At 42.9% G+C, this 288,358-nt stretch overlaps 1 protein-coding gene across 2 annotated transcripts; it reads right to left on the bottom strand.

The window, feature by feature from the left end:
* Window positions 1-100,778: 100,778 nt before the first annotated feature.
* On the bottom strand, window positions 100,779-254,860 carry LMX1A (LIM homeobox transcription factor 1 alpha). Of its 2 annotated transcripts, none has more exons than XM_030823213.1 (9): window positions 254,500-254,860; window positions 253,627-253,724; window positions 251,199-251,385; window positions 147,988-148,220; window positions 112,539-112,711; window positions 109,597-109,674; window positions 106,959-107,028; window positions 104,779-104,949; window positions 100,779-102,954 (listed from the first exon to the last, which is right to left on the bottom strand). In XM_030823213.1, the coding sequence occupies exons 2-9, from the start codon at window positions 253,700-253,702 to the stop codon at window positions 102,794-102,796; spliced, it is 1,149 nt and encodes a 382-aa protein (XP_030679073.1). In that variant the 5' UTR covers window positions 253,703-253,724; window positions 254,500-254,860; the 3' UTR covers window positions 100,779-102,793. The 2 variants fall into 2 exon arrangements, with proteins under 2 accessions (XP_030679073.1, XP_030679074.1); XM_030823214.1 differs by lacking the exon at window positions 254,500-254,860 and adding an exon at window positions 254,215-254,380.
* Between the last annotated feature and the right edge of the window lie 33,498 nt (window positions 254,861-288,358).

The following is a 288,358-nucleotide window of genomic DNA, read 5'->3' as shown; positions in this document are numbered from 1 at the left end:
CACCCAAGAGCTCTGATGGAGATGTACAAAGAGATGAATGTCATTTCCAACGCCTGCCAACACAACATCCATTTTGCAGTTCACAGTTAGAGTTATTTTGACTTTCAAATCTCATTAGTTAAGAAATACATTTTATAAGATGATAGCTAACATACATAGTGATTCCTCTGATGGATTTGGACAAAGTACATTGAAAACCAAAAAGGGTTCACTATTGTAGATTCCATTAAGAATATGCATGATTCACCGAGGAAGGTTAAAATACGAACATTAACAGGAGTTTGGAAAAACTTGATTTTACTCCTTATAGATGACTTTGAGGAGTTCAAGACTTCAGTAGAGGAAGTAACTGCAGATGTGTAGAAATAGCAAAGGAACTAGAAGTGGAGTCTAAAGATCTGAGCGAATTACTACAATCTCTTGATAAGACTTTAAGAGATGAGGAGTTGCCTCTTGTGGATGAACAAAGAAAGTGGTTTCTTGAAATGGAATTTATTATTGGTAAAGATGTTTTAACATTGTTGAAATGACAATAAAGTATTTAGAATGTTCCATAAACTTATTGGATAAAGCAGCAGCAGAGCTTGAGAGGATTCACTTCAATTTTGAAAAAAAAAAATTCTACCATGGGTAAAATGCTATCAAACAATGATATGCTACAGATTAATCTTTTGTGAAAAAGAAAAGACAATTAATGCAGCAAGTTTCATTGTTGCCTTATTTTAGAAAATTCTCATAGCCACCTCAACCTTCAGCAACATTGCCCTGATCAGTCAGCAGCCATCAACATTGAGGCAAGAGCCCCTACCAGCAAAAAGATTACAACTGAAGGCTCAGATGATTGTTAGCATTTTTAAGTAGCATTTTTTAAATTAACATATATACTTCTTTTATTATTATACTTTAATTTCTAGGGTACATGCACACAACGTGCAGGTTTGTTACATAGGTTTATATGTGCCATGTTGGTTTGCTGCACCCATTAACTCATCATTTACATTAGGTATTTCTCCTAACACTATCCCTCCCCTACCCCCCCACCCCCCCAACAGGCCGCAGTGTGTGATGTTCCCCTCACTATGTCCATGTGTTCTCACTGTTCAACTCCCACTTATGAGTGAGAACATGCAGTGTTTGATTTTCTGTCCTTGTGGTATTTTGCTGAGAATGATGGTTTCCAGCTTCATCCATGTCCCTGCAAAGGACATGAACTCATCCTTTTTTTGGCTTCATAGTATTCCATGATGTATATGTGCCACATTTTCTTTATCCAGTCTATTATTAATGGACATTTGGGTTGGTTCCAAGTCTTTGCTGTTGTGAATAGTGCTGCAATAAACATACATGTGCATATATCTTTATAGTAGCATGATTTATAATCCTTTGGCTATATACCCAGTAATGGGATTGCTGGGTCAAAAGGTAATTCTAGTTCTAGATCCTTGAGGAATCATCACACTGTCTTCCACAATATTTGAGCTAATTTACACTCCCACCAACAGTGTAAAAGCGTTCCTATTTCTCCAAATCCTCCCCAGGATCTGTTGTTTCCTGACTTTTTAATGATTGCCATTCTAACTGGCATGAGATTGTATCTCAATGTGGTTTTGATCTGCATTTCTCTGATGACCAGTGATGATGAGCATTTTTTCATATGGCTGTCAGGTGCATAAATGTCTTCTTTTGAGAAGTATCTGTTCATATCATTTGCCCACTTTTTGATGGTTTTTTTTCTTGTAAATTTGTTTAAGTTCTTTGTAGATTCTGGATATTAGCCCTTTGTCAGATGGATAGATTGCAAAGATTTTCTCCAGTTCTGTAGGTTGCCTGTTCACTCTGATGATAGTTTCTTTGTTGTGCAGAAGCTCTTTAGTTTAATTAGATCCCATTTGTCTGTTTTGGCTTTTGTTGCCATTGCTTTTGATGTTTTAGTCATGAAGCCTTTGCCCATGCCTATGTCCTGAATGGTACTGCCTAGGTTTTCTTCTAGAGTTTTTATGGTTTCAGGTTTTACATTTAAGTCTTTAATACATCTTGAGTTAATTTTTGTGTAAAGTGTAAGGAAGTGATCCAGTTTCAGCTTTCTACATATGGCTAGCCAGTGTTCCCAGCACCATTTATTAAATAGGGAATCCTTTCCGCATTTCTTGTTTTTGTCAGGTTTGACAAAGATCAGATGTTTGTAGGTGTGTGGTGTTATTTCTGAGGCCTCTGTTCTGTTTCATTGGTCTATGTATGTGTTTTGGTACCAATACCATGCTGTTTTGGTTACTGTAGCCTTGTAGTATAGTTTGAAGTCAGGTAGTGTGATGCCTCCAGCTTTGTTCTTTTTGCTTAGGATTGTTTTGGCTATGTGGGCTCTTTTTTGGTTCCATATAAAATTTAAAGTAGTTTTTTCCAATTCTGTGAAGAAAGTCAGTGGTAGCTTGATGGGGATGGAATTTAATCTTTAAATTACCTTGGGCAGTATGACCATTTTCACAATATTGATTCTTCCTATTGAGCATGGAATATTCTTCCATTTGTTATGTCCTCTTTTATTTTGTTGAGCAGTGGTTTGTAGTTCTACTTGAAGAGGTCCTTCACATCTCTTGTAAGTTGGATTCCTAGATATTTTATTCGTAGTAATTGTGAATGGGAGTTCACTCATGATTTGGGTCTCTGTTTGTCTGTTCTTGGTGTATAGGAATGCTTGTGATTTTTGTACATTGGTTTTGTATCCTGAGACTTTGCTGAAGTTGCTTATCAGCTTAAGGAGATTATGAGCTGAGACAATGGGGTTTTCTAAATATACAATCATGTCATCTGCAAACAGGGACAATTTGACTTCCTCTTTTCCTAATTGAATACCCTTTATTTCTTTCTCTTGCCTGATTGCTCTGGCAAGAACTTCCAATACTATGTTGAATAAGAGTGGTGAGAGAGGGCATCCTTGTCTTGTGCCAGTTTACAAAGGGAATGCTTCCAGTTTTTGCTCATTCAGTGTGATATTGGCCATGGGTTTGTCATAAATAGCTCATTATTTTGAGGTAAGTTCCATTAATACCTAGTTTATTGAGAGTTTTTAGCATGAAAGGCTGTTGAATTTTGTCAAAGGCCTTTTCTGCATCTATTGAGATAATCATGTGGTTTTTGTCTTTGGTTCTGTTTATGTGATGGATTACGTTTATTGATTTGCGTATGTTGAACCAGACTTGCATCCCAGGAATGAAGCCAACTTGATCGTGGTGGATAAGCTTTTTGATGTGCTGCTGGATTTGGTTTGCCAGTATTTTATTGAGGATTTTCACACTGACATTCATCAGGGATATTGGCCTAAAATTCTCTTTTTGTGTTGTGTCTCTGCCAGGCTTTGGTATCAGGATGATGCTGGCCTCATAAAATGAGTTAGGGAGGTTTCTCTCTTTTTCTATTGATTGGAAGAGTTTCAGAAGGAATTGTATCAGCTCCTCTTTGTACCTCTGGTAGAAATTGGCTGTGATTCTGTCTTGTCCTGGACTTTTTTTGGTTGGTAGGCTATTAATTATTGCCTCAGAACCTATTATTGGTCTATTCAGAGATTCAACTTCTTCCTGGTTTAGTCTTGGGAAGGTGTATGTGTCCAGGAATTTATCCATTTCTTCTAGATTTTCTAGTTTATTTGCGTGGAGGTGTTTATAGTATTCTCTGATGGTAGTTTGTATTTCTGTGGGATCAGTGGTGATGTCCCCTTTATCATTTTTTATTGCGTCTATTTGACTCTTCTCTCTTTTCTTCTTTATTAGTCTTGCTAGCGGTCTATCAATTTTGTTGATCTTTTCAGAAAACCAGCTCCTATATTCATTGATTTTTTGAAGGGCTTTTGTGTCTCCATCTCCAGTTCTGCTCTGATCTTAGTTATTTTTTGTCTTCTGCTAATTTTTGAGTGTGTTTGCTCTTGCTTCTCTAGTTCTTTTAATTGTGATGTTAGGGTGTCAATTTTAGATCTTTCCTGCTTTCTCTTGTGGGCATTTAGTGCTATAAATTTCCCTCTACACACTGCTTTAAATGTGTCCCAGAGATTCTGATATGTTTTGTCTTCTTTCTCATTGGCTTCAAAGAACATCTTGATTTCTGCCTTCATTTCGTTATTTACTCAGCATTCATTCAGGAGCAGGTTGTTCAGTTTCCATGCAGTTGTGCAGTTTTTAGTGAGTTGCATAATCTTTTAGTTATAATTTTATTGCATTGTGTTCTGAGAGACTGTTTGTTATGATTTCCGTTCTTTTGCATTTGCTGGGGAGTGTTTTACTTCCAATTATGTGGTCAATTTTAGAATAAGTGTGATGTGGTGCTGAGAAGAATGTATATTCTCTTGATTTGGGGTGGAGAGTTCTGTAGATGTCTATTAGGTCTGCTTGGTGCAGAGCTGAGTTCAAGTCGTAAATATCCTTGTTAATTTTCTGTCTCATTGATCTGTCTAATATTGACAGTGGGGTGTTAAAGTCTCCCATTATTATTGTGTGGGAGTCTATGTCTCTTTGTAGGTCTCTAAGAACTTGCTTTATGAATCTGGGTGCTCCTGTATTGGGTGCATATATTTAGGATAGTTAGCGCTTCTTGTTGAATTAATCCCTTTACCATTATGTAATTGCCTTCTTTATCTGTTTTGATCTTGGTTGGTTTAAAGTCTGTTTTATTAGAGACCAGGATTGCAACCCCTGCTTTTTTTTTTTTTTTGCTTTTGCTTTCCATTTGCTTGGTAGATCTTCCTCCATCCCTTTATCCCTTTATTTTGGTCTATGTGTGTTTTTGCATGTGAGATGGGTCTCCTGAATACAGCACACTGTCTTGACTCTTTATCCAATTTGCCAGTCTGTGGATTTTAATTGGGGCAATTAACCCATTTACATTTAAGGTTTATATTGTTATGTGTGAATTTGATCCTGTCATTATGATGTTAGCTGGTTATTTCACCTGTTAATTAATGCAGTTTCTTCATAGCATTGATGATCTTTACAATTTGGCATGTTTTTGCAGTGGCTGGTACCCGTTGTTCCTTTCCGTGTTTAGTGCTTCCTTCAGGAGCTCTTTTAGGGCAGGCCTGCTGGTGACAAAATCTCTCAGCCTTTGCTTGTCTGTAAAGGATTTTATTTCTCCTTCACTTATGAAGCTTAGTTTGGCTGGATATGAAATTCTAGGTTGAAAATTCTTTTCTTTAAGAATGTTGAATATTGGCCCCCACTCTCTTCTGGCTTGTAGGGTTTCTGCCGAGAGATATATTGTTAGTCTGATGGGCTTCCCTTTGTGGGTGATACAACCTTTCCCTCTGGTGCCCTTAATATTTTTTCCTTCGTTTCAACCTTGGTGAATCTGACAATTACCTGTCTTGGAGCTGCTTTTCTTGAGGAGTATCTTTGTAGTGTTCTCTGTATTTCTTGAATTTGAATGTTGGCCTGCCTTGCTAGGTTGGGGAAGTTCTCCTGGATAATATCCTGCAGGGTGTTTTCCATCTTGGTTCCATTCTCCCCATCACTTTCAGGAATGCTAATCAAATGTAGATTTGGTCTTTTCACATAGTCCCATATTTCTTGGAGGCTTTGTTCATTTCTTTTCACTCTTTTTTCTCGAATCTTGTCTTCTTGCTTTATTTCATTAATTTGATCTTCAATCACTGATTTCCTTTCTTCTGCTTGATCAAATTGGCTATTGAACTCTGTGTATGCTTCACGAAGTTCTCATACTGTGGTTTTCAGCTCCATCAGGTCATTTAAGCTCTTCTCCACACTGGTTAATCCAGTTATCCATTTGTCTAACCTTTTTTCAAGGTTTTTAGCTTCCTTGCGATGGGTTAGAACATGCTCCTTTAGCTCAGAGACGTCTGTTATTACCGACCTTCTGATGCCTACTTCCGTCAACTCATCAAACTCATTCTCCATCCAGTTTTGTTCCCTTGCTGGCAAGGAGTTGTGTTCCATTGGTGGAAAGAAGCATTCTGGATTTTGGAATTTTCAGCCTTTCTGCTCTGTTTTCTCCCCATCTTTGTGATTTTTATCTGCCTTTGGTCTTTGATGTTGGTGACCTATGGATGGGGTTTTGGTATGGAATTTTTTTTTTTTCTTTTTCAGACAGAGTCTCACTCTGTCACCCCAGCTGGAGTGCAGTGGCACTATTTCAGCTCACTGCCAGCTCCGCCTCCCAGGTTCACACCATTCTCCTGCCTCAGCCTCCTGAGTAGCTGGGACTACAGGCGCCCACCAAAATGCCCAGCTAACTTTTTTGGTATTTTTAGTAAAGACAGGGTTTCACCATGTTAGCCAGGATGGTCTCGATCTCCTGACCTCATGATCTGCCCGCCTCGGCCTCCCAAAGTGCTGGGATTATAGGCATGAGCCACCACACCCGGCCAGTATGGATGTTTTATTTTGTTGATGTTGATGCTATTCCTTTCTGTTTCTTAGTTTTCCTTCTAATATGCCCCTCAGCTGCAAGTCTGTTGGAGTTTGCTGGAGGTTCACTCCAGACCCTGTTTTCCTGGGTATCACCAGCAGAGGCTGCAGAACAGCAAATGTTGCTGCCTGATCCTGCTTCTGGAAGCTTCATCCCAGAGAAGCACCCACTTGTATGAGGTGTCTGTTGGCCCCTACTGGGAGGTGTCTCCCAGTCAGCCTACACAGGGGTCAGGGACCCACTTGAGGAGGCAGTCTGTCTGTTATGGGAGCTCGAATGCCATGCTGGGAGAACCACTGCTCTCTTCAGAGCTGTCAGGGAGAGATGTTTAAGTCTGCAGAAGCTGTCTGCTGCCTTTTGTTCAGATATGCCCTGCCCTCAGAGGTGGAATCTATAGAGGTACCTTGCTGAGCTGCGGTGGGCTCTGCCCAGTTTGAGCTTCCCTGCTGCTTTGTTTGCACTGTGAGCATAAAACTCCCTGCTCAAGCCTCAGCAATGGTGGACGCCCCCGCGTCCCCCCTCCCCGCCCCCCCCCACCCCCGCCAAGCTCCTGCATCCCAGATCCCAGGTCCATCTCAGACTGCTGCACTAGCAGCCAGTAAGGCTCTGTAGGCATGGGGACCCACCAAGCCAGGCACGGGAGGGGATCTCCTGGTCTGCCAGTTGCGAAGATCTTAGGAAAAAGCACAGTATTTGGGCAGCAGTGTACTGCTCCTCCAGGTGCAGTCACTCATGGCTTCCCTTGGCTAGGAAAGGGAAATCCCCCAATGCCTTGCACTTCCCAGGTGAGACAATGCCCCGCCCTGCTTTGGCTTGCCCTCCATGGGCTGCACACACTGTCCAACCAGTCCCAGTGAGATGAACCAGGCACCTCAGTTGGAAATGCAGAAACGCTCCTCTTCTGCGTCAATCTCCCTGGGACCTGTAGACCAGAGCTGTTCCTGCTGTTCCTATCTGGCCATCTTTGAAGTGACTCCACCCAAGATTAACTTTTTATGGTGGGAGAAGAAGGGGAAAGGAAAGGGAGAGCTATGAGGGAAGAACCTGAAGTGACCCATACCAAGGAGGCAATTGACTTTTTAGATTTCTATTTTATTTTTTCTTAAATATTGAATAACACATAGTAATTTTAGAATTTGGAAAGTATTTCTGAGAATTCAACTTTGTTGGGTCATAAACAAGGCATACATAATGCATACTTAGTGTTCTAGAATGGAGAACTTCTGTGAAACACTGGAAAATTCTTTTTTTTTTTTTTTTTTTTTCAGATGGAGTCTCGCTCTGTCGCCCAGGCTGGAGTGCGTGCAGTGGCGCAATCTCGGCTCACTGCAAGCTCCACCTCCCGGGTTCACGCCATTCTCCTGCCTCAGCCTCTCCGAGTAGCTGGGACTACAGGCGCCCGCCACCACGCCCGGCTAATTTTTTGTATTTTTTTTTTAGTAGAGACGGGGTTTCACCATGGTCTCGATCTCCTGACCTCTTGATCCGCCCGCCTTGGCCTCCCAAAGTGCTGGGATTACAAGTGTGAGCCACCACGCCTGGTCGAAACACTGGAAAATTCTAAGGCCAATTGAAATTATTAACAGAATATGCTCACTTTAGAAAGCATATTTTTGAATGATTATGAGTCTCCATAGCAATACCAGTGACTTAGACTCAAGGCACATGGGCAAGAGAAAGGTATTTCTACTGCAATCATATGTCATTGAACCCAAGATACCTTAGATTATAAAATACATCCCAATTTTAGAGATGCCAATGTGAAAAAAATGCATCTTAAAATCAATGAAATAAGGGACTATAAATGTTACTTTTTACTGAGAGTTTATTTTGTATCAAGTATCTGATATATAGCCTTTTTAACATGCACCACATTTTACATGTGGTGTGTTCTGTTATTTTTATTTTACACATTAGGAAATTAAAGCACAGAGAAATTAAGGAACTTACATACCATGTCATATAGCAATTAAGTGCAGGGCTAGGATTTCAACCAATAGCAATTTGACTTTATCCATGATGCTATACTGATTTCAGAAATTTTGGAAATACTTTTCCTTAGGTGGAAATAAATAAAAAGTTGGAAAATGTGTGATGTGCCTTTATAGATACCCAACTGTATAGCCTGGACCATTAGAGATAGCTCAAGATCACTATTTTGCAACCCCCAGGAACTAATGGATACAGGCAATAATTATTGAAAGAGAGCTAACAAGACCTTATGTACTTTCTAGTAGAAATACACAAGACCATCTCTGAATTAGCCTTAACAACAACTACAATAACAAAATCACATCTAAATTTGACCAATCTTCTAGATATAAGCACCCCTATATTTCTAAGGAAATATAGGACATAGAGTAATATATTACCTATCACCATGAGAATGAAGACAGAAAAATCTGGACCATTAGAGTATGTATAGGACAAACAATGTGGTTTCTTCACAAACCAATTGCAAGGGGAAAAATAAGACATAGAGGGGAACCTATTAAAAGAGATTTAAGAGATGTCAATCAATCACAATGAATGAACTTTATTTGTATCCTGATTCAAAACAAATTATACAAAATTATAAGATAATTAGAGAAATGTGAACACTAAATATCTAATGATATTAAAGAATTATTGTTAACATTTTAGGTTTGATAATGATATTACAGTTGTTTTTAAAATAGTCTTGTATTTAGAGGTAGTTACTGAAGTATTTGTATAAAAATAATACAATTTGTTTCAAAATAATCTTAGGGTATGGGTAGTGCAGGAAATAGCTGGGGTACAAAAGGAAATAATGTTGGCCATGCATTGATGGCCACATGGGACTTATAATAGTATTCTCTTTATTTCTACATAGTATAATTTAAATTTTTTTTTTTGGCTACAGAGACCAGTTTTAAATTAAGTCACTTGAGTTGCCCTAGCAACTACTTTCAAAGTCCTCACTCTTCTCTAATTACTATTGATCTTTGGCTTCTCTTCTCCATCTAGTCTCTGTCACCTTAGAACTCCCACTCTTTAACACTGGTTACCTACATCATTTTGCCTCTTTGATCACAAGAACCTCTCAACAAGCCTATCCAGAGATTTTAAAGAGTTCCCTCAAGCTCCAGTAGAGAGATGATAAGCCGTATGGAACAGAAAACTGCCAGCCTCACCATCTACCACACACATCAGGAGAATAACGTGTCCATCCATCGGCTACCATGTTCAGCCTTCTCACCCAGAGCCTGAGCTGGAATCAACATGCCCCAATCTAGAAATGCTTAATGAGTTGATCCTTACAACTAACATAATTTGATCATCCGATGCTTACTCTGGAAGGGAGGCTCAGCCTAGAACAGGAGGTTACGGTTTTTATTCCCACTGACCCCTGGCACATGCCATAATCAACCTGGCGGGATTTTCCATTGCTTAGACTAAACTCAGGCCCATATTTCAGCAGGTCGAATCTTCTTAAAAAGCCATCATGGATATGTTCTTAGGAAGCTCCTTGTATCAAGTAAGATGGAATTCAGCTGTAAGCAGGGGCTATCGACCTCAGCACTACTAACATTTTGGGCTGCGTTATTCTTTGTTGTGGAGGCTGTCCTGGGCGTTAACAGTTTTCTTGGCCTCTATTTACCAGATGCCAGTAGCACCTCTTCAGGTGTTACAACCAAAAGTGTCTCCAGGCATTGCCATGTGTCTTCTGGCACATTATAAGCCAGTAACTTGTGAATTGCAGAAAATCCAAAATAACTGTGGCTGAAATAAGGCAGAAATTTATTTTTCCCTCATGTAAATGAAGTCCCAAAATAAGCAGCCCGGCTAGTAAGGTGGCTCCATGACCACCAGTGACTGGGGTTCCTTCTTGTTGTCGCTCTATCAGTAACGCATGATTCCCTCATTATGGCCCCAAATACTCTAGCTGCAACTATAAAGCACAGCTTCCAGACACAGTAAGGAGAAAAGGTGAAGAGCCAATGTCCTCTACCTTTAAAGACACTTCCCAGAAGTGACATAGCATGGGTATCCCATGCGCCTGAATTAGTCATATGGTCACACCTGACTACAAGGAAAGCTGAAAAATGTATTCTGTATTCTAGGTAGACATGAACCCAGCCAGAAGTTATCATGGAGGAAAGGAAAACCAGATGCTGGGGACTGCTAGTTGTCTCTACTGCACTAAGACAAGCAGGAACCATATCTGACTATCCACGTAATCCCTCAGTTCCACCTGGCTGTACTGAAGTTGGGAGTAGGAATACATGGAGCCCCTCCCCTTGCCACCATGGGCTCCACTTGGTCTTTGGCTGACTATTGATTGACAGCTTCTGCTCTAACCATCCGGCTCTACCTGCATCCTTTTAAAAATGCTTTCTTTCCTTTTTTATACAATTAACACAAGTTCACTTTGAAAATATAGATAAAACCAAAGAAAAAAATAAACATCACCCATATTCACACGATGTTTAGATCATCGTTGTAAAGTTTCAGCCTATATCTGTAATAAGAGCTATCGTGTGTTCAGTGGCTGCTAAGCGCCACGTACGATCTCAAGTGTTTTATTGGCACCACCTGATTTAATCCTTACACTAATCCTGTCAGGACGGTTATTGAAGTACAGAAAAAGTAACCCTAGGCTGTACTTCCCCAACAATGCTAAAAAATGGCTAGGCCAGAAGCTGAAGCCAGGAAAAGGACTCCAAAATTCTTGCTCTTAGCTCCTTCACTCCATTTTTATGTATCTACATTTATCTATTACATATGCACATACACATGCACAGTTGGGTTATATTGTATTATTTTGTGAGCCTTTCCTTTAAACATAACAATATATTATGAATATCTTTCCATGTCTTTATATTTTCTTTTCTTTTGATTTTTAGAGACGGTGTATCGCTATGTTGTACAGGCTGGTCTCCAACTCCTGGCCTCAAGCTATCCTCTGGCCTTGACCTCCCAAAGTGCTGAGATTGCAGATGTGAGCCACTGCACCTAAGCTTTATATTTTCTTAAATATAGCTTGGCCTAGTGCTTGAGAGCCTGATTTTTGGAGTCAAACAAATTGGGATTGGAGTTCCAGCTTAACTAGAGTCTCAGCAAGGTGGCTAACTTTTCAAAGCTTTAGTTTTCTCATCTGTAAAATAGAGATATAATATTAATTTCTAATCATAAAGTCATTAGGAAGATTGCACTGATGTTAAAAGTGACCTTATGGATAATCATAAAGGTTAATGTTTATTAAATAGCTTCCAGGTATCATCAAAAGCACTTCAACATGCTAGCCATTATGATTTTTCCATAAAGCAATTTTAAATGGCAACAGTCTTCTATTCTATGGAGAGTATTCTGTGCTCTAGTTTACAATCCTATTACTTATGTCCATGATAAAAGCCAAGGACCTTCCTTAAGTTGTTGGGGTATACTAGATCCTAGATCCTTAAGGCTGCCAGGAAAGCTGCCAGTAATTTCCTTTAAACTCAAAGAGGCAACTGCAAAAATGTCAGTGGACCAGTAGATTAAAGGCCCTTGCAAGACATGCCCTGCCTGACAAGCCAGGTTTCCTTATTTAGGATTCTGGTCCTGCCTGTGCCCACCTTCAGCAAGGATCAAATCACAAGTGGTATCCATACTGGCAAATAGGTAGATTTTGTGAATTTTCTCTCTTAAAGGTGACTGCTCACACTCTCTGCTATCCTTTTAGGCAAAACTCAACTCCCATCCTTTCGGTAATTAAAGTGCAGAAATCAGATATCTGAACTTGGCCTTTTCTCTTTTGTAAAGTGGCAACGTTGCCTTATAAGTAGAAAATGTATGAAGGAAAAGATGTAAATGACAGATATTTCACCAGCTTTGGTGGCAGAGTGCAAGGAATCTTTGAAGGGAAGAGGAGGATTTTGCAAAGAGGAAAAGACTGGGGCCGCAAAAAGAGGAGGACTTTGCCATGTAGGCAACTTGCCTAGCCTCACACGTTTGCCTGCAGGTCCTACCCTGTGCTCTAGACTGTTTTATAAATTTATTTTGAAATTACTCCAGAGGAGCTGCAGTTTTGTTTTTGACCACACGATGGAGCCTTTGCCTCTTAAATGGGAAACTTTTGTCCCTCTTTCATGGAAAGCCAAAAGGTTAGGGAGAGAAGTCGTCAAGCATTCCATGATCTTTGCTGATCGCTGAGCAGAGCCAGAGCTCCACGCTGCCCTCCATGAAGGAGCTGAAATTAGTTGTTTTTGCGTTGTTTCAATACCACCAACCACTAGCCTACCAGCTATTCATTTGTGCTGGGTTTTGTTTCCTGGGATATTTTTCCATTCTTTTTTTCAGATGAATTCCTCTATTTTATTTTTTCTTATTTAACTTGATTCTGAATTTTAAAGGCTAATTAGGGGAAAAAAGATCTGTCAAAAAAGTCATTTGGAGATTTACTGAGAAAGAAGTTGACTGACTGCCATTTTAAGTTTTTACTAAGACTTCCTGTCTTTCTGCTTTTGTGAGCATAAATGTTCTTCAGAAGTACTCAGTAAAAGAGACATCATGGTGCTTTCACTGACATACACAAACATGCTGCGTTATACACACACACACTTGCAGACACACACACCTGCAGGCACACATGATCATTCACACACGTGCACACAATGCATTCATGTTCATGCCAACACACATGCAACCATACATTCTCACACATGCTCATTTTTACACACACACACTTACGCATATACCCACAATCACGCACCTATGCACACATATAAACACACATGTATAAAATACTCATATCTGTGCTTACTAACCCACAGTCGATATCACACAAATACACTTACACATACACTTTCACACAAACACACATTCACACATTCACCCACACGTCTTGTCCTCCACAGTATGCATACACACACTCATCACATGCACACACACACACTCTCACTTACGCATACTCTTTCACACGCGGACACACTCTCAAATTCACCCACAGACTTACAGCATGTATTTACATATAGATCCCAAATAAAAAAATAGGAAGTGGTAAAACATTTTTCTGCTTCCCCAGTAGTACCTAGCACAGTGCTGAACATCAAGCAAAAGCAAAGAAACAAAAACAAAGCATTTGAAATAGCAGGAAGAAAACATTTAACGGACCAGTTCTTTTCTGGGTAAATTTATTTTGAAAAAGCAAACATTGGCCCTTTATTGCTCACCAAAATGTTATGTTATAAATCTCGCAAACTGGAATTTGTGGCATAGTATATATAAAAAAGAAGTATCAAAAGTCAAAATATAATGCACACAGGAATGGTTACTTCTCTAAGAAAAATGTCCAAACAAGGCATGGTGTGACCAATACTTCAAGATTAGCATAATCGTTCCCATTTGACAAGGGAAGACACCAACATCTGGAGAAATTAAATGGCTTTTGTCACTAAACTAAAACCTTCTTAGCAGGGAGAATGTCTAACCCATCCCACTTGGTATCCATAATATCAGCAAAATGAATGCCTGCCTGACCCCTTGTTTTCCTCTTCCTCCTCCTGCTGCTCTTCCTCTTCTCCTTCTCCTCCTTCTCCTTCTCCTTCTCCTCCTCCTTCTCCTTCTCCTTCTCCTCCTCCTTCTCCTTCTCCTCCTTCTCCTCCTCCTTCTCCTCCTCCTCCTCTTTCTTCTTCCTCTTCTTCCTCTTCTTGTTCTTCTTGTTCTTCTTCTTCTTCTTTTCTTCTTCCTCTTCTTGTTCTTCTTGTTCTTCTTCTTCTTCTTGTTCTTCTTCTTCTTCTTCTTCTTCTTCTTCTTCTTCTTCTTCTTCTTCTTCTTCTTCTTCTTCTTTTCTTCTTCTTCTTCTCCTCCTCCTCCTCCTCCTCCTCCTCCTCCTTCTCCTCCTCCTCCTCCTTCTTCTTATAATGTCACTATGATTATCTGTCAGGGCCAGATGCCAAAAAGCATTCCTCTCACACACACTAAGAGTTCGGGCTTAATCTCATAGGCATAAATCAGCCATGAGTCTTAGTGCTGGAACAAACAAACTTGTAATAGCCTAAAACCAAATGGAAGCACATAACCTGTTCCCAAACTGTGTTTCACATGCCCTCAGGCAGCCTCACTTATATTTAGCTTTTGAGTGACCAGGGTGAGCTTTATCTGGAAGAAAGAAAGAGTTTTTGCCTAAGAATAAACTATACAGTGGTTAACTTGCTTCAGCTATTATTTTGAGCTTGAATAGAATCAGAGTAGACTTCACCCAAGATTTCCACAAAGGCAACAAAAGCAGTTGCTCACAAATAGGAGCACTTGCGTGCTTTGTGGCTAAGCTGGGGCTGGCATGTCTCTTCTCCACCTTCACCCCTTACTCTGTACGGTCTGCAGTGCAATTAACTGGTATGAGCCGCTCTCTCCAGCAGGCCATGAGCTCCTTGAAGGTAAGGATCATGCCTTGTTCATGAATCATTCCACACATATTTGTAAGTGCAAAGCTGGCTCCACACACTGTGCCAGGACCTGGAGTGACTGAGATGAGTAACATTGATAAGGCCCTTGTGCTCACTCCATTGACAATTCCAGTTCAGTGTCTTGCGTGATATGATTGGGAACACGCAGGGTGCAGCAGGGGTCACGGGGAGGCCACCCACGGTGTACTCCAGACGGTTTCTTGGAGGCAGTAAGGTCTAGGTCAAGTCTCAGTCGATCTTGAAAGATGTGTAAGCAGGCATTCTCCTCGGCATTTAGTCAGTGACTTCACCCCTTTCCTACACGTCTGGTGAAGCAATAACAGGATAAAGGGGATTCGCAGAGAAGGCAGGAGGAAATAGGTAAGCCAAGACTGAGAGCCACCTAATACCAGGCTCATTTCCCTTGAGCATCCCATTAGCTCTTCCCAAACGCCCACCCCAGAGAGAGCTCCTTTGCTTGGCGCCCCTCCAATCCCCTCCTCTGTGCCCACCTCGCTGGCTCCACCAACCTGTCCTACATGTAATGACTTAGGACTTTTCCATCCTTCCTTTTAACCGCAACAGCCTTAGTGAAAACTTTCCAGAAGCAACCTGCCAGGCCAGCTGAGAGAGGGGACGGCTGGTGGCCCAGTGCTTCCCCGCCGGCCGTTCTTTCCGCAGGTGCCTGGCCCCTGCCTCCGCGTGCGCCTCGCAGAGCGCAAAGCGCTGTCACGACTCGGTGGCCGAGGTGATTAATTAGCGGCGTGGCCGTGCGGGGGACGCGTGCTGGCCTCCACATCTGCCCCGTGCCAGCAGGGGTCAATATGCGGTGTCGCTGCTTTCCCTCTCACTCCCTCCAAAGCCTAATTGGCTGTGACACGCGGGCCAGCTGTTGTGAGAGGTGGAGCGCGGCGGGCGTTTTCCAGGACGAAGGCTGAGGGCAGGTTGACGGGCCTGTGGAGAATGTGTGCTGCTTCCTGCCGGCGACCACGTCTTTGTTCCAAGGCTAGGGCAGGCTGGAGGCTCTGGGCACTAGCATCCTGTTTCTTTCTCCTGGCTTTCCTCCTGGTCACAGCCAGGAGGTTGGGTACGGAGGAAAAAGGAGAAGTTTCAGGGGTCCATAAACGGGCATCAAGCAGCGCTCCTGTCCCCTGAACAACCAGAAATCTCTCCCTCTCCCCAAATGAAATCACTGTGCCACTGTCAATACTGTGGAATAAATTCGATCTCATTTCTTTCTGCTTAGGAAAATATGGGCTGGGGTTGGAAAGAGAAGAGAGTGAATGGGGTAATTTTGGAAGCTTGGGCACTGGGAGAGTAAGATGCCAGGGCTGAGAGGAGATCTGCACCTCCAAGAATTGGCTTGAGCATAGGAGGGAGATAGAACAGTGCTAGGAGCAGATACAGGCCTGGTATTGGTAAAATTGCAAAGGGTTTTTTCCCAGTGTGTGGGAGAAATATGATACGAGAGGGAATACCCTTTTAAAAAAATAGTCTTGCAAAGCTGTTTTAGAATATCTCCCTACTCAGAACAGAAGTGTCCTGAAAACCACCCTGATGGTAATATTCTAACTGAATGAACCATGCATCTCCCTGGATTGAGGAGAAAGCAAAGGGGAAGGGTCCTAACATTTATTGAGCCCCCACAGCATGCCAGGAAGGGTCCTAAGCACTGCTGTAATCTTTGGAGAGGCTGAGATAGGCTCCTTGGTCTCTCCAGATCCCGCCACTCAGGATTGACCTAGGTGGCCAGTTTGAATGATTGGTTCATTTGTTTAATTCAGTCCACAACTTTTATGGAACCCAGCTCTGGGGCAGACACTGTGATAGGCACGAAGATGAGGAGCTGGAGGAGTCCACAGGTAAGGCTAGGGAGCAAAACAAGGCAACATGACAACCCAGGGTGGGAGGCGGGATGGGAGCGTCAGGGTTAGGGTCCAGGGAGGCTTCCTGGGAAGGACATCCTGAGCTGAGTCCTGAGGCTGAGCAGGCATTCATCAGGAATCAGTGGCAGAATTCGGGCACGGGGAGAGGCAAGCTTAGACCTGGGGCAGGCACAGATCGTTAGTGCTGGGGGGCACCATAGCAATCATCTGCTTCCCTCTGCTCAGTCTGGAACACAAAGAAGGCCAACAGCTGGGCAGGTATGGGCATTTCTCCCCCTTAACTATATGGACAAAACCTTAAGACCACCTTCCTTTCAGAGAGCTGGAGGGCTGCTTGGGCCCACAAGTGAGAAGAGGGGATTAGAGAAGGCCTGGAGGTCCCTCAACCGGTAGGACAGTAATAACCTCATTAGGAGGGAGGGGGCTTTGTGGCACAGGTAGCATCAGTTACCACCAATGGCCCTGCAGCTGACTGCATGCTGTCAGCAGTCTGAGCAGCCCATAATTGCCTTTATCACAGAAGCTCCTGCCTCACACCTCACTTCTCATTAGCCCCCTGCCAGGCTGCCACCCTGGCAGATGAGGAAGTGCTGTTGTGTCCTCAGCCCAGCTCCACCTCCTGGACCACCCGTCCTGCTGCTCCCACCCCTCCCCTACCCAACCGAGCAGTCGCCTTGTCCCCTCATTCTTGATCCTCCAGCCCTTGAATCAGGGAGCTAGAGAGGAAACAGAGAAATTAGCTTTATCCTTAGCTGTCTTGTGTCTAAACATTCTGACCTCATTAAACATAAAGGAAACATTCTCCACTGTGCTGTCCAGCTAGAGCAGCAGGCACTTCTTTACTCTTGGTTAAGTGTGGGCTGTTGCTCACATCACTCAATCAGCTCATGTCTGGACCATGCAGGATGGGCAAGCCACCTCGATAGAGAACAAGGGTGCTCCTTCAGACACTTGCAGCTTAACTGGGACATGGTGATATCACAATGTACAAAGGAAAATAACAGCACAGCAATGCAAGAGATTCTTGATGCTGAGTGAGTAGCTCAAGGAACAAGTAGAATGAAGTTAAAGGAAATGAGGACCTAGGGCTTGACAAATACTTACCTGGCCTACCATATGCTACTGACGAGAGCTATAGGCATGAGGCCAGGTGTGTTCCCCTGACCTCAAGGAGGTCACAGTAGGGAGGTGAAGACTGAGTCCTGTGACATTTAAGGCAAAGTGCACAGTGGGAGCAGGGACATTGGGTGAGGGACAGACAGAGCATGCAGAGAGAGCTGGCAGAGAGGAGCAGGAGTGGTGGTTATGAGTGGAACAGGGTGGGATGGGGCTGTGACACAGAGGGCCTGCCCGGTGCTGCAGACTAGCATGGGCACAGCACCTGCTCTAAAAGGGTTTTGCATAATCTGCAGCCACTCCTTTCATTGTACTGTTCTCTTCCTATGTACTACGAACAGCAGGCTCCAACCTAGGGCTTTGTGGCACAGGTCCGGGCTGCTCAGAGCCTGAGGGGCTCACTGCTACTCCTCATCTCCTCTCTCCCTCCCATGTGGCCGGCACAGTGGGTTTCCTTCATTTTCTACATCAGTTCTTGTAAGAAGTTGAAATTTCTCTGCATAACGGATTCTCTTTCTCTTAATGTTTGTGGTCCACCTGCTTGTTTTTGGGATTTTTCATACAGAAAGATCCAGGAAGTTTTTTGGAAAGTTAAGGTAAAGCAACCAATCACTGTCTAGTTTTAACTATGCATTATCAAGAAATGGGCTTTACTGATTTCCGATCAACTCACTCCTACCGTTGATACCACCTCCCAGAGCAGACTAAATTCTTGATGTAATGAGCTAAGCAGTAGTTCTGGCATCGGACAGGCATGCCTTCTTAATTCCTTCACTTAGGATTCTCATAGCTTTCCTCTGCCTGCCAAGTGCAGAGCCCAGCGTTCAGCAAATGTGCTGGTAAAATGGCACCGCTTTCTCTGATCCCTCAAGGTCATCCAGTGGAGGTGTGAGGACGGCCAATTAAAGCTGAATCAGGTGCAACTTTGTGAGGGAAAAGGTGATAGCTGAGGCTCAGACAGAATTGAGATCTCTACCACCTGTTCAGCATCTCCACCTGCCATGCAGAGCTTTGCTGAGCTGCTGGAGACAGCAGTCTGTCTAGTCTGTCTTGGGACATCTTTTTCTTCATGTCAGTCTTGCTTGCCTCTCTGAGTTTGGTGTTTGGCTGGCTCTTATAGCCCTCTATGGCAACTTTTCCCAGAATATGTTTAGTGGAAATCTAGACCCATGAGTCACTTAATTTAAAAAATAATAAAATAAAATAAAATAAATAGTTGGGAGATTTCTGGTTCTATCGTCATATGTATTTTGGAATTGTGACCTCCTGCACCTGCCTCTTGGGAAACCACCATGCACATTAGCCCATTTAAGGCTCTGAGAAGTCTTGCAGCTCAGAAAATCTGGTTTTATTTATTGTAGCTGCTAAATGGATTTCATCACTGAGGCCCCATTTTTGTGGAACAACTATTAGAATCTCACAGAACTTGGGTTTTGTAGAATACACTTTGGGTAGATGTTGCTGGCCTAAAGGATCATCAATAATAGTTTGAGATATACTAATTTACCAGGCTACTCTTGGAAATGCAAAGCCTTCTGGAGCCAAAAGAGTAATTCTTTCTTGACAACCAATGGCTAGGCAGATGGCAGCCCCACTCCTATTTTTGAAATCACAGCACGTGGCTGATCACCTACTCCATACAGTTAACCAACACAGAGAGCTTCGGAGGGGAGTTAAATAGACGCATTGGGCTTCTCTTTAAAAATAGAAAGCCTGCCTTGTTTTGTGACAGAGACAGAAAGTTGAAATATATCCACTCAAGTAAATTGATGATTTTCTCATACAATTTATTCAGGAAAACAAAAACCCATATGCACACACGCACACGCACACACACACACAATGACAATCAAAGAAGGATGGGAAAGCCACCTTTACTTTAATCCAAATTTGCTGTCCAGCATATAACTGGTTAGCCAAAACAAGCACTGTATATGAACACAAGGAGGTAATAAGTAGTTATTAAATAAACAGTGCACATCATCTCTTTTCCATATCTTCTGAAAACAAAACAAAAAGAGAGGTCAAATTGCAGCAAGAGATATTGTTTCATCCATTCTTTAACAAGCATTTATAGGGTGCCTACTACACTAAGAAGAAAGAGAATATTTAGGTAAATAAAATATCAGTCATGCCCTCAATAACTTAGCAGGTTTGTAGGAGAATTATCATGTAGACTCTGAAACTGTAATCATAGAATCACTGGGCTTTAAACAGAGGCTTCTTAGAGGCCATACAATTTAAGCCATCATGTTGACACATTAGGAAACAGAGCCTTAAGGAGACCGCAGAATGCATTTAAGGCCACACGCCATTTCAGTCACAGAGTTGGAGCTTGCATTGTCCTCCTGACTGCCACCAAGGCTCCTCCTCTTAGGCAACTCCCTAAGAGTTGCAACCAAAGTGCTATGGAGGCTTAGAGGAGAGGCCCTCCAGAAAACAAGACATTTAGGCTGAATCTTTAGAAATATGTAAAATTTTGACAGGTTGGAGACAGTACTGAGGATGAAAGGGCATTCCAAGAGGATGGAACAGCAAACCAAAGTTTAGAAATGGAGAAGTGCAGGGCAGATTTGGATTACAGAAAAACCATCCAATTCTTGGTCAGCTACTTGGTAGAAGGGAAACATCTTATAATGGAATTGACCTGAAAGATTGGTAGAGCTAAAACCCTGGGCAGCCCAGTCAAACCAATGGCTAGACGAGGTCAGCATGCCATAGTTTGAGCCATGTGCAGGAGCTGTAGAAGCTGCTGCATTATCAGGCCAAAGCAAGACACGCTGCAGAAGGATAAGGGCAGCATAGCAGGGCACAGAGGGGCTAGAGACTTAGGAGGTGCAGAAGACGAAAATTTTTGGAGTGCTCAGAATGAAGCATGTCTAGATGGTGAATGACATTAACTCAGAGGACTTTTCTGGAGTCGGGAACAGGGGTGATGAAGTCTCCCCTCCACTAAAACTTTTAGTAGCCGGTTCAGTGTCATCAATTCATCTCTCAAAGTGCTCTAGTTTTGTGCCTGGTAAGAACTGAAATTGAGGAGGGAGGGTTATGAACCCTCAACATGCTTTTAGCACTTGGGGTAATATAAAACTTGGTAAGAGAATTACCCTCCTGAAGCTTGGCATTATCAGAGTATGCAATTAAAAAAAAACTGAGTATTGACCTCACTCTGACATAGTGTCATCACAGTAATGACTTCAGATTCCTTCTCTTTCATTCATATTCTTTCTTTTTAAATTAAGCAGATACCCATGTATACATATTTAATTGCTGGGAAATTCTTCATCAAGGAAGACCTTGGTGCTCAAACCATGCTTGATCAGTATATCCATTTGCTAGAACTTTTTCTTGGCATCTTTTGCAAGATTGGTTTGCCTAGCATTGGAGAGATTTATAAGTGGATTTTTCAAATACTCTTTCAAACTGATAATGTGAGTCACCTGATATTTGAATGTAAGCAAATAATCTAAGTAAAATATTTTGATGCTTCCAAATATTCAGATACTTGGCATTGTAGAGTCAAGATACTCTACAATATAAGATACTCATATATTTTTACATAGCAAATGATACAGATAGTCAATATTATGATGACACAGGCTCAGAACTGGGTCACAGTTTAATTCTTTAGCAAGAAGAAACTCTGATTTGAGTGTTATCCACAAATTCATTTTTGTGATTCTTGCCATTCCTGCACAATGCTATTTCATACCAACACACACACTCTCTCCCAAAGAGATCTTCATCTGAATGCCAGCAAGGCTGTGAAAACACCTCCAATCCCTGTGACCACAGGGTTTACTGCTGTTTCTGAGAGGGGAAGGAGAGCTGAAGGACCCAGCCTTATGTTCAAAGCATAAAATCAATAAGCCCTTTCTAACAAATTAAGAACAAATGAAAGGAGGAGGAAAACAAAGAAGGAAAGAAAGGCAGAAACAAGGAGAGAAGAAGGAGAGTGATTCAGGATAAACCCACTCTGTGCTGATATATGCTCTGCAAAATAATAGAGAAACACACAGAAGCCCGGCTGTGCATGTGTATAAAGAAATCACGTGCATATATCACAGTAGTAATTAAAACCTCTCAGTCAGATGCTATAGAGAGATTAGTTGTCACATTGTGTTAAAGGAATCCTTGCCTTATTCCCTAGAAGGGGACAGACTGCCTGCCGTCCTGTCATCTGTTCCTGCGCTAGAGTGACCCTTAGCCAAAATGCCTCACTGCCAGATTCTGTGCACAGAGGAAGCCCTTTGCAACTTGGGACTGTTCTGCCACTAAATAAGAGAAAAAATGGATCACGTCTACGTGCCCAGATACTCTAACCTTGGGTCCCAACAGCCAACCCACTTGTCTTCAACGAAGACCCTAAATGCTATGTCAAAACTCTCACTTTCCAGTCTTGCTTTTCAGGAAGGCCAGTTGGGAAATTCAACAGGCAACCAGGAAGGGGCAGGAGTAAAGTGGTGCAGCAGAAAGAATCTTGGTCTGGAATTCAGGGGATAGTTTCTGGTCCTCAGCTCCACCAGGGAGTATAAAACCTTAGCTGAATACCTTGAGTTTCTCATCTGTAAACTGAGGGGATCACCTGGTTCCAAGTCAACCATAAATCTGTTATCCTAACCAAGTAGAACAGATGATGTAGTCAATAAGTTGAATGAAGAGCAATGAGGTCTATGGACATTTTTTCCTTACCAAATAACCTGTTGATTCAGTCAAATATTTTGTCAGCCTACTGAAAGGGAAAAAAAACTGGTTTTCTTTATCTGCCCATTTGTTCAGAACTTGAATCAATTCCTTGCCCTTCAAAAAATGTTGATGCAAATTGATTTGATAATGATGATGACCATGAAGATTTTTTCTTCCTTTAAATTCAAACCTTTCTTTTAGGAAACATTTGGATGTTAACTACATGATTGTAGAAAATGAAAAGTTAAGTGGAATTGCTGAAATGTTAGGTTCACATGACACCACAAATCTCCATCCACATGGTCCAGTACGAAAGGGGACTTGGCGATCCCGCAGTGACAGATTTGGCCTTGCCTGGTGCATGTACTTCAGGGTGGGAAGGCTGACTCTGGTCCCACTTAATAATAAAGACCAATGGCTTTATTTACCCTCTGTGTTCTCACTACTGACTCACCATCTGTAAAAATGTGAGTTTCCCACAGTCCAAGGTTTGTTCATAAAACTTACGCGTTCAGACACTGGATCCCATCTGATGGTCTAGAGTTGATGAGACTCTGTAGCAACAAATCACAGTAAGAGACCGCTGCTTGTTCCAGCCAGCAGTTGTTCTCCCTTTCTTCCCCAGAAATCAAGTTTTAGCTGGCTACCTAGCCACTCAGTATGGCCATCTGATTAGGTTCTGGCCAATGGAATGTGAGTAGGAGTGATGTGTGGCACTCTGGATACTCCTAAGAGGATTGGGCATATGCTCCCCTGGTCCTGCTTAAAAAATCTTCCCACTGCACTACAGGGTTAAGCACTGGAGAAAATACCTTTGTCCAGAAAGGAATAACGCCTTTTTTTTTTTGAGACAGAGTCTTGCTCTGTTGCCCAGGATGGAATGCAGTGGCGCGATCTCAGCTCACTGCAAGCTCCACCTCCCAGGTTCACGCCATTCTCCTGCCTCAGCCTCCCAGCAGCTGGGACTACAGACGCCCGCCACCACGCCCGGCTAATTTTTTGTATTTTTAGTAGAGAAGGGGTTTCACTGTGTTAGCCAGGATGGTTTCGATCTCCTGACCTCGTGATCCACCCGCCTCAGCCTCCCAAAGTGCTGGGATTACAGGCGTGAGCCACTGCGCCCTGCCGGAATAACGCCTTTTAAAGGGATGGACTGCACCGGGCGCAGTGGCTCATGCCTGTAATCCCAACACTTTGGGAGGCCGAGGCAGGCGGATCACTTGAGGTCAGGAGTTTGAGACCAGCCTGGCTAACATAGTGAAACCCAGTCTCTACTTAAAAAATACAAAAATTAGCTGGGCGTGGTGGTGCATGCCTGTAGTCCCAGCTACTTGGGAGGCTGAGACATGAGAATCACTTGAACCTGGGAGGCAGAGGTTGCAGTGAGCTGAGGTTGAGCCACTGTACTCCAGCCAGGGCAGGCAGAGTGAGACTCTGTCTCAAAAAAAAAAAAAAAAAAAAAATTGTTGAGTGCTCCTACCAGCCATGAGCAACGTAATTACCACTGGATTATCCATCAGAGAAAAATAAATTTCTATCTAATTTAAGTCACTATGTTTTGGGGTCTGTTTGTTACAGCAAGTTAGATTGTAGTGTAACTAATATAATCAGACTGCCATGCTTGCACGACTGATGTATAAGCCAAATGCTAATTTGTTTGTCATTCCCACTGTTATACATTTCCCAAAACAAAAATGTTTAATTCCTTCCATAGGGCATTCTTTTCCTATTCAGTATCCAAGACCATGGGAAACTGAATTAGAAGCTTTTTTATCAGATACTGTTAGAATTGATGGTTGGTTGTTAAGCTAGACGAATTAGTTAAAGTGAAGAATCATTTTAAAATGATACACACACATATTAAACATTTTTATTTGAAAATATGTGGGAAACTTCCTGAAAGTCTCTTGAAAAGAGAGAGAGGGGTTGGGCTCTTTATCCTGCTGCTGAATGATTGGAGCTCTGGAAGCTATATTGGACCACAGGGATGACAGTCACTTTCCAGGGATAGTGGAGCAGAAACTAGGAGGGAGCCTGAACCCTCTGCAACCTCATGGAACTGTCATGTGAGCCTGGACTGCCAGCTTCCAGACTTCTGTTCCATGAAAGATACTGTGGGCATCAGTTTGTACGTTTTATGGAAGGAATGGAGAGTATTGGTCAGTTCAGCACATCGATCGAGGAGTAATCAATTAACAGTGTTTACAGAGAAATTAGATTCTGGAACAAGCACAGGTTTAGATCAAAGCAAATTGTATCGCTCTGTATGATATTTCATTCAAGTTACAGAAAGGCTTAATGAATGTCTCTATCCCATGGTAAAGTATGTCTCTCTTGTGACCAGAATTTTTGTAATCACTGACTGTATCATTTCATATTCTGTTAGTACTGAAAACTGCCGATAAGTTTTTAAAATTTCGGATTGTTTTTAAAGTCACCATGCGCCCAAAGTATAATGTAAGACAAGTTACTATAAAATTGAATGGTTTGCAGTTTAATTGGTCTTCTTAGCTACAAATGGTTCTTTTATATGCTGGCTATAATCATTTCCTTGGCTTCATTAGCCAGGTCCCAAAATTAGCTGAACTAAAATTACTGAAAGAAAACACGCCACCAACTATGCTTGGTTAAGGATAATACCAAAGAGGAGTTTATGTACCTTACAAACGTCAAATCAGAAGGGATTTGAAGTTCATTTTCAGACCCCTGCATTGCTTCCTAAGGAAAATTCCACCTAAGCTATCCCGAGACATGATATAGAATCATCTTGAAAGACTTGCCATGGAAGGCAGCAAAATGATTAAATGGCTAAAATGAGTGCTCGTTCTGTATTATTCTTTAAAATGATTTAAAATAAGATATGAAGCTATAGTTACGGAAATAATGAAATAATTATAAAAAAGATGAGCACTACTGTTCATTCATTTATCCCTTTATACATTTAGCAGATGTTTATTGAAAGCCTCTGATTTACTGTCCTAAGGGCAGGGTGTCACAGCAGCAGCTAGCTGACCAACAAAGATGTATGTTCCCTTTGCATGGAATAGAGCTGTTCCCCTACCAGGACGACACACTGAAGCCCTTGTGCATCTCAGTGACCAGTTCTGGCTCATGTTATGTGACTGCAAGTGATGTGTGTTACTTCTAAGCCAAGATTGTTAATATCCATCATGCCTTCTCCACATTCTCTTTCCTTCTACAGTGACCTTGAAGACTCTGTTGAAGATGCTGGCATCACAAGATGGAAGGAACATGGGTCCCTCAGTAATCACTTGCTGGAAAACCTCCCCAAAGAATCAACCAGCCAGGAATGCCATATTGGATTTAGTATGAACAAGAAAAAATACATTTATTCTGTTAAGCCACTGAGTTTTGGGGTTGTTTTGCTACTGCATTTAACCTACCTTGATTAACACTAGATACATAGGACTGGGGATTATAAATTTCTCATTTATTGCAAGCAACTGATCCCATTATTATGATCTTATTCCACTGTAATGCAACTTTGTTAGAAAATATCGGGAGTTTATGAAAACCTCCCTCTGAGTATCTTAAAAGCCTTCTTTATACAACAAAATCTCAGGAAAGAATGAGAACAAACCCAAACTAATTGCATTTTGGCAAACAGTTCACACATGTATTTGCAAGTTAAAATCTCTATAGACAATTGCCTAGTTTACAGAATGGAATGTTGGAAAAGATTGCAAATGAGACCATCGGGTGGATGGACACTTTTAGTAGGACTATTTGCAAGGTCTGGAAAATTTAACACTGATCATTTAACTGTCTATTTATTTCCTCCCACCCATGTTCCCCAGGCCTTCAGATATGTATGACTTATGAAAAGGATACAGTGTCAGGCGAGGTGTGATGGCATGCAGAACCTGAAGCCATGGACACCCAACACTCAAAGAATGAGGCTTGGGGTTTGGGTCTTCAGAGTGCCTGCCAAGTCATGACCTGCCTACCTCTCTATAGAACTTCTGACCTGCTTTATCTGACCTAGATTCACAAGCTAGAAGATGAGAACAGCATGGATAGTAAGAGGCGAAATATTTATATGATCTAAAGAGAAACCAGAGCATAAGATGAGAATAGCACAGATTGATAACCGAAATAAAAACTTCACAAAACACCATTACTACATGGAATGCAGTCAAATATTTTCTTATTCTTTTTATACAGTACTAATTGAAAGCTGATAAACTCTTTTCACAACCCTCTAGTAAATTAGAATTCTCAGTTAGAAAACTATCTCATCTAAGCATGTGTTATCCTTTCCTGTTAAAGTTCCCTTTCCACCGGTCCTCTCTCCTTAAATAAAGCCTGCACTTAAGAAGCGACATGGTCTCAGTTAACTATGTCATACGGAGAACTGGAGTAAAATTGTTACCTTCACAAGGAACAGCTGAATTTTTTTACTTTCTTTCTTTCTTTTTTTTTTTTTTTTTTTGACGGAGTTTTGTTCTTGTTGCCCAGGCTGGAGTGCAATAGTGTGATTGCACTTGGCTCATTGCAAACTCCGACTCCTGGGTTCAAGCGATTCACCTGCCTCAGCCTCCTGAGTAGTGGGGATCACAGGCATGTGCCACCATGCCCGGCTAATTTTGTATTTTTAGTAGAAATGGGGTTTCACTGTGTTGGTCAGGCTGGTCTTGAACTCCTGACCTCAGGTGATCTGCCTTCCTCGGCCTCCCAAAGTGCTGAAATTACAGGCGTGAGCCACTGTGACTGGCCTGAATTTTTATTCTTAAAGCTGAAAGAAATCTCAGATTTTTTTTTTCTTGCAACAGATGATTTAATAGGTCAGCTCATGAAGGTTAAAGTTCTTGGCATAGCTGATCACAGAGTTGGAGATTAGAACTCAGGCCTCATGATATGGGGACATTTCCAGTTATTACTCTGCCACCTCTCTAAATGAGTGCCTGTGTCCTCTCATAATCAATTTTGAGATTAGTAAGATGGGAAGAAGGAGTTTTGCAGAGGAATGGTATTGGGTGCCAGGAAACTCTCAAATTGTATCTATTTGTTTATTTATTCATTATCTATTTATTTTGATGATCCAGTAAGATACTTCATTGACTAAAAAATTTATTCCTTCATATAGTTCTATGGATTATATTTTATTGTGGCAAGACATATAATTTACCATCTTAAGCATTTTAAGTATACAATTCAGTGGTATTAAGTACATTCATATTGTGAAACCATCACCACTAGCCACCTCCAGAACTCTTTATCTTGCAAAACTGAAACTGTATACCCATTGAACAATAACTCTCCATTCTTCCCTCCCATATTTCCTGACAACCACCACTCTGCTCTCTTTCTCTACCTCAAGTTGTATTTTGGGGTTGTTTTTTACATCTAGACCACCCAGCAAGCAGACATGGAGTGGGCAGGTGGGATGGCTGGCTAGCTCCATGTAGAGGCTCACAGCATACTGATTTTAAATGTCACCTCTTAGCTCAGCAGGTGGCGCTCTCTGACATCAGTTGACTCTGAGGCAGCTCATGGAATTAAGCGAACTGTTCATGCAAGTAAGCCGGAGCTGGTGTGGAAGGTAAGAAAGGGCAGGGAGAAGGTAAACACTGATTGGCGGCTCTGCACTCTGACCACAGAAGCCACATCCCTGCAGACTGGCAGAGGCAGACACTGTGACTGACAGCAATAAAGACAAAGCAGCTGGTGCCCCATTAATAATCACAGGCTCCAGGGAATTTGTCCCCCTACAGATGAGGACAAACGGTGCAGGCTGTCATCAGGGTGTGCTGGGAACACCCTCAGTCACCCTGGAGGCACGACTTCATGCCCCTCACCTTTTCAACTTGCTTTTCTAGGGGCCTGTGACATTTATTTCCTGACCTCAGGGTGACATCTCATAAAGGCAAAATTATCCTAACCCAGTACCTTTGAAGCTATCAGAATTAATCCATGTAACTCATTACAGTAAATGACAACAGCTATGATGGACAGAGCTGTAAGGGGACGTAGAGTTCTCATCTTACCCCTGTCCAGTTTGTCCCAAACAAAATACATTTCTATTACACACTTAATCCCTCTTGTTAATGGTAGTCTCGTTTTATACAGACAACGGAAACAACTTACAAAAGTCACACTACAAACCAGAGAGAACCATTGCCAACAGTAGTGAGGAAGGAGTGATAGCCATGAGCGATCAGCATTACTAATGGTACTCATTAAAGGTACATTCAAACTCTAATGAATTACCAGCATGGATGACTCTACCCAAGAAACCAGTATTAAATATTCACAGAGAAAACAACAGGGCATCAGCCTTAGTTTGGACTCCATACAAAGAAGAGGCTCTGAAAGTAGCCAGTTCATAGACTCAGCACTCCTTAGGAGTGTTGTAGAGTATGAATTGCCAAATAATGTACTTGTATATCTGGATGATATATACTAAAGACATTTCTATTTGAAGCCAGAAACTTTAGCTGGGCACGGTGGTGCACACCTGTAATCCCAACACATTGGAAGACCAAGGCAGGAGGATTGCTTGAGCCAAGGAGTCTGAGACTAGCCTGAGTAACATGATGAGACCACGTCTCTAAACTAAATACATAATAAAAAAATAAAAATTATATGAAGCCAGAACCTTTGGTTCACATTCAGGCTCCTCCTCTCACTAGCTGTTAAAATTGAATAAGATACAAGCTGAGCCTATTTTTTTGGTTGTTGTTTGCAAAATGTATATAATACCAACTGCCTCTGCCTTCTTCATGGAACTGGAAGGATGAAATGAAATACTGTAAATAAAATCACCCTAGGCCAGGCGCGGTGACTCATGCCTGTAATCCTAGCACTCTGGGAGGCGGAGGCAGGCAGATTGCCTGAGCTCAGGAGTTCGAGACCAGCCTGGGCAAGACGGTGAAATCTCATCTCTACTAGAATACAAAAAATTAGCCAGGTGTGGCAGCGTGTGCCTGTAGTCCCAGCTACTCGGGAGGCTGAGGTAGGAGAATTGCTTGAACTCGGGAGGCGGAGGTTGCAGTGAGACTAGATCGTGCCACCGCACTCCAGCCTGGGCAACAGAGTGAGACTCTGTATCCAAAAAGAAAAAAGAAAAAAAAAGAACCCTAACCACAAATAGTAAAGGCTACGCTGATCCCTGTATAGAGGCACAAGTGGGCACACACACACACACGGAGAGAGAAAGAGGTAAAGCATTTTTATTTATTTAATTATAAGAATTCTTCAGCAGAAGAATTCTGCTTATGAGAACCTCTGACTGCTCTTCTGCCCCGGGGATATTCACCACAATTCTACGAAATGATGCAAGTTGCAGAAAATGTAGAGCCATTTGCAGGACTTTGATACATCTGAAATAGAGGATGTGTAAGGTAACCACTTTGCAATGTGTGAGTTGAGGGAGAGGGTACATATATTACAAAGTTACACAGAAGGTTTCTCCTGATACACGGAATAGATGCTATGAATTCCCAGAGTTCAGTAGAGACCTGGAATCACACTTGCTAAACTACAATGAAAAATGTCATGTTCTTGCTTGTGATGCCAGTTTTGCTGGCCTGGGTGGTGAAGGCTGTGGAGTCCCTGCTTTCTCATGGGCTTCTGCATTCATGCATTCCCACGTGCTTATGGGCAACTGTGGTGCTTACACAGGGGAGGTGTTTAACAGATATCCGAAGCATGCTTTTTAAAGAGCAAAAAGTAAATCAGGCTAGATCATTCCAACATGAAAGTTGAAAATAATGTTAAGAACAAAGGATCTGTGAGCAAATTACATGGATCTGTGCACACACTTATCCTCGCACGTACAATATACATGAGCATGTATCTTCTGTGATGCCTTTATTTGGGTATTTGCCTACTAATATTGCAGATCATGTATCTATTCCAAATAGTACCACCCACCACACATTGCTTGTTTTTCTGTCTCTCCTACTATAGGGAGAGTAGTAGGAGGGCCAGGACAATGTCTAATTAATCACTATATTTCCAACAGCTAACAAACTGCTTAGGTTAATAACTATTAGTAAAATGAATGAAGGATGAACATGGCCACTCTTACCTCTCCTCAAAGAGAATTTTCTAAAGCATTAAAAACACAGTTATTTGTTTTTATGAGAAAGTTGGATGAATTGCAGAGGCAGTTTGAGCAATTTATTTTGGGGGCAGTTTTAAAAATAAGGGAGATACCTCAGATGATATAAGTGCCATCTTATTAGAAGGAAATAGCATGAACTAAATCCATGGACCGTCTGTGTTAGAATCAACAATGAGATTTTAGAAAATATAGATTCCTAGGCCCAAGACCTAGAGATTTCTGATTCAGTAGATCTTGGGGTGTGGTCCTGGTATCGGTAGTTTTTAAAAGTTCCATAGGTGATTCTAGAAGTTATTAGACTGGGGACCTTAGTCACCTTCAGGGCAAGTTCAGGCTGGGTCTGATTTGAAGATAAGTCTTGCTTTGTCTAGATTCAAATCAGAAAAGTCTGCCTGGTGAGAACTCAAGATGAAATGAAGATGTTGAGCAGTTGTCTACTTCTTCTGGTTTTAAATACTTTGAGATTACAAAGCATGTTTAAGCTTCTGAAGAATCATGAGTTCAGTCTTTCGCTGAGGGTCTTGGATGAGAAAACTCTCTTTAGAGCTGAGAGCAGATGCTGGGATGGAAGAAAAAAGGATAGGAGTACAATTTAAGGTGAAATAAGTAACGAATGAATGAGAAATAAAGGGCATAGGGAAATTTTAAAGAGGTTAAAGAGCAGTGTTTTTTGTTTTTTGTTTTTTGTTTTTTTTTTTTTGTTTTGTAGTTTGTTACAGGGAACAAATGAAGAATTTATCTGGCACTTAAATTGTTCCAAATCCTAATGTTTTTCCACTGCACCCACTTAGGTAACAGGTTTATTCAAATGTTGCAAAGGAAGACACTAAGGGATGGTGAGGAGAAGTGACTTAATTTGCGAACAAGCCAAGTAATCTGCTCTTTTCAGTTGTCATTAAGTAATGGTTAGCAGAGACGGAATCATCTAGACAAAGTTTTAGACTAATTGGTTCTCTATTTATGGTACAGACTCACCAAATTTAGTAAAATATAAGCATTCATTCAGTCAACGTTTATTGGACAATTACCTTGTGAAGATCTCTGCTAGGCAGTCTGGAGATTCAGATATGAATTTTATATGATCCCCACCCGCTGTAACTTACCCTATGAAATCAACACCTTAGAGTTTTATAGGTCTTTGGATATTACAAATTTCTTACATCATCTCCTTTCTCCCTTCCTGCATCCTCATTTCCCCCCTTCTTCCTTTACCATGATAACCATATGTCTCTGTTTCAGCTACACTGTCTTACCATTCTTGAAACATACTAGAAATGTTCCTGCCTCTAGGCCTTAGCGCTGCCTGTTCCCTATGTTTTAAATGCTCTTCTCTAGACATCTGCATGCCTAACTCCCTCATCTCAAAAGTTTTTGTTCAAATCTCACTTTCATAATGAGACCTACCCTCACCAGTCTATTTAAAATTTCAACCTGCAACGCCCCACAGATATTTCTGATGCCCCTGGCTATGCTCTTTTTTTTTCCTTAGCTCTTATATCCTTCTAACATATTGCATAATTTACATATTTATTGTGTTTGCTGTTCATTATTTTCTGTTTCCTAGTAGAATATAAGTCCTTAAAGGTAGAGAGCCATTTCCACCTGGGTCAGAGGAAGACGTGGCTACAGAAGAGTAGACAGATGCAACATTGCTGGCTTTGTAGATGGAGGAAGGGAACCATGAGCCAAGAAATGTGAGCAGCCTCTAGATGCTGGAAAAGGCAGGAAAATGGCCTTCTAGAGCCACTAAAAGGATCGTAGCCTCTCTACACCTTCCTTTTAGTCCAATGAGACCCGTATCAGACTTCTGACCTACAGCACTGTCAAATAATAAATTTGTGCTTTTTAAGCCACTAAATTTGGAGTAAATTTTTAAATAGTAGAAAGGAAACTAAAACAGGGTGGAAACCAATGTCCATGTAACTTTCCCCCATTGGCTCTAGATCTGCCTCCGGAGTAACCGAAACATATCTGCTTCCTTCTGCCCCATGGCAGACATTCAACTATTTGAAAACACATTTCAAATCCTCTGTAAATCTTTAGCTTGCTAGCTAAATGTTGTTAGTGTTTTCTTACTTGACAGTTTTCAGACCTCTCATCATTATAACTATATTTTAGTTCTCAACCTTATCCAGAAGACGTTAGTACCCTTAATTCACTCTAGAGTGTAATACAAGGGAATTGGCCTCTAAAAATACTCTAGATTACCAAGACCTCTGCTAGAACACAGCTCTCGCCACCAAGCCCACTACTGTGCTGCATGTTAATGGAACCCCGCATGACTCTGCAGAAGCCTTATTGTGGGGCAGTAGAAAGAGCAGGGCTTTGGAATCAAACTGACCTGACTATGAACTCTGACATTTCCACTTCCTGGCTACATGATCTCAAGAAAATTCATTAGCTTTCTGTTTCTTGAACTCTAACTCATCTGAAAAAAAAAATCCTTATAGATTGTAGGAAAAAAACCAAAATATTTGAAAATATTTTGCAGAAGGAAGGCATTCATTAGGAATATTTTGGTTTCTTTTTTCTCTAGTTCTCAACATTATGTTTTCATTCATGCAAATCACATTTGAACCAACTCTTTGGGCGAGATATTGCATCTCAGGCTCATATCAAGTTTACAATTGCCTAAAAGCCTTAGGTTCTTGTTTGTTTGTTTGTTTGTTTGTTTTTTTAAGGGTATGCTCATCAAACCACCTTACCCTATTCTGTACTGAACACTTAGTGATTTTATGGTATTTTTACCTTGTTAGTTTCAGTTTACTGGCCGAGTCCTCCCATACCTTTGGGATTCTAATTTTTTCATTCAGCATATTAGTTAGCAGGGCCAGCTTCAAACTATGAATTTGTCAAATGCTTCATTAAATGCCTGTGATGCCTATTTTGGCATCACTTGCCCTTAATACATTCATGCTGGATCTGAGTCCAGGTGTTCACAAGCCAGCTTCTCAATGACCATAGATCTCAAGATTTCTCAGAAATTACTCAAGATCTTTCCAGCCAGCTCATATGCAAGTTCTCCCCTACCCTGAAAGTAGATGGATCCACCCAGGAGACTTGCACGCATATAGATCCCCTAGTTTCTCTTTTGTCACCTCTCCCTTTCTCCGGGGTTTAACTTCTCTCCCATCAATATCGATGCTCACCTTTACAGCTGAACAATCCTTCTCCTTAAATAAGCATAGAAGCAAAACAAGTATTGGAGAGTTCTGTTTTCTCTGTGACCTGTTACCATTTCAATATTAACCTACAGCAGAACTGTCCTTTCACTGTTGTTGTTGTTGTTTTCTTGCTCAAAACCTGTCTGTTGTCATCTGACACCTTTTGGTTTACTTGCAGTTTGCCCCCTCTGCCCCCTAAGTTGTCAGTGGCATGGCGCCTGTCCATCTTTTTTTATATTCACCTCTCTGCATGTCTTTGATGTCTGAACTTGCAGGTACATTTTCTGGAGACAACCTCGGTCTTTTGTGAATATTCTTTTCCTCTTTCCTACTATATTGGAATTTTTTTTTTGAGAACTTCTGTGTAAATGAGTCCCCCTTGGTCTTAGTCTGTGGAGTTTTTCCTACCTTTTCCCTGAACTTTTATTCTGAGTGTTTTGAAATTATATCTCTAAAATATAAGGGACATACCTAACTCTGCCCTACACTCTTGGGGACTATGAACAGTCAAGTGCTGAAAATATAGAGCTTGAAGAGTTGAGTTTGGTCCTAGCTCTTCAGACATGATATTGAACCATCATTGCCCACTCCTCATCACTTAGAACAGCAATGGAATCTTCCCCCTTCCTATAGAGGAAGTGGAGGGCTCTCCTTAGCCCCAGAGGGAAGACAGGCCTTGAGGGGAGAGGAGTGGGCCTAAAATCCAAAAAGTGATGGCTCCTATTATCTCTTGCAGAATTATTTTCCCTAAAGTCCAGAGAAATCTATTCTCTGGTCAGAAACCATTGTCCCCCTCTTTCTCTTTTCTCTGTACTTCCCTATTCAGATGCTATCTGCAGCAGGACACTGAGGTGCAGCAAAAACACTGTGGCTAAGATCCTTGGCTCTGGAGGCAGACAGGCCTGAGTTTAAATCCCAGACTCTCTGAGCTTTAATTTTTCTCGTTTATAATATGTGATAATGATATAACCTGCCACGGAGTATTATTGTGAGAACTGAGTAAGAATTAAGTGAGATAATGTTTGTAAACCACTCAGCTCAGTGTCTAGGAACTAACAAATGCCAATTAATATCAGTTATTATTACTCACTGGAAATATGTCCCTTCAGTGTAAAGACCCAAGCTTGTATCCATTCAGCCTGCCTACAAGCCAACTCAGGCCACCATATGGTCCAGGCAAGTGAGTATTCAAGATTGAATGCTCTATCATGGGTTTTTTTCTTCTCATCAGTTTTTTGGATTTTTGTTTTGTTTTGTTTTTTCTTTCAAATGCAGTTCTCTTTCAACATTGCCTACAATAAGCTTTGGTGCAGAGATTTGGGGGTGGGGGAGGCACATGGAAAAAAAGAAAAAAAAAAGAAAACCCAGGCAATTGCACAAAGCCTTTCCCTTTAAAGCCCAGGCTCTGGGGTGGTCAGGACACATGGCTGCCCTCCTCCACCCCTAGAGCTTCAGCTGTCATGGTCAAGGCACAGATGGGGATTCATTCCATTCCCCACATAAAAGAGCTATCTGGGAGCGGGAGAATGGCTGGGGTTGTCTATACAGGTGTGTATGTGTGTGTGTATATATATATATGTACACATATATATGTATACATATAATTGGCTATATTAGAAAATTCTCTGTATGTATAAATATAAAACACTGGTATTCAAACATGACACCAATGACTAACTAAAGTGCCTGGCCTTTAAGGATCCTTGACTGTGTGCATTTGCAGGGAAAACTGTTCAACCTGAGTGCCCAGAATGAGGGAGGGGGACTGGGGAAGCAAAACAATGGGGATCCCCTCTGTGGGAAGGTGGTGGGAGGAAATCGTGTGCTGGCCAAGCAGGGCCACCAAGAGCATTCGGGCTGCCCGAGTCTTCTTGGTCCCAGGGCTGTCATTAAGAGAAGCAAACAAAGAAAGGGACAGAGCACAAAGTGGCAGTTTCTATGGTCTATTTATAGAGATGGCTTCAAATGAAATCCGAGTCTATGAAACATGAAGGCCAGAGCCAGCGTGGTTTTCCATGGAACTACAGTCAATCTATCAGAAAAACTCAGTGAGCCAGGTATTTGGCTCCATTGCCCAGTTGTCCTGGGTAGTTTATTGCAGACCCCTGTAGAAAATACTTTCATTTAATCAGTTTACACAGAAAGCAGGGAATGGTGAGGGGCGTTTTTGTTTTTTACATCTCAGCACAAGGATGGGTTTGAGAGAAGAAGAATACAGTGGAGGAGGACAGAAAACACAGCTGACCTTTGTCCATCTGTCAGAACTGGCACCAGGTTTTTGGCAATCTTTTGGGAGCCTCTTTGCCTGGGCTGGGTTGACTTGGCCCCGTCCGTTTAAGAATATTTGATTTGATTGCAGAGCAAAATGCTTTTGAAAAGCTGGGCTATTATCCCTGAAATAGAAAAATTAAAAAAATTTGAAAAGCACCTTTGAAGTCAGCTACCCAAATGAAACCTGTGACATCAGAGAGATGGCAGATAAATGGAGGGCAGAACAAGGCAGCCATTGACCGTGAGGCAGGCCAGGCTGATGCCACACTTTACACCCTACCAATATAAGTCAAAGATGAAAGATGCTCTGGGCAGCCCGCCTGACCCCTGGGCCTCTGTTATCTCCAATTGATTGCACAGTGTTTTGCTCTGAACAATCCCTCACTGTCTACCTGGTGCAGGTGAATCTCAGCAGAACAGGGGCTTGGGTGGCTTGGCCAGGTTATGGGAATGCCATGCATAGCACAGGGGGCCAGAGGAGGGCTTGCTTGCATGAAGTGCCGTCTTTATTACTTCTCTTAGCCCTTGGATGCTGGGGACAGGGCAGCTAAGTGCAAATCAGGGGCAGCAAAAAAAGCCCAGGGCGTGTATGGTGACAGACAGGCAGCTCTCTCTCCTGTTGGGAGACTATCAGAGACTGAAGACAAGCTCCAGCTGCCACTCTGCCCCTGAATATTTCCATACAATGTACCGGAAACTTGGACAAACCTGGATCCCTTAATATGCAACAACTCATTACTGGACAAATTTAACTGCTAGGGATAGTCTATCGGTAGTTCTTAAATCTGAGTCTGCATCAGAAACACCTGGAGGACTTGCCAAAACACAGATGGCTGCCTCCCTGATCCCCAAGACAGATTTAGCGACTGTGCATTTCAAACAATCTCCAGGTGATGCTGATGCTGCTGATCCATGGCCCACACTTTGAGATGGTCTTTAAGGTAAATATCAGACTTACATTCAACCCTGCCATTATAAAGGAGATTCACTTGAGTTTAGTGGAGTATGATGGAGTCAGGGCCTATGCTAAGAGCCAGGTACAAAGATGAATAGTGACAGACTGCAGCTAAACAACTCAATATAATCTAATCTCAGAGAAAGTGGGACCAAATAAAGCCCAGTAATATCAAATAAACCCCTATATTGAGTCATCTTTCCCAAAGAATGTTTGGGGAATAAGCAGGGTGCATATGTATTTTTTTAAAGAGGTAAAGTTACCTTTTAGGTATCATCAAGAGTTGGTGAACACATAGTTTAGAAAGAAAATTTGGCAGAGAAATGGTTTACTCTGTTTATAAAAGCAGTTTTAGGACAAAAGCAAAATGACTCTGCATTTCTAGAAGACATGCTGCTGCATGGTAATCTGTGAAACTGAGAACAAGGAAATATGGTGAAGATGAAAGGACAGGGGAAAGAAGTGGAGTCATTGCCGATTGCACAAGTAGGTGACATCACCTCTGCCTTCAGAAAGCTTACAAGAGAAAAGAAAGAGCCAGGCACAGTGGCTCTTGCCTGTAATCTCATCATTTTGGGAGGCAGAGGCGGGAGGATTGCTTGAACCCTGGAGTTTGAGACAAGCCTGAGCAACACGGTGAAACCCCTGGCTCCACAAAAAAAAAAAAAAAATAGCTGGGCATGAAATAGTCGGGCATGGTGGTGTGCACCTGTATTTCCACCTACTTGGGAGGCTGAGGTGGGAGGATTGCTTGAGCCTGGGAGGCAGAGGTTGCAGTGAGCCAAGATTGCACCACCGCACCCCAGCCTGAGCAGCCAGACCCTGTTTAAAAAAAAAAGAAAGAAAAAAGAGACAGGAAAGACACTCTTAAGAAGTTATAGATCATTGACTAGCAATTTCAAAACCACTGTAAAAGATGCTACAAGACATAAATGATTAAGTGCCGTGTGAGTATGTCGGAGTAGGAAAGTAGGGCTACAGAGGACAGGACAGTCTCTACAGAGGACTGAGATGAAAACTCACGGTGAAAAATGAGTAGGGATTATATCATTAGAGAGGAGAAGGGGGCATTGCAAACAAAAGAAAAAGAAAAAAGAAAAGGAGGTGAGAATGTATGCAGATATCAAGGAGGCAATGCACAGTTTATCCTGGTGATCCAGAGTGTTCAAACCACATAGACCAAGTTGAGAACAGACTGAGCAATGCATTGAGGCTGTCCTAAAGAACTTTGACATTATTCTGTAGATTGCAGGAAATCAATCATGCATTTTATTCATTCATTTATCCAGTTCACACTTATGGAGCACATACTGTGGACCAAGAACAAGTATCAGCTGCGAGCTCAGAAATCCATGAGATTAGTCCTTGCCCTTCAAGCTTTCCCTGTCCAGTAGGGAGAGCCCCATATAATCGGATAATAACACAAATTAGGAAATTCTGTAATGAAATTTTGAACAAGAAAAGTGGAGGCCAGAGGAAGTAGCAGTTGACTCTCCTTAGAGGCACTAAGGAAAAACTCCACAAAGCTGAACTCCTTGAGCTGGGACTTGAAAAGGGGTGGACAGGCAACAAAGGGTCTATGCTGCACTCTGTGGTCATACAAGGCTGCCTCCCACTTCTTTCCTTTCTCAACTATCATGTGTCATGAGTGAATGAAGGAATATGGAAAGAAGGAAAGCAGGAAAGGAGGGAGAATGGAAGGAGGGAAAGAAAAAGGAAGGTAAGGAGAAAAGGGGAGAAGTAGAGAAGAAAGAAGAGGGAGAGAAAGTATAGGCTATAGGAGGGGAGGAGGGTGGAATGACATTCAGAAGAGGTGACAGAGAGCCCTGCAGAGCATTGTCGTCTGCACATGGATGACAACCCTAGAACAGGCATATATGGGGTGTCCCACACTGCAGCTCTCAGGCAACAGCAGAAAGATATTCTTCCAGAAAAAGGCAAATTTTTCTAATCTTTTTTGAGCAGACTGTGTATGGCTGAATGTTAGGCAAAGAAAGAGGAGGTAATTGGTCCTTGCTGTGGCTTGAGGGGCTCTAAAAGTTCCTGCCTCTGTGCTGCCCCACCCTCCTAGGCTGGGATGCTACGGTTGGCCTGACTTCACCATCTCATAACTGCCATCACTCCTGGGTCAGGAAACAAGCAGGGCTCACTGGCTCCAGGGCACCACAGGTAAGAGGTGCGTATGTCAGCTCAGAAGATTTGTTATCCTTTCTCCAGAGCACGAGAGTCAGCTTTTACAAGGTAAAAGAGGTGGGCACTTTAAAAGATGAGTCCCACAAGATAATGTATCTTACTAGGAAAGCTAGCCTAGGATCACTCCAGAAATGAAAAAGAGGAAGACTAATTTTTTCAAAGCAACTAAAGTCTCAATGTTCAGTAAACAATTTATTTAGATAATTCATTTGCAAAAAGAAAGTGTTCAACTTCTAGAAGATCAATTAATTCTATCCAAGGAGTGATTGCACTTCAGAAGTAGATTTCAACTTTCTTTTGCCGTATATCTGTCTTCTGCCCTGAGATTTAAGAGAGATTGGCCAAGCCAGGTGCAGTGGCTCAGGCCTGTAATCCCAGCACTTTGGGAGGCTGAGGTGGGTAGATCATGAGGTCAAGAGATCGAGACCATCCTGGCCCACATGGTGAAACCCCGTCTTTACTAAAAATACAAAAATTGGCTGGGCGTGGTGGTGGGCACCTGTAGTCCCAGCTACTCAGGAGGCTGAGGCAGAAGAATCACTTGAACCTAGGAGGTGGAGGTTGCAGTGAGCCAAGATCGCGCCACTGCACTCCAGCCTGGCGGCAGAGCGTGATTCCATCTAAAAAAAAGAGAGAGAGAGAGATTGGCCAACTTGCCAAAATCATCTTCCTTTCTTTTTCATATCTTTATTCTTTCCTTCCTTCCTCCCTCCTGTTTCTCCCTCCTTCCTCCTATTCCATTAAGCATCATTCTTCCATGTCCTACCACCAACTCCTCCTCCTGCCCCAGGTGGAATTCCACCTAAGAAGATCTGTGCTGGCCTGCGACTCTGAATTAGGTGGGCTTGGGAGTTATGTGGCTTTAGCACCTGCCATAAACAATTTTCCCTGTTGGTCAGTTTCTTCTTATTACAAGAAGGACCTCCAGTATGGCTCCTCCTGTGGTTGGATTCCAGGTTACTGCTGTGTCCTGTGTAATTTAGGAACCTCTTTGATTATACAGGTGAATAGCTCTACTTGTTTCTCCAGCAGATGTTTGGTTGAAGTCCCTTCCCTGTGATTATGACTTTCTTTGGTCAAAAGGAAAGTAACTTGAGAAAGCTGGGTCCAGGAATGAAGAACAGGGAGGCAGCCACAAGATGAATTTTTGAACTCTCCAGACCACATTTTTGACTATACAATCCCTGAACCAACCTTATTATTAAGTATAATTACCAGCCCCAGGCACAAGCTACAGAGCCCCTACAGAGGTACCGTAGGTACCCCCAAGTTAAGCTATGTTTTTTTCATGCATGACCATCTTACCAATTGAGGAGTTATGAACCCCTGGATAATCAATTGGGTCAAGGTGGCTCCAAATACCAAAAGACATTGATAGGATACTGAGAAATGTAAAATATCCATCATTAGAACTTAAGAGCTAAGTATATCCAGGCCTCACTTAAAAACAATACAGATGTGTTTTAATGCAACCTGTTTTTTTTTCCTGAATATTGATTCTCGGAAAATAAAGTTTCTTCCCAAACACCTGCATCAGCTCCAGACTGATTAATATGATGGTCCTCTCAGGAGGTGGGAATGGGTATTGGTTTAAGGATGATTAGTCCCTATTTCATATAAGCCATACTGATCAGATAAATTGATGGCAATAGATCCCTCTCCATTAATAGAAAGCACATGGAGGAAAGCCATTTCAAGGTCCAACAGCTCTGTGAGGTAGATATGATTCTTAATCCCACCTTTCAGGTAAGAAAACCAAGATTTAAGAGAGATTGGCTAACTTTCCAAGATAATCTTCATTTCTTATCTTGCTTCATTCCTTCCTCCTTTCTCTCCTTCCTTCCTTCCTTACTCCCTTCCTTCCTCCCCCCTTCCTTTGTTCCTTCCTTCCCTTCTTCCTCCTTTTCTTTATACACTATATGCAAGTCTCTATAAGCACAACAGAGAACAAACAAGACAGAAAGTCCTGGCCCCTATGGAGCTCACATTCCAGTGGGGGGTAAAACAATTTTCTCTACATAATATGCTACCATAATGCCAGGTAATGAAGAGCTTTGTAAATAATAATAAATGGGACAAGGACAGAGAGTGGGGATGGTGGTAAAGGGCTTTTATTTAATACAGATGCTCAGAGAAGGCCTCTCTAACAAGATGACATTTGAGGAAAGACTTGAATGAAAGACAGGAGGGGCAAATGAAAAATGTGCTTGGCAAGTGTGAGGAAGACCAAGAAGGCCACTGTTACTGGAGAAGAGGACAGGAGAGAGAATGATAGGAAAAGTAGCCAGAGCACATATGTATAGCGTCTTGGAAGCCACAGTAAGGATTTGGATTTCAAATGTGTAATGAGAACGTACCAGTTGCTGGGGAAGGCTGTAAATGGACAATAGTGGAAGCAGTTGGTGGGGGTGGGAGGGCAAGTTGGTGTTTTGAAAAGAAAGCCACGCAGTAGTCTATGCTTGGGCCAGGGTGGTAATGAGAAAAGTAGTGATAATTGGCTGGATTCATGTTATCTCTGAAGCTAGGACCATAGGATTTGTCTCAGGACACAACGAAGTCTAGGCTTTAACCCAGGCAAGTTGGCAACAGCCCCACATACCCACCCTCTGGCCAACACACTAGACAGTAAGTCGGTTTTAGTCTCACTGCAGCCACTCCTCAATCCTCCTATTTCTATTACCCCCCTGTGCTCTCTGCTGCCACCTAGTGCCCATGTGCAGCCTCCAACTCCTCCCAGCCCTTGCCCTGAGTGGTGTGCCCATCAAATACTTAGGAAGAAAATGTCACTTCTCTGGGCCTCAGTTTCTTCATCTATGAATGTTAGAGCTGGGATAATTGCCCCTAAAGCCATTTTCAATTCTTACTTTCCACCGTTGTGATCTCTTCCCTATGATGTAGGCAGGGAAAATGTTAAGATTATGGCTACCTATGTTTTCCCTGTAGGAATATATTTTTTAAATGTTGCCTTGGCAGTTCTTGAGCACCCTGCTCTAGTGCTCAGAAAGAATCAAGGTTTTCTGGAATCATTAGGCCTTGTTGCAAAGTTGGGATTAAACTAATTAACAATATATAAAATCTAAAATTGAGAACCTTGAGAGTTTGGTTGCTCTCAAAAAATTAAATAAAGAATTCCTGTGCGACCTAGCAATTCCATTCCTAGGTATATATTCAAAATAATTGAAAATAGGTACTCAAACAGACCTTGGTACATGAATGTTCGCAGCAGTGCTATTCAGTGTAGCCAAAAGTTAGAACAATCCAAATGTTCACCAACAGATGAATGGATAAACAAAATGCGGTATACCCATAAAATGAAATATTACTCTGCCATAAAAAGGAATAAAGTGTTGATAAATGCTACAGTACGGATGGACCTCAAAAACATTATGGTAAATTAAAGAAGCCAGACTCACAAGCTGATATATTGTATGATTTTATTTATATGAATTATCCAGAATAGATAACCCACAGAGACAGAAAGCAGACTGGTGGTTGCCAGGGACTGAGTAAAGGGTGGAAATGGGAAGTGACTGCTTAATAAGTACGGGGTTTCTTTGGGGTAATGAACATATTTTGGAACTTGATAGAGATGCTGGTTGCACAGCAATATGAAAGTTTTAAACGCCACTAAAATGTACAACTTAAAACGGTTAATTTTGTTATGTGGATTTCACCTCACTAAAAATGTTAATGTAAAGGTAAAAGTGTTGATTCACTTCCTCAGTCTCACTAGCCTCATTTCAAATGCTCAGTAGCTAGCGGCCAACATATTGGGCAGCACAGATGTGGAATATTCACATCATTGTAGAAAGTTCTCTTGGACAGCACTGATTTAGACAATACGTGGTCTCTGACATGACTGTGGGGAGGCTGCGGGAGTAGAGGAGGAATGAAGGCATTGGATCGCAGTTCACATTGGTCCGTGAGCTTCACGGAGGCTCCATGTGCACCATGGTATGTACTGTTCTCCCTCTCCCTCGCAGAGCGGGGAGCCTCCTCAGTGCTACTTTCCAACTAAATGCCCACCAGAGGGCACTCTCACACCCCAGAAAACAGAATACTAAAAGGACGTCAGAGTGCAAGGACTCAACATTTTTGGCATCCAGAACTAAACTAGTGGTAATAGAAGTTCATGGAAAGCAAACACTATATGAGAAGTTCCATGTAAACTCTCCCACTCTGACTTGAGAAATTGTTCATTTTGGGGGGAAGCTTTCCTTCTTGGCTATATTGGGTCTCAGCCCAACGTGAATTTGTTGAGTATGTAGAAAGGTTGCATGTGTACTAAATGCAAATGTACGAGCTAAAGGCTAGAGTCCTGTGGCCCAGGGATGAAGTTGTCCATCCTTGCCCTGCTGCTTTGTTTGCTCCCCTTTTCCAAAGCTCTTGCTGACAGCTTGATGGCTGGTGGGCTGTGCTGCCATTAAATAACCACGGGAAATTAAAACTCTACAAGCATTCAGTATGGTAACTCTCTAAGGCAGCAAGCCTTTGCTTAAAATAAAATAAAATAAAATAAAATAAAATAAAATAAAAATGTCTGCTTCCAGGGTAGGAACTATACCTAAAGCATGATTTTAAAAAACATTTGAAAATTATTATCTCTTCTGGTGAGCATTCTGATGAGCCAGTGTGAGCATTTATACTTCATTGTTCGAGTGTTTGCATGAATCTTCTCCAAAGCTCTTGTAATCAGAGAGTTAACCAGGATGATAGTTTGGCTCTGGCATTGCTGGAGTCTTGCAAATCTCAATGCGAAAAACTGATCTGGCAGTTTTACACTTGGAGAATAACATTGTATAGGACTCAACTATTGCCCTACTATTTGGCTCTTGTGACACTAAGACATTTTTCCTTCTCAGAATTTGGAAATGTTTTGGGTTAAAAAAATAAACTCACGCTTCTCTAGATCTGGAAGAGCTATTTCTGCAAACTCTTCAGGACAGGGTATAAATGTAGCCTGCTGTTCCAGTGATTGGGTGGTTGGTCTCATGGACAGAAATAGTGGGTGTTTCTTCTTCCCTTTCTTCTCTCCTCTCTCCCTTCCTACTCTTTCTCCCTGTATCTGAGATGGATTTATTAAATTTGGATTTTTTTTTTTCTGAGACAGAGTCTTGCTCTGTTGCCCAGGCTGGAGTGCAATGGCACACTCTTGGCTCACTGCAACTTACGCCTCCCGGGTTCAAGCGATTCTCCTGCCTCAGCCTCTTGAGTAGCTGGTATTACAGGCATGTGCTATCATGCCCTGCTAACTTTTGTATTTTTAGTAGACGAGGGGTTCACCATGTTGGCCAGGCTGGTCTCGAGCGCCTGACCTCAGGTGATCCACTTGCCTTGGCCTCCCACAGTGATGGGATTACAGGTATGAGCTGCTGCGCCTAGCCTGGAGCATTCTTTACTAATTCTCAGCTCTCTGGAAAAAGTGGACAAAACCAGGCTTTAGCCTTGGGTTAATATCTGCCAGAGGTGTTACAAAGAGGCAAAATTACTAGCTGTTATTCAGCAGAGTATTTAGAAAGAAGATATCTTAATATTGTCCTTTTATCTAGTGTCTTATCACTGTTTGTAGGTGTACAAATTTTATATTCACCTATTTTGTTGATATACATGCTTTTGAGGTTCCTGAAACCCAAGACCAAAATGCCATTTAAATCTCAAAGGACCATCACCTCCTCACTTGCCCTGGGTGACATTAAATATCTTCAGCTCTCAAAAGTATTGAATAAAATCAGCAGCATGCAGGCCAATAAGCTAAAATGTGCTGGAAAGCAGGGAATCACTAGCCAACTCATGCCCATTGGCACAATTTTAATCTATGTTTTAAAACAAAATTTTCTTTTTTTTTTTTTTTTTGAGACGGAGTCTCGCTCTGTCGCCCAGGCTGGAGTGCAGTGGTGCAATCTCGCCTCACTGCAAGCTCCGCCTCCCGGGTTCACGCCATTCTCCTGCCTCAGCCTCTCCAAGTAGCTGGGACTACAGGCGCCCGCCACCACGCCCGGCTAATTTTTTTGTATTTTTAGTAGAGACGGGGTTTCACCGTGGTCTCGATCTCCTGACCTCGTGATCCGCCCGCCTCGGCCTCCCAAAGTGCTGGGATTACAAGCGTGAGCCACCGCGCCCGGCCAAAATTTTCAAAAGAGAGAAAAATGTATGCAGCATTTACCGAAGAATGTTTCACACACATGCACAAAAGAAAAACCAGTTTGAGAAGGATTGAGGGGAAAAGTGTACTCGGTGGTCAAATAAATTTGGAAAACACTAAGTGTTCACTTTTTCTCTTGGCCATTCACAATTTATATTTATATGGTAAAGGTCTTGAGAAACTGCATGTAGCAGAAGTTACTAATGCTCTACCCAGATCCTTGGAGATCTTTTACAGTTCTTTGTGCTCATCCCAAGCTTTGGCATTCTTCACAACTTTCTTCAGGGTATTGGCGGATGCACAGAATGCCTAAAGTACCTGAGAATTCACAGTCCCTCAGTAGGCTCACGGTCAATGATGACAATGATGGGCAGATGTTGGGAAGCCTAGCCCTTTGCCTTGAAGTAGAATAAACTCTGTGAAATGCTTCAAGCCCCAGAGCTGCCTGGGCCTGAGTGTTCACCTGAAATGGCACCCGGTCTTCATTTCTCCATTCCCTATCCTGTTTCCTACTTCATTGGCTGCTTTTGGGAGCATTTTTTTCATAAGTTCCTTGCCTGTACATCCTCACCTCAAGGTCTGCTTCTGGAGAACCTGACCCACCATGCTACAAGGAACCCCATTCAACTTTGTTTAACTCAGGGTTTTAGTCATGCATTCATTAAACAAACTTTTACTGAGTTCCTATTGTGTGTCAGTGTGTCCTAAAAGTACTGGACCGTGGATGGCTAATCATTGGCCGATTCATCCCACCAAGCGTGAATGGGTGAGTATGCTCTCCCATGTAACACCTTTCAGGTTTTGGGGAAAGTAAAATGCCAAGGAATTCACTTTCGGAAATGCTGACATACAGAATTAGATTTGGCACACGTAAGTCACACTCTCAAACCATGTTGTACATTCCTCAAGGGAAAACTGTGGGAGTGCCTTTCTTTGTATCCACGTTATCATTGCTCAACCCTGACTTGTACCTTGAATCGCATCTCAAGCATTTGTAATGGAACATGCCCTGGACATGGACTCAGAACCCCTGAGTTCTCATTCACCTTCAAGAAGTGAGGGGAAGCTGGAGGAGAGACAACCTGGTGATTAAGATGTGATGCTGGTAAACGTGGGGAAGGCTAAAGTCAATTTTGTGGAAGAATACAGTTTTGGCCACCTGGCAATTTTGGAAAAGATTTACAAAAGAGTGTTGCATAATAATTTCTCCCAAGAAGCTCAAAGTTCATCCCAGATGTGGTATAATCCATCTCCAAACATCCCTATGAAGCAGGAAGCATTTTAGAAGCTCACAGTGTGATTTTTAAAGTCTGTTTGATCAGTTCATATAACTCGGCAGTCAACGCTTATGTTTGATGTCACATAGGAAAACTACCCAGGTATTTTGAGGCTGGATTGACTGGGGAAAAACGATCTGAAGGTGGAAGTGGAGTCAGGAGACACGCTTTCTGTCCCCACCTTTTCTCTGCCTGTCTTTCTCAACTGAGCACAATTCATAGAAGTCTGATGTGACAGGATTATAGCTAAGCCAGGGTCTCTTAAAAACTAAGTTTGTTCAGGGAGAAGCAGCAGAGAGAGGCCTGCTGGCTGCTAAGGTAAGCACAGTGCACACAGTGCCTCTTGATGCTGCCTGAAGCCAAGTATCTGGACTCCATGCTTCATAAAGTAAGAAGGTTAAAAACAAAAAACCCCGTCTCTACTAAAAATACAAAAAATTAGCCGGGCGTGGTGGTGGGCGCCTGTAATCCCAGTTACTCGGGAGGCTGAGGCAGGAGAATGGCGTGAACCCGGGAGGCGGAGCTTGCAGTGAGCCAAGATCGCGCCACTGCACTCCAGCCTGGGTGACAGAGTGAGACTCTGTCTCAAAAAAATAAAAATAAAAATAAAGAAATAAAAAATAAAACCTTTTCCTTATACTTTTAAGAGAAAGGGTTAAGAAAAACGCATGATCAAATTGTAGGTAATATGGTATATATATGCATACCTGCATTCTGGTCATATCCTAAAAGGCTAAAAACGCCTGCCCTAGGTAAATGGAGGAGAGAAAAGACTGAGAGCAGGTCTTTGGATTTGGTGACCAGTTGGAGAACTGTTCCAGAAAAGTAGAAACCTAACTTCCAGGTTAAGGAGTGTGTGGTGGTTGCGTGCAAGCCCCCAAGCAACTCCAAATAGGGTGATGTGTGATCAGAGTCAAATGAAGGACACAAATAATCAGAGGGTTAAGGATTCAGAACAGGAAAGATGCTGTAGAAATGGCAGCGTCATAACAATGTATCAAGAAACATTAAGGCTTGCAATGGGCCTGAAGGTAAATCTGAGGAGCTTGGTTACAGATTTTAAGAGTCTCATCCCAGGTAATTCCCTGCCTGTTTACTCTGAAGAGAAGGTGCTCTGAAATTCTAATCTTGACTCTTCTAAGTGAAAAATCCTGGAAACTCCTCCAAGACCTGCACCTTAGACCAATCACCATGGTCTGCTATTGACTTTCCTATCATCTGATCTTTTGCCTCATTTGCTGTTCATCCCATATTATCTTTCACTTGCCCATGACCCCTCCTCAGTGGTGGACTTTTATTACCTGCTAAGGGCTATTTTCCTGCTTCATAGATGGTACCTTCTCATTGAGTCCTTACACAGTGGAAGGGGCAAGGCATCTCTCTGGGTCTTCTTTTACAAGGGCACTAATTCCATTCATGAGAATGGAGCCCTGATGACCTAATCACGTCCCAAAGGCCCTATCTTCTAATACCATCACCTCATGAGGTAGGATTTCAACATATAAATTTTGGGCAAATATAAGTATTCAGATCACAGCAGCATGTGTGAGGGAAAAGGGACCTGAATCTATGTGTATAGTAATGTCTGGGCGCTGACACTGGTCTGACCACCTACCACAAGACAAATGTTAAATAAGACAATGTCTATAATACTTTGCTAGAAGGCTATACTACAGAAGGGTGTAATCCAAGATGAGTGCCGTGACAGAGCTGCAGTTACAGAGCACCCAAACATTATCACACTCTTATCATAATCATGTCTTCCACACCTGACCGGTAGGGAGCACACATGCTGCAGAGGTCAGACATATCTTAGTGTAATGGTGGAAGCTTTGTATTAAAAGTTAGGTAGCCTGGGTCCAAGTCCTGACCTTACTCCTTTTTAGTTCCGTAACTTTGAGAAAGGGATTTAAGGTGTCTAACCTCGGGTTTCCTTTAAAATTGGGTCAATAAAATTCCTGCCTTGTTTACTTCAAAAGGCTATGGTGAAAATTAAATGAGATGATGAATGTCAAAGCATGTTGCATACTCTGAAATAGTATACAAATGAAAGTTCTTGGAATATAATTGATATTTAATTCTCTCCAAAGCAGTGCAAGATGGGGTAAGAATAATCATCATCATAACAGTTAAATTTTTCTCTTTTATCATGATGTTTTTTGTCATTGAAACATCATTTCAAACTACAGAACAGTTATAAGAAAGTACAAAAAATGCCCATAACACTTACATTTTTCTCTTTTATAATATCTTGATTTTTTGTACATCACTTCAAACTACAGGAAAGTTATAAGAAGGTACAAAAAATGCCCATAATAGTTACATTTTTCTCTTTTATAGTATCTTGATTTTTTTGTATATCATTTGTAACAGAAAAGTTATAAGAAAGGGGGGGAAAAAACCTATAGGTTTGGGAGGCTGAGGAGGGTGGATCACTTGAGGTCAGGAGTTCAAGACCAGCCTGGCCAACATGGCGAAACCCCATCTCTACTAAAAATACAAAAATTAGCTGGGCATGGTGGCAGGTGCCTGTAACCCCAGATACTCAGGGGGCGGGGGGCTGAGGCAGGAGAATCACTTGAACCCGAGAGGGGGAGGTGGCAGTAAGCGGAGATCGCACTGCTGCACTCCAGCCTGGGCGACAGAGGGAGACTCTGTCTCAAAACAACAATGACGACAACAACAACAACAACAGCAACGAAAAGCCCATCGGTCTTTTATCCAGATGCATCACATGCATCAATTAGTAATGATTTGCCCCGTTTGCTTAATCATTTTCTCCCTTGCCCCCTCTCACTGTCTTGTTTTGATTGCATTTATCATGTCCCTTTATTCCTGAATACCTTGGTATATATTTCTCAAGAACAAGAACATTTTCCTATATCCTCTCAGTACAATTATCAGAATCAGCAAATTTAACATTGATATAATGCTATAATTTAACCCATGGTCCATATTCAAATTTTGCCCCTTCTCTCAAACTGTCCTTTACAGCTATTTTTTTCCATTCCAGGATCCAGTCTACAATGATGCACTTATTATCATGATTTTTTAAGCCTTCTTTCACCTGAAACATTTCCTCAGCCTTTCTTTGTCCTTCAGGATTTGGGTATTTCTGAGGAGTAAAGGCTGGTTGTTTTGTAGAATGTTTCTTATTTGGGGATTGTCTGGTGTTTCCTCATGACTAAATTCAGGTTGTAGAACTTGGGCAGAAATACCACAGAAGAATGCTATGCCCTTCTCAGTGTATCACAGCAGAGGCATGGCTTGTCGGATTGTCTCGATACTGGTACAGGCAGCTCTGATCACTTGGATAAGGTGATGTCCACCATGTTTCTCCACTGCAAAATAATTACTATTTTCTCCCTTCGTAGTTAAATATTTGTGGGGAGAAACTTTAACCTGATGTAAGCATTCTGTTCTCCATAAAGCTCACACCCACTAATTTTGGTATTCATTGGTGATTCTTGGCTGAGCAAAGTCTAATGGTCACAAGTGGTAGTTTGTTAACTCCGTCCTCTCTTCTACTTTGTAAAGTTAGAATCATAAGGTGGAACTGTTCCTTCGGCCCCATTTATTTATGTATTTATTCATTTATTTAGTTATACCACCATAGACTCATGGATTCTTCTTTTGCTCAGTAAGTTTTAATCCATTGCTATTATTGCATTTGCTTGGATTCTCAAACAGCTCAGATTTGGCTAGTGCGAACCACGTCAATCGGGATCCCCATCGTTTTGACACGCTTCCGTCATTTCTTTGTTAAGCACTTCCTTACTTTCTGGCACAAAAAGCTGGTCCAGGTTTATCTTGTATCTCCTCTGCCCTGTAATTCTCCATTTCTCTGAAGGGATCTAGTCAGGTTCTTTTTGTGCAGAATGGTCTTTAAAAGTCAAGATCTGGGCCTCCAGGCATGTTCATTGCTACTGGGGTATCATTGGTTTTAGGCCCTTTCAGTGAACTGATGTCACTTTAAAACATTTTCCAATAATGACTGATGAACATATAGATAAACTCGTTGTCCCATGACAGCTCATACATATTTAAACACAATACATACATATGATGCTAAACATACATATTAAACCTAATATGCCTATAAAGAAAACATGATTTCGTACTGGTACTTCCATTCAAACCAATGTTACGAGTTTATTCTAGCCCTTCCCCTTTCCGTATTTGGCTCCCACCCACAACATACTTACTCATTTGCCCAATGCTTGAACACATGCACGGAGTAGTTTCAGAATTACTTACCTATACCATTATGAAAAACAAACACTACTTAGCATTCAATATTTGTTTATAGCTCTTTTTCTCTTTGGATTGGAGGCGTATAGTGAAAATACTGTGTTCAAAAGTTACTTTGATTAGTTTTATTTCCTCCTGCAATATGACTGTTTTTCATATGAAATGCAAATAGATCCAATTTTTGTATTTAATTTTATGTTTTTTTCAGGATTTTTATTGATTTGAATTTTTTGAGTAGTAAAACATTAACTTTCTTCCAAAAGTTAAGATTGTACAAAAAGGTATTTTTAAAGATGTATCCCTCTCCCCCATCCCAATTCCTTGCACCCCATTCCAACCATGCCCTGTAAATAACTGGTTTCACTACTTTTTGGTTTATCCTTCCTGTGGTTCTTTTGGCAAAAATAAGCAGATGCATGTATATTTCCTTATAATAGTTAATATTGTAATTATTACTGGCTTACAGAAAAGGCACAATCTGTACACACCACAGAAGTCAATGAGATCAGGTTCCATTTCTTCCTGACTCCGAGGAGCCTGTAGGGGTCAGCAGGGGACACAGAGCCTGCTCTCCAGAGCTGAGTGGATATTACAAGTTCACTGCAGCCTGAACCCACATCCATCAACTGGCTGCTAATCTTTCTTGACAGACATCCCAGAAGAAACTTGATGTGCTAACTAGTTCCAGAGTTTAACGAGTGTGAAAGCCAAGGTTTGTATTTTGGAGACTGGAAGTAAAGTGATTTATGTCTGCATTTGACTGACCACAAGAAGTCCCCAAGAAAGTGGCTGGACTCAGTTGCCTAAATATTCTTTTTCCTCAGAGGAAAAGCTTAACCTTTTAAGATTTCTTCATTTCTTCCCCATAAGTCTGTACTTAGGAGACCCAAGAGCCTCAAGCCTCAAGCCCTTCTTAAGATGCATTTGATATACCACCCCATGCAGGGTGACAATAGCAGGTCTGTCTACCCGCCTGTCAGTGGGGCCTCTCAGCCCTGCAGGTGAAGAAAAAGGACGGTGGCTTCACCTGAGTGCACCTGTGCTCACCCGAGCAGAGTCAAGAATGTGAACAATTCAAGCATTCTCCAGCCTAGAAACTCAGCTGTGATGACTGAGAGAAGCTGGATGTACTTTTTTCTTTAGGAATTCCTCCTTTGTCTTCATTGCTTTCTTGGCAGAAGGGTGCAGTCAGTGCTGGATGGCAGACGGAAAGCCTCAGATGGCTGTCTTGGCTCAGGCAAGCAGGGCTACGGCAAAGGAGGCAGTTTCAGCTCTTCTGTACAGACGAGAGAAATATGAGCCCACCTGGATATAAAGAAAACCCCACCCTAGACTCTGCCAAGTATGGAGAGGAACAGAGCTATCTTTTCCATCCCAAACTGTCAGTGTTTTCTTAAGTCCTTCATACATTCCCACTTTAGTACACTCAGCTGAGAAGCGTAAAGAGATACTCACCCTTAGGGCTAAGAAAAGATAAATTCTCCCCCTCCTCATTCCAGCTGAAACCCTCTCTAGGTTCACAGCAGCCCCCTTGTGCCCCATGAGGCAGAGAATTGGGAATAATGTGTTGATAGATGGTAACATATAGGCAGGAACAATAATGTCCCACTACTGTGGTGCTTTTATAGGTTCTTGGATTTGGAAGGGCCTTAGAGGTCACCTAACTGACCAGTCTTCCATCTCTCTAGCAATCCCTCTGCAATACCTTTGACAGGTGGCCATTCAGTCTCTGTCTGAACACTTTCAGTGATAAAGAACTCCACACTGTTGAATAGCAGACTACTACTCATCCTTCAAGACCCTGATCAAATGTCATCTGCTCTGTGAAGCTTCTCTCAACTCAGTCAGTCATATCGGTTACTCCATAATTTGTGATCCCTCAGCACTTTACCCTCACTCCATCAGAACACATTATATTGGAATTTATCTTTTTCGTCCATATCTGTCTCTCCCATTTGTCTCTGAGCATTTAAAGGAAGAGAGTCACATATTATTTATCTTTGTATCCTCAACTCTTACTACAATACCTGACACTTAGATAGTGTTCCAATAATGATTGTTGACTATATAGATGAGTGTATTCTCTTAAGACCACTTACACCATATTTAAACAACTATAATTATTAGAAAATCCATCCTTACATTGACCCTATGTCTTCTTTCCACACAATGGTCTTTATTCTGCCGTTAGACAAAGGGACAAAAGGACACATCAAATATCCATTATGTGCTAGACATTCTGCTTGACAAGTTTATAGAAAGTCCACTTATGCTTCCATTAACTGTTCTTCCAATAGTTGCTGTCCTCATGATTCCCACAGACCTCTCCTGTGCAGTCTAACCCTCCATGGTCAGGCCCACAATTTCTCAGCTGATGTGGCTTTAGGACCCTGGCTTTCCATTTACCCTCGTCTGGATGGGTTTATCATGAAGAAGCTAGGGAAACCCAGAATCATGTATTTAGTTCCACTTGCTGTCCTGAGAATGCAATGTCTGCTGGAATAGCCTGTGACAGCTCCTCAGTTTCAGACAGGGCAGATACAAAGGCTTTGGGAAAAGGTGAACACTTTCCCTAAGTGCCAGCCACAGCACCTCAGCAGGCCAATGTTTCCTGATCTCCCTTCAAGCCAACTTCAAGGGAGGCTTCTGTTCAGCATCCTAGCTTATGAAACATTAAACCTGAGAGCAAAGGGCCATATCCCACCCTTAGAAGATTATTATCAGTAGTGGCTCATCCTTAGTCCCAGGTTTTCCTTTGTAGATCAGTCAACAACACTTAACTTCTAGTCTTGCCTGGACCTATTATCTATTACAGTTTTAGTTATTTTCAAGTAGGAGATTTCTCGGCAAATGCTGCTGCCAGGATATGCATATGTCTATGTATTTTAGCTCATCAAGTCTCTTCCCTCTGGAGAACACCAGGAATACCAGGGAGAGGTGGAATGAGAGGGCGAACTGACACTGAAAGCAAAGGCACAGATGTTCGAGTGAAACTTCATCACCTGGAGCCAATCCCTCTCTTCACTCTTGCAAAAACACACCCATCCAGCCAAGTGCATTTCTTTCTTGCCACCTCTAAAGATGAATTTCTGATGATGATATATTTGATTTCAGTCACTGTCTTCACAGCTGAAAGTGAACTGCCCAGTAACTGTCTAACATTCTTTTCAAAGCCCACTGCAGCATTTCCTTCTCATCAGATATCCTATCAGGCTCTTGTTAGCTGTACTGGCTTTCAACACATCCCTATCCATGTCAGCTTAACCTCAATGCCTTTCTATATGCAAAGTGACCACTTGTGCTTTGGGCCCACCCTGTATCTTTTAGAGGCTTCCATCCCAACAATTGATTGAAATTACTTACTTATACAACCGTCCCCCACAAAATAGTCTATGAGCTTCTTGAGGGCAGGAACTTTACTTTGGCTTTGGCTGTGTATTTGCAGGATCCAGTATAATCTCTGATATGTAGGATACACTCAGTCAGCACTGATAAACTCCTTTTAACAGTCCAAAAAAATGGTGAGTCAATGTTTTTGACCTTATACCTCATGTCAGTGGCTTTGGAATTTGTAAAAAAAGAAAATCATCTGGAGAGCTTTTTAGAAATATGCACCACAGATCTGTTGACTCTGTTGTATTGGTGGGACCTAGACACTTGCATTTATAAAAAAGTACTCCAGATGATTCTGATGTGGGTGTCCTTCATCGCACGTTTTGATATACAGTGACTAACCTACAGCCTTCTTCCTCATCATGTTCTGGGTTTAGGGTAACTTGCCATTTCATACCCATAAGATTACTAGCCTGGTAGATTGGTCACACATTGTAAATGCAGTAGATCTGCCATTCAGCAAGTCATGAGAGAAAGTCTCTTATGGGGCAGACACAATTAAGTAAATTAATAAATGTTTAGACACTATCAGTCAGGATAGGAAAGGCTATGCTGCAGTAACAATCAATCACAAAATCTCAGTGGCTTAATGTAACAAAAATGTACTTCTTACCCAATGAACTTGGCAGAGGACTTGGTTTATGTGTAGTCACTCAGGGAGCCAAGCTGGTAGAAGTTCCACATCAAAGTGTGCTTCCAGAGTCCCACAGTGGGGAGGAAATGTGGCAAGTCCTGCACTGGCCCCAAGGCTTTGTCCTGGAAGTGACATATGCTCACATTTCATTATGTAAAGCAAGTTCTGTGACTACACCCAAGGAGAGGATAGCACGAATGCTAACGAATAGCAGTAATGACCATCCAAACACTCACATCCAATATGAAACCAGAGAAAGGTGTTAGATAACCTGGCACAAAGCAGATGCTCTCATAAAAATATTTATCAGACAAATAAAATGAGAAAATGTGGCCCTCATGTTGGGAAACAACTACCACTATCTTTCTGCTTGCAAAGTTGGTTGTGTTCTGTTTTAACATATATTAAAATGTATGTTCTATGTTATTGAGTGGAGGAGCCATAGATTACAGAACAGCTGTTGGTATGATTATGAACTCATTTAGAAAAAGTTACGGATGTACACATACACACAAGGCATAGTTATATGTTACATAATAAGAATTAAGTGTCTGAAAAGGTGTTCCCCCCAAATGTTATTATTGGATTATTTCAATATGATGGGCTTTTAAGTAACTTTTAAAATTTTATTTTTCCTATGTTGTTTGACATACTGTCAGTAAGCATGATAATCAGAAACAAACAATAAAGTAACTTCTGTTTTGAGAAAAGAATATACAAATGCTCATTGCAAGGGAATAAAGTAGGCAATACTAATAAAAACATGCATGGCAGGAAATGAAAATAATTAGTATATGTTCTGAAATAAGAGCAAGTTTACAGAGTGACCTAAGATACAAAGCTGTCTGTCAAAGAATATTCTGTGGAGTACACAGAGAAAAATCTGACACATCCATCATAAAATAAAGTGATGCTCCCAGAACAACATGGGCTTGTTAAAAGGACACAGGGGGTAGCTGGAAGAAGCTCCTCATAGCCAAATCTGGAATAATTTGAACATCACAATTAATAACAATAGTAATGGGTTATAACTCATTGAATACAATAAGAATCAGAGAAACTATTGGAGGCTCTTTCAACTTCAGCACTCACTAGAGATGTATTCATGGAGTGAGTTCTCAGTCCTCATATTACTTGATTTATCAGCAGCATTCAACAGAGTAGATCCCACCCTCCTCTTTTAAGTGTTTTTATTCTGACCTTCCAGAACACAACACTCTCCTGGCTTTCCTTCCAACTCACTGGCTCCTTTTTCTCAATCCCCTTTTCTGTTTCTTCCTCCTCTCCTCATACTCAACACTGGAGTACCCCCAGGATTTAGTCCTTGGTCCTCTACGTGCATTCTCTCCACTGGTGATCTCATACAGCCTCGTTGTTTTAAATACCACTGATATGTTGCTAACTCCCCAGTCTGTATCTATCACCCAAGCTGTGCTCCTGTACAGCAGATTTGTATATCCAACTGGCTACACAACATCTGCAGTTGGACACCCAATGGACATTTCATATCTAATATGTTCAAAAATGACCACCAGATCTTCCCCAAAAACCCACTTCACCCTCATCCTTCCATGACTCCTCTCCTTCTTTCCCCGTCCAGTCTTGCAGGAGATTCTGTTGGTTTTGCCTTCAAATATATCCAGAAGCCAGCTATTGTATCATGTTTTTCCTTGCTACCACTGGTTATTTCCTCTGCCTGGAATGCTCAGACAACCACAGGTCTAAATCCCTCACTTCTTTAAATTTTTGCTCAAAAGCCATCTTCTTAATAAAGTGTATCTGGACTACTTTGGTTAAAAATGCAATTCAGCCAGGCACAGTGGTGCATGCCTGTAATCCCAGCTACTCAGGGAGCTGAGATGGGAGGCTCGCAGGAGCCCAGGAAATCCAAGATTTCCACCTGAATCAGCCTGATATGAGAGCCCACACTCATGACACTATACCTACTTTAACTTCAATCTGTGCAAACACTGCAAATGTCATGATTTGTCTATGGACACAGAAGAATCAACAAAAATTAGAACAATTCTTACCTGCTTTTATTTCTAAAAGAGTAGAAGAGGATGTCTAGAATTGCAGGAAAATAGACCTGTAGGAGTGTTTGGAGACCTTAAAAATAAGGAAATCAAGTACCAAGGACGTTAATGGACTTCCCTAAGTTGCATGGTTGGAACTAGACCTAAGAGCTGGTTCAGAGCTATTTCCACCTCACCCACCTAAGCCAGTGCTCCTTCACATCATTGGTGTGCCTGTGCAGCCATGCTAGATTACCTCCTCTCAGCTCCCCTTTCCCTCAGGGCAAAGAGCACCAATCTTTTCAGTTTTCTTCTAGGGCACTTATCCAAGCCTTTAATCATTTGTACAGGCTCTTCTTAAATTTTTTTAAATCTTTAGTCTCTGAAGCCCAACTATGAAGCAGTTTCATGTAAAGAGTGATTCTTGAATTAGGAAAGAAATAAACACGCATCTGCTCGTGGGCAGCTGCGATGAGGTAAGACAGCATGATCTCTGCCTCCCCCAGGTCATCTTGCCTGGTAGGGGTCAGTGGGCATAAGAGCTGGGCCAGTCAGGGGGAGTGGGAGGAAAAATGAAAACTTAATTTCCAAAGAACCTGGGGGAATAAAGCTGCCTGGAAAAAAAATGTGATCCTTGCAAAGATAAGAAGGATAGAGACGATTCAATAAAACTACTAGCTTGTTATAAAACATTCCTACTCTATTTTCTACCCAGTTTCCTTCTGTCAGATATTCATAAGTGTTCCCCACCTTTGAATGTGCACAATACACAGAAATACACAATCAGCTGCTATTATTATCGTCATAACATGTTTCAACTCAAGGTATTTGAAAATTGTTCTCAATGCACTGCGTTTAGCTGGACATCCATTCTTGACTGACAGACACGTTCATACACATTTGCCCACTATCCCTCCAGCCTTCCTCATCTCACCCCTGGTAGAAAACCACTTGATAATGAAGATGTGGAGTTCAGTTCAACTCTACACCTACACCAAAGGGAAAGGGGTGCAACCATCCAATAGTTAGTAGAAGGGTCCCTAAACTAAAGATCATGAGACGCAAGCTTCCTTTGCTCACCTCCCAAAATTTTGTGACCTCAAGCAATCATTCCACCTCCTCAAGTCTCACCTGCTTCTAATGTAAAATAAGGATGATAATAAAACTTTGCCTACCTGAGGGCAGGTGGCTGGGTTAAATAAGACGGTTTTATGAATCTCTTCTTGGTCCACAGTTCATTTACTTAGTCAAAAATATTTACCAAACTCTATATAGGTGCCAGAGGTGTTGGGAAATGCATCAGTGAACAATCCTGATGAAGCCCCATCTGCAAGGTAGGAGGCAGAGCACTAGAAGGAAAAGTGAAGTCGGGAAGGGGATAAACAGCAATAAAGGGGAGGGAGTGCTATTCTTTATATATCTATATATATATCTATATATATCTATATATATCTATATATCTATATATTTATATATATCTATATATATCTATATATCTATATATTTATATATATCTATATATCTATTTATATATATCTATATATCTATTTATATATATCTATATATCTATTTATATATATCTATATATATTTTTATATATATCTTTATATATATATATATCTTTATATACATATATACATGTATACTTTAAGTTCTAGGGTACATGTGCACAACATGCAGGTTTGATACATAGGTATAGATGTGCCATGTTGGTTTGCTGCACCCATCAACTCATCATTTACATTAGGTATTTCTCCTAATGCTATCCCTCCCCCAGCCTCCCACCCCCCAACAGGCCCTGGTGTGTGATGATCCCTGCCCTGTGTCCAAGTGATCTCATTGTTCAATTCCCACCTATGAGTGAGAACATGTAGTGTTTGATTTTCTGTCCTTGTGATAGTTTGCTGAGAATTATGGTTTCTAGCTTCATCCATGTCTCTGCAAAGGACATGAACTCATCCTTTTATATGGCTGCATAGTATTCCATGGTGTATATGTGCCACATTTTCTTAATCCAGTCTATCATTGATGGACTTTTGGGTTGGTTCCAAGTCTTTGCTATTGTGAATAGTGCCACAATAAACATATGTGTGCATGTGTCTTTATAGCAGCATGATTTATAATACTTTGGGTATGTACCCAGTAATAGGATTGCTGGATCAAATGGTAATTCTAGTTCTAGATCCTTGAGGAATTGCCACACTGTCTTCCACAATGGTTGAACTAATTTACACTCCCACCAACAGTGTAAAAGCATTCCTATTTCTCTACATCCTCTCCAGCATCTGTTGTTTCCTGACTTTTTAATGATCGCCATTCTAACTGGTGTGAGATGGTATCTCATTGTGATTTTGATTTGCATTTCTCTAATGACCAGTGATCATGAGCATTTTTTCATGTGTCTGTTGGCTGCATAGATGTCTTCTTTTGAGAAGTGTCTGTTCATATCCTTTGCCCAGTTTTTGGTGGGGTTGTTTGGTTTTTTCTTGTAAATTTGTTTGAGTTCTTTGTAGATTCTGGATATTAGCCCTTTGTCAGATGGGTAGGTTGCAAAAATTTTCTCCCATTCTGTAGGTTGTCTGTTCACTCTGATGGTAGTTTCTTTTTGCCATGCAGAAGCTCTTTAGTTTAATTAGATCCCATTTGTCTATTTTGGCTTTTGTCGCCATTGCTTTTGGTGTTTTAGTCATGAAGTCCTTGCCCATGCCTATGTCCATAGCCTATGGGAATGCTATTCTTAATAAAGTAGTCAGGAAAAGCCTCCCTGATATAAGTTCACTTGAACTATGTGGATACTTTGGAGAAAAGCATTCCAAGAAGTGGGAAGAACAAGTACATTCTCTGAGTTTATGAACTCCACTCTGCACATTTTTAAAGAGACAAGAGGTCTCCCAAAACCCTGCTTCCTTTAGAAGCACTAGCAGCATGAGGGCCTGGCCAGCTCTGTTGAGGAAAAGCCAAGCACTGCGAATTGGGGGAAAGGGATAACTTGTTTTTTTGCTCAACTCTTCCAGGATCAGCTGGAACATAGCCACCAGTCTGTGGGCAGGGATTTTCCCAGAGCCCAGCTTCAAATGAGCCCTATTTGTTCTAGCAAGTGTCTCATGAAGAGAGCCCTGGAAACAGCTTCACTATTCCCTTTCAGCTCCTTGGAGGACAACAACCCTTTTACAGCAACTCAGAAAACGTCCCAGTGGTTACTCTCATCTTGGTCCTGGGACCACATTCATTTACTGTAGAGCAAACCTGAAGCTTGTCTCCCTAAGTGGCCTTAGCAGGCAGAGCACTTGGTGTTATTGGAAGGAAATAAGCAAATAACAAGCAGAAAAATCGTGCTCCAAAATGCCTTCACAGGCCTGCTTAGAGGAATGTCTACGATGTCCACAATGTATCACTCTTTTAAAGTAAAACTGAAGTCCCATTCCATTTTCAAAAATGCAAACATGGTACGTTGGTGATAACACATTAGAATGTTATCTGCCTTTAACGCTTGTAGTGGGTTGAATCACAGCTCCTCCCAAAAGATGTCCACATTCTATCCCCAAAACCTACGAATGTGTGACAAGTGCTCTTGTAAGTGAGAAAAGAGGAAAATACATGCACAGAGCGAAGGTCATGTGAAGATGGAGGCAGAGATTGGAGTAATGCAACCACAAACCAAGGAGCGCCTGGAGCCACCAGAAACTGGACGAGGCAAGAAAAGATCCTTCCCTCGAATCTTCAGTCTCAGCCCCTGCCCACATCTCGATGTCAGAGTGCTGCCTTCCACACGTGTGAGAGTTACATTTCTGTTGTAAGACACTGAGAGTGTGGCAATGTGTTACAGCAGCCCCAAGAAACTAATGTAACACCTTAGAATTTGTTTATTATATTAGCCTCTGCTGCTTTCCTGAACCTCAAAGCTCTGGGGCCTGGTCCCCCTCATGTTTTATAGGGAAGGGAACAGGAACAGGAGGAAATGTTGGACAGAGAGAAAGTGAAGAGCAGACCCAGGGGGCACACTGATGTGGCAGACGGGCCACATCAGAACACTATGGGGGACAGGGGAATGTGGGCACTGGGGTGAGTAGGGCAAAGAGGAGTAGGAAGGGCCAGTGACAGGGCATTTGAGGGGTGATGATGGCCAACCCCAGAGACTGCACCCTGGCCTTGATGTTCTTGTGGTTTTATGTCACTGCAGGTTCCAGCCCACGGCTCAGAGAATCAGACTCCTTCCCGGAAAGGGCTCCAGTTCTCCCCAAAGGAGCAGCCAGTCCAACATAACCTCTGCAGAGAAGGCTCTGGGCTGAACGAAAAGGTGGATTAAAAGCTTTCTCAGGTTGCATTTCTCTAAAGTGCAAGCTTGAAGAACCATCTGACTTGTGCTCCAAGGCAAATTCACGGTTGTTGGCTTCAGATGAAGAAGTCACAGGCAACCCAAATCTGGTTGGAAAGACAGTTTGCCTGTGATTTGTCACACAGGGAATGCGCCAGGGACCGGGAAGAAGTGTCTGAACTAGCAGGCTGGCGCACATCCAACTAGGAGTAGGAACACACACAAATCCCAGGCAGCTGACGGTTAAAATGCCTTGCCTGAATTCCTATTCTTTGCCGAATTTGATGGCAGTGATCAAGCAGCCTCCTTGGGAAGCACCTTGAGGATACAGGGGGAAAGAAAGCTTCCTTTGGGGTTTCCAAAACACTCCCCTTTCATGCTTGTTTTCACTTAGTCATTGCCTCCCTCCTGGCCTCCGGCACCAGAGCCTGCATCCTGCCTGCCCCAGGTAACTGGAGCCCTGAGTATGCACAAAGCGCCACTATGCCGGAGTGATGTTATCAGGCAGGCTGGCCTGCTCCACATGGCAAGACAGCGGCTGAGCCAGGGTGGCCGGGCCCGAGCTGAAACAGGACTCCCATGCTGCCGAGCGAGGACAGAGTGGCCTTTGTGCGGGACAAATCATATTTAGGCCCATTCCTTATTAACATTGCAGTCATCAGAGCATTTTCTTTCCCGACTTCCAGCTCCAAAACCCTGCATAGGATTGTGTAGGATATGGCTCAGCCCTGGAGTTGACATTGGGTGGAAAGGACGATGTGACTCTTCTCAGCTTCAATTTTTGGAGTCCATCAGAACACTGAGTGCACAGTTATACATGATGAGCAGCAAGCCTTGTGGCCAAACCACAAAACTTGACTGGAAGCTTGATATGGACTAGAAAAGATCTGGTCATCATAGAGAGAGAAATCATATCTTTTACAAGAGTGAGAGCAGATTTGGGAACCATATAACCCTGGATATATATTTGCACCCTACCACAAACCTGCTGTTTGCCTTTGGGCAAGTCTCTTGACATCTCTGAGCTTCAGTGTTCTCATCTGTAAAATGCAGACAATAGTACCTACTTGCTAGTGTTGATGTGATGATTACAGACAGTAAATGCAGACAAATTAGCACATGGTAGATGCTCAAAAAATAGTAGCTTTAGTATTAAATGGATTTTCTGTGCCCTCTCCCACCGCCAAACTATTAGAATACATCTCAGTAGCCCTATCACATAGATGAATATACATCTTAAGGTCTTAACAATGTACAGTGTAGAATTTGGCCCAAATCAGAAGAAAATCAGCAAATAAACCGACAATAAATCAAAGCCAGACATGTAATACCATAGCCCTTTTAATGATACTAAACCACACCCATGTTTCATGAGCAGTGCCACATCTAGAAAGAATACTGCTGCACAAAAGCATGAAAATTTGCTCTTTGAGGTTTCCAATCTCCCACCTACAACTCCACTGATGGCCCACATCGATTGTGCCCCTCCTTAGGCAAGGTCTGGTAGGGGGGCCCTGAAGACGCAACCGTCAGGGGGCTTAGTTTGGCCTGGAGTGAAATAAAGCAGGACAACAAACTGGCAAAGAGTTCAGCCGGGGAGAACAGACAGCCCCTCTCATTCCTTGCTTGTCACACTCACCAGCTGTGTGATTTGGGACATGTCATGTTGCCCTAGACCTCAGAGGCCTTATCGATAAAGTGACAATAACAAAGCACCTCTCTCATGAGTAGATGTAAGAATGCAAATGGCCTGGTACATAGATCGCAGGAAATATTTTCTGAACTAGTGACTTGCTGTTGAGAAGTTTAGGCTGGGAAGAAGAAACAGGCCAATGAAGGACATAATTGGAGGCAAGAGATGTTTTGTGGCACCCTCTGATCACGCTGGGTAGGCAGGAGGCAGAGTGCTCCACCAGATACCTTCTGTGCACTTTGGAGAGGAAGATGAGGCCACGTCAAAGTTCGAATAAGTAGTGAAGGCACATTACACTGGAGAAAAGGCAATGGAAAGGAGGTGACATTTGTGTATTGCCTGGTATATTCAGGCCAGTGCTAGGGGCTTTACCTGTGCTATAGTGTTTAGGTCTTACAACAACCCTATTAACCCTCTTAAACCCATATGGAAATTTGGGAAAACTGAGTTGCAGAGATATTAAGTAATACTAACAATTATTCAACATATATCGTGTGCTCAATTGATGATTTTAGAATCATTATTTCTTTTAAAGAGCCTAATGGCCCAATAAGTAAGATATTTCCATAAAAATCTAACATAAAGCACAAAAGATTTAATAACCTGCCCTGGATTTTTCAGTTGTTAAAGGAAGAGCCAAGATCCAAAACAAGAGACCGTCTGGCAGCAAATGCCAGGTGCTGCGAATCTCTCTCCGCGCACCACCCATGAAACCACTGGTTCTCAATATTTGATGTGCATCAGAATTACTGGTTGAGTGTTTTGGAGTCTCAGATGATCAGATCCATCAGACCTCCTCTAGCACTTACTACATCAGAGCCTCAGGGGTCTGGGCTCAAGTTAGTGTGTTTTGTAAATGTTTCAGGGCATTTTGCACTTGACAAGTATGGAGAATCACTTCACAAAGTATAAGGAGTTTTCGTACACTCTCTGGTTTTCTTATGCTCTGCTCTTGCCGAGCACATTCTGAGGAAAATAGTTCCCACACCTGTGGCCAGGGCGGACTTGCTTTGTCAAGCCTAGAGGCCACCTGCTAAGCATGGGAACTAGCCTAACTCTGCGAGAGGTCAGCTGGGCATCCTAAGCAGCTCACTGCTCCTTTTGTCTTAACGGTTACTTTCCTTGAAGAAATAACATAGCAAGAAGCAGATGGGGGTTGGGGGGAATCCTCCATGACTATTTTTATATGTTCTTCTACAACTTTGCTTATTTGTTATTTGATTAAATAACAATATTGTTATTTAGTCAAAATCCTAGGGCAGATATTGCTTTATTCCATTTTTATCACAAGGTATGAATAGTTTCCTATATTTTAATTTTTCCATGTCTTTTCATAAGCTTTATAATTATATATTTATACTTGTAAAATATCTCTCTCAGTGGAAAGGCCATAATGTAGTTAACATTTTTTCTATTGTTGGGCATGTGGGCTGTCCCTAATTTTTTAGTATTATGGATAATATTGACGTAAATAGCTACCCAGGCAATTTCAATTCCTTCCTTCCCTCCTTGCTTCCTTCCTTTCTTCCTCCCTTCCTACCAACCATCGACAACAACTACTTAACATCCACTATCAACAGGTTCTACACTAGACATTGGGTAAAAATCTGAAAAGGACCCAGCCTTAGCCTTAAAGAAGTTTATCGTCTGGGTCGGGTGCGATGGCTCACACCTGTAATCCCAGCACTTTGGGAGGCCAAGGCGGGCAGATCACTTGAGGTCAGGAGTTTGAGACCAGCCTGCCCAACATAGAGAAACCCCGACTCTGCTAAAAAACATACAAAAAGTAGCCAGGAGTGGTGGCGCAGGCCTGTAGTCCCAGCTACTCAGGATGCTGAGGCAGAAGAATCGCTTGAACCCAGGAGACCGAGATTGCAGTGAGTGGAGATTGTGCCACTGCGCTCCAGCCTGGGTGACAGAGCAAGACTCCGTCTCAATTTAAAAAGTATTGTCTAGAGGAAAATGGAGAAAACAAGAAAAATTTAAAAGTACTTATATTAAAACACAATGAGTCTGCTAAAACATATTTGGTGAAACAAGGAGAGCTGGACAAGAAGGTCAGCCCTAACCATTCCACCCAGAGTGTTGGTGGTAAGTGGGGCAGGGACAACTTCCCAAAGGAGGGAGCTTTGCAGCTGGATTCTGGGAGAGCCTGTGATAAGGGAAAGTGGACTGAGTGATGGTTTGGGTTTGGTTTCATTTCAGATGAGCCTTTAGGCCACTTTTCCCACTCGTGTTAGAAGTGATCCTCCTACTGGCAAAGATTGTAGGCCAGCAGTTCCAAGTCCTCTGTGAGAAGAGCCTCCGTGTTCCCTTCACATCACACCTGAACAGAGACTCACCCACTGTCTCCTACGCGGGGTTGAGCCTTAATGGCTGTTTGGATCCCCTTCTTGCTGTGAAGGGTCCATGTATGCTTCTATATAAATTTCTCATGGCTAAAATTCCCTGGGACATAGCAGGTTAGGACACTTAGAGAATTTCATCCTTCATTAAAGCTCAGCTCAAATCACACCTCCTCAGCCGAGCCTTCTTCAACCCCAGCAGACTGTAATAACCCAGTGTCTGCACAGTATACGTGGCCAGAGCAGACCCTGGTTGTCTGAGATTAAGTTTATTCACTTTAGAGGAGGTAGAGTGTAGGGGCTTTTTAAAAAAAGACAAAATTCTTTAGTACAGATGTGACAGAAAAGTAAATATTTACTTAGAACGAAAGAAAAAGGTATTAAGAAATTTTAAAAGCTGGCAAGTACAATAAACATCAGACAATTCAGAAAAAATGCATTTTTATGAATTAACTGCCTAATACACTTTTTGTATTTTTCTCTACAAAATCATGTACGCAAAAAACATTTTTAGCTACGATTTTGTGTGCATACATGGTTTTATAACATCTTCTACCAAAGATAATAAAAATACAATTTAGTCTTTCTTTTAGCTTGGTAAGTTAAAATTTGTTACCATTGAAACTTGGGATGCATAAAATACGTAAACACACACAGATTTATATCATTTTGTATAACAGCTGCAGGTTTGTCTCTACAAACACAGATATCAAGAACTCTAATGAATTCTGTCTCATGTAATTCCCATTACACATATCCACATACAAACGCACATTCTACATAAGAATGTTTAGTGGGTGTGCATGTTTATATTGCATAATTACATATTAAGTATTTTTCTGGCCTGGAAAAAGGTTCCATTTAGATTAAACAAAATCCTCCACATACTATCTGATGTTTGAATGAATTATCCAAAGACTAGCTTCTGGTTCCATTTATTTCAAATCATGTTTGTTCTCATGACCTATACACTTCTGGTACCAGACATAACATGACCTCCGGCCCTGCTGCATCTTTGTCCCACCAGTGAATTGGAATTCTAGTGGTAGATGTATTCCTGGAAGCCATTTCTGTTCCAGCTTGGCTAGCAGTAGCTTAACTATACAAAGAAATTACTGTAAAAAACACAAATCCCAAAGTAGGTGTAATCCCAACTCAACTGCCCCTTCACCACATCTCAAAATTGTTCTCAGCTCTTCTAGCACTACTTAGCACAAGGGGAAGTGGGATGCAGAGAGGGTCATAGTGGAAAGTGTCTTCACTGGTTGCTATTTAAATATCTTACTCATGAAAATTTTACGAAAAAATCCATGACCACATGAATACTTCACGAGGATCTATCCAAAGGTCATTAAAATGGAAATAAGTGTCCTGAGATTTAACCTTCATTGTAACTGTGCTTCTTTATCTTTTTTTTTTTTTTTTTTTGAGACGGAGTCTCGCTCTGTCGCCCAGGCTGGAGTGCAGTGGCGCAATCTCGGCTCACTGCAAGCCCCGCCTCCCGGGTTCACGCCATTCTCCTGCCTCAGCCTCTCCGAGTAGCTGGGACTACAGGCGCCCGCCACCATGCCCGGCTAATTTTTTGTATTTTTTAGTAGAGACGGGGTTTCACCGTGGTCTCGATCTCCTGACCTCGTGATCTGCCCGCCTTGGCCTCCCAAAGTGCTGGGATTACAAGCGTGAGCCACCGCGCCCGGCCTTCTTTATCTTTTTTGGTTGCCCTATTAGATTGTTATTTGCCATTATCCTGCATGATGTCCTGTCTTTACCGCTTACTATCTATATGATGTGAGTCATGTCTGTTAACCTTGCTGAGTCTCTGTTTGAAAAATCTGTAATATGGGGGTAAAATGAGAATGCCGTATTTGTTCCAGGGGCTTTTGGGAGAATGGTGTGAGGTAATGGAAGGTTCTCAGAAGTCAGCAGATAGTCCCCATGCCCATGGTGGATTTGGTGCTGACACAGCGATGGAGGTTATCCTTCATACGCTCATTGGTTATGACATGGGGACAAGGAATTGAACTGACCTTGGATTTCTCTTAGACTCATAAGCAACTTTTCAGCAATGCTTATGAGGTGCTTTGAGGTGTGGCCCTGCCTGCTTCTTTTAGTCTTGCCTCATCTCTCAATACCCCTACCCCATTCTCCAATACAACCCTTTCCATCGTAACTGCCAAGACGTGGAATTTCTCCACCATGCAACCTTTCTCTGGCCTCTGAGTCTTTTCACATGCTGGTCGTTCTGTCTGGAAGACTCGTATCCCAACACTCCTCCCTTTGCCAATAGTCCTGCAGGATGCAGCTCAGCTGACACTTCCTCCAGGAAGTTGTGTCTGATGCCCTAGTCTGTACAAGGTGCTCTGCCCCCACAGCCATGTGTCTGCACTGCCTCCTGCTCTTCCTCTTATCACTGCACTTAACACACTGGATTATAATTGCTTGTTCACTCATCTTTCTCCCCTCAACTAGCCTGTGGGCTCCTTCTGGACCCACAGTACTTAGTACACTGACTGGCAAACACTGTTGTTCAATAACTATTTGACAATTAATACATTCATTGAAAAGAGAAAAAAGGGAAACTCTCCAATCCCTTGATGGTATCTAGAAGAGGCAGCATAAAGGTGGGAAGCCTGTGGGGTTGATCTTTGGGCAGTTGGCTCACTCAAGAGAGAGGCAAACTTTCTCCTATCAGATGACAGAGGGTGAAAGACTCCCTGCCTGAGGGCACCTCTTCAAGAGGCATGAAGACTGTTTGCTGAAGTCATTGACCCCAGACCTCAAACGGCTTGCAGAGGTTGCTGGACTGAATGAAGGAAACCTGTACAGGTCAGGGAGGCTTCCTTGATAACACAGGTCTCCCTGGCTGCCAGGTGACCAACCACATAAAGGAGTCACAGGTGGCTGTAAGAGGTGTGGTGTTCACTCAGTAGCTAGCCCTGGGGCTACTCTGATCAGGAAGAATGACTCTGCACAGGAAGTCCTTCTGCACAGGGGCACACGAATAGAAGTGAAGGGGAAAAATGGGTCATTAATCAGAAGACAATAGCCTGAGATCAGCCTTCTTTCAACCTCGGAAAATATCTCTAAGGTTCAGAATACAGGCCACAAATCAACCTGTCCCATAGAAAAGTGTCTAACCTGTGACTAGATAATGTCCCATTCTCCTCTGAAGTAAGTACAACCAAAGCTGGAAACTTCTTAGATCTTAGGATTTTTTTTTTCTTTTTCTTTTTCTTTTTTTAGACAGAGTCTTGCTCTGTCACCCAGGCTGGAGTGTAGTGGCATGATCTCAGCTCACTGCAACCTCCGCCTTTCGGGTTCAAGTGATTCTCCTGCCTCAGCCTCTCAAATATCTGGGATTACAGGGGCCCGTCACCACGCCCGGCTAATTTTTGTATTTTTAGTAGAGAAGGGGTTTCACCATGTTGGTCAGGCTGGTCTCGAACTCCTGACCTTAAGCAATCCACCCGCCTTGGCCTCCCAGAGTGCTGGGATTACAGGCGTGAGCCACTGCATCTGGTGGGATATTTTTTTTTCTTAAGCTGCAATAGGGAGGCCACTTTACCCATGCCTAATTGTCCATTGTGGTCTGAAATTCCATAATTACACATGCATTCCTTTGGCTTAGTAATTTTTTTTCCTATTAGAATGCAAACATACCTGACAGCCTGTGCATTGGACCATATCAGCCATTTTCACTGTATATCAGTTTATATAATTCTCTCCTAGCCTCAGTATTTCTTATCTGAGTTGTGGAGTTAAGAGTACTCTGAAGAGAATTTCAAGTCTCAAAATCAACGTCACCTCCTTCTCAATTTTTCTAAGTGCTTTTGGCCCTGCCTCAACTGGTATCCATTTTAAATATCAGCAATCCTGATATTCTTCACCATGGATCCTTCTTTATTTTTTTCTTTCTCTGCATTTTCTACCATTCTTCCTCCATTATTTCTCTTCTTTCATTCAATTTCTTCTGTTTCTCTTTTTATCCCATCAACCCCAAGCCTGAGGGAGTATCCATATGCATGTTCACAGGCATTCTTTAACACAGATGCAGTGTGGTGTATGAAAGGCACCACAAAATCTTCAAAGCCAGAAAGGTCTGGCTTTAAATATTGTGTCTATTGTTTAGGAGCTGTGTGACTTTGGATGAGTCACTAGTCTTATTTTTCTCCTTTGGAAATGGGGAATAAACTATACTAAGCCAGCAGGACTTCCTGTGCGAAGGTTGCAGGGACCTGTGAGGAGTAAATGTTTCACCAATATGTTTGGGTTCCACTAACCCTTTCTCCTTCCCTTTCCATCTCCATCTGGGCCTGACAGGAGCATCCAGTGAGCCCCATGAGCATTGCTTAGCTCTGTGACCTGGAGATAATTAATCTCTCTCACTGGCCTGTCTTATTCTTTGTCCTTTTAAATTTTTCCTGGCTTTAATTTTCTCCTCATAATTGTATTCTCGATTAAGTTGCAGTGAGTCTGCAACATGGTAGCCTGATCTTGAAAATACAGATGGTGTTTCCAATCAATTTGCCAAAGTTGAATGGAAATCCTGAAACTTTAGAGCAATGCTTCCAAAAGCGTGATATTCAGTTTATCTGCATCAGAATCTCTAGAAGTGTTAAAACTGCAGATTCTTGGGCCCTGTGTCAGAGCTCCTAAACGGGATCTCTGGGAACATGGCCTGGAATCCACATGTTTGCCAAGCACTCCAGGTGATTCTCACATACTCCAAGGTTTAAGATCTATTGGTCTACAGGTTAAGCTTAAGACCTAAACTGACTATTGAAAGAAAGGACAAGAATGTTCAGCCTTTATTGACCATTCATAGCAGTAGGATGACCTCTCTTCACTGGCCATCGAGACGTGAGGAAATGACTTGCCTGAATGCTCATAGCTGGTTAGTAGTAGAGGCAGAAAGAAACCCAGGTTGGAAGCTTCCAGGTCCAGCTGTCTCTCAACTGCCCTCGAACCTTCCCTCCAAAGAGTTCTTATCACCTAACAAAGCACCCACCAGAATCCTATAATCTGCAGGCAGAAGAGTAAAATAAATGTGTGTGTGTGTGAGAGAGACAGACAGAGACAAAGACAGACAGAGACAGAGAGATCGCCCTCTCTTCTTTCCTGTGTTCATTACATTTTCCCTTATTTTCAAATTCATCATTGAGCTTAGATGCCTGATATGTTTTTTTTTTTAATTCCTGACAATATAGCTTCATGTGAGTATAATCATAATTAAATTCCATTACAGGGAAGGAATTTAGATGACTAATGGCATTTTTTTTTAATACTGAGATTTGATCTATATGTCCATTTAGGTATCTTTTGTGCTTCCTTATAGTTAGGAACTGTTCTATCAAGTTTCATGCTTCCACTTGATAAAAGATTTTTGGACCAAGGTAGTCATTTAAAACATTAGCTATTATCTGACAGAGAAATGAATTTAATGATGCTTCAGGAAGAGTGTAGCTGAAAGAGCAGTGGTCTGAACATCAGCAGATTTGAGGTTCCAGCCCAAAGAATGAGCTGTGGAACCCTGGGTGAATGACTTACCCTCCTCAGGCTTCAGTTTCCTCATTGAAACAATAATATAAGAAAATGTGAGTGTTTCTCAGGCTGCAGAGCCACATTCCTTGATGTGCTCACTAAGGGCAAACGCTGCAGTTATGCCACATCCTCCCAGAGCGCCTTGACACATACTCTTATAATAAAGGCTCCGAGTGGTTCTAAAGTCAAGAATCAAGTTTAATTTCTCTCAATACAGCTTTCCCCAAGCCCCTTTCATTTTCCCATTCAAAAAGTATTTCTTGAGCACCTACTTTGTACCAGGCACTGTTTCAGGAGTCAGGATTCAGCAGGGAACAAAACACAGAAATCTCTTCCTGGAAGGAATTTACATCTAACTGGGGGAGACATAACACAAGCAAAATAAAAAATTAAAATAGATAGTATATTAAATGATGAAAAAGGTTGTGAAATACAATTAATTAGGGAAGAATATTGGACTAAAAGAAAGATGAGTGACTAATATTCTTTAAAAATAATTCTTATGAATATCTCTGGACCTGATGTTGTGCAAAAATGTGACCTGGGAAATCATGTACTAGAATGTGTCTAAAAGGCTGTCTACTCCTAAAAACATCTGCTTCCCTGTGAATGATCACACCAGGGATCCTGCTGGTAAGTAGGGAGGTAGAGTTTGTCTTTGGCATCAAAACTGGCCATGTAGTCAAATCACTCCCATAATGTTACAAGCTAGTATAATTCAGTCCACTCATCCTTTGTTTGCCTAGTGCTAAGGTAGATGCTATTAGGAGACACTATAGTAGAAACCATTTCCCTTGTCCCAAGCAGCTGAGGGTCTTGCTGGATAAAATGACTGAGAAGATAATTCTTGGTCAATGTCTTCAGTGCAGTGGACGCAGTGAAATCTATTAGAGAATCACGAGGTTCATCATGTAGTGCCCTTCATCGCTAGTAGATGACTTTGCATTGTCACCACCAAACTGGGCCCCAGTTTTGCTAGACTTCAAATGTACATGGTAGCCTATGACCTCCAAACTTGCTTGTATTGGTGAAATGTTATGTTATAACATTCTTTGTAAGAGAGAGATTTATTCATTCACTTAACAAACATCTATTGAACTCCCAGTGGTATTTGACCCTGGAGCCAAGATAAATAATCCAAAAATCCTGTTCTGAAAAAAAAAATTTCATTTGGCTCCCATTTGGCTAATGTTTACTGAGCACTGACTATTTGCAAAGAACTAGTCTGAATGTTTTTTATATATAATCACAACCCTTTTATGAGCTGTATTGTAGGAAGCAGAATGACTCCTACAAGATGAGCCTCAGTGACTTTCACCTTTGTATAACGTCCGTCTGTTGAATGTGGATGGAACCTGTGAATCTGATGAGATGTCACCCTGTGGTTATGTTATGTTCACTGGCAAAAGGGATTTTGCAGATGTAATCAAGGTCCCTAAACAGTTGGCCTTAAGAAAGGGAGATTATCTTGGTGAGCCTGACCTATTCAGATGAGACCCTAAAAGGGACTGGGCTCTTCCTAAAAAGACTCACAGCATGAGAGAGATTTGATGGAAGGAGATTCTCCATGGCTGGCTTTGAAGATGGAGGGGACCACACAGTGAGGAATGGTGAGCAGCATCAAGGAGCTGAGAGAAACTCCTGGCCAGCAGCCAGTAGGCAGGCAAGGACCTCAGCCCTAGAGCCTCAAGGACTCGAACTCTGCCAACAACCTGAATGATCCTGGACACAGGTTGTTCCTTAGTAATGCCTCCAGGTGAGAACACACGCTGGCTGACACCGTGATTGCAGCTTTGTGAGATCCTGAGCAGAGAACCCAGTCATATCATGCCCAGGCTTCTGACTTGCAGAACTAGGAGCTAATAAATGGGTATTGTTTGAAGCTGCTAAGCTTGTGGTGATTTGTTGCACAGCAATAGAAAACTAGTATCTTCATTTTATGGATTGGAAAACAGAAATAGGGAGGCAAAGAACTTGAGCAAGATCATATAGCCAGCAAATGCCAGAATCAGGTTTACGAACCTATCAGGGTTGGTTCCAGAACCTGTGCTCTTACTTAAGCTCTGCCCTTCAGCAGGGAACTGCACCAGTAATCATATGCCCACAGTACAGTTTACCAAGTGCAATAACTAACATTGGTGGTTTAAAAAAAAGTCATCCGGGTGCAGTGGCTCACACCTGTAATCCCAGCATTTTGGGAGGCCGAGGCGGGCAGATCACTTGAGGTCAGGAGTTCAACACCAGGCTGGCTAACATGATGAAACTCCATCTCTAAAAACAAAAACAAAAACAAAACAAAAAACAAAACAAAAAAATAGAGTGATCAACTCTATCAGGGGAATAAATAGGTACTGTCCTCTGCAGGGAGCCCATTGTTAAATATTCAAGAATTTTTTACAAACTGGTTGGTAAACTGTTGGCAGCTTGAGATAGGTAGGAATATTTACCTTGTGGAAAGTGGCAAATGCTACAGATCAGGTTTTTTTGTTTTTTGTTTTTTTTTTAAATGAGAAAGAAGATTTGGCAGCACACCACTGGCACTAATGATTCTTCAGGGAAAGTGTATGAAGACTTAACATAGATCAAATGTTATTAGAATTCTGAGAAAAGAAAGATCATTGTGTGACTGGGTCAGTGCAGAACAGCATCATGAAATATAACAGAGTGTGGGAAGAGCCTTTCAAATGCACATTTGTAGAGTGGCCCAGAGGTGGGAAGGAATGTCATGTGTGTGAGCACCTGGAACAGAGGGCCATGCTGGGCACATCATTCTCCATCATGAGATGCTGGCACAGTACCATGTCATGAGAACAGAGCATGCTCTGCGTAGGAAGGGTTTGGATGGATCCCAGCAACATAGCAGATGGGGTGGGGGATGGGGCACTTACAACTGTCCATCAAGTGTGACCCAGAGGCCCAGGGCACAGTATACTGGAATGGGAAGGTGGGGATAGGGGCCCCATCAGAAAAGAAGAGTGCTAATATGAACCCAGCTTGAAACCAAGTTCATATCAGCTGGTACTGAACTGGGTGTAGCTACTCAAGGAACAGATGCTTTAACTGGACAATGGAGGCAAGAACTGCCTGAAAGAGTTTGGGTTAGTTTCTGTTCCGAGCCCACTAATGAAAAAAATACAAATTTATCAACATTTAGTTGCATACCATTTCTCAAAGCCCCATTATACAGTGTCAAAACAACTGGCTGAAGTGAAAACATTTAAACCTTTTGCCCAGGTGTGTTGTGTACTGGGTACAATAAAAGCATTTACTGGTGTTTTTTGGTGTGCTCTACTGGACACCTCTTTGGCACCTCTTCAGATCCTCTTGGCCTAATGGCTGCAAGAGGTAGTTGACAGCTTCACATAGGTATGACTGACAATTCCACAACTCAGACCTTCATTACTCATCCCTTACCTCTGGCCTTTCCTGTTGACACTGTGGCTTGGACCACTTCAGAAACATACCTGGAGCCCTCAACTGCACAACCCTGAAGTGCAAGCGAATTAATACCCCTATGGGGCAAGACTTTGAGCACTGGTAGACAGGAGTGGTGGGTAAATGCTTCCTCTTTACAACCCTGCAGATGGTCTTGAGATGCATTTCATGGGGCTTCTCAGCAAGTCTGGTGGGCTCCAGCAGTCACCTGTGCTGGGAGCCAGCTCACTCCTCCCATGCTTTGTTCTGCCTCACTCTTGCTCCCTGAAAACCTCATCTCAGTTCTGCTTTCTGGGGAACCCACGGTGAGTCATGTACTAACTGGTCAAAGGTCAGACCTTAATGACCAGTTACCTGCTAGGAACAGAGGTTGCTGAGATGGGGAAGTCTTAGAAGACTTTCTGGTTGTAAAGCTAAATGTAGCAGGTCATTTCTGATCCTCAGATTTTTCAATTCCCCCAACCCAGTCCTGTTTGATAAAGTTTGAAAAACATGCAGCACACTCACAATAGTGTGCAAAGGATAAACTTCCAAGGTTTTGTGGATTAGATTAATCTGGATATGCATATTGTTTTGGTGCTGTGGCACCAATACCATTAGAAAGAAGGAAATCGTTACATTATCAAAACTGTTGGAAATCTCTGACATTGTGAATCTAAATCTAAGAGTTACCTGTTTATTTTGGATTCCATTCTATGAGTAATCCATTTTCTTCACTGCTGCAAATGTGTACACATTTAAAGTTTAATAACTACTTTCTTGGAGGGTGCTTTTTATGTTCCCTATCCTATTCTAAGTGCTCTATATGCATGATTCACAACTCTGAGATAGGTATAGTATTTTTATTATTACCCCTTTCACATATAAGAAATCTGAGGCCCAGAGACATAAAGTAACTTCCTGGAGGCCACACAGCCCAGTAACACTATGGATAAAACTGAAAGTTAGAGCCAGCTAGGGCTGATTCTGTAGCCCTTACTCTTAATCCAATTAACACACTAACTCATGGCTTGATGCTGTTATGTTTAGATAAAAAACTAAAATGCTGTGCAAATATGTGGTAAATTGGGAATGCAATGAAACACCAACGAATGCAGCCTTACCAGAATTGGATGGACATGATGCCCAATTAATAATTTAAAGTGAGAAAGAAAATCACAGTACTTCAGTGTTTGATACCCAGATGTTTGGTGAACTTTTCATTGAATTAACACGAATCAGTTTGACTTTTTTTTTGTTTCTTATTGATTGAACCATCTGGGCTGTATTGATACCAGTCAATGTAGCCTAAAAATGCACTAACTGATCTAAAAAGTTCATTTATGAATGCTCGTAAGCAACATTTTGGCATTTTAACCAACTATTTGTCTTAAATAAGTTGCAGGCATAGACCAATCGCTATGTATAATTTGTCTCAGATTTCTGTCTAAACTACTCTAAAATGATTAGTTAATGGCAAGAGCAACACAGAACTGGGGAAAAGCGTCCATCACCTTGTGCCTAAATCACATAAATATCTGCTAACCTACTTTTAGAAATTAGTATTTTTTCTTCTTTGAGAAATACAAACTTTAGAAACTTGGTTTCCTAAGCAAATCATGTTCTAATTCTGCAACTGTACTGAACTACCTAGGACCATGGGCATGTAACAAGGTCAAAGGTCAGACATTGAGTCTTTATGAAAAATCAATATCTTTCCTGTTGTAAGAGTCGGAGAACTAAGGATCGCCTAATCTTTTCTTAAAAAAAATCTGCCCAAAGAGCTAAGACCCCAAAACCTGTCATTTTCCTTAGTTCTGGGCACCAGCAATATTTGAGCACTGAGGATATCATATCCTGGCTCTGAGGGGGGAAGAGGCTCCTGGCTATAAACTTGTTTGCTTTCTATAGTGTAAAAGGATGGGCCCTGGACTCAGCTACAAGATTCTTGACTTAATTGTATGACAACAAGCAAACCCACTTAACCTCTCTAAGCATTGCTTGAGTCAATAAGGGGATGGAATGAGATGATATTTGTGGATACTGTGCAAAAGAGAGATTTCAAGATACACACCTGTGCCCAGCAGAGGAAAACACACTGTGGTACACAGTCTTAATAATGGTCCCAAAGATACCCATGCCCTAACACCTGGAACCTGTGAATGTTACATCATATGGCAAAAGGGTCTTTGATTAAGTTAAGGATCTTGAGATGGGAAGAGTATCCTGTATCATCCAGGTGGGTCCTAAAGGCAATCATGAGTGTTCTCTTAGGAAGGAGCAAAAGGAGATTTAACTACAGAAGTAGGAGATGTGGCAATGGAAGTGAGGGACTGTGGTGATCTGATGAGCCAAGGAAGCCCAGGGAATGCCAGCAGCCTCCAGAAGGTGGAATGAGGTAAGGAGCAGGCTCTCCCCTGGAGCCTCTGGAAGGAACCATCCCTGCTGACACCTTGATTTTAGCCCTAAGAGACTCATTTCAGACTTCTGACTTCCAGAACTGTAAGAGAACAAACATTTTAAGCCACTAAATTTGTGGCTGTCTTTGACAGCAATGACAAAAGCGACTAAGTTTGAGATCTTGTTTCCTGTTCCTGTTGCCACTTTCCTATCTGCCTGCTAAAATGGGATACTCTGCTCTCATGTCCTTCTAAATAAGCATCTCATGCCATACTTCAAAGCAAACCTTCTTGTATTAGTCCGTTTTCACACTGCTATAAAGAACTGCCCGAGACTGGGTAACTTATAAAGGAAAGAGGTTTAATTGACTCACAGTTTAGCATGGGGAAGCCTCAGGAAACTTACAATCATGGCAGAAGGTGAAGGAGAAGCAAGGCACCTTCTTTGCAAGGTGGCAGGAAGGAGAAGTGCCAGGCAAAGGGGGAAGAGCCCCTTATAAGACCATCAGATCTCATGAGAACTCACTCACTATCATAAGAACAGCATGGAGAATCACCCCCATGATTCCATTAGCTCCACCTGGTCTCCCCCTTGACACATGGGGATTATGGGGATTATAATTCAAGATGAAATTTGGGTGGAGATACAAAGCCTAACCATATCACTTCTCCTTGGATATTGTATTGTTTTTCTGGAGAAAGTAGTAATTTCACTTAGCACTAACAGTGAATACAAGAACCCAGTCAAGTTTCCCTTAGTCAAAGAAATTCACAACAGGAGTAAAGAGAAAAGACAGTGAAGAAGAACCCTCCAATGCTGCCTGTAATACAGTTAGCTGGGCCCAAAACCAACCAATTACTCACCTGTTGGTCAACATGTTTGAGTAGTTGGTATATGTGTAGCAGTCACTGTGCAAGTCAATAAAAGGGTACACAACTTTTCTGAAAAAGGAACCATGTGGGTATGCATGACTTAGTAAAAAAAAACAGTGAAAAAATGTCTTGCCTCTAACCGATCATGTGGCTTTGGGCAAGTTGCAGCCTCGCTGGGTCGTGGTTCCCTCTTCTCTCAAAAGTAGAAGTTACACTGTAGATGATGCTTATACTTTTGAAGTGTCTTTCTTACTATGTGAACCTCCCTGAACACCCACAATACCACTATAAATAATATTGTTATTTCCGTTTCATAGGTGAGGAGCCAAGCCTGAAATTGCTTCATCTGCCAAAGTCAGTACTGGTCTGGCTGCTGACTTCATGCTTCTCCCACCACATCACAGCACATTATGCCACCCAGTCTCCAAGGCCCACTTACCTCTGTAGCTCTCACAAACTGTTTGTTCCCTCTGCCTAGAATGCACTTCCCCAACCTATGCTTGTTGAAGTTCATCGTTAAAGATCCAGTTTAAATACCATCTTCTCGATTGAAATTAATTTCTCCTCTGTGCCTTCTCATAGAAACTTGCTTGAATAGTACTTTCACAGTACTTGTTTAAGTCTATTTTGTAGAGAAATATTATGCCTGTGTTTAACTTCCCAACCAGTCCATGAGATGAACAGACAATTCTCCTTGTTTCCTCCCAGCTCCAAATACAGTGGCTCACACACAGTGTATGCTCATTTTCCACTGAATTAAATGTACAGCTTTGGAACTAGGAGTCAGAGTGCGTGATTTCCAGACCACCAAGTGGCATGACTGCTTACATGGTATTATGCTGTTCAGTGTATTCATGGACTTTGCCAAGCCCACCTTTGACCCTAAGGCCCACATGCTATTGATTTCCTTTGGAGAGGTAGGGGTGAGTGTGTGTGTGTGTGTGTGTGTGCATGCGCGTGTCCACATGCGTATGAGATGAATGGGTCAGGGGAGAGTCAAGGATGTGATATGGCAAATGGGATTATATATACTTATGGGAATGTAAGAGAATATCTAACTAAAGACTTATTTCTGTAATATTCCAATTGTGAAACTAAACACTTGTTCTTTTTTCTCTAAATGAGTGGTTTTTACAGAGGGAATGTGGTCTCCCTAGACATGAGTGAAATAAAAGCAGGCTTTCTAGCTTCTCACTACTCTAGCCATAGTACCACACACATGGACAGTGGAGAGAAATGAGAGGGAGGCATGTGTCCTTCCAATAGCCACAAGATCCCAAGAAACTGTTATATATCTTCCAGTCAAATAAGAAATCCCACAGGGGACTCCAGGTGACATAATAATAATGATTAAGTGCACGTCTCATCACCCAGATTTTCCCTGTGGGGACCATGGGGCTCCTTCTTTTGTTGGGACCACTGGATATACTGACAACTCTTATTAATAGTGGGCAGAGCACATCCATTTCTTAAAGTTGGTATACTAGGTAACTCAGACAACCTCCCTGAAAATAATCAAAAAATGGTAGGTAGTTTTTAAAAACAAATCTTGGGATTCTTTCAAGAACATACAGGAAAGTAAGGATGTCCCAGAAGTCAAAACCTGAGGGGTAAGTGGGAAGACAGACAAGCAAAGCCCTGAAGCTGGTATTCTCTCTGAGAGCATTTGCCTAAGCCAGATAATCGTGAGTTTTAGATTTCATACTTCCCAGGACAGGCAAAGCAGGAGAAAGACTAGAAAGTGTGCACATTGGGGAGACTAATAGAAGACCCTAAATAAAACTAGAACCCCAAAGGGTTATAGCCTCAGTGAAGAATGAATTAGAAATCCCCCCACCTAGAAAGAGGAAAAAAAGTAATGATTTCAAACCTGGGAGGTGAGTAAAGGAAAAATTCTCCCCAAAAATTCATAACCATTAGCCAGCCCTCAAAAGTGTCTGAAGTCCAAATTCATTATTATCAGACTTGTCTGAAAAGTCCTAAGTCAAAAATGTAGTTATAAAATGATCCCACGTTGGTAGCATACCCTATCACTTGGCAGAAGACTATTCATATCCTCTCTAAAGGTACCCATCTTCAACCCAGGCATAAAATAATTCCCACAGATATATTCTAAGGAGTGTCAACTTGGAGTAAGTTTTTTTAAAAACAAATCGCAAAATAGTACAAGAAAACAAGGTACCATGAGTGAGAGTCAGTAGAAACAACAACAGATCAATCAGATTTGTTAAGGCTTCAGTGCTAGAATTATCAGTCACAGGTTATAAAATAAGTATGCTAAATCTGTTTTAAAAAATAAAAGTGAGAATTAAAAATGTGAGTAAGGAGCAAGAGACTATCAAAATTACCAAGCAAACTTGAAAAAGAGTGAAATAGAAATTCTAGAAATCAAATATAATTGAAATTTTTTAACTGCTTTCATTTCCAGCAGTATGGCGGATTACATACCTGAACTAACCCTCCCATCAACTATAATTCAAAATGCTAGATAAACTTTTCAATCCTCATAAATGCATCCATGAGTTGCTAAAAACGTAAAGAAAAGTAAGCTCAATATCTAAGTGAAGGAGTGAGCCTAGAATGGTAAGTGGAGACCAAGCCAGTTTTGTGAACATGAGCATCAATTTTCTCAGCTTTTAGGAATTGAGAAACAGTTACAAGTTAGGTATTCTAACAGAAGACCTCTGCATAGAGTGAGGACCCCATACAACCACGTATTTAACATGAAACAAAATCAATTGTATCAAACTCTGTATTTGCATGGGGGTGGGGGGAATTATCTCCACTAAACATCAGAGCTCAAGCACGTGTTCATACTATTTGGATGGTTCAAAAAACCTCAAGCCTAGAACTCAAAATGGTCCCAAGCTGGCACGAGCAAATCAAATCCACTCCAGAGAAACCCACCTCCATCCTAGGCATTGAATTTTCAAAGATAAGATGCCAAAGAAGAAAGAGTTTTCAGTTAAAAATTATTAAATTAGCATAGAAGCTTGCGCCATGAGTGAAATCCTGCAAAAATAGCAGGCAGAAAAACAAAACTTGCAAATACATTACAAATTAGAATTATCATATGAGAATAAGAAATGAGTAATAAAATTTCAGTAATAGAAACCTGAAAACCCAAGAACAAAAATTTAAAAATAAACTAAGTAGAACTCCTAGAAGTCAAAAATAATCCCAAATGGATTATAGATTTAAATATGAAGGAAAACCTATTTTTATAAACTCAGGGTAGCAAAAAAATTACTTAAACAGTTACAAAAAGTGTCAACCATTAAAAGATACATTTACATTAAAATTAAGAAATCTTCTGTTCCTTAATAGAATTAAGGAAGTAAAAAGAAAAGCACAAAATGAGAAAAGATACTCGCAGGATATATAAATAGACAAAGGATTATATCCAAAATAGTGACTGTACTCTACATATCATACAAAATAATAGAAAAAATGAAAGAAAAACTTGCCCAGGCACTTCACAGAAGAAATATGAATGGCTGACACACATATGAAAATTATGCTTACACACATTACAATCAGAGAGATGAAAATTAAAATCACAACAAGAAATGCTTTCACTATTAGCCAATTGTAAATAAAAATAGCTTACTGAATAAGATAAATATAAATTGTAACATGCAATTGTAAATGGCATGTGATATGGTTTGGCTCTGTGTCCCCACCCAAATCTCATCTTGTAGCTCCCATAATTCCCACATGTTGTGGGAAGGACCTGGTGGGAGATGATTGAATTATGGTGATCGGGTCTTTCCTATGTGTTGTTGTAATAGTGAATAATCTCATGAGATCTGACAGTATTATATGGGGGAGTTTCCCTGCACAAGCTCTTTTTGCCTGCCACCATCCACATGAGATGTGACTTGCTAGTCCTTGACTTCCATCATAATTGTGAGGCCTTCCCAGCCATGTGGAACTGTGAGTCCAATTAAACCTCTTTCTTTTGTAAATTGCCCAATCTCTAGTATGTCTTTATCAGCAGTGTGAAAACGGACAAATGCGGAAAATTTATACCAGTAGAGTGGGGTGTTGCTGAAAAGATACCCAAAAATGTGGAAGCAACTATGGAACTGGGTAACAGGCAGAGGCTGGAAAAGTTTGGAGGGCCCAGAAGAAGACAGGAAAATGTGGGAAAGTTTGGAACTTCCTAGAGTCTTGTTGAATGGCTTTGACAAAATTGCTGATAGTGATATGAACAATAAGGTCCAGGCTGAGGTGGTCTTAGACGGAGATGAGGAATTTGTTGGGAACTGGAGCAAGGGTGACTCTTGCTACGTTTTAGCAAAGAGACTGGCAGCATTGTGCCCCTGCCCTAGATATTTGTGGAACTTTGAACTTGAGAGAGGTGATTTAAGGTATCTGGTGGAAGAAACTTCTAAGCAGCAAAGCATTCAAGAGGTGACCTGTGTGCTGTTAAAAGATTTCAATTTTAAAAGGGAAACAGAGTATAAAAGTTTGGAAAATTTGCAGCCTGACTATGTGATAGAAAATAATATCCCATTTTCTGAGGAGAAATTCAAGCCAGCTGCAGAAATCTGCATAAGTAACAAGGAGCCAAATGTTCATCCCCAAGACAGTGGGGAAAATGTCTCCAGGCCATGTCAGAAGTCTTCATGGCAGTCTGTTCCATCACAGGCCAGGAGGCCTAAGAGGAAAAAATGGTTTCATGGGCTGGGCCCAGGCTTCCTGTGCTGTGTGCAGCCTAAGGACTTGGTACCCTGCATCCCAGCTACTCCAACCATGATTCAAAGGGGCCAAGGTACAGCTTGGGCTGTTGCTTCAGTGGATGGATGCCCCATGCCTTAGCATCTTCCACATGGTGTTGAGCCTACAGGTGCATAGAAATCAAGAATTGAAGTTTGGGAACCTCTGCCCAGATTTCAGAGGACGTATGGAAATGCCTAGATGTCCAGGCAAAAGTTTTCTGCAGAAGCAGGGCCCCCATGGAGAACCTCAGCTAGGGCAGTGTGGAAAGGAAATGTGGGGTCAGTGCCTCCACACAGAGTCCCTACTGGGGCACTGCCTAGTGGAGCTGTGAGAAGAGGACCACCATCCTCCAGACCCCAGAATGGTAGATCCATCAACAGCTTGTACCATGCACTTGTAAAAGCCCAGACACTTAACACCAGCCCATGAAAGCAGCTGGGAGGGAGGCTGTACCCTGCAAAGCCACAGCGGCAGAGCTGCCCAAGACCATGGGAACCCAACTCTTCCATCAGCATGACCCAGACGTGAGATGTGGAGTCAAAGGAGATAATTTTGGAACTTTAAGGTTTGACTGCCCTGCTGGATTTCGTACTTGCATGGGGCCTGTAACCCCTTTGTTTTGGCCAATTTCTCCCATTTGGAATGGCTGTACCCCCATTGTATCTAGGAAGTAATTAACCTGCTTTTGATTTTATAGGCTCATAGGCAGAATGGACTTCCCTTGTCTCAGATAAGGCTTTGGACTTGGACTTTTGGGTTAATGCTGAAATGAGTTGAGACTTTGAGGGACTCTTGGGAAGGCATGATTGGTTTTGAAATGTGAAGATATGAGATTTGGGAGGCGCCGGGGAAGAATAATATGGTTTGGCTCTGTGTCCAAACCATATCTCATCTTATAGCTCCCATAATTCCTGCATTGTCAGAGGGACCTGATGGGAGACGACTGAATTATGGGGGTGGGTTTTCCCATGTGTTCTTGTTATAGTCAGTAAGTCTTATGTGATCTGACGGTATCATAAGGGGGAGTTTCCCTGCACAAGCTCTCTTTGCCTGCCACCATCCACATAAGATGTGACTTGCTCCACCTTGCCTTCCATCATGATTGTGAGGTCTCCCCAGCCATGTGGAACTGTGAGTCCAATTAAACTTCCTTCTTTTGTAAATTGCCCAGTCTTGGGTATGTCATTATCAGCAGCATGAAAACAGACTAATACAGCATGTATAGCCACATTGCAAAATATTTTCACATTAGTAAAGCTGAAAATACATATTTTCTATGACTTTGCAATTTCATTTGCATATACTTAAGGGTTTCAAAGTCTTTGGGCTTCACCCGCAGTAAAAACATAAAAAAATACATTGTACATTGGGACCGAGCACATGTGTATGTTCACACGTGCACTCACTGAGATATGCACTACAGGCACACCATGCAACTGTAGGAGGGACTGTTCACATTGCAGCCACAGCCCTGAAATGTATGTGATGTGAAGAGTGAGGGGTGTGTGTGTGTGTGTATGTGTGTGTGTATGCACACATGTGAATATGGGTATGTTCATAAAGAGATCTATAGATAACTCTAACAAAGATTTCAGAAAACAGTTCTTGTCCTTTTAAAATATGTATTCTTTCTATGTGAGGCACATTCCAATACATTCAACTTTATTTAAATCCATTTTTTAAAATGCTAATCAGGAAGTGACCCATTGTCCACAGTTTGCAAAATGCTCTCACATATGTGCACCAAGAAACATACAAAAATGTTCATGACAGCCTTGCTTCATAATAGCCCTGAATCAGAAACAAGCTAAGTGTCCGTCAATAGAATGAATAAAAATATTATGGTCTATTTTTATAGTGTAAAACTCTTCAGCAGTGGAAATGAATAAACTACAGCTACATGTGATGAATTTCAGGAAGACAAATGCTGAGTGAATAAAGTCTCAGAAGAATACATATATAAAATATATACATACAGTATAGTATCATGCTATCTATGCTGAATTATTTTTAATTTTTAAAGTAAGTTCTAAATGTGATAACATGGCCTGTGCTTAATTTAAAGCCTACTGCCCTCAACTAATTTAGGTCACAAGGAGGTTACTAAGTGGAGATAGTTCTGTGTACACAACTGCAGATGCATAAGGAACTAAGACTGACAAAAGAAATTTTCTAGTGGTTCCCTCCAATATGAAGAACTTCTGCAAGGTAAACTCTACTACAGGGATGTTGCCTTTCTCCCTATTATATCTTCAGAATCTACAATGCCTGGCACTTAACATATACAGGAAGGAAGGAAGGAAGGAAGGAAGGAAGGAAGGAAGGAAGGAAGGAAGGAAGGAAGGATCGATCCACGGTGATTACATATATGAGGCCTTTAAATCCCTACTGCGTAGTCTGTAGAGTTGCAAGTCCTGCGAGTGAGTCAAGGCTCCAAGCATTATAACCTTGAGCAAGTCAACTAAGTGCTGGGAATCTGTTTCTTGGGGTCTAAAGGGGAACATGCCCTACAGCAGTGTGGCAGTGAGGTTCAAGTGCAACAATGCTTGGAAAATGGTTGGTCACCTGTTGAAGTTTTATGCAAATGTTGTTTCCCAAATGTTTTGGCTCCAAGGTCTTAGACCTCCTTGTAAACAAGTTTCTGGATCACTGGCCTCCAGAAGGCCCTGGGGCTGTAAACCCCCCCCCTCCTGCTGGCCATTGCCTGAAACCCCTCAAATGGCAGACAGTCTTTCTCCTGCAATCAGAGATAAGGATACAGAAAGGGTGTTGACAATAAGCTTCACCTGCCTCACGGAGCAGCACAGGTCCTGTGTTGCTGAATGGGTGTGAATGAAGACTGTGATGGGGTGAAGATGACCTGCTTACCTCAGAGGGCACAGCCAGGTCAGGAATGAAATTGAGAGGTCAAGAAATTGAGAGGGCCCCAGGGGCTAGAGGGTGGGCTGGAATCCAAACCCATTCTTCACCTTAGGAGAAAGGCCTTCCCCTGTGCCACTCACTCACTCATATCCCCCCTCCCCTTACTCCCCACCTTGTCATCAGTTCCCCCCTCCCCACTCCCAGTCTAAAAGGTTGGAGGTTTAGGAGTCCTGTCCAATCTGAGCCTAGTTGCCCCCAGCAGGCAAGTGGACCACTAGGACACAGGGACAGAAGAGCCATGCCATGTCTCAAGTCTTTCCAGCCATGTATGAGAGTCCAGGTCAGAAGAATTGGGGCAGCCCTTCCATGGCCACACCTGCAGGAGAAGCCCACTTGCTGGCAACGGGCCTGCCTGCCATCAACTCCTGAGCAGAGCCTCTGCTGGGAGTCCTAGCACCAACATCTTTCCCTCTACCGCCTAGCACCTGTCCCAGGCCAGCACACATGTTTCACACCCAAAGGGCCAGGAGTTGGGACACTGCCGAGAGGCTTCTAGGTCAGTGAGACTCAGGTTGCAGAGTGAGTGGCAGCAGCAACAACAGCTGTAACCAAAAGTCCCCCAGGAGTGTGGGATTTAGAGCCATTTGGAGGGTAGAGTCAGTATTGGGCAAACTGAAGGGCCAAAGAGAGACAGTGGTGAGAAATAACATTAGCAATGATAAAATAATAAGAGCCCCATATTACTGTATGATTATATGTGCCAGGTGCTTTACATGCATGGCGTCCTTAATTATTTCAACTGCCTTAGGTGTAGGGACTGATATTATACCCATTCTACAGAGGCACAAGCAGTTTCACACAGATAATGAGGTACAGAGCTAATCTTATGAACTCGTGGTACCTGACTCCAGAACCCATTGTCCTAACCATTCTTCTCTTCTGCCCATTGAGAATACAAATCTGTTTCCATGGTTGGGTTTCTGAGTTGAGTCCACAGGGCATGTTATAAAGCTAAGACTACAGCAGCACCAGAATAGTCAGACCAAGCCCTCTAGGATTAGCAGATATTAGTGCTTGTAAGTGCTTGCTGCTGGCTGGGAGCCGGGCATATAAAAGTGAACTAGACAGACCCAGCCCGCCCTCCGCCTGCCCGTATAGCCTACAATATAGCCTTGTGGGATCTCTGAAAGCCTCTAAGAAGGGCAGAGGCCCCAGACATGGAAGGAGGCTCAGCAGACTTCTTGGAGGAAGTAACATCTAATCTGAAATGTGAAGGATGAGTAAATTAGTCAGGGGTGTGTGTATGTGTGTGTGTACATGGGAAGGTAGGGGAGGGGTGAAGGGCAAAGAATCTATGCAAATGCCTAGAGGCAGGAGAGAGGCTGGCAGGCTGGAGGAAGTGGTGGTCTAGGGACTGGAACTTGGAGTGCAAAGGGAAGTGGAGGAAATGGGAAAAGAGAAGCCTTAGCTGTTTAAAGCTGGCAGCAGCATTATAAAATTTGCCTTCAGAATGTTCATTGTGGCTTCAGGGTGCACATGAAAAAAGAAGAGCTTTACCCACTGATCCACTTGCAGCAGAGGACAGGCAAAAAAACTCTGTTATTATGGATGCAGGGCAGGGCTTCAAAGGAGGGCCTAGAGAAGGCTCGCAGAGCCTCCTCCTGTACTAACTGACCCATGAAGGCCCTGTAAGCATGCCCTCCAAGAAAAAGGACCAGGCATTGTGGCTAGAGGCTTATGGGGCAAGAAGCCATGTCTTACCTTATAGTGCCCATGTGCCCCCTAATAGAAGAATCCAAATGTGGCACACAGGCAGGCACCATCTTTGGGCTGGCAGGTCTGACCTAGCCAGGAAGCAAACCCAGGGCAAGTAGCAGCAGAGCTCACCATCTCTTCTGGGGAATACTGCAACCCATCCTTCTGCCTCTGGTCTGTCCTCCTCCAGTCAGTCTTCCCCATTGCTGCTGGAGACATCAGGCAAAGATCTGCTTAATAGTCTTCAAAGCAGCAATTGGCAAACTTCTGGAGGTTTAAGCATGATTTAAGACAGTAACACCAAACTGTGCCTCGTGTCCTTGCATTCTTCACTTTCATACATTCTAGTTTAAAAAAAATAATCATTTTTACTTAACAATGCAATAGATGAACCACTAAAAAAAGATTCATTTTATTAAATCGCAACCCTTAAGAACACATCTTTTCAATATTTAGCGTGTTGACATGGGCAGCATGCACAAAGCACAGAAGTGTGTCAGTTGTGTTCATGCACTTGTGTGACTGCTTGAGTGGAGAGAGCTGAACTCGCTGTACTTTTCGTGGAACACCATTTTTATGTGAAAAAAATAACTGACAAACTGGGGTCATGCAGACTTACATATTTGGTAGACATTTTCTCAAAAATGAGCAAAGTGAGCCTGTCGTTTCAAGAAAAAAAAATGATCATTTCTGTTGTCAGTGATAAAATTTGAGCATTCAAAAGAAAATTAGAATTTTGGAAAGCTTGTATTTGCCTATGAGCATGACGGCTCCCCAATATTAAAAGACTTTTTTGGTGAGCTAATGGTGACATTAACAGATTTTTTTAAAAGTATGATGTAACCAATGTGTCATCACTTGGGAAGATCTGCCGAAGTGTGAACAATATTTCCAAAAGACCAATGAATAACGTTACAAAAATCAAGCGTGGATTAAGAGACCAAAATGCAAAATTGACCAGTGGACTTAAAAAATAGACCTTAGTTTTTTAGGACAGTTTCAGATTTAGAGAAAAATGTGTAAAGATAATACAAAGAGTTCCCACATAACCAACACCCAGATTCCTTTACTATTAACGTATTTTATTAGTATGATACATTTGTTACTATTAATGAACCAATATTGATATATTTTTATTACCTGAAGCTCATATTTTATTCAGGTTTCCTTAGTTTTCACCTAGTTTCCTCTTTCTGTTCCAGGACCTCTTCTAGAATACAATGTTACATCTAGTCATCACATCTCTTTAGGTTCCTGTCAGTCTCACAATTTCTCAGACTTTCCTTGTTTTGATGACCTTGACAGTTTTGAGGGGTACTGGTCAGGTATTTTGCAGAATGTCTCTTAATTTAGATTTTTCTGATTTTTTTTCTTATGATTAGACTGGGGATTAGATATTGGGGATGAAGACCATATGGGTAAAGTGTCATTTTCATCACATCATATCAAAGCTACATACTGTCTACGACTGCTGATGTTGGTGTCAATCACCTGGCTGAACTAGTGTTTGTTAGGTTTCTCCACTGTGAAGTTACTTTTTCTTCCCTTTTTGCTGTGTACTCTTTGGAAGGAAGTCACTACTACAGCTCACATTTAAGGAGTGGGAAGTTAAGCTCCACCTACTTGAAGGTGCAGTATGCATATAAATTATTTGGAATTCACACAGAGGATTTACCTCATTTCTCCTATTTATTAATACAATCATTCATTTATATCAATGTGGATTTATGGATATTTTATATTTTAGGCTCTAACTCAATACTACCTTTTTAATTGTATTGCTTAAGTTGTTTGAGCTTTGGCCATTGGCAGCTCTTTCAGTTGATTCTTGTGTCCCTGCCTTTGACACACCCACATCGTTGTGAATTGTGGGGCTGGCGTTTGAGCACCTCCTTACTTTCTGGCACAACAAGATGCTCCAGGCTTGTCTTGTATATTTCAGGCTCCATTCCCACAAGAATCAGCCATTTCTCCCAGGAGCCCCAGTTCCTTTTACATTAGAGAATGATATTAGAAACCAAGATCTAGGAAAGGGGTACTGATGTACTTTAATGTAACAGAGAATATCGTTTCAGATTCAAATAAATTTTAAGAAACAACAACTTTGGGGTGTAATATGAAAGAAGAATATCCGCATAACCTTAAAAAAAGCCTACTAAAATACTGCTCCCTACATGTACCTATTGTTGCATGTGTATAAAACCAGATTTAACATACCACAGCAGACTGACTGCTGCAGACTGAGAATCTGGTTGTCCTCTGTTGAGCGAGACATTAAGAAGATGTGCAAGCATCGAAAACAAATGGAAGAACAAATTATTTTTTGTTTTAGACAATATAGTTATTTCTTTTAAAATGTGGGATTTATGCCAACCTATAATGAGTTTTTTATTGTTACTTTAAATTAATTAATAAATGTTTGTAAATGTTGTTTCTTTAAATTTCTAAAATGGTAAATCCCAATAGATGCGATGTACATAAAAAGTTCTTTGTGGTCATCAATAATTTTTAAAAGAGTAGGTGGATCTGAGACAAAAATGTTTGAGAGCCACTGGCCTAGCCACACCAGACTCATTGTTGTCTCTCTACACCCTCTCACCTTTCTGGAACCCTTGTCTATCTATACCATGCCGATGCTTAAGTCCAGAATGCTCTTCCTTTCCTTGTCCCCAGGCTAACTTCCTCTTACCTCCCAAGACACAGCTCAAACGTCTTCTGTGAAGCATGCTCTGACTCCCCATATTTAAGTTTACCGTCCCCTGTAATCCCATACCTCTTTCTACAAATTTCTATTCTGAATACATGTCTTGTAGTGCTTGTAATTATCTGTTCATGTATCTGTATCTCTTTCTCTCTTAAACAAGAGTAAGGACTTGTCTGATTCATCATTTTACCCTGGTGCAGGGTGCACTGCCAGGCATATATTTGTTGTTCAGAGTACATGCGTTGAAGGAGTAAGTAGACAGCTGATCCAGGGACACTCATCTTTTCCAGAGACTGACCAGGCCACTAGGCTGGCCTTACATCTGAGTGAATGTTTCTGTTTCTCCTTCTTTACAGGAGCAAAAGTCAGGCATTTGCCTCTTTGACATTTAGTTTCATTCAGTAAATATTTTTCAAATGTCTACTACATGTCAGGAACTGTGCTAGGCACTGGGGGAAAGATGATCATGTGGATGTTATGGTCCAGCAGGAAATAACTGGTCACCTTTATGTTTGCCCCTAACCTGCCTTCTGTGGTTAAGAACATCCAGAGTCAGTTCGTATAGAGCAGTCGGTTGCATCTAAATTTAGCCCTAATCCTGGGACATAAATAGGACAATGCAAATGCAATTATCCAGTGAATTCAGAGAGTGTAGACAGCTACTGTAGGTAATGGAATGTAGGAAATATTTTATGCAGGCTACTGGTCAGATTTACCCGTATTCAACAACTCTTTGCCATGATTCTTCTTGAATAATAATGCACAAACTTGACCAAGTCCTTGTTCTCTCATTCTTTTAGCATTTTCTTCCTGGCAAGTATGAGAGTAAAAGGAGAGAAAGAAGAAAAGAGGGAGATGATGCAAGAAAGATAATTCAATTTATGGTACACTTGGCCAGTTAAAGGGAGTTAAATGCTAATAAATTTTAGTTGCAATTGAGCCATTTGTTCAGATATTTCAAGTTAAAACCACAACAACTTCCTTTTGGCCACTGACCCAGGGTTTGAAATTCTGTGTCCCAGGCTTGGTGAAGTGGCTCATGCCTGTAATCCCAGCACTTTGGGAGACCGAGGTGGGTGCATCACCTGAGGTCAGGAGTTCAAGACAAGCCTGACCAACATGGTGAAACCCTGTCTCTACTAAAAATACAAAAATTAGCTGGACGTGGTAGCACATGCCTATAATCCCAGCTACTTGGGAGGCTGAAACAGGAGAATTGCTTGAGCGCAGGAGGCAGAGGTTACAGTGAGCTGAAATTGAGCCATTGCACTCCAGCTTGGTCAACAAGAGTGAAACTCCGCATCTAAAAAAAAAAAAAAGAAAGAAAGAAAAAAGAAATTCTGTGTCCCATATTGTCTAAATGTGGACAGTCTAATATAGTAGCCACTACCTAAATGTGGCTAGCAGGACATGTTGAAACACAGTTTAAGGGATATATTGGGCTCAATAATATATATTATTAAAATTAATATCCATTTCTTTTTTAATTTTTTCACATGGATATGGGAAAATTATAAATTACATAGGTGGCTGACATCATATTCCTGTTGGATACTGTGGATCCAGCCTCAACTCACCATCTTACATTCAGGTTAACAGAGTTCTGCTTCCATTCATCCCTCTTCCCGGTTTTCCTATTCACTTGGCCAAAAACTCCACCATTTAACTCCAAGCCACAGGTCCTCTGCCTGCTTTTGCAAAGCAGGGTAATTAACCTAAGATCACTGAGAGCAAGCTCTTTCCCTCTCCTGATAACATCACGTGGAACTCCTCACCTAAAGGCAATCTCCAAGCAAATCTCAGGCTGGTTATCAGGCAACATCTGAGGACAAAGGAGGGGTTGTTGATGGACTGTTCCAATTCTTCCAGGAAGGTCAATCCCAATCCCATCTGTTCTCCTCTCCTCACCCTCCCGCACCCGAACAGACTTTCATTCTCCCTGCAAACCTCTTCACAAAGGAGACCCTTCATCTCTGAGTCTCCCCAGCATCCTGCTTTTCCAGAGTCTCATTAGCTCTGGAGTAATGGCAGGCATGGAGCGGCCTCCTTGGAGAACTCCCTCTGGGGAGCTCCCCTCGCCAGGCTGAATCCCAGGCACATGCCTGACATCCCATAGGGCTGGTTCACACCCACTTCCATGTTGTGTTTGTATTTGTCAAAGGAGGACAGGATGTGGCAGGAAGTACTCAGTATTCCCTCATTATTTTCCTGTTATACAAGGGAAAGACACAGATAGTTAACATTTATTATTTACTATGAAGAAAACGAGGCTTAGAAAAATTGAGTAACTTGTCCAAATTTATATTATGTTTAAGGAACAGAACCAGGATTGGAACGCAAAGTGCTAGCTCCACATTTTATGTAGCTAATAGCTAGAGTAGCATCTACCGGGTAGAAGAAAAGGGACTTTTGAGTTGTGTTTGCTTTTTTGCCATGATCTTTTTTTAAAATTTTTTATTGATATATAATATTTGCACATTTTTATGGGGTTTGTGTGGTATTTTGTAACATGCATAGAATGTATGTGTGTAGGGGAATGAAGAGAGGTTGGTTAATAGGTACAAACATACCCAGTTAGTTAGAAGGAGTAAGTTCCAATGTCCAATGACAGAGTAAGGTGACTACAGTTAACAACAATGTACTGTGTATTTCAAAATAGCTAGAAGTGTTTGGCACTGCCATGTTCCCAGTTGCTCAGGCTCCAAATGTCATTAGCTCTCCCCCTCTCTTCTTCCCTTGTCTGATCAGTGATCAAGTCCTGTGACTTTTGCCACTGAATGATTCCTGAAAGGAGTACCCTTTTATCCCCATTTGCATTCCCATTGCTCTCCACCACGGCATTGCTTTGCATCCAGAGTGACTATAATATTTGCCACCACATTCCAGGCAGCTACTGATTTTGCACTTCTATTCATCATACCAGTCTGGCTAGCAGGCATCTTTATCCACATTCACTGATAAGGAAACAACAATTGGAGAGGGAAAGAATGTGTGGCATTGAGTGGCAGGATTATACTTTAAGTAGGCACTCTTCTCATGCTGGTTTCCCATCTCAATATCATGGGAAAAGAAATCATCGAAGCCATTTCTAAGTTGTGTTGGTTTATCCATTGGCCAAGGTCTGATAAAAGGTGAAAGTTTAACCCAAAAAATGTAATCCAAGCAGGCATAGTGGTAAAGGGGGCTTAGGAGTGTCTTCGTGGGTTTGAACCCTAGTTGTTGCAAATATCTGACTGCCGGAGGTTGTAGTATCCAGTTGGCTGACATGTTGGAGTCTAGACTTGTTGGGATTTTTACTTAAGTCTCTGTTATACTAATGACTGTATTTTGTCTTATATTTATTTGTCTTATATAGATTGTTAGTCTTACATATTTTGTTAAATAAATATGCTATAATTAATAATATGCCTTATCTCCTTACTAACCTTAAAGTTTTCTAAGGATAGAAGCTGTGTCTTTGTCTTTATCACATCTCATAGCAGTGCCTACTTCTGGCAGATGCTCAATAAAGATTTGTCGAATTGAATAATTTCTGATGCCCAGTGGGTGAAGTCCAATCTGTTAAGGAGGCATCTGACATCCTTCCCAATCAAGACGGCCCCAATTTCATAGCCTCATGCCTGTCATTTCTCAACTCCTCTTCCCCACGCCTCCAATGTTCCAGCCATAATGGCTGTCTTCCCCATAAACAGTGTGTTTTGCTCATGCTCTAGTTATTTCCTCTTCTTGGATTGTCCTTCTCCACCTTGCATTCCTGGCATTCTCATCTTTCCAGGCCCAGGTTAAATATCACCTCCACCATGATGTTATTCCTAACCCCCTTCCCCTCTGTGCCTCTTTGGAATTCTGTATACACTTTCATTAAAAGCCCAGTTCTAACAATCCATTTACAAATATTTTCTCCCCAGCTAGAATGATACTATGTGAGATAATTTTCAGAACCTAGGGTGACAGACAAATATATAGCCTCTAAAATATTATTTTATCATAGGAGAATTAAACAGAGACAAAAAGAGTGAGGATCAGGATATAGAAAAAAATCTTTTGATCAGAAATATAATGAAGAAAAGCTTTTCCAGTTAAAAAAGGGATTCCTGATTTGATTAGAGGAAGAAGGAGGAAGGACGAGAACCTACTCAGGCTTCCTGCTAAGGCTGTCAGAAGACTCAAGAGAAATGACTGCACAGCGTGCCCAGGTTTGCAGCAGGACCACAGCAGTTATGCAGAAAGACATCGATGGCATTGACTATGGTGAAAGGTACCTCAAGGTGACGGCAGAGAGCCAGTAACTGATGAGATCCTTTATCTAACTCCTCCACCACTTTGGCTTTACCCAAGACCAAAACTATAAGTGGCCATGAAGTTGGAGAGGGAAACTCAACCTTGATGAAACTAGACACTAGGTTGCCATATAGAAAATAATTATTTTTTGCAAAGCTGTTTCCAAACTAAAATTTATACTCATAGTGACTGGCACAGAGATAGTTCTTTAAAAGTTTGTCTTGAATATTGAGTGGATGAATGAATGAATACAGACTGGCCATACAAGTACAGAACTTTTTATGGTGTGCCTAATGAGTATTCAGTTGTTGGAATTTTAGAAAACAATACATAACATAAATGCCTTTGATTCCCAGATTGCAACTAACTGGTAAATACTAAAAGAAATTGGCCAAATTCGAATTTTTTAAAAATCAGCTTTATTGGTATATCTAAGGGATGAAACTTAAATCTGTAGCCACATTCAGAATCCCTAATGCAATCTCTTTGAATGGAACTCTCCCTCAAACTGTGTTTCTGCCTCAGTAACCTTCCACATGGATGAACCAAGAACACCCATATGCTGAGTCCAGGTCACAGAAAGACACCAATTACCCACAGGCCCCACAGGACTGAGCCAGGCATGCTTAGCTTCTTCTCCCCAATCATCCATCAGATACTTCATCGTCTTCCCATAAGGAGAAGCCAGTTAGGGGTGAGGAGAATGTCAGGAGTGTTTCTCTAGCTGAACTCACACAGAGTCATGAGCTCAGAAGAGTGAAGCCGCCTCTCTAAAGTCGATACACAGCTGGTTATTGGCATGATGTATGACTTGCAACAAATTCAATCCACTTGGCTTCCCAAATGCCTTAATCCTCTCCTGATATGATCAAATTGGTCCTCTCCTCAGGCGTGTCTGTCCGTTCAAGGTGGAATGGTGTAGGTTGGGTGCTATGGTTTCTCTAAGTTCTTGTTCCTACTTCAGAATAGGAACAAACTTACTTAGAGTAATACTACAGTCTCCTCATTTCTGCTTTCTCCCCCAAATTATGTCAGATGGTTGGAAGAAGCATTCTTCTTATTATAGGAGATGAAAAGAACATTTTGAGTCTCCTTAACTCCCATCTCTCCTGGATCCCAGCACACACATACAACTATTCTCAGATTTTGTTCAAATTATAACATAGAGCCGAAGTTAAGGGAAAATAACTGGCCAGCCAAGGGATTGTGACTTCTAGCCAAACCACCTTGTAAATATGTGTTTGTGTACATACATATGTGTATGCAAGCATATGTGTGCATACAAACACATATTATACATGTGTGTATATGAATATTGTGATTTTTAAAGTTGCACTGGTGGCTAGAACTGGGGTCTGTAGGAAACAATGCATAGAGTTGCCTGTTCATTCTCCTTTAGGAGGCTGAGTAATTTAATGAAATTCCTCATGGGACATAGATGCCCAAATAGGGAGACAGAGAAGTTTGTTGAGATGGAGTGGGCAAGAAAACAAACCACCTTGATCTTCCTTTCTTTAAGGGATGAGAGGAACCAGCTGTAAGGTCTGTGCTTTTTAGATCATCTATGTATTCTAAAGTCACGAGACAATCATTCCGTCCTCTATCTGCCTTGCCTCAGTTAATTCCCATTACCCAAGAATATATTGTCTGGACTTTTCAGTATTTAACTTAGTAGCATAAGGAAACAAAATGGGCTTAGAGTTCTTCCAAACTGGGTTTGTCTTTGAGTATTAGTTAAGATTAGGTTTGGCTATGAGTCAAAGAAACACAAATAACAGTAACTTAAAAAAAGAAATAAGTTTATCTCTCATATACAGCTGTTTCTCAATATCTGTAGGAGACTGGTTCCAGGACTCTTTGAGGTTACCAAATTCCATGTATGCTCGATTCTTATGCAAAATATTATAGTATTTGCATATAACCTATGTATATCCTCTTGTATACTTTAAATCATCTGTAAATTACTTATATACCTAACACAATGTAAATGCGATACAGATAATTGTTATAGTGTATTATTTAAGGACAAGAAAAAAAGTCTGTACATGCTCAGTACAGACGCAATTTTTTTCTAAATATTTTCAATCTGTGATTGTTTTAATCCATGAATGTGGAACCCATGGATATGAAAGGCAGACTGTATATATAAATCAAAATGTAGATAGTACAGGACTGGAAGTGCAGCTTGGCTCCCAGAAGTTCTCAGGAATCCGGGCTTCGTTCTACGCTGTTTCACCATGTGTGGCCTCCATTCTCGAGATCAACTCATCGCCTAATATAGTTGCTCCAGCTCCAGCCACCACATCTGCACCCCATCCAGGAAGACAGAAGTGACACAGAAGAGGAAAAGAAGAACACTTGCCAGCTGTTGTTAAAGGAAGGTACCTAAAAGATACCATATGACACTTTTGCTTCTACCAGCTAAAAATAGTGGGTCTTATTTTAGGGGAGAATAGATTATGAGGAATGACTAGCAGCCTCAGCTGCACCTTGAAACACAGTACCTTTTATCTGTATTAGGAAATTACTGGAAACATGTTCCTATCACCAACACCTTCATCATTTGCTTCACTCACTGACTCAAATTCCACCATTAGTCAACCCACCACTCCAACCAGAATGGTCTCTGTATACTCACTTATAAACATGCCTTGCAACATTTCCTCCATACCTTTACCTACACTGGTCCTATTGTTTGGAATGCCCTCCCTTCACCTCTCTACCTATCTAAATTCTACCCATCTTTGAAGGCTCAGCTCAAGCCTTATCTTCTTGGAAAAGCCTCCTCTTCCCTTCCTTTGTCCCAATAACAGCTCTCTTTCTGAACTCCCATAGCTCACATTATCTACACTAGTCATCTGAATCTTGGCATATATAGACATATATGTTTAGCTCACATGCATGCCTTTCACCTTCAACTAGATTGTAAGCTCCTTGGAGGCAGGAAAACTATCATGACTTCTTTGCACCTTTCCAAGTACCTAGGCATACATATGCTTCTAAAACTTCTATGTACCTGGCCACTTGGAAGTCAGAGTTGGGAGAATTAGCATAAGACCATGAGCCAAAAGAAACGAATCAGAAACTCCGCTCTGACCCTAACTAGGTCCGTAACCCTGGGCAAGGAACTTAACTTCTCTGAGCTTCAGATCTCTCATGTATAAAATACAAAAAGACCTGCCTAACCTAGTCCAAAGGGCTATGTTAAGGAATACACACACACACACACACACACACACACACACACACACACTCTTGGCATAAGGCAAACACCACACAAACCATATGTCTGTAGTTTCTGTCCGAGTTTTTGTTTTGTTTTTTTACTGTAAGCAATAGAAGCCAACAGCTCTTGCTAACTTGAGCAAAAATAGTCTTTATTGTAATAGCAGAACAGATTGCTCACAGAATCAAAGTGTGTCTGGAGTCCAGACCAGTCTTGGAAAGAGATGGGGTGCAGGGCAGCTCTGGGGTCCAGGCAGCAAGAACTGTTTGATCAGCTTGTCAGGTGCATTGACAGAAATGAACTAGCTCCAAGTTTCCAATGTTGTGCCATTCCATGAGATTCACGTTCTGGGAGAGACTGGTTGGCCAAGCTTTGGATATATGCTCCACTCCTTGGTTACAGCAGACCAGATCACCTTGATTCATGGTCCCACAAGGACTACCTACGCACAATGGAGGAAGGTCAAGTCCTCAAAGGAAATCAGAGTGATGTTATCAGAAGTAGGGTGAATGGACGCTGGGTGGTCAGAAAGCAGTAAATATCCACTACAGGGCTTAATAAACATGTGTTGATTGAGTGACAGTGGCCCATTCCTTTAATTCTGAAGACATTTTGCACTATAATATAGTACAAGTGATTTCTTTAGACCTTATCAGTGAACACCTTGGAGAGCATCAGTTTATCAGATTCTTTCTACCAATGGCAATTAGAACAAGATCTTACAGAAAAGGGAAACAGAATGACTCCCTGATGGAGGGAGAGCACTAGGAGAGAGAAATAAAATCTCAGCTCTGTCACCATGTGCTCAGAGAAATCTTTTCTGACCTTCCTGACTAGGTCAAGCCTCCCTCCATTCTACTTTCTTACAGCTCTGTGTCTTCTCCTTTGTGGCTAATACAGTGTAAGTTAAATTTGAGTTTTCAATTAATGGCCATTTCTCCTATAAGTTGTAAACTTTGAGGGCAGGTCCAATGTCTTTCTGCTCACTTCTGTGTTTCTGTTACATATTCCAGAGCCTGGCATATTCTAAATGCTTAGTAAATACTTATCGGATGGATGACATGAGTGAATAAATGAATGAATAGGTCCTAAAAGGGCCAGAAAAACTGGTCAGCTGCACAAGTATCTAGAGTAGGTCCTTCCAACCACAAATCAGGGGCAGGCACCATCTTTCCCTTCCCAGGCACATGGAGTGACAGGAAAGAGGTTAAAAGTAGTGCAGATTAGCCAAGGCACCATCCACTAGGGGCTGGGCCATGGTAGACTCTTTCCCAGAACCCTCCCCTGGAGGGTAGAAGGCCCATAAGGTGGTGGCAGCAGTCATCCACAGCGGCTAGGAGAGGAAATAAGTTATTCGCATTCTGATCTGGGGCATCCCTTCCTTGCTGTGGGCATCTACCCAAGCAGGAGCATTGCTTATGCGGATGCTATGCTCCCCACGTGGCTAACCTGCATGTGTCTCCTGGGACAAAATAATAAGCCCTTCCATTTGTATGGCACTTCAAAGTCTACAGAGCTCTGTCCTAATTCTTTTTTTTTTTTTTTTTTTTTGTACACAACAACCAACTTGTAAGACAGGCAAGTGTCATTGGCCTCATTTTATAGATGAAAAAATGAATGCTCAACATCTTGTTAAGGTTATACATCTAGGGAACTTCAAAGCCAGGTAATCTCATCATCCATGTGTAGAAGGAATATACTTTTAGCATAAAAAATCTCAAGGCCTTCTTTTGAGCCCTAAAGATAGCTCTCACCTTGTCACTGAACATAATGTTGAAACACGCCAAATAAAGGGATTCAGGGAAACAGTGTGTCAAGTTATGATTCAGTTTTAATTCTTGAAGGTACAGTTTTATTCTTGTTAAATCATATTATTAATAGGTTTCATCCTAGTTCAAATTGATTTAGAGGGAGAAAGAAAAAGAGAGAGTGAAAGAGATACATAGACAAACTTTGATTTCATTTGCAATTCAGTTAAAATTTATTTTGTCTTTGAGTTTGGAACTGACAAATTAACTCCATTTTCTTCCCATTTTTGATTCGTTTTAGGTCAACCCATTTTCTTCAGAGACAGCCTAGGCACAGGCCCTTTGAGGCGTGAAGGCGCAACCTGTGGATCCAGGCTCTCCACTCTGAGCCTAGCCCTAAGGCCTTACCCCTCATGCAGGTCATGAAAAGCAGGTGACGATAGGTGGCTGGAGGAATTTCCTATGACCTGACTCCTGCTTGGGGGTGAGAGATCTGAATGTGTCATCATAATTGGAATTTTATCTGCATGCTTTAATACAAAACAGCAACCACTCCCCAACAATTCTGGCTCAGGCTCTGTAAGACACATGCTGAGATTTGAGGAGGTGATGGTGAGAAGTGATGCCTTCTGAGCTCAGGTGAACCAGGATGTATTCTTCTTTTTCCTCAAATAGGGTCTGAGACTCCCAGCAGCCTTTCATCAATGACCAAACTCCAAGAGCAGGTCTGGCCTGCGGCGCAGCAGCTAACACTCATCTGGCCCTTACCATACTCCCAGTGCAGGGCTAAGTGCTTCACACATATTATCTCACCTGTGCTCACAACCCCCCTGAGGTAGCAACAAGTACCATCCCTGAGGAATCAACTCAGCAGAGTGAAGGAAACTGCCCAAGACCACATAGCTAGTAAGTCCAGGAGCTGGGATTGCAATCTAGACTCATCCACTTCCAGTGGGAAGGGGAAAAGAAGAATGGAGACAACCAATCCCCAGTGAAAGCCTGGAAGCCAGGAGCAGAGCCTTCATTGTGCATGGAAGAGAGGTGTGCTTCTAACCCAAACTCCTTCCCGGATCTTTTATGTGAGTAAAAATATAAATTTCTGTTGCGTTTGAGCTGTTATAATATTTGGGGGTTTATTTGTTGCAGCAGGTAGCATTAGTCCAAGTAGTCCATATAGGCACCTAACCCAGCCTTGTAGGCTTGAGAAGACCAAGTATGCTGATTCTGAAGGCTAGGTAGTTGCCAACTAGGCAAATAAGAGGGGTAAAGGGCTTGTGCCTAGGCTCTCCCAGGAAGCTGGAGTTAGGAACTAAGGCCAGCCCAGTGGAGGCCAGTCTGAGATAAGGCCTCCTCAGTGGGCTCCGCCTGTCAGCCTGGCCTTATAACACACATCTCTCTCCTTCCAGGCCCTCAGCAAGAGGAAGAGCCAGCTTCATACGGTGAGTGAGCCAGAGGTAGGGGTTGCAGGCCTTGAATAACTGCAAGTGGGGGAGAAAACAGACAAAAAACAATACCACCCTGTGAGTATGCCTCCTGGTCTTACCTCCATACTGTTTCCTGACTTCTTTTCTTCATAGTCCTAATTGCCCACCATACATCACATTTAAAATTGTTGAGAACTTTGGGAGACTCTGTCAGGGAGCCACTGTCTGCTGCCCGGCTCTCCCATCCTGGCTAGGCATCTGCCTTCAGTCCTGCATGAGAAATCCTTCTGCCCCATCACTCTGTTCTGATTTCCAAGCAAATGTTCCCTCATCACATATCTCAAACTGCTCTGCCCTGAGGGAACTTGATGGTGGTGATGGAAAGCTCCCACTACCTCCTTCTGTGGGATTTTTTTGTAAAGACTGGAGTCTTTTTCCATCTTGGCAAGAAGTTGAAGACCCTTTTCTCCTTATGTTTTGCCGTAGTCATCCTTTCCGTTCATTCAAAGCTTCGCCATAAGCTCATCCCCATGGCTTTGTAGACAAAACTCCCATGTCCCCCTGGTTCCCCACCCACCATCCCACCCCTGAATAAACAACAGCTCATTTGTAAGAGATTTTAATTTCATCTTGGTATGCCATTAAGGAGTGGAATAAGGATCTCTATTCATTTTCACTCACATAGTATCTGCTACATTCTCCAACTGGTCTTTACCACAGAAACCTGTGGGGCCATACAGCATCTGCATAATTTTCACTCATCAGACTGGTTTGGGTTTCTTGGTGGTTTGCATAAATTATAAACAAGAGCACAAAAATCACACAACACAGACTCTAACATAAGGGGACATGTTCCCTCTGGCCTTGCCAGAGTGATAGGGATGTGTCTCTGTGTTCAAGTCTCCAATGATGTCCCCAGAAATGAGGCCAAGCCTGTCCTGGCCCCTCCTGGATGGGTCCACAGTGACCCTCTGTCTTCCCCACCAACTCATTCTGGGTTCCCAGGAGACTTCCTAGCACAGAACAATCCCATCCTAGCACCGCAACTGGAGACCAGGGTGTGGAACTGTCCCCATGTATAATGGCTGCTGGGTCTTCTGTGCTGAGGATCAGAAGAGTGAGTTGGAAGGAAGCGCCAAGGGTTTCCACTGGAACCTTCTGCCTCTATGAGCTCCACGAGGTTCTTTAGAAACCGACCCTCTAAAACAAGGGGCCCCAAACTTTTTCTGTAAGGGCCAGACAACATAGATAGCAAATATTTCAGGCTTTCCAGGCCACAGACAGCCTGTTATATATTCTTCTTCTCCTTTTTTTAATGACCTCAAAAAAAAGTAAAAACCATTCTTCACTGGCAAGCCATAGAAAGCAGGCCTGCAAGCAGGAGTTTGCCCACCCCTGCTCTAGAACACCACCAGTTCCTCCTCTATCCCCTCAGCCTTTGCCTCCTCCCCACTCTGGGACTCTGGGATCCCTCTGAGCTGCTCTGAGCTGATGTCTTCTCCAGCACAGGCTTTGCAGAGGGACTTCAGCAGGCAGAACTGCCCTCTGGAGTTCAGGAGCCCTCCTGCTCTGCAACCCTATGTACCCTCCCTCCTTTGCCAAGTGAGTGGCCTGGTTGTATCTTAAACAAATATCAGATATTAGTCTCAGCCCTGCTCATGTGTCCTGGGAATGAATTAAGCCTTGGTGTTTCCCAGTGAGGTAGGTACATACTATTAGCCTCATCCACACTTGCAGATGCTGAAGCTCAAGAGCTGAACCGACCATCCTAGCACTGCTCAACAACCACTTGTCAGAATTTAAAAGAAAGCCCAGGAGTCTGGGCTTTACATTTTCTCAGAACGTGATCTGGGATTATTCTGTCCCACCCCTACCCAGTGATTCAACCCCAAAGAGAGCAAGAATGCAAGAGAGAACACCATTAGCCACACAGAATTTCTTTCCAGATCTGAAAGACTCTGAAAACAGAATGAACCCAAGCACTCAAAGCTATGGGGCTAGGTGGAGCAGCCCTCTCTGCCCTGCTGACAAGTCTTGTCAAACTAAAAATAAAGTTTATAAAAGTAAATTATCTCATTTTATAACTTAAGTGCATCAAGCATTTCCTTAAATATAGTTCACACTGAAAATAAAGTTACTTTTGCTGTACAGTTGGTGTCTGTTATAATTAGGAATAAACTTTGAGGGTAAAATATGAAAGGTTACACACTCACACACACACACATCTATCTATCTGTCCTTCTGTCTATTGGTGTGTAGATGGATAGACATATGCACCTCTTGATAAGAGCTTCCCCGACATGGTGGGAAGTTGTTAGGAGTCCCTAAGTATCTAGTTTGCATGAGAATGTCTATATTAAAAGTCTCTGTCCTTAATGATAAACACGTCTTCATATCTAATGCTAAGACTCTTATTAGAAACATTAAACTATGCAATCCATAATGTATTCAGTCTTTGGAAATGCTGAGCTACACCATATCATTATACAACAGCATCCCCAACAAAACTCCCTCCCCAACCCACCTCTTCCCTGGCCTCCCTGTCCTAAAGCCAGCGACCCCTCACAGAATATGGTTGTTCCATATGGGAGCCTAGTCACAGAACTCTAGGGGAAGACTCAAGAGGTGAAGTAAGAATTCTGCATGGAGTACAGGTGGTCAATGGGGTTTCCCACTCTGGATTGCAGAGGCCCAGCTTCTGAGGTTGCTAGGAAACAGTCACCCAGGTTACTGAGGGAGGTGTCGTCGCTATCCAGGTCATGGAAAAGGGGCTCGGCACCTGAAATGGAGATGAAACACTGGCATGAGGGTCTGGAAGAAGTGACTCATTTCAGTGCTAGGATATTCAGCTGAATTCAACAAGTGTTGCCTGAGCACAGGCTCCAGGTGAAACTTTCTACAAAAAGTCTATACTTTCTTTAGGGGGCTCATGTCCAAAGTGCAACAAGTGAAAACAATCTAAACCAGGATATGACAAAGTGCTAAATTGAGTGCAGCATAGCAAATGTCACAGTGTCTAGACAGGGAGTGTGGGGAGTAGGCAGGACATGTCACCAGAGGCTGGAGACACAGGGCAGAGCTCCTACAGGACTTGGGCCTGAAAAATGATGCTTGAAGGAGGGATGGTAAAACCAATAAACAAAAAACAAAACAAAACAAAACAAAAGCTCTTCAAGTGAAGCTAATGAAAACTCCTGTGATAACATTTGTTCTTTCAAACACCAAGGGTCTACTATCAGCTGTTACCCCAAATTTGTAATGCAAAGAAAAGGAAGGTTAGGTGCCTACCTTCAACTAATTTACACCTTTGATAGGGAAGCCAGTAGGGCACACAGTGGAAGAGCTGAGAAATCACTGCAACCAGGACCTGAAGGCAAAGAATGTTCTGCCTCCACTTCAAGTAAATAGGAGAGGTGAAAACTGGAGTTTATACAACTTGTCATGGGGCTTTAAATATTCATTTTATTAAAGGATTCATCACAGGGATACTTCATGTAACACAACCCCTGAGACTCTGAAAAGAATTTGGAAAAAAATGTATTTGCCCTGTTTTCCCACAGCTGTGGAGTAAAGAATGGTACAGATGTGACCTGTGCCTTCTAAGGAAGCCAAGAGGGTGGCTATCACTGAACATCCAATGAATGGGGTCGGCCAGTGAAGGGCTTGTCAAGGGCTAAATCTTAATAAATGTTTGCTGAATGTGTGATATGGGAAGGTAGGGGTGATTTTAACAACAGAATTTTTTTTAATGAAGGCAAAAAAAAAAGTTGTTTGACAAAATCTGTGATCTGTGGCATGAATCTCTGATACTAATGTTTTGAAGGCTTACTGCATAAGATTATTTTTTAACTATCAGTGTAATCTATCAGATTACACAGTACAGAACAATGCATTACATACACCACTAACCTTCTCTGTATAAAATGTAATGCCCTATACTTGGCTGAGGTTGAACTTGAGCCTTCACTCCAAAGCTCACCCAGCCCCCTACCCTGGGTCCTCAGGCCCCCGGTTGTTGTCCATTAGCTTAAGCACAAAGCTGGGTAAGTGGGAGAGGCTCAGCTACCCATATATGCAGCATTTAAATCAATGCTTCTTTGGGTGGGGTGGGTATAAGGGAGATATTTTCACCTTACAAGTCAGTTCATGTTTCACTAGTTAAATTAGAGCACCTATTAGTATCCATAGCAGGATAGTCCAGTTAGAAAATTTGTCTTCTGTGCTTTTTATATCTTTTCTTTAGGTAAACATTTGCTTAATTAAGGCCTTCTGTAGCACTGATACTGCTGATATCTGGCATGAAGCACAAGACTTGCAGAATTCAATGACAACAAACAGGTCTACAAGGAGAGCACAACTTCCTATTTAAAGCCAACAAACAAGAAGCTTTGAAAACAACATAAATGGAAGTGTCACTAATGAATATGCATGAAGGTCTTTCTCCTGTAGTCATTGGTTAGGCGATTCTGGTGGTATTTTGTAGGGCACATTATTCTGCTTTGGAGCTTCAGTGAGCAGCTGGGAACTGCCTAGATGTGTTTAGGAGGGAATGAGAAACCCACACAAGTTATGAGAGGGCCCGGGGGGCTTAAGTCCCTCTTACCATAAGGGTGCATGTGGTCTCCAGGCATCTGGGGTGGGGTGAGACCCTGTCGGAAGGGATCTGAGCTGTAGACACTCTGCTCGATGGCCAGGAGCTGCTGTGGGGTGGGCAGAGCCGTGTAGGGGTTCATGATTCCTTCCATCCCAGCACTCCCACCACCATTTGTCTGAGCTGTGGAACAAAGAAGAAGCCAGGTCATTCTCAATGTGCAGCCTGACATGTGATTTCCCTGGGTCCTGATTCCCTCATTTATAAAATAAAATAGGATGAGGTGACATCAGTGGTCCCAGCCTTTGTCCTACCAGAGGCCATCAGGAATCACCTTGGAGGATAGGAATAGGGTGGGGGCTGGGATGTTGAACTCTGAGAACATCCTTGAAATATATTATTTCAACAAAAGGTTTTGATGCTAGCCACATGTTCGGCAGTCACTAGAATAGATATATCTAAAGATCTTTCTATGATAACCCAGTATGAGCCCATCAGTCAAGTGGGAGTTGTGACCAGTTGACCTCATGGGGCTGATGGGAAGATTCCATAGGACTGTGTATGCTTTGGAATTATATCTTGCTATGCTTGTAGATAGAATTTTATAAGAAAAGCAGGATTCACTTCCTGCCTCCATATTTTGCTGAGGTTCTCTGAACCTGGGAAGAACAGAAACTATTTCCCACCAGCCTCTGCTTTCTTAAGTCTACCTTTGGAACGCCTTTAGAATTATTTAAATTAAGTCCCAAGCCATATGAGTTTGTGTTCTCACATGCTTTGATGCATTCTTCTCCCTTTGAACTGCACAGGGGTCCTGTGAGGTAGGACTAGCAGGCATTAGGGCCCTACCCTAGGGATACATACAGCCTGAGGAACAAGGAAAAGTTGGTCCCACATAAAGAGCCTTAGGGGTGGAGCTGAGGGCAGAATTCAGATCTAACCAGCTTCTGCTCCACCCTTCCCCACACCTATGCCCTGTTTTATTTCTTCTCTCCCTAACATCTACCTTGTTGCTAACATACTGTTTAGTCTAGAAGGTAAGAAACTAAGGGAACTCTTGGCTGCAAGAGTCAAATTCTGGATTAAGCCTAGACCCGGTGTCAAGAACAAGGCAGGGTCATGTGAGGAAAAGAGGCTCTGTTGAGGGGCCTGAGAACTAGGATGACATTCCACAGACTTCAAAGTGTGGTCCATAGACTAGCAGCAATGGCACCACCAAAAAGCTTGTTAAAAAGGCAGAATCTTGGGGCCCACCCAGACCTTCCTTATGAATTGGAATCTGCACCTTACCAAAATCCCAGGTGACTTACATGCATATTAAAATGTAAGAAGCCCTGTTTTAAGGTACAGACCATTCAAGGAATTCTGGATAGCTGAATTGGGTGCCGAGGGGCATAGCCTTTAAGAGTGACATTGTTCTAATATAGTAATTCTTCTTTTTATTTTCTTTTAACTTCCATGAAGTCTCCCACAGTCTGTCCCTCTTCACCCTCCTCCCTGATCCTCATATCACCCTGACTTTTTCAAAAGTACATCTGGGTAGAGAACAGATGGCCTGTGGAACACAGTTAGAGTTCTAGTCCCAGCCCCTGCCCTTACTGATCTAGGGCCACATTCAATCTTGCAGAGCCTTTGTTTGCTCATCTGTGACATGGGGATAATAACAACTTCTCCACTCACCTCCAGGAATGGGTGCTGTAAAAGTCAAGTCAGCATGTATAAGAACACCAATCTATAAAAGTGTTCAACAAAGGAGGGCATTGTTATTTTACTATCATTATTTTTACTACTTTATGTTATTTTGGAAAGAGGCAAGTCACTGAGGTGTCTTTTATTAAATCGATTAGCCTGGAAGAAGAACTAAGCAAGATGAGAAACGGAACGTATCTGTGACTCTGCAAGTAGTCCTGACACATTCTCCCTGACATTGTGGTGGAATCCAGGCCCAGACGCTGTGGATAAAGTCAGTGCCATCCCCAATCAGCAGTTCTAAGCCTGCAGCTCAGGAGCCCTCAACCCTCTCACAAGTTCCTCATGGCTCAGTCTTCCTTGAAGGCCTTATCTCTCCAGCGGGTGCGGTCTAGGCTTCACTGAGTCCAGATATGTCATCCAAAGAGCTGGGTAGTGGGAAGCCTCTGGTAGGAACAGCCTGGATTCCAGCCAGAACTGCCTGGGAGGAGGCACCAGCTTACCAGAGCTCAGCCTCTGGGTGTTCTGCTGATCTTGCTGCTGCTGCTGCTGTCGCCTGGCCAGCTTCTTCATCTGATAAGGAGAGGACCATAGGATTAGAAGTCAGGTGGCCTGCAGCATGTTCACAAAGTAAGGGGTGGGGGGGGCCTGGAAGAGACACCTTCCCCGGGAGAGGGCTTATTGGCAAAGCTCTGGCTCTTACTTAGTAAAGGAGCAACAGTGGCCAGAACCGTGTGCGAGAAGCATTGCGGCTGAGAGCTCTTCTACTCTGCAGCAGTATAAAGACAGCTGGCTGGGAAGCAGGGGTGCAGCTTGTCTTAGCAGGAACAGGGATTTTTCCTCAGCAAATAAAACTTGCTGCTTGTGGTGTGACCATTTTACATTAGGTAATAAGTGTGTGACTGTGAAATCTGCAGCCCAGCCTAGACGTATGGAACAAGAGGTTGTGATTTGGGGTAAGCCAAGAGGCTGTTCCTTTCCCCTCCGTCTGCTGGCCCTTAAGATGGAGATGAGCCTACCCAGAGATTCATGCCTCTTCCAAAGCACACTGCTAACGTGCAAGCTTCCCTGAAGGAATTTTTTTTGTTTTTTATTTTTGAGACGGAGTCTTGCTCTGTCACCCAGGCTGGAGTGCTGGAGTGCAGTGGCGTGATCTTGGCTCACTACAAGCTCCGCCTCCCGGGTTCACGCCATTCTCCTGCCTCAGCCTCCCGAGTAGGTGGGACTACAGGCGCCCGCCACTACGCCCGGCTAATTTTTTTGTATTTTTACTAGAGACGGGGTTTCACCATGTTAGCCAGGATGGTCTCGATCTCCTGACCTCGTGATCCACCAGCCTCAGCCTCCCAGAGTGCTGGGATTACAGGTGTGAGCCACCGCGTCTGGCCCCCTGAAGGAATATTTTAACTCAATATTTCTCAAACTGTGTTCCATAGAGCATTAGGGTTCCACGAGATGTTGACATATACTTTGAGTGTGTGTATGTGTCTGTGTGTAGGAAACACTAGATTTTTGTAAAATTTTTCTTTATTGCAAGATTTTTCAGAGCTTTAAATGTGTCCCTGTGCTCTATGAATCCATAGGCTATAGGGCCTCTGCAACTTATTGCACTATGGAGTCTTTCTTTGGTACACATCAACAGCCCTGTTCTGAGGATGTCAGTTAGGGAAATGCTACCTTAACCAATCATGATCAAATAATGAGATAACCTGTGATACTGTAAAGCATATATTTGGTCGTTGACCCTGTTTTTTGGCATACGATTCCTAAAATTTTTGTACTCTCCAAAGTGATGCCTATGTGAATGTTAACGACTGACTGACAGCTGTCAGCCCCTAGGTAGCTTCAGGGTGGAGAATGATAATCAGAAAGACCCAGGTATGATTAGATGGTTGGAACATTCAGCCCCACCCCCAAACCTCTGTGGAAAAGGGATGGGCTGAAAGTTAAGTTGACCATCAATGCCCAGTGATTTAATTAATCATGCCTACATTATGAAACCTCTATAAAACCCCAAAAGGATGGGGATCGAGAGCTTCCACACAGCTGAATACATGGAGGTTCCTGGAGGCTGGGGTGCACAAGGAGGGCATGGAAGCTTCACACCCTTCCCCCATTTCTCTCCATATGCATCACTTCATTCGCATCCATTGTAATATCCTTTATAATAAAGCAGTAAATATAAGTAAGTATTTCTCTGAGTTCTGTGAGATGCCCTAGCAAATTAATCAAACCCAAGGAGTGGGGTCACTGGAATCCCAATTTATAGCCAGTTGATCTGAAGCACAGGTAAAACAACCTGGAGCTTGCAATTGGCATCTGAAGAGGAGGGCAGTCTTGTGGGGCTGAACCCTCAACCTGTGAAATCTGACACTATTTCCAGGTAGAGAGGGTCAGAATTAGAGGACACCCAGTTGGTATCCACTGCACAACTGATTGCTTGCTTGGCCTATGGAGAATATCTCCACATATTTTATCACAGAAGCATTCTGCGCTGATTGTTATAGTGTAAGAGCAGAGGAAACATAGAGTTTGTTTTTTCCTCATATCATCCACTAAAGATCAGGGCTCTTGAGAAACAGTCCACAGGGCACGTGTATTTTTAGAGGTAGGAAGATGAATGAGCAAAAGGTCTAAAACTAAAACCATGATGAGGGAATATAGAGCTTCATTGGATCCAGAGGACAGTAAGACGGCTTGGGCCTATATTAGTGAGGGCCGGGCCCTGGAAGAAGTAAGAAAAGGCACTCATTCTACCCTGTCATAATGTTGTCTTGGACCAGTCATATGCATGCTACTTTTAAAATAACTTTGGTATTTGCATTAAATAAATATGAATTAAAGAACATGCTTTTACCAAAAGACACAGAAAGACATTTATTCATACAGATGGCTGGCCAAATTCACAGTCATGGCCGCTAGGAAAATACAAGCAATTTCACTAAAATGAATGCCTTCTCTCTCCCCTTCTGCAGGGCTGCTGTGGCCAAAATAATTATTGATAACAGAATTTTTGAATCAAGAGAACTACTCTATCCAATGAGCTAAGGTGAGAAAACCTGGCAGCAAGTACAATGTCCTACTGTGATTATTTCAGGAAACCAGCAACACGGGGACAGATAAAAGTAAGAAGCAGGTTACCTTCGCTCTCTGGTTTTGGAACCACACCTGGACAACACGGACACTCAGCCCTGTCTCTGCAGCCAGAGTCTCTCTCACCTTGGAAAAATTGAACATGAGAAATGTAGACACACTGGCATCTCAGGGTAGGAGGTAGAACATCTCCTATATAATACATGAGGGGGCAAAAAGACTGTATCTGCTTTAGGAGCTGGATAGTTTTTAATGTTGAGCATAAACACAAACATGAGAACATTGCGTCCCTTCAGGTAGAAAGTCCTTCACCAGGTAAAGAAACAAAAGAATAATTATTAATTTACATGTGCATTCCCAAGAGGTGTTTCTGGATTTCTCTTGCTCTGGAAATTAGGCCTTCAAGTGGTTTAGACATTAGTCTATTGTTGTGCTTTAGCTATAAGACACGCATATGCGTTGACCTACTTAAGGAGATCTGAGAGTGAAAATCACTTTGGAAAAACAAATGGCTCTCTCTTGGTCTCCTCTCTTGCCTAAATTCATTGACCTTAATTTTTGGTTTTGTCCCTCATATCTCTAGGTAACTTTGGGTGTTTCACGAATATCCATAGTGACTGCTACCCCGAGTGAGCCCTGCCCAAAGAGAACAAGATGAGAGCCATCTGGAACCCGGCAGAGCCAGGTAGACAACTCTGAGGCCAGCATGTGTGCCAGGGCTGTGGTGGAGACAGGACAACTGGGATCCAGATAATAAAGAGATGCATTTAAACATCTGTCTACCATACAGGCACACAGTGAGGGTCTGGCAAGGTGTTGAGAAGAGAAGGGGCAAGAAGCACAGATTTTCAGAGGGGGACCTGAGAGACACTGCCCTCTCTTGATTAGATCCTGGGGAGGAGATGGGATTGAAAGAGCTCCTTGAATAAACGTGTGAGTAGAGCAAATGGAAGCCTTGAGAAATACTTCCCCTTTATCATGCCACTTGGGGCAAGGCTTAGAAGTGGAATGATTAGAACAGGTTTTTATAGCACATCCTTCTGCTAAGCCAACTAAAATAGGAGTGTACTCAGGGGCCCACCTCCACCTGCTGAAACCCTATCCATTCCTCAGAGGCCCAGCTCAAAAGCCACCTGTTCCACAAAGCCTTGCCTGATTGCCCAGACCAAAGTGACCTTTCCCTTCCCTTGCTTCCTGGCTTCCCCTCTGTTATGGTCCTCAGAGCCCCCTCTCTGGTGTTACAGTAATGTGTACACGCATCTCCTTCTTGCTGGTTACCTGGAAGCTGCCCGGGGACAAGCACCCAGCACAAAGCCATACATGGGCTGGGAGTTTAGTATACATGGAAGAAGTAAATAAGTGAGGAAGATTATAATTTGTCCTAGTGCAAGCCCAATTTGGGGGCATTTCTCTTTCTACCAATACCTCTCTTGGAGCATAAGGAGCTGCAAGGGCAGAAAAAGTGAGTCTGCAGCTGAATCTTTCCAAAGATCAGAAGTTGTGATAGGCTTGACTATTGCTCAACAAATATCTATCCTTCCCTCCCCTGCCGTGGTGGGTGTGTGCTTCATCACTGCACCTATGCTGGGCTAAGCCCATGCCTTGCTTCGGCCTGTGGGATGTGATGTGTCTGATACCCAGCAAGAGATTTTCGATGGGCTTCCCACTTTGACTAGGCCTCTTGCTTCCTGCCATCCTCATGAGAACAACACGCCCAGGAGGGGGCTGCTCCTTCAGCCCGGACCCTCGAATGACAGACAGGTGGAGCAGGCTGGAACCTGCACCCAGCTGGGCCACAGCCAATGCACAGCCCAAGAAAAGAAAATACATGTTTGTTGGGAACCATGATGACTTTTTGTTTGTTTGTTTGTTTTTATCACAGACAAAGCTGACTAATACAGAAAAGGATGCAGCAAAAATAATGCTAACATTTTTTCAAAATGTATTTCCTTTATGAATTTCAGTAAAGATACCCTATTTTATTTATTTTTATCATGTAAAAGATAGTACTCAGTATATGACAGGCAGCCGATAAACAATAAGTACTCAATAAATGGGCGCTGCTATTTATGGCAGACTGCTAATTATCCCCAATATCTATTCTTTCTTCCTCCTATGAGTAATTGAATCACTAAGTTTAGCAAGGTTCTTGGTCACCGAGACAGACTCATTTCCCAACTTTCCCTGCAGGAAGTGTGGCCACAGGACTACATTTTGGCCAACACATATGAGGAGAAATGATTTGAGCAAACCCCGGATACATCCTTAAAAAGCAGGGTGCTTGCCCTCCATTTCCTCTTTCTCTACCTGGTGGCTGGAAACATGGTGACAACTGGAGCAGTCGCTTGGACCCAGGAGATGGATAACAGAGCCACCTACCAGCCTTGCCTTGCTCACCTCTGGACTGTGACGGAAGAGAATAAACTCCTGTCTCATTAAACCACTGTATTTTTTTTTTACATGAATGTCCATAGCAGTCCTATTTGAAACAGTCCCAAACTAGATACAACCCCAAACACCCATCAACAGGTGCATGGACAAACCAACCATGGCACACCTCCACAGTGGAATGCTGAAATAGGAATGAATGAATCCCCACACCACCACACCAAGTGGAAAAAGCCAGACTCAAAAAAGAGTACTGCAAGCCACTCTGTTTTTATACTCTTTGCTTTACAGCATCTGGGTCTACACCACAATGGGCACCTATCATTATTACTGTTCCCATTGTGCTCCATGAAATGAAAGGTGTGACAGGGGCCATTTGGAGTTGGTGTGCATGCATGAAAGCTTGAGGAGAGTCTATCACACCCTGGCCACAGCTTAGTGATCTCTGGAGTCTCCAACGGGCTTGAGCCACCTGTGCAGGCTCTCTCTGAACAGCCTTCCTCTCCACTCTAACCCCCAATGCCCACTGAGATCCCAGAAGGGTCTGAGTGCACACAGAGAAGTGGGGCCCAGCTCCTTTTCCTCCCTGACCCCTCCTATACCTTCCTGCAGGGCTTGGAGGATACTTCAAATGAGGCCTTGAATGCTCGCCTCTGTTGAGTTGTCAAGATGGTTCTTGGACGTTTGGGGCGCTTATGGTCCTTGCCTTCCTCAGCAGTGCCTTTCCCTGCCCCATGGGCTGACTTGCAGAGACTTTCTTCATCATCACTTTTACCTGAAAGAAGCAAAAGACAGTGTTGTGAGTCCCTGAAAGCCAGTTCCTGGAGCTGTATATTATTCCATAGCAAGGCCTCCAGGTCCACATTTCCAGGATGGCTTTATGTATGAGAGCAATAACCTATGTGGTATTGATTTGAAAGTTTCCAGGAAGAGGCTAAGAAAAATACTTCTAAAACCCAGAGACAGGCAGTAGAAAGTCCACCATTACACCTCAGGCTTTATCACAGCATCACATCCTGGCTCCACATTTACTAGTTGCGTGGCCTTGGGCAATGATATGGTTTGGCTCTGAGTCCCCAGAATTGTAATCTCCACGTGTTGATGGAGGGACATGGTGGGAGGTGATTGGATCATGGGGGCAGTTTCCCCCACGCTGATCTTGTGATACTGAGTGAGTTCTCACACGATCTGATGGTTTCAAAGTGTGTGGCTTCTTTCACACTCTTTCTCTCCTGCTTTGCCATGTAAGACCTGCTTTCTTCCCCTTCACTTTCTGCCATGATTGAAAGCTCCCTGAGGCTTCCCCAGCCATGCAGAACTGTGAGTCAATTAAACTTTTTTCATTACAAATTATCCAGTCTCCGGTATGTCTTTATGGCAGTGTGAAAATGGACTAATACAGGCAACTTACTTAACTCTCTACAACTAAATGTACTCTTCAGCAAAATCGTCATTTTTCAAGACTAGACCTAGACACTGTGTCTGAAACTCTAGTTACTGCCAAGTGGTAGAAAATATTATTGTTAAAAAGGCCATAGAGAAAAGCATTAGATTATCTGCCAGTACAGATAACTCAGAATGGACAGGTAACACTGATAACTAATCAACATTGCTTTTCTGTAAAGTAAATAACTCTCTACTGTTAAAGTAATTGTCTAACTATTTGAAATACTTCAACTCTATAAGCACTGAACAACATGAGGGTTAACTCTGAAAGGAAATAAAATCTCTAGTATATGTCACTTTTTTTTCCAGGCTACCTCTTACATTCCACAGACATCACACTCCTGAGAAGGTGCTTCTAGGGTCTGGGACATACCTGTGTAAGAGAGACTTCTTTTTACTTTTGCCATTAAAAGCCATAGACAGGCCGGGTGTGGTGGCTCATGCCTATAATCCTAGCACTTTGGGAGGCCAGGGCGGGTGGATTTCCTGAGCTCAGGAGTTTGAGATTATCCTGGGCAAAGCTCCGTCTCTACTAAAAATACAAAAAATTAGCTGGATGTGGTGGCGGGTGCCTGTAATCCCAGCTACTCGGGAAGCTGATCCAGGAGAATCACTTGAATCCGGGAGGTGGAAGTTGCAGCAGTGAGCCGAGATCATGCCACTGTACTCCAGCCTGGGTGACAGAGCAAGACTCTTGTCTCCAAAACAAAACAATAATAATAAAAGCCATAGGCAATTCTATGCCCAAATGATCTAACAAGAACCTCATTTTTCTCAGGATTCTCACAGAGCTCAGCTGCCCTCTTTTCTCTGGTGAACATCTTTGCCTCAATGGCTTTCCCACAGCTGTGCCAGTCCCTTCTGGCCACTTCAAGAAAGCAAAGATGAAAGGACCTACTGTGTGTGAGCTACACATCCTTCTTCTTTCCTCCTGTCCTCCTCTGTGAAGGATGCCCATGGGCATATGCTGTTTTAGTGTAGACATTAGCTGAGTTCTCATTTTTGGCTCTGCCAGAGCCAAAAAAACTTATTTAATCTGAAAGGATAATGGCCTCTTCCTTCCATGAACATTTGAACATACAAGGTTGAACAGGAAGGGAACACTAAATCGTGAGTTCCTGAGGACATGGCCCTTTCAATATAATTGAAAAGGGACTGATACAGGCAGACCTAGGTTTCCATCCCAGTTCTGACCCCATGCTGTAAGTATGGCCGTGTGCAAGTTCTGTCATGTTGCTGAGCCTTGGTTTCCATACCTATATACCAACAACAATAATACCACACAGTGGGTGTCACAGAAGTAGGGTTGTTGTGTGTAAAGCAACTAACACAGTCCTGGCACTCAGGCGGCTCTTAATAGATGGTATGAAAAGGGTGTCTTTTCCCTCTGCCTCACCCCTCTCAATAGTAGAGATAAAACCCCCCACAAGATTAAAGAAGAGAGTTAAAGCGATAATCCTCATGACAAGGGGTGGCCACTCTGGCATCTTCAAGTCTGAGGTTGCTGTTTTCCAGGGGGTGATGTGGTAAGCTGATCTCAGACATAACCTTGGTGTGAAGGGATTATAAAATCTTTCTAGAAGGTTTTCAGAGTGGCAAGGAAAAAACAAGCACTTAAGAACTAAGAGCCTCAGGAAAATAAGAAGATCCCACAGGAGGATAAAAGGTAGAAAAAAGAAAGCCATTGACTGCACAGATTTGCCCTTGCTAGACCCTATTGATCCTACTGCTCAGAGGTACCCCAAACTTTGGTGTTTAGTGAGGCCAGCCATTTCTCTGGTGGTAGACTCCCTGGGGTAAAAACAATGCTCCTCTAGAACTAGTGATGACTCCACTGACATTTCTGAGGAAATGGAGCTAATGCCCCACCCCAGGGATCATGCAGATCACCTTCAAAGTAGGCAAGAAAAGAGGCTGAGTCTGCAGGCCAGGCTCAGAAAGACAGCTGGGAAATCCCCAGTATAGAATGTATTTTAAAATGCAGTTGTATTATCTCCAGAAACCTCATGCCTCATACCAGTCTGTTCAATAAAACAGTACTTGCATTGATCCTTTTACAGTCATTCCTCACATAGTTTGATGCAAATGTATATTGATAACATAACTAATGAAAATGTAAAGTCTAAAATAATGATAATGGTTCATTTATATTGATACAATCCAGGAAAGCAATGTGACATGGTATCTACAAGCATGGCCTTTAGCGTTATATAAACTCAGGCTTAAATTCTAGCTCCGCCAGTTACTGTGTTTGATTCTGAACACATTCTCAAGACTTAATTTTCTCATCAGGGAAAGTAACAGTGTTGTTGGAATTAAATGGGATGATATATGTAAAGGGTTTAGCACCATCCAGAAATAATTGGTATTTAATAAATCACAGTAATAATCATTATTATTTCAACATAAAAGACATATTCTTAGTTCTGACACATGTTGTCAGTTAATTACAGTCTCGGATCAGTGGGGGGGGTCTCAGTTAACGTTTTACACTACAGGTATTCATTTCTCTCTCTTTGCAGATATGACCCTAGCCAACATGTAGAGCCGGTTGTGTGGACTGTGCCTGTGTGCTTGAGAGAAGGGAGAGCAACAGAGGGAGGCAGAGTTGGAGCTGGTTGCAGAAGGAAAGTGCAATTTCTGAAGTTTGTTCAGAGCCCCAGAGGCAGGATGGCTAAGGGCCTTCTGGGGTCCTCCTACTGCTGTTGCTGTACTCAGCCTTGCCTGGGACACGTGTACATCCCCAAAGAACTGCTGTGCCATCGTGAACCAACAGAGAAGAGAGGGGAGGAGAACACCTCCTAGGTTAGCCATTGGGGCCTATTTTGGGGGGAGGTGGTGAGCACCACAGGTGGCTGCCCCTTCCTTCTCTCCACATCCCTGCAAGAAAAGAGAAAAACATATTTGTTTTCAAAATGAGGAAAAGAGAAGGGGAAAGGGATGAGGGATTGGTTCCAGGACGCCTGCATATACTCAAGTGCATACTCAAACCTGTGCATACACAAGTCCCTCAGCTGGTCCTGCCTAACCTGGCTACAGGAAAAGTGGGTCTCCCACAGTGCATATATGCGGGTTTCACAGCCCTTGAATACTGTCTGCATTTGGTTGAAAAAAATCCACATATAAGTGGACCTGCACAGTTCAAACCCATGTTGCTCAGGGTTAATGGTAGCAGTAGTAGTGGTGGTTTGTCTCTGGAGTGTTTCTGTTGCTTTTGTGGTGCGTTTTCTTTCTTTGAGTCTTCCTTCCTGCTATTCAATACCTCATTCTCTTCTGTCCCTTTACATCTTCCATTTTGCTTTCTAAGAAGCACTTCATGCTCTGGACCAGGAGTCTACAGACATTTCCTATAAAATGCCAGAGAGTTAACATTTTAGCCTTTGCATGCCTCACAGTCTCTGTTGCAACTACTCAACTCTGCAATTGTAGCACAGAAACAACCGCAGACAATATGAATGGGCATGGCTGTGTTCCAATAAAATGTATTTCAAAAGCAGGCATCAGGCCAGATTTGGCCTGCATACCATAGTTTGCTGACCCCTGCCCTAGACCTCTCCTGACCTCTTGTTCTCCATCAAAACTTACACATCCTGTGTCCCGTTCTTCCAGCTCTGACTCTGGAGGCAGGAAACACTGCTCATGGTTAGCATGGTTTGATGTGTTCTCTCCCACAGTCAATAACATATATGCATTTAATAAGAAATGCCACTACCCAACAGTCACCAATGTGGAATTTTGGGCATCCTGGTGCATCTGAGCCAGAGAGATTCTGAAGATGGAGGAACAGAGGAACCTTTTGGCACCTCTCAAAGTACAGACAGATGCCACAGCCCAGCTGCCAACAGGAATCCAGACCGTGGCTAACCATCACCCAGCTTCCATCTACTGTGTTGTAAATATTATGGGTATAATGGTGCCCTCTGACTCTCCTGGGGAGTTTCCAAGCTGCTCTTGGGGTGCTCACTGAGGCTTTTGTTTTCTCTTTCAGCAGGGGCAGACCTGCCTGACTTGGATATCAGCTTCTCCATGAAAATATGCAGTGCCTAAAATTTACACTGATCGATTTGTTCACGAGAAAGGACATTTCTAAAAGAGCCAGGAGACTGCCCCCAGAACCAAGAGGAGTACTGGAGAGCAGAAGATGGAGAAAAACCTTTTAACAGCAGAGCAGTGAAGCGGAGGGAGAGGCAGCCCCTCTCCTTTGCCAGAGACTCCCACTCCCAGATGCAGGCCGAAGCGATCCCTCATAATTTAAGCTGACACCCCTCAGCGGAGATGAAAGGAACACCACTCGCTGCTCTCCAACAACAAATGTCAGCATCCCTGGAGGCCATTTAGACACAAACGCAGCATAAATCTGACTCCTAGTGGGGAAGTCCAGAGATTAAGTCTCCACGCACAGCCTACCAGAGTGAAATGAATTTGCTTGGCACGAAGTTTGAACATGTTTCTCAGGGCCTTTCTTTCCCCTTTCTTGTAAAAAAAAAAAAATCTGGAATGGTTCAGGGCTGTTTTTCCCCCTTGCTGTTCCTCCCACTCATTTATGACATAAGCAATGGCAGATGAAAGACCCAGCCATGGTTTATGGCTCAGAGACAGAGCTGCACTACCTGTGGGGCCTCGGAGATTCATTTCAGGTTGTTGGAAAAATCCCAACGGCCCATAAACAGGGCAAGAGATATCTGAACTTGGCCTAGGAGGCGAGGGTGAGGGAGGGGATGAGAGACCTTCATGCTAGGGCAGGGAGAGGCAGGAATGGGCCTCAGATGCTTCCCCAGTGATGAGCCTCATAAATGTCTTTTAGACAGGGGGAGTAGAGGAAGGGTCTGGGATTTGTTGTGAGTGGAGAGAGGGGGGAAAGAAAGAAGGGAGGAATTTATGAAGACAGGATATATAGGAAGCTATTTCAGTCACTGCCCTGCACTATAGGACTAGAATTCCGTTCTCCCTGAGAATAGCAGCAGTCAACTCTCAATGCAATGAACTCAAAGCAGCATTTAAAATCCAAGAGGCAAAAAGTGCAGTTCTCTAGAAAAGCAAAGTCCATGTAGCTACTGTTTTGAAACTGTCTCACACATAGTTCTTCAAGGAAGTTTCTACTCAGACCAAAAACGGTTTCTGGTAAAAGATTTGACTTGGAGTTCTTTCATTTACTCTTACACTCAGTAAGCATTTATTACGGGCTCATGGGTGGAAGACTGCACAGGGACAATCCTAGGATCCAGGGATGATGAAGATTCAGCCTCTGCTCTCACAGAGATAAGTGATTAGTAGAGGATAAAGACCCAGCACCAAAATAATAACTGTGCAGAGAAGTTAAGAGAGGGGACCAGGGAAGGGTTCACAGTGCAGGTGTCACTTGAGCTGAAAATAAATGACACAAATAGTGACCAGGAGTTGCCAGGGAGAAAAGGGGAGAGAGGGCACTTTATGCCAAGGGCATAAAATACCTAATGACATGGAAACAAGACATTGACCTGGAATGGAGGCTCCTCAAATACGAATGTTCTTGGCATTCCACTACACATTCAGCACTGTTCCGAGTACTGTGAGGGGATAAAAAAGAAGAACCCCTTGCTCTTAAGGAACATAAAACTGAATTAGAGGGAGTTGGCATGTAAAAGATAATAAAGTATATTAAAGTGTATGTGGTTAAGTTCTTCAGGCATAGTAAAAACTGAAAAAAAAAAAGTGTGAGCATTTAAAAAAGAGGAGTATCAATTAGCCAGAGAAGTTAATGAATGAAGGAGGCTTCCAGGTAAGGAAGGAGAGGATTTAGAAAGCCCAATGGGAGGAAGGAGGTGTTACAAAGGACAGGAAGGAAAGGGAGAAGGTGTGTGCAGAGATGAGTGTGGGCCTTTTGGGGCCTCAAGCCGCCTTTTATGGCATGGAAGGTCTTATTGGAACACTCCACCTAACCGAGGAATAAACATAGCCTCAAAGAGGTGCAGAAACCTGTCCCAAAAGACACAGGGCATAGGTGGCAGGGTCAGGTTTCATGCAAGGCTTGTCTACTTCCAGGACCAGGCCCAGAGGCACCCCTTCAGGGAGGAAAGGAACAGGCTGTTTAGCCAGCATATCAGACATAGTAAGCAACTGACAGTTACCTGTACATGCCTTGGGCCAAGTGTGTGGAAAATCAAATGCTTTGTCTCCCATTAATTACTAATAACCACTAAAGATTACTCTTTCTATGGGAAGGTGTGTGGAGTGGTGGAAGGTAACTTTGGCCATAAAATAGGAGACCTGGATCCTGGTCCTAATTTTGCTACTAAGGTGTGTGCCCTTGGATAAAATTCCTCATGTCTCTGAGATGCAATTTCTTCATCTATGAGATGAATTAAAAATTCCTTATGTTTACCTAATACTTGACATGGCATCACTTTATAATTGCATTGGTTCACTGCTTCTACTACAACCCTATGAGGCAGGAAATGCCTTGTTATCAGTTTTTTACAGATGAGCAAACTGAGGCCCAAGAAGAAAGTAAGGTGATCTTTTGCCCAAGGACACACAGCTGGGATGCTCTTTCTTCAACCCCTATCTCTCCCTACCTGCTTTGATTTGCCTCACGGGTTGTTATAAAGATCTAAGGATACATGGTGCTTGCAAAATATCAGCTGCTGTCTAACTGCAGGCAGCATTATTGTTATTAAAGAGTGAGGAAAGAAAGGGAAGGCTTTCTGGAGGGGGTGAAAGGTTGACCCTGAGCTCCTGCTGGAAAAGCCATTCTTTTCAGTACAAAAGGGGCAGAACTTATTTTAAATCCCCATATCTCCTCAGACCCTCCCATCTCCCCCCACTCCCCACAACTATCCTGCCCTGCCACTGCAATTCCTACCAGGGCGAATGCAAGGAAAATCTCCAAGCACAGTGCACTAAGCACTCCAGGAGCAGAGCAGACAGAAACCAAGCTGCATGCCGGAGTCAGGCCGTAGGTAAAGTGTCCCAAGAAAGACACCTTTGTTCAAAGATGTCCACTGCAGACGGGGGTTTCTGTGCCAGGCAGGGGGAGGGGCCGGGCAGGTCAGAGGCAGGGCACTCCAGCTCAGACGTCCAGGCAGGCCCCAAAGGGGAGCTGTGTGTCTCCACTCCGAGTGCTGGCAGGCTGCCACAGCCTGGATGCCTCTCCCTTTGCTTTCCTCAGCTGGCTGGTGCTCATGAAGGGAGACCTTGTGCTTGGGAGGTATTCAGGGAAACAGGACAGTATTGGGACTGATTGGTAGAATTACTGTGGATTTGCATCAGTTTCAGGCCTTTTCACATTTGGATAGATCTTACCTTAGCTCTGTCTCCACTCTACACACACACACACACACGCTTTCTCTCTCTCTCCATCATTCCCTCTCTGAATTTTTCCATCTCTTTCTCTCCCCTATCTAATAAAAACATGGCCACATGTAGTCCAAACTGATAAGCATGGGTGTATACTGCATGTACCTACACATAGATTTGTCAGACACTGCAAATACTGGCAACTGAAATATCAGAAGATTCCTCCCCACCAACATCACTGTATTCAAATCAAGCCTGGGTAAATATACTAACTGAAACCATAACTTGTTTTGTTTTGATTTGGCCAGCCTCCAAGAAGGAGACTGTAGAGCTCATAACAAGTTGATTCAGATGTTTGGGGCTCAGAGCTCAGTCTAGATAAAAGCTCATTAATCCAGCTTCCCTATGGTTCACTAGGCTTGGAGTATTATGTGCATGACATTGTATTAGGTTCAAATGAATAAAGTTTGAGTGTGTTTGTCCTAATTTGGGAAGTAACTTAAGTGGATCAAATACCATCTCTCTTTGGAGTAGTCCAATTTTGCTATATTAATTACTAGTCTTTTGAAGGATAAATTATTGAGAAGATTAAATTGTTTCTAGGCAAGGGTTGGAAGACACAGGGTTAATTATCTCTCCAAATTGAAAAAGACTAAGACAACAATCCTGTAGGTGGCTAGGAAGGCGGGGTAAGTTGACTAACACTCAAAATGTTCTCATTGCAAAAGTGAGTCCTCATTGGTCAAATTCACTGTGGTCTTAAACATAGAGAGAAGTTGCCTGAATGACCACAGCTGATCAGACTGCTTGAGCCCTTGGCTGAGACAGTGTGGTTCCCGACCAGGCCCTCTGCTGGTTTGGAGAGGAAAGTGGAGGCCCATACCCAGCTGGGTCTATGCCTTCAGACTCCAGTCCATTCCATAAACCACTGACAGGCTATCTGAAAGAGCAAGGTTAAACAGGGTCAGATACCTAGCCTTTGTTCTTACCTCCACTACTCACCAGCAGTGTGACCTAAGGCAAATTACCTAACCTTGCCTAGGACTGGGAGGAGGTTTGAGAGGAAATGGAAATTCACTGCTAATGAATACAGAGTTTCTTTTGGTGGTTGGTGGGGTGGGGGGTGATGAAAAATGCTCTAAAATTGACTGTGATGGTTGTACAACTCCGAATACACTAAACACTATTAAATTATACACTTCAAGAAAAAATAATGGCCTAACCTCTCTAAGCCCTACTTTTCTCTTTGTAAAATCAGAAGAATAAAGACCTGTCAAGCCACCCTGATAGGATTGTTATGAACACAATACAGACACAGTAGATAAATGTACTTTGAAAAAAGTTATAATAAAAGTGTAAGATATTTCAAATATTTTTATTATGACTCTTGGCTGTTCATGAACTTACCACATATCCCCACTGGCTAAGAAACTCAAACTCCTCATATGGAAAATTCCATCGTTCAACAGCTCCAGCTTCAGTGTGCCTACTATGTGTAACCACTCTTTTAGACCCAGAATAAGGAGGAATGGACAAGATCAAGAGAGCCTCTGCCTTCCTACCTCTAGTAGGAGAAGATGGTGAATGAAGAAAAACAGAAAAGAAAACAGAGCAATGGGATAAAGAATGACTGCGGGAGTGAGAAAGGCTTCTTAAATTCACAGTTCTGTGCTAACAGGGAGGTCCAAATCTATCTGCTCTTTGCAGCCTCCCTCAGCTCCTATCCGTGGTAATTTCTTCCCTTTCCAAATACCCAGAGCACGTATTTGTCTATCTCAAATACTTTAGTTACTCAAGCATATTCAAACAAGAAGACAATTTTGTATGTTGTCTTACACTATTCTCCAACCATTTTAGTGGAAAACAGTATCATAAGCCCTAAGTACAAACTTTTTTTAAAAAAACTAGTGTACTACACCCATATAAAGATTCTGTTTTGACCTACTTCTGGAGGCAGTATAACAGAGTGATTAAGAGAGATGCTTTGCACTCAAATATTTTTCTCTGTCATTTACTAGCTAGTGGCCTTGGCCAATGATATGGTTTGGATCTGTGTCCCCACCCAAATCTCATGTTGAATTGTAATCCCCAATGTTGAAGGCAGGGCCTAGTGGGAAGTGATTGGATCATGGGGGCAGTTTCTCATGGTTTAACACTATCCCCCTTGGTGTTGTCATGATGATAGTGAGTCCTCATGAGATCAGATTGCTTAAATGTGTGTGGCACCTCTCTCCTCTTTCTCTTGCTTCTTCTCCACCATGTAAGATGCCTGGATCCCCATTCACCTTCTTCTATGATTGCAAGTTTCCTGAGGCCTCCCCAGAAGCCGAGCAGATGCCTCCATGCTTCCTGTACAGCTTCTGGAACCATGAGCCAATCAAAACTCTTTTCTTTATAGATTTCACAGTCTCCGGTATGTCTTTACAGCAGTGCAAGAACAGACTAATACAGCAAAAATTCCCTCTGCATTAAGTCTAGGCAGCCCCATCTATAAAATGGGGTTGTTGAAAGCACCTACCCAACAAGATAGTTACAGGAACTATGGGGTACAGTGTTTATGGTACCTAGTTAATGGTAAGAAATTAACAAATGGCGGCTAACTTTCATCAGCATTATAATTTTGTGTATCTTCTATATAATTAGAATAAGCTTTCAGAAAACAGTGATCAAGTCTAAATCATCTTTGTATCCTCCACAACACAACAACATATTGAGTGCTCAGGAGATTAATAATTAGCTGTTGAATAGCTTGTCTTTCAGTTAATACAGAAGGAAGAGAAATAAGCCAAAGGTCACACTGGCAATGCATTGCACAAACAAATGCGCTGTAGAGTTCTGCCTTTCCATTTTTTCACAAATCAATTCACCAATGCCAACCAGTAACTTCCAGTCACTATAGAAATTATTAGCTACCTCCATAGTTAGGGTTCATCTGGGATGAAATTTATTTCCCTTGAACTATAATCTGAATCTCTTTCACATTGATATTGATGCTACCAACAGTCCACCTTCTCATTAGTACCCATCTAGTTATGTTTCAATAGGAAGACAGGAGAGCAGGTCATGAAAAAGAGAAACCCCATATTATGCTAATTAGGGATGGAGAGAAGGAAGGAGACTGAAGAAAATAAAATGGAAACAGGGCAGAGAAGGTGGACAGCACTGTGGAGCACATACAATCAGCAATTTGTTATCCAGCCAGTCCTCATGTGACTGCAACACATAGTCTCCAAGGACAGCTTCAGGGAAAGAGGGGAGCACTTGGTCAGGAGGCCCTCAGCCCTGGCAGACTGGGCGGCTTCCCAGCTGAGAAATCTTGGACAGCCATGCTTCGTCATGGGTGAGAACACAAGATTAAGTGAGGAAAGTATAAATGTTGTTTGCAAGGAAAGATTGCCCTAGATTGCTATAAACTGATTATAATTGTATGCAGTGAACTCCACTACAACCATTCGGAAATTATTTATGGTTATTTCCCTTAGGTGAAATTGAGTGTCTCGAGATGATCTTAATGTTGATGAAATCATTGCTGACAGTACCATCACACTTTGTGTAATTAGTTAGCCTTGAATGTCTAACATTAAAAACTCTTCAATACTGTCATTACTTGTAAAGGATAGAGTTTATTGTTGAAATAGGGGTTAGAGGAAAAACATTGTTACTCCGAACCTAAAACCGCTGTAATTTTAGTCTGGACTCTAGGGCAGTGGTTTTCAAAGTGAGCATGTCCCCAAATAACCTGGTGGGCTGGTGAAAACACGAGTTGCTGATTCAGTGGGTCTGGGATGGGGTACGTGACTTTCTCTTTCTATCCATTTCCCAGGTGATGCTGCTGCTGCTGCTGGTCCAAGAACCACACCTTTAGAATCACTGATCCAGAATGTTTCTACCTCTCTCTTTCCCCACCCCTACACTCCCATCCCTGCAGGCACACACAAGGAGACTGGGTAAGAGCTTCTGAAGAGATGTGAGCAATCACAGCACATTCTTACTTTCAGTCAACAGAATCTTCATGCCTTTTCAACTGTTTCAACCAGCTCTTCATAGTGATTCCTGCTAGTTTTGATAATTGTGGGAGAATGGAAACTTTTTTTTTACAACCATCTTTTCCTCTTTAAAAATAATGGTATGACTGGAGGAAAAGGTAAGGACAAGTATAACGTAACCTAAGATGGGCAGGCACAGGGCTGGCCCTTGTTGTGCATCATTGGGAAGTACACCACCAAGCACAAGGCCAAGCCTCTCTCCTCTCTATCAGTGTGATGGCTGTTAAGCACCAGAGCCATGGACAGCTAAGCGGGTAAGCAGGCAGCGAGCCCCTGAAAGGAATCTGCATCATGATTCATCTCTCCTTTACCTTCATGCTTAAGGTGCTCTCTTCCACCTCTATTCCCTATCATCTATTCCTGGACTGAGGCAAAATGCTGAACAGCCCTTCTGTTTGCAGGACTGGTGAATTCAAAGTCATGCATCTCTCACAAAGCACAAATGTCATCCAATGTGTGGGCTTAGCGCAGTGTCCTAGATCAAGTCTTTCAGTGAGTCCTCCCTCACAGTCAGTTGTTTCACCTCCATCAGTGCCAGTGAGAACTAGAGCAAGAGATTATAGGGAAGCATGGCAAACAGGAACAAAACTTGCCATTGTGGGTGCAGACGAGCTTCGGGAATCATAGGTGGCTGATGAGCTATGACAGCAGCTGGTAAAGAGGTGCTGAGCTTAACCTTGCTGTCAGGTTCTAAGTTGACATTACTTCTTTTTGTATCAAATGCTTTGCTCTACATAATGGATGTGCATCTGAGAAGTTGTACATAGACCAAACTTCTGTAAGGTTGAATTTTATTTTCCCAATGAAGGAGTTCTTAGTTACACAGACGCTTTATCTTAAGGGATAAATTTTTTTAGTATGCAGAGGATCCTTATACTTCCAACATCACGTATTCATCTAAACATATTTGTTGTGCAAAGTGCTTAATATACACCTGTGAACAAGGCAGAGTCTCTGCCTTCACCACAGTCTGGTGGAGGAGAAGAAAGATTAACCGGCCTTCACAAGACAGGCTAAGAAGTGTTTTGGTAAAGTACAAGATGCTGAGGGAATACAATGAAGGGGCATCTAATGTGGTCTCAGGGGATCAGGGCAGGGTTCCTCAAGAAGGCTTGCAGAAAGAGAATGGATTTAAACTTAAATAAATTTAAAATAAAGGACAAAGCAAAAACATTCTAGCACAAGAGAGCAGACAGGAGCACGGACAGTGAAGGAGGGGTTAGCAGAGCTGACAAAGTAGAGCCTTGTGTTTCAGTCTTTAAAACACAGAGCCAGCCACGCACAGTGGCTCACGCCTATAATCCCAGCACTTTGGGAGGCCAAGGCAGGTGGATCACTTGAGCTCAGGAGTTTAAGACCAGCCTAGGCAACATGGCAAAACCCCATCTCTACTAAAAACAATACAAAACTTAACTGGGTATGTTGGCGCACACCTGTAATCCCAGTTACTTGGGTGGCTGAGGCAGGAGATCACCTGAACCCAGGAAGTGGAGGCTGCAGTGAGCCAAGATTGAGCCACTGCACTCCAGCCTGGGCAAGAGAGTGAGACCCTGTCTCAATAATACATACATACATACATGCATACATACATACATACATACATACATACAATGCAGAGCCAACAGACGGAAATGGTTAAGAGCGGTCTAGAGCTTTGAGTCAAAGAAACCCGGAATTCAATGCTGGCTGTTTTGGGAAAAAAGTACTTATTTTCTCCAAATTTCAGCTTCCTGTACTGAGCACCATAGTATCCATTCAAGAAATTCATATTATTAATATTTTTCATCACAACTAAGTAATATTACATACCCTATGCAAAAGGGTCTTATTAATATGAGCAAAGACCAAAAAGTCTGGGTTTTTGTTTTTTTTAAAACAAAAGGAAGGAAATGGAAAAAGAAAACTTTAGTCACAAGCTAGGGAGATAGTCACACAAGCAGATAATTACAATATCATTTAAAGAGATTCCTTCATTCATGCATTTGACAAACATTTACTTACTCCACATAATGTTGTAGCAACTGTCATTCTAGGTTCTGGGAATACAGTAGTGAATAAAACAGACAGGACCTCTTACTCTTGTGGAACTTGCCTTTATTTGGAGAAGATATATCAAAGAAGTAAAGCATGATCTACGTCATTTTAGAATCTAAATAAAATTTAAACAGCAAAAAGTGATAAGCATAGATTGAAAACAGTGACTGATGGAGAAGTCAGTAGTGATGGATGTTATTTTGGAGAGAACGGTGCTATAGTTTAGATAGCACCTGCTGCAGCTCCTCCATGGCGCCAGCTCGTACCTGACAGGCCGACTGCAGCTCCAGCTTCCACCAGATGCCTGCAGCAGTTACATCATTTCCTCACTCTGTCCCTCAGCTAGCAGGTAGTAGCAGCTTTCCTTTGTTGCTGATTTGTAGATTGTCTCACCTGGTCTGTTTGCATCTCAACAACCTCATCAGCCACCTAATCACTTCTCTGTATTAAACTCTCTCTGTTCTAAAAGTCAACAGTTGTGTCTTCTCCCCAGGCTGGCCCCTGGATGATTTAGTTATTCAGGGTGACAAAGGATTTCACAGGTTGGGCAACAGCCCCTTCAATTGCCAGGTAAGCACCTCCATGCACTTGATTTCACTAGCCATATTGAAAACTAAGTTAGCTCAAATCATCTTCTCACTTCCTTTGTTATCTTCCTTGAACCTAGCTTTGTAAGGCTTATCCTAGAGAAGTAGTTAGGTAATAAGACATGGCAAACATTCACCCCAGGATTTAGACTTTAGGTCCAGAATTCAATGGAAATTAGTATTAAAGTTCTACAAGCAGTCAGCACCATGGCCAGATCCAGGAGGCCACATGCAAAAACCAGAGGCCAGAAAGGACTTTAAAGGAAACTTACTCCAGAGACCAAAGAGAGGAACTGGATACCTTATCATCTTGCTTGTAGAGCTGCTCTTCAGTTTGTCTCCACTATCTGTACTGCTGTGTCATATATAGATCAAACAAAGAGACAGTTTTTTCCACGTGTTGCATCACCTCTAGGAATAGTTAAAATAGAAATGATCTCTGCAACCTGTCCTGAAAGTTATCTATCAGATTTCATCAAATATCAGCTGTCTTTAATTTATAAAATATGTCATTATTTTATGGACCACCAAGAAATGAAAAAAATGTGGCCATTTAAACTTTGATACAATGCCTTCCCACCACATCAACTGTGAATCAGATCTCAATTTTGGATACATTAAAACACAACCCCAAAAGTGTCTTAGAACATGAAATAGAGCATCAGCTCTGCTTAAGGTACCCAAGTCCTCTTAACCAGAGAAACTGCTTAAGAGACTGCTCATCTAGAAAACCCCAAGATTCAGGACCTTGGGGAGAGCATTTATTAATGGAAGCTATAGATGGCCCCCCTGTCACTTCTATTATTAGTCCCAACTCCTTCACGTGTTCCCAACTATCTCTTTGGCCATGTTTATGACACCAAATGAGGCAGCACAAGAGCCCCGCAGTGGGTGGGAGGAAGCCTGATACTAAACCTGCTTCTACCAGTTACTACAACATGGCCTTGAACAAGGCACTTAACCTCAATTTTCTCAGCTATGAAATGAGGGAGTTGTGATAAATGATATTTTAGATTCCTTTCAACACAATCGTCTATGTTTACAAATGAAAGGAGAAAATATTAACAAATCTGCTGTCTGGTTATGATCACTGACAGAATTGAACACTGGTTCTCAATCAGCAGGGTTTTTTTGTTTTTTGTTTTTTGTTGTTGTTGTTGTTTTTGTCTCTCAGGGATATCTGTAAATATATGAGGGCTCTTTTTTCCGGTTGTTAGTGGAGGGGGGCCATAGATGCAATATAGCAACTTGCCTCACCAAAAATGCCAATAATGCTTACATTAGGAAATGCAGACCAAGACTGCTATGGACTGAAGGTTTGTGTCCCCCTGAAATTCATAGGTTGAAATCCTAAGCTCTAATGTGATTGTTTTAAAAGGTTAGGCCTTTGGAGGTCATTAGGTCATAATGGGGGAACCCTCGTGAACGCTTTAAGTGGCCTTTTAAAGGAACTCCAGAGAGCATTCTCATTCTCTTTTTGCCACTTGAGAATACAAGGAAAAATCAGTAATCTGCAACCCAGAAGAGGGTTCTTTCCAGAACCCAACAGTGTTTGGACCCTGACCTCAAACTTCCAGCAACAAGAATTCTGAGAAATAAATTTCAGTTGTTTATAAGCCACCCAGTTTATGGTATTTTGTTATTGCAGCCTGAGCAGACAAAAACAGGAATCTTCTGAGAAGGTGTTTATGATGACGAACAGAAATCTCTCATTTTATGTTCTTTTTGCATAATTATTTCTGTCTAATTTAATTTTATTATAGTGGTTTAACATGGATAGCTCTAGGAGCTGTCACTTAGGCAATGCCCAAGGAAACCCCCCAGTTTGCTATCTAGATAGTAATCTGTGTCTTAATATTCTCCGATGAACTTCAAAAGTTTCATTTTTCCTGGTGGCAGGAACATCCCTACATATTAGACAATAACTTTAACTCTGGGCTGAGGTAAGTGGAACCAACAGGTTCCCACTGCCCTGCCACATTGCTCACAAATCTCTACATGAATGTGGATGTCTGACTTACCCTCCAGCTGCCCCTTGCTGCAACATGCTGGAAAACAGCACAGCATCTGAGAATAAAGAAACTTGGAGAGCATCTAGACTAACAATTTCACATTCACATTTCCTCAGACAGGAAACTGAGTCACAGATAAGGAAAGGAGCTTATCCATATGCCTACTTAGTAGCCCCCAAATCTAGGATTCAAGTCTCTTGGCTCAGGTCCAGTGCTCCTTCCCCATTCCAAGTGTGTGTCACAGGTGGCGAGAGGAGAAATGCCCCAGCAGTTCCAATTCAGGGTCCTGCTGAGCAGACTGGAGAACCCTTGCCCACTGCCCAGGGAATGGGGTATGATCATTAACCCCATGCACTCAACTCAGAGGGTGGAGCGCAAACACTCTGAACATTTGTTAATAAAACATTTCCTAAAGTAAATTATTTCACCTTCCTGGTTCACTAACTAGAGCTTGTAGAAATAATTAGGGTTTTTTAAAATTTCATTTATTTATTTATTTATTTATTTATTTATTTATTTTTTAAGTGATGGTTCTCAATCTTTTGATGGGTCATGAGAAGCACTGCCTTAACAAAGCAATTGCTTTATACAGCTGCACGTGTAGAAAGTGTAAGAGATTGGGCTGATTAGGACTAACTCTGGAAAATACTTTTTCGAGGGTGCTGTTGAAAATAAATCTTAGAAACTGGCTTAGTTTCTTTTTTTATTATTTTTATTTTTGGAGACAGGGTCGCAACTCTATCACCCAGGGTGGAGTGCAGTGGTGCCGTCATAGCTCATGGCAGCCTTGAACTCCTAGGCTCAACCATCCTACAGCCTCAGCCTCCTGAGTAGCTGAGACTAATTAGCCTGCATGCACCACCATGCCAGGTTAATTTTATATTTTGTTGCCCAGGCTGGTCTGGAACTCCTGGCTTCAAGTGACCTTCCAGCCTTGGCCACCCAAAGAGCTGAGATTGCAGATGTGAGCCAATGCACCCAACTTTATGTTCTGATTAATTCTTTCTTTATACTAGAAGAGAGTTTTAAATTATATAGTCTGCTTAATTGAGAACTCTAGTTAACTTGGTTCCCATGAACCTATGTTTGGTGCAAAATTACAGTTGTTGTTATTTTATCTGACTAATCCTTTCTCCCCGACATAAACTGATTTAACAGACCTTTATTTTTACCTGTTCTAAAAAAATCTAAATTCTAAAGCTTATAATTTGAGTATTCTAACATTTAAAACACTCACAGGCAAGTTTATCTCAACTTTTTGGAACTTAATGATTACAAATCTGCGATTCCTGGGAATTTGCCTACACAGACTATCCAAATGCATTGAGAGCACACAAGGACTGAAACCAGTGTGTCTTATGCACCTGGCAAGGTACTCTTGAGAGCATTCTATCAGATAAGAAAAGGGAAAACCCTCTTTCTGCTGTCCCACAAGGACGTGCCATGGTGCTTGGGTAAACCCGAGGTCAAAAAAAGTGAAGTACCGGGTTGGAGATTAGCTCTGTGAAACCAGCCTCAAGGTCCACAGAGTAGGGAAGGCTGGGGATACATCCCTGTGCTGGAGCAGCAAAGGGCCCCAGACCAGGGTATGGAGAAGCTCAAGGGAACCTTGCCACTTTAAAGGAGATCTGCATCCCTGTCCTGAGCCCTTTCCTTTGGAAGTTACTGTGTCTGGGCTTGGAGACCCAGAGTTCATTAAAGAGAGGGAAGCATTTTCCATTCCTTGTCTCAAACTTTGCAAAAGCACCAGAAAATGCCAGTGCATGGTTTTATCAGCCTCTTGAAGGGAAAACCAGGGCTCAATGGATCTCCCTTACATGTAATATGGAGTAGCCTTACAGCATTCTGGAGAGCCATGAGACACAAGGCAAAGGGGAAAGTAGAGGAAGGTGAACATTTCCATATTTTTTTTTCAGAAGAAGAGGCTTCTGGCATCATTACCTGGTCTGCTTTCAGGAAAGCACACACTTCTACAAAGATGAGGAGCTTCTTATGTTGTAGCTGGTTATATAAGAAGAAAATAAACACAATTGGATATAAACTGCCTGCTTCATACACAGAGATCCAAACCAATTCTTGGGGAAAGTGCTAGAACTAATGTCACATTCCCTTTGGCACATTCCACTTGGCAGAGATTGTGTCTGGAGTCCTTTGTCCCTCCTTCAAGAACCAAAATTCCCTCTGGTCACACCCCAGCTGTTAGATTAGGAAAAGCTAGCTGTGACTCCTTGCATCACTGTCAAGCAGCTTAACATGTGGCTTCCCAATCATATGAAAAGGGCACTTTGGTGAGTCAGGAAGATGTCCTTGGAGTGTCTCTAGTTCTTGGATTTCCTAACTCTCCTTAGGTGGTGTAGGAATAGGATGTTGAACGGACCAGCAGAAGTCCCAATACTTATGTATATAATGAATTCCCTCTATTGCACCTTTACTTTGTGCCCAACAACCCCCACCATAAACACTTTATATATATTGTCCCATCCAAGCTTCACAAGTTTGTTTTCCCATAGCCATGAAGACTCAGACAATTGCATCCATGGAGACACTGGTTTAAAACTACCCAGTTTTGGCAGGGCATGGTGGCTTATGCCTATAATCCAAGCACTATGGAAGGCTAAGGTGAATGGATTCCTTGAGCCTAGGCGTTCAAGACCAGCCTGGGCAACACAGGGAGACCCAGTATCTACAAAACATTTAAAAATTAGCCAGACATGGTGGTACACACCTGTGGTCCCAGCTATTCAGGCGTATGAGGCAGGAGGATGGCATGAGCCCAAGAGGTTGAGACTGCAGAGAGAAGTGATTGTGCCACAGCACTCTAGCCTGGTTGACAGAGTGAGACCATCTCAAAGAAAAGAAAAAGAAAGACTATCCAGTTTTAAACCCTCAGCTTTTCTGTGATTCCCAAATTCACATCTGACCTCCCCCTTAAATCCCAGATCTATGTGTTCAACTGCCCACCAAACGTCTACAGTCACATGGTCCAAAAAAACCTTCAAACTCAGCAGGCCCCACCCGAATTTTATCTAAATCCCTGGTTCTTTTCTGAACATTCTATCCCTTCTTTTAACAACACTGTTCATAACATTTAGAACTCTCAGTCATCCTCAACTTCAACCACTCTTCCTGTATTTCATAGTCATTTAAGTTCTAGAATTTAAGCTCCCTGACGGGCAGGTGCTTTGCCTGTTTTGTTCATCGTTGTGTCCACAGCACTTAGAATGATGCCTGACGCATTAATAGGGATTCACTAAGTATTGAAGGCATAAATGAATGAATAAATTCTCTGAAACCCCTCTCTAAGGTTTGCCTTGGTTCAAACCTTCATCTCTCACTTGGAACACTGCAACAGTCTCCTGCCCACTTTCCCTGCCTGCAATGTTACCCCAACTCCAATCCATCCTCCCTACTTCTCTTTTGAAAAAACAGACTGAATAACATCACAATCCTGTTTACAAACTTCTGATCTGACTTTCCACAGCCATCAGAGTATATTCAAAGAAGATATACAAAATCCTTCACATTTTGGCATTAATCTTACTGCTCACTCACACCAGGATCTCAGTGCTCCAGAGCAACACTACAATCCAGCCCTTCCTCTCATGCCTGGATACAACCCTACCCTGCAACTCAGTACAGACTAAGCTGCATTTTCTAACAACATACTCATTTTCATTTCATCGCCTGCAAATTACCTACTCTGCCAAGTCCTAGTTACAGTTTCATACCCATTGTGAAACCTTTTCCAAATAATCCCAAGTCCTTTGCCCTAATACACATACACACACCCCAAGAGGAATGACTGCGCCAGTCTCTATTATCTCATAGCACTTTATATCTCTACTATAACATTAATGTATATTTTTTTATTATAATTATTTTGTTATAGGAGTTTCTTATCCCCTGAGGAACCTGGGGGTCTGGAAAAGAGAGGTGGTTTCCATTCCTCCTGTAATCACTAGTATCTAACCCAGAGTCTGACAGATATAGACAGGCTTTCAAAATGTTTGCTGAACTGGCCTCAATTTAATTTAGTTAACATCAATCAGAGAGTAAGGAATAAACAAACAGCCATGGACTTAGTGAGACTAATTCTCTGAGGTCTTCACCGCCAAGGCCAAACTAAAAACTAAAGTAATTACTTGGGTAGATAATTCATGAAAGAAGGAAAACCATTTGCATTTGAATGATCTAGTGAGGATTTTCTGCTTATTGATGTTTCTGGAATTTTTCAGATAATGGCTTCAATTCTTTGATTCTTTCATGGTATACAGAGTAGGCCAGAAAGTTAATCTAACAATCACTCTCCCATCTGAAACCAGGCAACTTTCAACCAGTCTTGTTGAACAGCAAACATCCATAGAAACCAAGTTTTTTGAATGTCATAATGTGGAGGTCGAAGGGCCTGCAATGTTCAGATTCAGCACTCTAAAGAGCTCCTAAAGAATGCCAGGAGGTGTTCAGCTGCTTTCCTGATATTTAAATCACCTCGCATCTGGCCACCATTTATTTATGCCCTTAGATTTTTCAAGGTTGGGGCATGAAGGAGAGGCAGTTAGAGCGTAGGGGGCGATGCAGTCGATGGTATCTGTAACACAGTACCCAGAAGACCCGGGAGCTAGGACCAAACCAGGAGTCAGCTCAGCCCAAAGGAAATCAGGGTTCAGGTAGCGACGGTGTCTGTGCGTTTCTTCACTAGTGCACGTGCGAGGAGAGCTGGAGGCATGAGCGAAAGAGGGAAGGCAATCTCGGTCTCCAAAAAATCCAGGGGACTCTCCCTTTCAGCACAAGCGCTCACACGTGCGCTCGCGCGGACACACACAAACTCACACACACTCACACTCACACACAAATAAATCCCCAGCACCTGCCTCGGAAAGCCCTCTCTCGCAGGCTGGCCCGAAGGCGCGGCTCCGCCAGCGGAGAGCCGTTGGATTTACCGTGGCATTACTTTTAATTAACTCTGCGGCGCGGCGCGGGGAGCGCAGGGTGGGCCCTAATCCCGGGCCCGCCTGACGTCACCTGGGAACGCGCGGCGGCGCGGGGCGGCGCGGACCCAGGACGACCTCGCCGCGACCCGGCCTCGCCTCCGCCCGCGCGGGGCTTTGCTCCGCGGGAATTAAAGGAAGGAGAAATGTTAGTACACTTTTAATTGGAAACCGAGTTCTTCTTTCAGAGCGGCTTGTTTACTCAGGATTGGGCATTAGAACTCAGGGGAGGCTCTAATTGAAGTGACGGCTTTGGAGATTATGGGGAACATATGGCCCTACCGCCGGGCTCTTTATATGCATTTTCTCATAAAACTGCCGTCCGTGTGTGTTTCTGCGCCTGGCCTCCTGCATTTCTAAGGGGTCTTTGAAGAGAAAGCCGAATGCGCGCGGGGGCTTCAGGCACTTTGCGCTCCACCGCGGGTCCCGCAGCCCAGCCCGAGCCGGCCCTGAAAGCTTCGCCCTGGACTAAACTGGCACCGACGCCGGCCACAGCCTGAGCGCTGAGAGGGAAAACGAGAGCTAGAAAGGAAAGAAATCGGACTGGTGACTGCCTGGCAGGGGTGTAATTCAAACTGTTGTGAGCAGACGGCAGGAGGGAGTTGCCAAGGTAACGGGAGATTCCCACCCGCCGCCCTTTGGCTAAGGCCGGGGAGAGGGAAGCCTCCGCGTGCTGGGTTAGGGCCAAGCCCTTCGCACATAGGGTACTGGGAACACGGGTGTCTTGGGACAGAATTACATTTCTTTTTCCCTATAATAAATCAATCAAACAAATATCTATCGTACAGGCTTGCAGGCTCCACCACCAATCACCACACTGTAGGTTCCCTCTCCCCCACCCCTGCCAGATTCTTGCCATATCTAGAGATGCCGGGTCAAATACAGGGCACATCATTAAATTTGCATTTCCAATAAACAATAACTTTTGTATTGCATGGGACACTCTTATACAAAAATATTATTCATTGTTTATTCTTACACATGGATTTGTGTTTGCTGCCTCTCACAACCCTAACTATACCTGCTCACTCTAAGCAAAATACTGCGTTCTCTTTTAACTCCAGAGTCTCTATGGCTCAGCACCAAGGCTCTGCAACTGAAAGAATGGCTGATTAAGGTGTCTCAACTCCAACCCTCTGAGCTTCACCTTCTCCTGGGGCAACGGCTCTCAAGCCTGCTGCACGTTAACTCACTTAGGAAGCTTTAAATAAAAAAATCCCAGGCTGCACCCCAGACCATTAAATCCCCGAAGGTTCATTCCACAGGAGTTCAAAGTTTTTTTTTAATACATAAGTAGAACAAGTCTTATAGGGTAAATATTTTGAAGGGTAACTTAAGAATGTAATATTGTTTATCCATTTATTTAGTTATTGATGGTTTCCTTCTACAAGAATGTAAGCTGTGTGACTGATTCCTAAGAAGGAATGCTTGTACACTCTCTATCTTTATTTATTTATTTGAGATGGAGTCTCGCTCTGTCGCCCAGGCTGGAGTGCAGTGGCACGAACTCAGCTCACTGCAACTTCCGCCTCCTGGGTTCAAGCAATTCTCCTGCTTCAGCCTACCAAGTAGCTGGGGCTACAGGTGCCCGCCACCACACCCAGCTAATTTTTTTTTATTTTTTAGTAGAGACGGGGTTTCACCCAGGATGGTCTCGCTCTCCTGACCTCGTGATCCGCCTGCCTCGGCCTCCCAAGGACACTCCATCTTGAACACCATCTGGATCCACTGATCCCACCTAGCCCACCCATGCACACGCAATATGCAAGTCCCTGATCAGAATCAGAAAAACAAAAACAAAACAAAAAAACCCAAGCATGCCTCCAGGTTCCAGGGTGCAAACCTGGAATTGGACCACTAAGAATCCAGATGGTTCTAAAATTACTCAGTTTTCAATATAATTTTACAGCACCAAATAGCAGAGTACCTCGTTTCCCACCAATCAGTAAACTGGAATTTGAGGGTTTTCCTTGGTCACAGAAACCAGGGCACAGGGAAATATTGAAGGTGATTCTTCCATTTGCTCAGTAAACTGTCTAAAGCATCTTCAGATCCATCTTGAAACCTCTTGATGGAAATCTAAAGTTGGTAGGCTTGGCTGGAATGTCAGTGCAAGAAAACCAGTGTCTTCCCTGCACCTCCTCCCCAATCCCTATTACACAATAGAAAGTGAGTCCCTGGTCATTTAGCTCAGATATGAAAGACTGAAGTCATGGGTTGGCTCTGCATGTCCAGAGAATGCACTCCTCAAATTTACTAGTCATACTGCCCCATCCTAGTACCCAAAGAGGACCCAATGTAAAGGTGGATAGACAGAAGCACATTGTCATCATTGCCACTGGAAAAACAAAATTGAGTTCATTTCTCTGAAGAGTACAATTGTAAAAGATGGTAGGACATTACAGGTCAGCTTGTAGAAGAAGCACGTTAGAAGTTTTGATATGTACCAATTTACTTCACTGTCGTGCTTTTATTCATTTGATTGATGGGGGCTGTGGTTTGCACAGCTGATACCTCTCATCTGGACAAAAAGTCAACTGATTTTTCCCGCTACTATCAAATAAGCCACAGGAGCAGAAGAATCAGGAGTTTGTTGAATAATTATAAACATAAAACAAAAAACCAGTAATAGTACCTTACGTGCACTTTTAAAGTACTTCCTCATTCACATAGCACATTGTCTTTAGATCCTTCAAAGCCTTCTATTGCCTTAGAAGAGGTACCCATGAGAAGTATAGTGATAGTAATTAATGATTAGGGAGGAACTGGAGGTTAAAAAACAAGGTGAACTTGTGACTGATTTTGAAAGTGTGTGTAAACTCAGTTCAAATCACCTTGTTTTCATCGCTTTAATTGTATATGAAAAGGTCCTTCAGTTGGGGTCTCTCAGGTAGTAAGTCCTACTGAGTACCTGGAGCACTGCCATAACCAGCCAGAAAGAGCTGTCAGTGAAACATGAGAACAAAACATAAGGTTCATTTTCATATACATGTACATTTTAAATGACCAGGCAACACAGCATAGTGTTTAATGATGCAGGTGCTGGAGCTAGACTGGATGTGAATTCTGGTTCTTTCCATTGTTAGCTGTAGGACTGTAAGCAAATTACTAACTTTTCCATGTTCATCTTCCTCCTCTGTAGAACGGAAATAATAACATTGCTTTTCTCATCAACTTGGTGTGCAGAATAATTCATGTAAAATTAGTTAATTCATGTAAAATGCATAATTTAAAGTAATGCTTTGTGCAGAGTAAGAGCTCAATAATTGTTGACATCATTATCATCATCATCATTCAAAAATCACAATGATCAATTGCCCATTTGGCCAATTTTATTTTTTACAGAGGTGGAGCAGGAGAAATGAATGCACACAGATAACACACTATTGCTGATTAAATATGCTATGAAGCAACTGCACTAATATTAACTTACAGTTTTTATTATTCATTTTAATCAAAATTATTGTGTGAACACATTTTCAAAAATAAAGTATGGTCAATGTAAAAAGGACGATGCATTGTCTGAACCTGTATATTGCCTGTAACTTTTTAAGCACTAAAGATAAGCTTTACCCAACTCATAATTATAGCAAGGACCGAACCCCTCTGTTTCAGTATCAAGTGTCCTGACTCGGTAATTGGTAGAATTAAGTTCTTATTCTGGCTTATCCCTGACTCAAGTATCCTGTGTCTTTATTTCTCCATCTACTTTATGAAGACAAAACAAATACACTAGAAGACAAAAGTTCAGCACAGAAAAGAAATGCTGAGCCTCAAACTAAGAGCAACAAACAATTCTGGTAGTGAATTTTATGGTAGTGATACTGTGTAAGAGACAAATCTGTTGATTTTGAAAACAATCTGAAAGGTTCAGGCAGTTCTAAGTGCTTCTTGCCTATCATCCAGAGATGCCAGATTAATAAATCAGAAAATGTTCATGAAGACCTTTGTACTAGTCGTGATATAAATATGTGAACTCTTGATGTCTCCTTAATAAGAATAACAACAATAAAAATAGACAACAGTTATTACATGTTTACTGTACTCAGGCCACTGCACCAAGCCTTTGGGCCCAGAGATGATATCATCTGTGCCTTTTGTCTTATTCACAGCACCTGGCACAGTAAGTATCACTAAGACATATTTATTGGCTTGACATTTAAGGAATTTATACCAATTCCAAAACGTGGGAATAGGTTTGCAAGTAATTGTGCTTTGAAGAAGTATTTTTCAAACTTCTGTTATGACCCATGAGCAACTTATGAAATTACTACAGTGGGCTAAAAATAGAATTTAAAAATAAATAGAATAGAAAATATCAGCACATAGGGCAAGCAGCAAGTCAGTCTAAGTGTTGAAACTTATATACACACATATAAATGTGTATACTAGCTTATGAAAAAAATGTATTTTAAGATTTTCTGAAAAGTGCTACCATAGAGTCTTTTGAAAACATGACTCTAGAGGAAAATATAAATTGATTTTACGATTTATTTAAATCATATGAAGAAACATATGATTTAAATATGTTTCTTCACAAATAGGTTTAGCAGAGTACTTTTAAATACCTACTCAAGGTTTTTGTTTTCTTTTTAAAGTGGCTTACCCTTCTGCTTCTTAAAAAGAATGGCTAGATTGATCTCCAAGCTATGTCCCTTTTCCCATCTGCCAGCTCCTTTCTATCACAAAGCTGGCTCCTGTTCCCCTGACATTAAGATGTTGGCTTTGAGATGTTTTTCTCAATTGTGCTGCTCAGCATTCACTATTCCTCTGCCTTTCTTTTTCTGCAACTAAAACATAGCATTTAGCACAGAGTCCAACACAGTGCGGGTGCCTGTAAGAAATATTTGTTGAATTAAAGGTTGGTCAGGTGGCCGCCTGGAAGGACATAAATAGATTATGGCATGTAACAGAGTAATGCTAGCAGGCCTACTTAGGAATAGAGTAACTCTGACTCAGCTGTACACTGCATTCATTAACTGTCAGGTTCAATGTCCTTTCTGGACTCAGACTCCAGTTGCAAGAGAAAAGTCGAGTCCACTCCGAAAGCAACTCATTCAAAGATGGGAGACATACCATCACCCTCAAACCAAGAGGCACAGAGTGCTCCATCCCCAGGATAACTATATGCCAGGAAGTATAATGTTTAGGAATAAGGAGGCACTTAGTTATTTAAAATAGCTCAAATAATGACCACTGTATGCATCAGTTTTCTGGTCTATTAAAGAAAGGTAGCTACATTTGATAAATCCTTCCCATTCTTGCTTGAAATTTCTATTAAATCTCAGAAGTAACTTCAAGACTGTTTTTCCCCCAGTCTTCTGCATTGACTTTCCAGGATGCAACACTAGCTAGCTAGGATGTTCAGAAACCAGAGACTGCCTCTGAGACACACAGGCCTCATGGTATGAATCAGCCCATCTTTACTTTATGCACCCTAGCCACCCAAAATGACAGGCCCTATCTGTACCACCATGAGGTGCCCCAGGTATGCTATCCATAAGTGCCTAAAACCAAAGAGCAAAGACAGAAGAGGAGATACTTGCAAAATGATGGATCTTTGGTAAAATAAGCTTATGACACATGAGCCACCCATAAATACACTGGCTCCCACACTAGGAGATAATAATGGTAACTGTCATTCATTGGACATTGATCAAGTTTCAAGGCCTTGATTTTCATTACCTCTTTTAGTTCTATAGCAACCCACAAAGGCTGTATTGTAACCCCCTATTTACCGATTAGGAAATAGAGTCCTGGAGAGGAGAAGTGGCTAGCTCAAAGTCACACTGCTTGTGAGTGTAGGGAAAGCATCAAAGACCTGTCTAGCTTTAGATCCCACGCACTACAATATGGAGGATGAGACTTCCTCATAACTCCTGCTGACCTTTTCTATCTTTCATTGTAAAATTCAGGACAATGAACTGACAAGGATAATCCCAGAGAAGAGTTAGGTATTTTTTAGAATTTGTGAGTTAACTGCTCCTTCTCTAGTCTAATTTATGGGAGAACAAGAAGATTTCCAAGACAAAGTAGATGAAATACTTTTGTAATGAATTGAAAAAAAAACAGTTTTAAGGTTGTAGAAGGAAATTAAGACAAATGTCTAAATACCAGCAGTGGAGAGCATGACCCAGAAGAGGAGAAAGAGACGTATTACACAATGAGAGTGGCAAGCGAGGCATTTGGATCTTCCAAATCAAAACATCCTATATCCCACAGAAAATAAGGAGGAAGAAGGATTCACAGACTGAAGCAGATGTGAGGAATCTTCTTTCTGGCTTCAGTGAGAAGGAAAGTTACACTGGAAGTTGATGCTTCTTTGCCAAGGACATCAGAGGCCAATATGAACAGGACAAAGTGAATTTATTCACACAATAAGCAAACATTTACTGAGTGCCTATTGCATGCCAGGCACCATGTTAGGGCCAGATGAATGCAGAACACAAGGAGTGAAGCAGCATAAGCCTCACAGAGCAGTTCAGACTGCCCAATAAACGGAGGCTATGGAACTGCTGCGTTAATCCAAAACATAAAACATTCTTTGCAGAAAGAGGCCCTCATGACAGGGACTTCACAACCAGGCTTCCTCTGGGAAAATCCCTCTACAAAAGCAGAGCACCTAAAAGAGCCTTGTTTTAGCCAAGGAATAAATCCTAGGCATAATCTAAAATGCAAGCTGGTTTTCAGGAAGAAAACATTTTAAATAATAAATAAAAAAGCAAAAAAAAAAAAAAAGCTTTTGGATCCTATGATGAAAGACACTAAAAGGAAATATATTGTTTGAGATAGCAAAATGAAATTCTGACTCAACATTTTTCATTGATTCCAAAAATGAAGAAAAAAGGAAGGCAATTTAACATAAAACTAATTGCATCCCAGCACTTTGCGAGGCCAAGTCAGGCAGATCATGAGGTCAGGAGATCAAGACCATCCTGTCTAACATGGTGAAACCCCGTCTCTACTAAAAATACAAAAAAAAAAAAAATTAGCCGGGCTAATTTTTTCTCAGGTGACTTCTGATTTTAAAAGAAAATGTAAAGATAAAATTTAGGCGGGTGCCTGTAGTCCCAGCTACTTGGGAGGCTGAGGCAGGAGAATGGCGTGAACCCAGCAGGTGGCGCTTGCAGTGAGCCGAGATTGCGCCACTGCACTCCAGCCTGGACAACAGAGTGAAACTCCATCTCAAAAAAACAAAAACAAAACAAAAAAAAACATAAAACAACTAATTGCAGCATGATGTACTGGATTCAATTCTGGAATGGATAAAGTCATTAATGAAAAAATTTCATGAATTGGGATAATGTCTATCGTTTAGTTGAGTGTTATACCAATGTTAATTTCTTAGTTTTGATAAGTGTACCATAGTTATGTAAAATGTTAGCATTACAGGAAGCTGAATGAACGGTATATGGAAACTTCTGTCCTATTTTGCAACTGTTTTGTAAATTTAAAAAATGTTTTTATTTTTAAAAGTTTTTAAAAACTGCTTCACAGGACACTCTCAGGTGACTTCTGATTTTAAAAGAAAATGTAAAGATAAGAGGGTTAGATAAGTAAGAAATGCAACATGGACCAACCAGAAGCCATGGTTACCCACAGCCAGGCCCCAAGCCCCTGCCTCCACCCCCAGGTCAAAAAAGCTAATGAAATCATGGGCTACATCAACAGAACATAATATCTATGACAGGCAGTAATAACACTGTGCTGGTTCAAACCACATAAGGAAAACTGTATCCCCTTCTTGGTTGTACCTTTGAAAAAGATCGTAGTATTTTCATAGATAGAAAACAGAAAGTCTGTAATGATTGCTAGTTAGAATAATGAGGAAGAACTAGAAGGAAAAGACAAAACTTAGAAAATATCTTACATCTTAGGGAGCATTTCTGTCTTGAACTTGAAGGGTTGCCCCATGTAGAGGAAACACTTACTTTGTGAGTTCCCGAAAGTACAGCCAAGACCATGGTTTGAGTTTACATATGAAGACCGATGTTGGAATTCAATGTAACAATTCTGACAATTTACCCCCAGAATTGAAGTCAAGGGCTCCTGTGATATTGTGAAATATATAATTGGTCTTCATCTAGTTTCCTGACAAAAAGCTACTAAAATCCTTGAACACTCCATAGTGATAAGAGTATCTTTTGTTGGCTAATGGTAGCTGGGAGCCCCTAGGTTATTTCAGGATGGGGGCTGGTCACTGGAAAGGCCAAGGCATGATTGGAAGGTTGGGACTTTCAGCCCCAGCCCCTAATCCCTAATCCTTCACCTCTGGGGAGGGGAGAGAGGCTGAAGGTTAAGCTGACCACCAATGGGTAATGATGTAATCAGTCATTGCCTATGCAATAAAACTTCCACAAAAACTCAGAAGGACAAAGTTAGGGAACTTCTGGATAGCTGAAATGTGGAGGTTCCTGGAGGGGTGCATCCAGAGAGAGCATGGAAGCTCTGCACCCCTTCCCCTATACCTTGCCCTATGAATTTCTTCACCTGTCTGTTCATCTGTATCCTTTAAAATATCCTTTGTGGTAAATGAGTAAATGTAAGTAAAGTGTGAGCTGCTCTAGAAAATTTAGTGAACCTGAAGATGAGGTCCTAGGATCCCCAATTTATAGCCAGTGGGTTAGAAATATAGCTGACAACCTACTACTTGTGATTGATTGGCCTCTTAAGTGGGGTGGGGTCTGGCAGTCTTGTGGGATCAAGCTCTTAACCTATGGGATCTGATGTTACCTCTAGGTAGGCAGTGTCAGAATTAAATTGAATTAAGGGATACCCAGCTGGTGTCCACTGGAGAATTGCTTGGTATGTGGGGAAAACCCCTACACAGCTGGTGTCAGAAGTGTTATGTGGAGTGGAGAGTAGAGAGGAGAAAAAGCAATTTTTTATTTTTCCCCTCTATCTCTTTAGTTCTCCATGATAGGAAATGCTTAAGTAGAGACTGGATAAGCATCTGATGGGAACTTGGACTGGATAAACTCCAAAGTGTCTACCAATCTCAAGAGCCCGTGATTCTCTGGTGAAGGAGAAGAGCACTTCTAGACACTTCTCTAGAAGTTTTTAAATGTTGGGGGTCTCTCCTGGAGACCTTGGGCATCCAAGTTGCCCAGTGTCAAAAAAAAAAAATCATCTGACTCTGGCTACAAATTCCATTCATCTGCTTGGGAGGCTGCTTCAAGGCCATCAGCAAAGCAGGCACCAGGACAAAAAGGCTGGGCCACACAAGAAAAGGGCACACAGCAGTTGCAGATGTCCTGAGTTTGGTATCCCATGTAGCTGTGAATGTGTCACATGCTTTTGTGTAAGATCAGTCAGCATCACAGAACCATAGATTCTTTTTAAAAAAATAATTTCAACTTCTATTTTAGATGCAGGGCATGCATGTGCAGGTTTTTTACATGGGTATACTGCATGATGCTGAGGTATGGGGTACAAGTGATCTGATCACCCAAGTAATGAGCACAGTACCCAAGAGTTAGTTTTTCAACCTTTGCCCCCCTCCCTCCTTCCTCTCTCTAGAATCCTAGATGTAAACCACCCTAGAGGTCATTGATGCAGTCTTCCAGCAACTGCAATTAAAATGTTAAGGGACAAGCAGTTTATTTCCCATAAAGGCAATCCAGTTTGACCCTTTATCAGACACAGTTCTACCCTACGTTGAACCAAAATCTGTCATTTCTTCCCCAGTACATGGGTCGGCAACCTTGGGTGTGACTCTCATATGTTCCTTGGCCTTATTTTTACTTAATATACTGAGTCTCTTTAATTATTTATGATTTAACAAGCTAATTACTCTCCTCAAGATTCTCTCTGGTTCGTCAATGACTTCCTCAAATGCATCATTTAAAATTAGCCCACATATTCTAAATGTGCTCTGACCAGGGCAAAAAAAAAAAAAACAACTGAAACTCTAATTACACATTAGGGACACTGTAGTTCTATTAATGCGGCATGTCTTTTTGGCTCCTATTGGCTTTATTGCCAACTATAACCCCATGTGGAATTCCCTCAAAACAGGTACCTTTTCATACAATTAAAATTGAATTTTGGTAGACAATGGTTAGATTTCATCTTGCTGTCTTTGTGTGGTTCTGCTAGCTTGTCAAAATCTTTTTGAACATTGAGAGTATCCACTGCCACACCAGCCTTCCCTGCCAGGTTTGTGTCATCTGTAAACCAAATAAACCTGCCTTCTGTGTCTTCATCCAAGTCATTGATAAAAAGGTTAAAGATACTAGATCAGTCATTCACTCAACAAACACTTATCAAACACCTACAATATATATGTAAGGTGCTCAAGACAGAAACCAGAGGATAAACTGTATTTATACTGAGGCAGATCCTAAAGTTGTTTGCTTTCTGTTAACAATGAAGTGGACTTCATTCCATGAGGATTTACTTCAACTCATTAGGTACTTATTGATCACTTACTCTTCTCTTGGCATCATGCTAACCTTTGTTAAGGAAACAAAGGAACCAAAAGCTACAACCCTGGTCTCTAGAAGTTTGTCCTCTCAGTAGAGAGGCAAGCTTTGGCACACAAAAAATTTTATGATACAAGACAGGCAGCATTGATATAATTGATGAAATGAGTAGTCCAGATAAGATATTTGATTCTGGTTGAGACTTTAATGTCACTTCATTTAAAACTACAACAATAATTATAGATTTTTAGAGTTGAAAGGGATAACAGAGGTCTTCTAGATCTACCCTCCCCTCCCACCTCATCAATATTACTTTCAATGAATGGGGAGTGCTATCTCTTGAGTAGTTTTACTCTTTGTTAGATCTAATAATTAGAACGACATTCTAGCATTTCCTGTATTAAATCAAAAATTACTTCCCTGTACCTTTCTATCTAAAGTGTAAACACTCAGTAATTTTCTTGAATACTTAAATGAATAAATTCTAATTCTGTTCTCTGAAACTGGAAAAAAATAGGTCTGACCTAATCATTTGAAGGCAACTATTATGTCCTCATTCAGTCTTGATTTCTCTATCCTAAACATACACAATTCCTTCATTTGATACGGTTTTGAGACCTCCCCATCCCCACATCATTCTTGTCATTCATATTTTGACTCTGTGCCTGGCATGACACAAGCACTCAAGATATGTCTACTGAATGAATACATGAATGAATAAACTGAAAAGCTCCAATATGTCAATATCGGCCTCAAAGAGAAATTTCCATAACTGAACATATTGCTGAAAATGTGATCAGAAAGTGAACCTGTTGCAGTTCCCTGGCACTGAGCATTATAATTCTATTAATCTGTAAATGTTACTTAGATCAGATCAGCTTTTTCTATTGCTTTTTTTTTTTTTTTTTTTTTTTGCAGGGGTAGGGGCATGGAGCCAATCCACTAATGACTCTTATTGATTTTCTAGTGAAGTAAAATCTGTAAACCGTTAACACAGGTCCAACTGTATAACTTAGTGATTAAGCCTCTAGACAAATGTTTATCAGGAAAGGCTAGACCACAGCATTTATTTCCATGTGAGAAAGCATGGTATGTCCCTCTGGGTATACACATCTTTCTATGGTGATGCTATATTCTGATCACCATAACACCTAAGCCCTTGGGAAATTCGAAATTCTACAGGATTTTGAGGAGGAAGCCTAAGAGGGTGGACACAGCAAGATACCTGGAGGAAAATGACAGGGTAAGTTGACCTTTTTATACCTAGTGTATATCCATTAGAATGGGCCCAACTACCCCTGAAGAAGATACTCCATATGTTAGTGCCAGTGTTCCTGACAAGGAGAAATTTCCCTCAAATCAAAATAAATCCAGGAAAACCTAAGGACAATAAGACCAGTAGATGCCCGCTTTCTTAAGGCTGCAAGCAAGGTCAGGCAAGAACAAACCTGGAATTAAAGGGAGCAGAACACAGCTGCTACAAAGATGCTAACATTGACTAGTGGATGTTAAGCACCCACATTTATTGAACAACAGGCTTTTTATATGCATTCTCTCTCATTCTCCAACAATAAACCTATTAGTAGGTATGATCATCACCATTTTATAGCTGTGGAGATTGAGGCTTAGAGAGATTCCAAAATTTGCCCAAAGTCACAGAGATATAGTGATATAACCTGGCTAAGGCACCCCATCTGTCTGTCTCCAAAGCTTTTGCACTTAAGCACCATGCCATAATGCTTTCTCTTCATGTGTTTATTCACTCTTTAACAAAGAGTTTATCAAGCACCCAGTGTCCCAGCCTGTGCTAGGCCTGGGAATACAGTGGTAAATAAGACATACACTGTCCTTCACAGAGTTTAGCACTCTGAAAAGAATAAGAAACAATCAAACATGTAACTACAATGAAGTAAATATCCCAGTAGGAGAAGTTAAGGGTAAACTCATCCAGCATGAGGGATTAAGAGACCTTCCCCATAAAGTTGCCTTTACAGAGAAGCTTAAAGGATAAGCTAGCAGGACAAAAGAGAGAGGGAAAGAGGCTGAAAGGGAATAGACTTTTAAGATTAGAGAGTAGGTGAGACACTGACAGGTGCTAGGGCCTAGTAAGGCTGGAGTGAAGGGTGGGAGTGATCAGAAACTCCCAAAGAGGCCAAAGGGATGGATAGAGTGAGGTTACAGGGGGCTTGGAAATGGACTGGAATCGGCAATGGCAAGAACTAGTAAGGTCACATGGATTTTACCTAATTGGATCTCACAGATTCCTATGGATAAGATGAATGCTGAGCTGTGGGGACCAACACTCCAAAAAGGCATTCCATGTTTAATGTAGTCAGTGTTAATTTAATGTAATTTATCTGACCTTGTGAAAACTGCCCTATAAAATCTTTGAACCTCTCCTGTCTCCTCTCTTTCGCCAACCCTCAAGGCAGTAAGAGGGAGGGTCGAGCAGGTGGTGAGGAGAAAGAACAAAATCATTCTAGTGCCTTTCTTTATGTGACCTGCCAAGCCTTAGATGGATTCCATCTTTCCCACTTGACAAATGAGGAAACAAAAGCTTAGGGCAGTTCGGTGATTGTGGTAGACTGAATTATTGGTTCCAATCCATCATTCTCTTTAATAGTATTATGTATCTATACCTGGGCAAGGGTTTGTGGTGCATGGAGTATATTTCTACTCCTCTTGACTTTGGATTTGATATTGTCATTTGCTTTGGCCCATGGAATATTAGCAGACATGATGTGTGCAGAAGCTTGAAATGTGCTCTGTGGTTGGGCATGCCTTCTTGCACTTTTACCACTGTCAGAAGATCATGCCCTGCAGCTGCTGCTCCTCAAACCTGGATCCTGGAATGAATGGCACAGAGTATACCTAAACATTGTCTACAGCCTGGAGCTAAGCTCAGTTGAGATCAGCAGACTCCAGCTAACTGGAAGCCTGAAGCAAAGTCCAGTTAACTCCAGTTAACCCAGACATTTGTGTGTGTGTGTGTGTGAAGTGTTTATGGTTGTATGCCATGGAATTTGAGGGTAATTTGTTATGCGCCTTGTCATGGTAATCGCTGACTGATAAGAGATTACTCTGAGCTTACAAAGAAAGTTCCTGAAATACACAGAACTGCCTTGCCATGGAGCTAGGCTGCCCTGGAGGCTGGCCATCTAGGGAATAAACAATGCAGACAGCCACCCAACTCCACTCTACCCACCCCACCGCAGCCCTGCCCACCACCTGGCACTCACCTGAGTCTGAGGCTGCTGGGCTCACCAGGCTGAGCAACTCTCGCTCCTTCTCATAGTCCCCTTTGCAGAGCAGCTGCCCCTCCTTCAGGACAAACTCATCACCCTTCTGAAGCTGTCGCTCGCAGACACAGCAGCAGAAGCAGCTCAGGTGGTATACACTCTTCTGGGCCCGCATAACAAACTCATTGGGAGCGATGGCCTCGAAGCAGCCCCCACATTTAACAGCAAACAGCCTGGCAGCAGGGAGAAAGGAAGTACATGCACCATGAGTACAATCTGGCTTGGTCCTGGGTCTCCCCTGAAGTCAACAGCAAAAGGAACTTCAAGAACTGGGATATGAATGTTAGAATGGAATGTACTTTAAATCCAGGTTATTTATTCCCTATGTGTCTCCCCTGAAGTCAACAGCAAAAGGAACTTCAAGAACTAGGATATGAATGTTAGAATGAAATGTACTTTAAATCCAGGTTATTTATTCCCTAAGGAGATTGAATTGAAGCATTCAGTTGAGTCATTCAAAGGCTTAAGAAGGGTGTCTGACTGGATAAAGGAAATGTGGTATATACACACCATGGAATACTATGCAGCCATAAAAAGGAACAAGATCATGTCCTTTTCAGGCACATGATTGGAGCTGGAAGCTATTATCCTCAGCAAACTAATGCAGGAACAGAAAACCCATCATGGCATGTTCTCACTTATAAGTGGGAGCTGAACAATGGGAACACATGGACACAGGGAGGGGAACAACACACTCTGGGGCCTGTCAGGGGGTAGGGTGGGGGAAGGGAGAGTGTTAGGAAAAATAGTTAATGCATACTGGGCTTAATACCTAGATGGGCTGGTAAGTGCAGCAAACCATCATGGCACACGTTTACCTATGTAACAACCCTGCACATCCTGCACATGTACCCCAGAACTTAAAATAAAATTAAAAATTAAAAAAAAAGAGGAGTATCCGAGTTAATGCCCAGAATGTATTTGCTGTGGTTCATGACACAGTGCTTTCAAAGGTTGATCTACTGACTGGCACCAGGCAGGCTGTTCAGAATCCCTGGGGGAGCTTATTATTTAAATTATTTAAATCAACAATGACAAAAATGTCCAGGCCCACTCCTATCAGCGTATAAAAGGATGTGCCCCAGATTGTGAATTCTTAATAAGCTCTTGAGGTGTGTAAGAGCTTAGATGTGTAATCTAGTTTTTGAGAAGCTGCATCCCAACTTCCCAGCCTGATATTCAATAGATTCAGCCTATCTCTCAAGACTTAACTCTTCTTTCATTTATTTTCAACACAACAGTTGGACTATCTATTATATATGCCAAGCCAAAAGCAGTAAGTGCTAGTGATGTGAAGATGAATAAAGGAAAATCCCTCTCAGAATTGAGTCCAGGCTAATGGAAGAAACAGACATATCCAAATAATTAAAGTAGAGGGCTGTGGCAGTACAGAGGGGAAAACAACTAACCTGCAGGGAGTGAGTGGGGGGTGCATTTAGTATGTATTCAATACATCTAAATCAAACAAAAGACAGTAAGGAAGGCAGGCTGGCAGGCACAAAGGGGTGGGAGGAGGGACATTCCCAGCGGAGGGAACAGCCTGTGTGAAGGCCTGGAGCCATGAACAGGCATGGATGCTCAGGTTGTAAGGTGCACTCCACCAAGTTAGACGCAGGTACCTCCAGAAAGGTGACAGGTGAGGTTAAGTCATGACCCAATCACACACTAAGGAGCTGGACATCATCTGGCAAGCAATTGGGAGTATTGAATGGCTTTTTTTTTTTTTTGAGACAGAGTCTCACTTTGTAGCCCAAGCTGGAGGGCAGTGGCGTGATCTCGGCTCACTGCAATGTCTGCCTCTTGGGTTCAAGCGATTCTCCTGCCTCAGCCTCCTGAGTAGCTCGGATTAAAGGTGCATGTCACCACGCCCAGCTAATTTTTGTAATTTTAGTAGAGATGAGGTTTCACCACGTTGGTCAGGCTGGTCTTGAACTCCTGACCTCAAGTGATCCTCCCACCTCGGCCTCCCAAAGTGCTAGGATTACAGGCATGAGCCACTGCTCCAGGCTTGAATGGTTTTTTAACATGGTAATATCCAAGTTCTGGAAAAGGAACTCTTAGCTGTATGAAAAGTGGAATGGAAAAGGAGGTAGCGAGACGAGTGAGCAGCTGAGAAATTATCAGGGTCAGGACTCATACAGCAGAGGTAAGACAGAAAGAAGAGGGCAGAGCCTACAGCTGGGAGATAGGAAAGCATGGGGCATGGCTCCCAGGGTCCTGATGGTCGGAGCTGGCAGGTAATGATAATGCCAAGACTCCAGTATACAAAATTACTCATTTCCTACCTCTGGGCCTGTTTATGCCGTTTCCCCATCCTAGAAAGCCTTCCTTTCCTGTTTAATTTATCTGAACCCAAACCACCCTTCAGGACACAGCAGCTTCCATCTTCTCCTTGAATCCTGCCCTGATCTGTGCCCCCCAGCCTAAAGTGACTGCCCCTCCTTTGAATGATGATACCAGGAACTATCTCTGTGGGTCATTCCACAGTTATCCGGAGATGTCTCAAAACTACAATATGAAAAGTGGTGGGCACTGGAGGCCTGGGCTCTGTTGCCAGCTCTACAGATAACCATGCAAAATCTTGGGCAGGTTGTTTAGCCCGCCCCTTCATATTTCCTTTTTTCTGTCTGTTGTTAAGATGTTAGGCCAGTCTCCTCCAGCTACAAAAATTCTGCCATCAGTGCTTGCAATTGCTGGCTCAAAATATTATCTTACTCTTGCCTTATTATTTTACTTTTCCCAAGTTTATAACTTATCTTGTCAACAGCTCCTATTTCAAGAACAAGGCCTATGGAATATTTATATACTCTCACACATGGTGGGTACTCAGTGAAAGTTGATTTTGTTTGACTCATGGATCTAATTTGCTCACCCTCTCTCTGAAATAACATAATATATATAAACAGCCTAGCATAGGAGCTGACACATAATAGATATCCAATAAAGATGTCTCTCTTCTCTTCCTTGTCACTCCAGAGAAATAACAGTTCAGGGCAACCTATGAAAAAACTAAAATTTAAAGCAGATCCTTCTGTTTCTTTTTTCTTTTAAAATTGCTTGATGATACCATAATTGCATTTGTCAAAACTTTGGCATAAGCACAGAGACAATATACCCTAAGAATATATCTGGGATTCATTCACTATAGCATTCATTTTACTATTTCCAAAATAAAGAGGTTTTTTTCTTTTTTAAAGTAGTAGCAAAATAGAAGGGAAAATACTTTCAAAAACACTCTGTTTATCCCCACATGACAGAGGAGTCAGTAGATATGGAAGGGTCAGATGGTGTACAGGAGAGAAAGTCAAGGGGGCACAGAATGGCCAGAGAGAGCAGATAAAACTCCACACCACTCTCCTCTTTATAAAGCTAGATATGAGCTGACTCAGAGCCTATCCAGGGAGCTGAGGCCACCTTGCTCTGCTAATGAGCCCCACCCTTGCAGGAACTAACAAAACATGAACAACTGAAGAGCATTTTCCTATAGACAGGCCAACTACCATGATGGCCTAAGGGTTGCCAGTCAATTCACTCAAAATCTCATTTGTGAACTCATTCAATCATTTATTCTTTTCATTCATTCTTTTATTTATTCAGAAGCATCCACTATGCACCCTGAAATATACCAAACTCTGTGTCTTTATAGGGACATCCCAACAGCATTCATGTACATAAACAAGTATATACTGAGTGTCTGTTATATGGTAGGCATTGTTGTAGGCACAAGAGGATACAAGACAGACAAATCCTTGACCTCATGTAGCTCACATGCTAGTGGGAGAGACAGTAAACAAACACATAAATGAATAGATAAATCATATCTACCTTTAGGGATTTACCTTTAGGAAACAGGATGTAAGAACGATACAAAGCAATGTCCCATGAATATAAAATAGAATGGCATAAAGCTATAGTATATATAATTATAATATTCAATCACTTTGCCACTCTAAATTGTGCTGGTTTATGATTCTAAGTCAATATATGTGCACTGTGTGTTTATCTTGGAAGCTTCCTGGAAGAAGACAAGAGTTTTGAGGGTGGAATGAAGGGGAAGCTAAGGAGAAGTTCCCAGGGAGGCATTACTCAAAGGTTGACACAAAAAAAGAGGGCCATTCTAATTCTTTGAGTGAAGAAAGGGAAGGCTTGGAAAAGATGATGAAGCCACCTCTCAGGAAACAGCCTCCTGGGACAGAGGCCAGGCTGCAGGATTGGAAGTGCATGTGCTGCCTTACTTTCAACAGCTGCCTGGAAGCACCACACCAGTCCTCCTTGCCCTTGGCCATCAGAAGCACCTCAGAATAACATATCTTGATATGCTTCTCCTCTGCCTCTCAGCTTCAGAAAGGAAGTGAAATTGGGGGATAGTCCAAGGGGTTGGAATGGCTCGTTTATCACTAACAGGTATGGTAGAGCCTGGAACTCCAGGTTCCAGCTGCCCTTCCCCTGCCCTCTCGCCCAGTGTGGTTTTTCTCTCCATGTCTAAACCTCTAGCACATCAGTCCTTTGACTATTTGCCTTGACTCCCTCTCCCCTATGCTGGATGCTGTCATTGGGCAGAAAATCCATCCAGTTCATCCCTGGGCCCCAAGTCCCCGGTTGCTGTTTGCCAACCTGAGCAAACTAATCAATGCTTTCCCAGGAGCTGGTCAAAGGCCCTTTGTCCCCAAGCCCTCCTTCTCCTCCCCTTCCCCTGGAATTAACTGTTAAACAGACTCAAGGCAAATGCTCCCAGGGAGTCAACAAGCACTTGAGAAGCTGCAACAGCAGGTGGTAGCATCTGTGCTTGTCTAACTTCCACCCTGCTAATCTCCTCCTCTTTTTCTTGCTTTCTTAATTTCATCCCCCACTCCAAAAATTTCCCCCAAGTTGGAGAAGGGAGGGTTGGAGTGAGCTCAACAAAGAAAGCCCACCATGTTGACTCAGGAGTGGCTAGAGGAAGTGGCGGGAGTTGTCTGGGCTCAAATCCTGAAATGGTCATGGTCACTGGGGATTACAGACCAGGAAGAGCGGGGCAGTCCTGTTTTTTTCTTCTCTCCTTCTGTTTTTCCCTCCCTTTCTGGGTTCAAACCAGATCAACTTCTTCTTGCTACCTTGACTCCTGTTACCTTCACTAACTCCAGAGTAATTCAAGGAGAAAAGGTGCATGTGGTCCACCACCTGTGTGCCAGATGTGTACACAGCTGTACGGCTACCGCTGTGGACCCAGCTGCTGACTGTACACCTCCCACAAGTTGTTTTCTCTAAGGCTCAGACAAGCAGAGAAAAGGGTTTGTTCAAAAGTCCAGGTCACAATTAAAACACAGCCTGTCTCTTCCTAATGCTCTGGATGGCATCCCCCAATGGTTACTTCCCCCACTGAATGCTAATGAGACCTCACTGTGGGTTCAGAGCCTGGCAGCCTGGCTGTGCCCTGGCAAGCTGGACAAGGCTTCCGGAGATGTCCAGCTCATCAAGGCATACATAACAGCACCCAACTTTCCTTGATGTCATAAATTCTCCTACCCCTGAAAGCTCTTCAAATGATTCCTTATATCCTGTTTGCATTTAATTCCCTCACCTGTAAAATGGGAATAATAGTATCTACCTCCTGGAAAAGCATCCATGGCAGTACTTGCTGCAGAGACTAAGCACTCAGTGCTGTTCTTCCTCTATTGATCACTCTCTGTGGGGAAGGCTCTGGGGATGCCATGATAAATAAGGCTGTCCCTCTCCTTAGGGAGTTCACATTCTCTGGAAGGCAGCAGACTCTAAATAAATGACCTCAGTAGGATGTGTTTGGGATATGCAGAGAGAAATAGCTGGGAATAGCACAAAGAAGAGACCTATGCACTTAGCTTAGGCTAAGGGTCACAGAGACTTTTGTCTTACACTTTATCTTCTTTTCTTCTTTCTCCCTGCACCTCCTCTCACTCTCCCTTTTCCACTCACTCTGCCAAGCAGGAAAATAGAGGTTGGCTGAAATGCTATTCAATGCTTGCTTACATCTCTTCTTGTACAGCTGCAAGCTATAAGATGCATAACTTTCAGTTTTGGTGAGACAGCCTGGGTTCTCAGGCTCTGCCACTTCCAGGCAGCATGACTGGGAGAACTCATCACTTGCTGCCTCAGTTTGCTTTGATATAAAAGGTAATAATGATGCCTTCATTTCTGGACTAATGAGGATTAAATGTACATGGAGTACTTTGTGACCTATAAGGTGTAGTGCAATTTTTTGGGCCTTTATCATTTGACCCTTGTGGAGTTTTCTTTCTTGCCTCAAACACGGTTCTTGTTGCTTAAGAATTTTGTGAGTTCTGGTCAGGCGCGGTGACTCACGCCTGTAATCCCAGCATTTTGGGAGGCTGAGGTGGGCGGATCACCTGAGGTCGGGAGGTTGAGACCAGCTGGGCCAACATGGTGAAACCCTGTCTCTACTAAAAATACAAAATTAGCCAGGCATAGTGGTGCATGTCTGTAATCTCAGCTACTCAGGAGGCTGAGGCAGGAGAATTGCTTGAACCCAGGAGGCAGAGGTTGCAGTGAGCCGAGATCACACCATTGCACTCCAGCCTGGGCAACAATTGCGAAACTCCATCTCAAAAAAAAAAAAAAAAAAAGAATGTTGTGAGTTCCATTCTAAGAGAACACTTCGTCTGCAGCATGAGCCCTTCCACTGACTCCTCCCTGCTTTGACATGGGCATGAGTGCATCTCCAGAGCATAGTGCTGACCCAGAAGATGAACCAAGGAGACACACTGCTCGTGGTGCAGGCAGAACATGCTCCTTACACCAAGCCATGGGCGTCTCTCCCTCTCTCCACCAAATCGGACCGAAGCAGTATTTCTTGTAACCAAACTCAGCTATCCTGCCCTAGGTGAGGTGTTGGGGAAAGAACACGGGACTTGGAATGAGAAACCTGGGCTCAAAAGTGCTGCCTTTTCCAAGGGACCTCAGAAAAGCCACCACCTTTCCCTGAATCTTGGTTATCTTATCATCCATTTCTCAATGGAAAAGTTCTGTCTTAGATCAGCGTTGTCAAGAACTTAGAGGCTGAGGAGGAAGGATGACTCTGTTTCCTAGGTCTCCACACACTTTCAACCAGAGAAACCCACTCCATTCACACCTAAATTCAGGTCTCCAGATAGTGTTTTAACGTGACACTGCCTTGCTATGGTAATTCTTGAACAAAGTCTTTTCCAGAACCATATCATTCAAATATATGTAAATATAAAACAGCTAAAGCCAAAAGACATGATATCTATTCTATTAATAGAAGAGTATCATTGGAAGACATTTTGCTTCTAAGGCAGGTTGGAAACCCACTAGGCTGGATAATTTCTTACTCCCATTTCTATATTTCAAGCTTTTATTACAGGAGTTGAGAAGCCTCCTCTGTAACCAAGGAGACAAGAATGTTTCAAAAGCAGATATGAAGGCTTGATGCCTGAGAAACTACTAGCGGACAAGTCTATGGCAATCAACAAAGAAGCAACGAATTTCGGGATGCAACAGCACACCCCTGTACTGCAGGCATTACAGTAGCAAGATGACAACACACCGAGACACCCTAGGGACTCCTGGATTTCAATGCCTGTTGTGTAACCTTAGGAAAATCACCCTACCATTCTGAACATCAGTGTCTTCATTGTTAGAATATATTTCAGCTCCAAAAATCATATTTCTGCAAAGAAAGTGGGCTTGTGGAGGACAGGAAAAAGAGAATTAATCTTTATTGAATACCCACCCAGTGTTAGAAAGTGTGATATTCTTTTTATCCATTATCTAACTAAATTTGTGGGATAGGAGTAAATAGAACTATTTTATGAACTCAAAGAGAATCTGACCATATTTCAGTTCTCTCCATAGGAGAGAACCACTCTGGGATGGCGAACTCATGGGTCCTGTTTTGTATTTTTCTCTCACATGCTCTCTAGCACTGTCTTCATAGGAGAAACACGTAGAAAGATCAAGCAGTTAAGATGGCAGCCTCAGCTCAAGAGAGGGTCACGAAATAGGCCCATGGTTTTGTAGAAGGTCTTGAGACTCCACTGCAGACATGTAGGTAGGTGAAAGGCAGGAGTTAAAAAAACAGTTGATCCCTTGAGGCTACTCAGCTCATGGACCCCAAAATACCCAAAGGGATTTCTGAAAGAGGCCTACCCTCCATGGTTGTGGGTTAGGAACAAATAATGTGTGGGGACACTCTGACCCAACACCACCAGCCAAGAGTCTACTGTGACTCCAAAGAGATTGGGAAACAAGACAAATCTTGCTGGAACCTCATTCCCTTGGGAGCCTGGCAAGTCAGGTCATTCTTTTCAAGATATAGGCAGAAATGTAGCCAATGGGGACAGGGTTGGACCCAGGAAGACCTGAGGAAGTCCACCCAGAGAGAGGCTAAGATCTTCATTAACCTCATCCCAAAGTCCTGCAGACCTTAAAAAGAGCTTCTTAAAGCCTCCACAACATAGACAAAAAAGCAGAAGGATGAAGGACAAAGCAAACCCATGAAAAACCCTGATGCCAGTTTGAGCCAACTGTAGTGTACTGTGTTTGCCCCCGCCAAAATAAGAAGTCACAGCCATCTGTAGCTTTGTACAGTAGTCTACTACAGTTCAGCTGTCTTTCTCCAGGCACCACCGATATGAGTTTTGATGAGATATATGAACCCTCTGGTTTAGAAAGTAAGAGAGGGTTTGGGGCAGCTCTTTAACAAGGCAGGAATCTGTTTATCATTCAGTTTCCACCTCTCCACCAGGGGGCAGCATAGCAGCATTCATTCAGTGCCATGTTGACTTGGTAACTGAGGTCATCCAGGCAGAGACAGGGATTGGCCATAAGCCAAAACTGTCTGCCGGAAAATCTGCTGCTGGGAGTCTGGGAGACCATGTGGCTAAACTGAAGGAGAGATGGTGAGAGAAGAGTATTCAAAAGTATTGGGAACCAAAAGCATGGCTTGTGGCCTTAGAAGTAGTGACACAAGCAACCTTGTCAGCTGGCTCAAGGTCTCTGTCCTTGAGGCTGAGCCAACAACACCACAATAAGCAACTGAGCACATGGTCCTGGGGCGGTGGGAAAGTCTGCATGGACAATAGAGTGGCAGGATCTTCTATAGGAGACAGTCTCAAGACTCTGCAGTGGTGAGAAAATGGGAAACAATAAGTGGCTGGCAGAGCCAATCAGGGTCTCTGTCTGCCTGCAGCTCCCGGGGAGCTATAAGGAGGACCATACAATGGGATGAACGAGTGGGAGTGAGAACTGCTAAGTATGATGTCTGCACGTCTCAGAGGCTCCGGGAGACACTGGCCTCACCAAGAAGGGCAGGGTAATGCACATGGTTTTTCATCTATCACAAATGTTGCTGGCAATGGGTGGTTTCTACCTCGAAATGGTAGACTAAGTGCTTTTCTTGTTCTCACAAAGTGTCCGTTCCAGAATCAGCAAGACATTGTGGGAAGAAGACAGCTTTTGACATCTGATTAAACCTGGATTCAAACCTTGGTTCTATCTTTAAGAACTTGAGCAAGTTACAAACTCTCTTGGAGCCTCGGCTTATCTCTAAAAATGAGATCATAACAACCTTATGAGATATTTTGGAGATTAAGTAAGATAGTGTATTTTAAGTATCTGACACATACTAGCTGCTGTCAATAAGTAGTAGCCATTAACCCCCTTTATTAAAATCAGTTTACCGTATCTGCCCATGTAAATATTCATATAAGATAATTTATTTCAAGACAGCCAACTGAGCCAAAAATAGAACTTTATATGTATCTCAAGGCTCTGTCCCTCATTATTATAACAAATCAAATCAAACTTCAACCAGCCTTTCATATGTTACTGGAGAAGACACCAACAAACAAATATGAAAGGCCAAACACTTCAGAGGAAACTGAGGGTACATCTCATTCAGGCCGCTATGGCTATGGTCTACCCTAACCCAAGGTCAATATTGACACCAGCCATGAGTATTGACCCACACACAAATTCATTGCCTAACACCCAGCATATGTTCAGGAAGTTGTCAGCTCCATGTTTAGCCAACCAGAGCCAAGAGTTGCTATTTGGTTAACGCTGACATTATCTTGCAAATATTTGAAACAGGCCATTTCCCCACATCATTTTGGTTCTCATATGACTGCTTCTTACAGAGGCTGCTGACTATTGTGTGGACATGTATTGAGACATCCCTATCCTTGCCTTGCTTCCCTGGCTATCTGACCTCCTGTCCACCAAGAGAGCAGTCAACCTCTTTCCTCATATTACAAATGGAAAGAAACCAAGGCCGATAAAGGGGCAATAATCTACCCCAGACCACAAAGAAAGCTATGATTGCTGAGAGGATCAGACAGAGCCTGAGACTTAGTCAATGATCAAGAAACTAAAGAGATTATAACATGGCCCAATGAGAGATGAAAAGGTACTCCTCCAGGCTCTTAAGCAGTGTTCTGAACAACTAAATGAGTAGACAATGTCAGACAAGCTGAATGAGTGCACTGTGTGTGGGACAGTGAGTCTCTCCTACTTGGAAGCTTTCTTTTCCTCCCCCTCTTCTTCTTGGTTGAAACCTGAAAAGTATCTATGAGTCAAGCCCTAGAGCAAAAGACTGTGGTGGAAGTGTGGATTTCAATAACTCAAGCCAAGGTGGCACAACTTATAGACTTTCCATATTGTCACACAGACATGCACAAATGGCAAGAAACATAAAACAGACATATGGAAAATATATGTTTTCCTTTTAGGGAGTTAAGGTTTGGTTTCCTTTGAAAATGTCAGTTTTCCTTTCCCTTCATCCTCATTAGCCTCCTGGGACACTCTTAAACATACCCAGCACACAACAGAGCAGAAGAAATGAGGTATTTTTAGCTGATATTCTGGGCACGGATTCCTATTGTTCCACAATTTTTGGCTTGGCTAGATGGCACGTGGCCAATACAATGTATACTCTTGCAAAGAATGTATATTTCCTGGGGTGTGTGTGTGTGTGCATGTGTGCGTGATAACAGGAAGAACAAGGGTATTATTGATGATATTTTGATGGGAAAGATTCTGGGATCTCAGCAGGGGGCCACACCAAACTCTCCATGAATCCTGTTTGCTTTGGTCAACATCACTTTTCACTTATTATTACCATTGTGCTATATGTCCAAAAAGAAACTTTTTTTTAAAGCCATAGTGTCACAGCTGAAGAGCTCCTAGAATCAACTGTTTCCAGCAGCACTATATTAGGAACTAAATGTATTCTGAAAACCAATTATTACCTTCCTAAATCATCTGGTGCACTGCCTGGCAGATAACAATGTTCAAAACACTGACAGCTATGATGATCATCCTCCTCCTTATACATGACTCCTGTTCTCAAGGGTCACCCAGTCTTGTAGGGGAGACAAACAAGAAAAGAAAAGAATCCACTGACAATCTGAGTAAAAATCTCCCTGTGGCATAAAAACCACAGGGAGCTGCTATGGGGCTTTCCCTTTCTAACTGACAGGTGGAGAATATCTCTGGATTATTTAATTCCAGAATGCCTTTAGTTCAAGGATCTCAAAGCACATGCAATCTTGTACAAAAATCTTAGCTCTGAAATAATTGAGAAGGGGGTCAAATTCTGTTATCTTATTCAATTACATTCATTGTACAGAGGGCAAAACTGGTGTAACAGCAGAATGTGGCACATTATACACACTCCAAAATCCAGCAGTAATGGAGCCTGTGCACAGAAGCTCAGGGTCCTGAATCCCCAAAGCAGCCTCTTTATCATAGAACTATGTTGCCTTCCTTTCATGTTAGACTTCAGGTGTCTTGAGAACTCCATAGAAGTTTCAATAAAGTCTGATCCAGTGGAAGTAACACAGTTCTTGTTTCTTGATTTTTAAAAATATTTATATCCTTAAATTTTTTAACACTTTTTGTTCTTCAACTCTCTCCCGATCCTTCCATTTCAACTCTCCTTCCATCCACTAAAAACTGGAAGGCACCATACCCCTTACAATGGCTACTTTCAAAGAGATAAGAAAATAACAGGTGTTGGATGTAGAGAAATTGGAACTCTTGTGCATTGTTAGTGGGAATGTAAAATGGTGCAATGCTGTGGAATACAGTATGGAGTTTCCTCAAAAAAATTAAAAATAGAATTACCATGTGATCTAGCAAACTACTTCTGCATATATAGCCAAAATGATCGAAAACATGGACTCAAGGAGATGTTTGTATGCCCAAGTTCATAGCAGCATTATGCACAGTAGCCAAGAGGTGAAAGCAGCTCAGGTGTCACTGACAGAGGAACAGATAAACAAAATGTGGTATATGCCTACAATGGAATATTATTCAGCCTTAAAAAGGAAGAAAATTCTACAATACACTACAACATAATGAGGACATTATGATAAGTGAAATAAGACAGTCGCAAAAGACAAATACAGTATGATGGTACTTAGGAAGTTCCTAGAGTAGCCAAATTCCGTGAGATGAAAGTAGAACAGTTGCTTCCAGGAAAAGAAAATGAAGAGGTACTATTTAATGAGCATAGAGTTTTAGTTTGCAAGATAAAAAGACTTATGTGGACGGACAGTGGTGACAGTAGCACAACAGTATGAATGTACTTAATGCCACTGAACTATACACTTAATAATGGTTGAGATGATAAATTTCATGTTAGGTGTAATTTACCATACTTTTCTAAAAATAAAAAATAATAATTTTTTCAAACTGGAAGACACAATCATCATTTATGCTCTACCTTCTATAACCAAAATATAGGTGATTATGTTCCCAAGTGAAACTCTCACCAGCCTCCCTTGCAGCTAGGGGTAGCCATGTGAGGTAGTACATGGATTCTATTGGTGAGGAAAGCTCTAGAAAAGCTACTATTTTCTTAATAAAATGAGACAATCTCAGCTGGTGCATACATTTTGCTCTTTACCTTTTCTCTTTTTTTTCTGCCTGGAATTAAAATGCAATACTTAGAGATAAAACAGCTATCTTGGGACTAAGAGAATGAAAGCTACATGTTAAGAATGCAGAAAAAGAAGAAAGAAGCCTGAATTCTTGAAAACTTTCTTGAGCAGTTACACCTTCCTTGGACTTCCTACTTCTTGACTCCCTCTTCGTGAGAAAAATTAAAGCTCTTTTTGATTAAAATTAGTCAAGACAGAATTATATGATGCCAAATGCAATCCTGCTCAAGTCTCTTCATATTGACTTGCCAAAGGGATACCCCTTCCCACTTGATGTCTTGAATGTCCTACACTCCTATCTAGGGCTAACTCTTCCACTTAGGTGCTAAACTTTGTCATTTCATGCTTACTCAAAAACTATATCATATATTCTCCCTCTTTGCAGATATATTTTACAATATTTTTCTTGTTTCTCCCATTTTGGAAAAAAAAATACCCCTCTCTTGATTCCATTTCCTCTACCAGCTACCTTTTCATTTACCTGATGGCCTTTGTAGAAAAAAAAAAAATTTAATTACTTCTATTTACTATCTCCAGTTCCTCTCTTTTTAGACCAATCCAGTCAGGTACTTATCCCACCCTTTCTAACAAAACTGTCATGTGAAGGTCACTAATGACCTCCACAGTGTTTAGTCCTCATCATACTTAGCCCATCAGCAGGCTTGGACATCATCAATCATTTGGCTTCCAGGACTGCTCACTCCTGATTTTCCTCCCACCTCACTGGTCACTCCTGCTTTGTTCTCCCTTACCAGTTTCTCCTCATCACCCTGACCATGAAATGTTTAGTTCTCTTCTTTATCTACACTCACTCCCCTTAGTGATCTTATCCAGTCCCATTACTTTAAATATCATACATTTTCTAAATGATTTTGACATTTCTATCTCCACCCCAGCTTGCTCTTTTGAATCTAACTTGTATACACAACTACCTACTCAACATCTTCACTTGGATTTCTAATCACAATCTCAAACTTAACAAAACCAAAATAAAATTCCTGATTTTTCCCACCCACCTCACCCTGGCTCAAATCTGCTCCAACCACAACCTCTCCATTTCCATTGATGGATGGCACCTATATCTTACCTGTTGCTCAAGACAAACATCATGGACTCATTTTTGACTTCTTTATCCTCCACATCTCAAATCCAATCTGCCAACAAGCAATTTCTGCTCCACCTTCAAAGAATAGCCAGGATAGTCATTTTGCATTATCTCTCAGCTCCCACTATAGTCCTGCCTCCACCATATCTTCCCAGGGTTACCTCCACAGCTTCCTCAATGGACCACTTGCTTCCTCTTGTCACCTCCTATGCTGATCTTCAGCACAACACTCAGGGTTATCCTACTACCTAAATCAGATCATGTCCCTCATCTGAGATTTAGCAACTATTTCATTCCCATTTTCCAGATAAGAAAACAAAGACTTATGAAGCTTTAAGTAATTTGCTCAATTTTACACAGCTAGTATTTGGGGGTGCCAGGATTTAAATCAAGTCTGCCATTATATCACTGCCTAACTTAGCTTTGGGGTTGTCCTCATCAAATGGTAGGACGGTATTTTGCAAATTAAAAGCTCTGTGTGGCTACAAGGTAATACTACCACCATTATCAACACAAGCTCCTGATATGGTAGTGCTGAATGAAGAAGGTTATCAATTATATTGAAATATTTTACCTAGAAAGGAAAGGCAAGAGTTTCCCCTCCAATATTTGAAAGAAAACCCAGACTGAGATCAACAATCCAGGATGAGTCTAACCCAGGAGAGCATCAACCAACTTTGTGACTTATGCTGAAACAAGCAAGGAGGGACTGGGTAAAAATAAAAAATAAAAAAAACAGGAGGACTGGTGGAAGCCTGCACACATCCCCCACCACCACCCCAACCACAAAACTCATGTGCAAGTCTGCAATATAATTTTCATCTTGGATGCCTTTCATATGGCTCTGCTCCCCAGACCCAGCTCCATTCAGAGGATTAAAGAAGAGGGACAGACATGAGTAGCTAAAGAACCACAAAAATCCCTGTGAAACAGGATTCTTGGTTTAAAATCACAGTGACAAGTTATGTGTACAGACATGCATAAAGCATCCATATGCTCACACACATGCATGCACACACACACACATACATGCTGCCTTAGACTAGGAATCCACACAGCATGCTACAGCCAGAAGTTTGGGGAGGAATTTTTTATAACACTCCCTCCCAACCATGGAAATAAATAATGACAAGTTAGGGTGTCCTCAACCAGAGGAAGTCTTCAAGAGAGCACGACCTTTGAGGGACGTCTGCATTTTGCTGCGGCAGTGCACTCTCTGATCTTATAAGGTGAAACTAAAGGGAACGCTGATATAGGAAAAGGAGGCCTAGTGCAGTGGCTCATGCCTATAATCCCAGCACTTTAGGAGGCAGAAGCAGGAGGATCGCTTTAGCCCAAGAGTTTGAGACCAGCCTGGGCAACTTGGGGAGACCCCGTCTCAATAAAAAAAATTTAAAAATTAGCCAGTTGTGGTCACGTGTGCCTGTACTGAGCTACTTGAGAGGCTGAGATGGGAGGATTACTTGAGCCCAGGAGGTCAAGACTGCAGTGAGCCATGTTCGAGCCACTCTACTCCAGCTTGGGAGACAGAGCAATACCCTGCCTCGAAATAAAAAAGGAAGGCCGGGCGCAGTGGCTCACATCTGTAATCCCAGCACTTTGGGAGGCCGAGGTGGGCAGACCACGAGGTCAGGAGATCGAGACCATCCTGGCTAACGTGGTGAAACCCCGTCTCTACTAAAAATGCAAAAAAATTGGCCAGGCATGTTGGCAGGCACCTGTAGTCCCAGCTACTCAGGAGGCTGAGGCAGGAGAATGGTGGGAACCTGGGAGGTGGAGCTTGCAGTGAGCCGAGATCGTGCCACTGCACTCCAGCCTGGGCAACAGTGAGAGAATCTGTCTCAGAAAAAAAAAAAAAAAAAGGAAAAGGAGCCCCAGAGGTCCACCCCTTCCCTGCTTGGACCTTCAGGTTCCAAGTTACAATTGCAAAAATAGGAAGTTGCAGACCTGTTCTTCCAAGTCAAAAGATAAGGCCAGAGGCTTCTCTTGCTGGTTCCAAGAGAAACACCTGCCTCTATCATTCAGTGACTGGCAGATCACCTAGAGCCAGGCACAAGGCAGGGAGCCTTTTGCCTTTTGGCAAAGGAAGAGGCAGGGGAGCTCTTGTGGAGTTCCCTCTCAAAAGGCTTGTAGATACTGCCCCAGTCATCCAGGAAGAAGAGACTTCTCTGGCACTCAAAAGCGAGTGCCTCCCTGAGCCCTGCATGTCTTCCCACTGTGAACAGGGAGCCATACACACTGGCATCAACCTCCATTGCACTGTACCTGGAAGAAAACCTAGTCATTGCTATTGTCATTGAAATGTAGTGCTATCTAGACTTCAGTCATGGGCTGAATTCCTCCAAGAACAGGTCAGTACCTTACCTCCATGAAGAAAAATATTTCTTTCCCAAACTGCATGAGATGGGCAGAGAGAAAAGGGGTAGACAAAACGCACAACACAGCTTCACCAACCAGAAAACAACTTAAAGTTCATGACCAACTAACTTATAGGCACAAGTAACTTAGAGGAGAAATATGACTTTCATAGCACCTCCCGCAAAGGGACACAAGGATCCTTATAATTAGTAAATAGTGAAAAAGGCAATCGGGGAAACTAAATGATTAGTTATTTAAGGAAGGGGTTTTATTCATATATACAACAAATATTTATTGGGTGCCTATGATTCTAGCTGCTAATATTGAGGTACTACTGCAGGTTCTAGGAATATAACAGTAAACACACTAGGGGAAAATCCTTGACCTTGGAGTTTACATTTGATAGAAAACAAATAGGTATCAACTAAATGTCAGATGAGTGCGATGGATGAAAATGAAGGAGTAAAGGAGGATGAGAGGTGCCAGGTCTGGGGGAGTTATAATTTTCCCGGGATAACTGACGTTACAGCAAAGATCTGAAGGAGCTGATAAGGAATGAGCCTACCAATATCTGTGGGAAGAACGTTCTAGGCAGAGAAAACAGCAGGAGCAGAAGCCCTGATGTAGAAGTAGGACCAGCACTTTGGACAAATAGTACAGTCCAGTGTGGCTGGGGCAAAGATGGAGCAAAGGAAAGAGAGGTAAGAGCTGAGATTAGAGAATTCACAAGGGAAAGGCTGGATAGGTCAGAGAGACCTTGTAAATCAAAGGGAGGAGTTCAACTTTTCCTCTGGAAACCAGGGGAGGGCATTTTGCAAAGAAGAGACATGCTGGATGAACTAATTTTCTTTCTCTTTCTTTCTCTTTCTCTCTCTCTCTCTCTTTCTCTCTCTCTCTTTCTCTCTCTCTCTTTCTTTCTCTTTCTCTCTCTCTCTCTTTCTCTCTCTCTCTCTCTTTCTCTCTCTCTCTTTCTTTCTTTCTTTCTTTTTTTTTTGACAGGGTCTCACTCTGTCGTCCAGGCTGGAATGCAGTGGCATGATCTCGGCTCACTGCAAGCTCCACCTCCCGAGTTCACGCCATTCTCCTGCCTCAGCCTCCTGAGTGGCTGGGACTACAGGCACCCGCCACCACGCCCGGCTAATTTTTTGTATTTTTAATAGAGACGGGGGTTTCACCGTGTTAGCCAGGATGGTCTCGATCTCCTGACCTCATGATCCACCAGCCTCAGCCTCCCAAAGTGCTGGGATTACAGGTGTGAGCTACCATGCCCAGCTTGCTTGCTTGCTTGCTTTCTCTCTTTCTCTCTTTCTCTTTCTTTCTTTCTCTCTCTCTTTCTTTCTCTTTTCCTTCCTTCCTTCTTTCCTTTATTTATTGAGGAGAAATTCATAGATTTCAAAGGGAACAATTCTATGATATTCAGTACATTCAAAATGTAGTACAACTACCACCTCTATCTAGTTCCAAAACATTTCCATCATTTCCAAGTAAAACCCTTTTCCCATTAGGCAGTTTCCCACCATTTTCCGTCATAAAATGTGGGCCACCACCAATTTGAGTTCTGTCTCTACTGATATACCTGATCTGGATATTTTATATACATATAATCATATAATATGTGGCCTTTTGTGTGTATCTTCTTTCACCTAGCATAATATTTTCTAGGTTCATTGCATTCAGTAGCATATATCGAGGTACATGTGTTCAGTAGCATGTGTCAATACTCCATTTTTTATGGCTAAATAATATTCCATTTTATGATAGACCACATTTTGTTTATCCAATCATCCATTCATGAACATTTGTGCTGTTTCCACCGTTTGTTGTGAATAGTGCTGCTATGAACATGTGTGCATATGTAGTTATCTGAATGCCTGTTTTCAATTCTTTCATCCTATACCTAGGATGAAGTTTTAATGGAATCACTATCACTGCTGTGTTGAGAGATACTTGTGGAGAGGATAAGAACAGAAGGAAGAAAGCCAGTGAGAAGGCTATTGAAATACCCCAGGTAAGAGATGACAGAGACAGAGGAAGAGACCAGGGAGAAAACAGGAAAGTGAAGTGGAAACCAACTCAAGTGAATATTTCAAGGGAACGGGAGTAATGAAACCCACCAAAGTTTACTGACAGATCAAGTGAGATGATGACTGAGCACTGGCAGTGGAATTCAGTACTGGGGAGGTCAGTGAGGAGGACATGGCTAGGGAGAAAGCCTCAGTGGAATGAGAGGACATGGTGACCCAGAGTAAACATCTTTCAAAGAGTTTTACTAAAGAACACAGAGAAATTGAGTGACAGACAGAGGGGGATCTAGGGTCAAAAGATTGTTTTTAATGAGAGTAATTATAGAATGTTTGCTGATAAGAATAATTTTGTACTAGAGAAATCTTCAGGATGTAGGAGGGAAGTTGGGGAGGAGGACAGGAGTGAAATTCCACAAGTAAATGAGAGGGAGATCAGAGGGGAACTAGGGCACTTGTGGAGTGGGTGTCAGCCTTAACTTAGAGCAAGTAAAGACTCCTAGATGCTCTAGGCAGAATTCTCAGAAACTCATATTGGAAAGAGCCTAAAGTCTGGACCACTCTGGATTATTTGATCTAATAATGAGGGAAGCCAAGTTTAAGCCAAAATATTGCATAAACCAAAGCACTCACATTTGACTGTGTAATATACCAAATAATTTTGCTATGCCACATATTTACTCTTCTCTTGATGTTTTGGGGCCAGTGTTAAGGCCAAGATCATGAATGGTGAAGCAGATGGCTCAGGAGTGAGCACACTGACGGGATAAACTAAGCCCTGCACCTCAAACCACATGCATAATGTTGAGGCCTTAGGAATGGCATTGAGAGATGTTCTAACCAAGATCGCTAGTAAATATTCCCACATCTAATGCCAATATGTACACATAGTAAGTAAGGTGGAGGTATGTTTAAAATATCTTTTTCTAGTATTTAAGGGCAGCTATGATATAGCAGAAAGAGCACTGAAAGGTCTAGATTCGAGGCCCCACTCTACCACTTATTAGCTGTGTGACCTTAGTCAAGGTAATTAACCTCTCTGAGCCTGAATTTCTTCAACTGTAAAATGGGCTTAGTGACACCCAGGCACCAATCATCAGCAGCAAATGAGGAGATATTTCTAAAAGCAGTTTGTAAAATAGTGCACGGTTATCCAGATAGTCAGGCTTTAGCTGTCTAGATGTGCTTCACATTGTTATGAAAATTGTTGAAGGCCATTGCAAAGACCATATGACAGGCAACGTAAAAATCTTCAAAAGTAGAGCTATACTTTCTATGCACTGGAACCAAAGCCAAGGAATAGGACAGAGAGAAATCTCCAATAGTATGTGGCCTCTTCTAGAGTCTACACTCATTACCTCATCCCTGGCTAAGCCTCGAAAGGCTCGCCAAAAGCTACCCAGAGATGGATTTCCTGTTTCACTACTTACTCCCATCACCTCGCCAAGAACATTTCAGTCCCTTGGAGGCTCTGGGACAAAAGAGGGTGAGATAATGAGTTTAGACTCTCAATTTGGAGACTACCTCCAGAGGGTGTTATCTCTCCCAGTGCAGAGAGAAGGGCTGCTTAGAATATCCTGCTGAGAATCAGCTTCCCTAAGGTTTGTTTGCACAGAGCCTGCATTTCCATCCTCATAATAAACATTGCTGGTAAGAGTTCAGCAAACTAAGAGAATAGATGCAGGAACTGCCCCTGCACCAAAAGATACCAGAATTTCAACCGCACTAGACACCTCCTCACCTCCCCTGGTGACCCTTTAGATCAACCCTGTCCAGTAGAACTTCCTGTGATGATGAAAATGTCTTAGCTCAACCATTGTGGAAGACAGTGTGGCAATTCCTCAAAGACTTAGAACCAGAAATACCATTTGACCCAGCAATCCCATTACTGGGTATATACACAAAGGAATATAAATCATTCTATTATAAAGATACATGCACGCCTATGTTCTTTGCAGAACTATTCACAATAGCAAAGACATGGAATCAACCCAATGCCCATAAATGGTAGATTGGATTAAAAAACTGTGGTACATACACACCATGGAATACAATGCAGCCATAAAAAGGAATGAGATCATGTCCTTTGAAGGGACACGGATGAAGCTGGAAGCCATTATTCCCAGCAAACTGATGCAGGAACAGAAAACCAAACACCGCGTGTTCTCACTTATAAGTGGGAGCCAAACAATGAGAACACATGGACACAGGGAGGGGAACAACACTTACTGGGGCCTGTGGGGGGAGAGTTGGTGAGGGAGAGCATTAGGGAAAAGAGCTAATGAATGCTGGGCTTAATACCTGGGTGATAGGTTGATAGGTGCAGCAAACCACCATGGCACACGTTTACTTATGTAACAAACCTGCACATCCTGCACATGTACCCCAAAACTGAGAAAAATATATATTAAAAAAAAAGAAAGAAAATGTCCTCTATCTGTGCTGTCCAACATGGTAGCCATGAGCCAAGTTTATATGCTGCTGGAGAAAAAGTACTAAGATGCCTTAAAGTAAGGCAAAAGTAGGAAAGTGAAGACTTTGGTACATTCTTATAGACAGTCTTATTCCTGCCCCCAGCTACCTGGCATGGCTCTGTTTCTCTCCACCAGCCTAAATCCTTCCCAGCCCTCAAGAGTCAGCTCAAGACTCATACCCCGCATAAGATCATCTATGCCTGTCCAATTCTGTGTCTCATGTGGGTACACTGAAAACAAGGGCTAGAGAAATTTGGAGACTCAGGAAACTCCTGTGGGGGCAAGCAAGGAAGTATTCTCCAGGGAGATGATAACTTAAATGGGAGCCTTAAACAATAAGAATCTGAGCAGGCCAAGTTATATGTTCAGACAAGCCAAGTGGAGACCCTAGAGTGAGCAAGGGTGTAGAGGCCAAAAGCCACTCAAGGTGTGTCAAACAGCTAGAAAATGAACCAGGTTGACTGATACCTCTTTAGCAGAGGGGAGTATCAGGATGTTTTAGAAAATTCTTATTTCCTGCTAGATCTGAGGTTGGTTTGAGTGGGGTGGAAGAGGGCCTTGAGTGCTGACTTCAGTCTCTATTTTATAGGAAATGGAGAGTCTTAACACATTTTTGAGCATAGGGATAACTTGAGCAAAGAACACTGTGGGAACAATATTCTGTTAGGACCAGCACACAGGACAGATGGGAAAGAGTCCTGGAAAAGTATGGACCACTGGGATCCCGTATCCCAATGCCTTTCATTTCTCAGGAATGACTTCTCCTTTTCTGATGGTTTCAAACAACCCAGTGACAATTTCCTCTTCCAACAGTGGAGCCTCACCACAACAGACACTGCTGGCTACCTTCCCAACAGCCAGCCATTTCCCTCCTAATCACCACTTTCTAGCCTGCAAAGAGAACCCTGACTTTGTTAGATAGCAATATTTCCCACCCCAGGGATGAGTCCTCATTTATCCTAGCCAGGCCAACCCATCTCTTTCCCCTTTGCCCAGGCTAGCCTTGGGGAAGACATGTGGTCCTGTTATGGCCAAAGAGAAATAAAGGCAAGTCTGCTAAGAAAGAATTTTTTCCTCTGTGAGTAAGAAGCAAACAATGAAGAACCCTCTGGTCCCAGTTCTTTCCTTCACACTTTGGACCCTGTCCTGAGAGGATGACAAGCCATCATGCAGGTATTAGGTAGCAAGCTGGACAATGATACAAACGTCTCAAAGATAGAGGGTAGGAATTTAGAGAGAGGCTGGATCCCTGATGACATTGTTGAACTGCCAAACCAACACAGTATCACATACCTCCAGACTTCAGGTTTAGTAAAAATAGTTCTCCTATTGGTTTAAGCCTCTGTTCATTTAGTTTTGTGTTAGTTGCAGCCCAAAACCTACTAAACTCATATAGTTCACCTGGGATTTGGCCACAGAGCTGATCTGTGGTTCCTATTCCTATAGCTAATCAAAGTACATGGATCCTGCAGGACATCCCTGCAATTGAGGGTGCAGTGGACCAAGAGCACAGGTCTTGGGCAGTGGCCAAGACCGAGAAGCAACAGTCACCAAGGCTAGAGGCTGTTGATCCCCATCATAAAAGGAAGAGAGCCACACTCTTCCCTTGCTGCTGGGCAGGTAGAAACACCTGGCAGGAGGAGGATGTGCCAAGCCAGAGGAAGGGCTCAGGGCCCCAGCTAATTCATCTAGGACCACACTGCCCACCAAGGGGCTTGGTCCTCCAAACTGAGAAGAAGGATCCCTCCCACCAGCTAGGCCCAGGGCTTGACAAGCTGGATGCATTCCCTGCCAGATTCCTACTGCCTATCATACTTTACGAACACAAAAACAAATTCCACCATATGTTAAAGTTAATTGCAAACATTTGCTGCTGAAGAGAGCTCCATTTCTTAAGAGCCCACAGAGATCTGGTTACACTGGTGGCTGAAGCATCAACCACCCTCATTCACTCATTGAAAGCAGCAGGGCAAAGTAAGGGTGGCAACCAAGTGGTGGAAGAGACCCTCACTGCTTCCTTCCCTGCCTCTTCCCCTTCAGTCTGTTTTCACCTCCACTGGGTCCAAACAAGTGCACATTCCAGGCCGGAGAGTGTGCACCCCTCTATCAACACAGAACAATGACCATAGTGGAGATTTGGGAGGACCAGGGCTGTGGGGGCAGGGAGAGATGATGTCAGGAAAGCATGGAAGGAAGAGGATGAACTGAAGTCAGCTGGCTGTGTTTCATTGCCTGGCGAGTGCTGAAATAGGAGCCACAGAGAAACCCAGTAGCTCCAGAGTACCCAGAGCAGTCAGGGTGGTTTGCTAGGGGTCTGCATAATGTCTATGAGCGATAGTTATTGATGGTGTGGTTTAGTGAGGGTAAACCTGTGGCTAACAAGGCCCTCAGCTTAGAATGCAGCCTGGAGAAGTCCCCAGACAACATAGATAGCTGGGAGGAAGTAAGGATTTAGATCTCCATGAACATTCTTCCATGGACCACAGAGGCATTAATAAGCACATCCCTGACAGCATGAAAGGGAAGTAGGAGGCTGTGCATTGCCTCTACATTCCCATCTGTCCCAGGAGAAGCATTCATGGTTTGAATTTGCACCAACCCAGCTGGAGACATGAGCTGGGAGGAGCTCTAAGTGCTCTCCTGGCTCAGGAAAGAGCACTACTGAGGATGTCTCCAGAGCAATTCCTTGAACTGCTCTTTGGGCAAGTACAGATGTGTTGTGTCTGGCTGACAGAGAACTCTTTCTGAGCAACCACTTGGAGAAGGAATATCTGATGCCAGCATAGTCAGTGAATGACCTGTCATGACTCGGAACTCATACCCCAAGCCCTTCCAAGAAGTGACTAGCATGTGTGGTCTGCAGAAGGGGGCTCACTTGGCCATCTTCTCAAGCAACCCAATATCCCTCAGTAGGCACCTCCTAACAGCAAGTCCCAAGACACACAATCTGAATCCATACAAAGCCCATTCACACAGCCAATTCACACAGGCAACTCAAAGGAGTTTCTTGTGAAGAAAGTCAGGTGAACCAACTAGGAATCCCTTGGAGCTTGTCCACTGAGACCTCACTTTCCCATCTGGGATCCTGTATATTGACCACTTAAATATTGTTTTGTCTCCTTAGATATGACTCTTTCCCCCCACCCTCCACCAAACATATTTCAGCACTTTATTATATACTATCTTATTTGTAATAAACAAATATTTATGAAGCATCCACTATATCAAGTTCCCCCACGCTATGTGTATCACAAAAACATATATTGTCCTTACCAAGGTAAGTCTAATATCTAGCTGGAGGTGCAAAGCATTTACATGAAAAAAACTAAGTGACAATACAAGATTTAGGTGAGAGTTCAAGATGACGGTGCAAGAGGACATTTAATGAAGGCCAACTACAAATCAGGCACCCTTGGGAGGGCATAGAGGACCATGGGGAGCTGCCACAAGTAGTGCCCAGTGGAGACGAGAGATGTGGCCATCATCATGCTCACCAACCCTTACATGCCCAAGACGTTCCTCAAGCTGCTAGACTACATCATTCATTCCTCACAGCCATCCTTTGAGTCAAACATAATTATCATCCCCACCTTACAGATTAGGAAATTGGGTATGCAGAGGTTAAGTGACCATATAATCTCATACTAGCTTGGCTGTAATGCATCTGTCCTGGGTCCTGGGCAGTGCACACCTGCCTGGGTTTCTGGAATGACTTTTTCTCTCTACCTTTCAGGTCCAATTATGGCCTTCCTTGGCCACCACCACCCATTGCCAATACCTCTACACACATATGTATTTGCACTTTAATCTTTGTGTTCAAGGAATATTTTACACATCTACTCTGGTTTATGTTACAATATTTATGAATATTGGTTTATATTTGCCACCCTCACTACTTTGTGTCTCTAGAGGAACCCATTCATTTTTGCACCCCCAGAACATAGTATACTACTTAGCATACAGTAGGTATTTAATAAATGTTGGTCAGATTGATTTAGATTGGATTGAATTGAACCAATTTGGGGTTTCAGTTTTTGGGCATGGAAGCAAGGACTTATTGCTGATTCTGAGAGCTAAGGAATGGCCAAACAGCCCTTAGCTAATCCACCTTCCCAGCACTGACCTCCAGGAGTGAGTATTTACTGCAGAAATCAGAAGTGGCAGTGGGACTGATGGATGGCCACCACCCTCATAAAGAGCTGTGGGATGCAGTCTCCAGCCTCAGCCTCAGGGCTTCTATGTCCCTTGAAACTTTATGGCATCGTTGCCATGGCAGTCACGGATGTAACACCCCATGAAGGTAAAACATGAAATTCCCCTAGAGGTAAAACACTGGTGGGAACCCATTCACAGGCAGCCCTGAGCTACTTAACCTCTCTGAGCCTCAGTTTCCCCATCTGTAAAATTGAAACAATAACATTTACCTCATAAGGTAGTTGAGAGGATTAAATACAATAAAGCCCAGTGACTGACACATAGTAGGTCCTCAATAATTGGTAGTAATTCCCATTTTCTTACCTGTTTGAGGGAATATGAGTTCTAGCATGATTTCATTTCACCAGAGTGAATTTTTTTGGTCTTATTTTAATTTTTAATTTAAATACAGGATTCATAGGTTCATAGAAGCTCTGGAGTTAATGATGAAAGGAACCCTATGGTTTCCAATAAATGAGGCTTCCCATTGATCAAACACAGCCAGACAGACATCTGAAACTGCCCCTGAAGTGCACAGAACTCAACTCTTCCCAACTTCACAGCACCCGACAGCCCCGTGTCCTAGGCTGGAGCCTCTATCAGGCAAGTAATTTGCTTCTGGGTCCCTCGAGTCACTTGTTTGACTTTGCTGATTAATACATTAATGGCAGTTATTCATTAGCAAGTGTGAACAACACCGTCCAATAAGCAGCAGTCTGGGCTTTGTTGGAGAGCCCACTGTAACTGCTCATTAGCATTTGTGGGAAACATCCCAGTAAAAATGCCAAAGGCTATCACACTAAATCCAACTGGGGTGACAGAGGTTTACGTACTTCCACGTAACTTCTACTCATCTCTCAATATTCATAGACCCTTCTTTCTCATATATCCCTACTGGGTTCCCCTCAACTACACTCTGTTGCCCCCCATCATATCCAGTTCCTTGGCAAAGCCCCCTTCCTTCTTTCTATAGCAAATCAATTCATCAGACAAGAAGTAATCCTTCCCCAGGGAAGAAGAGCTGCTGAATCACTCCTGGGACTGGAAGGGGGCTGGTGGAGGGGACAAGGCAGATGCAAGGGGAGAAAAAAGTATAGGGATGAAAATGTGCAGCACACAGGAAAGACAACTGGGAGGACTGTGCTCTCATGCCTCTGGTTTCTAGAGCTTTTATGGTGCTGGTGTGTGTGTGTGTGTGTGTGTGTGTGTGTGTGTCTTCCTCCCTGTGAGTTTGAACACCAGCCAACTCAGAGAATGAGAGCAGACTGGGGCTAGGCAAGGAGACGGCCACAACTGTGTTTGGGAATGTCACTGAGTTTTCACAAAGGGAAGCTGGAGTGTGAGTGATGGGACGCACACACCGGAGAGGCTGGCAGGAGGAAGACAGGGAGGGGCCCAAGATGTCATGAAGAAAGGAAAAATCAAGTGTGCCCCTTCAGAGTGCATCATCCCTGGCTACAATCCTGAGAATACATTTTCTGATTCTTCTTGCCAAACTTCAACTCCTGGATCACCGCATATTTTGGCAAAGCCTCTCTACCTTTTGCTGCTCATTAACCAATCAATTGATTGATAGAGAGGTCTTGAATGCTGAGACAAGCTCCTCCTTGTCTGATACTGAGAGCCTGCTGGAATTTTAAAAACAGACCCCTGAGGATGAAGAGTTCTTTAAACATAAAATGATTCCAGCTGAAGCAGCTGCCTCTCCACCCTCACCCTTCCTATCTTTGGTAAAGCCCAGGCAGGAACATGTAGCTGTAAGTCCCAGAAAGAATCTGCACATGCAACCCTGACGATTGATAGCAATTCTCATTTTCAACCTCAGGAGAATGAACAGCCAGTGACCCTACAACCGTATGCTCCAAGCCAGGGTGAACACAATACTCAAAGATTGAGATTATAATCACCCTGTCCTGACTGGGCCACTAAAGTCACGTTAGACAGTGCTGTACTACATGATGCAGTGTTTGTAAAGAAAAGCAAAAAAAATAAAAAATAAAAACAAAAAAAAATTAAGTGTGGCCGATGTTATTCTTTCTTGGAAGAAATAAACTCAGACCTGAAGAGGGGAGTTGAGGGGAAAAAGCATACAATTAGGAAGTTAAGAAGGAGGATAGCATTAGTAAGATAATGCATGTGAACATACTTTATGAGGTGCATAGGAATTCCGTACATGTAATTGGATATTGTTACCATCATTGCTGATAACTCCACCTTACAGGAGGGGAAACAGGGCTTTGAACAGTAAAGAGATACAGAGAGGTAAAGGGAGGAACTTACCTGAGCCCAAGATTTGGGCTCTGAAGTCCGTCATCGGCCAAATGCAAGGCATGCCACAATTGTGTCAATAATCATTAGCAGCTTCAAGACAGGGAACAATTGAGTGGTAGAAGCTACAGGCAGGGTGCAAGAGTACAACAGCTCTGGGGACTTCCACTTGACTGTTTGCCACAGGAATGGTGAGTGCCTGAGAAATGGATTTGCATGGGTTTCTTGGTGAAAGGTGCAGGTAAGGAGGGTACAGCAAGTTTACTGGGCTGGTGGAACTGCAAAAGCAGGGCAAGCCAGAGTAGGAAGACACTGGTCATAGAAGGTGGGGGTCAGAAAGGCTCTGTGGGTGGCATGTCCACTCGATGAAGTTGTCTTGGCATCGGCCCACCTCCCCACTCTCCGCCAGGGCTCACTACCAGGAGCGCCAGCTTCCAGAACACATCTCTGCCAAATCCCCCCCTTGGGAAGGGGCATTCCTGGGCTGTGCAGGAATCTGGGAGACTGTTCAGGGGCCATAGGGTATTCTAATATCACTCACTGGGTCTTCCCTCATTTGACACTCCCTCTCTCCTTGGGCAAATGTATGTTAGTGTCAGAGACAGATTTATCCTGGGTTGTCACTGTGCCATATAAATCGTGCAAAGCACCTGACTGCCAGGAAAACCCAAGTCTGCCTTTACTCTACCAGCCCTCTCTGGGCTTCAGATTCCTGGAATCCCCTGCTCTGTCAGTGCTGGCCCCAGGCAGGTCTGATCCCTCTGTTGAGTGTACTCCAGCCTCAACCCCTACAGCTCCACACAGCACCTAAAATGCCTGCTGCTAAAATAGCAGAGAAGGGAAGGTGGGGATCTGATGTCATTTGGGGCAAGAAGAATCAAGCTTCTTTCATTTTGCTGGGTGACATAAATGAAGAAATAAAGTGGAGTTCTTATCCAGGGGACTCTATGGTTGAGCATCAGGGAGGTCTATGGACCCCCAGAAATTATATGGCTTCATGTGTTTTTATGTGAACTTTTGAGAATAACTATAGTTGTAACAGCTAATACTGTGTGCTAGTTGCTATTCTAAGAGCTTAACACATATCAGCCAATTTAATCCTTGGATAGGAGATATAAATTGTTTTCAACCTCTATTTAAAAATGAGGAAATGGAGGTACCAAGAGATTTATTAACTTGGCCAAGGTCACAAAGCTAATAAGTGGCAGAGCGAGAATTCAAACTCAGGCCACTTGACTCCAGAGCTCCTGCTCATAACCACCTTGACATCCTGTCCCAGTTTACTTCATATTCTCAGAGAGGTCCATGACCTCACAAACGCAAACTGTCACAAAGACATCTTGCTATCAACATCTAGTGCATGGCTATGACTTACTCATCTTTGTACACTGAAAATCAAGAGCTGTGTCTGGCACGTGCTCCCGTAGCTCAGCAGCTACTCCAGGAAAAAATGAAGAGTTTCCAGAATCTAAGCTCCCTCTTTGACAGCTTTCCTCTTTCTTTTGGAGTAACCTCTTTCTCACATTCTCTCACTACTTGGCACTAAGTACATGCTGCCAACTTCCTAATCAAACGCTGGATTTTCACTGCCACAGGTTTTTTTTTTCCTTCCTGCCTGCTGCATTCTCTCTTCTCTCTTCCCCATCCTCCCTCTTCACCTGCAGTCTTTCTGAACCTCACTTGCTCCATAAACCCCGGGGACAGCCCACAACCACCTTCTTCTGGCCTACCTCCTAGTTTGAGTGGCAGTTGTATAGGAGATGGCAGGACTGAAATTCAGCACACCCTCTGCTCCAGGGGATTGCAAGGTCTCAGGCACAGCACAACAAAAGCCTGCTTCTCACCCAGAGAAAAACTCACCTGCCAGGAAGCCACTCAAAGAGGCTGACAGAGTGGAATTGGAGCATTAACCCTGCACCCAGTGCTGCTGAGGTCCCAGAAGGCTGAGAGAAGGTACAGGGCAGGACCCCGCAAGAGCCATGGGCTGAGGGTCAGACTTATTATAAAACACCCTGAGGGAACCTCAGCCCAGGAGGGCACCAGGAAAGAGCTACTCTGCATCAAAGAAGGTAGGCTTCTCTCTGTTCATGGGGACACTTTCTGGAATTTTGGAGGAGTCCAAAATTTAAAGTTAAACTTCTACCACCAGCTGTATATTGCCTGTGAGCATTCAATACATTTTTCCTCATCAATGAGTTCCAGAATAGAATTAGGAGGCTTTTTACTTTGGATTGCAAACTTACAAAACTGGATCCGTGCAGGAAGTGCCCTGATAGACTGCAGAAATCCCACCTGAAAGATAGGAGCCAGGGAAGAGCCAGGGTTGGTTTAATGAAGTCTAATGAAGGCTGAAACTGTTATCTTTTGCAGGGGCTCCTGTGGTTGTGAGAAATAAGTAGGTGGAGACTTCATCCAGTGGGAAGAGGCCTCGTCCCCAATAACTGCCTCTGCGGTCAGCAAGCACAGGCCTCAAGTTTGTTTCCTGTTCCAGATGACCTTGGAAGAAGCACCAGCGTGCCCAGCTCAGCACCCTATTTGCAATAACGCTCAGAGTTAGGCATTTCCAGGACTGAAATTCATTGTATTAATTTTCCCTACCACAAGGGAACTTGAGAGAAGATTCAAGAGAGAAACTGACATTAATTCCATCTACAATGCCATCTGCCCTTGAGAGAGAAGGTTGGTGCTGATGCTTGGCTCTGTCCTGTCTGTCTGGGAAGCTCAGCTTCCTTATGCCTCAGTTTCCCCTTCAGTTAAATGGGGCTGATGCTGCCTGTCCAGAACAACATTATTTATTTGAGTATATCTAGGACTGCAGAAATGGCGTAGGGCAAACTTATCCTGTTATTAGTGACTCGATAATAATAAAAATAATTTGTATTATTAGTTCCAACAAATGACCACCATTTGGGCTTATGTGGCAGTGTCTCTCCACATCAATAAACATATCAACTGCCCCAAAGATTCTCAAGTGGGGATTTTTGGGGGAGGGCTTGAGAGAGTCGTTTACATGACCCTTTTCCATCTCATGGTCCCCCTCTCCCTGGGGCGGGCAAGTGCTCGTTTTACTGCCTGGCAACCAGACTGGGACTAAGCTTGCTAAAATATGAGTGTTTTTTTGGCTGGAGTACCAGAGAGCCTGCAGCCCTACGGAGAGAGAAAAATTGAACACACCAGGCTGTGGCTCCAGAAAGGGGAAGAATTAGGCTTCACACCGAGCAGGCTGAACCATGGCATTCTTTAGATAATGCTTAACAAACCCCCAAACAAAGGCAGCCAACTTAGCTGCATGTTCGTAAAATGTATTCTCAGCAGATTCAGGCTTATTGAAGCACTGACTTGCTTTGCAGCCAGGGTCCCCATCCTAAGCTTCCCGTTTTTCCGTGCTGCTCCCCTTGTCTAAATTCCTACAGATTCTGCCAATCAGAATTCCTCACCTCGGGCTCAGGGAGGCTTAGCAACCAAGGTAAATGGTGGTGCTTTTAAATTTGTTTCTAACCCTTAAAAACAACTGTCTCCCACCCCAAAGCACCCCACCCTGATGAGCCATCATCTAAAGCCAGCCCTCTTCAGTGGGCTGAAGGCTGACTTCTTAAAGATGAAGGGGAGCATTCAGGGATTCACCTCTATGTCTCACCATTGTGATACTTCTCATATTTATTCAGTGCTGTATTGGACTGTTTATTTCTACAGTCCCAAAAATTCAACTTGAGGAATTTTCTTTGGCTTTGCGACCATCACTGTTATTTTTTAAACAATAGTTATCATTAGTGCTATTGGTATTCATGCACTCATACAGAAAGCCAGCTTGATAAACTAGTAGGCATGCATTTGTGGTTTAGTCTGCTTTTCTATTGCATAAGGTAAAAGACTAGGTAGAACTGGCAAAAGTTACGGAAGCAGACTTATATATCTAGGGCCAAACACAAACAGTACTGAACTTTATTATTACTCAGTGCAGCTTCCACTCTTTTTTACCACCCCACCCCCACCGCATGGTATCCCAGTGATCCCTTACTCAAATTCCCCAGGATCTGTGCATTGGATAGGGCCTTTGTAACAGTCAATGGGGGGCAGAAACTTAAGGTCTAGAGACCAGATTATGATCCTGATGGATATGCTATTTACAAATTTATTGAGATCAATTCATTTTCTGCAGAAGGTGGCACCATCCCACTCCAGAACATGGAGAAGCAGTCTGGTGGCTGGAGTCCCACTGACACTCCTTGCTAACTCTGTGACCTCAAGCAAGATTCTGTGTTAGGAACCTTCTCCCCCATAAAATGAGAATAACAATTCCTCTCATTCAGGACTGAATAGGAAAAGGAGTAGAAGGCACTTTTAGTGCCTCTGAGAAAAAAAAAAAAAGCAGAAATGCAAGACACTAAGCTTTCTGAAAAATTTCCAGGACTATTTAGTTTTTGAATTTCCTACGTGTGGCCACCTTAAATACTGGTCTCCCACTGAAAGGTGTCAGCTGAGCTGGCATACCCAGCTCTAAAGCACAGACCAGGGCTTCCATCAGGATTAGGAGCAAAGTCTACTTGGACCTGTGACCTAACTGTTCTTCAGTTCAGGTCTGGTAGATTTAAGTGGTGATCGCTGCAAACATGGCGGCCAGGAAACACATTGAGCATGGAGTTTAGCAATCAAGTCCAGCTCAAACCCCAGGAGACTGAAGAGACTCCAGGATTTCTGGAGGTGAAGATAAGGGAACTTACACTGGAGGAAAGGTTTCAGGCTGACCACAGGCAGAGAGGAAAGCAGGCTTTATGAATGATGGCTGCAACTGTATGCAGGAGATCAATGTGTGCATTTATGTGTAAACAGCGACTGTTTGCTGAAGACTGCCCACTTAGCCAACTGTACACACAGGCAATATTTTGTGTGTATGTGTGTATGTGTGTGTGTGTGTATGTGTGAAGCCACAATGCACTGTCCTTTCAAAATGAAGCTATATTGCTTAGCATATTGCTAAATGTTCAGAAAGTTACCTGTCGACTGACCAGCAATTCTGCTGACTTTTAGATTATCTGTATGATTTTTCCCCAGAGATGGCAATGAGTTTTCACTGATAAATCAATTTCTCACTTAGATCTCTTGTGATCAATAACCCCCAGGTGTGAAATGGCCGACCGTGGTTAGGAGCACAGATACCTCAGACAACAGGGAGAAGGAAATACATTGGCACGTGCCAGCCCTCAGACCACAGCCTTGCCACTCTGCTTCCTGCTGGGCACTGACCCCTGTGCCCCAGACTTGTGTTTCTTCCTTCTCCACACTCTCTGCCCAGGTCATCCATTCAGCCTCATGGTTTTCAATACTACCTATAGCCTGATAAATCCCAAATCTCTATCACTAGTCACTCTTCTAAATTCCAAACTCATGCTATCCAATTACCTCTTTGACATCGCCACCTGGATATACAGTCACCCCTCAACATTCTCAAGGGATTGGCTCCAGAAGCCCCTCAGATACCAAAACTCTTGGGTGCTGAAGTCTCTGATATAAAATGTAGTATGTGCATGTAACCTACGCACACACCAGTATACTTTAATTCTTCTCTAGGTTACTTATAATACCTAACACAACATAAATGCTGTGTCAATCATTGTTATACTATATTGTTTTAAAATTTGTATTATTTTTATTTCATTGTTATTTTCTAAAAATATTTTCAACCCATGGTTGGTTGAATCTATGGATGCAGAACCTGTGGCTCTGGAACCTTCAGATATAGAGGCCGACTGTGTAACACATATATAAACTTCACGTGGCCACACAGAACCCTTTGCTATGCCTCCATCCATGCTTCCAGTCATTCACATGGCAGTTAGTAGGGTCTCCATCTGCCTAGGAGTCATCTTTGGTTCCTGTCTATCCCTCACCCCACTTCTAAGTCTTCAACCAGTCCTGCTAGGCCTCCAAATCATGTACGAAGTTCCTGTACTTCTTACTGTCTCCACTGCTACCTCTATCCCTTGCCTTCCTAAACTGGCACAAGGCAGTCAGAGTAATCTTTTTAAAATGTAAATCATCAGTCCTCAGTGTAAAGCTTTCCAGTGGTTTCCTAATGGATTCAGAAGAAAAACCCAAACCTCTCTGACTTATAAAACATATTCCAGTTTGATCCTCACCACTGTCTCCAACCCCAAGTCACACACACTCAATCAGCTCCAGCGCACTGATTTCTTTCCGTGCCTCATACAGTCATATGCTGAATAAAGACTTTGGTCAATGACGGACTGCGTAGACAATGGTGGACCCATAAAATCATAATACCATGTTTTTACTGTACCTTTTCTATGTTTAGATATGCTTAGATACACAAATACCATGGTGTTACAACTGCCTACAGTGTTCAGTACAGTCACATACTATACAGGTTTGTAACCTAGAAGCAATAGGTTCTACCATACAGCCTAAATGTGTTGTAGCAGGCTACACCATCTAGGTTTGAGTAAGTACAATCTGTGATGTTCACACGACAGAATCTCCTAACAACAGATCTCTCAGAATGAATCCCAGTCATTAAGTAACACATGACCGTATGTCAAGCTCATTTTCAACATAAAGCTTTTCACTGGTCAAATGTCCTGCCTGGAACCTCCTCCTCCTCTTCTTTTTCCTCCTCTTCCTCTTTCTCTTCTTTGTCCCCACACTCATCTTCATCCCCCACGTGAATGGCTCCTGACATTCAGCTCTTAGCTCAAAAGGGTCTTCCTTGACCACACAACTTAATGTAGCCATCTGGTCACTTTACCACATACCCTGCATAGCACTGCTTTCTCATTTGCTTGTTTATTCCTGGTTGTTTTCTCCAACTCCAATGTAACTTCATGAGTAGAGAAACCATGTCTGAATGGCTAAAACAGAGCCTGGCACATAGCAGGTTCTCAAAACATCTTTCAAATGTATGGTCTTCTAACCAATAAAATACACACAAACACAAACATTTAGTTTTTAACACATTAGGCGGGTTGTCCTCATTACTCTCATTGTCCACAATATGCCATGTATCACAAGCCTATGCTTACTTTATCTCTAATGCCCCTTTGTTGCCAGGAGGCAGAAGAAAGAAATTGCTGAATACTCATGGCCTGGACTGGCAGGAGGTAAAGATACAAACTCATTCCCCCTCACCCCAACCTTCATCATTACAATCTATCTCTATGGTCCACTCTGAATCAAGCATTTAAGAAACAGTGTTGAGGTCAAAAGACATAAATGTGAATCCAGGGCTTGGCCCCTAATTGCACAGGCGATGCCAAACAAGCCACATCTCCTCTCTCACCTGTGCTCTTTCTCAACTGCGAGATGACTATAATATCAGCCCTGCCCACCTGACAGGGCTGTCTTGAGGAACAAGTAAGTATATGAAAGCACTCTGCACATTGTAAAGTGGGAGCTGTAAATGCATGGATTATTAACAGTATTGAGATAGGTGGAATTTTCCAAAACCGCAAAATCTACCTAATTATTGATTTCATTTGATACTATCTGATTACCTTGGCTCCATGCATGTTTGAGGTTAGAATAGGGGCTGCTAAAGAAGAATTTCAAAAAACACATCCTAACAACAAACAGTGAACGCTCATTCTGGGAGTCAAAGCTAATATTAGGAGTGAATGAGCAGGCAGGCTGTGGAGGTCAGAGTTAATTACAGCTAGAGGCATTTTACACGGTGCCTACCCAGACCCCCTCCGCTGGGAACAACCACAGTCTAAATCTGAGCCAGCTGATATTAGTGAGCAGTGATTAGAATATGCCCACAGGGCCTTTTAAACTTTCCTCTTCTAGTTAAAGCATTTGTTTTCAGCAAGATTTATAGGCTTGTCTGCTGAGCGCAAGCAGGTTTGCCAACACGGAAGTCCTTCAGCTTACAAAGCGTTGGCCGCCCAGCACCCGCCGTAGCACCCGCGTGGGAAGAAAAGCAGCCTCCATCTGGGTGTTCTTTCCCACCAGGAAGAGCACATGGAGAGATGGCAGGAGATTTTCTGGTTTCTGACCAGCCTGCAATAGCCGCCAGAACCAAGAGCCACAGCCAGAGGAAAATCACGTATGGTTGTTGCCTTTAGGAGAGCCAGAGTGCTTCAGTCTCTCTATCTGTGAAATGGGTTGACCTTGCCTGGCTATGCCAGATGGGAAGTGATTGGTGTTTGGAAGAATGTCAGTTTATACCTTAGCCACACATCCACGGTGCTGTTCTTAAAGAGATTACATGTTTGGTTTCCCTGATTTTAAATATTAATCTGCAAAAGGCATAAGGATCTCCCAGCCTGGAGGCAAGGATCCAGTGAAGAAAATAAAATAATCCTCACCTCTGCTTCATAGTTTTGGCCTATAGCACACCCAGAAGGAAATCCTTAGGTGAAGAGAGTTCTGTAGGAACTCTAGACTCCACTCCCCCATCCATGCAGCTTAAGTGTGGGACCTATAGGATGAATTTCAGCTATAAAATGAGACCCACTCAGACTGTGTTTGAAAATCCTTCCAGTTCTAAACACAATGACGCTATATGTCTTATTGTTCCTTCCCACGATACCCACAAAATCAGAGCCCATTCTGCAAAGAAATCAGTGACAGCTCCGAGATGCTGCACGCACCTTTTCTGTTCTAAGAGCTGTTCTGTGTCTCTGGGTTGTCTGGCAGTAAAGTCCTCTTACACAGAAAATAAGAGAAGCCTTCAATCTCCAAGGTGAACACATGCTTATGGGCTTCCTCGGGAAGATTATTACAGAGCCTGAGGACCAGCTGTTCACCATCTCCACTGAGGAACAAACCAAAAGGAATGGGCTCAGCCTGATGGACTAGGGCTTAGGCTAGAAGTAGGGAAGCATTCTCAGCCAGGATGGGTTATTAAACACAGCAACGGGTTACTAAGGAAAGCGTGTAAGCTTCTTTTCTAAATGCCTTTATTGGCCCAATGGACCCTTGTCTATCTGTGGTGGCTCAGTTGTCTGGGTATGGATTTGGGGAGGAAGGACAGGGGATATGAGACATCTTTCTTTTGCCAGCCATGTGACGCTGCTCCCTGGTGTTGATCAGAGATATAGACTAGTTAATTAAGAAAATTATAGCTCCTCATTTTGGCCAGTAAAGAAAACACAGCCCAAGGCTTATCCAGACTCACAGGCTAAAATCCAAGGGGAGGCAAGACCCCTGAGTGGTTGCTGTACAGGGGGAAGTGGAATTGGCATGAGGGCCCCTGTCGAAAGTCCAGGGACCTGGGTTGACTCTTATTTCCACTGCTTTCACAATCTGTGTGAATGAACAACCTGCTACTTAAAACCCCTGAATCTTAATTTCCTCCTCTGTAAAATAGGCTCAATAATTCCAATCTTGGAGGCTTCTTGTGTCTGATAATTTATGTAAAGGCACAGAGTATGTGGGCACTCAATAAATGTCAGCCTTCTTGTTTGCTTCCTGGTAGACTCTGGATCTGTGCAGGAAGTGCCCTGATAGACTGCAGAAATCCCACCTGAAAGATAGGAGCCAGGGAAGAGCCAGGGTTGCTCTGACGTGCCAGTTTGTTTGATGGACCATATATTAGCCTAAATTACTCCAATTCTGACAATACTTGGACAACAAAAGACCACAGGTTTCAGAACCAGAATCTGAGGTTCTGGCACTTGGCTTTGCCTTGGGAAAGTTACTTTAGTGCTCCGTGCCTCAGTTTCCCCTCATTTGGTGAAAATAAAATTAGAGCATCCAGAGTAGAAGGGAGAGTGCCCACCAAGTACCAGACACCGGACTCTGCATATTCTATTTTTGTAAATTAATCCTCACAAGAATCCTGCAGGGTTATTGCTATCAAGTGATTTTACAGAAGAGGAAACTGAGGTTCAAAAAAGTAAATTACCCGAGATCATATAGATTATGTTTGACCAGGATTCAAACCCAGCCTACTCGGCTCTGAAAACAAGCCCCTTTCTAATCTTAAAGACCTCACAGAGGTGTTCTGAGCATTTACAAGACTGTGTCTGGAAATAATTAGAAAAAAGTAAATGATAATATTACCCTATAAGTGATGTTTGGTGCTGAAAAAGAACAATTCTTGAGTACCACAGAGTCCAAGGTGAATCCAGATTAATTCATCCATCTCTGCCCCCTCTCATAACCGAGTGAGATTAAAATGCAGGGAGTAAATACAATGGGAATTAATATTAATAATATGTTAATAGAAAGAATAAATCAAGAGTCCCCTATTATGCTTGATAGTAGGAAACATGGGAGCTTCAAAGCAAACTGCTAATTATCTGCACTGCCTTCTACCCCATTGGCTAGCCAGTTGCCCCAAGTAGCACAGAGTGGGCTTCCTTCCATAAAATCCACCTGATCCGGTCCAATCATCATATTCTGAAGACGGTTCGGGGGCAGAATATGACCGGTGACTTTAGAAATTCTCTTCACACGTGAGATAGTCCATTTCTCTAAAGGACTAAAAAGCTGAACTCTCTCTCCCTCTATTCCTGGTAGGTAAATTGGAGCTCGGACTACACCTCTCCTAAAAGAAAGAAGCCCAGATTCAAGAAGTAATTTTCCAAAAGGGAGGCGGTGACAAGACTGGGCTGGAATTGGGCCCTCAGGGTGAGTTACAACTGTGAATTCTTTTGTTCCTTTGTGTCCCAGAGCACTGGTATGCTCCAGTTATTCATCTGGGAAGGGTGAAGGTGGGTCCCTCTGCCCAGGTCTGCAGCCCAAACATTCCAGGATTCACTCAACTCCCAGGCAACACCTCCTACAAGGGCCACACCAGCCCTGTGAGCCATGCTTAATACAGAGTTTTACTGAGGAATACTCTAACTCAACAAATTTATTTTAAAAATCTGTTAGGGGAAAATTATTCATGTTCCAAGATGGGTCTTGGCTTTGCTTAAAAAAAAAAAAAATTAAAAAAAATTAAAAACAGACCAACGTACTATATGCCTTATATTTCTCTAAAGGCTCTTTTATTTCAAAATTCTGATTTATAGACAATTTCCAAGGAATGCTGCTATTGTGTAAATCAAGGTCCACTTGTCCTGAGAGTGAGCCTCCCAGCCAGGGTGCCTTGTTTGGTTGTATAGATGTAGGGCCAGATTGCGTTATTCATTAACTTCCTGTATGAAAACCGAATAATAAAACTGAAGTGTGTTAAACAAATCCAGATGAGGCGGTTTAAATCACCTCCAAGTCACTAGGCTGAAAACCGCTGTCATTTCTCCTGGAACAAATATTCTCTACCTTGCTCTAGCACCACATAATTAAATGGAGATAACAATATTTATGACCTTCCCAAGGGGTAACAGGGATGGACAGCTCTCCTGGGTTGGGCCTGCTTGGATGAGGAAGTGACAAGCAGCGGGGAAACAGGTAGGTGGCCCCCGGAGTCTACTTCCAGCCCTGTGATTCCAAAACATGCACAGAGATTAGGGGCAGAAAGGTGTCTCGGGATGAGAAAGTGTGGTCTGGAAGAGGCAGGAATGTTTCTGTGACTAGCTATGGGAGTCAAACCCATCACCCCTTTGTAACAACCACTTAGCTCTTATTTCTCCCCAGGGATTTATGTGTGAGCGAACAGCAGGCAGCTGTCTCTTCGGCCGCGGCTGCCACCGGGAACTACAAGGCAACGTGAAGCCTGCGCTAGAAAAACCCCTCCTGGGCCGGTCCTGCAAGCAGCCAAGATGCAGTTAAAGATTCCAATTCTGATGGGATCCCATGTCTCCTAGGTTACAGCTGAGGACTGTGTTTTCCTTTATTACAACAGAAAATGTGTGTTCCCCAGGGACTGTTCAAACATCTGTATGAGGTACACCGTGTGTGTGTGCGTGTGTATGCGTGTTTGCGCGCCTGTGCTCATACACACACTCAGGCGGCAGCTATCATGACCTGGCTCTTCAAATAACCCTCTCCAGATAGTTAAAATTCATGGTGCTTTATTGCTGTTCCAGCAGCCAGTCTGCTACAAATGTGTGGTGGTGCAGTTGCATTTGAAGCAAACAGTCTCAGAAGTCTAATTAAAATAGAGGAAGCGATCTCCTCCTCAAATTTCCTTTAGATTTAACTCCATAAAAATCACTAGGTAATATCCAATTGGCAGAGTGAATCATCAGAGCTGGCAGCTGGGCCAAGCAGGCAGAGCAAACAGACTTCTGGCCCCTGCTGGGGGTGTCTTACAAAACACCCACACCAGAGACTCCAGCCTCCTTGCCCGGTGCCTTCATCTAATCTTTTGTGGTCACATTTATGAAGCTATGATTATATGTCCATCTGGAGTTGGGAGGGGGTAAGGGTATTGTTGATTCACCTTAAAATCCACTGACCCAAAGTCACTGAAATGTGTGCTCAAGTGCTTTTCTCTGATTATTGATTAAAAAAAAAAAAGAGAGAGAGAGAGAGCCAGTTGCCTGGATATTCACACAAGCAAAATGGCACTACAGATCTAGTTATCCCAAAGGGAGATCCTTCATTTGCTGATATGAGCATTCTAGCATGTGTTTGGAACCATTTGTCACCCAAGTCTAGCCCAACAGTCAGATGCAAAATGCCCCAGGAACTGGTTTGGGATGAATTTAAACTCCCTCTGAAGAAGTGTTGCCAAGGCTCCCTGGCTTCAAATCTTACCTACCTCTTCTCCCATAATAAGTTTAAAGTAATTCAGTATGTAAAATGTTCATGTTTCCAGTGTCCAAAATCTCAGGGCTGACAATGAATTTACCTGAATAGCCATTAGGTGCACACAATCACACGTCAGTGTTGAGGGCAGGAACTGCCATGTAGCACAAGAGGCTTTGGATACGGAGTCAGAGGGCTGAGTCTGGTTGGAGGATTGGCTGCTCCAAGATAGCTAATTTTCCCCAGGGCTTCATTATTCATCTGGGAAACGATGGCACCCACCCTGCCTGCCTTAGACAGCTGTTGTGGGGTTAGATCTGATAGGAGTACTTTGCAAACTCTAAAGCCTCTGGTGTGCATTTAAGCTCTCAGCAGTCATACTGAGGATCAGCCAGCTTCTATGACATAGCCCAGTCTAGGCAGTTTTCAACCCTGGCTGGTGAACTTCTGAAACAATAGTGAAGCACAGGCCCATCCTTAGGGAGTCTGATTTCATTGTGCAGTTGGGCTAGTAGAAAGGAAACTGAGGTAGGTGACAGATTTGGGCCTCCCTTTCAGTAAACATACACTGCACATTTGGACCTGAGACATGAAGCCCTCAGTTTATGTATCAGTTAAATGGACATCATAATGTCTACATCTGGCTCCCCTATTCATTTCATTGATGTTTACTGACTGTCTACTGTACTCATTTCTTATGGTCACTGTAACAAATTACCTGACAATTGGTGGCTTGAAACAACAGAAATTTATTCTTTCGTGGTTCTAGAGATCAGAAGTTCAAAATCCATTTCACTAGGCTGAAACAAAGGTATCAGCAGAGCTATGCGCCCTCTAGAGGCTTAAGGGAAGATTCCGTTCCTTGCTGCTTCTGGCTTCTGGTGGCTGCCAATGCCAACATTCCTTGGCTTATGGCCACATCTCACCCATGTCTGTCTGTCTTCACATTGCCTTCGTGTGTGTGTGTGTGTGTGTGTCCGTGTGTGTGTGTGTGTCTGTGTGTGTGTGTGTTTGTAAAATGTCTCTATTTATAAAAACCCTTGTGATAGCATTTCGGGCCCACCCAGGCAAACCAGGATTATGCCCTCATCTCAAGATCCTTAATTTAATCACATCTACAAAGATCTTTTGGACCTGATGTCTTTGGGGGACATTTTCAGTCTACTATGCCTTTTATGGATCAGACATTGTGCTAAATGCTGAGAACATAGCAGATAACAAGACCCTATTGTACTCCCAAGGAATGAAGGATTATTAAGGATCACAGACTCTCAGATTTGGAAAAGACACTAGAACTGCGGTTCTCAAAGTGTAGTCTCTGGACCACTAACATCACAGGAGAATTTGTTGGAAAGGGAAATTCTTGCCCCCCACCCACCTTCTGAGTCAGAAGCTCAATGGTGTCACCCAGCAGTCTGGTTTAACAAGCTTTCCAGGTGATTCTGATGCACACTAATGTTTGAGAACCACTGGTCTAGTGGGAATGAAGTTTTTTATTTTAGTGTTCTTTCCCCAGCATCTCTGCTAAATTATAACCAGCTTTGGCTTAAATACTAACAATTTATGTACCTGTCCACTGCATTGCTTACTGTTAAAATGGTTAAAAATGGCTCAGAATTACTAACATAAGATCTAAGATTATTACCATTAACCCTACAAACACCAGACATCACCAACATTCTCCACCTTAGCAACAGTTTCAATTTGCACAGCCCCATGCTTGAGTAATTAAGCAGCTAATGATTAAATGTCAACTTCTGGTCTAGAGCACTGTCCTGGGCACAGAAAGGAATACAAAAGGATATAACACACAGATTCTGGCTTTAAGGATGTGATGATGAAAATGGAGAAACCCATCAAAGGCATGTGAAGTGCTGATGGAAAGTAGCAGCAGATACCTGTACCTGGCTTAGAGATGAAGAGGAGAGTTCAAAGTCTGGACTTGCCTCTTTCCATCTGTTATGTTCCAGCTGACTGAATTTGGAGCCATCATTTTACCTCTCTGTGGTTCAGTTTCTTCATCCAGAAAATGAGGCAAATAAACTGGAGCATGTCTAATCATCTTTGACTCTGAGTACAGCCAGAAGTGCTACCAGAATTCAAAATAATGATAATGCCTAATATGGAATGAGTTGGAGCAAGTACTGGCTTAAAACTTTGTGATTCATTTATCCTTCATTTCAACCCTGAGAGGTTCTGGCATCATTTCCATTTTATAGATGGGAAACTGAGGCACAGAAAAATTTTAAATTACTTTCTTAAGATCATACAGCTAACAAGTAGCAAAGCTGGTATTTGAACCTGTACTCTTAACAATATGCTATATGCCTGCTCACCATGGACTAAGGCAGGCAGAGATGCGTCAGGAAGGCAGTCTAACTTACTCCTGGCTTTAAGACTGCCAAAGTGAACCAACCGTAAAAAGCAGAATTTGGAATCGTGTTCCAATAGAATGCTAGATTTTTTCTTTTTTTAACAAGTGGATCAAAATAAGTGTGGCTACTGGGAACATGTCTTTCACAGTAGCTCAAGACTCATAGTTACCTATTCAGAAAACATTTGTTTTTATTTTTAAAGATCTGAGAACCACACAGATAAAAGCTGGAAGCAAAGCTCCAGAAAGTGAGTCAGAAGTAGAAGGAGTTGTTATGTATCAAAAGACAGTGATGGAAAGAAAAGATATGAGAGATATATGAAGTGGCTATAAGGCTCATAGGGAGAAGAGCGGGTGGACTCCAACCAGGAGGGTCACCTGTGCGGCAGGATTATTGAGACTGTGGCATCAATCTGTGCACCTATCAGCTAACAGGCCTGACTGGTTTGTACATTAAAATGCCTGAGGATGAAAATTATTTCACTTTATTTCCTCCAAGTAGACAGCATTCATTTTCTCTTTCTCTGAAATTTTATGCTATATGTTGGAACTCAGAGATGAACAAGACCCAGGGAATTGGAACAGATAAACAAATACAACCCAGGGCTATAGATTTTCCACTCCAGTCTGTTGTCTTGGGCTTTACCCACTTGTCACATTCATTGTCTTCATAAAAAACTTACTGGGGGCCAGGCGCAGTGGCTCATGCCTGTAATCCCAGCACTTTGGGAAGCTGAGGTGGGCAGATCACAAGGTCAGGAGATCTAGACCATCCTGGCAAACACAGTGAAACCATGTCTCTACTAAAAATACAAAAATTAGCCAGGCGTGATGGTGCATGCCTGTAATCTCAGCTACTCAGGAGCCTGAGGCAGAAGATTCGCTTGAACCCGGGAGGTGGAGGTTGCAGTGAGCCGAGATTGTACCATTGTACTCCAGCCTGGCAACAGAGAGAGACTCCATCTCAAAAAAAAACCTTACTGGATTATAGCTGTGTGCAAGACACTAGACCAGATGTCCTCAGGGAAGCAAGGGCTTAAGAAGACCCAGTTCACTGAGTGTTCCTTCGATTTGAGTTTTATTTTTCACGGGCCATATAGACAGTGCACAATCAACTAACATTGGATAAATGTGTAAATGTTTAAAATAGCACTTTCACAAATAATATTTGGTCCTCGAAATAACCATCTGAACCAGGTAGTAGTAACAACCCTGTGAGCAAGTCACATTACTACTCTCACCTCAGTTTTCTCATCTGTAGAATAAGAGAATTGGGCTACAAGATTATTAAGACCGTTTCCAGCTCTGTAAGGCTGTGATTCTCAGCATTTGAACTAAAACTCAGAGAGCAAAAGAGACCTGAGAACATTACTCCTAATAAGGATAGTTCATAATTGTTAAGCATGTTGCATGTTATAGTCCATTCAGGCTGCTATAGCAAAATGTCGTAGACCAGGCAGCTTAGAAACAACAGACGTTTATTTCTCACAATTCTGGAGGCTGGAAAGTCCAAGATCAAGGCAGATTCAGTGTCTGGTCAGGGCCCATTTTCTGGACAGCGCTTTCTTGCTGTGTCTTCACAGAGTGGAAGGGATGACCAGACTCCCTCAGGCCCCTTTTTTAAGGGCTCTAATCCCATTCAGGAGGGCTCAGGCCTCATGATCTAATCGCCTCCCAAAGCCTCCACCTCCTAATACCATCATGTTGGAGGTTAGGATTTCAACATGTGAATTTGGGAGGACAGAAACATTCAGGCCATAGCATTCCATATGCTGGATACCAAGGAAAGTACCATATAAGAGTTTTCTCACTGATCTTTATTAGAACCCTGTGAAAGAGATGGGCACTATCATTAGGTCCCTGTTCTACAAATGAGGGAACTGAAACACAGAGAGCTTACACACCTTGTGCAAGGTAACACAGCTGATCAATAGGGACTAAGGTGGAACCAAAACCAAGTCTGACCCTAGCAACTGCATTTCTAACCACCACACCGTCTGGTCAGCCCTGCACGGGAAGTGACCATGCTGACTTAGGACACAAACCTAGATACTGCAGTTACAAGCCCAGGCTCTTTCAGCTGAACCACTCACACACAGTATTTTCAAGTGGCTGTGACTCCAGCGGTTACACTAACTCAACCATACTTGATGGTAAATTATAAGCAAAGTGCCAGAACAGCCAGTAATAGGCTGATAAATTTCAAAAGAGGTCATGCCCACAGTGAGCCATAGTTGGAAAGTTTGGCCAGGACACAGAGAAACAAGAACACTTATCTCCTGCTGATGGTAGTATAAACCACCACAGCCCCTCTGGGATGACAATCTGGCGAAATCATCAGAAACCTCAAAAACACACAGATCATTTAAACCTGGCAGTTTCTCTTCTAATAATTTAAGTTAAACAATTATTGCCTAAGTTTGTTTATTTTTGACCCTTTAGCAGGTAAGCCTTTGAGTATCTGATAAAAGCTATGGTCCTTCTCCTTATGAAAATCACATGCGGGCCGGGCACGGTGGCTCATGCCTATAATCCTAGCACTTTGGGACGCCGAGGCAGGCAGATCACTTGAGGTCAGGAATTCGAGAACAGCCTGGCCAACATGGTGAAGCCCCGTCTGTACTAAAAATACAAAAATTAGCCAGATGTGGTGGCACATGCTTGTAATCCCAGCTACATGGGAGGCTGAGGCAGGAGAATCCCTTGAACCCAGGAGGCGGAGGTTGCAGTGAGCCAAGATCACGCCAGTGCACACCAGCCTGGGTGACAGAGCAAGACTCCATCTCAAAAGAAAAACACACACACACACACACACACACACACACATAACATTTGCATGCAATTATAGAGGATGCACTGATGTTGCTCTGAAGCCCATCTGTAAATTTCAGCTATAAATACCTAAAAAGAAATCACTGATGTTCAATACCTGTATAATATGGTATAAGACTTCAATTTAATGCAGGATTTAAACTGATGTTGGAAATGTAAAAGAACTTTTAATGACATGGGAAAGTGTTCACGGTAATTGTTAAATGAAGAAGCAGATTATAAAATAAGATGTAGCAGATAATCCCCACTAAAATATATAGGCAGGAAAAAAGAAAAAAAAATCATGGGAGGCTAACTGCCAAAACATTAACAGTGATTATTTATAGATAGTAAGATGATGGGTAATTTTTATTTATTCTTTATTATTTTTTCATAAGTTCCAAATTTGCTGTAATAAATAGGTAGCCCTATTATAATCAGATATAAATATTTTTTAAACAGACATAACCTAATGACATCACCTTGACAAACTTGAAGACTCATTTTTTCCCAACTCCCAGATGTAAGATCCCAGCCTTCCCAAGGAAAGGGCATCTGTGTCAAAGCTACCTAACTGAAATCAAAGTACATGATCAGTGGATGCTGGTACATTCCACATACTTGTGTGTAAAAGTGGAGATACTTTTCTCCCCTTTTAGGAGATAGGGTGAAACAATAGGTATTAAACCCTTAAGCAGAAAGGTGAGATTGTCCCTGGTGTTTAAGGAGAGGATTCCCCCAACTGCCAGGTCTCAGTCACATGCCCAGGAGAAAACTACCTTCCAGAGGCAGACAGGAAAAGAACCAGGATAAACATAAAGTTCATGTTACTGTTAGAAGCAAATCGAACAGATGGGCCTGGAATCTGCACACCAGGTCTGGGGTGCCATCCTGGACTACAGGAGGGGATATTGCATTTTTATTTTTCTCTTGCTCTAAATATTTCTTTGGCCAGAAAAGGTTTGTTGGAAACAGTTGTAACCTTTAGAGAACTGATTAAAGATCTGGTTTAGCAATCCCACTCAAAATATATACATATATAGAAACTGATGCACCAATCAAACTAGCTATATTTCCCAACATATCTCCCCTCCTTCGTCTATCACACTCTGTCCATCCTTACATACTTTTCAAAAGACATGGTGAAACGGTGAGCACCAAACATGCATGTTTCTCAAAGTGCAAGTCTCAGATACAGCAAAATCTTCCTACAAAAGAAGGGGCCTGGCTTGAGTTTGAACAACGAAGAGAAATTAATCCATTGAGGAAAAGCGAGAAGGGTGTTACAACCAGGGGGAGCACACATGCAAGGCACAGAGACACATACTACAGTGTGAAGAGTGAGGCAGGGAATGGCATGGGAGCCGGCCCCGCAGGGCACACTACAGTGAACCTTCTCAAGGGAGAGGCACCATCATACCCTGCAAGGTGTTCTGTGTGCCCAATTGCATGTGGCTCAATGGAGAAGGGCCTGCTCTTAGAAAGTCAGTTCAGCTATCATGTTGACTGTGTAACCTTCTTCAATGTCCCCATTCAGAATTAACTGCTCCTTCCCCTTGCTCCCTCAGACACTCTCTTCATACCTCTAGTGTGGTATAAACGGCAGATGTCTGGGCCCCACCCAAGGTTCCTATATCAGACCTCATATAATGGGATCTGGGCCTCTGCCCCTTTTCCCTTTCACAGCTGCTGTTTCTTGTGTGAATGAACAGATATCTCAGGGTGAACAAGGCTTCCTGAACTGGCTAATGTTGCAAGCAATGTATTTTTATATTTTTGTTTTAAAGAATGCATATTTCCTTTCCATTATTGTGTGTATTACAAGAAAGGCATGGGGTTTAATTTTGCTTGATTTAGCAAGAAGGTGGACCCACACTTAGCAAAAGTATTAGCCAAAAGGCTTCTGCATTTGTAACAAGTTCCTTGGGTGAGTTAGAAGTACAGGAAGGTCCGCAAACTCCTAACAGGTGTCCTGGTCTGAGTGCAATCACAGTTCATTTTCTGTGTGTCTGTCTCCTCCATCAGACTGTGAAGGAAGTGGATGTCTTAGACATCTGTAGAGCTCAATTTCCAGCACAGTGCTTGGAACACACTAGGTCCTAAATGAATGAGCATGTGAAAGTCCCTGTCTCTACCTCTGTTCACTCAAACCCTTCCCACTTCTGCCCTTGTGTTCACCCAGGTGCTATCCTTCAGAAATTAAAATAAAGGCTGTCTACCCTAGCAGTACATTAGAATAACCAGGTGAGTTTTTAAAAAGTCAGATGCTCAGGCCACGTCCCTAGAAATTCTGGTGTAATTGGTCCAGGCAGGGGCTCGGCATTAGTATTTTCTAAAGCTTCCCAAGGAAGGAATATTGTATCCTTTATCTCAGCTGGAAAACATGGGGCTGAAAACAGCCCTGGAAGTCTGGATTCTTAATGGAAGTTGAAACAGTCTAAAACAAAGTCTCTGGCTGTCCTCAGTTTGCTCTTAAGAAGCAGAACACTCAACGCTGAAAAGCAAGATGGCGAGCAAAGGTCTTATATGGCCTCCACACTCCGGATGGAGACAGTGGGGATCAGGATGGGCTAGTGGCCCAGAGTCTAGTAGAAATAGAAAGGGGTTCCCAAGAGACTCCAGGCCCCAACATGGAGCTTTTATTGTGACTTTCAGGGCTGTGTCCCAAATGACCCTTTCTGAGACCCTCCACAACCAGCCTCCAGGGAAGCCTGTGAACCAGCGAGAAGAAGGCTCACTCTACTGAGCCACTGCCAAGCTTTGGAGTCAGCGTAACTGAGCCCCATCATCGGCATCAATGCTTCATAGCTATGGGAACTCAGGCAAGTCATTCAGCCTCTCAGATTCCTCATCTATAAAATAAAAATAACAAAACCCAGTCCACTGCATCAAGCCGTGAGGCTTCAATGTGACAATGTATGTCAAATGTCTGTCGCATTAAAAGTTAATTCTTGTTTCCTAAGCCAGAAAAGCAGACATGTGGCATAAAGACAATGCAAGATGTTCTTTGAAGAAGTAACCTTACAGGACTTGAAAGAAATAAACTTGAGATAAGAGTTGAAACCTAAAATGTGCCAGAGGGGCATCTCCTTGGGTGCAAGTACCCAAGCTCAGGACTGATTCTCTTTCTGCTCATTAGAGCCCGCCAGCGCCTCAGTGCAGGTGTGCTTTCCTCTGGCCAGACTGGTTTTTATGCAGCTATTTGCAGAGATGAGGGCTGATTTACTGCCGGTGAGGACCTCCATCACTTGAAGGCTGAAATGACTCTGGGGGCTCAAGAGCAACTTTTCAGCTGAAAGGCTTGCAGGCCCATCAGGGAGAAAGTACAGCCTGGGGCTGAGGCAGCCATCAGGGACAAAGGGAAGAATTCAGCACGACTGGCCACACAGTTCTAAATGGCGAGCAAGACGTGCTGCTATGGACACACACAGTCAGGAGGTCCAGGTGCAAGAACACGCAATTAACTGGGGGCTGAAAGGGCTGGGAATGATATTTTACCTGCCATTCTGGATTTTGGCGGCTGACCCCTGTCCAGGGCCGAGGCAGCTGGTCCATGTGAAATGCGCCACATCATCTGAGATCATCTCTTTTCAGTGTTCCAAAAGATACCGAGGTGGCATTTTCTGTTATGAACCCACATAAGGTGTAACTTCCCCGTAAAAGGAGCCTCCAAGACCTACAGAAAGGACTATAGCTTTTAGAAACTACCAAAATAACCAAGAATTATAAATTTAGCAAATTACCCTACAGAACATTGGACAGCCACTAACAATAATGAGTGAAAGACTGCAGAATTACAGAAGGTGCTTATTTTATAAGGCAGCATATTAAAATGATACAAACAGTATGATTTCAGCTATATGAAGTGTCTGCATGTGAGAAGAGACCAAATACTGGGCATGTGTTATATACAAAGCTGTCTTCAATAATAATTTTATTTAACCCTACAACAACTCCAAGAGATATTTTTATTATTCCCATTTTGTAGATGATAAAAATGAAACTCAGAGAGGCTAAATAACTTGTCCAAGGGTAGTATGTTTCAGACCCATGACTTTAACAAAACCAGCATCCTTCTGGTATATCTCAACCCCAGATGCCTGATTCTTCCTCTTCTCTTCAGTATCTGCTCTCTGACAAGAATGCTGTAATGGACATTTATGCATCAGTATAAATTTAAGCCATTACTTCTCTCTGGATGTTTAAGAGTAAAATGAAAAGGAAAGCTCCCTTTTTAATGGATCTGAGGCTTCAATAAGCAGCTAAAGGAGTCCAGCGCCCCTCCATTCTTGTAGCCAGTCCTAGCTGGATGGCTGTTTGGGGATCAGGAAGGCAGGGAACCTAAGTTCTCTATTTCCTGCCTAGACACTGGCCATGAGGCCATGCTCCCTAACCTGGAAAGCCCTTAATACCATAGGACGGAAGGTATTTTCTGCCTGAAAGATATCATTATTGAACAAAAGGGGAGGGAAAACAGAAAAAGGGCATCAAAGCCTAAACAAATAACATCAGCATGAAATCTTTAATGAATGGCTCATCCAATGCGATCTACTGAAATCCAGAAGGTTTAGTAAAAGATGCCTTAAACCCAGTTTATACTGCAAATCGACCATGAAGAAAAGTCAACACCAAGTTAATCCCATTTAATAATTCAGTTTCGGGATGTTAAAACATATTTCTCTCTTGGAGTTCCTGCATGTATGTCTGATAACAGGAAAACCAAGAAACACACTAAAAAAAAAAAAAAAAGAAGTAGTCTGATTTTAGTAATTATACTGTACTATTAGCAACCTGCAAGAGGTGGCAGTTAGTTCTTCCTGACCCCTTCCTTACTTTATCTCCCAAATCCCTTCTTTTCTCCCTGACCTCCCCCAAGACAGGGAAATTTTAAGCCTGGCTTTGGAGCCTAGGCTTGACCCAGTATGACTATGGGGTCACTGTTTCTGACACCTAGGCCTGGCTGCTCAAGAATCTTGGGTGGGATAAGAGCCATTGGATCAGGAGACTCTTTCTCAGACCCTTTTGGGAAGAGTCAGTCTCATGGTGCTTCTGATCTCACTGGACACCTTGCTGAGCATGCCCCCAATGGGTGGTCCCAGGCCAACTCCTTCACCTGTCCAATTCTCAGAACCCCTACAACTCTCAGCTGACATCCTGAGCATTCACCAAATCATTTTGAGGTTGGAGCTGACCAAAGCCTGCTATCAATTAAAATATGCTCACAACTTTAGGCCCGATGTGTGACCTGTTATACTTAACTCCCCACTTAACCTTCTGGAAAGGGCTTTCTCATCTCTAACGTTCACTTGGATTGAGGCAGCTTCCAAGACTTTCCTCAACAGAGTTGCTCAGACTCACAAGAAAATGCCTAACTCATCCTTCTTCCCATCAAAACCTTGAGCTGACCCAAGTTAAGGGCTTTTCTTTCTCCCAAGCCTCCCTTGCTTTTACTACAGAGAAAACTCTAGAGTGAAAGTGGTTCTCATCAGCTGTTCTCAGAAGAGCAGCACTTTATGCATATTTCAAGCAGGAAGGACCAACAGTCAAGTCCATAACTGACCACAAAACAGTCTCAGCTCCTCTCTGAGGCTCCCTGCTTCCCTGCTCCCCACGACAGCTCCCTGGATGCTTTGGCAGTGCTTGCATCTGCACAGAAGAGAAATTAAAAGCAAATTTGCATCACCTTTGCTCAGTGCTAGAGCGCTCAGTTTTAATTTGCATTTTATTTGCAGAGCACTTGCATATAATATTGTAGAAATGCCGAGAACTCTCCCTTCCCCCTTCTCACCCTGCCTGCTTCTCCTCATTCATGATTCCCAGGATGCCTGTGAACCCAGGTATATTACAGAGGGACTTAGCCCACTGGGGAACTAAAGTAGAGAAACCCTAGGTGGCATCTAAGGGCTAGAGGATCTGAGGTCCAAGAGTTTGACAGCAGTAGGCTCAATCTGTAGTGAAATGGAGCCCAGATATCTGCTTTCCTTATTTATGAAATCACAGGAAAATTCTCCTCACTGCCCACTGTGCAAATATGCATGATGCTGACTCAAAACCACCAACTCTCAGGACTGGCTTAACACAATTCCAAACCTGGTGAGAACCCGTGGGGCAGCTACACTATGCCATCTGTGGAAACCCCTGATGGTCAATTTTAATATCCCTTCCCCTTAACACGTGGACTTTCCACTGCTCTGGTTCTATTGGGTGTTACACCCACCTGCCTCTCGTCCCACCTGGCACCTGTATGGTTGAATACCTGATTGCAGAGCCCCCCATCCCTGCACAACATTTGGCTTACACCAAAACTAGCCTGAGTCCAAGATTACACTCCCGACAACACACACACACACACTTCTCTACCAGTACAATTGTATAACACATTATGATTTCTGTAAGACCCAAAGTTTACTTACATCACACACAGAGAGGACAAGGAGCTGTGAAATGCACTGCATCATACCAAGCTAACATTCCTGCTTACTCAATGCCCATTCCAAGAAGTGCCCTTCTCCCTGTTTACCCAGACAGGCAGCTTCCAATCTGAGGAAATTCGGTGTTAAAAAACAAACAAACATAAAAGGTGAGAATGTGCTGCTAAATATGCTCCTCCAGTGTCAAAAATGACAGCCAGGTTCCAAGATGTACTTTCAAAAGAAAAAATCAAGCAATGAGGATAGTGAACACAGAAACAAAACAAAACAAGAACAAGGAGAATGAAAGAACAGATTAAACTGGTTCTTTTCTTTTTCTTTTGTTTTAAACTGTTGCCAAGTTATTTATCCCTGGAAAGCCACTTACTTTTTCAAGGTGAAGTATTTCCTTGTGAGATGACTTATTTCACTTGGTTCCACTTAAGTTTATAGCTATTGGTTGGCAGTGGGGGGAATATCAACTCACAGAATGCTGGAGTACAAAGGGATCTTCAAAACATCATTCGTCTTCTCGTTTTACAGAGGGAGAAACTGTAAGGCCTGAATTTTGCTCAACCACAATTAAGTGACTTCCCCAAGTTCACACAGACAGACACTCAAAACAGCAGAGACAATCAGAAACCGAGTCTCCCAAACCCCCTTTTCTGCTTTCCCTCCCTCTGTACTAGTGAAAGAAGAGAATGAGGCTGGGCGTGGTGGCTCACACCTGTAATCTCAAAACATTCGGAGGCCGAGGGTGGGGGTGGTGGATCACCTGAGGTCAGGAGTTCGAGACCAGCCTCGCCAACATGGCGAAACCCCGTCTCTACTAAAAATACAAAAATTAGCCGGGTGTCATGGTGTATGCGTGTAATCCCAGCTACTCGGGTGGCTGAGGCAGGAGAGTTGCTTGAACCCAGGAGGTGGAGGTTGCAGTAAGCCAAGATCACACCATTGCACTCCAGCCTGGGCAACAGAGCGAGACTCCATCAAAAAAAAAATAAAATAAAATAAAGGAAAAAAAGAAAGAAAAGAAAAGAAAAAAGAAAAGAAAGCAGAGAATGTTCTGAGATGTGGCTGGTGATGCTGACATTGCTTCTATTCAAAATCTTCCTCCTCACTCATTCACTACCCTTTGCAATGACGATCCATGTCCTTGCCCTCAGTTTCCACTTCTATCCATCAAAACCATCTGTGCCTAAACAATCACTTTTACTTCACCTAGCCATAATGAAGATGAATGACACAGCAGTACCACTGAATTTTTGGTAAGGTCATTTTTATTGCTGTCTAATTGCTCAATGACCCTAGGACAATCATCCTTATGTTTCCTCCTCCTTAGAGAAAAGTGCCAGGGTTAGGTTTTTCTCTCTAGGTGCATGAGGAGGCTACCAGTTGCTAGAAATGTAGCCTCCTGTAACTCAGCATAGTTGATTTTCCTCCCAGCTTCTAGGAAGCTCAGAACTAGGTTTCATATGCTCAACTGAAATGATCCCCTTAGCCTGTATTGTTTGGAACACTTCTTGCTCCACACTACTCCCTTCATTACTTTGCTGTTATTCTTTTATTCTTTTTACAATCATCTTATTATATCTTTGTCTTCATTGTAAATTGCTTCAAATCTTCTTTGGAAGGATGGAGTATAAAAAATCATAATGAAACCCTCAAGACTTTTCAAGCTTTGAGGAGAAAGATAATGTATAATTTTCATGCATCTTGGTCCAAAACCAGGAATGTTGAGCTATTGAGAACGCTCCTTGTGTGCTAAAATTACCACACAAAACAGAGAACTCCAAGATGCTCCTGAACCTTAAGGTAAATCTGGGACCTGCTCCCTGTGCTTCCACCATTCCATAGCCCACAGTGTTTCTGCTGGATTTATCCACAAAAGTGATCATCTCCTTTATGGCTCACAAGTGGCATCTTACTTCTTCCCAGTATGCTGGGGGCTGGGAATGCTTCGTGGTTGGCTGACCTTGTACCCACTCTGGTGCTTTGGGTTGTTCATTGATCCTCATCAAAATTTTAAAAAGCACAAGACAGATGAGAAGGGGGAAGCACATTCCTCAGCTGGAAGAGTGGCCAAGTAACCACAAACTGCTGGCCCTCCTGGGATTGTGCTGGTCACGGACTTGGCTTCAGCAGCCCAATGACTTGTTCCTCCAGACATCGCCTACGCCTGCAGTCAGTTATTCTTCACTCAGACCACCAGCCCTCTGGGTCCCAGGGAGGCAAAGCATGATGGGAAGTAGGCGGGTACTGGACAGGAATGTAAAGAGTCAAGGTAAGACCAGGAAGGAAGCCACTTTCCCCAGAGTCAGCCTCCTGCTGGATCCTAAGACCCCTCTGCTCTAACAATTATCTTTCTAAACAGCCTCAGTCCAAGCTGTGAAGGCTGGGGTGGACTTTAAAGCAGTAGGAACACAGCATAAAGCTTTCCATATCTTCCACACAGATATTATATCTGGTATATGGGTGGGATTACTCCACACCAGAGATTGTTGTTTTGTTAAATTGCAAAGTTTATCACACCCTCCATCTAAGGTGCACAAATCCTGGGCCTGAGAAAGGAAAGGGTCACAGTGGTCACTACATTACACATTGGTTTAATCCTCAGTTCTACTGGTTCTACTGATCCTCAGTTCTGGAGGTGATCAGAACTGAGGTGGTGAAGCCAGGCTCCACTCTTTACTAATAGGGTAACCCTGGGAAAGTTACTTAACCTCTCCAGGCCTCAGTTTCCTCATCTATAAAGTGGGAACAATAATGGAGCCCATCTCATGCGATCAGAAAGCCCATGGTATGTGCCTGGCTTAGGGCAAGTGGCATATAAACTTTAGCCTCTCCCGCCCCCAAAATATCTTGTCCTTCAAGATTTTAGTACAGTCTCAGAAAGAAAAAGGAACTCAATAACCATGAGAGTTAGTTCAGTCTTCTCTCAATTATTTATAGAAACAACACATTTCCTGTTTGGGGACTATGTCACTCAAGATATGCCACTTATAAACTTGGTCATCAGGAGCATGCAGGACTGGTTTGGATATACAGTCAAAGATGAAAATCAGTTATGATTGGGTCTGCTCATTTCTGCTTATTTCTACTCCCTCGACCCATATAATTAAGAATTAACTGCATGTGGTTAATGCTCTTATATAAACACAATGCAAATCTTACCATGTCATTCCCCTGCTTCAAGCTTTTCAAAGATCCCTAAACCCAAGTCCCTTCCATGATATCCAAGGACCCCCATGATCTGACCCTCGTTGCCCTTCCCTGCCTCATCAGCTGCTAGTCCCTGCCTGGACCTTCATAATCTAGCAATGCTGAACTTCTTTTTTCTCCCTGGTGCCCAGCATCCTCTTCCTTGTCTGGTGCCTTTACTCAGATTGTCCCATCAGCCTGGAAAATTTCCCCTCTCCTCGTCTGCCAAATCTGCTCAGGCATCATCTCCCTCCAGACACCTGTCATGCACCTTCCCCCCCCACCTGCCCCACAGCAGGCTGGGTGCATCTACCTCATGCTCCAGTTATAACCTGCACATTGTTTCATCATACACTTACCACTTTGCATTATAAGGATCTCTATTCCTTGTCTCTTGGGCCCTCTAGAGAGTGCCCCCTCCCTGAGATCAAGGAGTGTGTCTGTCTCTCTTGCATGTGTGTGTCTATGTATCTCAGGTGCCCAGCACATAGTAGGTGCTTGTGAAAGGAAACACAGAAAGGAAGGTGAGAGACATGTGCAGTTGGACTGGTCAACAGGTAGCGGTAATTTAGCTAAATAGCACACTGCCCAGGTAATGGGGTCGATGGACTCAGCGACACATATTGCCACCCAGCAGTGGTAGGATCCTGGAGAAAGGGCCCCTCCACTGGAAATTTATGACTGAGTAAAGGGGAGAGGAAAGAGAGATGAATAGAGACAAACTTATGACATATAACACTATCTGGGACGGAATGTTCTAGAAAGCAAGCATGAGAGGGAACAAAGACATCAAGCAGAGAATCTTGAAGCTTAAGTATGAAAGGACCCAGTAGGCCAAATATCGCATCTTAAAATAAACCTCTCCACTCAGGGCCAAAGCAAGAAGAGGGGCTAAGTATCGTGAAGCAGAGGAGTCCCTACAACCACTGTCCTTCCTGACACAGCTCCTGGGCAGAGCTTAGCCAACTACACATTCCACAGTGAAAATGTCAAATTGGATATTCATCAGTTGCTCCAAAGAAACACAGAGATACAGAAATCTGACCCAAGTACTGGCAGTATCCAACTTGAATCTGGCTTCTTTTTATCTTTATTATTGGTCTCACTCACAGGCACACAGCCCACATTCACAGTTCTTTGAAAACCACAGCAGGTTAAGTACCAAGACTCCAGAGTTAGGGCCAATGAGATATGATATGGTGAGTGAGCCAAGGAGTGACCAACCAAGAGCCATAGCACATGGAAAACCAGCACAGCCCTGGTCCTGACATTCTGCACACACCTCCAGAGAATTTCCATCCATAGGAGCCCGGACCACAGGTGTAAGGACCAAGGAGAAGTACAATGCATTACTAGCATGAACATCATTTGTGAAAACCATGTCCCAGACGTGCATACAGAAAAAGTCAGCTTTCTCATTGCCCAGCTACTGCCTGGACCTGTATCCCTAAGCTCTCCCCACACTAAATTCATACCCACCCATCAGACATCCTTTACTCCTCCAACCTTCTTCCTCCCACCTATTCATCTAGTCTCCAGAGCTCAGGTTAATGGAAATTGTAGATGTATAACCTTGTGTGATATTTTAGATTATCACTTAATAAATAGTCACTCTCCTCTTGCCCCTCCCTTTTGGTATAAATTTCCCTCTTCCACTTAGGTTGGGTTCACCATATGAATTGTTTGAGCAATGGAATGTGAGTAAATGTCAGTGTGTTGTTTGGCTTCTGTCATTCTCCATGAGAACGCATCTAAGTGGCTCCTGATCCAAAGAGAATGTGGAACAATACCTGGACCCCGCCTGAAGCCTGGGTAAGTCCAGGTGGCCCATAGCCTGAAACAAAGTTGCCCCTGCCCACCCAGAGACCCAAGAGTGAGAATAAATAAATGCTAGTTCTAGGATGCTTTGTTATGCAACAGTCCTGTAACTATAGCTAACCAATACACTCTCAGAAAAGCTCAACTCAATTGCTAGTTTGCTCTTTCTCTATTTTCCTGTATAACACAGTGATGGCTCCTTCCCAAATGTAGTCAGCACAGGATGGGCTCTGAATATCCCCAACAGCCTGTTGGTGGCTCTCACACCACAATATATCCAGAATACACAGTGCCTGGTACCTCCCAGAGATGAGATGGCTAGTGGTTTGGCTGCCTCTGCCTGACTTCCCACCATCAGCAGGATTTCCACTCTCCAGTCCTTGTTGGAAGCTGTGTGTGCCACACCACCCTCCTCCACCTCTCCCTGCCCAGGCAGCATACAGAGTGAAGCAGTCAGCAGGAGAGGGGCTCAGCCTGAGCTGCTGGCAGCAACTCTCCCCATGTCCTCTCAGGCAGAAGCCAGATGCTGCGTCTGTGCATATGGGCAGTGGTAATGAGAATTCCCTGTGACTTCATGCAAGGGAATCAGGCAGTGCAGGCAAAGCAGGCCAAACTTCTTGTTCCAGAAATGACAGTGAAACAAATGGCAGGAAACTCTTTGTGCTGACCAACACAGGAAGGATTGCCAGGGCACAGCTCTGGAAGTGGGAAGAAAGTGAGAGGAAAGATAAAGGGAGCAAGAGAAAAAGAAAGTGGGAGCGCAACTATAACTTTAGTGTGAATCACTCTATATTACATCATTGGCCTTCACAGCTCTGTCCATCAAACCTTACCAAATCCAGTTCCAGAAAAGCTTAAAACTTATAAATATTTGCTATCCAGAAAACATGGTTGATGACATTCCACAAGCATTCTGGATAGCCAAGGTGCCAGATAGGTAGAAAAAAAACCAGCCGGTTTGAGTAAGCCCAAGGCCACAGTACAATTTGGGGTAGTTCTTAGTTACAAAGGGGCCTGTGCCACAGGAAGAATGAAGAAGAGCATCAGGATCCCCTCCCCAAGATTATGCTATGCCTAAAAGGGATTCTGGGAGGTGTGCAGTGCGTACATGCTATACATATGTGCTGAGATTGTAGTAGATTCACTCCCATAACCTCCAACCCTCAATACCCTTATAACAGATCTGAGTTTGCAACTAACCCCTACCCAAGTCAGCTGGTCCTGGCATTCTGCACATACCTCCAGGGAATTTTCATCCATAGGAGCCTGGACCACAGGTAAAAGGACCAAGGAGAAGTAGAACGAGTTATTAGCATGACCGTCATTTGACCATATGTATTTAGACTGGCATTTGGACTCAGAATTTAAATGAAAAACAGTTCCTGAACAACAACACATTTAAAATTTTAACTTTATTTTTAAAAAGACTGTGTGAAGGCCACCAACCATGGCTACAAATGCTCCTCCCCCTTCCATCTTGGTTCCATGAATGTTGAGTCACAGAACAATTTCAGGAGGTCAAGCAGCCAGAGAAGGGCTTCTGGAACCTGCTTGACAACATAAGAAGAAAAAAAGAAGGGAAAGAATCACACATTAAATAAATAGTTTTGAGGACAAATCAGTCCGTATTTTCATAAGGAAATTATTAGTCCAAGTCTGAAAGAGATACTGACGCCATCGTATTCAACATATCCACAGGACAGGAGGCTGGTCCCTGGACCACTGGGGGATACTCGCTGGACGCCAAGGAACCACAGTTGGCCCTCTGAGAACCAGACACCAGGGAGGAGAGCCGAGAACACCTTCCATACAAGCTTTGTGGCCAAGTCGCACCAGCCTTACTCAGGTTCCTCCAGTGCAAATGGAAATGGTAAGAATTGCAGCAAGAAACAGACAGAATCATTCTGAATTCAATAAGACTCTATATAAATTTTAGATACAATGTGTATGTGATTCCATGATTCTGCAAAGTGTCTACTAAGAACTGAAGAAAGCAAAGTCCCTAAGGTAAAATGATAGGAAAGACATTGAATCTCTTTAAGATAATTTTTTAAAACAGTACTGAGCACCTACTTGGTGATTCGTGCTTTCTCAAAGTTGTATCATTTAGTCCTCACAACGATTCTATAAAACAAACATTATAATCCCCACTTTACAGGTAAGAAAATTGAGGCTCTGAAAGATTAAGTGACTTGATTGGTCCCCTGGACTTGTGACTTTTTATTCCCTTGCATTACGTTCCACAGCTTGGGTCTATGTGAGTGTAATGAGTGTCTTTTCCTGGGCCTATTAATTTAGAGACAGAATCTGTGCCAGTGCATCCACTCACAGTCTCTGCCTCGGAAGACACTTGAGAAGTCATGTGTCATCTGGAGGGGTGATCTGCTCATCTTGAAAGCAGCTCCCAGGTTAGCCAATGGGACCTGACACAATCCTGGATTATTGGTCCTTCCCCCTCTGTTTTGTTGACCTGAATATTATTATAGATGATGCTAAGAAAGGCTCATGGGTGTCTCGTATTCTATCTCCAGTCCCCTTTGGAAAGAAGAGATGCTTATGGAAAACCTCCCTTTCCGTCCTGAGTCAAGACATTCCTTGGGTGATTGGGGGGAGCCCCCTCCCCGCCCTGCCACCATTTGGAAGTGATTACCACCGAGATACCCTGACAGAGTGAATGATGCTGAGGGCTAGCTCCTGGATGCTGAGCGAAGAGCTTGCTGCATGCTCCCCACCCCCAGCCCTTGGCACACGCTGCTACAGAGAGCCTGGAATCCCACTTGGATGCTGATTTCCAAGGCTTGCTTTCCATTTTCTGATACATGGGATCAACTTTAATAACAAAAACCTGGCAGGGAAGGCACCTCTGCCTAGCAAGAGCCCCCAGTGGCAAAACTGAGGAAGTCCTGGTGGGGGGCAGACTGTCAGCTCATTTGTTACCCTCCACCAGAGACGCAAGGGCACCCTGTGACCTTCCCCCGGGCCTTCTGCCTCAAAGCCAACAACAGCAGCAACTGTCTACATAGTGGCTTCTTCTTTTCCTTGAGGAAGCCCCTCCTACCATCTCCAGCCAAGATCCACCCAATCCTTCCTGTAGGTTCAGCTCGTGCTGTAGATTATTGGGGTAATTTGTACTCCCCACATGGCTCTCAGCAGCCTCTCCAAAAAGCAATGCAAAAACCACTTGGACCAGACATTGCTGGATTCTCAACAAGACCAGTGAACCACCTACCTTCCCCGTGACCTTTGTGTCTGGAACTGAAGGCTTGTTGGTAAGCTGGTCTTGACAAGCCAAATCATAGCATTGCAACCTCTACAACAGTCACCACATTGTAAGGTGCCAGAGAGAGGATGTATTCCATCCCACTGCCTTCACGAGAAAAAAAAAAATGAGAAAAATGCTCATCCACTTGTCCTGAACAGTCATTTCCTCAAAGCTGTCTCATTAGATATTCCCAACAATCTTATGGCACAAATATTCTCCTCATTTTACAGATGAACAAAAGCCTCAGCTTTGTTATCAGATGCCCTACTGCCAATAAGTGGCAGTCACAATTTGAGTCCCAGTATTATAACTAAAGGGCATAGCTCTCCGCTTCATTTCACAGAGTTTCAGTCTCTGAATCCTTGTCCACCACAGTGGCTTGATAGTTTTGTAAAGGCAGGGACATTTGACACCCCAACAAAATTCTTCCCAGCTCTATGCAGTATGAATTTGAATTCTTCATTAGTGATGGGTGACAATGATACTTCCTCTCTAACCCAGATTTGGTCTCTTTCCATCCTCCTAACTTTCTGTACCTTCCCTCCAAGCTCTTACTAGGCAGGAAGATTTGACAGGCTTCCAATGATGAAATAAATGAGCAGGATAAGGTGACAAAAAGCACCTTCTTTGCCTGTTTTCCTTGTGTTCTTAATAGAAACTCATCGGGTACAGTATTACAAAGTCAAAGCTGCCTCTATCAAAAGCCACAGGGCACTGAAGATAGAACAGTAAGTAAAAGTGAATTATCATGCATAGCTAGCCATCATTATACCCCCTGACAAAACTGGAAGCCAAGCCAATCTGGCTCTCTGTGCAGTATGAGCAACCAACAGAAGGCTCATGCATCCAATGGGGTGGAGATGCAGATGTTGCCCAGGCAGTTATTCTCCCCATTTCCTTCTCCACATTCCTTTATTTTGGGCATTGCTTCATGTTGGTGAATGATCCTGGTTTATTTGAGGTGTGGGTACTGAAGGCTGCTGGAAAGTAATTACCACTGAAAGTTGAACCACAAGTGAGGAGAGCTCAACTCTGCTTTCATCTGCATTGCTCAGGCATTTACAATACAGAGGGAATGCGATGCGGACAAGAACTTGAGAAAGTATGTTGTATTTGATTATGATTCCCAGAATAATCTTGGATAAATGTGATCATCCACAGGACAATGAAAGAACTTTCTATGCAAAAGTTACCATTATGACAATATTTGCCATGATGTCCCCCAGATCTGGGAGTCTATTTCTATTTTGACTTTCCCACTTCTTTAAGTTCTAATGTTCAAGAAGTTTAAGACTTATCTGCAATCTCATCCACAGATGTAATGGAACTCCGAGAACTAAGTATTTCAATCAACAGGATTTACATTTTTTCTTCCACCAGGGCCCCTTGCTCTTCCCTAGAAATGCCTGACTGGAATTGGAGTGATCAGAATAAACTGCATTATTCGTCAGAGATTTTCAAAATGATGGGCCCAAAGGGCTGAAGTGATAAATACTTTATTGGAGGTTCCTAATTATATGAAAAATGATCTCCCATCTGTAAAAAGAATCTCAGGCCCAGTCATCCTTGGACCACATTCCCAGCTTTATGTGGGTTTGTGTGACAAGAAGCCTCCTCTCAACTGTATAGTGAAATCATCAGAAGTTCCCAAGCCCATTCTACTTCCACTGAAGGGATGAGACGACAGGAGTGGCCTGCCCCTCAGAACCCCAGGTACTGCAGCTGTCAGCTGTGGAGGCCCAGCCCACTGGTTGGCTCTTAACACCCTCATGCCCCTGAAGCTACTGCATGGACATGCCTGAAGATAGGCATACCACACCAAGGGCCACACACTCCATACTTTGAAGACCAACAGCCTCCTTCCCAGAGTTGTCATCAAAGGTTAAGAGATGTCACCCTGAGTTGGGCAAGCTCTAAACTGTAGCCCCAGCTTTGAAAGAGAAAGAGAAGGGTTTGCTTGCCCCAGAGGCTCCTGGAAAAGCAAGCTCTTCAGGCTTCCCCTGCACAAAGGCATTCAAGATCTTTGAAGGATGATGGGGCAAATTTTTGCTATAAGGCCCAATTCCCTCAGAGCATCTCAGAGGGCACTGGTGTGTGATGTGCCATTCATGATGGCTGAGAGCTCCTCAGAAGCCTTCAGTCTTAACTTGCAGCTTTGCAGTGACCCAAAACAGAACTCCTAGTGCCACCATGGCCATTCTAGCAGATGGTCTTGAGCTACCCACTCTGCCTCTAGAGGATCAAGAGGCAACCATGTACTATTATATCCTCATATTCTTTATTCAACTCTGACAAATGATAATTGCTTCTGCTTTTAATGGTTTGGATGTTTTCCTTTGTTTTCAAATGCCTGGACTCTATTTTAGCAGTTCTAAAAAAGTACTGGAATTTCTCCCTTATTATTATTCTAATGGGCTTTGAGGTTGAAAACCAGGGCCATGAGGACAAGGAAGAGTTATTGTTGTGTATTAGATTAGCAAAAGAGCAGTATGGTATGATAGGTACAGTACAGTCTGGGAAATCAGGAGCTTATGAGCTCTAAGTCCAGCTCTGCCCCTATTTGCTGTTGCTCTAAGAAAATTTCATTGTGCTGTTACTTTTAGTTTTTTTCCCATACATAAAACAGGTATGCTTATCCAGATTAAAGACATCTGGTTATAAATTATTTGACTGTCTTCCCACCAAGAACTGGGACAATTTCCCCACCATGAGTCTAAATGGGCTTTATGACAGGGGAATTCACACTGTGCCAGTTTCCCAGCCCAGGTTTTAAGAGATTGGTAGGTTCCACTTCCTGCCTCTTGGATCATTCATGCTTGGAATCCAGCCACTATGCTGTAAGGAAGCCCAAGCAACTCTATGTAGAGGCTCAGATGGAGAGGAAATAAGATCCCCAAGCCAACATCCCCAGCCGAGCTCCCAGGCAAGAGCCAGGACCAACTTAACGGCCCCATGTGTGAGCCATCCTGGAAACAGATCCTCCATCCCCAGCTGGTCCGCCTGCAGCAGACACTGTACGAAACAACAACAAACCATCCTTGCTGAGCCCTACCCTACTGCAGATTCATTAGTAAAATAAATGGTCGTTGTTGTTTCCAGTTGCTAACTTTTGGCTTTGTTTGTTGTGTGCCAATGAATGATAGGGATTTATATTTAGACTACAGTGGAAGAAAATGGAATGGAACCAAATATAAAGGAATTATCTTTTTCAATTATACCTCTCTAGCTTACACAAAGAGGCTGAATATCAGAGGGAAAAAAAAGTCCCCTGAAGAAGTGGCATTCTTGTCTAATGGCCTTATATCCTCATCATTGACAGAGGGTTAGTCATGCTCAACTTATGCCAATTGGAAACAATATAGAGTCTACAGGTAAGTTCATCCCAGCAGGATCAGCATAATTTATGGGGCCCAGTGGTGAAGTGAAAATGCAGGGTTCCATGTTGAAAAATTAAGAATTATATATAAAAGTAGAAATAATTTCAAGAGGGAGCAGCAGATGATTAAACCAAGAAGATTGCCTGCATCCCAGCTTAATGGCCTAGCTGATCTGATCCATATCACAGAAACACATGTCCTTAACCCTAGACGCCCATCTCCTCCACTCCTTACCTGATATTTCATTTAGAAAAAGCCAAAATCTGCCTGATGTAATGAGCCATTCTTTAAAATGATCAACCAACTTCTTCATACTTAGTCACACACACCTTCTTCCCTTTTTTTTTTTTTTTTGTTGTTGTCGTTGTTGTTGTTATTGGGGTCAGGGTTGGATAATAGAGAAGAGTTTTTTAAAGCTGTGGGCAGGGCTTAAGGAAAGCAACAAAAAATGGTATGGAATCCCAGGCTGAAAACTTCGGGGAGCTATTGCCAGCCCTAGGCCTGAAGGGAGCAGTTACCAGAGCCCACGAAGGAGTTGGGGGAATAAATTCCCAGCTCATTTCCCTTCTGCCTTCAGCTCTTCTGCCAGTGCCTGTTGCTGGTCAAATCAAGAGAAGCCAGAGGACAGACGAGTTCACTGAGGCATGGCATACAAGCCAGTCTCATAGGAGCATACATGAAGGCTAAGGTATTTTTAAAAAAGCTAGAAAAGCCCTCTTCAGAAAAACTCAACATTTTCTCACTTATCCCTGCAGATAACAACAACAACAAAAACAGCATCGCAGGAGGAACCCCTTGGCTGACATTTCCCAAACTGCTTTCAGAAATCAGGGCTGAGCTGGGTAGCTGAGGTAATGAAGGCAATGAGTGGTTATGCTAGAGATGGCAGGGGCCAGCCCTCACCCCACAGCTATGGGAAGGAGTGTTAACAACAAACAGAGAGAGGCAACCAAGCCAGCTCCCTAAGCCAGGCAGCAAATATCTCCACAAGCTCACACCTCCTTGAGAAATAACTGCTGTCTCAGCCATTTGTATGGAACATGCCTAAGGGTGGCAGCGGTTGGGGGAGTGACAGCGTGAGGACAGTAGCCACATGTGCAATATCTGAGCTCCAGAACAAAGCAGAGAGCGTGGCAAAGGGGGCCTAAGAACATTCCCCTACCCTCCTGGAACCAGCCTCTATGAATGCAGCATCCCAGATGCTTCAAAAAGGGCTAAAGCAACTTCACTTTTACACTTGCGTCTTAAGTGCAGGGTGCCCCCAGGTCAGTGGTAGCATTTTCGCAAGTCACCCTTTTCTGCCTTTAAGATCTAACAGGAGACAGAGTGCAGTAGTTCTAATGTTAGATCAGTCCCCTTTCTAGCTGGTCCCCCATCTTATTGACCTTTTCCCTTCTTTAGGTCTTAGCTTTTTCTTTCTTCATTTTGTTTCTTCTAGTTTTTTCTCTACCTTTTCAAAACTGTAATTTCTTCCAATATCTTTTTTTTTACTACCTCTCATTCTGTAGATCCCATCCCTTTTCTCTTTTTTTAGTCTCTCAGGGCTTGAACCAAGAGAGAACACAGATGTTCATGGTCTCCATACCCACAAGACTTCTAGGGTCTAGCATCTCTCTTTAAGCAAAACTGGCAGTTTCTGTTTTCTACTTTACTCATGCTAAGCATCCAATAATTATTAGAATTATCTGAGTAATGAGGGCATAACTAGCAGATAGTGGCAGATGGCTTCCACTTGGCATCAGTTGGAGCACAGCAGTCCCAGGCAACCCCACTTCATCCCAGGCAGAAGCCCTGAAAACCAACACCCCAGAGGCTCCTACTAGACTGGTGACCTAGTTCCTTCTCCTGCTTCCCAGACCCTAGGTTAGGTGACTGATCAGATACCTATACAAGACAGGACAGCCTGGAGTTGCACTGTTTGTCTCTCTTGACATGTGCAGCAAGGCACGTCTTATCAATTAATTCTCTTATTAGGGCTGTTCTCCATCTTTCCCTTTCATTCTGTTCTCTACCCCTCCCTGTTTAGTGAAAGTCTTTCTAGTAAGTCACAACTTTTATATTTATGAAGGGGATGTCCCTATGAACCACATCTACAACTCCCCTCTGGCCACTCCCTCCTTTGGGCTGGTTCCAGCCACCTTCCTAAACTCCGCTCTCCCAACATCCACACTAACCAAAGAATATTCAGGAAAAGCCCTACTTCCTTTCATCTCTACCCATTCCAACCTTGGTTTAAAGCCCCCCAGGCCCAGCACATCAGCACAGGAACTTCGGAAATCTTAACTATAGCTTTGTACTTTGAATACTGGCTTTGAAGTATGTGCTAATAGCTGTAATTGGCATTATGGAAGAAGGTTAGAATAAATTACTTGTAGCTAAGGAGCCAGCAAAGTGGAAATTATCCAAGTCATCTTGCATTTGGTCCTTAATCCAACACTGTAAAACTAAATCCTTGTCACCCTGACTCCTTGTTAGGCTGAAGTAAAACACAGCGTTTCACAATCCCACACTGTGTCTGACAGCCTTGAGATCTGGCCCCCTCTACCCCCAAGAAAAACCTCAAAACCATCAAGGAGGCACCATGCGGTTTCAGAGAGTCCCATCCACTCCTGACACATGTGACGCATCAAATACCTCTGCCTCTCTCCTAGAACCTTGACTTCAACAGCTGAGAGTTGATCCTCACCAGGGTGCTGCGTACAAAAACATTCAAGGAACACCTCTCTCAGCAGTACTGATTTTAAATCAGGGGTTCTGAAAATTGGAAATCTTAAAGATGAAAAGGGCTTCTTCTCTCTGGTAGTATTTCAGATCCTGTCATGGGAGGCAGATGTGCACTGGTCAAGTAAGGACCTACTGGACGTCTCTTATAATAGAGTGCCAAAGTCAAGGTCAGGTGATGGGTACATAGACACCCCCTCACCCACAGTCTGTCCATGGGACATGGTATGCAGGGGACATTTTCTTTTTTGACAGGAGGAAGGTTTTTCTTTCTTGGTTGGGTAGCTGCCTTGGTGACATTCTGTCTTTATGTATGTACAGCGTGTGCATGTGTATGTTGTGTGAGACAGAGTGCACACAGGCATGAAGGACAGACAGGTGGACACTGGGCAGCATCTGTCCCCTTCCCAGCCCCATGAACACATGCTGAGAGCTTACCATGGGGAGATGGGGAGGGCAGAGCGGAGAGGCCTGGGAGCACAGCGTTGCTGCTTCAGGGCGCAGGGACAGAGCAAAACGCCCAGCTGCCTATGGAACCAGCACCACGGTCACTTTGAGGACTGGAGGTCCTGGCGGCACTGATACCACCTGCTCCTTGGTCCCTACACTAGCAACCTCATGGTGGGCACCCTTGGCAGTAAGGCCTATGACTCCCTCAGGCTGCTTCACAAGCAGAGAATACTGCAGGGAGGTGCTGGGCAGGAAAAACTGGGGTTTCCAGGCTGGTACAGAGACACACACACAAGTGCTTGGTCAGGGAGGTGGCTGGAGCCAGAGGAGAAATCTTTAAAGTTAACATGCCCTCATTTTCATCCACATGCAGGCGGTTTCCCAGGGACATCCGAGTTACACACAGGAGGCTGGCCATGGAGGCAGATGTACTTGTACTTTTACAGCACAAGATAAAAATGGCAGATGAGGAGGAGTTGGAGAGAAGCCCAGCAGCCCTGTTGCGGCAACACCTCCCCACCCGGATCCCACGGGGCACTCAGGCCCGGGCAAAGCTGCCTCCCTAAACAATATTGAGGCTTCTCTTCCTTTTGAGACATGTACATTTCTGATCAGGATCCAGTTCAGTGAGAATGAGTTTAGAAAACCTAGAAGGAAAAAGAAAAAATCCAAAAGATAGGATTATTTATGGAATTGATACTTGTAAATGGCTTGAGAAGAAAGTGAACTCTCCTTCATATGTTTCTGAACCCCCTCCATCATCACCACAATATCCAGCATGTCCATCATATACAGTGAGCCCTCAGCCCATGTTCATTACTCTGCTTATCTGAGGGGTGCTCTGAATTTGTGGAACCCACTCAGAACAAGGAGAGTAGAGAGATGAAACCCCAATAGTTCCAAGTCTAGTTTATTTTTAAGCCCATAGAAATGCAACTATCCATAGATACAATTAATACACATGCTCCAACGATTCCAACTACAGGATACATGGGAAATACCTGAATATTTTTACAGGGAAAGTTATAAAGGAGGCAGCAGGATGAATAAATTGCATTCTAGATTTACCCTTCTCTTTGTATTAGTTAGGATTTTGGACTTCAGAATAAGGTGAAATTGAAATGTACATATTAATACAAAATAACTACAGTATTAAAAAGTAGAGGCAGAGCATGCATGCACACCAAGGCATTTCAGATGTGTCAGCCCAGGCTCTTACCACATGGGGAAAAAATAAAGCCATTCTGGGAACCACTGGGACACAGGTCCAGCCCCCAGATGTGTAGCCTGATAATAGAAGAGGACAAAATATAGAAATAGAAGAGCCCCACTTTTGGGGCTCCAGGCCCAGAAGATTTCTGCAAACTATTATCTAATTTGATTCCCCTCATTGCATTGCAGGAGGATTTAAAACACATCACCTCCAGCTGAAATGGGTTCTGGTAAATTTCTTGAGAGCTCTCGCCGATCTCACGTCATCCTCTGGATTCAGGGTCAATGCTACATTAATGACCCACCATTTATCCTCTGCGTAATTCATTCCCTGGCAACCTATTTTATTTATGATGTATAAATTCAGGAAGCAATTAATAGTTGCCACAAAAGCAACATGATTCAGGGTGCTTTTCTCAACAAAATTTCAGAGCACGGCACTTCTCATGCCCCAAGGCAGGGAAGGGAAGCAAAGCTGACTGAGGAAAAGCACTAAATCACTTCACTTCATGTTCTATCCTCCTTCTGCCCCTGGTTGGAGAGAGGCTGAGGCAACTTTCTGGCTTTTTCTCTTAGCACTTTCTTTTCCCCTTTAATAAAGAAATCATTCCTGTTGCTGACAGCTGTCCATGCTACCTTTTTTGGTATCCTGTTTACCTTATGGTTCTGTTCAGGCAAAAGTAATTTAATAATAACACCATAAAAATCATGAGGAAAGAGCAGTTTACTAATTAACCAAAAACAAATTATCCTAATGCAGAAAAGAAATGAAAATCAGAGTCCTTCCAGGATTTGACTTTATCTGCACTCCATAAGCATCCTCCCAGGTAGCTGAGACAGATATCAGCCAAAGGATGGAGAGGTGACTTGTTCGTGTTGGCAGAGGGTCAAAAGAGAAGTCAGAATTCAAACAAAATCTGCTGGCTTCAGGTTCAGAGCATTTGTTAAGGCATTATATAATTTTTTTTTCTCTGAGGACTCCAAGCCATTTGCTTGTAAGCTGTGGTAGATGCTGTGGATTGGTTAACCCAGCTCACATCCTTAGGCCCCTTCTCCCAGACAATTTTACTGTTAAGAGCTGCCCATTTGACTCAATGAGATGTAAATGGAAGCCCCTGGGTGGCTTCCAAGACAGCTTTTTAAAGGAGACAAGACCCAGCTAGTGTGATTCTTTGGACTTTTACCCTTCACCTTTTGACCCTACACTCTTCTTGCCTGGCATGTGATTACAAAGCTGCAGCTGCAGTCTTCCTGTGGCTGTGAGAATAAAGACCTATGTGCTAAAGAGATGGAAAGGAAAAATATAGAAAGGGGCTGGATTGCCGATGGCATCAATGAGCCACCATACCATCTCTGTACTGCCTGTCCTCAGAATCTTGTAACGTGGAAGAAACAAACTGACCTCCTGGTTAAGCCCGGGTTAATTAGGTTTTCTGTTATCTGAAGCTGAAAGTATTGCAGCTGAGATCTCCTCTCTCTCTCTCTCTCTCTCTCTCTCTCTCTCTCTCACACACACACACACACACACACACCAACTTCTTAGTAGGAACTAGACATTCCTTAACATGATAAAGAATGGCAATCTTAAACCTACAGCCAACATTATACTTTAATCAGTTAAAAGACATTCATTTTCCCTTAAAATCCAGGAGAAAGACAAGAATGCTCCATATTACCTCTACTATTTAAATACGTAAGAAGTTCTGTCTTAAAAAATAGATAAACACATAGAGATACAACTGCTGGAAAGAATAAAATAGTTGTTATGATTTGCAAATGAATAAAACCAAGAGAATAAAGGAAAGGCTTACAAGTATAGATTTAGTAAAGTATAAGACACACAAGACAATATATAAAAACTAAAAACACTTCTATGCTGCTAGTAACAAGCAAAATTTAAAATAGAGAAATCGAACCTTTAAAAATGTTAATATGCTTTATGCTATAATCCTCCCTCCAGTAATCTAAGGAAATAATCCAAGATATAATAAATAAATATATAATAAATATGTATTATCAGGAAGGCCACCTAAGTGTTAGCAACATCATAAGTAGGTAAACAAATTATTCTATGACTTAAGTTCCATAACATTAAAACCATACTCTCAAAGACTAATGACATGGGAAAACATTAACAATATAATGTTAAATGAAAATAGATGGTTACAAGACTGTACATATCATACGAATAGGCAAAAGGCAGACAGACAGGCAGACACACAAACACACACATGAATAATGGGGGAGGGGAAAATACTAAAAAGAAATACAACAAGATACTAAGAAGGTAATCTGTAAATAGTGGGATCATAGATTATTTTCATTTCTTTATATTTTTAATATTTTCCAAATATTCTCTACTAAGCATTTACTTAGCTTGTAATTCAGTGTCTCTGACCATTACAACATGGTAACTCTCAACCACATGGGCCACCAGCTTTGTTATAGTTCTGCATAACAACCACTAAGATAGTACAACCTCTACCTCCACCTAGATTTTTTTTCTTTATAGGGTAGTAAGGAACATTTGTTTTCTCCCTAGTAAAGAAGTAAAAATGCTTCTTTTATAAACGCTAGAAACTCCTTTTACAAACACTTAAGAAAATTGGAATAGAAAATTGGAATCTTTTGATAAGTGTCTGTTCATGTCCTTTGTCCTTTGGTTTTCTACCTGCTGACATTAAGTTAAAAGGCAGTACTACTGATAAATATCTCATAACCTGGACTACTCAACCCAAGAAGTGCTGAATACAGTGAGGATGGCTAACACCCACACCATAGAGAGCGTGCCACAAAGAAGTCAATATCTTTGGTTTGCTGAGGTCTCGAGCCCAACCCAATGTGATTGTTAGCTAATACACTAAGCACAAATTAAATGTACAGACTGAAATGTGTTTTTCCCCTAAAAATTAAGAGTCAGGATGCGAGTCTTGAAGGATATTCTGCAAGGCAGAAGGAAGAATGAGAGAAAAAGAAGAGACTGTGTGTGCATTAAGCTTTGGTCACTGGCCATACGGGTCTTCTCAAGGGCAGAGCACCAGTACTCTAGTAGGGGGCTCCACAGAGTCATCTCAAACCTAAAAGAGACATTCATACATTCAGCAGAAACTTCAGAGGAATCCCTAAGATCAAATATGTACGCTGTGAAATATTAATATTTGCCTGGTCTTGCTCATTGCATATCTTTCTAAATAGGATTGTCATCACAAGTAACCCAGCTTTTCTGGGATGCTAGGAGTATTGCCTAGAGATAAGGCCATCCACCTAAAAGGGAAGCTGGTAATTTTAGCTGCCTGAATAGTAATTCCATGTGATAAGTCAGATACATTGTAAGAAAAGATAAAGGTAGAAAACAACGACAAAATGCTGTGTAGTATTACACAAAAGCTAAATATTATGTCCATACTAAAACTTCTACATAAATGTTTATAGTAGCATTACTCATAGTAGCCAAAAAAGTTAAAACAACCCAAATATCTACTAACAGCTGAATGATAAACAAAATGTGGTACATCCATACAATCAAATATTACTCATCCATAAAAAGGAATGCAGTACTGATACATGCTACACATGGATGAACCCTAAAAACATTATGCTAAGTAAAAGAAGTCAAATACAAAAGACCTCATGCTGTATGATTTCATTTATGTGAAATGTCTGCAATAGGCAAATCCATAGAAACAGAAAGTAGACTAATGATTGCCAAGGGCTGGAGAATTATGGATAGGTAATTACTGCGAATGGATACAGAGTTTCTTCGGAGGGTGATGACAGCGTTCTAAAATGATAGTGAAAATAGGGGTGATAGTTGCACAACTCTGTGAACATACTAAAAAACCACTGAGTTGTACAATTCACTTCAAAAGAGTGAATCTTATGGTATGTCAATTATATCTCAATAAAACTACTACCAAAAAAAAAACATATGTTTTGATTCCTCTCTCCTCTGCAATAGCTTCCTTGTTTTTCTCCCAGTTTTTCTGTTTCACTCTAAAGATAATGCCAGAATAATCTTCCTAATACTGCCATCAAATAATTTCTATGGTCAAGAACCCACCATGCCTTACCTCACACCATATAAAACATCAACACAAAATGGACCAAAGACCTAACTGCAAGGGCAAAAACTATAAAATTCTTACCAGAAAATATAGAGATACATTTTTATGACTTGGCAATGGCTTCTTGGATATAACAACAAAAGCACAATCAACAAAAGAAAAAATAAATCTTTTGGCTTTACCAAAATTGAAAACTTTTGTGCATCAAAAGACACAATCAAGAAAATGAAAAGACAACCCACAGAATAGGAGAAAATATTTGCAAATCATATAACATATACAGGTCTAGTATCTAGGATATTTAAAGAGTGCAACCTGCAAAATGGGAGAAAATATTTGTAAATCACATGTAAGAGTCTAATATCCAGAATATATAGAGTGCTAAACAATTCAACAACAAAAAGACAAACACAACTTTAAAATGGGCAAAGGACTTAAATAGACATTGTTCCAGAAATAGCATACAAATGGCTAATAAACATGTAAAAAGATGCTCAACATCATTAGTCTTCAAGGAAATGCAAATCAAAACCAGAATGAGATACCACTTTATACCTACTAGGATGACCATAATATAAAAATGAAAAATAATGAGTTTTGGTGAGGATATGGAGAAATTGGAACCCTCATATATTGCTGATGGGAAGAAAAATGGTACATCCGCTGTGGAAAACAGTTTGACAGTTCCTCAAAAAGTTAAACATAGAATTGCCATGTGACCAAGCAATTCCACACCTAGGCACAGGCCCAAGCGAACTGAAAATAGGTGTTCAAACAAAGCTTGTACAAAATGTTCATAGCAGCATTGATTCACGACAGTCAAAAGGTAGAAACAACCCAAATGTCTACCAAATGATGAATGATATACCAAATGTGGTGTATATACACAGTGGAATATTACTTACCCATAAAAAGGAATGTAGTACTGATACATGCTCCAGCATGGATGAACCTTAAAAAGCTTATGCTAAGTAGAGAAGCCAGACATAAAAGGCCACATATTGTATGGTTTATTTTATATGAAATATCCAGAATAGGTGAATTTATAAAGATAGAAAACCAAGCAGGGGCTCCGGTAAAGGAAGAAAGGGGGCTGTCTGCTTAATGGGCACAGAGTTTCTTTCAGGGATGATGGAAATATTCTGGAATTAGATGATGGTTGCACAAAAGTGTGAATTTACTAAAAGCCACTGAATTATACACTTTAAAATTTTATGTTATATGACTTTTATCTCAATAAACAGAAAAAAAATTACCCACCATGGTTCCTTAACACCTAGACTTTGAAAACACTTCTTCAATTATTCCTATCCTTTTCTTTTCTGACTTTTCCATTCATTTTTATTCATGTCCTAATTCAGTACACCAGTGCTGTGCCCCTTAGATCAGAACACAATTTGCTGATTCCAAACTATTTCCTCAAATGCTGTTCTCTTCACCTGGAATACCTCCCTTACTCCCCTACCATGGAAAAAATCTCAGAATCAAAAGGGCCAGAATATAATTCCAGATCACTACTTACTGTCTTACCTTGAGTAAGTCAACTTCTCCAAGCCTCGTTTCTTTACATGTAAAATGAGTAGTCAAATTTCAATTAATAAATACATGTATCAAAATTCTGCTTTGCTCTACAGTTATATTACCTGCCCAGCCCACTGTGCAGGTGAGTCAACCATACAAAATGTATGGAAATGCTTCATGAATTATAAAGCACCAAATCTATGTAAGGTCATAATATAATCTATGCCATTGTTTCCCAAGCTTCAGGAATTTTCATATCACAAAAGTGGTGTATGCCAAGTCTCACCACCATGAAATTATAACTTAACATTTGTAATCAACTCACTCATTTTACTTAAACAGATTCATTTTAAAATAGAAACTTTATATCACTGCCATGACATCATTGGTTTCATGCTATAATTTTTCTATACATGTTAAAAATAAAGACACTATCATAACAATATAAAATGTGTACCCAGATGCCACGTAAAGTCACCTTCAGTACCATCTCTAGCAGCACACATGGTAAATACTGATCTCTGCAAACTGCCTTTTTAAAGATCTGAATCCAAATTTACCTACTCTAGAAAACCTCCCCCTCCCTTGACCTACTTTTCATCCCATTTTAGGACTTCTTTACTCCTTCATGATAAGTCCTTGCATTTTTAATTTATACCCCATCACTTTTGTGTGTTTTGACTTCACTGTTCTCAGTACTTTCTCATCTGTGCTTTTTCTCCTGTACTAGATTGTAAAATACCAAAGGCAAAGACCTTGACTTGTTTCTTTTAGTTCCTCCCATAGGCCCAACTACAGCACAAAAACATTTACGGAATGGATAAAAGTTTGACTGGATGTTAAGTGTCTACTAAATGCTTGTAGTTAACCTATCATCTCATTTCTAAAAATAGAGCAAAATTAACCCACATCACTTCCTACTCTATATGTAGCTACACTAATAGCCTAATACAGATACCAATCCACGAGAAAGGTGAAAATAAGAATCATGCCTGGCACATTGCAGGCATTCAGTCGATTCTGTGGAATGGATATTGAATAAGTGAGATGATTACTTAGCAGTGCCTGCTTTCTCAGACAGACCACCTGCAGAAGGTGAGGGGCACAGACTAGTCAGCGTGTGAAAACTAACGCCCACCTAGGGCTGAACATCCGAGCTGTGAGCAGCTGAACTCAGGGCTCTGGTCAAAACCTCCTTCCACCAGCCCAAGTGCAGCTCTACCCTGATGGGGGTCTCAGTCCTCAGCTTGCTACTCTACTAATTAGAAGTAAATCTCTATAATACAGGAGAGCCTTTGAGTGTCCACAGTGCATTTTGGCCATGAGTCTCAAAGCAGGGACAAAAGAAGCTGTGAGTGAAATTACTGATTGAATACATCGAGACCCAGAGCAATCCTTGTGTCAATGTTGACAGACCAGCTCTTTATCATCCAGCTCCAGGAGGACAAACGTAAAGCAAAACCACCAGAGATATAGGGAGAAAAGGAATATTTGCAACTACAGGACCATGGAGTTTTGGATTAATAAAATAATAAATATTAATAACAACATGAATTGTTTTTCATCCTAAAGGTGTATAGCTCTTTACAGTCTACAAAGTGTTACTCAAATTTCATTATCCCATATGATCTTTATACCAGCCTTATCAGAGAAATAATTTGCCCATTTTTACAAATGAAGAAACTGAGGTTCAAAGGGCATCTTAAGCCCAGGTTTTCTGACTCCAAATACAGTGCTCTTTTGATCTCGGCATCATTTAGTTAAGCCAGCTTTCTTCTTTGTGCTGAAACATAGTAAGTAAACGTTTAATATAAGAAGATTCTTGAATGCCTTCTATACCAATGTTATAACAAAGATTCACTCCAAGTTTAAAGAACTGTTACAAAGACTTCCTTATGTGAGCTAAACGTCTCTCCAGGGAGCCCCTGCCACTCCTTAGGCCGCAGATGACCACTACATCATCATCTCTAAAACCCTCCAAAGGCTCCTGCACAGCCCCTAAAAGAAACTCAAGCAAACTCTACCTACTAGATTCTTAATCACAATATCATCATGTCGGTCTCAAAACAAGACCCTGCTCCTCACCATAATTCTCGTTAGAAGATCTCTATCTGGCCTCCCCAGACTTGTATAATCAGTTTGTTCCCCTTACTTACTCTTGGATTATCTGTACTAGTGAATAACTGGAGAAACAGAACTATAAATTCTAATTAAACCATTCTATTGTTTTTATATTTTTTCCTTTTGTGTATTTTGTACCAATGATAACTAGAGGAGGATAGTATAATTCCTTTCCTTCATTGTTCAATTTAGATCACTATTAAAAAATATATATATATACACACACACACATATATACATATGTGTGTGTGTATACATTCTTTCCAACACTGCCTTTTCACAAGCTATCCAGTGCCCCCAAGATGAGGATTATCTATGACAGCCCCACAGTCCTTGGATGAGAGAGAACAGAGCATCCTCTTCTCAGTTAATTACCATTTCTTGCCTGTGCATTTGATTTCAATAAAGTCTCTCTAATTACTTCAAATATCACCATGCCTCCCCCCTCCCCTCTCTCCTGTGCCCCTCTTTCTCTTTGAGAGCGTGAGACTGATGAACTCAAACACCAGCAAGCCTCAGGCATATGCTGCAACGAGCAAAGACTTCTCAAAGTTAATAAGCCAGGAGAGTTAATAAACCAGACTTCCCAAAGTTAATAAACCTGGAAAACACAATTATCACTACTTTTACTATTATTAAAATATTGCCATTATGATTGTTGTTGTTATTCTCAGCCTTATCTGCAGCTACCCTAAGACCCTCCCCCGTGCCTGCCTGTATCCTCTTCCTTCCCCCATCCTCACCAGTGGCAGTAATATTGTGTGAGTAATCCCAGAGGGGCTCCCCGGCACTGCCCTGTTGGAGGAAGCAATATTGGAGCTCGTGCAGCCCCTGGTCCCTTCAGGCCCAGCTCTGCCCTTTTATATTACACACTGTTCAGTCAAATCCATCACCGGCCTCCCAGATCTTTCCAATAGGCGTGAGAAGGCTGGGTGGAAATGATGATTAAAGGAGCTAGAGACAGGGAGGAGGGGAAGGGGGTAGATGAGATAGGAGAGAAGATATTTGGGTTTTGGACATGCCTGAGCTGTCACTGAGTCCAATTTCCATATGATGGCTTCTGAGGATCAGTACTTCTCTGCACCCTCTAGGCAAGGCATGATTCTCCCAGGATCCACTAGGAATGTCTGCAAATCAGGGTAATATTAACCGTAACTGCTTTGCAGACTCCCCACAAATGTGTTCCTCTCTCTCCTGCTTTCTTTCCCTTTGGAGGAATCAATGAATACGGTATTCTTTTAGAACTGGTAAATGGTATTAAACAAGTGGGGAAAGGATCACACGGCAGCAGGGCCTTACAATTCATCTAGGCCAACTTCTCATTTTATTCATGAAAAAACTGAAGCCCAACAAAGTCAAGTGTGCCTGGGCCAGCTGGTTAAGAGGAGATTCTAGACTGGCCGCCTGGCCTGTTGATCTCCAGCACACCTTCCTTTTGCAAGTGGTTGCATTCTTTTCTTCCCCAGCTCTTCCTAGGCCCTCTTCATCCTGTTTCCTGTCAAACTCAACCATTTCCCCCAAACTTGCTCAGTTCCACGTAGTTGCTATTTCAGTGATTTGTATCACTATGCCCCAGTGATCCCCAACTAGGAGAGATTCTAGATGTCTAGAGATATCCTTGATTGTTACAAGTGCAATCACAATTGGCATCAAGTGGGTAGAGCCAGGGATGCTGCTAAACACCCTACAATGTGCAGGGCAGCTCCCTCACCCCCAGACACACACACAGAACAAAGAATCATATGGCTTAAAATGGCAATAGTGCTGAGACAGAGAAATCCTACTATACCCACCAAGGCTCAACAACTCAATTACCTTGAAATTTCCTTGATGGGCAGCTGAAAACATGCATCTAGAGACTAGGGTAGAGATGGATTTGGTAGGTTTGAGATCCAGAAGTCACCCTCTTGAGATGCCAGCTGAAACTGGGAGAGTGGACAAATTCATTGGCTGGAAGAAGGTAGGCAAAAGAGATATAAGGAGAGGACTGTGGGAAGGGACCACAGAGGGACCGAAAGAAGGAAGCAGCAGTACTCCAAGGAGAGAAGAAATCCAAGTGCAACCCAAACAATGGGCTAACTCTACCTTTGCAATACAACAAAGTAGAGACCCAAGCCATGTTTCAAAGGACTACTGCAGTAGATATGGACACCCAGAAAAAGCCCCAGGTCACCCTGATCCCAACAAAGCCAAGCCTGACTTAGAGAAAGAGCTACTGAAGATGGCCCTCTGAGTGTGCAGAACCACCAGAAGGCAAGGGCAGGACTGCTGCCAAATCCTGGAGCTGAGTCTTGAGCTCCAGATCCTATCCCAGAACCCATCCAGAAAGGACAAAGACACAAAGGCAGCGATTCCTCCACTGCTCTGAACAACCAGTGCTTAGGAATCCCCTCCCAACTGACAGCCTCAGGTTTCTCACCCCACAGCACTCCACCACCAGGGAATGAAGCTAAAGCTGGACTGTAGGAGGAACTCAGGTCTGGACACACCGCCCAGGCAGGAAGGGAGGGACTCCCACACTGCTCACAGCCCAAATCCAGTCCCTCTTCAACAAGGTGGCTGCTGCCAGCAGGAAGCTTCAGAAGGAGTCAAGTGTAATTAAAAGCTGTGAAAGCAGCATTGTCTCCATTGTAAATCCTTCTCACTAAGAGGCCTTTACCAGGGAATTCCCAAAGATGGGGAGAGGGCAAAGCTGTGACAGCCACCACCTCAACTTAGGGAGTCCAGGAAGGAACTTTAATGGAAAAATATTTCTATCTAATATGGAAACAAGGAAGTTGCATGACTTCATTCTGTCTCTAGGGTTGAGACTAGGGGGGAAAGAAAGAACAATGTCAGTGGAAGGAGAGATAAGGAGGTGAGCATATGGCACAAGCTAGGAGAAAGAAAATTGCATTAACAAAAACACCAACCTGCACCCTTGTTTAGTTCTTTCTCACTGTTTCAAACAGAAACCTGTGGATTCTGGTCAGTTGCCCACAGGCAAAGTATCTGTCCTGTGATCTATGTTGAGGTCACAGTGTTCACTCATCTAGATTTTAGCTCCAGTAACAACCTGTTAGCATGTGACATAAACAGATCACCTAAAGATGTACATCTGTTGCTGGGCAGGAGGCTGTCCCATAGTGCTATGTCCACAGTGTGGAAAGTTCACAAGAGGGTACAAGTGAGCCTGATACAAGCCCTGCAGTCTGGAAGCAAGCTTTCTGTTTTACCTCTGCAGCACTCTCACCTACCTGCAACTCTGTCCCAGTATCTGGCCAGAAACCCAACAAAGACTGAACTGTGTGGTCCCCCCAACAGGGCCATATTTAGAATGCACCTGTGCCCTTGATGGCTGGATCCTGCTGGAGGCACAGCAGCATAAGTGAGACTCAGGGAGGTGGACCAACAGAGAGATTCAGCCCCATCCAACTCAGTCATATTCACAGAGGCACAACTAGAATAAAATATGAAGCAGACCTTAATTTTCCAGTGAGTCCTAGGTTTCCTCCTGCATAGCAAAGGCAAAGGCATGCCCTATTCACGTCTTACTCCTTTGTGTTTCTTGTCTTATCTCAAGATCTTATCCCACGTGGAAAGAATATGGCTTCCAAAAATAATCTCAGCTCACAGTGCAATTGTCAGGAAAAATGATGCAATTTATCTCTCTGGGGCAGAAATCTCAAAATACAAAATGATGCTCATTATGGTATCAATGTGCATCAGGGCATACCTCCCCCATGGCAAAAGAGAGCCCTGAGCTGAGAATTGGAGAGGTCTCTGTATTCGTTCATTTTCACACTGCTATAAAGAACTTCCCCGAGACTGGGTAATTTATTTTAAAAAAAGAGGTTTAATTGACTCACAGTTTTGCATGGCTGGGGAGGCCTCAGAAAAATTACAATCATGGCAGAAAGGGAAACAGGCATGTCTTACATGGTGGCAGGTGAGAGAAAGACAGCATATGTAACAGGAACTGTCACACACTTGTAAGATCATCAGCTCTTGTGAGAAGTCACTCACTATCATGAGAACAGCATGGGGAAACCACTCCCATGATCCGGTCACCTCCCACCAGGTCTCGACCTCGACATGTGGGGATTATGGGGATTACAATTCAAGATGAGATTTGGGTGGGGACAGGGAGCCAAACCATATCAGTCTCCCACACAGAGGAGATGTGCAAATACACTGCTTGATCTCCAAGCAAGACAGTGCCTCTCTGTCCTCAAAACATGTCAGCAAACCAAAGGCCATTCAGTGAAGGGCAACCAGCATGACATGGTCTGAGAAGGCTAATTCATGCATGGAGTAAAGGGAGTAAAATTGAACATTCCCACTAAATGGGAAAAGAGAACAGAACAATGTGGTTGAAGGCAGAAGGCAGTAAGTGCTTACATGCAACCCCCCCACCCCCGCCACGGCAAAGAAAGCCTTACAGTGATATGGGTGAATAAGGGGTTAAAAAAAAATCAGAGGATACAGAAAATTTTGGTGGAGTCTGACAGAAGAGGCTGTCAGACCTATCAGACTGTCCACTCACTCAACTCTCAAAAAATCAAAAACTGTAGAAGTATAAAATAATTTATAGAGTTATAACACATCAAACAATCAAAAATGTTATTGTTAGGCAAATAACTATCTCCAAGACTGACACATTGTTTGAGTATGTCTATGGACTATCTGTGTGGCCCAGCTGGGAATCAGGGGTCCAGTGCTGGCTCTGCCACTCATTAGCAATGTGACTTCCTTATATGCAAAATGAGAAGACTGAATTTATCCTACTGTTAACAACAACTGACATGGGGCAATTAGTCTGTACCAGAAATAACTCTAAGTGTTTTATATAATTGCACTTATTTCATCTTCCCAGCAATATTCTAAGGCAGGTATTATTATTCTCTTTTTACAGATAAAGAAACTAAGGCATAAGAGGTTAATAACAAGGTTACATAAGGGCTGACCCAAGATGTGAAGTCAGGTATGGTGGCTCATGCCTGTAATCCCAGCACTTTGGGAGGCAACGGCTGGAGGTTCACTTGAGCCCAGGAGTTCAACACCAGCCTGGGCAACATAGAGAGATCCTGTCCCCACAAAAAATTTAAAAGTTAGCTGGGCATGATGGCACATGCCTGTAGTCCCAGCTACTTGGGAGGCTCAGATGGCAGGATTGGTTGAACCCAGGAGGTTGAGGCTGCAGTGAGCCAAGATCATGCCACTGCACTCCAGCCTAGGCAGCACAGAAACACCCTGTCTCAAAAATAAACAAATAAAAATCTGAAATAAGTTTCCTCTTCCAGTAATGGCTGAGTAGCTCCTATGAGACCAACCTCCCCCAGATAATTACAAACTGTAGACAAAATATAGAAAACAACTATGTGAAGACAGCAGACAACAGACCAAAAGTAGGCAGATATTGAAAGGGAGTCACCACATGGACGAAGGAATTGGAACTTGATTTTCCTGTTCTTACAGACTTTAGTCATACAGGGTAACTAAGAAACCCAGATGGAAAACCCATAGTCTTGCTGACTAGAACAACCAGAAGACCGAATCTTGGGTAAACACAGCAGCTAGAAAGTGAGGGAATAAACCTGGAAAGACACAGAGAAGAGAAGCTCCAAATTCTATATATAAGCTTTATCCAAATGTCCAGCCGAGCCCTGACCTACACACATACTCCAAGAAGCCCAATTCAGGATCAAAAAACTGAACTGAGATTCCCTGCAGATTCTTACCCTATCGCTCACCACAAGGAAGAAAGAGTTTGCAGTTTGAGTTCAGCCAAGTTAACTGCCTTCTGGAAATTTTCAAAAATAAGATATAAATATTATTTGAATGAACATAACAATTCAGGTTATTGATAATGTGTCATGTCCAGGATACAATTTAAAATTATTAACATGACCCATACTCAAGAGGAAGGATGATCAACAGAGGCCAACCCTCAAGTGACCCGGATGCTGGAATTAGCTGACAAGGATTTTAAAGCATCTATTATAACTATGCTCAAGGATATAAAGAAAAATATGTTCAAAAAAGGAAATGATAGGAAATACCAGAGAAATACAAACTATAAAAAATCAAATGAAAATTCAATAGCAATACTGTCCAATACAACTTTCTGCAATGATGGAAAAGATTTGTATCTTTGCTGTTCAATCAGTGTCATTAGTCACATGTAGTTATTGAGCACTGGCAATGTGGCATGTAACTAAAGAAATCTTTTTAATTCATTTAAATTTAAATGAGCAAATGTTGCTAGTGGCTACTAGGCTGTAGAATTCTAGAACTAAAAAGTACAATATCTGAAGTAAAAATTTCACCAGAATAGCTTAACAGCAGATTGGAAATGACAAAAAAGTTTATGAACTTAAAGATAGATAAATAGAAGTTTTCTAATCTAAAGAACACAAGGTGGGGCCGGGCACGGTGGCTCACACCTATAATCCCAGCACTTTGGGAGGCCAAGGTGGGTGAATCCCTTGAGCCCAGGAGTTCGAGACCACCCTGGGCAACATGGCGAAACCCTGTGTCTACTAAAAATACAAAAATTAGCCAGGCATGGTGGCAGGTGCCTGTAATCCCAGATACTCAGGAGGCTGAGGCATAAGAATATCTTGAACCTAGGAGGTGGAAGTTGCAGTGAGACAAAATTGTGCCACTGCACTCCAGCCTGGGCAACAAAGTGAGACACAGTCTCGAAAAAATAAAATAAAATAAAAATTAAAAAGTAGATAAAGAACACAGGGGGGAAAAGACTGACAACTATAGTAAAAGGAATAGAGGAAGAGAGTAAACGGATGTATATAGTTCCAAGGCTCTTACATGTTATGTGCAATATTAACTCTAAGTATACTGTGAATTTTTAAGGAGGTATATTGTAATCCTGAGAACAACCACTAAAAAATTAACAATAATGTGAAGAGGTATAGGTTAAAAGCAATAAGTAAATTAAAATAAAATTCTTTAAAAATTCCATAAACCAAAAGAAGGCATGAAAAGAGGAACAGAGAACAAACAACAGAGTGCATAAATAAAAAGTAAATAGCAAAATGGTAGACCTGGCTCTGACTGTATAAATAATTACATTAAATGTTAATGAATGAACTAGACACTTGAATTAAAAGAAAGAGATAAAATGTCAGAATGGATAAAAAAACAAGACTCAGCTATCTACTGTCTACAGAAGATATACTTTAAAAAAACAAAGATTAGGAATAAGGCAATCTTTCCTATTTTTAACTATTACACTATATACAATATATGAAGTACTTTCCATTTCTAAAGTCCAATGATTCCACATGTATATGAGTATATGCATATACACATATATATACACACATAAGTATACAATGTATAAATATTTTTATGTTCAGGATACAATTACAATAATTAATTGTCAAATTAATATGTGCCCAAACCCAGAAGAAATTGTGGAAAAGAAAATTTATCAAGCAAACACATCCACCGTTGCTTATTTTGTTTCTCAACAACATTCATTCTATCAAGTAATAAGATGGAGTTTGGGGGTAATTGTATCTAGAAAAATCACTTCACTTATTCTTAGACAGTAACATAAACCTATCTTCTCAGCAACAGAACTGTCTCAGAGCTATTTGCATTTAAATTTTCATGGAAAGGGTTGGCATAGCCTTTCCACATAGCTTGGTGACTGAAGCAGACAGCATCTCCAGGGCTTTGTCTTACACACAAAGCAGCTGTGACACAGTGCAAAGAGCACTGGACTTGCCACTAGAAAACCTGAGCCTCACTCCCATCTATGCCTCTTTTAGAAACCATGCAGCATTGGGACCATCACTTAGCCTCTTTGAGCCTCAATTTCCTTATCTCCAATGAGATTATGGTGATAATTACATGATACAGAGTCTGTTTTCCTAGACTCGCTATGCCTTTATTCTTACCTCTTTGCCTGGACTGCCTTCCTTCTTTTTGTTTTGTTTTGATTTGTTTTGAGACAGAGTTTCACTCTTGTTGCCCAGCAATGGTGCAATCTCGGCTCACCGCAACCTCTGCCTCCTGGGTTCAAGAGATTCTCCTGCCTCGGCCTCCCAAGTAGCTGGGATTACAGGCATGCGCCACCACGCCCGGCTAATTTTTTATACTTTTAGTAGAGATGGGGTTTCACCGGGTTAGCCAGGATGGTCTCCATCTCCTGACCTCAGGTGATCTGCCCACCTCGGCCTCCCAAAGTGCTGAGATTACAGGTGTGAGCCACTGTGCTAGGCCCCCTTTTCTTCTCAACATTTGCTTTTTATCCTTCAAGGATTCACTCAAGGCCACTTTTCTCATGGTGATACTCCGAGGTTTGAACAGCATCAATCTCCCACTTTTAAATTTGAATTTAAAATTTTTAAAAATTTCTCATTGCATTCACTGTCTCTTCTACACAGTTTTTCTCTAAATGATAAAAATCATTTGTTCTCTACATGTTTTATTTTTATACATCTTCACCCTCCAAAATACTTTATAGTTCTTGAAGCCCAAGGACATTGTTTATACACACACACATGCATACACACAAACACGCACACACACACAATGAAAACACCAGGCTCAATAATAATGATGACCGTCCTGGATCTTGGGTTCCTCGTTCTAAAAAGAAGCAGTTACATTAGGTGTTTTCTAATATCCCTTGTAGGGATTGCCTATGAATCTTAAATATTAATAAGAACTCACAGCTGTGTGGCTTTCTACAGATTTGGAGCACCTTTGCATAGAATGTCTCATATGACAACCACCTGTGACATAAATTGATTAGTATCTCCCTTACAGAAGTGAATAAATTCAAGCTAAGGAAAATTAAACACAGCGACTGGCAAAGACATAGGTGAAGGGTAGCCTAATGATTGATAAATGGACTCACATAGACAGAGCTGGGTCAAGATACACAAAACAGTTGCACCACTAAACCCAAGATTGAGTTAGTATGAGTCATTTATTTGAGACTGCCGACTGACCCACAAATAATATGAACAAAGCAATGAATAGATTGCGGGATAGATCAACTAACCAGCCTGCAATTCAGTTGAAAGGCACAAGCAAAAATGAATAGACACAGAATATTCTAGCAATACAGTCACTGCTGTCTCTAATTCCATAATGATGATGATGGTAATGATGAGTTAAGTTTTAACTCATCATCAGCTTAATAACAGTAAGTTTTAAGTTATTTACATTGATCGTCTCATTTAAAACTCAAAACAATCTTTTGAGTTTGGTAATATATCATCCTAACTTTAAATGTGAAGAAACTGAGGCACAGAGATATCAAATACCCATCCAAGGTCACACAACTAATAAATGACAAGTTTCAAACCAGGTTTGACTCTCACATACCCTGCCACTATTTCAAAACTAAACATGCATAATCACATGACTAATTATGAGGAAGCTAAATACTGTGTCGTTTTGCTTAAATTAAATTCTTTTTATGCTGATGTTGTCCTGACCATGAAAGGAATTGAGAAGAACTTCACTCTTCTTTACACCCAGCAAGTCTATAACTGAAGAGGCATTAGTGCAACAAGCTAAGGGAAGAGGTCTCTTTCAGGGGCCCAAGACCAGTCTCTTGACCTCCTGAGAGAAGGGTAGAAGCCCTCCAGGAATGCCCAGTCTCTGGCCACTGTGCCTGGGAGCTATAGCCCAACTCAGTCAGTCTCAGGAGGTCTAGAGTCACCCTTCGAGGGTGGCCAGGGAGGAAATTCTGTCCTAGAGTATTCCCTGATGCAATAATTCTTCCCACAAATCCAGAATTTTTTTTACCTTGAATTGTATTGCTAAAACACTATCCTTTGTTAAGAGGTTTACTGTTCAAATTTGGAAGAAAATATTTCTATGTAAATTAGTTTGGGTTCTGAAATGGAAAGACAGAATATAGGATTACAAATTAGGAATAATTTATATTATTTACTTAAAATATGACCTTCCTCTCTTTTAAGCTTTCAATATTCACTGCCCACAGTTTTGCATGGTACCTTCAAAGTGAATCTTAAAAGGGTTGAGAGAAACTGTATATGATTTCCTTAAAAAATAAAAATTTGAAGACTTTGAACTCTTATAAAAGCAAAAATACATAATGTATGCATAAATTAATAATTGTTATAGATACATTTGAAAATTTGAGTCTATGTCCATTCACTAAATTAATAATAAATGGATTAATTAGGGAGCATTTTGTGGTCTTGTTTATAAAGGATAATCAATAACTCAATAAGTCTTGTTATTATGCATATCTTCTGAGAGAGAGTGGGCCTCTTGAATACAGTATGAGACGTGTAAAGTTCACACATATTTGTGAAATTCAATCACATTATTTCCCTCCTGACAGCTATAATCAAGTCAGTGGAACACAGTTCAACATTCAGTTACCAACAAATGATCACAATTAGCAAAGAAAGGTAAACATAAGCCTCCTTAACAAATTTGCTAATTATTTTTCAGTTTGGGATTAATGTACCAAAAAAATACTGGATGACCACAGTTTAAGTTCATCAGTCAGTTTGTATAAATCAACAAGGGTAAGTATATTTTATCTTCTATTTGAAGCTCCTGATCTTAAACCAAGTATTTCTTGTTCTTGATTTTTTTTTCTTGAATCTGATATATGTTTTTACTTTACGAGGCAATCTGTCAGCTTTTACATCCTTTTAAAATATTAGGTACATCCACTGAGAATTCTTAGAAAAAGTAATGCTGAGGTTTAAAGGTAATGAAAAAAACAAACCACTGGTATGAGAATAAAATTGCCCACGTGAGCCTACTCTGCAATTGGTTGGTATTGCTAAACATTACAAAGTAAATTATTAGTATAATTAGCATCCATTTATCGAGGATCTTTACTAAGTGCTTTATAACATACATATGTTTAATCCCTAAAACATATGTAAAGAGATAGTGCCTGCCTTTTAGAAATAAGGAAAGAGATTCCCCAGATGTTAACAGAGCTGGGATTTGAACCCATGTCCCTGTTGTCAGGGGTGGGGTGGGGTTTGGGGTTAAGGGTTCTCTATGTATCTTCCTGTCCTTCCTTCTCACAGTGTTATTTCCTTGTTAGAATGTGCCTAATACTTAATACTTTTCCTTTCTTCCAGATCACTAACTTTTAATCATTTCGGGATCACAGGACACTTTGAAGATCTAATCAAATCTAGAGATCCTCTTCCCCAGAAATAGACACAAACAGACACAAAGAGAGCCTGCAAATATCAGCATCACTGGATTTTTCACTTGCTTGCCTCCTTTACACTTCCCCTTCCTTTTTGGCCTCTGAAGAAGTTTTTAAAGAATAAAGTAGTGGTGCTAAGAAGGAGAATATTATCTTTTCCACATCCAAGAAAAGCCTCACTCTACCCCTACTCCATAAGCCTCTTTAACAAATTTGCTAATTATCTACCCCTACTCCAACCCCTCCACCTACACCGTTGCCATCTCAGTACAGGGCATCACCACACACCCAGCTCAGGGGGAATATCTTGGAATCATCCTTCTGTCTTCACTTTCATTCACTCTCACATTCAATTACTCCAGCCCTTCCTCAACGACCTAATGCCTATCCTATTCCAGGCATCAGACCTGTGAACAAAACAATAATCCTTGCATTCATGGAGATTACAATTTGATGGGGAGAACAAACAATATATCTAAATACTAAAGAAGTAAACTACAGCATATTCTGGAAGATAATTAGTGGTCTGGGAAAAGAGAAACTATGCAGAAATTATGGGAAGATGGGGAGAGTAGGAGTGGGTTGCAATATTAAATAGGTGGTCAGAGTGGGAGAATATGGACGTTTAGTACACACATGAGGGAGGAGTCAAACTTGTGGATATCTGGAGAAAGATATTTTGCTTATTTTCTTTCTTTCCATCTTGAACATAATCACTGCTGTATCCCAAGTAACTGTAACAATGCCTCATACGTAGTAGTTGCTCAATAAGTATTAGTAGACAAAATAAATGAATGAATTAAAATTTATCTTTCAAGCTAAAACTGAGCGTTAAGGTCACAATTCTAAATCTTACTCTAAACATAACAACATCTTTAATTAAATGATAATTTCAGAGCATAGAGAAAAGAAACTCAGTCACAATGGATTCACCTTTTGAAGGGAAGATTGAAAAGCAGCTATGCATGAAAAATGATAATAATCTGCACTCCAACTCTAAAACAATCAAATAGGAATGGGTTTTACAAAACAAACAAACAAATAGTAGATCCTATACCAAAACGGGCTTTAAAATTAGAAAGGATCCTTGAAATCTGGGGCCTCTCCATGCTAAGTGACTCACTAATAAGGCTGTCGTGAGGTGCATTGTCTCTTGCCATGGAGACTTGGTAAGACAGATGCCACTAATCCAGAAGTGCCATCTTCACCCCTGACTGCATTCCCTACTGCAGAGCTGCATTTCCAGAGCACTCACTGTGTACTGATGTCCTTGGATTTTCAAATAGCTTGCTTGTAGCTGGTTATCTCCATTACTTACCTCTTGGTGCCCCTGAGTCTAAGGATATGGGTTGGGTCCTCAAAGACACCAAGAGGAGTTGACTCAGTTTTAGTTGGCCAGAAGCTACAGCTTTGACTTTGCCCACTGACCCCACATAGGTATATCCTCAATTATGCTAGTAGACAGAGTGTGTCTGTGCATCTGTGTGTGTGTGTTTCTGTGTGTGTGTGTGTGTGTGTGTGTGTGTTACTACCCAAAAATGGTAACTCAAAGTACATGTTCCACGTTTAAGAAGGTTGCCAGCGGCCGTTGAGGATTGATTCACCCCTTATGCACAATTTAACATCAAACCAAGGTCTGGGACACATCTTTTTCCATTAGCATCTCTTAAAAATACTATTCAATTCTAAGAACGAATAAGTACTATCTGGACAGATGCCACACTAATTGGAAGGCTACCAGAAGGACATATTCTCCCCCCATTTTGTCCCCAGAAATTAGCACAATCTGGTAAAAGTCAGGAATGCGAGCTCCCTGGATTCCACAGCATGTGACTTTATTGATGGTGGACCTTACCACATTACAGGTAATATGAGCTTCAGAACCTTCTTTCTCTCTGAATAGCCAACAATGTCAGGGCAAAGCTGAAATCACTTCATCGTAACAGTTTGACCTCTGCAATACTGCACACCATTAAATTTTTAAGGGAGTTCATTGGGAAAGTCCTTTAATCCTTTAATAATTGAGTTGAGGGAAAGGGTCCAGTGATGGAGAGCATTTACCTGAGCTGATATTAACTAGGTTTGGCTACTAATGGCTTTCCAGCAATCCCACTGTGTCCATGTTGCCATTTAAAAGAGTGCATTTCATTTGGCCCTTGCTCTCAACTGTCAACAGGGAAATTGAAAACTAATACATCATTAAGTATTGCAATTTGTATTACAGTTCTCTACCCAAGTCTCCCTTCTAGCTCTATTGAGCTCAGTCCAAACTAAGGTCTAACAACCAGTTGACAAGTAGAAAAATCCATTCCATGAATTAGTTGGATGTCTACGATATCAAATAACCCATCACTAATATATTTTCCACTGAATTTACTGGCCACAGAAGCAGAGCCATTGGAAAATACTTGGCTTCCTTGGTAGCACCAAGTTCAGTTTAATTCCCTTCTAAGCTCAGAGGTCTGGCCCCTTATGACCTTGTCACTGTTTCTTTTCTATGGTTGTATGGATATGACAGCCCTAGACCTAGGGAAGTATTTCCACCTGACCACACACTGTTCTCCCTCTCCCTGTCAAAACAATTAATTCTCCACCATTGCACACATCAGGCAGTTTGTGAGCATGTTCCTCACCTCAGAGAGCTCAAGGTAAAGGCACTGCAATAAATGTGATCATCTCAAAGAGGTTAAATGATTTGCCCCAGCCCCAGCCAAAGCAGAGGCAAAGACAGAATTAAAGCTCAAAGATTCTGAAAACCCACTGTTATCCACTAGTCACCCTACTCTCCAGTCTGGGGAAGTAAGCATATTAACCAACCAAGTCGATAACGCTACAAAACAGCAATAGCTGGGTACAGAGTGCGTCACTGCAGTCTAGTTAACAAGGAAGATGGTACCCACACCCTGAACTCCCTTGTTTTGAGAGTCCTCCCAAGCATCACAGAAAGCGAAAGCTCTTCAACTGACAGGCATGCACATAGGCACAGCTGACTGGTTCCTGGCCTGAGGAGGCTTGTAGACCTGTCTTGGGGAATTGGCCATGTGGTGGTATACTTCGGACAACATGCAATAGAGTTGGATCAGGAGCAAAAGCAAAAAGAGGTCAGGCCGGTGAGCTTTGCATTGAGATGACTGATATCTGAAGAAGAAGGAACTAGGTGGGAGCCTCGATCTACTGCCATTCCCAGGCCCATGACCCAGGAACGCATTGGCAAAGCAGCTCTGTGAGAAGCTCTCACCTACTGAGAGGCCTTGAGGAGTAATGGAAAGCAGACCCACCTCTGCCAGCCCCTGTACTGCAGTGATCAGTTCCAACAAACCCACAGGGAAATGTACAAAAGAACAAAGGGAAGGAGTCGTTGGGAAGGAGCAAAGCAGGGGCAGAACCTGTGCCCCAGATGTGCCCCTCACCTTTCCCTAGGCTTCTCCTCTATCAAATGGATGCCCCACTGTCCCTCCTGGATCTTCAACTTCCTTCCTTCCCTGGCTAAACTCACCTTAGCCATCAAGCAGGTTCAAAACTACCTCATCCTAACGCATCTTCCCTTCATTCTATCTCTACCCCAAGTGCTATCTTTGCCCCCCATCTTTTTCTCACTACTCATCTTCTTGAAAGAGTGGCCACATCACTCTCCCTATTTCTTCAACTTCTTTTTACTATATAGCCTTTATATGGTATAAAATGCTGTCCTGTACCTTCTATGCCTCTAGCAAACCTAGTTTGTTTGGTTTTTTGAGACAGGGTCTTGCTCTGTTGCCCAGGCTGGAGTGCAATGGTGATGGTTCATTGCAGCCTCAAACTCCTGAGCAAAAGCCATCCTCCTGCCTCAGCCTCCCGAGTAGGTGGGACCACAGACATGTGCCACCACACCTGGCTCATGTTTTTATTTTTATTTTTTTAGAGATGGGGTCTCACTACATTGCCCAAGCTGGTCTCAAACTCCTGGACCCAAGTGATCCACCCACCTCAGCCTCCCAAAGTACTGGGATTACAGGCATGAGCCACTGTACCTAGCCAAAACTACACTTGGTAAGGGCAAACAAGAAGCCCTACTTCTTGAAATTCCCTACTACTGCCCTGCCTTCCAGAACTCCACTCACTCTGATGTTCCCCCCTGCCTCTGTGTCATCTCGTTACAGAATCTCCCAAAGCTCTTTGAATTCTGGTGTTCCCCCACAGAGTCAACCTTGGCTCTCTTTTCATGTAGTATACCCTTGAGCATTCCCCTCTTCTCATATTTATATGACAATGTATCCCAAAACTTTGTGCCCTGGCTAGTTTCCAGATCTTTCACAACTGCCTCTTGGACATCTCCACCTGACTATCCCACCAGTAACTTAGCATAGCATGTTCACAGTTATCTGATTATCTGCTTCTGCCTGTCTCCTGCTCACTTCTTAAATTCCCTCCATCAGGTACCGACATAACAGTCCACCTTGTCCCTTCTGGATCATCTTCAAATCTTCTCTCTTTATCACCCCTTTCCTCAGTCAAAAGTCATGATGTTCAACTTATCCTATGTCAGGAATATTTTCTAGGTCATGTTTGTCCTCTTCATTCCCAATGTCTCACCTTAATTGATATCCTTATTATCTCTTGTCTAGACTATAGCAACAACTATCTAAGTGGTCTCTGCCAGTCTCTACCCACGCTCCTACCAGTGCCCCAGTTTGCCACCAGAATTACATTTCCAGAAAATAAATATGGCCACAATATTTCATGCTTAGAAATCCCTGCTGGCTGCCTACTAACCACAGTATGAAACCGAATGTTCTTCGCATGTTACACAACACTCATAGCGACTTGGCATGATTTTGCAGTCCACAACGAGCCATACCCTAAATGCTCTTGATGTTGTGGCACCACCATGTCCATGACCAGTGACCACAGTAACTAGCACACTTTCTTTTCAGGACTCCATCCATTTGCACATGTTTCTTCTTCCACTTGGAATTCTCCCATCCTCTCCCCTTTTCCTACACTCCCACTCATCTTCCAAGAGCCAATTAATATGTCACCTTTTCCATGAAGCTTTTTAAACAACCCCAAGCAAGTCATGTGATTAATTTATCTATTCAACTAACATGCATTCACTGAATACTATGCAAGATTATGGAGATGTAGGGATTATAAAACAAAACCAAAACAAGAAGTGTCTTCCTTCATAGAGCTTATGGTCTAGTGACATAGACAGACAATAAACCAAATATATATTTGAAATATATATTTCAAATTGCAATAAGTGCCTTGAAGATGATGAATAGTACATAGTAATACAGAACTGAGGAATTTAGATAAGCTGGTTTTCTATCCCTGTGGCCACTCCTTTCTTAAAATAATGTTATTCTTTTTTTCAAGCATCTGCTTAATTTACATGTCTAAACAGTCTCTGCTAGACCTTTAGTACATGAGTGATTTGTTTTATTCATTTTTACATACCTGACACATACAGGAATTTAATATGGATGTTTGATGATTAAATGAATGAATGAGTGATTTAATTAGTGAACCAACTGTTTATAAGAGTCTGTTTAACTCTAAATTAGAAAATTCCACATGCAACTAGGTAAAGTACATTCCAGTTGCTCATGTGTTACCTGAAATCTCTAGTTTCATTAAATACCAGTTTATAAAGATTAAATTCAGACACATATTTCATCTCTCCAAAATGGACCAGAACTAGTTTTACGAGAATAAAATTTCAGCAATGGTGAGAGAAATAATACAATACAGGAATACTCAGTTTCCTTAAAAGCTGGGATTCCATTATCACTTTTTGATCCAGCCAGGCCAAGTAACAAACAAGAGGGATGTCAACAGTTCTGGAAATCAGCCTCCATTGGGGGCACAGTGGGATCTTTTCTAGCTAAGGCTGAGACTTGTTTGAAAATACAACACGGTTCAGAAGAAAACTTGGAAAGGGGTTATGCAAGGAATGGATGGACAGCTGCTGGCTGGTCCCGATGGAAGTTATGCTGGAAGCTCCGGATATGATATTCAACAGTTCTGCTGCCAAATGTGCAGACAAGCTCCCAGGACAAAAGTCACCAATAGCAAACCCTGGGAGCTGGAGAGAAAGAAAATGGATTCTGCCTGCCTTTTTGTCCTTCTTCTGGGGGCTGGGGGGAAGAAGAGCTATGCTGTATGCTAGAGCGGCAATAGAGATAAATGTGGATGGTGTGGGATAGGAAAGGATGGGCTAGGACAGCTTTGTGTGTGTGTGAAGGAGTTTGACAAACAAGAGCAATGATTGTACATGAGCTGATTTCTCATACACACAAAAAGGCAATCCCCAAATCCTAAAAACTTCCTTTAAAACCACAGAATACTATAAACAGCTGACCATCGGGAGGCTGCCTGAAAGCTCAAGTATCTAGCAGGTGGGGACTTGTTTTCCAAAAGCTGGTTCAACAGGACAAACTGAGAATTGTGATCTCACTGGGGTGTGAACACCAGAATTCAAGCAGCAGATGGTGTGATTTAGTGGAAAGGCCATTGGACCAGGAGTTAGAGGCTGGGGACAGCATCCCAGTTTCCTCTTCCCCAACAGTGTGACCTTGGGCAAGTTGTTAACTTCCCTGAGCCTTTATTTCCTCAGCTATAAAGTGTAAGAGGAGAAAACCGAAAACCTCTCCTTACCTAACTTTTAAAACTGTTGTGAGGATCAATAGAGATAATATATGTGAAGGTTCTTTGAAAATTGAAAAGGATACATTTTTTCAGCGAATCATTTTACAGCATTTTCTATGAGCCAAGCATTGATCTGCATGCATTTCAAATATTAAACAAAAGTGAACCTTTGAGTTTGGTACTATCATTATCCCTGTTTTAGAGAGAAGAAACGTGCACAGAGCAAGTAAGACCCTTGCCCATGGTAACACAGCTAAGGAACAGCGGGACAAGGATTTGATCCCAGATACTCTGGCTCCTAAGTCTATGCTCTTAACAACTACACTGTCTTGGCTTATCATATACAGCTTCTAAAACTATGTATAAGCTTTTACTCATATATAAATAATAATAATAATAATAACAATAACAGTAACACCCAATCCTGTAGAGTACTCTACACTTTACCAAAAGGCCTTTCAGGTTCATTATCTTCTTTAATTCTCTCAATAACTTTATGAGGTCATTATTCTTACATTCTATTGTATAGATGAGAAAACCATGGCTTGGACACCTGTTGACAATAGGAGATGTGTTTCAAATCATTTTTTCAGTAATGGAGAGAGCTATGCAGTGTCCAAACCACTCATACCCACCTGTCTATCCCCTTCCATCTATGAATATGGGTTTTTGAAATGGAAGATCCCAACCAAAGACAAAGCATAAAGAAAATAAAACCCAGAAGAAAAAAAGTGGGTGCATAATACTGGCCAACTATTCATATAGATGAACAGGGAAGCCTCCTACAAAGTGTTATTTGCACAAAATTATGTCCTCCACTAGTGGTTCCAGTCTAGAGCCTAAAATTCTACCCTAAGATAGTCATTCCTTTGACTGAACACCCTTCTGGTTAAAAAGTATCTTCAGAAGAATAGAACATTATCTTGTCCATCCCAATGTGAATTATTTCATAACATTCTCCCAATTTGACAGCTAGCTAAGAGCCAACTCTAGCCTGCACACAAAGTAATATGAAACATAAAAGGTCACAAGATGGGTTCAGAGCATGAGACAAGCAAGAAGGCACAGCCAAGCTGAGATTCTGAAAATGGGGCTTAGAAAAACAAGTGCTGTGGTTGAATCCAGAAATTTGAGGTGCACAGAGCTCCAGGGGAAAGAGGGGTGCAATCAAAACTCCAGCCAAAAAGAGGAGAGAGGGGTCTCCTGGGATGTTCTTCCCTTCTGGGTTTCCAGAGTCTACCTCATGGCATTGCCAACTGGTTTTCATCTCTGAAGAGCTATGCCTGCATCCCTGTGAAGACGTTGGCTGTCATTACCGGAGAACACATGCACAGTAGGAATTCCTGCCACAATGTGAGGAGGAGCAAGAGGAGAAAGAGTGAGGGGGTAGCCAATAGCAGGGGAGGAAACCCTAGATGGTTATGTTTAAAAGGATTTGTTCCACTGTCAAAACCAGAAAGCTCTCCCCAAGAGCCAGCTTTAGAGAAGGAAGCCTGCAATGACAGAGAGGAGGCAGGATGTTATTAAGCAAGCTCTTTGGAAAGGAGGCTGAAATAAAGGAAGAAATATTAGGCAAAAGGCAGGTGTGTCCATAAAAATCCACCTCTGGACTGTGATGGACCAGGAATGCCTGGGGGATGCGCAGAAACTAGGCTGTAGTGTTTCTCAAAGGCTCCTAAAGCCACCGTGATTCTCTAGGACAAGGACAGCTCTTTAAGTCCAGGCCATCAGAGCACTTGCCCATTCCTGATTCTCTCCAGTGACTGGGATAGGACCCAATGACTGCCAAGCTTGTGAAACTGCAAAACTGCAAAAACTCACACCTTCTCCTCTCAACTGTCCATTCCCTTTTCAGGGCCCCATGCTCAGGAGAGACATCAACCTCTCCCCACCCTGGAGCTGGGGGCCCCAGGCCAAGCTGGCATCAGCTCCCACTCAGGCTCAGGCTGTCAGGTGCTCAAACAAAGACATATTCGGACCCTCCTGCAGAGACAGGGGGCCTATTTCTGGGCCCAGAGGGAGCTGGCCTTAATCTGCTGCACAATGAATGACAACAATGTTAAGAATGAAAATATGGTTTGGGGGGATAGTCCCCAGGAGCCCAACATTTTGGTATTTAAAGGAACTTTAATGAGCTTAAGAGGCTAATCTGGAGTTCAGGAGGGGGTGTTTTGTTTTGTTTAGAAAAGTCCTTTTAAAGATTCCTGAGGCTTGATAGGGAGGAGGCAACAGAATTGTGAGTCAAGGCGTGGCTGCTGTGCAACTGAAGGGGTGGGATGGAATTAGAGAGGAAGCTGCTCCAAAGAGCTCTTCACATCGCAGCAGTAGAACCTGGTGCTCAAGAGATGAAGGATGCTTCTTTCCAGGCAGGAGAAGTGTGATGTTCAGAGAAGCAGCCAAGAGTTGAGAATGAGTGATGTGTTTACATCCTACCGATTGCTAGCCAGGCTTCTGGCCAAATGACTCTCCTGGTTTATTGGTGACAGCATCAGACTCAGGCACTTGGCACTTCTCTCACCCACCAAAACATACACACCTGTAGTAGCAGGACATAATCCAGCATCTACTAAGGTGCCAGGCACAGTCAGAAAGGTTTTTAGAGGCCCCTAAATGGTTACCCAAAGAGTAATGGACGTGAGGTCATGCATACCTGAGAGTTACGCTACTCACCGTCTATTTGCCTGAGCCCCACCCAACTGAGTGGTCACGTGACTGTTATTTTGTGCATCTAAAAGGCTAATTAGGCCAGGTGCAGTAGCTCATGCCTATAATCCCAGCACTTTGGGAGGCTAAGGTGGGAGGATCGCTTTGAGGCCAATAGTTCAAGACCAGCTGGAGCAACATAGCAAGACTCTGTCTCTACTAAATAAATAAATGGCTAATTCAAAAATCAAAAGAGCACTAACAGTTCACAAAAATGGTCTGGGCAAAAAATGAGGCAGTTGATGAAATGGAGTTTAAGCAACATCTGATGGATGGTTGAAAGAGTCAAGTTAATAGAATTCTACAGGGTATAGGGGAGGGAGAAGGGGACAGAGGCAGATGTGAAGTCCAGATACAGCATGTGGTCCATTCCCAGCAAGGCTGGACACTTAAGATATTTTTAATATGATGGAGTTCAATCAGACCTGTAGGATAAGGCAGTCCAATCCACAGTGGCCAGACAGCTCTCAGAGATAGATAGATCTATCTATCACTCTATTATACAACAACAATAATAAAACACAGATCGATCTATTGGTGCAACGAGACATTGGAGACCCAGAGAGTCAGAAAAGCCAGACATATTTGCTGCTATCCAAAAATAGGATCCCCAAACTGGAATCTTGAAAGGCTGGAAGAGATCAAACTCTTTCATGTGACTTCAGTTAGAGGACTAGGAAAAGCACAGTCCACTTTGTATTTTTAGTTGTTATGACATTGTGGTGCAATAATGGGGAATCTGGCAATCGTTTCATTAAATTCTAGCTAATCTGTGCATGGCAGCAAGGTGACAAGCTCTACAGATGATTTGGTTGCCTTGGTTCACCACTGTAAGAACAGCACCGAGGTAGGCTTTCAAAATCGTTTTTTAACTACCCAGATGGGGCTATTTGTGACAGGACCAAGTATACCCACAGGGTAGGAAACCGATGACGGGCCACAGTTTTCTTCCTTACACCATGTCTTCACTAATACTTCAGGGTTTCTGCTGCATTCCAGTTGCATCTGCTGTCTAATGCCAAAAGAAACTTAATCCCTATCCTAAGTCGCATTTTATTTATTTTCAGTAGTGTGAAAACAAACATGTAGCAAGATTACAGTGTTTATACCTCCTTTTTAGCCGATATAGCTCTAATCCTCCCGTTAATTAACACCAGGGCCATAGCAATTTTATTAATTTCATCTTGGTTAAAAATACAGACAGATAATTGTGCTTTACTAAAATAACAATTTGACATTTGGGAGGTGTTCACTTCATTTTAGCAAGACGGCTGGCCACATTTTATTTAATATATGACAAGGAGACACAAAGCTGCAGTCGACATTTGTCAATGTTAACGTAACTAATTTTAGTTGTGATAAAATGACTAAAACACCTCATATCATGCTAGTCAAAGGAGACTAAGGAGCAAATGTTAATCCTATGGGGTACCAAGACAGAGTCTCCCTCTCTTTCAGAAAACAGGCCCTTCTAACGGGGCACAAAGGGGAAAAAAAGGCATCTTTTCTCTGTCCTCTCTGATATTTGCTCCAGAACCTTTTCTACACTTTGCTCTCAAAATTACCAACTTCCCCAAAACAAATCTGAAAAGGCCACTGGCAGTGACTGTCCTAATGTTCCTAAGAGGCTTCTTGAAGAAAAACATATAGAGTATTCCTAAGAGGAAGCCTCAGGCATGCTGGAAATAGGGCTGAGCCCTCCCACATAGGAGCCTTTCTGCTTCTGTGCAGAGGGTGGGAGAGACACACCTCACCCCATCCCTGTATCTCACCCTCCAAGTGGCTTATATGGGAACTTCTCTCTGAAGATGTGAAAGAGCATTTACAAATCCATGTCAGAAAAATCTTTATAAAAAAGAAAGAAAATTGAAAAACACTGAAGTAGAGCTAAGGTTTCAGAGTTAGAGCAGAAATTATTTTTAAATCTTTCTCTGTGGATGTGATTGTACTTTTTTCTTCATAATTCATTTTCCAGTGTTGTATAACTGTACTTAATAACCAAGATCATAACATTCAGTATTGGTTATTTTGAACTTCATAAAATTCAACAATGACATTTTGTAAAATGCATTTATTCTAAGATGCTTTAGTAAATTTCTGATCATATCGTGAGTATTTTAAACCTTTGTCTACTTTCTCCCTTCTAAACCCTATGACCCAAATAATTTCTTTGACTATAAAAGAAAAATTAGCTGATAATGAAATAGTTGGAATTGTTGTCATTAGAGAAACAGCTCCTGCTGACTCTCTCCAAAAACCTTCCCAGAATTAAAAAGCAATAATCAAGAGGCTTCCCTGAAATTAGTAATGGTCTTTTGATTAATACAAATGTTATAAATAAGAAAAGTGAAAACAAAAAGCAAGAGAACAATGAATGATCAGGAAAGTTATTGGCACTAAAATCTGAATATCAAAAGCTGTTTCCTAGCCAGGTAGGTGTAATATGTAAAACCAGACTGAATAAATAACTTTTAAAAATGTGTTCCATTTATGTAAGGATCAAAAGAATCCCATAAGCTTACTGTAAAAAGGAATGTTCATAGCTAGTATTTTAATTCCCAGAATACTATTAATATCTACTCCTGCTATCTAATTTTATTTCAAAATTTTAAGTCTTAGATTCCAAGAAAGTCTTACCCAGGGACCAATACATATAAAAAGAGAAAACACCTCTGAGCAAGGAATGTTTCCACTCACCCTCCAAAATTAAAAAGAGAGAAAAAGACAGAGAGATTAAGTGCCTGCACAAACACAGCCACGGCCCATGGGCGGTGCTTATGCTGAGCTAAGCCCCCTGCAATTTAACACAGACATCAGTTTATTGCCTAGTTGTGTTTGATTTTTATATTCCTGAAATTTTATTCTGCCAGGAGTGGGGACAACAAAAGATAAAGTAAAGCAAAAATGTAACAATTGCCTCTGTCATTTCATCTGCGGGCTCCTTTCATGAGTAACTGCATGCCCAGTTTTGATCTCCAAGTAATGTCACAGTAGTAAAACCAAACTAACTCCTCCTCACACACACACACTTCCTCCACTACCTTGATAAAATGCAGAATTAGTTCATTACTGATGCTAATAGATATCATTACCTAAGTCATTTTCACCACAGGGCTGCCAATCAGCGGGTTCAAAGAAAGATGCAGAGAAAGCTCTAAATGTGACAGCCACTTTCCCCTTTTTCAGTTCCTTTCTTTGGAAAATTGGTCTTCTCCAAAAGAAAGGGAAGAAAACATCCACTGGCTCTCTGAGGAAAGGTTTCCCAAGGCCTGTGATTTGCTGACATGCGGGGAGTTATGATGTTATGAGAACAGCCCTGATGACAGCAATACTATCCCACACTGCTCCTAGGATGTCCAGAGCAATCCAAGGGATCATGATAAACTTCATATGTGAGGGCAGAGGGCTCCGCCTGACCCACAGAACCAGACACATGAAAGAAACAATAAAAACTTGATTTAACTGTGGGATCCCTTCCAGAGGGCTTAATTATCTATTGTATTACCACATTCCCGTTATTCAGCAGTCTCTTCTGTCTCAGACTGAAGTCCAACCGCAGTATTTGTTTGGAACAAATTCAGGGAAAACTCCAAGCTAACTAGATCATAGAGGACTCAGTTAAATGGGGAACAACAGTTATATAAATAGAAGTCCCCTAGGCTGGAAAATATTTTGGTTGTCTGTTAACTTTCAGGAACATTGAAGACAGTTGAATCCACTTTTAAAACATCTACACCTATGGGTATCCTCATGTTTCATATGACATGGTACAGATTCATCAATTGTGTAAAAGTTGTCATCCCACCAAGCTAGCAATTTTTCCATGTTGACATGTCATAACAGATAGCCTTCAGTTCTTAATTTCTATACATTAGTAAATCAGTGTTCTACACTCTCACCTTAAATGCTTATTTTTTTGGTAATCAGAAGATAAATTATTCCTAACGGCATCGCAGTATATGAGAAAAATACTTAATAAAATGTCCTGAAGTCTTCCGATGAATAGTTGTGTGTACAAGACGTCACTGTCAATTCTATTTTTTTAATTAGAAAAACTTGGTGTTTGGCATTGTGAAGGTGTAATAACTAGTTGAGAGAATGAAATTTTAACTTTGTAACTGGTTGCCTAACACCATAAATAGACAGCTAATAATTCAAATGCAAAACTGCCCAACCGCAAGAAATGCACATACAGATGGCTAAGATAAATGTGATAAACTTGCTTTGTTAATATTATGCCTATGACTGACACTGAAAACTGTGCATTCACTATATATTCTTTCATTTAAATGTGTAGAAATAGCATTTGAATTTCATGAATTTTGGAAACCAAGGCGCTGCCTGCATATTCATTTTTTATTAAGTGCTCCCTAATTTACAGTCAACATTGTCCTACCGCTTAACTTTCACCTAATTTTCTTCCCATTTACTTTGTTTGGGCCTCAAATTTTTCAAAGATCCACCAAAAAAAAAAAAAAGCAAAGCTATTTTTACAAATGTATTTTTTAAAGAGGAAAATGTTCTTTGTAATTGCTTCAGGACTATTGTCTAAAATTGAGTTGTATTCCGTCTGGAGGATAAATATCTGGCCATTCCAGATAGCTTCTGGGCAATATCTAGTCCTACACTCTAAATGGAAGAAGCCCTTGAGAAATAATTGATGGCAAGGACAACACAGATGGAAAAAGTGTCGAGCTATAAGCCTCCTGAAGGCAGGCTCTGAGACTTTTTCTCATTGTCCTCTCCTCATCTAGCCTAGCGTCTTGCATGTAGAAGCTCCATAAAAGCTTACTGAATACAGAAGTTTGTCCTGAGCCTATTTTTTTTTACAAAACAAACAAAAATCTCTCTCCTTTTTCTCCTACAGATACCAACATGCAGACTAAGACCATTAAGATTATCAAATATATTAAAACCGCATTTTATTGGAAAAAGAATATAATTGAGATGGAGGATAGAGAAATGAAAAAAGGAATTTTAAAAAGGAATAAATTAATCTAACAAGCAACTGATGGGCTAAGCACAGGCCAGTACTGCTATGATGCCATGAGCTAACGAGGACAAAAACCTCAATTTTGGAAATCTATGGTTCCAAAAAATATTTAAAAATAAAATTAAAATCCTTCACTGAAATGTCAGCACCTCTCTGAACAATGTAGCTCACATCCCTCTGTAAAATCTTCTTGGTTCTGGCTAACAGCTGGCAAGCTGATCCCTGCAATTTTCCCTTTGCAGAAATAGCTTTGTGAGGAGAGAACTGACCCTCCTGGGCTAATAAGCCCAAACCGCGCCAAACCTGGAGGGCTGAAATGGAAGGGACATTGTTGTGTTAAGTACTTTACAACAACTGTTTCTTCTCCTCTTGACACAGCCTGACTTCCTTAAAGAAGATTTGACTGGCCAGACAGCTGTGTTGACCCTTAAGCCTTCTTTGATTCGTGATTTTTTTTTTTTTAACAAACAGAATAGAAATTCACAACCCAAATCCTTTCCTAAGCCCCAATACTTGTGAATTTGCTAGTGTTGTGCCTGAAGGATGTGGACATTTCAGTAATCTATAAGCAGAAAGTTAAAGATTGGGTCTACACAATACCAAAACCTTTCGATGAAAAGCGAGAGAGAAAAAAGCGAGCAATCAGCCAGAAGCTTTATTCAAAGGTGATACTTGAAGTTGTGTGGGCTAAATCTATTTAACTACCTAAAAATTACACTTTTCACTCAGACAACCTGTCAATAAACAGACAACCAAGAATACACAGGCATATCTTCTTTCAAAAATGTTATCCATAATGATCACTTCATAGGTTGTCATAGGGCGTTTTCTTTATATATTTCTGTATTGTCCAGCTCATCCAGAATCGAGCACACATTTCTGTTAGTTCTGAAAAAAGCCAAGCTACTATCTTTTCAAAACGACAAAAAAAAAAAAAAATGCCTAGTACTCTCTCCACGTGGGGTTAAAATTCGAGCATTTTAGGGCAAAAAAGCGGAGTGGCAGAAACAATTTTTTTGTGTGGTCACAGGGTCTAATCACTTTGTCAAGTTTTTAAACTTGCATAGCCCCAGACAACAATAATAAATAAACTTCTATTTATTCTCAGTGCTTTTTGTTATACAGAGACTTCTCCCGTTCAGCCCCTCTCACTGTGTTTTTAATAACATGATAGAACTGCTTTTCACGCACGCTAACCCTCCTTTGATTATCTTCATGTAAATGCTGTCCCTTTCATTCACCAGTGACAAATGCAGAATTCTGCGCGTGCACGCGCGCGTCCAGTCAACCTACACCAGTTCTAATGCACAAAAACGGAGACCTCTGGATCAGCCACTTTTCTTCAATCATCTCCAAAGCCCTGCAAAGCCAATACCCTTATTAATTAAACATTTCGCAAGGAAAAACCGTTCCCTCTCCTTACACCTACTAAGCTCCACCCGGCACGCCCGGAGAGAATAAGGAAGTTCTTCTACCTCCCACTTTCTGGCTTCCTCCAGACTTTAGTGTTATAAAAATCCAGTTTCGAAATATCCACTTTCTTAAATTCCTGCCTCCCAGTTATCCTCTAAACATACCAGAACGTTCGTGTGGACAGAAGGGAACTGAACCTGCTCCGTGGCAGAAGAACATACCCACACCTGAACTAGGGTGGAGGCACAGGTTGAAGGAGAGGGCTTCAGTTCAGGCCCCAACTACTGTCCTGAAAGCCCCTGCATCCGAGGGTTCTGGAGAAAACCAGGAAGGCGACAGTGAAAGGGCGAACGGGCTGTGCGCTTAGCTCCGAATGGCAGCAGCGCCATTTCCGAGCCCAAACTGTCCGGACTCCAGTGAACAAACCCGAGCGGGAAGCGCGCACAGGGCACAGGGGACAGAAGCCGCGGGGTCAATACAGTCTCACCGCACGGCATAGGCGCGAAGCTGGCGCGGACACCTGGGTAACATGGGGTGAGAACCAGCAAGGAGACACGGGGTCGCTGGCAACCCTCAGGGCACCCCGGTAAAAGAGGGAGACCAAGCTTGAGGGATTCCAAGGCTAACAAAGAGTGGCCTCTGGGAATGGCCAAGTCAGAGAAAGGGGCCTGAGAGGACTAGAAAGCAGGCGAGCAGACCGTGGAGGAGAGCCATCGCGCGCACTTCTGCGGGACTTGGGCCATTGCTGCGCGCACCCGCTCGGATCTCTGCCCTACCACCTTCCTGTGAGGGGCAATGTACACGACTGGGCTGAAGGGAAGTTCTGCTCGCTGGGCGTGTCTCTTGGGCCTTCCAGAAAAGGACTAGGGTAAAGGAGGACAAAGTCCTCGAGGCACACTGATGCCAGTGCGTGGGGAGCGCTGCGGGGGCGCGGCCACTTACTTCTCGTAGTCATACTTGCAGTAGAGCTTCTTGTCCCGGTAGAAGCAGGTGGTCTCCAGGGGCTCTTTGCAGGAGGCGCACTGCACGCACTGCTCATGCCAGAAGCTGTCGTTGAGCCGCAGCAGAAACCTGTCCAAGATGACCCGCTGACAGCCCTCGCAGACAGACTTGGGGCTCACCGCTCTGCCTGTAGCCACAACAGACGTTGGCGGGTGAGCAGCCCGGGCAGGTAGACCACGCCAAACCTGGCCGGGACCCGCTCCTGATCCCTTCACATCCACGGATTCCCCCAGCGCCCCCCACCCCAGGGAAACCCCTGCTAATCAACCAAGCTGAAACTTGGAAAAAATCAAACCAAGTGGCGTTTCTAATAAACGGAGACTATGTGAGAAGGTTTAATTCCAAGCGGGGGAGGGTACAGAAATCAATAATTGGCCTTTAATTAACAAACATACCCAGGTAGGCTCGCAAACGTGTGCACATCCTGTAAGATTGAATTACATACAAATTTGTGCTCTCAGGTTTATTACCTCGTAATTAATTATTAAATCACTATGCCTGTCTCTACTGACTGTTTTAAAAACTGAGATGCATAAGAACAATTTGGATTTTTTTGTTGCTAAAACGCAGAGTTCTGTTCTATTTTTGGGGGGGAAACAAAATTTTCTCTTTTCTTCCAAAAAAGTCCTGGGGATACAGAAAAATACCGTCTCACTCCGAAGCAAACCTAATATTATTCAAACCGATGAACCCCAAAATGCTGCGTCTTGACTGGCATGCAAATTGCACATGGGTTTTTCATAACTAAGAAGCGTCAAAACAGAGGGAGGGAAAACATTCGTGGAAGAAGCAAGCCGCTGAGTCTCCCGGCCGGGATTCCCGATGCCAGGCGCATTCGGCAGCAGTGCTTAAGGGCGAAACGGGCCTCAAAGCGACTCGGCGGAGGCAGGAAATCCACTCTTTGCTACCCCTTGGACTTTGTGTTTTGTTCCTTTAGTTTGTTGGGGGCGCAGAGGTGGTTCAGGTGGAGACGCTTGGCCACCTATATTGGCACTTTTCACAGCTATTTAAAGAAGGCCTTGTCCCCCAGCAACAACACTCCTGAGCTTGTCCCCCCCAGTACCAACACTCTTGCGCTCCCCATTTCCCGGCTGCACTCTTCTCATTCTCCCCTTCCGAGAGGCCCGGCCACCGGCTCCGGAGCTGGGCGGGTAGCTTTGGGGAGCGGATGAGGAAGGTTAGGAGAAGCAGCGAGATAGATCTTAATTTTACACTTCTGTTTTCTTTCGGTAGGGTCTCGGCGTCCCGGGCCACGTTGAGAGCGGACGTGGGCCGGGCAGAGGACACAGAGCAAAAAGCGACGCCCGCTGTATATATAAATCCGCACCCGCTGCCCGCCCGGGTACTGCCTGCTCTGGCCTCCGCTCTCTTCCGAGGCTGGGCAAGTCCAAAAGTTCCCAAAAAGGGGGTTCAAAGAGGGGCGCTCAGTGCACGTGATTTCGTTTCATCTAGGGTGTTGGGGGTGGGGAGATTCCTCACTGGATTTGGTTTCTCCAGCAGAACTGTCTCATCCTCCACATTCATGCCGCTCTAGCGGTTCCGAGTGAAAGAGGCAAGAGGTTTAAAGGACAGAACGAAAACTCCCTCCTGCTAAAAATAAAATAAATAAAATAAAATAAAATAAAATAAAATAAAATAAAAATACGGGCTTCCCAAACTTGAAAAGCTCCAAGGGCAGAGTGTGTGGGGGAGCCGTAACCAGAATCTCTGGCTTCAGCTCTGCAAGACCCATGTGTGGACACTCTTCCGGGGTCCTTGACTCGTTGCTCCTCCTCTGTCGCTGCAAAGGAGTTGTGAGGGGGGACCCACAGGACCCGACATCCAGCTCCAGTTAATTAACGCGGAGCCTAGGGCCCAGCCGCGCGATCTAATCCCCGCGCTGCGTTGCTTACTGGCCCAGAAAAGTCTCTCTCGGCCGTGCCCATGGCTGAAATTGGGGCTGGAGTTGGTGGGGGAGAAAAGCCGCCTCGAACTTGGGCGCTCCAGGCCTCGGGTCTCGGATGCTATTGCCTCTAGGCCTCGAGAAGAGGGCGGCATTTATGAGACGTCGATCAGCTCCGAGATTAAAAATCCAGCCCTGGGTATTTTTAATCACTTGCCACTCAGACGCCTGCGAACAAGCTCGCCCGCCCCTCGCGGCTTTGGGGAATTCGGTGCCCGGTGCTTGAGGCCTGGGGCGGCTTGTTGGATTTATTTGGGTAGAGACGACCCACAAGGACTGACGGACAGATAGTGATGGGGCTCAATTTAGTGCATGAAGAGGGGCGCTAGCTCCCCTATCGCGGACCAGGTCCCAGAGAGCGGGGCTCCAGAGCTCAGCGCCAGGCGGAAAGAGAGTGCGCCCAGGACGCACCGCCTGAACACTTACCCAGCAGTGAGGAGAAGGAGGCCGAGGTGTCGATCGCGCTTTGGAAGTTCTCCTCCATCTTTAGGCCGTCCAGCATGTTCGGGCCGGGCCGGGAGGACCTGTGGAGGAGAAGAAACGATGCGTCTGACGTCGGTGTCCGCTGGGACTCGGCGCCAGCAGCCACCGCACTCCTGGGAAAGAACTGAGGGAGTGTCCAGGGCGACCAGAATCAGCCAGGAGGATAGAGTCCAGCCAAGAGAATGTAGGGTGGGAGGAGAGATCAGTCACAGCGAACTGCTCTGACTGATCTGATTTCACTTGAAGTCAACACGTTATGTACTTAGGCCTCCGCCCCCCAACTGCGTTTCTCCTTCTCCTGCCCCCCCACCCCCACCTACATCCCTTGCCCCAGGTTTTCCATCCCGAATCCGACTCCGCCCCAACCTATACGAAGGTGGGCCCTCGGGACGTCTCTGCAGGAACCCAGCTACTGGGGTATGATGGGTATATAAAGAGTGGGGGGTACCCTCCCTCGCGCGACCGGGTCCAGGCACGCGGGACGATGGGGTTTGCAATCCCGCGTCCCAGCAGCCCCGCTGCGGCCCTCACTTGCCCCAGGTCGAGAAGGGGCACAGTAAGGGACCCGGAGAGCGTCCCGCCCGCTTCTGGACTCCTGGCGCTGCGCTCTGCTGAGGGGCGCGCGGGAGCCGGTGTGCGGGGCGCGCGGGGAGGTCCTCCCGCCAGTCGGCCAGTGCCGGGAATGTCTGCAGAAGCAAAAGAGTCGCCTCGGGGAGGAGCCCCGGCTGGCCCGGCTCACTCTTGGATGCATTTCAAGTCAACTTTCAGAAACACGCCCGCCCGAGCCAGAGCCTAGGCACCGGCAGCCTTACTTACCTGGTAGGCGAGCTCTCTCCCAGTGACTGGAGCCGAGAGAAGTTGCGGAGCGCTGCTGGAAGCTTCTGCCCGGGAAGGCGTCGCCCCCGAGACTGCAGCCGGAGGAGCCGCCCTCGGCTTCGGAGCGCCGGGGAGGAAGCCGGAGAGAACTCCGGCCCCTGGCTCTGCTCCTCGGCGCGCCCGGGCTGGGCCGGGACGTGGTCGCGAGCTGCCGGCCTTCCCGGGACGTCCTACCAGCCCGCGTCGCTCCTCAGCGGGAGGAGAGGGCCGGTTGCTTCTCCGAGGCTAGGAGGGAAGGCAGAGGCCCAGGGTCCTGGGTGCGAGTCGGCCCTGCTTCGCCGGGGCGGATCCTGCAGCTTCTGACAGGGGCCGCGGCGCTGCGTGCGCGGCGGCGGAGAGGGGGTGGGGTGCGCTGGGCGGGGGGCTGGCAGCGCGTCCCGTGGCGGGGCCGTGGTGCTCCCTTTCCCAGCCTGGCTGCGCGGCCACCACACGGCCGCTGCCCTCTGCGCCCCTCCGCCTCTGGCAGCTCTTGGACACGCTAAGTTTCCTCCCCTCCACGTGTAACTGTTACCTCGGGGCGCTCTGGCCCGGTCGCCCCTCAATGCCCGTCACCCCGACTGGACCTTTGTGGAGATGTCGGCGCCTCCTGGACCGCGGTGCGGCCACGAGGATTCCCCCGCCGCTCTCCAACTGCTGCTATAAAAGGGCCGCCATCCTTACCCGGGCCCCGGGAAGCGCTGAGAAGCTGTTTAGCGCCAGTGCATGTGGGCCCGGCAGCTCCTAGCTCCTCAAACCCCTCATCACCCGAGGGCTCTCGCCAGTTCTCAACTTCCTTTAAGCTCGAACCATATTCACTGATGGGGCGTACAGAGGCCATGGGACTCACGGCCTAAGAATCATGCTCTTGGGAGACACTAGGTGGGATCTGCCCCCCAGATGATGAACTTGCAATGACACTCAACAGGAAATCAGGTAAAGGGACATTGTTAGGGGAGCAAAGTATCTGGGGAGAAATGTGAATTTTCTGCACCTCCTAACTTTAATTTACAATAACAGACCTTTAGCCCCCTCCAGGGCAGGAATAAGGCCTTATCTGTCTGTATAGCCCAGGAGGTAAGCATGTTGTGTGGCCCCAAGTGGATGCTCAATAAATAAATTACAATGCTGGCTAGCGTTTATCATTTATTTTGTGCCAGCTTTGTTACATAGTCACCTCATTTAATCTTTACAACAACCCCCATGAAGTGGAGACAATTGTTGTCCCAATCTTACAGTTGAGGGAAATGGAAGGGAATTCATGGAATCCGAGTCCCATCATCTGAATACCATGGGAAGGTTCAGTTCAATTCAGTGTGATTCTCTGGGGCACCTTCAGTTCCTAAACTGAACTGAACTGAGATGAAATTGGCAGGCCGTTTGACATGGTGAACTTAAGCAGAGGAGATGCCACATAGCCAGGGTTTTTCTATTACCTCCTCCAAAGACAGAGCCACTTCTTTACTCTTAAAGAAAAAGTGCTGGCAGCAACTTGCTCTAATGTGCTTAGGAGCAGCGACCCCACTAAGCACTAAGAAAGCCATTCTAAGTGCTTTCTGCCAGCAGGCACAAGCCAAACACTGAATATGACTCCAGAGGAACGAGGCGGGGGCGGGGTGGGGGGAAATGGCAAAGAGGCTAATACGTTATATTTGAATGCTGCTTTACACTTTCCAGGCATTTTCACATACATGGTTTTGCTTGATCTTTACAGCAAACCTGTGAGGTAGGCAGAACAGTTTTATCTTTTTGTTTCAGATGAATCTTTGGAGCTTAGCACGGCTGGGAGATTTCCCTGATGTTGCCCAGATGGCTAGTGGCATGTCTCCTAACACCTGACCTCTGTCCTTTCTGTCACCCCAGGTAGAGCAGGGTGTAAAAAAAATACAAACCACAAGTATTATTAGGATAATATCTGAAATAGAAGTCAAGCAAGAAAAAAATGGAATAGGGCAGATACAACCATAAGGAATATTTTTATTTAGATACCCGGCAGAGTTTTGGTTTCACTAAAGGTCTTATATGAAATATATGAAACACATTTTAACTAGTGGTAAGACTGTTCCTTTTAGTGAATATCCTGAAAGTAGATAGATTGTCATTTGACCTGAAACCCAAATCTTTCAAACAATTCTTACATCCACCCACAAGGCAGCTTGATTAGTGTAGATCACACAGGTTTTTGGTGAGAATGTCTCCCCAGCCATTGGGCACTTCAGGATGGGGACGGCGCCTCAAAATCACATCATAAGTCATATCACTTTTAGTGCAGACCTAGACACATACGATTGATGAACAAATGCCTTTTACTTGGTTGAGGAATGAGTAGAACTCTCACTACAGTCAAGAGGCACTGCAGTGAAGGGTCAGGAATCAAAGGACCTCAGTTCCATTCCCAGCTTTGCCACTGAATTGGTCTGGGCCATCAGTTCACCGCTTTAGATGTCAATACCTCTCGGGAATGAAGGGTCTACATTATGTGGTTGGTCAGGCCCTCACAGTCTAAAGTCTGTGAAATCAGACTGGCTTTGGCCAGTGGGATAGGCAGTAGAACCAACAGATCCGTATGGGGTGCTGAGCAGTGGTTGCCTAGGTGTAGTTTTGGCTGATATATTTAAGTGATGTGTCTAAACCAATAAAGATAAAACTTATTTATTCAGAGCTTTCTCTTTTGTGATTTATTTGCCCTTTTTCAATGAAGTAGGAGTCCTGAATCCCACTCCTACCCCAGGATTGTTTGAGTTTGTCCTTAGCCAACTCAGTGACATGGATGGGTGGGACGAGCACAGGTGGATCATTCTGACCCCTCTATGAAAGATCCTCCTAACCATGCCTCATGTTTTTCCTTGTGGTTTAAACTCAAATGCCTTTATTTTACCTTTTAAATGAAAGAAGATGCCACAGAGCCACTGCCCAGAAGCCATTTATGAAGAATCAGCCATCTTCTCCCTTTTACCAAAAGGAAGTACTCTGAGAATTCATGGGAATGAGGTGAATAGGCTTCAGAGGTGACCCAAAAGATTATACGTTTAGAGTTGGAAATTATTTTAAAGCTCATGTGGTCCAACCATTTAGTTTGTAATGGATCAAAATTCATTTCCCTAAAGTTTCCGCCCTCTGTTCCATTGATTCCTCAGGGCTAGCCATTCAGGAAGTCAAATCTTGCCTCTAAAACTTTCAGATGAAGACAGAGGTTCCTCGCTCTCCTGCCCACTCTTTGAATCTGATCCAGTTTTTCTCTCTCTTATAAATGACGGCACCCAGGCCTGCTGTGACTTTCCAGTGATAGTGTGTTCAGGGTGTGTCTCAAGCAATAATATATATATAACACCCATTAATGTTCCCAATTTTGTAGGAGCATTTTCTTTTTTCTTTTTTTTTTTTTTTTTTTTTTTTTTTTTTTTTTTTTTTTTTTTTTTTTTGAGATGGAGTCTCTCTGTGTCGCCCAGGCTGAAGTGCAGTGGCACAATCTCGGCTCACTGCAAGCTCTGCCTCCTGGGTTCAAGCCATTCTCCTGCCTCAGCCTCCCAAGTAGCTGGGACTACAGGCTCCCACCACCAGGCCCAGCTAATTTTTTTGTCTTTTTAGTAGAGATGGAAACCCCATCCTGTTAGCCAAAATGGTCTCGATCTCCTGACCTCTTGATCCACCTGCCTCAGCCTCCCAAAGTGCTGGGATTACAGGTGTGAGCCACCACACCCGGCCTTGTGTGCATTTCAATGGCTGCTGTTGACTCACATTGTAGATGTCATTAACAAAACCTCCTCAGTCCTTTTCCACATGGTCTGCTGGTAGGGCCCATCTCTGCCATATCGCATTTGTACAACTGATGTTTGGATCCAAGTGTGAAATTTATCCCTGCTAAGAGATAGGTAGCTGTTGTATCAGAAATCTTGCAACTTCAAGCAGATCCCAAGAGATCCAGGAACTATGTCTTAAGCCTAGTGCTTTGTTTTGAAAGAGAAATATGTGGCCCTTGCCAAGCTGGTCTGGAAGCACCATCATTGGAGGAAGACAGGCCAGGACCAATCAATGGGTGTATCTGTGGGTCCCAGGGGGTATGTGAGACCTTGTAACTTGGAGATACTTCTCCAAGTAGGAGGTTTCCCTGATCCTGTTCCAATTCTGTCATCTGTCTTCAATCCAATAGCGATCTGTAGAAGATGGGGGTGGGACATGCCAAATAGCTGTGGAGCTACCCCTTCTAAGGCAGAAAACAGAGAAGCAAAAATATCAGATGCATGAGTCTTTGTGGCTGAGATTTAGGGAGAGGAGTGAGGATAGAGGAGTCAGAGACCAATGCTTGGTGAGAGGGAACAAGAAAGGGAGGAGGACAGACATCCTGCTATAGAGTGGAGATGACAGGAACACATTTTTTTACTTTCCTTTTCTCACTCTCATTTCTGTGTTTTATTAAGGGAAACACAAAGGGAAAATTGTGTTATTTGTTTAAAAATGTCAAAGTGCATTTCAAGCAAGAGGAAAAGAAGCAGGAACATTACCGCCTAGAATGGCAATATTCTAACGAGGACAGCCAAAGACTGGCTCATGGTTGTGGGGATACACTTGAACTACACACTACCCTTACCTGGATTATTTTCCTGTGAATCCCCCAGTCCTGTGTTGACATTCAGATCTCTCAACAGAGTTGGAGGACCAGGTGCCTCTCATGTTCTAGGGTGAAAGGGCCATCCCAAACCTGCTGCTGGAATAGGAGGAAAGTCTGACAACGCAAATGTGGATATTGTTCCCTAAGCTTAAGGCAGATTTTCCCTCCAGCCTGGTAAGGACAGCCCTAGGCAAGGAGGAGACTTGTCCAGGCTAACAAGAGTACCATTGAAAGCAGCACATTCTTTGGACCTTGCAGTAGAATTATCTATATGCCCACTTTATCTTCCTGCTGTCTCATGAGCTCCTTAAGAGAAGGTTCCATGTCAGACTCCCCGGTGATTCTCCCCAGCATGGCACAATGCTTCACATACCGAAGAGACTCCGTGAATATTTGTTGACTAAGTACGAATGCCCTGAAGTCATAGTCTACTTCATGCCATAACTCAGCATGCCATAACTCACATCATAATTCATATCACTTTTATTTTTTATTTTTTATTTTATTTATTTATTTTTTTTCGAGACAGAGTCTTGCTTTTAGTGCAGACCTAGACACACACAATTGATGAACAAATGCCCTTTATTTGGCTGAGGAATGAGTAGAGCTCTCACTACAGTCAGGAGTGGAAACAGACAGGCCTGAGTTCAAATCCCAGCACTGACATTAGTAAGCCATTTAATCTTAAATTATTCAACCGCTCCATGTTTCAGTTTCCTTATTGGCACAAGAAGAAGAATGATATTCCCCCAGAGTTATTGTGACACTTAATAGCGACAATGGCTGTGAAACATCTAAGAATCTGACCAACTTAATTTTCAGACTCTGTAAGTCTCCTCTACCGTCCCTCTGAATAGGTGCATATAGTTTCTGAAGGGAAATCACCTTGGATTTGCCCTGTTCTTATGAGTAAACAGGAACCATGCCAGCATTCAGGCAGAGTCCCTGTGCCTAGTGACAGCAGTTGTCATGGTGTAACTGAGGGGTTTCTGTGCCTGGGATAGACTGTCCTCCATGGCTGGGCTCATGGCATTGCAGGGCAGTTAAGAAGATGGGCCCTGGGGACAGACAGACATGGGATTGGTTGTTGACACTGCCACTGATGATGGCCTTGGACAAGTCCTTTAATCTCTCCAAGGCTCCATTTCCTCATTTGGTAAACTGAGGAAATTATTGAGCTGTTTTTCTGTGTGTTTAAATAAAATAATAAATACAAAATACCTAGCACAATGCTAGGAACATCGTAAGGATTCAGTGAATTATAGCTGCTATTGTTATCATTCTTACCAATATGGGACAATAAGCAGCTCTAGGACCGTGTTTTATTTACATCTGTGATACCTAACACTTGAACATAGGTGTCCAGAGAATGTAACTTGAATTAACCTAAACCGAACCGAATTGAAGACAGTCCCTGTTGCTGAGTGAGGCTCACGTAGTGTTTGGCTCTTGGTTCCACCCACACTTGAGATGGCATTTCTCCTGGAGCAGTCCCACGTGTTCCCTAACAAGTCCCCAGATTGCAGGCTTCCTGCATGAGGCCTCCACTCATGGGATCTGGCAAACCCTATCTTTGACATCTATGTGTGATACTTCACACCAAATACCAGAAACCTGGAAATAATGGGGGGAGGGTGGGGCACGAAAAGTGAACTCCCCCAGACATCAAAACAGGGAGAGATCTGTGAAGAGGTGAGATCTGTTAGCTCCTGGGCCTGGTTCGTGTGCCACCACATCTCAGTTACCACGCGGTGCATGTACGGATGAATTTGGCAGAGGTCCTCGGGGACAATGCACAGGGAGCAGTTGGGAGCCTGGCTGGAGCCTTTTGCATCATTAGGGTGTCCCTGTGCTGGCTACAACAGCTAGGAAGAGGCCCCACAGGCAGGCAATGCCTAGGGCAGAGGCAGCTGGCCTGAATTAGCGCTGTGTTGAAACAGGTGCAGAGGCCATCTCCATCAAGCCAGTAGCAAGACTCCAGCTTCCTACAGGTATTTTCAGGAAGGGACTCTACCTGTGTCTTCACCTACCAAGGGCATTAAACCACAATGGGACTGAGAATGCCCCTGCCCCTGAATGTACATCCATCCTCATTCTTCTGATGGATATGCCCTGTTTATTCCATTGTTATTTATATAATATATCTCTCCTAGTTTCTAAACAGGATTTGAGGTGACAAACACTACCAATAGTGAAATGAATTTTTTTAATTAAAATTATATACTGGGAGCAGAAAAGCAAATCATACCCCCACCCAAATAATAATGTGGGGCTAAATATTTGAATTGTGATAGAGTGTTAAATGTCACTCTGTGTTTACAAGGTGAAACAGAGAAAAGTAAAGCTTTACAAAATTGTTACGATCCAGTCAAACTGTGTTTCCAACATTATTTATATGTCTAGCTGGCTTTAGGACAGAGTCTATAATAAAAGAACGTATGTAACTCATGACAATGGAGATCAGACCTGTGACCTCATGAACAGTGTTTGAAAATTTTCTACTTTTGTTTATTGACTATATCTCACCTCTTGTGAAAAGAATTACAGCAAATGTAAAACAAATGATATATACAACAAGTTAATAAGATAGAACTACAAAACCAGGAAGAGAGAAAACAGAGAATATTAAATATAAGAGTTAACAGTTGTCTCTTTGAGGGCAGCAACTATGATAACACGGTTCAATCTAACATAGTTCTAAGTACATACTTGGCACTTGTTATGTGTGAACATTTGAGCAAATGAATACCATGAATGAGAGTCCAGTTTGCCTTTGAGCTTCCTAGTGGCTAGGGCAAAAAGAGAAATAACCAGCTTATAGATATTTTTGCACCTGGATTAGAGTGGTGATTGTGGATTTGTTTGATTAAACAAAAAAGAAAATGTACCCTTAATCCTCATACCTCTAGATTCTTGTGCCCAAGGAGGCAAACAGTGAATCTTTCCACCCCACTCCTCAGCACAGTGCCTTACATAAAATAAATATTTGTTGCATGAATATATTAATAAGATCATTAAAATAAAGGATTTTTGATGCATCTAAGACGTGATTCCATTTCCTCCTTTCTTATCACATCAATAACTTATCCCCAATCCTTTTTTAACCTTAAAGTTCAGAGAGGAAAAAAAAATTGTCAGGAGGGTATCGAAGGTGAAGGTATTCCAGGTAGATGACATGGCTTCAGCAAAGGCATCAGGGGAGAAAGTCAAGGTAAGTTAGAGAATCTCTGTGCACAGAAGGAAATGGGGCAACACAGGAGGTTCGAATACTGGACTTTAAGTTTATGACTCCACAGGCCATAGAGAGCCTTTGGAAGTTTGGGATTGGAGGGGTAAAATAATCAGGAGTTTGGTCTACGTTTATTAATTCTGGTATCAGTGTGGCTGATGAATTCAAAGAAAGGAGAAGAGGGAGGTAGAGCAGATAAACTTAGTTATTCTAGTATAAGTGAGAAATTCAAGGCCTGGCCCAGGGCAGGGAAATGACATTGAGTGGGGTGAATGTAAGAGCAATATCAGAAATCAAGTCAAAAAGTTCAGCATCTGTTTAGCTGTGAAGTGAGAAGAAATGAAGGGGCAAAGGCATCAAAGAGGCTTGGGGAACAGTGTGGCAGTAATAGAAATAGGAAATGCAGGAGGAAAGCAGCAGGATGGGGTGCAAGAAGAAGTTTGGTGACTTTTCAAAATGTTTTCCCATCCATTATCTCATTGATTTCATATGCAAGCGGAGTGAGATCCACCCTGAATGTCAGATGAGAACTGCTCTGCCCCTGTTTAGAGCTGCCAAGTTTCAATGAGCAAACGTATGCCTTGATCCTTCTGGTGGTACCAGGGCACCCACTGGCAGGTGCCCTGCCCTCTCCAGGCAGCCCCAAAGCTTCGCCAGGGCTCAGCCACCCCATCCTGGCTCTGAGCCCGCAGCAGCTAAAAACTGGGTAGTGCAAACACTGCGGTTTGCCATGCTTGCCAGGAACATGGATGGGTGTGCCCCGGAGTTCAGCCAGAGTCTCCCAGAACATCTGGGCAGGGTGGGGAGGGAGGAGCACAGCCATTGGAGTTTCTTTAGCGTCTCATCTTTCTTCCTGCTGGGTAGCAGGCTCTGGTTTCACCACTGACTCACTTCCAGGCACAGGCAAGTGGTTTCACCCCAGGCTGCAACTTCTCCCCTGAGCAATGGGGCAGATAATATTTCTCACCTCCTTAGGACAGCAGACATTAATGAGAGGGCTCTGCATGCTCCTGGCTGAGCCTCAGTTGGATGGCACAAGCAATTGTATATGGAGAAGAAACACTGACCTAGTCATAAAAAGTCAGTCCTGGACCGGGCTCCAGCACAGAGCTGATCTAGCCTCTCACCTCGCAGATGAGGGGACTCCAGTCTATAGCCATGACCACTCCCAGCTGTCATCTGTTGGTTTTCAGATATATATGTTGGGGCCTCTTATGGATCCCTGCATCCCAAGGAAAATCCAAATTTCTCTGCACAAGCTGGTCCCACTTAACATTTCCAGCCTTCTCTCCCTCACTCCCCTTCTCTCTTCCCTCCTCCTCACTCAACTCCAGGCATTCACAACTCTACATTACCCCCTCAGCACACACACACACACACACACACACACACTGTGACTCAGACACTCCCCATCCATTTTCCTGGCACAGGTCTGTGATCTGCTACCCAATTGGCAGTGTCCTTAGGCAGGAGTCCCCTTCCCTTTCTTCTCTGCCCTGTTGAAAACCCACCTCTTAAGCCCTCAGACAGGTAATTAGCACCTCCTCTGCCTGGCAGGCTGTTTAGCATTTATCACAAGGTATCTCCAGTTTTCCTTTAGATATCTGCCTCCTTCACTAGAAAACACACAGATGTGTGACTTAGAGAGCTTAGTGTCCTCAGAGCCTCCCAGAGTCAGGCCTTGGTGACGGATGTGGGAAATGAAGAAGGAAAAATGCAGATTATAATAGGATTTACAAACCAAGGGTGCAAAAAAAGGGGTGCAGTGAAGTCTCCCTCCAGTCCCTGCTCTCTGCCCAGCTCTCCCTGATATATAACATGCCAGGTAGTAGGTTATGAGATATCCTTCAGTTTCTTTAAGCATACCCCCCAAAAACCACAACACAAATATAGATCCTTTACTTCCCACTTTGTAACCCAAAACATAAACTATTTTTTTTTACAGAGGCCCTTTAAAATCTTTCAAGTTTCTCATATTCATCCTCCCTCTATTCAAATCTTCAACTCATAGGTTTAACTATCCATGAAACAAATAATACCACACATTTAATCTAAGTCACAGTACAGGTGCATCTTGCCTTTAAAAATGATTGAGTTCCCGGGAAATCATGTAAAATCACATTTGTATTAAAGTAGTCACATTTCCAGTGCATTGAAGGGGCATGTTGTTTAAAGATATTCAGGAGTGTATCTTCTTACCGATGAGGAAATGGTATACTCTGCTACTCCCCAAACGGTTGATTTGGTTCAGATTCTCTAACACCTCATTTTTTTAGAACCCAGTAACACAGATTTAAATGAGAGCAACTTTCTCCGTCTAGTGAGAAAAAGGGTAAAATTTAGAGCCAGAGTTCCTCCCACAGAAACCGCTTCAAACCCAAAATACAGGGAACTGATAGCCCTGGTTGACCCCACCTTTTCATCTATGGAGCCAGATTCTGTGGACACATATGCAGCTTACTGGGGATTGGCAAAGTAGTGAGAAGCTGCTTCCATGATTTCAGCTTGCAATGGCACCATCTAATGATTTTAAAGAAATTTTTTTAGAGACAGAGTCTCACTCTGTTGCCCAGGCTGGAGTGCAGTGCCATGATCATGGTTCACTATAACCTCCAGCTCCCGAGCTCAAGTGATCCTTCTGCCTCAGCCTCCCAAGAAGCTGGGACTACAAGCATGCGCCACCATTCCCGGTTAATTTTTTAAATTTTTTGTAGAGACGCGGTCTTGCTATGTTGCCCAGGCTGGTCCAAACTCCTGGCCTCAAGCGATCCTCCCACCACAGCCTCCCAAAACTCTGAGAGTACAGGCATGAGCCACCATACCAGCTGGCCACCTAATGACTTTAACTGTTCAAGATTGTAATTCAGGGGTCCATCAACTACTGCCAGGGGCCAAACACAACCCATTGCTTGTTTTTTGCACAGCCTGCAAACTAAGAGTTTTTACATTTTTAAGTGACTTTTAAGATTAAAAGAAAAATATTTTGTGACATGTGAAAATTATATGAACAATTTACATTTCAGTGTTCATAATAAAGTTTTGTTAGGACACCTTCATGCTCCTTTGTTTAGTGACTGCCTGACTGCTCTCACCCTACAGCAACACTGTCGAATAGTTGGAATTGCGAAGTCGAAAGCCTAAAATATTTACTGTCTGGCCCTTCACAGAAAAAGCTTGCCAAAACCCTGTTCTAAAAGATACTATAAGACCCAAAGTAGATGTCCAGATGAAACAGATGCATCTCTTTCAGCTTTAGGTGTCTGTACCTGGCCAAATGGGATCTCAGTGGTGAGACTTTTGTTCCGTTTGAAGAAAAGCATCGCCACCATGAACCAATGCTGAGAGATTCCTCATCTGCATCAGAAGGTCAAGCTAACCTTTCTCAGCTACTCATTCTTGGAGTTCAAGAAGGGCAGGTGTAGTGGGCCAGCCAACCACCTCTGCACGCTGCAAGTCCCATTACCCTCCTGCAGAACCACAATTGTCCACAAGAGGGCAGTAGCTCTCCTGTTCGCAGTTCTCTGATGGCCTTCCCAGCTTTGGAGGGCGGCCAGCCCACCTGAACGCTTTGCTAGCTGAGCCTCCATAGAACTTTCTGTAGCTAGATGGTCAGGAATGGGGCCATCTTACTCTGCAGAAACCTATATAAGCTTTCTGGTCCCCGGCAGGTAGTCCAACATCTTGGTGGCTTATCGTCAAATCCGTTATTCTTGAAGTGTCAGGAATTTTTTTAAAAGAAAGGAAAAGAAATTATAGTTTCATTCTCTTCTTGCCAACTCCCAAATCCTCTTTTGCTATATTCCAGCCCAGCACACTGCCCCAGTTTTTCAGCTGTTGTGTCTCAGCTCTAACCCCATTCTTCTCTATCCTGCCTTGCAATGCTGAAGCCGGCACCCTGCAAACCCCCTCTCTGCTTTGCCAGGTGGCTCATGGTAGGCTCCGCTAGGTTAGGGTGGAGGAAAGAGGCATTTCCTTCCTAGAAGTTTGCTTATTTGGACTTCCTTACTTCTACCTGTTGTTCTGAACGACACCTAGAAATGCTTCTTCATTCCAGTCGTAGCATCACCCTGACAGCAGCTGAAGCCAGCTGGCATCTTCCCCAACTCATGCAGAGCTAGCTCCACCATGCCCACCTCAAAGATGCTCACACCAGCTGCCTGTGCTCCATCCTCAGAGGTCTGGGTCCTGAGTCCACTGTGCATCTCCTCCAACGCTCTAATTTTTATCATTCCAACTTCTTCCTTCTCCCGTAGCTCCACTCTGCCCCAACAGCCCTATGGGTGGTAGGCCCTTTGCAATTGCTCCATTTATGGTAACCTAGTGTTCTCTTCCTGCATTTTCAGTTATGCCTAGTTATCTATTCCTTATATTAAATTTTCTCTAATCAAGCAACTGGGGGTGGCTTTTGTTTCCTAACTGAACTCTTACTGATAGATACTTTTTGTCAGGACTAAAACTAATGAGAGATTTAATTGTGATCATTGGGTCACAGATCCTCCACCTGAAAAATTAAGTCTACAAATGCCCACTGTGCATCTACACGTGAAAGGCAGTGTCTTCAAGCTGAGAAATGGGCACTGCTGATCAACTCGCGTCCCCTACTTCTGACCCTTACTCCGAGGTCTAACCCTGGTTCTTTGCCTTGTCCTGCAAGGCAGCTCAGTGACTGGTGCTTTGGAATGGTAAACAATGCAGGCCAACTGGCTGCCTCCCTCCCCAACATGTGTTCTTCCTTGTTCCTCTGGCCAACTATCACCCAGCCCCCCCACCCAAGCCCCACCATCCAGACAAAGGAACGCAGAAAAATAGAAGTATAATATCTCCTGCCCCACAATGGCCTTGCGTGAGAGTCAGTCTCATAGATCTCATCGAAAGGCAGACAGCCCTCATTCTCAAGCATGATTCTTTCTAGACAGCACCTTACCTTTGGAGAGAAGAAAGACGCCACCTTGGGCACAGAGAAGTGGGCGCAGAATTTATCTCTGTGACAGCTTAGCTTGACTAAAAATGCCCAGCAGCAGATTTGGATCTGCACAAGGGAAAGAGCGGGACGAGAGGGCAGGCGGGGGCTGAAGAGGGAGAAAAGGGAGCCGATGTGTCTCTGCTAAAAACAAAGCTGGACTCTGCAGACCAGCAACTCCCGTCAAAGCCCTCTCTTCAGGAGCCGCTGAAATGAATCGTGCTGGTTATAGCATTTAAAAAACAGAGCCTCCTCAGTCATCATCACTGGAAAACACAGACGTAACCAAATTATCTGGGATTCCTTTTAATGAAGCTTTGCCCCCTCCTTTCCCAGAATGCCCCCACCAAGGCTCCAGCGGCTCTGGGACATTGCTGTGAACTTGAGCGCACCCTGCTGGCAAGTGGCTGCAAAGACACAAGGGCCGTCTTCCCTGCCACATCTTCATGCCACATGTGTGCACAGCAGCTTTGAACTTGAAAGTTGTTTTACCCAAACTTTTGTTCTCTTTCCACACCTTTGTGGTGTTAAACAGATTTCGGCATCCTCATCTCCATCTTCTTTCTGGTTTTTCTATCCAGTTCTTTCTCCACGTGGCCCCTGCCCTGCTGGACCCCACCACAGTCCCCTTTTTGTTTCAAGACTATCTGCTTAACCCAACCAAGCCTTGGCTCCTCAAACGACCACGAGCAGCTCTTGGATTATGGACAGAAGTGATTGCATTTATTGGAGGGGTGGGAGTTGGGGCAAGGATGGGCAAAAGGAAGACATTCTCTCTTAACCCTCAGGCTTTCTGGATTTAGAGGCCTAGAAGAAGAGAACCAACCATAGGGAAATGGGCACAGAAATTACATTGAGAAAAGCATCCCAGAACCACTCTTCCAGCTGACCTCAGGCATGAAAGCCCTGGACCAGAAGAGCTAACTGGTCAACCCCTTTCACCTCTTCTGGGAGCTGTGGACTATGGCTCTGAAGAGGTGAGTGCCTGGATAAGCACAGTCCACCCTATCCCACTTAGGGATGGATCCCTTTCTCAAGAATTTAGTTTATTTCCTAATGAACATTAAGAATTCAAATTCTTTGATTTAGTCCCTGATATGGTTTGCATCTGTTTCCCCAACCAAATCTCATGTCGAATTGTAATCCCTAATGTTGGAAGTAGGGCCTGGTGAGAGGTGATTGGATTGTGGGGATAGACCTCTCATGAATGGTTTAGTGCCATCTCCTTCATACTGTTCTTGCAATAGTGAGTGAGTTCACATGAAACCTGGTCATTTAAAAGTGTGTGGCATCTCCTCCTGACCCTCTCTCTCTTGCTGCTGCTCTAGCCATGTGAAGTGCTTGCTCCTCCTTCGTCTTCTGCCATGATTGTAAGCTTCCTGAAGCCTCCCCAGAAGCTGAGCAGATGCCAGCATCATGCTTCCTGTACAGCCTGCAGAACTATGGGCCAATTAAGCTTCTTTTCCCTATAAATTACCCAGTCTCCGGTGTTTCTTTATAGCAATTCAAGGACGGACTAATCCAGTCCCCTCTCAAGAAATTTTGAGGGGATGCAAATAGTTCTCAAGCACCCCTCTCCACTCGAGCTGTCAAGTGCCCAGTGCCAGTGTGTGAGGAGCCCAGATCAAAGCCAGGTGGACACATCTGGGGCTGAGAGGGCAGGAATTACTCTGGGGGCTTATCTCCCCCAGCTTCTGTTCCAGTGTCCACTAACAAGGAGATCTCCTGGATACCTGGATAGAAGACAAGTGCCTTCCCTTCAGACTGCCCTATTTCCAGGATGGCAGATATAAGGCCTTCATGCCACCCCCAACCCCACCACACACACACACACACACACACACACACACACACACACGCTTCCATCGAATATCAACTCATTGATCACAGCAGTGAGCTGAGATGCAGTTCAAATTCCTGCTCCACAGTGAACACAAAATAGCCACTTCAAATCAGATTTAGCCAGACTTCTGGCTAGCTCTGGCCTATTTTAAAGTTAGGATCCTCAAAGCACAAATATGTGATTTATTGTCATCTGGAATATTCACTATTCCAAATCTGAACTCAAAATCAGCTCTGCTATGACCTTGTAAAAATCTCAAGTTCCTCTCCATCTCCTCTTTTTTTTATAAATTTGTATCTGTGCTCCTTTGGTGTGTTCTTGAACATGGTCCCACCTCAGTGCCTTTGCACTTCTTCCCTTCAGCCTGTTCCCTCTTCCCCCGGATGCCTCCATGCCTCCTGCCTTCACTTCTTTAGGTCTCATTCAATTACTGCCTGATGAGAGAAAGTGTTCCTGGATCTCTCTAGATAAGCGCAGACCCTCCACCTCCATCTCCACACTGTCTTCTTACCTTGTGTTTTCTTCATGGCGTTAATTGCCATCAAACCTATTATTTGGTTATCAAAGAGCCGATTTTCTGTTTCCCTTGCTAGAAGATAAGGTCTGTGAGAGCCTCATCTTGTGGTTTGCTTGTTGCTGTTTCCACAATGCCCACAGTAGGCCATTAATAAATTCATGCTTAATGGATGAATGAATATGTGGGCAAATAAACAAAGGAAGAAGTTTGTAAAGGGGAAAACTTTTGCCTCACTCTTCAAGGGAACCACCTGCTCTGTGCATGGAGTGACTTGCTACAGAGGCAAGATACAAAAAGTGGACAACCTCCAAGTGAGGTCTTCCTCACACAGCATTCCTATGTACCTAGAACAAAGTTCATAGTAATAATTTAACTGTAAATGCAAACATCCCTATTCCCTTTTGCTGATATAAGCACAAAAATGTACAATATATACAAACATACAAAACATACATCCTCAACACGTATAAAATGCCTCACTAATTCAGGCTAATTGGACATAAGGCAAAAGTGAGTTACTGGAAAGTCCAGACTATTAAATTTTGTAATAGAATACACTTTGATTACTTTCAAATTCAGGGCACCCTCCTTATTCAACACTCAGACACTTAATATCTCTTTAATTCAATTCAACTGCCAAGAAAAGCCACAAACCCAAAAATAATCAAGAAGTCCTTCAGGCATCAGCAGCAATGAAAGTAGCCAAAAATAGCCCCAAAAGGGAAATCTGCTGAGTTTTAGTTATTTTGCTAACCAAACGAAAGTGCTACTCTCATTGACTGTTCAATGCCTGTACAAGTAAAACTTTACCAGCACCCAAGTCAAAAAGAAAAAAAAAAAGAGGAATCAGATACAATAATAACAGTAATAATAACAACTACAACATTAACAACTAATATTTATTGAACACTTAGTACGTGACTCTATTCCAATTGCTTTCCATGTATTACTTACATAATCTATATAACAACCATATCAGGTATGTGCTATTATTGTCCACATTTTATAGATGATGACACGGAGGTACAGAGAATACAATAAAGGAGGTGGAAATAAAAACAAATAACAAGGAACAATCGGGTGGTCAGCGATGGCCTATGGCCAGAGAAGTAGAAGTTACAACTTAGATTGGAAATATGCTGTCAATCAAAGGAGATGATGATGGAGAATCGAAGTGGCCAAGAGGGAAGACAAGTCAAATACACCAACTATAGAAAGCCCAATGCAGGGGTATTCAGTGCTGGGACTCCCCTGTGACTCTATGGTATCACTGTTCTGTTGGTCCGTTTGATAACCAGAGAGTCCGTAAGTCAGCCTTCCCCCATAAAACCTCCACAGTGATTGCGAAAACTATAGAGTGCTCAATTTCTTTGAATTTTCATGAACCAGGTATCCAGAATATGACTTGCCTAGAATTCCTAGTCCAGATGTGTTGTCAACTCAAGTTATTGTAGGACTGGGCTAAATTTTTGGATTGTTATAACCGGCCCACTTATTTTTTGCTAAGAATAACTTTTAAATGCCTTGAATGTTACTTGGCCTCAAGTAGTTTAAGCAATCTCCTCATAACTTTGTTCTCACTGTTCGCTTGCACTATTTTCTTTTTTCAGTGCGAATACGGATTTCAAATTGGAACATTTCTGTATGATCACCAGTTCTGAATTCAGTAGACCCTGGGCTGGTATGTGTGCATATTTCTCTTTCAAATCTGGACCAGCCATGATCCTTTGACAATAGCTGCTATCTGGTGTGCAAGCAGAAACTACACATGAAGGTGAGTTTCTCCACTGCTCTGGGGTCACGGGGGCAGGGGCGGGCTGGTAATTTGGAGGTTTAGGGCCAGACAAGTGGTCCTTTTCCACTCACATGTGAAATCTGTCAGCTCTCAGCCTGGAATTGTAAGCAGAACAAGTGAAACTTCCTAGGTTACTGCAGCTCTTTCCAAGCTGTTTCTGCAGAGCAGGATGGGATGCACAGGCTGTGATTCCTGGGAGACGTCCTAAACAGCTCCTGAAAGAACCTCTCTTAGCCCACGCCATGTCCGGTCCACAGTGTATTGAACATTCTTACCTGAGACTGATTTTTTCCTCCAGATTTCATTGAGTAATTTGTAAGGCAGCTCTCAGGAATTATTTCCATTCCCAAATCCATCTCAGTTGTTTTTCTAACTGATGCTGTGGCCCCAAAGCACCTCATGGAAGCCAAGCCTCTCACTCACACATGCCACAGGTCCCAGCAGCACTTCCGCCTTGAGGCAGACCCCAAGCCTAAAATGTACCCATGAGATCTTGGAGGACACATTTCTGTAGTAAGAATGTATCTCTAACTGCTCCAGGAGCCCAGCTCGGCCTCTTCTGTTTCACAGGGTGCTGGAGGGACTCCCCTCTCTAATCACAAGCCAGGACTTCCGGGATGTCATCCCACCATCTCTGTCCCCAGCAGAGTTAATTCCAGGCATGGATGTTCCAAGTCTTCATTATCCCGTGATGCCCATATGCACCTAAATGTGGGAACTGACATTTTCCAGACATTTGTGTTCCCTTTTCAAGTGCCAGCACCCTTCAGAAACGGAACTTGGTGTACCTGCTTTTCCTGTGCTGGTGGCCTAGCAGAGACCAGAGGATGGACCTTGTCCCCCGGAGGGCTGCTGCCTCCACAGGGACAACCAAATTATCCCAACCTCCAAAACGCAAAGCTAAATGAAGTCTTGTATTCAGCCTTTGTTTAAAGATCATGTTCATGAGGTTTTGCATCATTCTAATACTTTTGCATATTATGTAATTCACACAAAGTGAACAATGGTTAAATTTTCCGGAGTAGAACTTAGAGTAAATTTTTTCCCTTCCATTTACTTTTTCTGTGAACATATTTTTTTAACACCCTTGTATTACCATTAGAAAGCAGAACATCTTTCTTTAATAAAAAGAAACATACAGATTTTAGTTTTGACAGGAGCTGATTCCCTGTGTGTTTTAAAGTTTCAAAATATTTTAATGGCTTATTCCAAGTTTGTGTTATTTAAAAGATGATATTTACATTTAGCAAATTGACTGACTTACTCTAAAGATTCAGCCGATTCAGCTTTATGCCTGTCTGTCACCAGATTTGTCCACCTGGGAGGGAGGAGTGGCCTCATCTCTCCCCTTCCTGGCTGTCAGTCACCAGCAGGGCCCAAGCACATAGACGTCAGACTTGGCATGGTCCCTTCACTAAGCTCCCTGTAGGAAAGTTTATAAGTTGCTATTTTTCTTTACCCTGAGAGATGCACAAAAGCCAGACACGGTAGTCTTGGTTTTGCAGGTGAGAAAACCCAGCTACTGGGAGTTCAATCCCAGTGGATTTCCCAGTTACTTGAACTACTGACAACAGGTTTCCTGTTCGGTCTTTTAAGACTGATTCTCTGGGCTGAAATCATCTGACAGACTTCCTAAACTGCTTTTAGAGTCGTCATGGATAACTTCCATCTGGGAGGGGAATTCAAAACGTATTTTAAAAATTCTCACAAGTTAATTACCTTCCAAAATGAAGTCACCCAAATTGATCTCAAGATAAGCTTGACAACAATTAGAGCTTGTTTCCTTTCGAGTCAATTGCACTATCAAAAATCTCGCCTTTATAGTACTTAACGAAATTGATGGGACCCTGCAGCCATCCTGTGTGTTTTGGGGAAAGAAGCAAGGAAAGCCAACCATTGAGGTAAAAGACCCTCTTGCCCCATCCACCTAAAACCATTCTGGGCTGCTCTGTCTGTGGGGTAGCCATTGTTTATTCCTTTACTTTCCTAATAAACTTGCTTTCACACAAAAATAAATAAATAAATAAAATGAAACCACTCTGACTTCCACACTGCCCTCCAACCTCCACTGTAATTACTGGCCACGCCCACCGGGCCATTCAGTAATCAATGGCCTCTGGTACTTTCTGTGGCCCCAGTGGTGCTGACCAATGCACTGGGTGAAAGATTGCTTAGTACCAGCAACCTTGGCCAAGGAAAGCAGAAATTTCAGGTCTGTGCCATGGGTGCTTCCAGGTAGACACAGGTGTGGTGGCAGCACAGGACAATTCCTCTAAGTAAGACCTAACCTGGTTCTTTCCGATTGTTCCAAAGTGGCATTGAAGGAGGCCCTCAAAGAAAGTGGTCGTGGTGTCCTTGAAACGTGGCTCTGCCTGTAGCCCCTTGCCTTATATCCCCAATTACTTGGTATTACATCCTCATTTTTCATCTGACCTGTATGTCTATAATGAGCTAAATTTTATAAGTCTATTAGGCAAGGATTTCTAATTTTGGAGGCTTTTTAAAAATCGTGTTGTGTATGTCATTGCTTCTTAAAACATAAAACGTTTTCTTTTTGTAGGCTCATAATACGGCACAAATAATTGGTGGAAAACACCATCATAAAACATTTTAGGACATGAGCATACAAGACCATTGTCAGGGTGAGGCAGCACAGAATTACAAGGAAGAAGATCGCCAGTTAGATTCTTTATATTTACCTTAAAGGCCGTGCTTAAGCACACTAACAATTAATAACATTAAATACAACTACTGAATAAATGAGTGTTTCCGCGTTTGAGTTGGACAACAGACTAGTAAGTGGGGCCTGTCTCTCACCTTTGACGGCCCAAGACCCTGAGCCTGGCTAACTCGCTGCTCCGCCCGGACCGCAGGCTGCCTGGGTCGGGGACGCGCGGAGGGGCCCCCCACAGAGGGCGGGCTCAGCCGGGCAGAGCTCTCGGGGGCGCCCCGCGCCCAGCCCCGCCGGCTCCCGCTCGCCCAGAGCACGCGGCGTTAGCTAATCTTCTCAGGGACTGCGGAGGCCCTTTCTCCGCCAAACCGCAGGGAGGGGCGGCCCGAGAAGGGAGGGGGCTGGGAACGGTTTGTTGTTGCTTTTTCTGAATTAAAAGAAAACAGAGACTAGAGCAAGGAAGAGAGCGAAGTTCAAGGGAGAATCTGGCAAGTCACCTTGGGCAGCCCCTGGACCTTCGCCAGAGCTCTCTTGGAGAGGGTGAGGCCGCCGAGCGTGTGATGAGCGCCTAGTGAGTATTCACTGTGCATGATAGATGACTGGCCTGGAATCCTTCCACACCACAAATTTGTTCCTCTGTACACCCAGGCAACCAAAAAGCCAAAAGAAATGGGGGATTGGGGAGGGGGCTCTCCAACTTCAGTTTCTCCCGGCTGCTGGCACCCGCAGCCTCAGAAGCTCTTAGCCCCGCCCCCCATTGTCTTTGACTCTGCTCCCTCCTTGGCCTCCCTTGGCCCCTGCCTAGTCCTGGAAGCAGAGCTGCGCGTTTCCCTTTTCTCTCACTGTGCGCACTCACAGCCCGGGTCCAAGCCCAGCCTCTCCAGGCAGGGATTAGCGCAAGCGTCCGTTGGCTGGAAAGAGCGAGGACAGCCTCTCTACCTCCCTGCCTCCCTATCTCCCTGCCTTCAGCACCCTCCTCTCTGCGGCTCCCCTGACCCAGCCATCCACAGCACAGCTGCCAGAATCGCCTTTCCGTTCCACGGTTTTGATCATGTAACATCCCCACTTGGAAGACCAGAGTGAGTCCCAGCGGCCTCATATGTCAGATCTCAGTTTCTAACTATGAGCATCAAGGCCCTCCCCGATGGCCCCCCATCTTGCCTGCCTTATCTCACCGGCCTTCTATCCAAAATCTTCCAGTGCAAAATTTCTGATCAGATTATGCAGAACTTTATAGCCTCTCCCTCCCCTACTCCACCACTTCGTCATTCCACAAGTATTTATTGAGCATCTACAAGGTTCCAGGCACTGAACTATGGGCTGCAAATACAAAAAACGAACAAAAGAAATTATTCTGCCCTTAAAGACTTTACAGTCAAGTGAGGAGAACAGAAACAAGGGAATTTTCTGGCTCCAGTTTGTCACTAAAACAACATAGTTCACATCTAAATCTGAGCACAGCTATGTAAAATAAACTAATAAGCAGATCGTGCACAGATAAAAGACTGAAATGAAATGTACCGAAATAGCTATAGGATAACTGTTTCTTTCCTTTCTTTTTTTTGAGATGGAGTCTAGCTTTATCGCCCAGGCTGGAGAGCAGTGGCCTGGTCTCCGCTCACTGCAACCTCCACCTCCCGGTTTCAAGTGATTCTCCTGCCTCAGCCTCGCGAGTAGCGGGGATTACAGGCATGCACCACACCCGGCTAATTTTTGTACTTTTAGTAGAGACGGGATTTTGCCATGTTGTACCAGGCTGGTCTCGAATTTCTGACATCGGGTGATCCGCCAGCCTCAGCCTCCCAAAGTGCTGGGATTAGAGGTGTGAGCCACCAAGCCCGGCCTGCTTCCTTACTTCTACTTTTAGGTAATTTCTAAAATTTTTGACCAGGCATTAGTTTTTATGATTAAAAGCAAACTGTTTTGTGTCATTTATTTTTTCTGATTAAAAAAGCAATGTTATTTTTTAAAGAAAAATTTGAAACTACAAAATACATTGATAAGAAAATAAAAAATTCATAATCCCAATATAGTGCATAAAATATCAACATTTTATTTGATGAGTACCTAAGCATTATCATATCTTTTTACAAAATTGAGCTCATGTTATACACAATATGTCATCACATTTCTACTTAACATATTATAAATAATTTTCCATGGCGTTGAAGTGTTCTACAGCATTATTTTTCATGTCTTCACAATATTCAACATGAATGAACTATAATTGGTTTAATCGATTCTTGTACATACATCATTGTGCATGTCCCTAAAGTGGAAGAAAACTGTGGAGATTGAAAATAGCCTTTTGACTCATTCAGACCTGGATTCAAATCCTGTCTGTACCACTTGCTAGATGTAACTTTAACCACATTTACTAAATTTTTCTAGATCTCATGTTTCTCACACATAGATAAGGTGATAATAATATCTTCCTTATGGAGTTATTGTGAGAGCAAAATTATATATATAAATTGTTTTGGTCATGCCTGGCACATAGCAATTGATAGCCTTGATTATTTTCTTAGAATACATTTCTAAAAGTAGAACTTTCTGGTGAAAGTGTATAACCATTTTGAAATTTCTTGAGGTACACTGCACTATAGAAAGAGTGTATAAATTTCACTGAAAAGAGGGAGTCAGGAAGAAGTTTTTTTAAAAATTAAACTTGTTTTGAGCCTTGTGTACCCAATGTAATAATGGGCTCATTCAGTAAAACAGACATGAAACGATACCCTCTCTAATCTATAATTGTTATAACCTGGCTATTCACCAGCCTTCTCTCCACTGGCTTTAGTGCCCCCTGCTTCTAAAAGTGTCTTAGTTGAGTCTTCCCAGATTCTCTACAGCTTACTCCAGGGAAGCTCTCTTTAAGACTCTTCTCTACTGAAGACTTCCGGTGCTTCTTCACTTTGCACTGCTGGAGACTTCTGCAATCTCTGTAACATGCTCATGCTAACTCCTCCATCAGACTGCAAACTCCTGAAGTCCAAGGACCAAGGCTATGTTATAAAAATGAAATTGCTTTTGATTCTTTGGCTAACCACCCAAATCAGAACTGTTCAGGAAGATCTAAGACCTAGAAAAGTCGTACATACAGAATCTACTTTCTAGGTGAGAAAATCTGGACTCTGGGAGGGGACATGCCCTTCCCAAGAGCACACATCAAGCAATGGAGCCTCGTTCCTGTCTCTCCACCTTCCTGCTATCACCTCCAGCTGCCTCCCACCAGTTTTCATGTTTTATTGCTCAATCTAAGCCCTGTGTTATCCACTACACTATCTCAATTTGAAAAATCTTGCCCTTGACTCTTGCTTTCATGCAGCCTACTGCCCTACTGTCAGTCCAGATCATTTCTGCATTTGGACGTCACACTCCCACCCACCACTCTTCCTTGAACTGGGGGAGGTAACAGAATCTGCACCCACCCTGGCATTCCTGCACATCCTGAACATAAAAGCAGTTGTGAAACATGTGGAATCCTCCCCGATTTATTTCTTTTTACCTTACATCCCTTCCACTTTGATGTCAGTAGAATATTTGAAAGAAAAGAACCTAACGTGACCTATTACTCTGGAATGCCAAGAAAAACAATTACCAGGGCGATGGAGCTCAGGGAGCAGCTGGTGGACATGAATGAATGGGGAAAAATAGTTTGTTTTCTAAACTCGTTCCACCTCAGGGTTGACCATCAGGTCTTTTGCTGGAGGCCGCCCAGAGCTCCCCACTTACTGAACCTCCGTGACCCACAATCCATTCCTAAAAGGGAGAGCCTCCTTTCTTTCTCTCAGTTCCCTCAGGCTCTTAGCAGGACTCAATAAGAGCCTCAGAAATTTCCCAGAAGTAGGTGGATTTAAAAACACTTAAAATTGTAAGGATGGGTGGTGGTCAGGTGGGAAGAAGCGAGTAGAGTTGGAAGGAGGATCTGCCCTCTTCTTAGGCCAGCTACAGAGTGATGCTAAATTGCTTAAGGGGGTAATGAAGGTCACACGGAGCTCAGTTCTATCCTGCCCACACCCCCAGAGCCTATGATGACCAACATCTCCCCAGTTGTGGTGATTATCACAACTGGGCCCTTTTGTACAGCAGGATGGTGCTATGGGGGCTGAAGATCAATGTGGGCTTTGGAAAGGACTATGTAGTGGTGCATCAGAATTTGATCCTTATTACGGCCAACAAGGCCAATCTTAATGTGGCCCTTCCTCCCCTCCCTCTCTGGCTCCCGCAGCAGGCAGTGGTCACTGATACTTTCTGCTCTACAAGCTACTTTCTGCTACAGGGCATTTACACTTGCTGTTAACCCTGTCTATATGGCATGCTGAACTTAGCACCACAAGTATGCACCAGTGAACCTGCATAAAATATGATGGACATATTACTGGTATTACCTGTCCTGCCTGTGGGCATTACTACACACACACACACACACACACACACACACACACACACATACACACACACACACACACACACCCCTCACATCTCTGAGTGGATCTGCTATATCTTAGCATTACTGGTCCCTTCTCTTCATTCACATCTCTGATTGGCTGATTCCTCCTCAGAAAAGTCTTTCCTGGCTACTCTCTAAAATAGCAATCTCCCTCCCCCAGTCTATGCATCCTCTCTCTCCTTACCTTGAATCATTTTCTTTATCATGTAGTCTGCCTAAAGTAGAATTACTTACTTACGAGTTTGTTTTCTCTTCTATTCCTTCCCCAGATTCTAAACTCTGTGAGAGCAGAAAATTATTTTACTCGATGAATCCCAAAGCCTAGAATAAAACCTGACTTATAGTAGGCACTGAATATGATATGCATTTATAAGCAGTCACTAAAAGAACTTCCAGTACTTTTGATTCATAAGGAAGAATTTTATGTAAACTGGGAGAGGTTTAATAGCTGAATCTGTCTCCCCTCTTCCCACTGAATTCTTTGATTTTATTTTAATGGGTCAGAGTTTCAGTGGACTTAGTGCCTGAGTGGTTTCTACAGAGCTGGGGCACCCCCAAAAGCCAGGGCTCCTCCAGTATGAATGATGGAGATGTTTCCAGAGGAAGTCATCCGAGAGAAGAGCTCTTTGCAAATGACTGCTCAGGGACCCAGGATGTACACTGACAACGCACCCCACTTCCGCACCCAAGTCAAAAGCGTGTATTGAAGAGTGATATATCTTTTGTATGTCATACTTCAAATTCCATTGTTTACAGAGGAAGTACTATTGCTGACAAGCATAAGCCATTTAGAAATATGACAGAAGTTATGAGCCCTGAAAGAAAGGACAGTCCTCGATCTGGAAGGTTTGACGATGGAATTTCATTCTCTTTGCTCATTTATGTGTGCTGAAATGTTTCTTTTCAGCATTTGACTATAAAAAAGGCAAATGACTCAGAAGGGAGGGGAATTCATACAACCGCTAACTGTCCATTGGTAGCATTGTGCTGTGAAAGATGAGGATCTAGTATCTCTTTGTGCCACCTTACATAAAATGTGGACATGACTAGTGTTCACCAAGATTTCTGACTCTCTTCTCCTTCTGAGCACATATCCCTCAATGTAAGATATATCCTTGTGACTTGCTTTGGCCAGTGAAATGTGAGTGGAAGGACGTTTGTCAATTCTGGTGGAGAATATTTTAGAGCCAGCACGAGTCTCCATGCTCTCTTTTCCTGTCACTGTGAACCTGAAGCCTGATATTGAGGTGACAGTGGAGATTCTGCAGTTTGGGCCTCTGAGTGTCTACCACCAACGAGTCCTCCCTTCAGATTCCCCCTTCAACCTGAAGTGAGCTTTTGTTTTATGCACTGGGATTTGGGGGTTGTTTGTTACAGCAGAAGCTCAGCCTATCCTGACTGTAGCCTCTCTATAATAAATCAGGTTCTTTTCCCATGCATTAACTCATGTGATGACCACTGCAAGCCTGTGAGTTTCATTGCACAGATGAGGAAACCAAAGCTCAGATTCAAAAACTGATTCCAAAGCTGATTTAATGGATTCCAAAGTCGATTCCCTTCCCACTATACTATGTTGTCTTCTACTCTGAAGAAGATTCAACTTTTATGTTTCTCTGGATCCTGTGGGGCCCACAGCCCTTGTTCTGCAACTATGGCTTATTAGAGTTTGATTTGTTGTGGTCTACAGCCTCACCGAACTTATGATTCAATGAAGGAATTGGAGAAATAAGCAAACACTTATTTTGACCCTAAAAAGCAAGTTAGAAAGCAGGCACACCGTGAACACGTGGAAGGGCAGAGTACGCGCATCTGCATGAGGTCGGGAGGGCGCGAGAGAGCCTGGGGCTGGGCAGTGCAGTCCGTGTCCAGGGAAGCCTGACAGTCGGCAGGGGGAATGTGAGGTTGGACTGGGTCCTGGAAGACTTGGGTTCCAGGCCTGGCTCCACCAGCCAGCCTTGGTGACTCACCTTTCTGGGCCCACCTCCCAGCTGTGGAATAAGCATTTTGGATTCCAACCCTGCCTGCACATTAGCATCACCTGGGGAGCTTTAAAAAGACAACTCTCCACCCAGCCTCAGAGATTCTGATTCAGCAGATCAGGGGCAGCACACAGGCTTCTGTAGTTTTAAACAACTTTTAAAAGGACACTGATGCACAGGCAGATTTGAGCATCACAGCGCTAGACCATTCTAGGACGCCCTTTCTATTGTTTCAGTGCCTGGGATGCAACCTCACGACCCGTCTGTTTTTGCCAAAGGTGTTTTAGCTATCCCTGGAGTCCACCCAGACCTCTGGAGAAACTTGTCTTAGGCCTGTGCCAGAACTCCAGTGGCCACTCAAAGTCAGAGATTCCAGAGGGACTGTGGAATTCCATGGGGCTTCAAATCCACTTCCCAAGCTATGCCATTGTGAGGAAAGTGAGACGAAGCATCAAGGGGCTGGAAAGATTAGTAAGCAAAAGGCTTCCCTGAGACAGCATCTATACTTGCACGGAAGACAGCCCTTCTAGACTAGAGCAGTTTCATCACAAAGCACGTCCTTGGACACTGCTCCCTGTCAAATCCCATCCACCAGGAAATGCTTTCCTGGCCTACACAGAACTAGCCAGCCTACTGCAAAGCTTCTTCAGATTTTCCTCTGGATAGACCCCTGCCCCAGGACTTCTCTGCCCTTTAAATTCTGGCATCCTGACATTGGCAGCATTAGCTGTGGGCTTGGTTGAAGAAGAAACTGCAGCAATGCCAGGGAATCATCAGGAAGACCTCCAGCTTCCCCACAGCCTCTTGGCAGAACTCAGGGTGGCCTCTCAGCTGGTGTACTGCAGCCAGGCTGCTGGGTACTTGCCTGGACCTAGTGCCAGGCCCCACAGCAGAGGGCAAGGTGTGTGGTTGCCTTGGTTGGCAAGTACATTCCAATTCCTAGGAATCTCATGGAATCATGCTGCGAATTAGCTACCTCACAGCCTCTATCCAGCTAACTCCCCTCTTCTGCCAATTCTAGCTCTAATTTTTTTGTCCATTCTCTCCCTCTGCCATCATCCTACTTCAGGTCCTTTCTTCCTCTTGCTTGACTCTGATGTGATGGCATCCCAGATAATCTTCCCACTTCTATTCTCTCATCCTCCAACTTATAATATGCAGTTCTGCCAAGATGATGTCCCTAAGCCACAGCTCTCATTCTGCCACTCCTAAATTAAAAAACAAACAAACAAAAAAACAAATTGCCAATTGTCTCCATCACAGTTCAGGTTTTCTGGAAATAGAGTTCGAGCAAGAGAATTGGATGCAGAAAGTTTCCTAGGGAATGCTCTTGGGAGACAGACCTGTAAGGAAGTAAGGAAGACAAGATAGGCCCCAGGAAGAAGCTGGCCCGCAGGTAGTGGTACCTGAGGCCTCTGCTGGTTCTATGGGGAGTTCTGGATTTGGGATGGCCCTGCAGAGTAGTCCCAAATTGAGCCAAGTTTCCAGACATCAGCCGCTCGTTGGTCACAGTCTACCCCACCCCACAAAGGGGGCATATTCCCAGGCAAGACAGCTCCCTACAGCCGGAGGCAGTGCCTAGTGAGGAACACAGCTCAGAGACATCAACAGGTGATGCTCCCAGCAGCCAGGGCATGGCTCTATGGACCCTGAGCAGGGCTCTAAGAAGGGGACCCCATTATCCACTTCTGTTTCCTCAGCTTGGCACTCATGCCCACCTCCCATGCTGCTATAAAACCCACCTCTCCCTTTTTTTCTCTTTTGTCTTTCTTTTTTATTATGGTACAAATATATACAAGTTTGCCATCATAACCATTTTACATGGACAGTTCTGTGGTGTTAATTTACAGTGTTGTGCATCTGTCATCACTATCCATTTCCAAAATTTTTCATCACCCCAAACAGAAACTCTGTAATCATTAAGCAGTAACTCCCATTCCCCACTTCCCCCAGCCCTGGTAACTAACCTCTAAACTACTTTCCGCCTCTACGAATTTTCCTATTCTAGATATTTCATATATGTGGGATCATACAACATTTGTCCCTCTGTGACTGGCTTCATCCACTCAGTATGACTTTCAAGGTTCACCCATGTTGTGACATGTATCAGAACTTCACTCCTTTTGATGGCTGAACAGTATTCCATTGTATGGATAAACCTGTTTTGTTTATCCATTTATTTGTTAATGGACATATGGGCTGTTTTCACCTTTGTGTCATAGTCAATAATGGTGCAATAAACATTAGCATTCAAAATGTCTGAGTTCCTGCTTTCAGTTCTTTGGAATATACACCAAGAAGTAGAATTATCCACTCCTCTCGTGAACACTTAGGTTTCTGTTGAGCAAACCATTCACCAGCCCTGGACCATGACTCATGATTCCCTGCCTCCAGAGACCAGTATATTCTGACCTTTCCACCTGGAACCCCCTTATTCCCTTCTCCACATCTCAAAATCATCTCCATTTGTGCTAGGCAGAAAAAAAAGTGTCCCCTCCCCAAAGATATATTCGTTTCCTAATCCCCAGAACCTTTGAATATACCTTACATGGCAAAAGTGGTTGAGGTAAGCATCTTGAGAGGGGATAATCCTGGATTATCTAGGGGGTCCTGAGACCCATCACATGTATCGTTGTAAGAGGGGACAAGGGAGAGTAGGCAGACACACACAGAGAAGGCAACATGAAGGCGGAGATAGAGACTGGAATGATGCAGCCCCAAGCTAAGAAACACCGAGGATTGCTGGCAGCCACCAGAAGGTGGAAGAGACACGGAACCGATTCTCCCCTGGACATGCCTGGGTTATGAAATCTTTAAGCAGGCATGAAGGCTTATGCACCAAAGTATTTCATTTAAATTCACATGTTAAGTATTTAGCATGAGCCAGGCTGTGTTCCAGAGACCAAGCCCTCAGATTGGAACACATGTATTTTTCCGGTTTTTAATTTTGTAAGTAATTCATTTGATCAACACATATTTATTGAACAGTTACTCTGTGCCAAACACTGTTTGGGGCTCCAGGAATACAATGGTTAACAAAATAAACATCCCTTAGTCCTTGACACCCCCCAGATAGTCCTTGTCCTCATGAAAGAGACAGAATATAAACACATCTATATACATTTATATGTATTTCATGACAAGAAATGATAAATTTTATAAAGAATTTTAGAAGTAATATATAAATACATGCTCACTATAAAAAAAGAAATAGGAAAGATGAAGTAAAAAATGAAAGTACACTTCAGCACTGCCTCTAATTCCATGCTGCTCCCAGAAGTAACCACCGTTAGCAGTATGCATCCTTCCTAGCTTCTTTCTATGCAGTTATATAAACCTTACAAATCACCTATATGGGTATTTTTTGCATAAACAGAATCATACTTTATGCGTTGCCCTGAATCTTAGCATAGAATTACACACAGAATAAATGTTTGCTCTGTATAGGTTGATGAGTATTGAGTTTCTTAAACTTCTCAAAAGGCCCACCCACCTAATGCTGAGCATCAGGGCCAGGTCCAAGGTCAGCAGCTGGTTCTCCGGCTTCTTCTGTTAGTGGGTGTGTGCTTTGGTGAGCTCCTTGGGTGCAGAGAAGAGATGTGAACAAAGCACTGTTTGCCAGCCATGTGGAGGAGGTGGGGGTGACACCTCCCCTGGGCACCAGAGTCCAATATGTGTGTAGACAGTCTTTCTGTTTCCAGCCCCAGTGTTACACCGTTTAGTTCTTTTTGGAGATGGAGAAAGGCCTCTTTGCGTTCAGAGTCCGTATTGAAGATTTGGGACAGCCACAGGCCAGATCCCTAACCCTGGTCTGAGAGATATCTTTCATCCCTCAACAGACATTTTCAGGATAGACTTAAGTACCAGACAGGGTACCAGGCCCTGGCCATGACCACTTCCAGAATAATCCCAGGAATGGAGCGGAGTGGCAAATGCAGGTGCAGGAGTCCACATCCCACTTGCCTCCTGGCTCCACCTGCCTCAGGCAGACCCAGGAAAGAAAACAGTGGCTATGACGTCTGAGGCTGCTGTGATGGATGTGCTTATAGGTGAGTGTAAAACTTTTCTACTCTTAAGTCCAGCCCTGTTCCATGCTGTAGGAAAATTTTCTACTTCCACGTATGCCTTTTGTTCTCTCTTCTACCATTTGCCTGAACGATTACAGTCTCTCTCTCTTTCTCTCTGTCTCTCTGTGTGTGTGTGTGTGTGTGTGTGTGTGTGTGTGTGTGTATGTCTGTGTGTCCTCTCCATATGTTGTGTTATCACACCCATTGTAAGATGGAAAGACAAAGGCCTGAAAAATCATTGAGTAGAAAAGGACACTCCAAAAAATGTTTCTCTGTCTCCAGGAAGCCTGTGTCTAATTCATGGACAATAGCTGGGTGTTTTCCAGCTTTTAAATCTCTTCGAGGAAATTGGAACATGACTGATCCCATCCTGGACCAAATTTCAAAAGACATTTTTGCAGACAAATTAGCTTCCTAGTTGTGTCACCTGAATTACTACTAAACCACACTGTCTCCTTCCATTGACCACATGGCCCCAAATAAGAGATTTTGCCCTCTCGTCGTTACTGAAAAATTTTCAACTTTTCTTCCAACTCATTCCTCGTATAGGACTTATTTACATTAGACATTTGACAATGCAATTTTAAAGGAGAAGTACAAATCACTGTTAAAATGTATATGACATATTTATTGATTTTTGCTCAATTCTTATTTTAACAAGTTTGCAACTTTTTTTTCCTTTTTTCTTCTGTGAAGTGGCACCCTGAAAGCCAGCTGATAGGCTTCTGAGTCAGCGTTGCTGTTTCTAATTATTGAATATCTAGAAGCAGCTCCAGACAACTGCTCAGCATTACATTCCCACCAGCAAAACCTGAGAGACAGAATTGTTGGTTACAAAATGCTGGAGTTAAGAGTTGAAAGACAACTTCCATTATAACCTCCTGTTTTCACTCACTTAAAATTGCCCAAAAATTGTCCTCTTGCTCCAAATCATTTCATGCTCTGCTTCCACCCCAAGGATGAAATTGCTTGGAAAGTTTGAACAAAAGTGGTTTAGCCAGTTTGGATTCAGGCAATCTGGGGGAGAATATCCTTTTTCAATTGAAAAACAAATAATGTGTATCTCTGGCTATGGACAACCCCAAAGCAGCTGTCACCTTATAGCATCGGTTCTCTTGTGTGGGTGGTCAGCTTTATCCAAGAAAGGAGGTGTCTGTGGATACAGTGGAAATCCAGAATCTCAAGGAAGAAATCAGAAGCAATGATGGTATGGATTTGTGCTTTCTGTTCTACAATTTGGTTGCCGATGGGGAAGGGGGGCAGGAGGAGAAGGACTTACATTATATTATCTGCAGAATAAAGACTGTCCTCTTTTCCTAGAATTAACTATTTTGTTTGCAATAGAATGCAGTGGCTAAAAGTATGGGATTTAAGTTAAGGCATTCCTGGGTTCGAGTTTGGATTCTGCCCATGACTAGCTATGTGACACTGAACTAGTAATAAAACCTCCCTAAGCATTGACATCCTCTCCATTAAAATGGGGATCATGATAGTAGCCACTTCATGGAAGTGCACTGAGGATAAAATAAGGTAATGCATATGAAATGCTTGGCCCAATGTCTGGAGTACCATGTGCAGGCAATGTAGTTTGCCTGGTAGTAGAGCAATGGTAGTAATAGATAAATACACAGACATGGCTGCATGTTGAATCTGTCAGTTGTGTTGACATCTAGGTTTTTGCCTTTCTGGATCCATTCCCAATTCTGGTGAGCACACCTCAGCTTTCATTTTAGGAAACCACTCCTTCCCAGGTTCAGCCCATGTGATTCAGATGTTGCTATCCCTCCCACCATTCTCACAGGTGTATCTGGGACCTAATTCCAACCAAGTAGAGCTTGTGAATGTCTGCTCCGGGATTTCTGCCGGGACGTGGGCAAAGAGAAGATCTCTCCTATCTCTCCTCCTTTGGCTAGGGTCACTGGCCCACAAGGATGCCAACTTAAGAGTTCCTGGAAGTCACTTTTGGTCAAGCTTACCAAGAATGACTCTAACAGAGAGAAATACAGACCCCAGAGATAGCAAGAATCCTGAAGGTATCATCCGACTGCCTGGGCCCTCTGTACCTGGAGCTGGTCCTGTCCTAAGACTTTCAGTTTTGTGAGACTTTTTTACTTAAACCAGATTGAGTTGGACCTGTATTATTTCCATTAGTCCTCTTCAAAAAAGAAGCTCAAGGCTAAAAGCATCCAGCAGTGAGGCAGAAGTCTTCATGATGTTTGGAAAACACGTATTTTTTCTGCCTATACTTTGCTGGCAGCTTTGGACAAGTCCCTTTGCCCTCTGGGTCTCTAGGACCTCTATAGTTAATCTATCTCTAAAAGACATTATTGATCTGATGAGGTAGAAAGAACTTTAGAGATTATCTGGTTAGAATCTTTGATTTTACGGAAGAGAAACCTGAAGGCCTGAGAGGTTTAGAGACATGCCTAGGTCAGACAACTCACCTGCCCTCTAACTCCCTGCCCACCGGGCCACCTGCCATCAGCATTGCTCCTCCTAAGGGCACTGCAACTTCAGCTTGCTGTGAATGCCCACATCTGGCTCTGCAAATTTGGGAAGGGCTGATCTGGCACTTTTGTACTCTGCATGACAACCAGGAAAAGAACAACGGAAAATTTCCCTAAAACTCTCCGCATTAAAAGATCGCATTTAGCCAGTCTCAAATATCTCAAATTCTACCTGTGGGAAAGAGGTCTGACTGTCATGTTGCTGTGGGAACAATATTGTTGTACAGAGTGGTCACCCGCTTTGAAGAACCAGTCCTGATGTGGCATTAGCCTTCGGCTTAGTATGTGATGCTGGTGAATTGGCAGCTACAGACCTGTGTCCCCTGTAGCTAGTGGGGTGGCTGACAGGTGAGAAGGAGGTTCTTCTTTCCCAGCCTGAACCCGACTCCTTTTCATGCATTCTCCATGGGATGCTCCAACCATTCCCCCTTGAGATTCCTCTTCTAAGCCCATTTCCCGAGTCTGAAGTAAACACTCCATTGAGTGAGTATCTGGCTAAGGGTACCCTTTCCTCTGAGTCTATTTGAGGTTCATTTCTCAAACTACTCTTTTTGTTTTCAATTTTTAAAATCCCTTCCCTCTCAGTCCTCCTGGAAGCTGCTTTCTCGCGGATGTGATGCCCTGAGCGGACAGCAGAGGGCGCCCAAGGCTAACAATCTTCCCGCACAAAGTGTGCAGCCGGGAGGGGCAGGTTGCAAGCATCTCTCGCAGCTGCACAACCCAAGATGCCTCCCCTGGGGAGGCTGGGCCGGGCCAGTTCCTCTGTGGTCTGTGGTCTGTGGTCTGTGGTCTGTGGTCAGAGATGGTTGTGTGCGCCAGCACCGTCACGGGAGACATTTCCATGGAGTTTTCTGTAGAGAAGGGTGAAAGCTGCTCTTCCTGGCTGGGAAAGAGTTTGGGTCTCCAGTTCTCTTCATAAACTAACAAACCTCTTATTCAAATCTGCCTTCCCTGCCTGCCTTCGGAGAAAAGGGGTTCGTGCTTTCCATTCCACTCCTCACTTAGCCCCTCCCAGTAACGCCTTAATTAATCCTGTAGCTGCCGCCCCAAGCTTTCTCCTAGTGGAAAGGCATTGTTGATTCATTGCCTGAAGCCTTGAGATCATTTGGCTCCAAGACCCAGTTCTTCCAGAGCCTGAGTCAGTTTTTTTTGAATTAGAGAAGTGGTGGCAAATTTTCATTCATAGAGGGTAGATT

Source organism: Nomascus leucogenys, chromosome 12, assembly GCF_006542625.1.
Source record: "Nomascus leucogenys isolate Asia chromosome 12, Asia_NLE_v1, whole genome shotgun sequence".
Taxonomy (NCBI): domain Eukaryota; kingdom Metazoa; phylum Chordata; class Mammalia; order Primates; family Hylobatidae; genus Nomascus; species Nomascus leucogenys.
This window is presented reverse-complemented; position numbering and strand designations above follow the sequence as displayed.

What these genes read in the sequence shown, in the direction of transcription:
- LMX1A (XM_030823213.1), bottom strand. Translation starts at nt 253,702, where the DNA reads ATGCTGGACGGCCTAAAGATGGAGGAGAACTTCCAAAGCGCGATCGAC. An exon ending in CCCAGCAGCCTCAGACTCAG is followed by an intron (nt 112,712 to 147,987) that starts GTGAGTGCCAGG and finishes TGCTTCTTTCAG; the next exon opens with GTAAAAGTGATGATGAAGAA. An exon ending in AGACCACATGCACCCTTATG is followed by an intron (nt 102,955 to 104,778) that starts GTAAGAGGGACT and finishes TCTCCATTTCAG; the next exon opens with GTGCCGAGCCCCTTTTCCAT.